The sequence below is a fragment of the Colossoma macropomum genome, unplaced genomic scaffold (genome assembly GCF_904425465.1).
Source record: "Colossoma macropomum unplaced genomic scaffold, Colossoma_macropomum, whole genome shotgun sequence".
In the NCBI taxonomy this organism is placed as follows: Eukaryota; Metazoa; Chordata; class Actinopteri; order Characiformes; family Serrasalmidae; genus Colossoma; species Colossoma macropomum.
The window spans coordinates 18,514,851-18,720,112 of NW_023494806.1; the positions used below are offsets into that span (position 1 = coordinate 18,514,851).

Here is a 205,262-nt window from a genome sequence, read left to right on the forward strand (position 1 = left end):
AACACCTGGGACTAATGAGGGGCGGAGCACAGACAGGTGGAACAGATAACAAGGGGGCAGGACCAGGGAGGAGACACAGAACAACAACAAAAGCACATGGTAAAAGAAAACAAAAGGCACATGGCTACAACAGAAGTGAAGAAACAGACACTCAGAGGGACAAAGGGAGAATCCGTGACAGAAAAATTCACCTTATTTTGGTTCTCATGGCCTGCTTCAGTCCCCTGCTGCCTCAGTAACTAAAAACGTTACCATATCCTAGTAATAATAACGTGCAAATTTGACTTTGGTTTAATTTTTCAAATTTGATTTAATGAAATGTACTATACAATACCAGTGCTAAGCTTATCACTCGTGAACACATCCACTACTGAGGAGACAATTCAGTTCAATCATTATTCAAAACAGTTGTATAATCATCACACTGATTTATCAGTCCACTCAGGCTTTAACAGAGCTCAGTTACACTGACATTATTAACTGATCACATTCATTTATCAGTCTACTCAGGCTTTAGCAGAGCTCAGTAACACTGAGATTAATAACTGATTATACTGATTCATCAGTCTACTCAGGCTTTATCAGTAACTTCAGTGTTTGTAAAGAAGCTATTTTTGATGTCTCAAAATCAATATTATAAATAAAATAAATATTTTACGAATTTATGCTCTTCGTTAGGGAAAAACAGTGATAATAATGACAACTCATTAGTTTTGCATAAATAAACATTGGTTTGACTTAATTTAAATACATTAATAAATTAATACAATGCTGAAATTAATACATTATTAATAATGATGTGTTCAATTTACTCAGCAATCTAACTGCTGAAAGTAAACTGAAAGACAAAACTGAATTTATGTATTTTGTTCATTTATGAGGAAATGAAGTCAATGTACACATGTTTTTCAGTGCATGTTAATATAATATTGTAGCGTGTTCAAGAAATGCTTTTGCGTGTTAGTTTTAGGTTGTGCATTATAGCCTTATGTTATGGCATTGTGGGACATTAGCGTGTTTAGAAATTGTATCTACCAAGTTGGCCCATCCACTTTTTAACTGTCCCGTTTGGGTGAGCCTGTGAACACTGTAGCCCCAGATTTCTGTTCCTGGCTGAGCAGAGTGAAACCTGATGTGGTCTTCTGCTGTTGTAGCCCATCCACCTTTAAGTTTGACGTTTTGTGAATTTAGAGATGCGTTTCTGATCACCAGAGTTGTGTAGAGTAATTATTCATGGTGCTAGTCTGGCCATTCTTCTCTGACCTCTCTTAGCAACTGTGTGTTTGTACCCAAGAACTTTTCACGCCATTCTGTATAAACTCTAGACACCGTTGTGCATGAAAATCAGGAGATCAGCAGTTTCTGCTACTCAAACCACTCCGCCTGGCACTACCAACCAAACCACATTGTGGTCTTTCATGCAAACATAATCTGAAGTTCCAAACAAAGAGCATTTTGAAAAATGTTTAGTCAGAAGTAGAGAATTTGAAGCGCTACATGCTGTACACACCAGGGTATACAGCAGGGGTGATTTAATGCTTACCTGGTGCCTCAAGTAATTCAGGGCTTCTGAGTTGTTTTTCATTTATTATTTATTTCCCCTCCACCCACCAACACACATACAACAACGAGTATCTTTATTCACATGTCATTCATATCAGTGACTGCTGATTGGTGGCGTCATTGAATTCATTTGACTTGAAATTTTGAACCAGGCACTTACAACAACACAGTAATAAATGATGACTAATTAACTTTACATTAAGCTATCATGCCTAACAGAAATAATTAATGCAAGAGGATTGTTTCTAGGACCATTTGAACAACCATTTAGAAATCCCTCACCACCCAAAAAAGCAGGGGCTCACAATCCAGGCCTGAGCTGCCTGCACCAGATTCCTGCTTACCTGATGGTAATGACTAAAACTAAAACTGGTGTCCACATCAGTCAGGAGGGAAGTCAGCTGTGTCATGTTAAGTTGTACTGATTTTATAGATTTTAACTAGACCCATATGGCCCACAGCAACCTGTAGCCCCAGGGCCCACCAGCAGGATAAGTGTCTCTGGTCAACAGGACACAATCTCTTTCGACCCCCAGACAGCATCCACCCTGTTTTCAGAACAAGTGACTCTTTAAGAACACCCACTGGTATCACAACTGCGCACAGTTCAAGACTGGTTAGCATCTGTCAGCTGACTTCTGAGTACAACAGTTGTGTCAAAAGTGGTGCCATACAATCTGTTTTTCTTTTTAAATAACCTTAAACACACCCTTGGACTCTATTAGAGTTCTTGAAATCCATCTTTTTGACCCAAAGCTATGTCTGCAGCTGTAGAGAGGTGTATTTTTGTTACATACATTGCTTTCATTCTGTGCCTTATCAGATTTTACTGTCTGGATTGTGCTGACTCTGCTTGTCAGTGTAATACTGATGGGAGATATGCTTTGTTAATGCAAGATGTTACGAAATGTTTTTCATGGGAGGGAAGAGCATTCAGATTTTCAGTCCTGAATTCCAGCTGCTGAAGACTTTTGCTTTGCTCTGCAAAGTGCATAGGACTGTGTTTAGAGAAACCAGAGGCCAGAGGTGAATTGTTCTAATGCATGTGGATACAAAGTGCATTACAACAAGTAAGTCTAAATTCCAGTGTACTGTATAAGCAATGCTGGCATAAGTATGGATTATGAGAATGAGAATGTATTATGTACTGCAACAGGCATCTCTTTTTTTTGAAGAACCTGCTTAGACAAAGAAGGTGATTGTATTTGTACTACAAAAAGTGAACAATGCATCCTGATATTAATCATTTGAAGGAGCAGTTATCACCAGTGAGAACAAAAGCAAGTTTTTACTGATAATGTCTCAGTGAAATAAGCAAAGAAATTCTGTTGAAATCGTGGATTCTAAAGTATTAATCAATATCACATCTGTGCTTGTAATCAGAGTAGGGGATATTTTATCATATACAGTCTTGTTTGGCATTTTTCTTCACCTTCTTGCCTTGATTTTGTCCATTTTTAACAATGAAGCAAACAGATTGTAAATACAGAATGTAAATGTAAATATAATTCATTACTATCTAATGATATTCATGTAATTATATTTTAATAGGAATTATGTTTAAATAATCCTCAGAGTTTGTTGTTGCTAATCACGATTAATTGCATTTGTCTTATTTGCTCTAATGTGACCCTATGTGATTTTTCCATCTAAAAGCAGTGCATTTTATTGTGGCTACAATCGTATGCAATTGTTTTGGCACCCCTGGTCAAATTACATGTTTTGATAATACTTAACACTTCCTCTACAGAGAGCACATATCTGCACATTTTAATGCACAGTTAGTTGTTTTTTGTTAAATTTAACACATATGAGGAGGAAAACTAACCATGAAATGTGGTCCATACAAAAGTAATGGCACATATTATTTATATATATATATATATATATATATATATATATATATATATATATATATATATATATTTTTTTTTTCCCTAAGATGTTAAAGTCAGCAAATAAATCTAAATTGTGTACTAAAATCTGCAAAAAAAAAAGAACACTGTGTAGTCTGCTGAAGACGTCCTTCAGTGCTAACCTGATATTAGTGCTATTGCTGGCATCAGAGATTTGGTGGTAAAGAAATTTATGGCATGACAGTAACTGGAATTGAATTTTTTCTTTCTTCAACCAGGAAAGAAACTAGAGATGGAGAGGACTGTCCTGGCCAGGATAGGCAGCAACACATAACAAAATGTTCTCACAAAACAAAATACACGTTATGAACATAAAACTGAAAAAATCAATAATCAATAACTCACAGTTTTACCCATTTCCACTGTTTGAAGAATGTTTTTAAAACTATTGAATGATAGAAGTTCCTGAAGTTTTAAGTGTTTCGATAATAAATTCCAGTCAGACGGTGAGGAATAACTAAAAGCTTCCTTTCCTAATTCAGAATGAATGATGGTATTCTTATGAAGATACAGATTTGTCAGGGCAGTTCCTTTTTGGTATATATAATTATATACCAAATTAAATTAAATTTGTAAATATCAAACCACAGAATGGTGTCTTCAGATAATCCTGTGTTTTTAAGTCTAGATTTCATTACTGTATGATGCACCGTGTAAAAAGCCTTTGATAAATCCATAAGGGATAAGGGCTGCAGTTCATGGGCCGATAATCTCCTCCTTATAATAGTGGAACAACAAAAGCAGATTTCCAGATCAATGGAATTTCACGTGTAACTAATGAAAGATTAAAAAGCTATAGGTGCTGCAAGAATATCAGACGCTAGCTTTAAAATGATGGATCTAGATTATCAGGTCCTGCTGATTTGTTTGTGTCTAAAAGCTTAAGAGCTTTATGGACTTCAGAACTAGAGATCTGTTTAAAACTAAATGACAAATTTCTGTGATAAAATGACAAACTGGTGGTAAAGTTCCCACTGATCAATCAATCAATCAACACTTTTGGAATGATATTCTGTGGACTGATAAATCAAAAGCAGAACTTTTTTGGAAGACGGGGGTTTTGTCACATCGTAAATGGCATACATGGTGTATAGCTAAGACATCCTCCAATAAGAACATCATACCAACTGTCAATCATGTTGGAGGTAGTGTGATGCTGTGGGGGATTGAGTGACTTGCCATAATTGATGCAACCATGAAGTTTGCTATCTACCAGAACATCCATGTCATATATTTTTAGAATCATCAAGATATTTTTAATATACCTTCATTAAAAGAAGAGAGAAAATAAAAAACTGTAAGCCACTTTTATTTATTATTTATTGTCCCATAGCAACAGTTCAGCAGTGTTTTAATAGGAGAAAAGGGATCCTTTTGATGATCAAACTACAGACTGAAGTTTGTATAGAGACCTGTGCTATTTTGGTTTTGATGGTTTTTGGTGCTAGCACACACTGGTGGAGCATCAGGCACCAATTTGACAGCTGTACACAAATAGCGAGCTCAAGTTCAAATTTTCAATTTTCTTTCTATCTTACTGTACCCATGCAAAATTTATTGGAATTAAAATATTTTATTCATTAACATTATTTAGTGTATTTATAACACTGCATCAGGTACGAGGTCAAATGTGACTGGGCTAGAAACATTAGGTAAGATGAAAAAAAGACTTTTAGTGCTTTAGGCCTTGGTCACACGTATCTAGTTATTTTTAAAATCATCGTTTTTTTCTTTGTCCACATCACAAGCATTTTCAACATTTAACAAAACTATGACAATAGTGGTGATAAAACTACTTTTCTAATTTATTGTACACTCAGCCTCAAGATATGTGACTCAAAAATACTATAGAAGTGTTAAAATCAACTCACAAGCCTATAACGTGAATATAAATTAAGGGAATAAATGAATATTCGAGTACCTGCTAAACACCACATCTGTAAAATGCTGCTCTTATCTGTTTGTCTGTCCTGCCTGTGTTCTGTGTGCCTGATCTCGGCCTGTCGGCCTGCCACCCCCCCCCAACGAAACAGGTGCTGGTGTGGCCAAGGGTACTGGCTGTTTAAAAAAAATATGATTCTTGCAAGAAAATAAAAAGCAAAAAAAATAAATAATCAGTAAATTGCTGAGTTTTGCTTGGATATTGCTAGGCGGTTGCTATAATATCCAAGATGATTGATAAGGTGTTGCTAGGTGGTTGCTATGGTGTCCCAGGTAGTTGCTAAAAATCCACTAATCCCTTAAATCTTTTTATACTGTAAATCCATTGTTACCTTTAATCTGCTTCTACATTAAATCCACTGCCACCTTAAATCTCATGCTACCTTAAATTCATTGCTACCTTAATCCACTGCTATCTTAAATCCACTGCCACCTTAAACCCACTGGTACCTTAAATCCACTTAAACCTGATAACTTAAATACATTACTATTTTAAATGCACTGGTATCTTAAATCTATTGTTACCTTATATACACTACTACCTTAAATCTACTGCTATCTTAAATCCAGATACCTTAAATCCACCGCTACCTTACATGTCCTGCTTCCTAATATCCACTGCTACCTTAAATCATTGCTATCTTAAATCCACTGCTACCTTAAATCCACTGCAACCGTAAATCTACTAATACCTTAAATCCAACAATACCTTCCATCCAGTGTTACCTTAAATGCAAGGTCATCTTAAATCCATTGCTTACTTGAATACTTGAACCTTATATTTGCTGCTATCTAAAATCGACAGACACCTTGAATCCACTGCTATCTTAAATCTCCTGCTACCTTAAATCACTACTAAATCTTCTGATACCTTAAATCCACTGCTACCTTAAATGCACTGGTACTTTAATTACACTGCTACCTTAAATTCACTGTTAAATACACTGCTTCCCTAAATCTTCTACTAACTTAAATCCAGTTACCTTAAAATCCACTGCTATATTAAATGTTCTGCTACCTTAAATCATTGCTACCTTAGATCACTTGAACCTTAAATCTGCTAATACCTAAAATCAACAGATACCTTGAATCAACTGCTAACTTGAATCTCTTGCTACCTTAAATCACTGATAACTTACATTTCCTGATACCTTAAATTCACTGCTATTTTAATTTCCTCATACCTTAAATCACTTGAACCTTAAATACACTGATACCTTCTGATACTCTACTGATACTTTGAAGCCATAGCTACCTTAAATCTCCTGCTACCTTAAATTATTCATAACAAATCAGCTCTAATCTTAAAACCAATGCCACCTTAAATCTTCTGCTACCTAAATTAATTTCTACCTTGAATCCACTGCTGCCTTAAATCCACTGCCATCTTAAAACCATTAATTTTGCTGTTACTGCTGTGCATTAGGTTGTATGCGTGTGAGTCTGTGTGTACTGTGTATGAGTGTCTATGGTCGTTTTACGAAAACTGTATGACAGACTAGTCCAAAAAGCACAAGTGCACTATTTCCATATATGAGGAATGTTTGTGCAAAATGTAATGGTTGTACATCAAAAACTGTGGACCATGAAACGTTTACAAAATTTGAGTATTGAATAATAAGAAGATTATGAAGAACAGTAAGTTGGCTTAGAAACATAAAAAAGTGTGGAGATTTACTAGGTTTCACTCCATTTGAATTACAGAGTTAGAACTTGTTTCAAGTCTGACTTTGATTACCATGTCATATATCTTTAGAATTATCACGTTTTTTTTTTTAAAACACCTTCATTAAAAATAATGGTTTTGTATTTTTGGGATCCTGTGTGTTGTCCGGTGTAGGTCATTCCATGGAAAAATTCCACAGTATTTGATGCCTTGTCTTAGAGATAGGAATCTGCTAACAAGTGTTTTTTCAAGCTTAAAGCTGTGTAATAGTGTGTGTACTATATACTGTAAAGCCTGAAATTTAAATTTATACTTCAAAAGTCAGAGGTGTCAGGTCAGACGTTTTTCAGGCCATATTAATGTCACAAGCAGAGGCTCAAAAAGAAGCTTGATGTTTAGATCTCAAATGCAAAATCAACATTATACTAATAAAGATATGATGATAATAGTTGATGAAGACATGCCCTTCACCAAGTATTGACTGAGTTCTTTTGGAATACTCTTTCAACACGCTCGCAATCATCAGATTCAACCACTCAGGGAGCACAACTTAGGTTACAAAATGTTCTTCCATGAAGCATGCAATTACACATTTCCACCACAGAGGTGTTCATATAGACAGTCATTAGCTCTGTCCCAAATGGTGCACTCGCAGTCCTGTAGGCCACAACCGCAGGCCATAGGGTGTCTCATTTCTCAATTAGGTGTTTAAAGTGGGGCTCACTGACACCCTCTTTGTGCCCTTATTGTGGCCTTAATGTGGCACATTTAGAGATCGCACGTCTCATGAATCTGTCTCTAGTGCACATATTGAAAGGGACAATGTGTAAGATTTAGTGGCATCTCGTGGTGAGGCTGCAGATTGCAACCCTTTCCAAGCAAGTAACAGAACCTACAGCGGCTTTCAGGTTTTCGTACATCGCCTGTCCCCATTTCATTTTGCTTCTTCGTGTTTCACACTTTTGACAACAAAGATTCACCCTCCCTTGCTTTTTTTTTTGTTCTACATAATAAGTATGATCCTCCATTTGTCAAAATTTGGGTTTTCAAACTTCTCACAACACAAAATTGTTAGGCAGCACCAACCTTAGTCTTCTTTTTTCTACATCTTTCAACTGGTGCTATAGTGCCACCAAATTCAAGCTGCCACTTCAACGTAAAAATGTGAAAGACACTCTCTAGAGCCAGTGTTTCGGTTTGTCCATTACAGGCTACTGTAGAAACATGGTGCCGCAACATGGCGGCCTCTGTTGTAAGAGGACCCACCCACTATGTAGATATGAAGGGTTCATTCTAAGCTAATGAAAACACAACAATTTGTAGTTACAAATGATTATACACTAATGGTTTCATGTTCCATTTCTGCTAACAGGTCCCCATAAATCTTACACACTGCACCTTTAAAACAAACACCCTCAAGGTCTCTTGCTCTTTAAATCTGTGTGTTGTTGATGACACCAAAATGTGGACTTTGAGGAGGACCACAGGGCTTAGGGCTCCATTTGGGACTGGATTATTAACATTCATCTCAAATATTACAAAATAAAAGTTCCCATGCTCAAAATACAATATACATTAACTGAAAATACAAACACAGATTTTAAAATAAAATTTAAAGAAATTTCTGTGTCCTCAACACCAACATATTTAGCCACAAAAATAACGTACTGTCACGTTCAAGGACTATATGGATTTTAACTACACCCATACAGCCCAACAGCAGGTCAAAGCGCCTCTGCACACATTGACAACATGAGAGAAATCCAACCTTTAATTAAATTTATTTCCTTAAAATTTTTTTAATAAAACCAGGTGTCACATATGTTCTACCCTTAGGAATTCTTACGAACAAAATGTAACTGAGGCATGTTCATATTTATATTTCACTTTTTTAAGTCCATTTGGGTGTTCTGGAACTCTTAGCGGTCATCTGTTACATCCTGATAGACTGGGGTATACATATGAAGCATCACCATGGGGAAGACTAAAGAGTACACGATTAAACAAAATGAGACAAAATTGCATTAACCTTTATAAATCAGACAATGGCTATAAAAACTTCTAAATTCCTGAAAATGTCCATATTCCCTGTTAGGCAGGGCTGAAAATACATGTAGCATGTAAAAGGTCTGTACTTTAATATTCATGTTGTGAAATATCCAGATTATTATTTTTTTCCATGATACCACACGATGCATTTTGTTTCTGTGTCTTTGAGTGCAAGGAAATCTCCACTAGCATTAATAGTTAAAGTTAGAAATTTTTAAACAGGATCTGTAGTGAAGCGGAAACAGGTGCATTTTCCCCCTGTGCACTGTGAGGAGTATGGTTAGAAAGTAGAGGTGTAATGATTCATTCAGGCATACAGCTTTCCCCAACTTTAAATGGATTAATGATTTTGTGATTTACATGTTATGGTCTTTGGTCTCAGTTTCAGAATTGTTACCTTGCTATTAGAGAGGCAAAAAAATGTCCAAGGATCATGGTTGGAGATTTGGGCAAGATGGCAGCATTTTAGGGTCACCAAGTCTCCAAAATTATAACTAGACTTAATCTTAACTTTGACTGGAACTAGGTTTTATAGTCAGATGAGAGCTTTTTGTCAACAATCACTCAAAGTGGGTTTGGAGTAAAAAGTATGAAGTTTTCACAGGAAAGAACCTTCTCCCCAAAGTTGAAGTATGGTGGAGGATCTGTGATGTTTGGGGCTGTTTTTCCTCCAAAGGCCTGGAAACCTTGTTAGAACATATGGCACCACAGACTCCATAAAGGACCAGGAGATCTGTTTCTGACATAAAGCTCAAACTGGGTGGTGGTTGGATCATCCAGCAGGACACTGATCCAGAACATACGTCCAATGATCACATAATCAAACTTTAGACCAAGGGTGTCAAACTCAACCAGTAAAAAGGCCACATTAAAAATCTCATCAAATCTGTGGGTCAGAGAAAAAAATGTTTTTATTTCATTTTTAATTAATGTTGTGCCATAACCTGGCCATTGTTTAAAAATACGCAAAAATGTCAACAGTAAAATACAGACACTTATAGTAGACTTTGGAATATTACATTGACATTTGAAATATTCAAAATTTATATGTCCCCAGGTGCTCTGTCTTTTAAACCTACTTATTTGCTTGAACTAGACACCTGGAACCTTTCTTTGCTGAAGTTCATTAAGACTTGGGCTCCATTTCTGAGCTGCTGAGGTAACATTAAGTGTTTATGTTGGTTGAACTGCAGCTGAAATGCATTTTGGTGATATGACTGGTGTGGAATTGCATAGAATTTTGTGGAATTGAAGTGTAACTTCTGTCCTGTAGATTGCTGTTGGGGAAGGAGAGTCGGAGTGCACATTATGTTGCAGTGCATGCTGGGAACTGTAGTGCAGTGCATTGTGAAATGGGCTAATATTACAAGAAGATTAAAATACTTTTGCGGGCCGTATAGGATTGTGTTGCAGGCCTGATGTGGCCTGAGGGCCTTGTGTTTGACACATGGGCTTTAGACAGTCTTTGACCTAAATCTGATTAAAAAAGAAAAGAGAGAGAGAAGACCTGGACTTGAAGATCTTGATTCTCTATCGAGGAGTGTTTTCAGTTTGCTTGCTCTTTAATTCTCCAGCCTCAACAAGCATTATAGGGGAAAAGCATTAATTACGGCCAGGGACAAGTCAGAATTTTTGAATTTTCAAATAGTTTCCAAAAAAAACTTACAAAAAATTGAAAAGCTATACTGTGCCCGCAAATGTTTATCATGTTTCGTATCAGCTAACCAACTTCACAAACAAGTTATTTATTTTTCAGTCAGTAAAAAAGCAGAAAACATACATATATTTAACAGAAAATAACACAGAAACCACAACAACTAAATATACTAGTATTTTTTCAGTACTTCGTGTGTCCATCCTTTGCATTTATTACAGCTTCCATTCTCTTCAGGAGCCTTTTCAGTTTTTAAAGAAATCTGTGTTTTTTCTCCCTTTAAGTTTTTAAGAAAAGTAATGTTCATCTGATGGGGACAGTTCTGGTGGTCTACCAGGTCTTGGATTCTACGGAACTCCTATTTTTCCACTTATTTTCCTCTGACTTTCCCCTTCCTTACACAAGTCCTATATCTAATCTTATATCTAAACTCCTCAGAAACCTCACCTGAAAAATTAATAACTTGCATGCAATGGCCATTTTGTCATGACCGTTTTATCCATCTTTACCAACGGTGTCAAAAACTATAAAGCTGACTAAGTTGTTACACATCTGAAAGTGATGCATACTGGACTTTCACACTGGTGATTCACACCACAATGTGAACAATGCGGTCACGTAATGATGTGTACCTGACCAATCAGCCTTATCTGAAGGTGATAGTCCAGCTATGGTGTGCGGCCACTTTGAAACAGTCACAAGCTTTAATCTTGCACATTTTTTTTTGGTAAAGCTTACAATAATTACTTTCAGACATTCGCTTATCATTTCTTCCTTTTCAGCACAATATATATGGAAGAATTTTTTATTTAATTTGTTGCCTCAACATGTTGCAAAATATCACTCCACCACATCAGACACTGAACCACGTATACGGTCACATAGGACTTCCTTTTCTACCTCTATATCATTAGGAAGGGAAGTTCTGAGTCACAGAGTGAGAGAGAAGGAAATAACACCTCAGTAATACTAGTCTGCTATTCTGCTGTTGAGTTAATTGGTAATGTTACCAAGAACAAACCAAACTAAGGTTTTAGGAACTCTAGTAGTGCAAGTTTTTATTTTATGTTAGTAACTGACAAAACACAGTGCTGTGTGAAAGTTCTGAGAACCATTCAGCATTATGTGAATTTCTACATAAATGTGACACAAATGAGGATCTGAACTGAAGTCATAACAATAGATAAAGAAAATCCATTAAAACTAATAACAATTATATAGTTTTCATTTATTTATTTTTAAACATCTATGTTGGCAAATATGTGAACCTCTGCCTTCAATAATTGGTGTGACTCCATTTTGAGCAGCAATGACTTCATCAGGTTGGTTACTACAACTGTTGATCAGCCCTGCACATTGACTTGGAGGAATCGTGGCCCATTCCTCCTACAGAACTGCTTTCAACTCTGTTATGTTGGTGGGCTTTCTTGCATGAATGCCACATCTTAGGCTCTGGACTATGTTGGACAAAGGTCTGGACTTATACTCAGCCATTTCTTCCTTTTCAATTATTCTTTGTATTCTTTGGAGTCACAAAATCATTGAAATATCAATAAAAGACCCTTTAAATATGATATGGACCATATATGGTAGTTGTAGTTATATTGTAAACATGTTATATTTGCCTGCTTTTGTAGAGCTTCAACATCTTTCTCATGGGCTCCACTCATTTTGGCAAATTACACCATCAACATAAAAAACTTTTTAACATCATAGAAAAAACTTGTTTGGGAAAATCTGTATTTAAATCAGCCCAATCAAGATTTCCTTGAATTTTGGAAGTTTAATTAGAGATGAGTAAAACCCTCTTATTACACTGAAGTACATTATATATAAGTCCAAAAGCTTTCAGACACCTGCTCATCCAAGCTGACTTCACTAATTAGAAGGGTGTCTGGATACTTTTGAACATATATGGCCAGTTACCCAGACACTGATTGAGCCTTGGACTAAATTGAGTCAGTAGTGATTCATCATCGGAAATTCTTTTTAATCTAAGTTTAATTGTAATCTGGGTCTGGGGAAACCAGCCTATAGGGCATGTTTAGGAAATGGAGCATTGTGCAACGCAAACTTAAAACATTAGTTTTAGACATCATCATTGTCTGATAAAACACCTCTGAATCATTTATTACATACTGAGACACTCACCAAGACAGTGGGGAATCCTGGGGGCTTTCTAGGCCTTCTCTGACTCCTCCTATACACATATCACTGTTGTCAGAACAAAAACTTGTACCTCCATTTTTGTCGTTTTTCAGTTTTCGACATAATTTGAAAATGCCTGTTGCCCTTTACATTGTGTGTAAATCTCATGATGATTTCATGATGAATATATATATATATATATATATATATATATATATATATATATATATATATATATATATAAATTATCCAAAATGACTTGGAAAAAAGTCTGGTTCCATTGACTTACATTAAAAGTAAAATATGTTTTTCCTTCTCCAGTAAGGTTTTCTACACACACAGTACAGTTCCAGTCCTGAAATCTGATTGATATATGCACAAATCCATGATATATGCACACCTACAACCACCTCATATAAACTGCAACAAAAAACCTTGTGCTGTTAATGGAATAATCTTTGACTGTAATGCTGCTCGCATGGACCACCGAGTATACTGATGAAGTAAGAACCTTTTAAACAGAGGGGCTGGTAACTTACGTTCTTAACTAGAACTAGGCTAGTCGGCAAGCTAACAGGCTAAAAGATAGCCAACAGCCTAAACAACTCCACTATTAATATCACAGGCTCGAATTAAAATACTTGGGCGTACGACTAATTGTAAATCGGGTATAAAAGTCTAAACATGTCACTTGAATGGATTACACGCTTCAATGTCCATGTTTCAGTCAGAAGCAGCGTCAAACCCAGGCTGAATCCCAAACGGCTCCGTATTCCCTAAATAGTATTCTAGCTATGAAAGTAGAAATTCTAGCCTCTACAGCCAAGTAGTGCATCACTTATCAATGTTGAATGTGGCTGAGTCCCAAATGACTATTTCTTAGCGATATTTTGCACCGTTGGGATGCAGGATCCAGTATTTAAATTCCTACGTAGGGCACTATGTAGGGTGTTTGAGATTCAACCCCAGGACGAGAAGAGGTGGCGCCGTTAGATTGGTGCTAAATAAGACTCGCGGTGGTAATTTGGTGACCAAAAAAGTTTGCCGCCATGGCAGTGTTACGTATATGGCGTAAGCGTGCCCACAGAGGACAAACTTAACCTCATTGTAAACCATTGTAAAGCATTGAATCTGGTAGGAATGATGCGTAAACGCGATTTCTCATTTGACTGGCACAATCAGGCACGCAGCAAAGAGCTGTGCTCCATACTTAGTTAAACAAGCAAATCAAGGTGAATAATGAAACAATACAATAACGTCACATTTTACTAATGAATATATGCATATATTTTATGTTTTGTGCAATTTTATACGCTCACTTTTAGAATGAAAGATGAGTTACGGAAAACCGGAAGTGAGGTGGCCGATACTGGGGGACCCCCATCATTCTAGCGATTCTAGTGTAAACAAAAACGTTATTATTGAAAAAACTGTTTTCTCATCATGTCAAATGACTCTTGGACATTAATCTACACATGTATCCCTCCCGAAAAACATTGATTTGGGTGAGTAAAGTGCTTTCATTTATTTACAGTTAGCTTAGATTCCCAATGTTTTGTTTTGAGGTGGCCGATAACAGGGGTATCTACGCTACGTCAGCAAGTTTAAAAATGAATTAAATTTCAGCGCTGGGTGACTGAAAGTTCTCTTATTCAGCGGTCCATGGTTGCTTGGCAACGATACCGCACTCTAAAGGAACTAACTAGCTACATTTCTTGGCGAAATACCTGTTTATGTCGATCATTATTACTAATAACTTAAATTATTTCCTGAAATGATTGGCCGCCGTTTTATAAAAGCAATAAGCTACTTGAGACTGTGCGTTACTGCGATTTTATCACAGAGAAGGGATGTTTTTAACACTCTTCCTGTGATAAAATTGCAGTAACGCACGGCCTCTCGTGGCTATTGCTTTATTAGAAACAGTTGAGGGTCAGTACTTCTTCCGCTTTCTGTACCAGAAAGAAAGAAAGAAAGCAATACAGAGTGTGTTCTGGTAGAAATCTACACTGAACTACAGAATAATGGCTAACATGAGAACTCATACAGTAGCATCACGGAACAGATACAGCTCAAAGCGAAGATATGCTAACTACATCAGAAGGCGCAACATTGAAAATATCCTATCCATCAACTTCTAGGTCATTTTTACACTCTACTCACGTAATGTTAATGCAATAAAAATCTCAATATTATTTGGCACATTTTGCATCAGTTTACTAACTTCACAAACTCTCTGTTTTCAAGCTTGGAAATTATGAATAGGTTAGTAATGTCAGGTGAGGTAACAGACCCCCAGTCGGCATTTTTCCTTTTATCTATAAGACTGATTGCCTTTTTCTGTGTAAATTTCAAGTCACATTCATCTACTATTACGTTTTTTCTACTATCGAGTGGCCAGCTGAGAAACAGTGCTGGGAGTCGCCGAGCGCTACCATGTATAATTGTTGGTGTGTGTACCTTCATTAAAACCAACATGCTTGAATTTCTGGAGGCTGCGCGATGCGACTCTGAACAGTGGGATGATGCGCGATGCAAAGCAGCGCATCAGCAGCCAGTTGCATCAGCTGAACGTAAATTCGATCGTAAAATAGTTTTAATGTAAACTGCCACTACGTTCAAGTTTACGAGCTAATAGGATTTAACCGGTCGCCCCGAGTAACAGTCCAATGTAGGTATGACTTAAAATGTACACATACGCTGCAGTAAGTGTTCTGAGTTCTGGCGGAAAAAATCTGACTAAAAAGGCTAGTCAATTTGGTCAATAGGAAATACGTCTCGGTTTGTTTGCTTGCGTTCAGGGCAATAAGAGCAGCTCCATCAGAACTCAGGTTGTGTGTAGCGTTGACCTTTTTGTCATACAATACATAACACAGATTATTTTCAAAATATATCTAGCAGAGCTTACATTACGTTTCTGTCATTCAGCAGATTCAAACAGCGACTACGTTAGCCGCAGATGGGTTAAATGCGGAGGTGAATTTCCCTGTTGTGAGGATTAATAAAGGGTAACTTAATTCAAAGTCAAAATCTTTCAAGGTCCAACCCAGAGTATACATGCAATTGTGTCTTCAGTTTAGGAAACGGGTAAAATTTCACTCAGATGCTTTCAGGCATCTGAACTAAAAATATCTTGCACAACGTCACTGCATTTTCTTTCATTCTGAAAGCTTGTCAAAGATGCCGGGGCCCGAGCGATGATTGGAGATTCTGTATGTATGGGAGGGATTTAGTGAAAGGTGCTCTGCTTATTTATTTGTGACAGTGCATCATATTCTTTATTATATTATGGAAAATATAGTTTTTACTTCACAGTATCTTGCATCTTATTTAAGTAGAGTTATGAAGTGCACGTACTTTGTTACTGTCCAACACTGCTAGAACATTTTACATTATGGGGAGGTTAAACTTTAAATAGGTTCTTCACGCTCACACATCTCATTTATAAATTGCTGTTAGGTTACCTCTTGTTCAGATTGCTGTTGTAGCTACACTTTCAGAAATAAAGGTTCTGTGCAGGTACTTTTTTTTCAGGTACAAACAATGGAAATCTAGCCTCAAAGGGACAACAGTGGTCATTTGTGAACCTTAAATAAGTTTTCTCCAGTGGAAAAGTACATATGTGTATCTTTTCATAACCTAATGTTTTAAAACAGAACAATAAAATAAAAAGCGTGGAGACAAGACGGGGTGTGTGGAGTCAGTACAACTTAGAAAATATAATTTCGATGGATTATAGTACAATTATGTTCCCTGACTAAAGGTACTGAGATGTACCCTTGAGGGTACCACCCTAGTGCCAAGAGGGGTACTGCTCCAGTGACAGTTTAGTACCTTTATTTCTGAGAGTGTAACTAAGTGGGACTTACTTAAGTGGAAACATGATTAACTTACTTTGTTCATCTCATTATCATCTGAAATAATAGTGGATGTCTGTGGCTTGTATGTACATATGTATTTGTGTATGTATTTATTTATTTGGGTGATGTTGGATCAATCTCTTGATGTATCTAACACCCTGCGATGGACTGGCGACCTGTCCAGTGTGTATCCTGCCTTCCGCCCAATGACAGCTGGGATAGGCTCCAGCACCCCATCGCGACCCAGAAGGATAAGCAGTTTAGATGATGGATGGATGGATGTATCTAACAAAAAACTCAAAATTTGATAGCACCTTTTTGTTCCATCTGGCCTTTCTCTAGAAAGTTCAGCTGAAGTGTCGAAGGCCTCCTATGACATGAACCAGGAGCACAAAATACTTTTGCACATTGCTAAATCTACCAGGCACTCATGACTCAGAAGGCGATTCAGTGACTTGTCACCTGTAGAAAGTAAGCCAGCTCGTTCTCCCACTTTGCCGTCAGACAACATTAAAAATGAAATGAGTAATTTCAGAAACAAAAATGTTACTGTTACATTTCTACATTGAGAAGTACTGGCATTTACATTATTACTGTTTAGAAACCACAAAATTGGATTCTCTGAACCTAAATAGCTTTATAGGCATCAGAAATAGAGAATCACTTGATCTTTATGCTGCAGCAGAAAAGTCATAGTGAGATCGCTTCCATTCTTTTCAGGAAACTCACTGTCAGTTTTTCAAAGAAATCTGCAGGGATATTTTTCCTCACTTTTAATGTTCAGTCTAGAAGTTAGTTGCATTTTTTGCCTTTTACAATGTATATTTTCTGAATTACATTTTATAACAGCATAGCACTGTCTTTTTACTAATAAACACTTTATGTCCCTTAAAAAATCCACTGCAGTTTTGCTTTGCAGTTCATGCCACTTTGTTCGCAATGTGGACTTCCCCGAACCTATCACAGCATCTTATCTGAAAAGCAAGATGACAGCTTATATACAGCTCAATCAAGGCATCCCTTCAATCCATACTGAGCAAACAAACTCAAGCGTAGACCATCAAGAGCTCTCAAAATGGCCATGAACAGAAGAAAGCTCCAGGCTGCTGGTAAACTGTTGTATAGTTTAGCTTCTCTCTGAATTAATACGTGAAAGGAAGAAGGTTGTGCAAAGCCTTTTGCAAAGGGAAGTAGCAAAGTTCATGTCATCTTGATTTGTCTGACAAAGAAGCACGAAGGGTACTACTATAGCTTAAAAACCTTGGAAATTCAGAGTTCTTCAGCTTAAGCATAGATGGTTCAATGTATGTACGCTGAGAGAGATGCTATTAGAGTTTGTTTGAGCTGACAAGTTGTCTTCCTCTATTACAGTGTTACTCTTGGTAGTTTTTCTAACACCAGCCACGCAGAGCTCACCAGTCATCAGACCAGCACTGCGCACCATGAAAACATTGGCGGACAACTTAATCAAATACATGGTGGGTGTAAAGTTTGTGTCCAACTTATATTTATTTATTTATTTATTTATTTTAATCTAAGGAACTATCTGCTAGCTCAAACATCTTGACTGTCAAGGTATGCGTGACAAGTTTCGTTTCACTTACTCTGGGTCTGTGATGCTAACTGGAACTGGCAAACTTCCTTCACAAGCACTGACATTGTGCCTTTTTCTACCAGCAAAAGGAATCGACTTGTGTTCCTCAGAAGCCTGAGGAGCCTCAGGTCGTTGGCTGCATCAAAAAACCTGAGATCAACGACAGCAACGCTGACTGTGCCCTGATCTTGACCTTTGATGCTTACTTTTCTGAGGCCATTGACTTAAATGTTGGAAGCAACATTACTGCAAGTCTGCAAGAAATAAAGGAGCACATGTGGGGCTTGCCCAAAAAATGCTGTAAGTCGGATCTTACAGCGAAGAGCTGCAAGCCAGGCTTTACAGAAGAGACTGACAGAGACTACGAGAAGTTTTGCAAGGTGTTAAGCCTAGTAGAACTGTTCACATTGTGGCTGCACAAATCCCTAAATCAATCTATTGCCTGCTAATTATCAACTGGCATATTTATTTATTTACTTATTAATTAATTTATTTATAATTTATTGTATTTATTTAGTTTTTCAATTGTAAATCTAAATTGCTCAAAATATTAATGTTTTGGCATACATTAAATTTATTTTAATGCAATACATTTTTATTTGATGCCTAAAAATAGCAGATAGATTGAACAATCTGAAAGACTTGAATTGAAAGATTTTAAGACTGCAGACCTAAATGTATAAGACCATTGAAAAATCTTATTTAATATGGACCCATTTAAAATATAAAAACTTCTCCTTTAAAGATTTGTTGACCGAAATGACCAAAAAAACAAAATACACCATAATATTTATAAAATGTTTTTCATGATACATCATATGTATTGCAGTGTATAGTTTTTGTGGTGTATAGATTTATGAACACATTAGAAGCGATGAAGAGTACCAGAAAATCAGTAAATGTCAGTAAAATCAGTAAAAAGGCTAGAAGTACAATGGCATTTTATTTCATATTTTAACAAAACTATTTAAGTAAAAACAGAAAATCAAGTGTTTAAAAATAATGTAAGATAACAGCATAACAGGCATCCAATCAGCTATAGATTAGAGTATACAAAATTTAGAAACACGCTGGTCAAATTATGTTTTGTTGGTTTTCTAAGTGACAATAAGTTAATAGATCCTTAGTTTTTAGGCAGTTTTTTTTATCTGCTGAGTTTAATGTATTGGGAGAAAAAAATATATAACTTTTGCACAGGCCACATTTTATGTCAGTAATGTGTTAAAATCAGCAGAAAAACAGTAATTCTACATTAAAATGTGCAGAAGTGCATTCTCTGTAGATGGTGTTGACTTATTTTCACTTTGGAAACCAACAAAACGTCATTTGAATGGGGGTGTGGAAACTTCTGCATACGACTATACTTGTTACTTTTACTATGCTATGTTGTTTATTAGTGTGACTGGTTGCTGTGGTTTACACTTGATTTCTATAATCTGTAAATGTGCCTTTATATGATGCATGCAATTGTTCAATGCTCTTGTAGTACTGATAATGCTCATGATATAATCAGAAAAGCATATTGTGATGTAATTTATTACCATAATGATAAAATACTGCCCACCTATCACACTAGAAAAGACTTAAATACAGAAAATAAAATAAATCATTAAAAAAGGCTAAATACTTTTTACTCATCAAAAAATGTTTCTTGTGAAGTCCCACAAGGTTCGGTTTTAGGGCCTTTGCTTTTCTCTTTGTAGGAGAGCGTGGGGAACAACTTAACGCAGGACACATTTTAACAAGGACTTTTTATGTTGTTATGCAAGGACAAGCAGCATGTGCTTTTGGCCACATTACCACATTTCCTAGCCACATTCTCCCACGAAAGTTAAGAGCAATTCATCAGCATTTTAATGAAACCTGTGCCAAAGAGTGTTTTGAGGGCATTTTTTGCAACACATTTTTTCAACACAAAGTTTTCTTTGGTTACTGAGCTGTTTGTGCAAATCACAAAATCCAACCTTATATTACTTTAATCACCATTTTGTTGCCTAAAAAATAGCACCGTTTTGAAGCAGCTGACAAGCTCAAAGCAAGTGCTAGCTAGGCTTAAGTACAGCCTCTGTACTGCAGGGTAAGTTGTTACACAACATTACAACTAAGCCACCTTTAGTAAACAAAGACAAATAAGGTAAATTATGTCTTTTTGTTCCATATGTTTATACAGATTTTAAAATGAAAAAGAGAAAACAGGGATTTTCTTCTACTCTATTAGTATGATTCAGATGTTAGTATTTTGGTTTTTAATAAGTATATTAATGAAATTGACATTAACAGTTGTAGTTATTCAGAAACAGTTTTCCATATTTTACTGATATGTGATAGTTTTAAATTGCTGTTCTACACTGGACAAAAATAAATTTGCCATTGTTTGACACACATGTCAGTTTTCAGATATAATTTGATGTGTGTGGGTGTGTGTATCTATCAACTACATACATGTACACTATATGGACAAACGTATTGGAACTTTATCATTGAATTCAGGTGTTTCATTCAGTCCCGCTACCACAGGTGTACATAATCAAGCACCTAGCCATGCAATCTGCCTTTACAAACACTTGTGCGAGGATGGCTTGTTCAAAGAGCTCAGTGAATTTAAGCGTGGTACTTTAATAGGATGCCATTGTTACAACAAGTCAGTTTGCGAAATTTCTTCCCCTCTAGACATTCCACAATCAACTGTGAGTGCTATTATTGAAAAGTGGAAGCATTTCGGAACTACAGCAATTCAGTCACAAAGTGGCAGACTACATAAGTTACAGAGTGGGGTTGCAGAGTGCTGAGGAGTGTAGTGCATTACAGTTGCCAAAGATCTGCTGACTGAATAACTGCAGAGTTCAAACCTCCTCTGAGAGCCTCATGGCATGGGTTTCCACGACTGAGCAGCAGCATGCAAGCCTTACATTACCAAGTACAATGCCAGGCATCAGGTGGAGTTGTGTAAAGCATGACGTCACTGGACTCTGGAGCAGTGGAAACGTATTCTGTGTAGTGATGAATCACGCTTCTTTATCTGGCAGTCTGATGGACAAGTCTGGGTTTGGCGAATGCCAGGAGAACATTACCCACCTGACTACATTGTGCTAACTGTAATGTAGAGTTTGGTAAAGGAGGGATAATGCGATGTGGTTGTTTTTCAGGGGGTGGTCTAGGCCCCTTAGTTCCAGAGAAGGGAAATCTTAACACTTCAGCTTACCAAGACATTTTAGACAATTGTATGCTTCCAACTTTGTGGGAAGGTCCAACTGAAAGGCCGGGAGACTCCTTGGCCCAATGAACGGAATGATATTCTGATCATAATCGGATTTCTGCAGTTATCCGATTATTCAAATGTTCATGTAAACACCATACTCCGATTCAGAAATCTAATAATGAGAGCTGGATTTTAACTCAGTTATCAGATTTCTCAATGCATGTATATGCAAACTCCAATTTCTTTCAGATTTAAAAATCTCACTTTATGACAAGGCTCTTATTGATATAGAATCGCCTACAGAATCCATTCCTTTGGCTTTGGCATTAGGAGGTGCTCGTTCATTGGGCCAAGGAGACTCCCGGCCTTTCAGTTGGTCTCCTGATAGGTTTGTCTATCTTGGATTAAAAATATCTTGAAATGCAGAAGAACTTCATAACTTTCAACTTTGTATAAACAGTTTGGGGAAGGGCCTTTTCTGTTCCAGCATGACTATGACCCAGTGCACAAAGCCATAAAAGCATGGTTGGGTGAGTTTAGTGTAGAAGAAGTTGACTGGCCCGCACAGAGCCCTGACCTCAACCCCACCAAACACCTTTGGGATGAACTAGAAAGGAGATTGCGAGCCAGGCCCCTTCATTCAACATCAGTATACAGTATACAGCCCTTCGCTCGACTGAGTATAGTGTGAGTTATACATTGGCCAGTTAAGTGTGTATTATTTGTTATCTCTAGGTATGCTTCATTCACTAGAACTCCTTTTTTAGAGTATTTATTCTTAGACTTAGACTTTTATTAAACATTGAAGCCACAACTAGAAAATGTACATAATGGCCAAATTATATCTGTTTTTTTTCGTTTCTTTTTTTTTAATGATATGTACAGGTATGATGAGAATAAGTTAACTGAATAGTTGTTCGTAAGTATAGGAATAGGTCTAGTTGTTGGGTATGTGACTGTAAATGGGAGTCCTTCTCTTTTTCTCCATTTGGGGAGCGCCATGTACTACTACCATCACTGATGGCAGCTTTCTTGTTTATGTTTTTCTTCATGCTGTTTAAAGCTATGTCACTTTTGAATACTGGAACTTGGTCCAGCAGTATATCCAGAGCATGGGTGCTCAATCCTTGTCCTGGAGATCTACCACCCTGTAGAGTTCAGATCCAACACACCTGGCTCTCATATTCAGATGCTCCTGAAGGCCTTCATTAATTGGATCAGATGTGTTTGATTAGAGGTGGAACTAAGCTGTGCAGGGTGGTAGATTTTCAGGACCAAGATTTGGCACCCCTGTCCCAGAGTAATGGGGGGTACAGCTTGTTGCTCCTTGGAGTGAGTTTGCCCAGCACCAGGTGCATAATAATCGGACTGATTTGTTAATTGTAAATAGTTCCTTTTTCAAGTTTGGCAGAGTGACTTAAATCTTTTTCCCTTTTCATTATTCACAGGTATTTTATATATTTTTCTTTACAGCTCTCATTTTATGTGGTGGTATTTTGCATAATTGCCAGTCCTTGTATGCATATATGAGTATTATTGGCTGTGCCTAATTGTTTGTACAAATCAGAAATCAGAATTGCAGGTACAAATCAGAAATCTCCTATTCAATCTAATGGTTTCATCACATATATTTTTTCTATTTTATTTTTAATGGAAGTGTAACAGGAGCCTTATTGCATGAGATTTTAATTGTTTTCTTCAGCAATAGATAAGTCCTCAATAGGGGGTGATAAACTTTCTGGGAGGGCAGTTACGTTGAATAAGATTTTTTCAAGAGCTGGGCTTGGTTGATACTTTGAGGGTGCTGTATCCTGGAGAAAAATACTATACTCTCCATTCTAAGGTCCATACAACTAGCAGTAGAATAGATTATTATTAAGTGATTGCACTTTTGATGGCATAATTATATCAGACTATGCTCCCATTGATCTTAATTTAAAAATGTCTAACTTGATACAAGGTATTCGTTCTTGGAGAATCAGTCCTTTTCTTTTGCATGATCCAGAGTTTGAAAGATGTTAAAAAGAAGAAATCATCGTCATTTCTCCAAACTAACAGCAGTCTGGAAGTTTCCCCAAATTTACTATGGGCTACTGCTAAAGCATTTATTAGAGTCATGATTATTTCTTATGTGGGTGGCTGTCGCCTCACAGCAAGAAGGGCCTGGGTTCAATTCCCAGCCAGGCGACCAGGGTCCTTTCTGTGTGGAGTTTGCATGTTCTCCCCGTTTCTGCGTGGGTTTCCTCCAGGTTCTCTGGTTTCCTCCCACAGTCCAAAGACATGCAGTCAGGCTAATTGGACATGCTAAATTGCCCCTAGGACTGAGTGTGTGTGTGTGAATGTGTATGTCTGTCTGTCTGTCTGTCTGGCCTGCGATGGACTGGCGACCTGTCCAGGGTGTATCCTGCCTTCTGCCCAATGACAGCTGAGATAGGCTCCAGCACCCCACTGTGACCCAGAAGGATAAGCGATTTAGATGGTGTGTGTGTGTGAGTATGTGTATTTCTTATGTTTCTAACCAGAGGAAAGCAGCATTTGAGAAATAAAGGACGCTAAAGTCTGAGCTGCACAGTTTACAGGCAAGATACAATGTACACCTGTTGGACAGTCTACATGCCAAAATGTAAACAGTATAAACTTCCTAAGTTTATATAAATCATTTTGTCTTGCTGGGGCAGCACGGTGGCGCAGTGGGTAGTGCTGTTACCTCACAGCAAGAATGGCCTGGGTTTGATTCCCGGCTGGGAGACCAGGCTCATTTCTGTGTGGAGTTTGCCTGTTCTCCTCGTGTCTGCGTGGGTTTTCTCCGGGTACTCCGGTTCCCTCCCACAGTCCAAAAACATGCAGTCAGGCTGATTGGACATGCTGAATTGCCCCTAGGTGTGAGTGTGTGTGACTGTGTATGTCTGTCTGCCCTGTGATGGACTGGCGACCTGTCCAGGGTGTATCCTGCCTTCCGCCCCATGACAGCTGGGATAGATTCCAGCGACCCAGAAGGATAAGCAGTTTAGATGATGTATGTATGTATTTTGTCTCGCTAAACAAAAATTATATGAATTTGCTAATAAACCCAATAATTATATGGCAGTTCTTCTTAGATGCTGCTCCTCTAATCAGGCTATTTTGTCAGATAAAAATGGAAATGGAAATGTTACCTATAATACTAAAGAGACAAACAAGATCTTTAGAACTTTTTATGAGCAATTAGACAGTTCTCAGTCCTCATCAATTGCTGATGATATGACTGGCTTCTTTTCTGAGCTAGTATTGCCAGAAAGAACAGAGGAACAGAGGGAGCTACTTAACAGGCCAGTTAACCTCAGTGGAATTCGGAATTGTATTGTAAATCTTTAGAATGGGAAAGCTTCTGGACCGGATGGTTTTACAGCGGAATACTATGAAAAAAACATTCTTTATTGAAACCTATACATGATATGACTCAGTTTTCATTTTATGTTGGTGAATTTCCTAAATCTATGATGGAAGCCAAAATTTACTTGATATTAAAAAAGGACAAACCAGCAAATGAATGCATGTCTTACCAGCCTATTTCTCTGCTTAATGTGGACTTTAAGATATTGGCAATTATTTTTGCCTTGAGACTTGAAGTTGTATTACCCACACTTATAGTTATTGATCAACAAAGCCTTGTTAAAGAAAGGTGTTCAGCCCAACGTAAAAAGAGTGCTTAACATTATACAACATTTAAATCAATGTCCGAGGGGTGCAATAGTTATTTCACTATACACTGAGAAGGCATTTGAGTCGAATGGCTTTATCTTTTTGCAACAACCTACATAGTAAGATTATTAGGTGGATTAGGATATTTTACACGCTACCCTCTCCCAGTGTTATAACTAACAATGTTAGGTCCCCTAATATTTATTTAGCAAGAAGCACGAGGCAGGGCTGTCCTATGTCTGCTATGCTGTTCACTCTTGTCATCAAGCCTTTAGCAGTAGCTATTAGAGAGGACACGTCTAGTAAAGGTGTCAATTTAGGCAGGAAAATCTATAAAATCTCACTTTATGCTGACAATGCTCTTATTGATGTAGAATTGTCTATTGAAACCACTCCTAAGCTTATAGATTTAATCACTAGATTTGAGACCTTTTCTGGATACAAGATAATATTTTGCAAAGTCTGAGGCTTTGGCATTAGGTGGTGCTCATTTATTGGGCCCCGACTTCTCCTGGCCTTCAAGTGGTCTCCCGATGGGTTTGCCTTGGAATCATGGAATAAAAATTCTTTAAATGTAGATTTATAAATAAAATTTCATACCTGTAATTCAGACTGTTAGGAATGGTTTAGATGGGTGGTGCAGTTTACCAGTATCATGGATAGGACATGTACACGTTATTAAAATGAATATATTGCCTCATCTACTTTATTTTTTTCAAATGATCCCTATTTTGCTACCCAGTAAAGCTATTAAGAAGCTGACTAGCTTCATTACCTCATTCATTTGGTGAAATGAAAGTGCCTGGATGAGATACAGTTTTCTTTCAACACCCAGTGACCAGGGAGGTGTAGCAGACCATTCTTTCAAGTTATATCAACTCGCTGCCCAGCTCTGTTTTATACCAGAATGGTTCATAGGTGACCCAGCTTCCACCTAGTTGAATGTTGAAGCTGTAGCACTTAAATCAGTCCCGCTAAGCAACTTGTTATTTGTTATATTTTCAAAGCTACTCCTCCAATTAAGCATAATATAATGCTTAAAAATATGCGTTTGTTACGGACCCAGGTTCGTAAGATTGAAGGCTGTCACTAGTTGGGAAAACACTCAAAGAATGCAATACATCTAGATAGTATGACAACAATTCTAAAAGGCACTGCTAAACTGTCATACCGATAATGCTAATAAGGTGAAAGCCCTTTGGGAGGCTGACCTCAGTATTAGAATTCATGAGAATAAATGGAAAGATGTTTGTAAAATACCCCATGTAAGACATAGGATAAACCATGACATCTCTAACCAATATAATAAATGTAAACATGCCGAAGGTACTCTTATCCACTGTTTTTGGTACTATATAGAGATTAAGACCTTCTGGTCCAAGATTGTTAGAGAGCTTGAGAAAATATTTTGCTGTTCTTCACGACTGGGGCCTAAAGCCTGTGCATTAAGGATTGATGAGTAATTTTCCACTGGTTTCAAAATGGTCATCTTCTGCATTTTCTTCTTCACTGTGCTCACAAATGTATTTTGTTACAGTGGGCTTCAAAACAAAGCTGCTCTACTGTACAGGAGATCAGTCTGTTGACTTAAAGTAACTGCTTTAAGGATAAAACTTACACATTTTTTAAAGTACGGGACCTTTTCTCAAACGTCTTGGAGTGGAGAAGGCACAGAAGCTTATTGCCGGACTAACAAATCTAACATGGGGACATCATAAGGCTTGAGAGCATTTGTTTTATCAGTTTTAATTAAACATGGTGATGTACGCTGTACTGCAGTTTTTTGTTTATTTACTTTTTTATGTATTTATGTTTAGGAGATATATATTGGATTTTATTTCTGTATGAGTTTGAATGTTCATATACCAGCAAGGTTATACTGGATTCGCATGTATGCAATGTGTGAGCGCTTTGTTATGCCACAAAATATTATAAAAATAAAGTAAAAAAAAAAGTCCACCTTTTGACTTTCCCAAACGGCACTACATATTGTGAGGCAAATTCCACCTATTAATGTTAATATTGTAGCGTGTTAAAAAATTTTTTTTGCATGTTGGTTTTAGGTTGTGCATTTCTCAGCATGTATTCACTGGGTTGTTTAATTAAGGACTCTTTTTGTAGAAGACAAGGCTACGGGCTGCCCTTGTCTGTGCATGAGCAGGGAAAGAGATAAGAGATATGTGAGCTGAGTCAGAGAGTGAATTGTTAAGAGAAAAACTCTGCTTATGCACAGCGTGGCTGTGGCTGACAACAGCACCTTAAAACAGACATAACAGTGTGGGACAGTGGTGTCCAATCTTGTTCACAAAAGGCCAGTGTAGCTGTGGGTTGAATTCAGAACCATTGACCACCTGTGCTTGCACACAGAGGAACTAGACCTCCACATTTTACCCATCTTTGCAGTGGAACACCCACATACATGCACGCTAGTAAACACATACACTAGGGGGCAGTGAGCACACTTGCCCAGAGTGGTGGGCAGCCCTATCTACAGCACTCAGGGAGCAGCTGGGGGTTAGGTGCCTTGCTCAAAGGCACTTCAGTCATGTTCTTTCGGCTCAGGGGATCAAACTGACAACCTTCCGGTTACAAGGCTGGTTCCCTAACATCCAACCCACGACTGCCCCACCCCCCTGGTTTTCATTCCAACAAAGCAGGAGCTCACGATTAGTTGTTCAAAGACTGAGTAACTGGTTAAACAAGTGGAATCCAGTGAGATCCTGTTTGTCTGGAATGAAAACTTTCAGCCACACCTGCCCTTTGCGGATAAGACTGGACACCACTGGTTTATAGGAACAGTATGAGGAAACAGTCTTGGGCTGAATGACGAGCTATGTTTAGCACAAATGTGTTCCCCTCAGCTCTGGATTCACCTCAGTTTAACCCTTGTGTGGTGTTCAGGTCTGTGGGACCCATTTTCAATGTTTACCAAAAGAAAAAAATATGCAATTTATTATTATTTCAACCTCAGATTCTTTGGCCTTTGCTCATTTTCTGTGAACGCATTTTCAATGCCTTCACGCTGTACACCCCCTACACATTTATAATACACATGTGTTGTTGGGGTGAACCTGCAGGGAATAAAAGTGTGGAGGTGCTGTGTCCCTTCACTCTGTTCTCCTCCTTCATGGCCTCCTGTTAGTGTGTGTGTGTCTGTGTGTTTGTATATGTGTGCATGTGTGTGAGGGTGGACAACATGGACAGGCTGCTGACTGGCTACAGCTGCTAAAGGAGAACCCTACGCTGACCACTTGTGATATTTTAAACATCTGGTGCTTTTACATGAATTGTTATGGCTGTGTTGATTAAAAAAAACAATAATGCAGTGGGTCCACTAGACCACTGAGTAACAAAAACATGAACACCACACAAGTGTTTATCTAGTCTGAACACACACAGACTAGTTACCATGGTCAGTAATGATAGCTAAACAATTTTGGATAGTTAACACATCTTCCCTTGGCCTAAGTGTAGATTAACAAAATTACAATATTTTTACAGTGAGGTCCAAAAATTTGAGATTATCATTTAAACTTGGAAATAAATGACAGAACAGAATTTTGAAAAATTTAAAACAAAGAAAAGTTATAACATGTAAATATTCAAGATTTGACATTGTTTCTATGTTACTATTCAAATATAAGCAAATTTGTGACACTGACCATGTTGAGTCGAGTGCACACTGTCATTAAAGCAAAAGAGAGACATTTAAAAAACTAAAAAATTCTTCAAAATTCATGTTACAATGTCAAAGATTCCACTTTTCACTCAATTTGTTATGCTGTTAATAGAAATTGTAATGAAAAACTTTCTATTAAATTAGGAATTTAATTCATTTGGAAGGGAGGCATCACTGTCACAAGCTGGTGGAACTGTCTTGTAGTTGGTGATGGCCTGGATGCCCTGCCACATGCACCGTTTGTCAGCAGTGTCTTGAAAATGATCATGGATTTTGCTGGTTGGGGCTTCTGGTTGGGGCTTCTGGTTGGGGTGTGTTGTGATGAGTTTGGAGACAGTAACATCATCAATGTACTTGCTGATGTACCCAGTCGCTGATTCTGTATACTTCTCCAGGTTGATGGAGCGGAAGTTGCTGATTCTCTGAACATCTCCCAATCAGTGTGCTCAAAACAGTCCTAAAGAGCAGAGACAGTTCCTGGCGGCCAGGTTCTCACTTGCTTCTGGTCTGATGTGGCACGTCTGATGAGCAGTCTGTATGCTGGAATGAGCATCACAGAGATGTAGTCTGGGTAGCCATAGTGGGGGCGGGGATCGGCCCTGTATGTGCTGAGGATGTTTGTGTAAACAAGATCCAGCACATTAACCCCCCAGGTTGCCGCATACTGGTGGAATTTAGGGAGCACCGACTTCAGATTAGCCCCAGATTTCTGTTCTTGGCTGATTAGAGTAGTGCCTGATGTGGTCTTCTGCTGTTGAAACTCATCCAGCTTTAGGTTTGATGTGTTGTAAATTTAGAGATGCTTCTCTGATCAACACATTTGTGTAGAGTGGTTATTTATGGTACTAGTCTGCTAGATCAGCAGTTTCTGAACCACTCAAACCACTCTGCCTGGCACTACCAACCAAACCACATTGTGGTTTTTCATGTGAACATTAAGTGAAGTTCTTGGAATGTGTCCAGACAGGTAAACCTGTCAGGTTTAATACGGCTTCAAACAAAGAGCATTTCGAAAAACCCTCAGTCTGAAGTAGAGATCTTGAAGCGCTAATGAAAACAAGCTAATGAAAACACAACGATTTGTAGTTTCAGGTGACTATACACTAACAATTGTACTGCGATTGCAGGTGACTATACCCTAACGACTGTACTGTGATTGTAGGTGACTATACAATAATGATTGTACTGTGATTGAAGGTGATTATATAGTAACAACTGAACTGTGATCGTAGGTGACTATACACTAACGATTGTACTGTGATCGTAGGTGACTATACACTAACGATTGTACTGTTATCGTAGGTGACTATACACTAACGATTGTACTGTTATCGTAGGTGACTATACACTACTCTTTGTACTGTGATTGTAGGTGATTATACTGCTAAATCTTACACACTGAATCTTCAAACCAAACCCTTGAGGTCTCTTGCTCTTTAGATCTGTGTGTTGTTGGTGACAAAATGTGGACTTCAGGGCTTAGGGCTCCATCTGGGACTGGACTATCTAAGTTTCATATTTAATATTACAAAAAAAGCTCCCAGGCTCAAATGTATATTTGTTTCCACATTAATACAATATACATAAACTGAAAATACAAATACGGATTTTAAAATAAAAAAAAAAAAAAATTCAGTGTCCTCAAGTTTAGCTTTACACCAACATACTTAGCCACAAAAATAATGTAGTCACATTCAAGGGCATGAGGAAGAGGAAGTGAAATTTAGGTGTTCAGAGGAGCCGAGTTCAAAAGCTGGTCAATTTTGCTTTTATTCAACATTGATCATTTGTTGTTTTTTATGCCCATGACAGCGTCCATCAAACAGTTTTGAATTCTTTTTATATATTATGTAATCATCTTTTGAAAACTGACGTTAGACGTTTTAATCTTGATAACAGGCAGTGTGGCAGGCAGTTCAGTGTGAAATATTTCCCTCCATCACAAGTTCTGCTTTGTAATTCTTACTGTTATTTTGCACAAAAGTATATAAGCAGTTACTGAGGTGGGGAAATCTGTTTTTGGGTAAGACCAATAAGTAATTGAAACTATGAAGGACAAAAATCTGTGAAACATGAAAGGAATTCATAATAACATTATCAATCAGATTGAGGACTAGTGCTGTAATTTTAGTCATCGCTTCTTCTGATTGTCAGCTCTGTGACTGCCTCTTTCCGCATTAAAACCTGTGAAATTTCTTTGCATTAGTCAGCAGGGAACTCCATTGTGTTGCGTTACACTGACTATATGGATTTTAACCAAACCCACACGGCCCACCAACAGATCAAAGTGCCTTTGCTCACCCTGACAACATGAGACAAATTTAACCTTTAATTAAATTTAATTCCTTATCATTTTTAATAAAATCATGTGTCACATGTGTTCTACCCTTAGAAAGTCTTACGAACAAAATGTAACTGAGGCATGTTCACATTTATATTTCATTTTAATTCCACTTCAGTGGCTTTAAATATGACATTACAGCCCCAAACTTAAGTGTTGGGCATTTTGTATATTGTGACACAAACATCTGCATTCATTGTCTATAGTATTCATCCTACCTGCAGGACTACAACTTCTATAAACACTAGAACTTAATCTGCCTCTCAGCTCACACGACTGTGCTTTAGCAGTCAGGAATCATTGTTTGGAACTGCTCTCACCATCAAGTTAGAATAGTTCACAAATAACTTACTATGAAGGACTGACTACCACTTGCATGAGTGCCTGGACATAATGAAATATTTAAATTGGGATAAACAAACATCTTTATACAAACAAAGATCTGTCGCACACACTGGATTCAATTCTCCTAGCACATGAGACAATACTGTCGCCTTTTATAATCTTGCTATTACAGCAATATTTAAGTAGTTTAAAACAACAAGAGCTATAGTGAAGTGGACACTGGTGGTGTATTTTCCCCCTGTGCACAGTGAGAACCATGGTTAGAGAGTAGGGGTGTAACAATTCTTAAATTCCACAGTCCAGTTCAGATCTCGATTTATGAAGCACAGTTTTGATAATACCTCGTTTTTCTTGGTTTGTTTTGTTTTGGTTTTTTTTTGGGGGGGGGGTGCAGTGAGGAGTGAATAAGAAAAAAATTCTGGGTTTTATTAAATCACCAACAACTTGGAACAGTAAAGAAATAACACTAAAGAATATGGTATACAGCTCTACCCAACTTTAAATAGAATATTTTTGTGATGTATGCGCTATAGTCTTAATTGTGAAACAAAAAAAGAAATTTTGGTAACACTTTCTATGAATGTCACGTTTGTAAGCATCTATAAACACATTTATAACATGTTATAATGCATTCATAAGGCATTATAAACATGGTTATAAATATTTATAAAAATAAATTACACTGAATTACACTTTATAGCCATGTTTATTATGAATTTTTAATATTATGCATTATAAGTAGTGTTAATAATATGTTATACCGTCAGTGCCAAAGAAGTTAGTCCCAGCTTGGAGAGCATAAAGTAAAGACAAATACAAAGTTTATTTACACCCTGAGATTTCCAATATTTTATTTCTCTCCGCTGGTGCTGTTAGGGCTGCATCTTCGGGGCTTCAGTTCTGAATATTCAGATGTTGCAAACAGGCTGTCCAACCTAGAATTACTGCTACAATGTGCTTTTCTTAATCAGCGCTCTCACTTTAAATGTTACATTACATCACAGCAAACCAAGCACCCATCAGCCCCTCCCCTGAACCCCCTCTGACATCACACTGAACGTGAAGTTACTGTGGATTGAAGGCCTGGAGAGGGAGAGGCGAGACAGTAGAGTGCTGTCATCGTAATTTGTTCCCTCATTGGTTCTAACGTCAAGCGCTAGAAACAGTCACTCTGTAACATCACTACACTACAGTACAGTAATGCTAATTTCTGCTAGCATTCTATTGGATACGCAGTGTTAAGTTAATTTTAAGCTAACAGCAGTGTTCATTGACTTTCCCACGTTGAGTAAAACATTACTGATGGCAGCACTAGTTTAAAATCTGACATTTGAAGCCTGTAATGTACTTTATTGTGCATGTTTAAGTGTTTCAGTAAATTTGTCAGTAAATACTTCAACTTGAAGCCTCACTCTTAACACTGGAGGAGGCTTTAGAACAGTATGCTTTACTTTACTTAGAGCAGACAAATACAACAAAAAAATTTCCAAGAATCCTGTTTGCAGAAAATGTCAGCATTTTAGGATCACCAAGTCTCCAAAATTACTAACTAGACATAACCTTAACTTTGACTGGAAACAGGTTCTATAGTCAGATGAGAGCTTTTTGTCAAAGTGGGTTTGGAGTAAAAAGAATGAAGGTTACACAGAAAAGAAACTCCTCCTCACTGTGAAGTATGGTGGAGGATCTGTGATTTTTTGGGGCTGTTTTTCCTCCAAAGGCCCAGAAACCTTGTTAGGACACACGGCATCATGGACTCCATGAAGTACCAGGAGATTTTAAATGAAAATCTGGCTGACTGGTGGTGGTTGGATCATCCAGCAGGACACTGATCCAGAACATACGTCCAAATCCACACAAACATTGTTCAATGAGCACATAATCAAGCTTTAGACAGTCTTTGACCTAAATCTGTTTTAAAAAAAATAGAGAGAGAGAAGACCTGGGACTGTTGAAGATCTGGATTCTCTATTAAGAAGTGCTTTTAGTTTTTTTGCTCTCTAATTCTTCAGTCTCAACAAGCATTATAGGAAAAAAGCATTATTGGAGAAAAGCATCATTGGAGAAAAGCATTATTACGGCCAGGGACAAGTTTGAATTTTTGAATTTTCAAATAGTTTCATAAAAAATAAAAAAAATGAACAGTTGTGCTGTGTCCGCAGATGTTTATTTTGTTTGATTTCAGCTAACTGACTTCACAAATTCATTATTTTGCAGCTGGTTTGAGTCAGATGCCACTAGTCCAGTAATGTTAGCATAGGTAGTTTTTATGTTTATCCTTTTAGTTCCCAATCTAAACAGCCACGCTATATATATATATATATATATATATATATATATATATATATATATATATACACACACACACACATTTGTTTTACCCAATTTTCTCCCCAATTTAGTCGTCTCCAACTCCACCCGCTGGTTAGGACTCCCCAATCACACTATTGGACAGCTGAACGCGCTCGGAGATCTGTTACGTCAGCTAACAGACGTCTGTGCTGACTAGCATCGCATTGGGTGATGGGGGGAGAAGGGGGGCCATCCTACCCACCCAGAGAGAGCGAGGCCAATTGTGCTCTCTTGGACTCCCGGCTACGGATGGCTGTAGCATCACCAGGGATCGAACTCGCGAGCTCCTTATGATAGGGCCAACGCTTAGACGGTTGCGCCACTCGGGAGCCCCACGCTATTTATTTTTAACTTAGTAAAAAGCAGAAAATGTAAATATATTTAACAGAAAATAACACAGAAACTGCAACAACTAAATTTACTATTATATTTTTCAGTACTTCGTGTGTCCACACTTTCCCTTTATTACAGCTTCCATTCCTCCCAGGAGCCTTTTCAGTTTTTAAGGAAATCTGTGTTTTTTCTCCCTTTAAGTTTTTAAGAAAAGTAATGTTCATCTGATGGGGACAGTTCTGGTGGTTTACCAGGTCTTGGATTCTATGGAACACCTGTTTTTTCACTTATTTTCCTCTGACTTTCCCCTTCCTTACACAAGTCCTATATCTTATCTTATATCTAAACTCCTCAGAAACCTCGCCTGAAAAATTAATAACTTGCATGCAATGGCCATTTTGTCATGACCGTTTTATCTTTACCAACGGTGTCAAAAACTATAAAGCTGACTAAGTTGTTACACATCTGAAAGTGATGCATACTGGACTTTCACACTGGTGATTCACACCACAATGTGAACAATGCGGTCACATAATGATGTGTACCTGACCAAATCAATCTGAGGGTGATAATCCAGCTGTGGTGTGTGTCCACTTTGAGGCAGTCACAAGCTTTAATCTTGCACATTTTTCTTTGGTAAAGCTTACAATAATTACTTTCAGACATTCGCTTATCATTTCTTCCTTTTCGGCACAACATATATGGAAGAATTTTTGATTTGCTTTGTTGCCTCAACATGTTGCGAAATATCGCTCCACCACATCAGACACTGAACCACGTATACGGTCACGTAGGACTTCCTTTTCCATCTCTGTATCACTACGAAGGGAAGTTCTATGGTGTACATAAGATCTGCTGATTCCATCTTGTGAGTCACAGAGTGAGAGAGAGAAGAAAAAACAGCCCAATAATGCTAGTCTGCTGTCGAGTTAATTACTAATGTTACCAAGAACAAACCAAACTAAGGTTTTAGGAACTCTAATAGTGGCTGTGATTGGCTGCTTTCCTGCAAGTTTATATATTTTGTTAGTAAAAAAAAGTTCAGATCTTCATTTGTCATAACAATAAATACAGAGAACCCAATGAAACCAATCACAATTATATAGTTTTCATTTATTTATCCAAAAGCATCAAAACAGCCCAAAACCATGATACTGCTACCACCATGTTTCACAGTTGGGATGATGTTCTTATGTTGGAATGTAGTGTATAGTTTTTGCCAAATAAATCATCTCCCATTTAAGCCACAAAGATCTATTTTGGTCTTTTTGTCTGGCTTATTGAGCTAGTCTTTAATAAACTTTAAACAGGCAGCAATGTTCTTCCTGGGAAGTAGATTTCATCGTGCTATCATACCATACATACTATTCTTGTTTGGTGTTTGACTTATAGTCGACTCATTAACACTGACATTATCCTCAGATATTACCCTGGGGTTCTTTGTGACCTACCAGAATATTCTGCGGCTTAAATACTAAAGACTTAAATACTTAAATACTTCAGGCATCTGAACTAAAAATATCTAGAACAACGTCTATGCATTTTCTTTCATTCTGAAAGCTTGTCAAAGGCGCCGGGGCCTGAGCGATGATTGGAGATTCTGTATTTAGGGGAAGGGTTTAGTGAAAGGTCTGTATTTATTTATTTGTGAAGTGCATCATGTTCTTTATTATTTTATGAAAAATATAATTTCTATTTCACAGTATCCTGCATCTTACTTTTCGTGTTGGGATGAAGCAAAAATGTGGACCATCTTGGGGTCCCTGAGGACTAATTTGAGGACCACAGTTTTATGGAACCACAAGTGGTTCTCCTATGACATCATTCTAAAGAGTTCTTTTTAAGATTGTAGATGTTGTTCACAAAACAAAACGAGTGTTCTATTCCTTTTAGGCCACCATTTAACAAAGTGAAAAGAAATCCCAAAACTTTGCTCAAAAGACTTGCATTTTTCAAATTTCTTCCACCAAAAATGGATTTCCAACATGCAGCTTGACAGTCTTAACAACGGACATATCTGAAACAGAAGCTGTCTTGCTGTTTAGTCTGGTTCAACAAATGGGTAAGTGCATCAGAAATTAAGTTATTCACTCGTTCACAAAGGCAGGACAAACTATTCTTCAAATGAGTGTAGAATTTTTCACACTTTTTCACCTCGTATTTTCTAACATTTATTAAACATTTGGTCTATAGCAGCACCACTGTTGCTGCCATGATACCCACACCAATAGAGTTAACAGAGCAAATATATTTCTGTAAGATACCTCAAGCTCCAGTCCTCACAGGCCAAAATACTGCAGACTTCAGCACTCTGCCTCATTAAACACACCTGATTCAGCTCATCAGCTATTTAGCAAGGCCTTCATGAACTGAACGCAGAGTGTTAGATAAAGGGAAAAGGTTAATCTCCGCAGGACTTTGGCCCAGGAGGTCCCCAGCTTGACATGCATGCTGTGAAAAATGTAGGATGAAACAAAATTAATTACAAAGAATTATGGGATATCTTCATCAATGACATATGCATTTATGCTGGCACCTCATTAAGCATGATTACCTCAGTAGGCAGTGTTTTTTCCTTTTTAGACACCGTTAGTAATGTTAGCTTATAAGCTAGCTAAGCTTGTAACACTTGTAAATGCCCTAGGACAGTGTCATCATTTGATATGTGAATGGTAACAAAATTCTGATATTTTTTATGAAGTTCTTTTTCAAAAATGGAATTTTTACTATAAATGCATTCTAAACTAAGATGGTTAAGAAGTTGTCAGTTCTACAGTACTGAGAAAACTAGGACACCATTTATTTCATTTCCAAGTTATTAACTTTTCAGTCTCAGGAAAAAAATTTAAAAAAAATTACGCAGTAGCATCAATGACTAAAAATATAAATTTTTTCAGTATTTAGTTTGTCCACCATAAAAGCACAGCTTTTACAGCTTTACAGCTTTTACAGCTTTGATTCTTTTCAGGAAACTTGCTTTCAGTTTTTCAAAGAAATCTGCAGGGATATAAGTTCAGTCTTAGAAGTAAGTTGCATTTTTTGCCTTTTACAATGTATATCTTCTTAATTACATTTTATAACAGCATAGCACTGTCTTTTTACTAATAAACACTTTATGTCCCTCAAAAATCCACTACAGTTTTGCTTCACAATGCATGTTTTTTTGGAACACGCCATTTGTTCGCAATGTAGACTTGTTAACTTACTAGGTGGATGGAACTTCAAAATCCCCGAACAGCTAATTATCTATCAAAACATCTTATCTGTACAGTGAGCCATAAGCAAGATGACAGCTTATATACAGCTCAATCAAGACATCCCTTCAATCCATACTGAGCAAACAAACTCAAGCGTAGACCATCAAGAGCTCTTGAAATGGCCATGAACAGAAGAAAGCTCCAGGCTGCTGGTAAGCTGTTGTATAGTTTAACTTCTCTCTGAATTAATACGTGAAAGGAAGGAGGTTGTGCAAAGCCTTTTGCAAAGGGAAGTAGCAAAGTTCATGTCATCTTGATTTGTCTGACAAAGAAGCACGAAGGGTACTACTATAGCTTCAGCTTAAGCATAGATGATTCAATGTATGTATGCTGAGAGAGATGCTATTAGAGTTTGTTTGAGCTGACAAGTTGTCTTCCTCTATTACAGTGTTACTCTTGGTAGTTTTTCTAACACCAGCCACGCAGAGCTCACCAGTCATCAGACCAGCACTGCGCACCATGAAAACATTGGCGGACAACTTAATCAAATACATGGTGGGTGTAAAGTTTGTGTCCAACTTGTATTTTTTATTTATTTTAATCTAAGGAACTTTCTGCTAGCTCAAATATCTTGACTCTCAAGGTATACATGACATGTTTCGTTTCACTTACTCTGGGTCTGTGATGCTAACTGGAACTGGCAAACTTCCTTCACAAGCACTGACATTGTGCCTTTTTCTACCAGCAAAAGGAATCGACTTGTGTTCCTCAGAAGCCTGAGGAGCCTCAGGTCGTTGGCTGCATCAGAAAATCTCAGATCAACGACAGCAACGCTGACTGTGCCTTGATCTTGACCTTTGATGCTTACTTTTCTGAGGCCATTGACTTAAATGTTGGAAGCAACATTATTGCAAGTCTGCAAGAAATAAAGGAGCACATGTGGGGCTTGCCCGAAAAATGCTGTAAGTCTAATCCTACAGCGAAGAGCTGCAAGCCAGGCTTTACAGAAAAGACTGACGAAGACTACGAGAAGTTTTGCAAGGTGTTAAGCCTAGTAGAACTGTTCACACTGTGGCTGCACAAATCCCTAAATCAATCTATTGCCTGCTAATTATCAACTGGCATATTTATTTATTTACTTAATTATTTATGTATTTATTTATTGTATTTATTTAGTTATTTTATTTTCATTTTTCAATTAAAAATCTAAATTGCTTAAAATATTCATGTTTTGACATACATTAAATATATTTGTCACTGATATTTGCGTTATATTTTTATGTGATACCTACAAATAGTGGCTAGATTGAACAATCTGCACTTTAAAAGATTTTAAGATTGAAGACTTAAATGTATAAGAGCATTGAAAAATCTTATGAAATATGGACCCATTTAAAATTAAAAACTTACAGATTTGTCACTAAAGGTGGCCAAAATGACTTTTTTTTTTAAGGACACTACAATATTTATAAAATACATTTTCATGATACATCATATGTATGGTGGTGTATAGCTTTCCTGAGGTTTATGAACACATTAGCAGCGATGAAAAGCACCACAAAAACCAGTAAATATCAGTACAATCAGTATTTTTAAAAAAAAAGCTATTAGCACAACGATAACAAAATCAACAAATGCACAAACTTTTGCATACGACTATACTTGACACTATCACTATGCTATGTTGTTTATGCAGTTGTTATACAGTGGTTGCTGTTTTACAGGCTTTCTATACTCTGTAAATCTGTCTTTATATGATACATGCAATTGTTCAGTGCTCTAGTAGTACTGATAATGCTCACTGTTTAATCAAAAAAGCATACTGTGATCTAATTTATTGCCATAATGATAAAATACTGCCCACCACACTAAAAAAGGCTTAAATACATAAAATATATTAGTAAAAAGGCTAATCAAAAAATGTTTCTTGTGAAGTCCCACAAGGTTCGGTTTTAGGGTCTTTTCTCTTTGTACATGGCACCTCTTGGTGATATCATCAGGAAGCACATCAGTTTTCAGAGCTTTTCTGATGATGCAAAATACCACATTTCCTCAGAAATTCCTTCAGAAAATCAAGACTCTGTTGACAAGCTTACCAACTGCGTGTCAGATTTTTCTTAGTGGATGTCATAAAAGTTTCTAGAGCTAAATAAAGACAAACAGAAATATTGATCCTTGGCAGTAAAATGAAGAGGTTCTTTAGCTTCATATACCAAACCTTAGACTCTGAGCTCGGATTTATCCTGCATGTAAACGCAGTCACTAAAGTAGCTTTCTATCATTTGAGAAATACTGCTGAAGTTTGGCCTTTTCTATCTCACAGCAACACAGAGAAACTTCATCATTTCGTTCATGCATTTCTTACAAGCAGAGTTGATCACTGTAATGCTCTACTTACTGGACTTCCTTAGAAAGCAATATATCCCTTACAACTCATACAAAATGTAGCAGCATGAATCCTAACAAAAACAAAAAAGAGAGATCATATATCACTCCTGTTTTAAAAGAACTGCACTGCCTACCTATATTTTTCAGAGTAGATTTTAAAGTTCTGCTACTAGTTTTAAGATGATAAATGGCTTTAAAGAACCTGCATAATTCATACAACGTCTATGTCTGTCTATCCAGATCTTCAATCTGCAGATACTGGCCTTCTGCAAACACTCTCCATAAAATACACAAAACGTGGAGAGACTCCTTCTGTTATGTGACTGATCTGCAGAACTCAATTCCACCTTTTATCAAACAGTCAAGTTCAGTGCTCACTTAAGATAAATATATAAAAAAATAATAATAAAATATCTTTAACTTAGCATTTAATTAAAATTCTGCATATGTTTAACATTTATCTTTTTCATTTTATCAGTCACTGCTTTCTATGTTTTACATTAAGAAATGAAACACAACTACAATTTCTGCCACTGGGAAGTAAAAAGTGAAAGTGCTCTCATTATTGTTATTATTATTAATGTTGAACTGAAAGCTGTCCACTTTTCCCATGGAGATTTAATGGAAAGAGGAAGGCTTCACAGTACATGAAACCTTCTGAACTCAGCAGCTGTAGTTTAAAGCTGCTAAACTCTCAACAGCAGTTCAATGAAAATGAAGGTGGGGCACTCATGAAAACTGCTAATCTAGGCTATTTCACAATATCCCACGCCTGAGCAATGAAATCCACCTTTTGAGTTCCCCAAATGTCACTATATAAGGCAAACTCCACCCATGTTTCCAAATTTCTGCATTATTCAGTGGTTGAGATGTGAACAGTCATTCAGAGTGGTTTGAGGTGAAATTGTTCATTGTAGAGAAGTTTACTGATTGTTTTCTTTACAGTGGTGTTGACAGGAACCAAAGGTCACAATGTCTACAACACAAAATATAGGCTTTTTATTTACTATACAAAACCACCAGTGAACCTACACCTGTCTGAGATTTTATATGTAATACTGACAAACGTTAAAATAGTGAAAAAATATGTTTTCTTTGGGGACAATTTTGCCTAATGTCACTCTGCATGAATCTTTCCACCATGAATGGCCTTAAAAATATGTATGCTTTAGTTTCAAAACCTTCTAAAAGCTATTGTAAAACAATGCTTCAGACATCAAGCTGCCATTTCATAACCATTCCATGAAATAGGTTTTTTTGTGACTTTTAGAAGCATTAAATTCCAACTGGTTCACATCACCACCACTGACTTGGCAAGTTTCTCATTTTCCCATCAAACCATGCTTATTATTATTTTTTTTTTTTAACAACTTAACCATTTAATTATGCAGAAATTTCGAAAAATGGACACATTTCCAAACAAGCTATCCTAGTGGTCTGTAAAAACACACACATCTTCTTTGTTTGGCTTTTCTATTCACACACAAGGCTAGAATACAATGCTGAAAAAAGGATACTGGATAGAAAAGAGGACAGCACTGCACACTGCCCTCAATCCAGGGAAGTTTCAAGTTTACCGAAAAGCAGAAATAAGAAGCAGCATCAATTTATGTACTCTGAAAAAATAAAGATGCCACAAAAAAGTAAAAAAAAAAAAGGGTGTGAAGCTTTTTTTCTGTTTTTATCTCTTCACATAAACCTTTACATCTTGTGGAGGTTTTTTAAACTTTAAAAAAAGGTTCTTCACATTCACATTTCCCTTTTCAAAAATGGTTCTCTGAAGAACCATCCATTAAAAAGGTTCTTTAGGGAACCAAAAGTGGCTGTTCTAAGGCATTGTGCAAAGAACCCCTTCTGCCACCTGTATTTTAAAGAATGTAGGGCTGCAACTATCAAATATTACTTTGATTATCTGAAAATTCCATAAGAATAAAAAACTCGATGCATATTTCACTTTAATACCTAAATGGCACAAAGCCTTTTTTTATTTTTATTGTTGCTTTCATTATAATTGATATTATTATAATTGCAATTGTCTTATTCTTATTGCTAACAATTAAACATTTATTCATTTTTATTTACAATATGTTATTATTTTTCAGTGCAAGTTGCATTAAAATGCTAAATCCTGGCAACCCTGAACAGGTTTCCTGTTTCCTTGAGTTACGAGTCGTGCCAAACTGCAATCTTTAATGAGTCTAGTGTGCAAAGCAGGCAAATGTGTCCTACTGATGACTAGAATTAAGATGGCTAAACAAGTATTTAGTTCCCCACAAAATGCAAGAGTTCATATTAAGAGTAAACAGGCCAGTAACTTGTATGACTAGTCCATTTCTAAATATTTTAATCATCAATCAAACAATCAACCATAATTATGACTTCCAGACTCCTGTGCTTCAGCATTCAACACTTGATTCAAAAAGTAGCATTTCCCCAAACAGCTCTAAAAGTTCTTCTAGCTGCCCCTGTTGCGACACACGAGGTTTGAGTGAACTGGATACAAAAATAGAAATTTTCAATTTCCATGGAAAGAAACTGTGAAACTAAGATAGGAATAAATCACCTCTCTTAGGCTACGTTTACACAGCAGGTAAAAGTGGCCCAAATCCGATCTTTTTCCTCAAATCTGTGTGTCTGTGTGAACAGCAAAAACCGCACTGAATCTGACATTTTCAATTCCGATTTGAGACGCTTTCATATGTGGTACTGAAATCCGATACGTATCCGGTCTGCGGCAATGCGACTCAGTCTGAACAGCCAGATCGGAATTCATGCGACTTTTACGTCAATCCAACTCGACATTCGTCATAATTTCGCGCTGCTGAGACTCAAACATTTAGGCTGATGTTTTTGTACCAAAGCATTAGAAGAGACTCATCAAACCGCTCCGTGTTCGAAGAGGTTTCGAACGAACGAGAGCGAGGCTGCAGCGTCGGAGAACAGTTTAAAGAATCCGAGGATACGAACCAAAGAAGTGGCCGTGGCCGAATAACGAGCCCTTTTACGGCGAACACATTATGGGTGATGTCAACCACTGGAACTTTATACTCGCTCCTGTGATGCTGGCGAAGACGAAGCTGAAAGCTCCGGGAGCGACTATCGTTCGCTGGCCGTCATGACTGTTTACCTCTGGACGAGCCGCCACGTGAAACATTGTTCTTTTGCGTATGCGGGTCAGTTTAGGAGCTGATCTGTTCAGACTGATGTTGCATACAGGTCACATTTAAAAGATAATGTCAACAACCAAACCAAAAAATCGGTTTTGGTGAGAAAATCAAGATTTGGGCCACTTTTACCTGTGTAAACGTAGCCTTACACATGTGGCCACTCAAAGGACAAGCAGAGGATGAGATGAGAAGTAAACCTCTGAAGTAGGAACACACTTGCTTTCAGCTAGGCTGCCCTCAGTGAGCTAACTAGCTAAGAAAACTTTGCATTGCAAAATAAGTTGATCAATAAGTTAATTCAATTGAAGTCTGTATTTTACTGCTCTGCCTTATAAACAGCATTTGCTTTGAAGAAAGGAAAATAAGTAAAAAAAAAAATCTTAAAAAAAAAGTTTCGAAAACTACTGTTTAAAACATTAGTTAAAAGATGTAGAGAAAAAGACTCTCTGACTCTATGGTCTCTGACTTTAGCAGGATACTGTATGTTGATGCAACTTCTCCCTCTTCCAAGACGTCTTCTCATTGGCTATGACAGTAAGGAATCAGCACTTAACATGGCATTGAGGATGTCCCAAAAGGGAAATGTTGATGGCAAGTTGCCAGGGGTATGTTTAACCAGTATAAAAAAAAACAAGGCTGCCAAAAGATTATTCTATTTTTCTCCCCAACAGAAGGTTCACTGTCAAACCTTTTCTTCTGTCATTCATTAAATAAAGTAATTTCTTTACTTACTTACTTCTGAACTAAATATCAGAAAAAAAGAATCAAGCTGTCGATATAACAAACATGGTGTTACATGTTCCCCTTAGCATGATCAGTTACTCTAGCACATACAATGGCTTTAAAACCTTTTTTTTAGGACGGTGCCCCAATCAATGGAATGAAACTTCCTATTTTACTTAAGTTTTTTTATTATTATTATTATTATTTTCAAAATTCCACTTTCATTAAGAAGTACATGCAAATGCAAATAACATACAAAAGAAATTACAGACTTAAAGAACATCTCTAATATGCATTTTGCCAGAAAGCAACCAACATAGCCAACTTATTTCTGGGCTAATTAGAGGGAAACACTTGAGGATCAAATATTGCTGTGTGTTAAACACAAGCCAGGAGTTTATCACTGTGAGACATGTAGCTGTGGGGTCTGGAAAATCTAAAATTTCAATATATAGTTCCACAGTGAAACTGCAGATGACAAGCAAGCTAAAAGGGAAGCCCTGAATGACCTGTTTGAACATATTCTTTTTTCAAGGTTACTGACTGCCTTGCTTTATACAGGACTTACCTTCAGTGCTCAGGCAATTACTGCTCAGGCCAATCTGCCATTCATCTTTTATGCCTTTGGTTCTTTAAGCTGCAGAGTAGCTACAACACAGATTATGCTTGGGAGAGGTATCAAAGGTGGAGGACTAAATGGACTGCATGTCCAAAAAGGCTGAAAAGACAGCATTTGTGAATCGTGCAGAAGCCTGACAATTAGTTCTGACATACAACAAAATAGCTTAACAAAATGTCTCTACAGGGCTTAAGGTAAAACCGCCCTGCAGAGCTTTAGTGCAAACGAAATGAAGTCCTTTTGGGGATGACAAACAGAAAGGCTTTGGTTTGTCTTTTTAAAATCAAGCATATTGATGTCCATATGCAAAAACAGGAAGACTCCACTAAGGCTACTGACTATTCCCTTCTGAGCTACATTTGCAGCAGCTCCTTAGACTCTTCATTTCAGTCCCTTTGAGAAACAGAAGCCCAGAACAGCCCAGGTGCTTTAACACTGTTAAAACCAAAAAGATGGTTCCAGAACATTGCTATAGGGGAAACTCTTCTTAGACTTTTATTAGGATTTAAAAAACTGACTGCAGAGAACACACATTCAAGCAGGTACCCAAATAAGGCACGTTCAAGGTTTCACCTTGTCTTTTCCAGCCTCCTGAGTACATCCCCCATAACTACTGTGCCTGAGTGAGACATGTTGGAGTAAAACTTCTTGTTGAAAGGGATCAAGAGCTAGGATTTGGTGGAGTGTTGTTTGGGGTTCATGGCGGCCTGTCTGGCTTCTTCAGGAAGGAGTGTAGGGTCGGTCAAGATGGAGGTGGTGGTGCTCAACTGTCGCAGTGTGCCTAAAACCACTGTGAAGGAGAGGGGAAAAGACACAACGCATACTGTAAGTGTGAGGAAAAAGCTTTTTTTTTTGCTGTATTTGTTCCAAACAAGAGAAAAAACCCACCACAACTTACTGACATCTCATCAGACTTGTAAATTGTACACTATGGCTCTGATTTACTAAACGTTTGCGTGTTTAAACCGTGCCAAGCTGAAACACTAACAGGGTCATAGAAGATGTGTCTTTTATATGAGCAAAAACTGATGTCTGGCTTTCCCTTATTAAAAATGCAATTTGGTGCTTTTCTTTCTGAGGTTGCAAAATATAAAGTGGTATTGACGTGAGTGATATAAACTTTACTGTAACATCACTCTTCAGGTAATACTGATATAAAATCATAACTTTAATAAAAATCTGAATTAATTGATAAGAATATCGTTATTATTGCTACTGTAACAACATATTTTATTACCATACTTTTATAAGCCATACAAAGTTAATATTGGTAAAAGATTCATTCTTAATTTTGTAACACCTGCTGTATCTAATAAATGCAGCTCAGTATTCCACACTAGGGATGTCTAAAGTGCCAATATTCAAACAGTGAAATAACTAATGAGCTGTTTTGGTTTATTGCGGAAAGACGGAGAAAATGCACAATTCGGTGAAACAAGGATTTTATGCTTTAACTGAACTGTGCAATGTGCTGAGTTTCCAAACGAATGTGGAGTCTAATCATACGTTCCTGTCCACATCTTACATCCCTTGATTTCCAGTCACGATTTGCACAATGTTACTGGATGAATCACACATTTCAATTAACAGAACCTCAAAAGGCACATGTAGATAGGTATGTACCTGCCTTGCATGAAGAAAAAAAAAGTTCTAACTTGCAAACTCTAGCCTTTGGAAGTTAAATCAGGATGGGGGTGTGATATAGAGCTTCACACCAGCTTTAGTATGGCTACACTGCTACCTAGGCTAACTACTCTAGCTGATGTTAGCTAGGTCCACAAACAGTGAAAATGTATTTCTCTGACAAAGTAACATGTTGGCACATTAATCACCTGTAAGAAGACGATAAGTCCTAAATACCATCTAGTGTTGTACTGGTTAGCTCTGTTAGCTCATTAGCTGCCCTGAAGAGTAATTCAACATTCACTCATTCAACATGACAACTTACCCATTTCCCTTGGCTGTTTTTAAATAATAATACGTTTTAAAACTGTGTGCTGCTACACTAGCGCTGTCACCTAAAATGCTAAGCCTACAGCCCTACATTAATTTCACCCAAAGTCTTTCATTTATTTATCTTAACTTCCTTGTGGTTAACCAATTTACCATTATGGATACTCAAACATCAAAGTCAAACCTATCTCGATTAACATAGTCAAATATATCCTAAAGTCAAAATCAACATCCCCTTTCCACACATGCTAAGTTTAATGCTATTGCCTAGTTTTGGACTGTTTTTAAATGAAAGCTGAGAAATATCCGGCTAAATAGTGTTCAACCAAAGACATCAAGTCACTGGCAAAAAAAATAAAAAAATAAATAAAATTTGACAAAAACCTGTGAAAGGAGGCTGATGAATCACCAGCATGAATCGAATTAAAAAGGTTTCCCTAAAGTTTTGTACATGGAATAATAAATCAATATCTCAAACCCTCTTTGCTGTTTAATGGCTTTAATATTAGCAACTGAACTTCATTTATAGTTTATTTTATTATGATTTGTTTAGCTCTGTCAATCAAGTCTCAAACTATTTTAGAACTGATAAAACTTCAAATTTTTTAAAATTTAATTTTACAGTGTTAAGCCATGAAACCAACTTTAACCTTTCTTCTTCTAGGTCTTCTTCTACAATCCTACACAACTATAAATGTGTCACTTTTGTATATTTTTCCAGGAAACACAAAGTGCAAAAATTGAACAGGCTCACATGGGATGTTTAGAATGCTGATCAAGCCGGGGACTTCTCTGAATGACAGGAAGAGGAAAAGAGCAATGACAGTATTTCCATTAACAGTAGAATAACACCCACATAAGGAAATCAGCTTAATCACAAAGAGCACCATAAACACAAAGCTAAAAAAAAGTGGGACAGCAAGCAGCTTCTGCTCTTTTGTCACCCCCAATTCGATTATGCTGAAGAGTCTATGTTACTTCACGGAATGTCCATTTCATCAGTCAGTCATTTTTAAGCAGAAATACCCTTACTCCATGCTGCCACTGACGAAGGGGTGGGTGTTTGCAATTCCACAAGCAACACTATTATGTCTTTGGGGGTGCTACAATCTAGTATCGTCCAATCGGATATTTGTATTTTTGATAATACAATCACACATTGCACGTTTTATGTACACCGACGTTACCAATACCAATCCAAAGTAAATATGCTGCCAATTATGTTAATATGCCTCAATATTTTTAGTATGTTCACAGTCTGACACAGGGGTGGGCAACATATTATTTTATCGCTATTGTGATAAATTACAGTCATATGTAAAAATTTCCTGGTCAAATGACACATTTTGTTGACTTTTCACTTAGAAAGTCAACAAAATTTTATTTATTCAGTTCAGCAAGTACTGAATAAATAAAATGTGGCCTGTATATAAGTTACACCACATTTAAATTATACCAAGCCCAGACAAGCAAACTGATCTTGTATTAGTCATATTTTGAGGAGAACTAATTCATTGTGAAGACCTGTGTGCTTGAAAGAGTTGAAGGTAAAATAGGAAGAGGATGACCAGCAACAAAATGGATGGACACAATCAGAGGAATCATGAACCAGCCAGGCAGAGGCCTAACAACTTAACCAGAAGACAGGCAATTCCGGAGAAACACCATACATATGTTTGTCAGGAGTCAGAAACGACTAGACAGTACTTAATCATAATAATAACTTCGCAGAGAAGGGAAAAAAAACAAAAAAAACAATTCAGTACCACATATAAAAAAGTGTCAAAAATCGGAATTAAAAATGTTTTTTGCTGTTCATACAGCCACAAATATAACACATCTGTGTCACATACGAAGAAAAATTCAGATTCAGGCCACTTTTACTTGCTGATATATACAATCTATGTTTTTTTTTTCAACCCAATCCAAGTTAGCAGGATATGCTAGGCTGCCAATTACTTTACTATGCTACAACAAATTGAATTTATTCCCTGTATGTGCATTGTGTGACACTTCTGTGACTACATTCAGAGAAAGGGGGGAAATCTAAACTAGACTTCTTACTAAACTATCACTTTAAATAATTTAAAACCGATACTTGGGATTATTAAAACTAATGACATCCCTAGACCTGCAGCAACAATCACCACCATCACTCATAAGAAAACGTACTAGGTCTGAGGACGGGTAGGGCACAGTCACGGTCCAGCCACTGCATGGTGGTCTCACATAGCTCGCTCTGGTTGGTGGTGGAGACGCTCCCATTGAAGGACTCAAACAAAGGCTTAATGATGATGCTAAACTGTAGAAAAACTGTTAAAGAAATTAATACAGATGGGCCAAATTTCCATTGTTTACCTTTGCACTACATTTCTCTTACTGAAATATGCTTCTTCTCAACACTTTAAAATTTGTTACCCTGTTTCACGTTTTTCTTCCATTGCCCTTCACTGTTCTACATCTATTTTGTACAAATGTCAAATGTGCAACAAATCTTGTTTGATTTTGACCAAGTCATGTAACAATTTAGTGACAGTTTAGTTGATAACCTAAGTTTGAAATCAGCTTTCTCAATGTTAACTCACTAAAAACAGTTTTATTTTATCACTGTAGCTCCCTATCTACTTGTAGCTGTCTAGTTTCTGGGACCATAATACAGACAAACTCGTTTTTCTGATCAATGAGGCCATTTCTAAGGGAGGCAAAAGGATACGATCCAAAACTTCCAGTTCTGAAGAGTTCTGTTCTTCACATATTCATCAAACTTCTCCTTCATGTGATCAAAGCGCTGACGGGTTATTGGCACCCCTGTGGCTGGAAGCTGCTCCTGACATAAACTGGGGGAAAAAAAAAAAAGTTCTTATATACACGCTGATGCCTGGTTCCACAATTTTTATCTTCTCAGTGCAATAATAAAGAAATCAATGTGTGTGTGTGTAAGTAAATCGAGTATTTTGAAACTGCTTAAATGTGGCTCAGACAATCAGACTTCAGAACCGGAACACAACGTTTTGTGTATTTTGATATTTTGATAGGTTGCGTCCTTGAATTTAGGTTTGGCAGTTAACCATCACCGTGAATCACAATAAGAAGTCAAAAGAATTTGTCAAAGCTTGCAACCTTAATATAGTGTATTACATACAGGGGGTGTACAAAATGACCAATTCACCATATGAAGTACTAATTCATTGGCTATTTTATCTGGTACACCTAACAGACAGGTGCAGTTTGTAGGTTTACAATTACTGACTGTAGACCAACTGTTGCTGCACAATTCATCATCTACCTTTTATCACACCCATCAACGCAAATGGATCACTACAGATCAGACATGATTTGGGTGGTGGACCATTCTCTGCAAGTAATGACACAGTCATGGTAGTGTTGCACTGCTACGAGTGTTGCCATCACTGCTGGGTTGAAAAATATCGGCAACAAGTATGACTACAGTATGAGGTGTTTTCATCCCATAAAAATAATAATTGTTGAATTTAGAGCTGTTTATAAGTTTAGCATTTGTCAACTGCTTCTTTATTTGACTGTTTGTAAACTGAATTTTTGCTGCCACAGTTCTTTGCCACTGATAAGTAAAGCTAAACTCTCCACATTCGAATGTTTGAACTGGTTCACCAATATGTTTACGCCATTTGCAAGAGTAAGACATTTTTATAGCAACACATTGGTTGGTTGATAACATTCAGATGCCGCTTTAGAAACTTCAGTTACACTCTTTAATATGTGACATTAATGTCACCATTGACTGATTTGGGACAGCATTAGCAGATTATGGCACATAATTAACATTAATTATAATTAAGAAGATACCAAACTAACTTAATGGATGCATTTAACTCCTCGATTTCTTCCCGCAGCCGCTTCGTCTCTTCCTGCATCTGTTGCCTTTCCTGCTGCAGCTTTCCAATGTACTCCACCGTCTTTTGAAGTGTTGTAGCATTACTGATCTGGCAACCAAAAGAGAGAGTTGGCAATTCAGTCTCGCAATAAACAGATGAAAATTCAGACAAAACTCAGGTATCAATGTGTCTGGATAAATATCTAGATAAATGGTAGCCTACATTAGCCTAGTGACTTCTGTGCAAGCTTTCACCAAAAAGTTGGCTTTTTTTTTTTTATAGTTTGCTACTGTCTTTCTGTCTCACAACAAGTGTTGCAGGACTCAACTCTACCTGAAGCAGATCTTTATCTGAACTCTGTAGATTTATTCTGTAGACTGTGTCAAAAACTAGCATCTAACAAGAAATAGATCTTTGTCTTTATCCATGACATTTGATTGTCTGTACAAAATGGGACCAGGCACCCGTAAGCATCTTGGGTCCAAACGTAGTGCAGTATACTCTCATTAGCCAGAAGACTAAAGTTAGGGTGGATAGATTTGAGATTCATCATCAGGGAAAAAGAAAAAATTACATACTTAAACAGAAAATTACACTGAAGCCAACTAAACATTTTTCAGTATTTACTGTGCCCGCCCTTTACCTTTATTACAGCTTCCATTCTCTGCTTTTAGTGTGTTTAAAGAAATCTGCAGGAATACTTTCCCACACTTCTGAATCTCATGACTCAAGTAATCCTAATTACAAATTTAGACTATGTATAAATAAAACTGTAGCCCAGTTTCAGTGTTCTAGGGCAAATCTTTTCTTCTTTTTTTCCTTTTTTCATTGAGGGCTTCTTGACAGCTACACATCCTTTCAGACTCATAGCATTGAGCTGTCTTCCTTTAGTGGAAGGACTGACAGAAACACCTGTGGATGTTTTCAGATCTGAAGTATATCTTTCAAAGATGTAAGTTTTTAAGGGCTGTTAATTTTATGGTAACTGCTTTGGTTGTTTACCAGGCCTTAACACTGTTAAGTCCCATTTTCTCTGTAGTTTTTAATCATTTTTTGAACTCCAGTTTTGGAAACTCCTTTTTCACCAATTTCCCTTTGACTTTCAACCCTCTTATGCAAGAGGACTATCTTCTATCTAATCGCTTTTCGAGGTAATGTTGTTGCTTAAGTGAATGTTAGTGTCTCTTTGAAGAGAAACAATGTCAGTGAGTTTTTCAGGAACAGGGATTGTTGGGAGGACACAGCTGGAACTGGTTGGTTTTAAGACTGGAAGAATGGAAGTGTTAAAGTCACAGTAGGAGCACAAAAGTAAAGAATCGACAAATTAATTACTCATATTTAGTGATATGTTTTATGTTTAGATATATTTACTGTTGGAGGATCATGTTTTCATTATTTGTAAACAAAGCTCTGCAGCTGGTCTTGGAAAATGCTTATTACCCAAGCACTGTTATAGTATCAGTATCACTGTGAATCCCTGGTGAGTACTGAAAAGTGTCTGCAAGTGAAGCAATTAAAATAAATGACAATTACATTTGCATTGGACTGAGATTTTAGAGTAGGAACTAGGCTGCAGAGCGTCTTGAAGCCAATGTTGATGTTGGATCGCCTTTTCTGCTCAGCTGATATGTGGTTCACACGACGACTCTGCATAAGATGAGCAAACAAAGAAACAGAAAAGACAAGAGAATTAAAAGAACTACATGACAAGAATAAGATAAAACTACTAATTCTCCTTAGTACTTTTAGACTGTCATAAACAACTTGCTCGAAATGCAGCTGTCAAGGTATCAACTAAAAAAAAAGGGGGAAATATTTACATATTACTTACGTCTAGGCTTGGGCGATAGGGCAATACGATCGGATATCGCAGAGTAGTAAGTAAGCTGATCACTATGCTTCACAGGTAGTAACAGTTTGAATGAACAAAAAGACACATTTAACTTTAAATAGTCTGCTAAATAATACTGAATAATATGTATACAATTTACTGTTTTATTCCCCTTTACCAATTAAACAATGGATTATGAGGCTATGGTCGAGTAAAATTTCCTCCATCTGTTCAGCATGTTTCCTTACACATTCTGAGGAGAACATTAAGCATTTTCCATATAGCTTAAGTGTCCCAGTGGTTCAGATGAGTTGTAAAATTCTAAAAATATAATAATTTATGGTTCACCACAGGTATCTACAGCTACACAGGTATCTGCAGAATGCCGGCACTACAACAAAAGAAAATGCCATTTTTTTTTTTTTATTTAAAGCACACAGACTTGGCTTTACATGACTTACTCATTTACTCAAATATTACAAATCTAGTAAGTCTGGAGTTAATTTTTTCTTTTTTTTAAAAAAACAGGAAAGTATTGCACTAATTAATTTTAAATCTTTAAATCTTAAATCTTCTTAATTGCACTAATTTTAAAAAGGTTCATTAGAGAAAGTGAGAACGCTGCCATCTGAACCTACAATTCACACCTTTAGCTAACCCGAAACCACACCTGAAGCTAGCAGTTACAATTAAGCACTAGGTTCTACAAGACAGCCTTGTAACTAACAGAGTCTAAGCTAGAGAAAGTCTCAACTCAGAGACTACCTTAACCAGCAGAAAGACTATATTTCAATTAGAAGACAAGCACACTCCTTTGGTGGCACCAAGTCACTGGTTTTCATAAAGCTATTTCTCAGTATGACTGGCAAGCCTCTAAGAGTAGTAATCAATCATCACTGGCTAACCCAAATACTTCCGCCACCGGTCATCATTTGTTAACTAAAAACTTCTGTCCAACAACAGGCTCGCTGATGACTAATAAGTAAGCAGATCACTATGCTTCACAGGCAGTAACAATTTTTGGGAAAGCAAACTGAATGAACAAAAGGACACATTTAACAGACTGCTAAATAATACTTTATTCAATATTCACTACTGAATATTAACTGTCAATTTTTCATTCATATTGCTCTTGTCATGTTATTGTTTTGCTATCTGGTGTTGACAAGAGCAGGATAGGTTCCCCTTCTGAGTCTAGGTTCCTCTCAGTGGTTCATCCTCATGCTCTTAGGGAGTTTCTTTTTGCCAGTGTCACCCCTGGCTTGCTCATCTGGGGCCTGGACCTGGCTTTCTATAAAGGTGCTTTCTGACCATGTCCATTGGTGGGAGGGTGATGTCCCCTTAACCTTTTGAAATTATGCAAGGGAATTTTTGTGGGGTCTAGCTTATATTATTGAAAATATATTCTATAAAACCTCCCACACCAGTTGTATTGCTTTGTCATTGCAGGCTAAAACAGAGCGTGACTGCATAAGTGAAAACATGTCATGTGTCCACTGAGCTGTGCCAAAAAGAGTCTTTGTCAGTGTGCAGCAGTGCTTACTGAAGCAGGCAGCCTAACAGCCTGACTTTTCTATTTCATTTGAATCAATATTGTGAGACTATCTATCTGTCTACACTACAAAGTGCCCACATACGTAATTGCTGTTAATTACAGTATTATTTGTTTTTGTCTTAATATTGAAATATAAAGCACTAAGTAGCATGAGAATACAGTAACTTTGCGTGCTTTATTTACTAGTGATGTAACAATCCATCGTTCTGTATCGCTGCATTGACTCAAATAGCAAACGATCCGGTGCATCGATGTGACGCATAAATATCGATGCACGCACAAACATTATCTGCATAATTCCTCTTTGTGCGCTATGCTCCACTTAAGCTGTAGGGGGCAGCATGTTGCAGTCCACCAAATACGTGCTTGTGTTTAACAACTAACAATGCAGGAGCCATCTACCAGTCGTCCGAGCAGTAGCAGCGAATAAAACAGAGTTATACACTCTCCTGTTGGTTACAAGTCATGGGTGTGGAAACATTTCAGTTTTCGAAAAAATAACGGACAGACAGGCAAGACCTTTGCCGTTTGCAAAGAATGTAAGTGTGAATTAAGGTACTCGGGTAACATCACAAACTTCTCAACTAATTAGTTCAACTAAAACAGCGGCATGGTGTTGTTGAAGCCGATGGCTTGAACACGAGAGAGACTCCCGTACCCACATCACCGTTGACCACCTTCTTTCCTCAAAAATTGAGTCTCACTTCCGAAAGAGTGATGAATATTACGTCTGCAGCTTGCTGTTCCAAAACATGTCGCTCCAACATGTCGAATGAACTATTCCAGCAAGTTATCATGTCCTGTTTTAGCTTGTGTTCTGGAACCCCAAGTAATTTCTGCTTCTCTTTTAAAACTGCAGTAGCCACCGTGCTGCGATGAAAAAAAGTCAACCCAAGAGCCGTACTGCACTGTCGTTCAAAACGCGTGTCTGAAGAACGTAATTCTTCTTTTGCCAGTCAGTGTCAATGAAATGACAGGTTATGGCTCCATACGCTTCAGTTGTACGCGACATCCAGCCGTCTGACGCACCCTGCATCCATTAGCTCGCGTCATCTTGTACTTCTTGATACAGTTTAGGTATGCTGCTTTCACTGAAGTGTTGTCAAGAGGGAATGTTGTATTTCGGCTCCAGTGTGTGCAGAAGTTCACGAAAGCTTTCATTGTCTACTACACTGTAGGGCCACATATCCTTGCAAATGAAATAGGACATGGCAGACGTAATACTCATCACTCTTTTCAAAGTACTTAGGTCATTTCACTTTTTTCTTGCTTGTCTTTTTTTCAAAGGTATCCTTGGTTAAAATGTCATTTACTACTACTAAACAATAGTAATAAGCAAAGTAGCTTTGCTGCTGTAGAGATTTGCAGTAAAACTCTTTGTTTAGAAAACCTAATTTCGCAATGTTAATTGCACTTGTTTACAGTATCTATTTACTGTTATGTTGTTTTCTGCTTATGACTGCTGTATTTGACATTTAATAATAATGTGTGGAATCGCATCGAATCGTAACGAAACAAACCTGTACCGAACAGAATCGCATCGTAGCAATTTTCAAAGTATCGAAAATTATCATATCGTTGGCTAAAACAATCGATGTAAGATCGTATCGTGATGAATCTTGTGATTTACACCCCTATTATTTACCTAGTTTTATCTATGCAATTTGCAGTTTATGTGGTACAAGTAGAAATGGCATATCAGTATGGGATTGTTCTCAGCAGAAAACACTGGACAAGACATTGGAAGGGGAAAAAAAAATCTGACTGTGTGATTTTGTTAGCTGTGTATTTCTGAGTGTTGAAGTCCCTTCATTGTGGCCTACTTTTAGATCCTCACCTTCAGTGAAGCACTTCAATTAAAAACAGATAATTTTAATACTTAATAGATTTCAAAGCAGAAATCTAGGACTGGTATCAGCTGGTGCTACAGGTTTCAGAGTCTGTACTGGACAAGAAAGAGGTATCCTGTCATCTCTAGGTGCTAACAATGTATGTAGGCTATGGCCTCTTTATGTTGCTCCTCCAATTGTCAGACCAAATTTGCTCCACTGACAATGCCCATTGTAAACAACACTATTTAAATAACGTGAATTAACTACATTTTATGTACATCTGGGGAACCAGCCCTTATGATGATAATTTACCTGTACTCATTTTATTTATTAATGAAAGGGATGCAAAATATGCATTTACTATTCAAAATCTGCAATAATCCACCACAAACAAGAACACGAATAGAAGCCCTCCAGAGAACTGTGTAAGCATTCAGAGTCTGGCAGCATAGTACTCCCAGTATAATCCACTGCAATATCTGAGTACAAATGGAATCTGAAGATACCTGGTTGGACTCATTCTTGGCCAGGCCTGTGCTGCTGCTGAGTGGGGACTGAGGACTAGGCACCTGCTCTGATCCTAAAGGTGATCCTTGACCTGAGGTTCGTCCATCGCGTGCTGAAAAGTGTGAATATGTAGCGTGGAATTACAGAAATAAACTCAAACAAGTAAAGCTTTAAAGGTTAAAGATGGCCTTAAGATGTCTTTAAGTAAGATTGGAGGTGGGGTCTATTCATGGTCTCTTGAAAGGGTCGCAACCAGGATAAAAATTTTAGTTGGGTCCATTTTGCAGGTGACCCATTTTACATATTAATAAAACAACTGCTTAATACATATAAACACTCCAATCTCCATTGACTTTCCACCACTTCATTATTTCCTTGTTTACCCATACATAAAGAAGAACTACTCTTTCCTTTATTCACTCGTTCTCTATCCCTTGGTAATGAGGCTACATATATGTGTTACGAGTAGTTTAAATAAAAAACAATTTATGTAGTTTGCATTTTGCATAATCAGTTTAGTGCCCTCTAGCACACACTAACTGAAATCCTATATTCGTGCATAAATACTCACGTTTATGTCATAGATACATCATGTGTTAGCCTACATTATGTGTGCCAGATGCATGTACATCAAGAACTCAAAGTTGCTCAGTGTAGCGTATCATATGTTAAGCACAGCTGTTCTGAGGTGAGTGGAGAATCAAGAACATCACTGCTGAATGGAAAGTCTTGCAATGCAATCTTATCTCATAATTGGAGATATGTGACCAAAAAATAAAAAAAAAATCCTTATGAAAATACAAAGGTTCAGACCTCAGTGTCCTCATAGCTAGCCACAGCCATGTCTCTTTGTTTCCTCAGGACTTTTGAAAATTAACACTAACCAGTAATGAGAATCTCATTTGTGGAAGGAGATGGTGCTGGGCTCTTGGTGCTGGAAGCGCTCGAGGCTGTTTCTTCTTTGGGCACAATGAGCTGAGGAGATTTTTGACTCTGTGGGAAAATATGAAACCCAGACCCCTGTAAAAACAAAGACCAAAAAAAAAAAATAAAAAAAATAAAAAAAAATATTTAAATACGCACACACACACACACACACACACACACATATATATACACACACATATATATACATACATACACACACATACACACACACACACACACACACACACACATATATACATACGTACACACACACACACACACACACACACACACATATACATACGTACACATACACACACACACACACACACACACACACACACACACACACATATACATACATACATACATACATACATATATATAAATAATAGCAGTGCTCAGTCACAGATTAGTCAATTAGTTATCTTGCTCTGAGGAGCAGGAGGAATTTAATTAACTAGATTAGGCTAAGATTTGTTCTTGTGTTTAACAGACTTCTGTCATAGCTCAGTCCAAAAGGAATATTATTTACAGAGGTAATATAGGAAGTGACAGCTTACACGTGGAATACTGGATGAGGTAATGACCATGCCTGTAGTAGGAACCACATCAGATTTAAGAGGGGTCGGAGTGACAATTACAGCACTGGCAGGGCCTGCAAAAGGAGTTTAAAAAAAAGTAATGTATATCATCAATTCAGAAATACAAACAAATTAAGACTTTTTTCAAGCCACACTTAATAAATTAATCGAGCCTGAAATTTTGGTTCAAACCTGAATACAGCCCAAGATTTTCCTGTAAGAGTCCAATGCTACCTGAGGAACATCAAGTTTTAAGTCCAACCCCAACCCTAACTAAATTTTGCTGGAATCATATCAAATTGAGCATAAAAATTGACCAGAGACCAACAAAATCCTGTCCAAAACTGACTTCACATATCATAAATGCCGAATAAAACCTTCCAGTTTAAAGACCACGAGAACGCGAACATAGAGTCAGACATATATTCGCAGGTGTAAAATTTCATGAGCAGTGAACAAGGAGATAAGTTCAGGTACCCGTCTACTGTAGAAGGATCTGACAGCATCATTGCTGGAAGAAAATCTTTTAAAAAATTTAACATGAAATTGAGGTGCATTCTAAGACTAAACTGCGGTAGAATTATTCCATTAAGTAACCATTTAAATACAACATGTCCAAAAATTGTATTGTTTTCTAGGTATTTTAACTTGTTTTCAAAAATCTGTTGCATACCATACCAAGGTCAAAAGGTCACTGTGTACGAACTCTTGAGACCCCAGATTTATTATAAATAAATATAAACTTTTTTTGGCTACCATAGGAAAGCTACTGAAAAACAAACTCTAAATGATTCCAACTTGACATATGGCTCTATTTTCACGTTTTGTTAGTTTAGTCTTGACTAGCTTATTAAAATGTAATTCTATATCCGAGTTGACTGTGAACTGCTGCTCTGTTTGGAGGTGAGGGGGGAATTTCTCAGAATGATCTGCAATCTCAAAATCGACATGATTCGATGAGAGTAAAATATGACAAACATAATAATAATAATAATAATAATAATAATAATAATAAAGACTTTCAACCCCAAATCAGTCTGACTTGAGTATTTTTTGTGGGGGTTTCATATTTCTCATGAAACATGAAAACCAAACTCATAAAAACTCTCAGAAAAAAACTTTGTCTCTAGGAAGGGTGCTTATTTAATGAAAGTATAGAGCTTTGGGCCAGAAATTTTGGTCCAAACCTGTCAGAGTCCAATGCTACTTGAAGAGTAAAATTTCTAAATAAGACATGTAAGTAATATACCTAGCTGACTGAAATGCAAAAATTCAAATGCTACATTCAATCTATCAAAACAGGGTGACCTTGCACACATTTTAATATGATCATTTAAAAGTAGGAACACATTCTAAATGTACATTTCCACAAAAACTTGTGCACAGTTCAGGTTTTACATATTTTGACAAAAAAAAAAAATGTTCCGTGGCAGACCACTGGTGGCATGCAGTCATTAAAAATGTTGCCATGGTGACAGTGTCACTGGTGAAAATGGAGGATTATCAAAGGACAGCTTTAGAAGTGTCGAATGTTTTTTTAAAAATCAACAAACATTTAGTTTATTTCATATAAAGAAAAAGGAACTCACCTGTCAGAATGAGGTGAGATGATGGATTAGCAGGGACGATGGGTCTGCGGCGGGTCTTTTTCACAGAACCAGAGGGCTGGATGGGACGGGGCAAGGCAAAGTTCTGAGGCTGTGGGGGTAAAGAAGCACAAGGTGGGGGCGCAGGCCAAAGCCGGGGCTGAGCTGGATGAGAGGGGACAGCTGAGGGGGCACAGTTTGACTTGTGGCTGGTGGTAGTGGCGGCAGTGCTGGGGGTAACCGAGGACGGGGCGGTGTGTGTGACCACAGATGGAGACGGACTTCTAGGGATGGGCTGGGGGAGCGTGGCAACAGCCTGACACTGCAAAGAGTGAGTGGATGTTGAAGGCAGGACAGAAAGTCCAGAGTTTGTTAAGTGTCCTGTGAAAACAGGCATGTAGTTCTGTGGGTAGGATGGCTCAACCGAGCTTATGTTATTTTGATTAGTTACTGAGGGAGGCACCAATGCAATGGACGGCAGTTCTGAAGGGAGGTGTATGGGTGACAAGGACGTCTGCAGATAAGAGCACAAGGGTAGAGGGATGAGAATGATGATAAAACCCTGTATTTCTATTGTTTTACAGGACTGTACACAAATTAGAGAACACCATTCACCTTTCCATTTCTCTAAAAAACTATTAAATAAGCCTACAGCAAAACATCAGAATGTAACCCTATAATGTATTACTTAAACTGTAGTGAGAACTAGAAATAGCAAAAAGTTAAATAGATACTGACACAGCACACAGGTGGAAATACCACTTTTTCTTTAAAAGTCCATGAAGGGAGCCACTTGTGAAGGTGCACCAATGTTACCTGTGCTGGGGTGCTGATGCTGGGTAAAGGAGTGGTGGTTGGGGCAGTGGGGGAGGTTGAGGGGTAGACTGGCTGACGCAGGGTGTGAAATAAATCTGATTAAGAGGAGAAAAGGATGGAGGATTCAGTTTGATAACGAAGTGCAAAGACTCCTATATCCACACTGTGCTGGACAATGGTGTGATTTTATCAGAAAATATTAGAACTTAATTAGAACTTCGGTGTGATTATATTAGAACTTAATTAGGGCTTTATTAAGTAATGTTAATGTGTAATATTAATATAGATGTGCATGCTTAATGACAATATTTTAGAACTTGTAAAACACATCACAAATGTAAGGATGACAAAATATCAAAGCCATACATTAAATACACAAAAATCACCAATCACTGTATTTTAGCTATAGAACAAAATATTGACATCATGCTATATCGTGAATAGGGAAGTGAGGTCAACCACTGCATGAGCCTTTCAAACAAAACATTTCTGCATTGACCTGCAACCTTCAGCGAAGGCCACCACTGTTGACAACAACTGCCAGCAGTGCATTCGACCTTAATAACTGGCTGCAAATAATTCTGGTATATTCAGACCTGACAATTAGGTTTAACAAATACATATCTTCTGTACAGCTATAGCAAGAGACCTACTAATATCCCCCCAAAAGAGTGAACCTGGACAAACTGATAAATTATCCACAAACCCAAAGCTCACTCATCACCAATCTAAACAAATTAAATAATGCAGCTAAACTAGGAACTCTAATAAGCTGTTACCTTGAAGAGGCTCAAAGGTGTCCATGAAGTCCAGGTTAGGCTGTAGTGGGATGAGACCAGGCTGGATCATGTCTGCATTACCTGCATGTGCTGAGAAGACAGAGTGGCCATCATCAACATGGGGAATAACACTGTAAACACTAGAAGACTGTGTTTGTAATGTATTGTCAGTTTCTATTAACAACAACGCTAACCATCAAGCTTCACACAGTGAGCTTTTTCTCAGTCATTCCATAACTCGTACACGTAAGCAGTTATTTCTAATGCTTCTGATTTCTTCTTTTATCAAGGCCTTTTACTGAAGTTTTAGATAGTAAAGAGAGAGAAAAAAAGAAACCGGAAATAATCCTGCTCCAACAGAATGCCCTTTCTCTACTGCACTATTATTGTATTATACAACTTGGCCTGTAACAATTATTACATACCTGCCTGATCGCAATTATTCAGTTGACAGCAAATATTTTCCGAAGTTTTCTTTCACAATCATATGTTTGTCGCAATACACAGAATACTAATTGGGTGAGTTTTCATCCACTAAGTTAGGGTAAATGCATGCAAATAAAAGAAAGCTGAAAACACGGGTCTTACGAAAACAATTAATATTTCTAACTTCTGAATTGGTAACATCTTTACAGAGCAGCAGTGAGTAATGTTTGTTTATATGATGTTTGTTATTAACACCTTAAGAGGGCAGCAGTGAGTAATGTTAATTTATTTGATTTTAGTAAATAACAGCTTTAGAGGGAAGCAGTAAGTAATGTATATATATTTGATGTTTTTCAATAAAACATTCTAAGAGCAACAGTGAGTTAATGCTTCTTTATTAGATTTTGGTTGACACCTTTAGATGGATGGGGTGAGTAATGTTTATTTGATATTTGTTAATGGTACTTTTTGTAGTACATCAAGAGATAACACCTGGAATTAACATGCATCCAGGGTGATCTGATTATAAGTAGATAGCGCAAAACACACGTGAAAGGGGCAAAATGTATCCGAGACTCACTGTCATCCGACTGCTAAAACCAACTTCAGCGGAGTATTTCAATGTGAGTGCCAAAAGCGTCCTGATAAATCTTCGACAGTTTTGAAGGACCACCTCAATTAGCTTTTTCATTACAGCAGCATGAAAGCAGCTGCTTAGTCTCCTCTCAGATATTTTAGGCATTTTTGTCTTACAACAAACACAGGGAGAGACAGAGAAACATGCACTGTACCTTTCTTCCCATCACAAAGTCTGATCACATGTGGTCACCAGAAACATGCCAGGGGCAAACAGCTAAACGTCGCACTGTCCACTTATGATCGGATCACTTTTATACCGTTAATACCAAGTGTGAACAGGGAAAAAAACTGACACAAACATACTGTGGGGCTTCTGAGTGGTGCTTTGGCCCTATGGTTTGAAGGCTGCGAGTTCAATTCCCATTTGATGCCACAGCCAAGAGACCATAACTGCCCTCACTCTCTGAGGGTGGGGAGGATGGCCCTCCCCCTTCCCAGTGCATGAGGCTAGCCAACGTGTTGCCCAATGATACTGCATGAGCAGCTAAAGTCTTGGAGAAAGCACATGCTAGCTTTCACTCTCTCAGCTTGGTTAACATTGTTTGACAGTGGGAGCTAGCCAGCCAAGTGGAACTGGGCATAAACAAAACATTGTAACACATGAAGCACTCTCACCAATCTCCTTGGGATTAGGCCAAGCAATCGGCTGGTGAGAAGCCAGTGTGGAGAACAGCGTATCTGAAAACTCAGACATCAGGACATCCATGTCGAAGATCGGGTCCATCTCCATGGGAATGGGCGAGTCACAGCTTTTCCGTGCACCACGGCGACCACTTCCTGCCAACTCCTCATCCTGACAGAAGAGGATACGGAAGGGGGTGTCGGGATGCACTTCCCCAAAAAGCGAAAACTGCTCCTCTGCCCCCTTTAGGAGGGCAAAAATGCAACAGGCAGGCCAAGTCAGTGGACAAACACAGGGGGTCATGCAAAGCAAAATGCACAGAGTTGACACAAAAATCCTTTGAAATAGAAATGTTCCACATTTTAACTGCAAAAATGAGAAGTACACATGAATTTAAACGAGTATACAAGCTCAGATTCTGCATAAGTCTAACTCACAAAAAACATTCTTTTAAATTAGTTTGTATTAAATCTTCTACGTTTAGATTTTTACCAAAGTATTATGGGAAGTAGTGTTCAACTCATATGCATTATCATAGCTTAATACCATGCATTAGAAACTAGAAACAAAAACATCAAGCACTTAGTACAAAAAGGATGCATATGATAACACAATGGGATGGTTTCCTAGCAATGGATTAATGCTAGTCTTATGGATTTTTCACCATCACAAACCATTTAGTGTATGTGTAGATGTATCTGGGAAAGCAGTCCATTATTCTTTATTTTACCTGCCTTCTTTTTATCATACACATCTGTGACATTTCAAATGTGCCATGCAACGTATTTCACCACTCTGATGGCAAATGTGAAATGTAAACCTGATAATAAGCAACTATGTATACTGTGTGAGGATTTCAGGATCAGTGATATTTGGCAGCAGGGGAACACTCAGCATTTCAGAGAAAGCGACTACTACCTGCTACATAAAGACACTGTACTGCAGCCGAGGGTAAAAGTTTTGTTGATTTTCTAAATGAAAGTAAGTACATATTCTTTGCAGGGAACACAAAAGCCTAAGGTATACACAAGCCAAGACACTGCAATACGTCAAGTTAAATTATTAACAAGAGTATTAGTAGCTATAATGTTGTGTTGGAAGATCCATGAAAACACTACAGCAGAACCTACATTCTCAAAATGCTCTCATGTTTCTTTCCAAATACAAACAAACAAACAAACAAACAAACAAACAAATAAATAAATAAATAAATAAATAAATAAATAAATGTAGTTACCTTGAGAAGGCTGGAGAGGTCCTCATCTTTGTGCTTCTGTAACTGTAAAAGCACAAAGCATTTATTACTTCAGTTTCACCAAGGTTAATTAACATTGACATTCAGCACTACTGTTTAAATGCGCTAGCCTGTTCATTATCTCTTCAGCTGCAAAAGGCATAACAAAGTGAATTATAAATACATACAAAATCAATACACTGCTCTAAAACTACCATTATAAAAGGAAAAAGACATCCTGTTAAGGAAAGGGATAAGGGTTCTTTCTTTGTGCGGAGGATGTAATTATAACTGGCTCTTCACAATTCCACAAAAAACAAAAGCCATGATAGCTCTTAATCCCCATTCAAAAAGCAGCCTGGACTGAAACACACTTCAGCATGAATTGGTGGGGCTAAACTGCTGTAAGCTGAAAAGGTGGATACAGGTAATCGTGCTGGTTTTCGTGACATCACAAAAATTCAAAAATTCAAAATACGCTGTTTTGGGATCGTGAGTCTTTGGGGTCAGCCTTCATCTTATACATGAATACCAGACTGATGATGCCTGGCTGAGGAGCAGACAGTGTCACAGTGGCAATGTCAACTTCAGCTTTGTAGAAATTCAGACGTGACTCAACATTTAGCCTCATTTTAAATTTTAGATATAGAGGGAAAAAAAAGCAGGTATATATATATATATATATATATATATATATATATATATATATATATATATATATACACACACACACACACACACACACACACACACACACATTTAATGTCCAGTATGTCTCAGTATGTGATAATTTCCTAGTATAGACTAAACAATATAAACAAAATCGCTGACTTACTTTGCTCTGCTTTAAGCTTTAGCTCAGCTACATCCGCTTTTCCTCCCATCTCCACCAGAAAATTTTTCCTCAAAAGTTGAATAGTTTCTTGCAAAATGTCTCTCAGCTTTCGGCTGTTTTACGAGGCTGAAGTCGCTTCTCACTCGCCAGCTTCTTGCTGAACTTTCCGGTTCCACCTTAAATTCTGACTGAGACGCCGAAAGTAATTGCGGCACCATTTAAGGTGGAACGGGAAAATTCGAAAGAGAAGCGACTTCATGCGAGTAAGTCCATTCATCTCCAAATGTTCGTCTGTCTTTCTCTTTTCCTTTTTCATTCGCTACTCGCTCGGCAAAACCTCGTTGCTAACGCTACGTGACCTGCAGTCTTTCACCCTCCCCCCCTCTATTACGAGACCAAAACCAAAGTTATGAAATCCCTAAAGAATATATAATGTGCTGCGTGGTCATCCATTGCCACTGGACCTTATTTCATACATACACACACACACACACACACACACACACACACACACACACACACACACACACACACACACACATTATATATATATATTATATTCTCACACACACACACACACACACACACACACACACACACACACACACACATACACATACACATACACATATACGTAGTAGCCTAGCTAAAATGACCACAAACAGGCCAAAAAAAAATAACTAAAAACAAATAAAAATAAAACATACAAAATTTCCACTTTTGGATTTTTTTTAATTAAGAAATCATCATACCCTTTTCTTGAAATATGTTCTCCATTTATGGTACTCTCTGAGAACGATTTCAATTCTTCTCTTCCAGTACTTCCCTTCCGTAGCTATTGCCTTAGAATCAGCAGAAGATTAAAAATACTGTTAATTATTCTGACAAAGCAAATTATATCCAAAAAAAACAAACACCATATGATCAAGTTAGCAACCAACATAGATCAGTCAAAAGTAAAATCAACATGTAAATCAGATTAGGTTTCAATTTTGAATGATTAGTCAACAAAATGGATTAGTTGTCAATAATGCTGTTTATGGAAAGTTGACATATTGTTTACTTAATAACAACAGCAATCTACGAGGCTCTATAATGTGCAAATGACACAGCCATTCTACCAGATGGCAATACGCTAGGGGTCGACCGATATGTTTTTTTTCGGGGTCAATACTTATACTGATTATTAGTAATAAAGGATACAGATAACCATTGTGCGAAATATCCCCTGGCATTCTGGGGGTCCCATGTTGGCTGGCTACTAACTCACTCACCATAGCATTGCTCATGCTAGCTTCAATGGCAACAAAATGTTTAGTTCAACCTATGATTGAGACATTTGGGTGTCCAATAGGTTAATTAGGGGGTCCTGGATGCCCCAGGACCCTCTGTATTTCACAACTTGCCAACAACTGGTATTTGGGGCCAATATTCCTTTGCCATAAATTTCATGTACTGTGAAAATTGACAACACAGCAACTATTACTCACAACTTACATTCAGTGAAAATTAGAACATTATAAAATTAAAGTGCTTTGAGCTTTAGACAATACAGACTGCAAAAAAGTGACAAAAATTTTAAAGTTACCTTTAAGATAATAAACAGAGAAAAAAATAGCTCTCAGTAATGTTTAACAGTCAGTGACATTAGTAAGAAAAATAGAGCTCAGAAAAAAGGTTCAAAAACTAAATTAAAAAATGTATACAAATGTATTTCCATGCACTCAATAATCTGATCATAATAGGCTTTCTGCAGTTATCTGATTATTCAAATGGTCATGTAAACACCATACTCCGATCTAGAAATCCTACTATGAAATCTGATAAACAGACCTGTATTTTAGCTCAATAATCAGATTTCTCAGTGCACGTATACTCTTATTCGGATTTCTTTCGGATTTCTCTGTCTGCGCATGTGCGGAACAGACTGCTGTACCAGAAATAAGCAAGCAGCGTTGCAAAACACTGGAGCGACGCTGAAACAAACAACATTCTCGATGAAATGAAGCATTTAAATATTCTTCAAGAGGATGCATGATCATGTTTTCAGATAAAGTGGCATGATGGGAAAAAAAAGGCAGCGGCAAGTTCAAATTTTACATTACATTTACATCACATCTTCTTCTGGGGGTTTATTGGCTCGTTGCAAAACAGAAATCCGATGACTGTCTGGCTCATGTAGACCGCAGCTTTTTCATTATCTGATTACTCAAGCGCATGTAAACGTGTTGATCGGATTACTGACAAAATCTGATTTTCTGCAGTTATTGGACCATTAAGTGCATGTAAACGCACTCAATGACTGTTGGAAGGGAACATATCAGGAGCAGAGCTTGCATTTTCAGTATGTGGATAAAAGTAAGAAAACCTAGATATAGATTAAAAACCATATAAAGCCTACACTAACGAAATACACAAAACTGTGAACGTATTACAGTAAAACACCTTACAGTAAAAATCTGAGCAAACATGCATTAAAATTGTCACTACTTTGTAACATAATGAGGAAATACAAATGTTAATGTGCTTATTTCATTTTGTTATTCAACTAAAAATGTATTTCATGTGACAACAAGCAGTAGCTGGACGTGTTGAATGTATCAGATGTATTCTGATTGGCTCTTCCAAGGAAACGGCCTGTCTAAGCAGAGCAGTGGATTCTTTGGAAATAGTGAGCTGCAACTCTCTGTACTTTTAACGAGCAAAAACAGAAGGAAAAAGAACAGAATTTATGTATAACTTCGCCAACTATGCTATTAAGTCTCCAGAATATGGTCAATTATTTGTAAAATCATAACATATTGTTTTATATATAAAGTATCGTTGTATTTTGTAGTACATTGTAGAATTTTGAACTTCAGAACATTCTGAAGTTTAAAATACTACAGAAGCAGTGAGAGTCAGCATAGCGTGTCTGTCCCACACAGAGAAACCTCACACTCACCAAACTAATGTGATGTTTCAGGCAGGACTCCAGCTGCACACGAGGGTCACATTTGTTTGGCTAGAGTGAATGAAACTATATGACCGAGCGCATGTTGTTCAACCGTGACATGTTTTTACTCTTTTCCTCGCTGTGGGAGCAAAGCAGGTGCTTCTTTGTTGTCTCTCACAAACACCAAAAAGCATGTTTGATTGGATTTACTAGACACAGGATGGAAGAGACAGACTACAAGTGCTGGTTGGTTGTACTCGATAAGTCATCAACATTTCAAGCAATCCAGCAAAGCTGTCGGTGGGATATTGCGTCAGACTACAAAAGTGTGTTTTGTTGATCATGGTGGTGTCAGATATGTGCATAAATAACATACGGTGCTTTTTATCGTTCATATGCAGATTCCGATAATCGGAAAAATGCTGAATATTGGCCCCCATTATTGGTTGGGCCGATAATCAGTCGAATCCTACTAGAAAGAGTAAGGATGATATGTTTCTGTTGTTTCGCTGCACCATAAAAGAAATCAAGCGCTCAATTGATCAAAAAATGTCATTGTTCATTAGTCAATTACAGAAACATTAGTTGCAGCCCTAGCTCTGAAATATCATAAAAACATCTCAAAACATGAGAAAACTAAATAATGTTCCTTTGTCTCACCTCTGCAGGTCGATGGAATCCGGAGTCCATGGTCCCATCTAACGGTGTAACAAAATGGCAAACAGGATTCTCTCTTTTCTCCACATCTGCAAGGGAAAGAGCTTTAAAAGGCAATGTTGAGGAAAACATGAAAAAGGCTCTGAACAGTATGCATGTCTGGTCATTGACCCTTACATTGAATATACCAGGCTCTCCAGATGGCATTGTTGAGGCGAATCTTGTCCCTCCAAAGCAGTTTTAGGCCTTTGAAGTTCTTCCATTTTGGAGACACTAACCTGCCACTGATGGAGAAGAAAAAATAACAGGTAAGGCAAGGTCAGTTGAAAAGGAGTAGGCTATTATGTAATATATTTCTCTGACCGATAAAAATAGTACTACTATATTACCTAGAAATCAAATTATCCCCAATGAACCTGGCAGTATGTCAACAGGAGTGGGCACTATGACGTCAATATGATGTTATTTTTATTGTGAGAACAGTGCTCCCACACATGGATTATACTTTGGCAGTGTGCCCAGGTATATGGGCTCCTGCCCAAGTATATTTATTTTGAATCCTTTATGAATGCAGTTCAGGTCAGAGAGAGTGAAAGAGAGTGGGAGAGTGAGCAGAACTTGCAAGAAGTTACTACAGTACTATGTAGTATTTCAAAAACAGGACACCACAATTATAAGTGCATTCATTAGTTTAGTATGTGCAGCGCAGTATTATGCAGTTTGGATGCTGCCCGCAATTGGCTTGATCAGGTGCATTACAGTTGCTTTACAGGGAATATTAGGCCCTGTTCACACTTGACATTACATACGTCCTGGATTTAACAGTGTGAACACTAAAGCTTCTTGATGTGTCTTCCACATTAGCGAAGGACCGTATTAATTCACTGCGTAGCCACATTTTACGCCTCCTCTACCGTTTGTTTACAGGTTGTGTTAGCAGGTTATGTGGTCTAAATGTTTACAATAGCCCTTTCATTTAAACGAACGTGGACTCAACGGTACATTTCTGTATTTCTGTAATTTTTTTTAATTATAAGAACCTGGTTTTGTTTAAACTGATGGGCTGACAACTATATGCTTGTGATTATATGTCCAAAACTAAAAAGATGACAAAATGACTGGAACACGCTCTCTTGTGTACAATTTCAAAACATTCCTCAACTTGACTGATAAACCTGGCCTATTGATATAGCAAGTGTTGTATGCTGGAAATATTTTTTTTAAATTGACAGCAGTGATTGAAGAATTGTTTTTGTTGGTTAAACAACTACATCCCTAGCTAGAACTCAACAGCTACATGTTTTATAAAAAAGATAGACCAACGACAGAAAAAACAACAACCTGTATGAAGTCACTGAACAAACTGCATAGTAATAGCAAACAGCTAATTCAATGGACATCCTTCATTAATTAATTAATTACTTTCTTGCTAGTGGTCCATTGCAACCTCTTTACAAATCTTAAAGCATCATTATGCTTTTGTCATCATAGAGCCCACCGTTACATCTACAAAATGCTTTTTTGTGTGGGATGAATTAGGTGCAATTAGATGGCAAACCTCAGGTGTTTCTGAACTCTGTCTTACCTTATCCTTACCAGTATGGTATTGTAAATGTTTTAGGCCAATAAACTTTTGCCTGCTGTCAATACTACCTGTTGCCTAATGGCTCTCAAAGCAAGTAAAGAAGCCATCTGCCTGCTGAAAAGAAGCTGCAGACCAGTAGCTTGAAATTACAATGAATGTCTGCTTTTACTATCCATACAGGAGCACAAGGGCAGTGCCAAACTAGAGCTAAGGAAAGGCTCTTACGAAAGGCAGTTCCAAAGTAATCTAATCTGTTTACTATTTCTAAAGGGCAGTCGGACACTCTCAGTGTAGGTTTCCACTCTGAGAGACGATCTGGACGGCCCACTATTTTCTAGGCTACAACCTAGGTATGGTTCAGCATGCATCATAAAGACATCATCATTTGTTCTTTTACAAAACAGGCATGGATGTGCCGAACATTGGGTTCTGGTATTAACATTGTTTATTATTCTTCCCCATTTCTTCAATTTCGTGTAACTCTTCTTCCAGTCACTTAGTCCACAACAGATCTCGCTCAAGATAAACTGGAAGGTGTAAGCGTGTATTTCCTCTGTAATAACTGAAGGCAGCATTTCATCGCACACAATGCAGTGAAACACCCTGTAAAACAAAAGGAAGTGCTAGCATCTTTCTTCCCACCCAATAAATTCTCTCCTGGTCATAGACAGCAACACAATCACTGGAAACTGAACAACTGGAAAACTCAAGGATAAGTTACAGAACCCAGCTTCAAAGTTAAACTTCTAAAAGCACAGTTAACATAGCTACCTATAAAATTAAAACAAAGAATAACCACTCATTAAGATTAAGCATGTGCCATATAATTTTTCTGAATTAGAGACACATCTTCACCTACACATCCAAAATGCTCTCATCCTTTACTGAAACCACTGTATGCTGTGAATGTCTTTTTATTGCATAGCCAGGTAATTATGTGCATGTTCAAGAGCACTGGTAAAATTGTCAGGACAAGTTACTTAAGGAAGCAGTGCCAACTTGTTTTGGCTCAACATTCTTACAGGAATACAGAGCCAGACAGCTGTGGAGTTTTTCTGCATTCTTATATGTGGTAACTTCACTCAGCATGCCTTACCCGCAACAAACTTGAAGAGAGCACTGAGCAGTACATTCAAATGATTAAAACAATTCACTTTTTTTTTTTTTACTGAGCATTCTGTGTTTGACTGGTGCTAACATGTCCTTAAACGCAGCATCTGAGCCAAAAATAATATATAAAGCTGTCATGCATACTGAACTGCAAAATGTTCTTACTTGCAAAATGTGCAATTATGCCAGCCAGTTCTGACCTTGCAATGTGATTGGCATAGAGACATTCTATGAGAGCCAAAACTGCCTTGATAAAAGGCAAATCTGAACACGTTTTTAACCTTTTTAAGAATCAGGCTAACTTATTAACCTGTAATCCAGCAACAGCTGCCAGCATATATACTATTTAATAAAACTATTTTTCCTTTGAGGATTTATTCCATAATTGGATAATTATTACTCATTTATTATTAGGGAAGAAGGAGGCATTCAATATGCTTTCCATGGTAAGATTACTTGACAGCAGTGTAAGGTCATACATATTCTTGCACGTCTTGACCCGAAAACAACAGGAGGCAGCATTTCTAGTTCTATAACAGGAGTGAAGTTAGCTGGATTCAAGGAAGGTCACACGCTATACACAAGAGACTGATGTTGTTCTGTTCTTGCACGACATCAGTCATGTTCTCAGTCTAAGAAGGATATGTAAACAAGCAATTAGCAGCTTGTCTCACAGCTTGAAGTATTCAGCGTAGAGACCGTAGAGTGTCTAGGAAAATACTGTAAATTTGCAAATGAAGTACTGACAAGTCAGCAAACGTTTCACAAGAAAGCTAATCTAAAGCTGGGGTTACACGACACGACTTTACCCTGATTTTAGCCCCTATTATGGCTCTGAGTCTGGCTCAGTCTGTGCTTACTGGCTTTAGTCTGCAGATTTTGGATCTTTTAGAGTCGAAAGTTGGGAGAGAAAAATCAAGTAGTGTGCAAGAGTCACAGACTCAGATTTTTTGCCTCCTGATCACGTTTCAGACCAGTCAGAGTATATCAAACATGTCTGAACGCATCTGTTCACACAAGTTCGGTTCAGTTCAGCAACTTAAAGATGCAGCAAGCGATGACTGTATATTTGACACATGCCAGATGGCCGAGAAACAGCCAAAGACGAGATCATCTGAAGAACCAAGCTTGAGAAAGAAGTTCTTATATCAGGAAAGGGCGAAGAGCCAGAATGTAACTGCTGCACTATTTAATTACAGCAGCAGTAATTAGAAGTCTGCTAACCCACAACCTAGCTAACGTTAGTTGCATTACTTGCGGTGTCGTTAACGTTATATCATGGTATTTGTCCGTACAACATTTGCAAAGGGTTTTATGGCCACAAAGATCTTAAAAGATAAAAAAAAAGTCTGCTAGCCCAGTGTCTTTCACTTTGGCAACGCGTGTCCAGAATCTCTGAAGGAGCACTGAAGGGAGGGGTGCATTGGTTTCGCTGTTGAGTTCAAATATCAACAATCTTTCTCCAGAATCGCTGACTCCCCTTTTAAGAATTGTGTATGTGATCCCCTATATTTCAGTCACTCAAAAAAAATCTGCGGAAACCAGTCAGAGTGAGATACCCAGTCTTTTAATAATCTGTTACAAATCTAAGAGTCACGTAGTGTATCCTGGCCTTAACCCGAAAATTCAGTCAAATATTTCTCATTGGCTTTTCTGCAGAACTGGGTTACTGGTGAACTTTTGTGTACTTGAGTTAATCTGAAAGACTTCGATCTGAAATGTTGTCAAGAAACTTCTTTATTTATTATTTCTTACTCTTTAAATAAACTGATTAGTAAAATACAAATACAGGTAATAATACAAAGCTACACAAACAGCATGTTTACCATGCAAGATCTTTGTTGTTAAAACTGAAAGAAAAAGCATTTCTAAGTCAGAATAAATAAAATAGACTAAAATGCAGCATGCTAGCACTGCTGCATGCCACCCTGTAAAGCCTGAAATAATAATTTAAAAGCCAGAGGTTAAGTTGGATTTTGCAGGAGTTTTTCAGAAAACATTATACATCTTTATGTATTAACATCACATGCACAGGTTCAAAAGAAGGTCTGGCTCGATGTTTAGGTCTGAAAGGCAAAATCAACATTAATACTGATGAGGAAAACAATAGTAGATAATTCACTTGCATCCTTAAAAGACACATCCTTCACCAAGTTTTGACTGAGTTCGCTTTGAATACTCCTTCAACACACTCACAAATATCAGATTCATCCGCTTGAGGAAGGGGTACGAAGCACAGGCAATGTTACAATATGTTCTTCTGCACACTGGGTGCAATTACACACTTCTACAAGAGAGGTCTCCAAATCCCCAAAAGGTACACAGTGTAGCTTTAAATGAATAAAACGTAAATAATCTTGTACAAACATAAATATAAATGATTTACCAGAATTTTCCATCTGCATCAGAATATCAATACATCATATAAAGAACATAATATGGTATCCCTACAACTTAAGTTTTCATTTGTCCAATGAGAATTCATTTAATTTCCGTCTACATTTTGACGTAATTAAATTGGAAATATTAGAAACACACCAATGGGAAATCTTTGGCTGATATCTGATATTTTATTTACATTTCTCAGTGATGATACATAAACATTTTCCACCAAGCTCCTAGTCAGTCTGGGTTAGCATAACAAAGAAATGTAAAACTTTTTAATAGAGGGTTAAAAATGCAATAAAATGAACAAAATGATGCAGAAAAGAAAATGCAGAAATTTTAGAACAGAATGAAGCATCACCTGAACATCCTGCTCTTTCGGAGCACAGTAACCACACCATCAAATATTGGTCAAATCTAAATATCTGTCTGATGCTGATTTTTTTAAAGGAAATGTCTGCAGATATTGTTAGGCTGCAATATCATCATGCACACGTGCTAAGTGTCATCCAGAGTGGTTTGATGTTGAAAAGCTCCATTTGTCAGAATGGTTCACAGTGATGGTGACAGTAACCAGACGTCTTAAGAGTTCAATGCCTCTACTTCAGCTGCTTCAGAGGAAGCTATTGCACAAAGTAATTATGATTACACTGTTCGATGCCTGAGACACTGTCATTCATTCCTGAAGAAGAGTGCTGCATGCACAGTGTAGTAAAATGAAATAAAACTTACTTTTTTGGATTTACCAAAATTTTAAAAATAGCTACATTTATGTTGTATACATTGTGATTTGTGGTTCTGACCACTACCACTGTAAAGAACTCCAAGTGGATAAGTTTTTCTACAATGAACCAAATCACATCACACCACTCTGGATTACTGTGATTACATCTCAATGATTGAAGAAAACTGCGGAAAATTTGAGAAATGATTGAGTGTCTGATCTACTCTTCTGTTCAAATGTAGGACCAGCAATCAAAGTCTGGATAGAGCATAATGAGGCAGGCTGCTTCACCTCACCACCAAGTCTCCAATTAAGCCTCCAAGGAAAGAAACTGCCTACTCGTGACAGCAATCACGTGTGCTGGACACAGAGTTAGCCTGTCTTCACTCATCCACAAGGTTATGATGTAACGGCTGCAAAGCTAAATAGTAAAGCTGTATAATTAGTGGCATAAGTTGACACTTATGAAGCAAGATCAGTGCAAGACACCACACATCAATGCGCCAGGAAGAAAAAAACTGAAAGAGTAAGATAACAGTAGTGCCTAATTTCAGTAAGTCATAATAGTGAGCCATAATACGTCTGTGAAGGTTTTCAGTTACCCATCGTTAACGTGTCTAGTATTAGTAGTAGTAACGTTAAGCAAAAGAGAAAGCGACTGGACTTGTGGTGTATTATTGGAGACTTTTTGCCACGTGATCCAATTTCCTCGACTTACCTTACTACTCATTACGCAATTTAAAGACCTGAATGACTAAGAACCGTCAGATATTTATTATTCAGAGTTTTAATAATATCTTTTACTTCGAGGCTAGGTATGCCCACTTCCTGAGTCCGCAGATTGGTAGTCTTAACTAAACAGACATGCATCACCTCTTCACTTGGACTGGTTGACAAAACTAAGCTACCCGGTGTAGGGCTAACTTAACGAATATGAGTGTCCCATTTCTCAAAAGAAGATGGAGGTTGTTACCCTTTGAGTGACCTTATTTTAGTATTCGCAAAGCTAACGGCCAGTTCAAAATATGTCAACTAACTTAGTTAAGCTAGCTAGTTAGGTCAGCCACTTGCGTTCGCAGAGTTAGCTAACTAGCCGATTAGCTTTAGTTCTCTGCATGTCGACTTAGGAGGGTTCTTTTAAAACTTTAATTCAGACTTCATGTGAAATGTTAACACTGCAATTAGCTTACTGTTTCTGACAGAACATTTTGCTCCTTTACTAGAATAAAAGGCACTTAGCTAAGCAAAATTTCAAGTCCAGGCTGGTTTAGCGAGCATTATAACAGTAACGGTAACTTAGGTTGGCTAAGTTAACGTACAGTGCCAATGTAGGAAGCTAGTTGGCTAGCCAGTTAGCATTGACCATCTGTGGAGTGAAATTCAATATGGTCATAGCTACAAATATCTTCTCTTGACCACTTCGGTACTCCCACGTATTGTTTATCAGTCAATAGTGTAGTTCTTTCAAACGTGGTCAAAAGTTGTTCATATTATTCTGCTCCAACTTAAATGGTGCAGCAGTTACACTCTGGCGTCAATGTTTCTCCTGCACCATTTTAAGGTGGAACGGGAAAATTCGAACCAGAAGCTAACAATTAGCTACGAAGCCAACTTCAGCCTCGCTCAAAAGTAACCCACCTACCTGTACGCAAGTGTCATACACTCGAAGAGTTTAGTGAGGGACGCGTCGATGGAAATATGCGACGTGCTCGTCTTGCCAAAGTGATACGTCTGACAAGTTTGTTTGTTAACAGTGTCGAAGTCGTAGCCTTTCTTCGGCGGGTGCTCGACGTGAGGGGTGGACACCATAAAATGACCACTGTGGATGATCTGCGGCTCGCGTCCATCAGTTTTCTTGAAGCCCAGAGGAGTCTCCTCCGTGTCAGAGTCGTCGTCCTGCTGCTCCCTCCTGACGTTCGACATGGCTCTTCGGTGCACTCGGCTTTCTCGGGTAGCCATACTTGTAACGTTACCTCTTCTTTGTTCCGCTGTTATCCGACTCGTTTGAGTGTTGTTAACTCCACATACTATCGCGCTTACTTTCCTCCTTGAGCTTATCGTGAAGTGAAGGACTCTCACAACTCATTTTTTTTTAACCTGTTCACTTTAACGCCCCCCTTTCTTTACTTTGTTCTATGCACGTACACAAAACTCCGCTCCGAGGACTTTGTGGTAACAAGGAATCCAGTCTGAGGCGTTTCCGAGATCGAGTGCCTCCTGATTGGTTAAAGGGACCGAAAAGACACGCCCCACTGGCCGGGGCTTGAACTAAATGGGCCAATGGGAGAAAGAGTCATGTAAGGTTCTCATCCTGGTATAAAAATACACCCCTCTGGCAAGGCGCGTATAAATACTGGTGAATGATTTGGCATAACACATAATCATGATATTTTGCGGGCATTTATATGCTGAGCGCACATAATATATAGTTTTCTTTTGTAGATTACATAAGAGGTTCCTGAGCAGACACAGCACATTTAAAAATGACAATGAACAGGGCAATATTGCCACAAATTCAAACCTCAAAAAAGTTGGGACAGTCTGTAAAATGCTAATAGAAATAGAAAGCAGTGATTAGTTAATTCAGTTTAACATGTATTATAACCTGTAACTGAAAACATATTTACTGCTGTGTTACATCAACTTTTCATTTAACACTTGAGCGCTGAGCACACCAATTGATGCAATTTTGAAAGCTGCATTTTCTTGCTATTCTTCCATTATGCAGGTCTTCAGCTGTGCAGCCATACAGGGCTTTCATTGTCATATTTCACACTTCACGATGCACCACGTTTTCAACTGGATACAGGTCTGGACTTCAAGCAGGCCGGCCTAGCAACTGCACTCTCTGAATAGTCATGTTGTGGTGACGTGCAGAATGTGGTTTGGCATGGTTATACTGGAAATAAGCATGGGCATCCCTTAAAAAGATGTTGTTTAGAAGGCAGCATATGTAACTCCAAAATGTGTCAATGGCAGTGTCGTGCAAATTACTCATGCCATGGACATTAATACACCCCCATACCATGACAGACCCTGGCATTTGAACTTTGCTGGTCCTTTCCTTCTTTGGCCCAGAGAACACAACATCTATTATTTCCATAAACAGTATAGGCTGTTTCCCCAAAGCACTTTCGGTGTTGCGTGTTAAGATCATCCTAACTGGTAGAGAGAGTGTTCAATGTAATGCTCGCTCTACCATTAAAGAATCATTTTTGTGCTAAAATAGTTTTGGGAATCGCACACATTTTCACTGTGCATCTGTCCATTTCAGATGAGCTTGAGTCTAGGGAAGTTGTACAGCATTTCTGGGCGTTGTTTACATATGGCTTCCACCATGCATTACTTGCATTTATGGATGGAGTGACAAACGGTATTTACTGACAATGGTTTGTCAAAGTATTGCTGAATCCATGTGGGGATATGCACTACAGAAATTTGCTGTGTTTTAATGCAGGGCTGTCTGAGGAATCGGGCATTCAGTTGTGGTTTTTGGCCTTGCGCTTTACACACAGAGATTTCTCTGGATGCCCTGAATCTTTTGATGATATTATGCACTGCAGAGGGCGAAATACTTAATATCCTTGCTCATTAAACAATATTGTTCTATAGTTCTTAAACTGCTTTCTAGTTCACTGACACATTTTTTGACAAATTTTTGAGCCTTATCCCATTCCGAAATTGATTGCTTCAACGTTTTCTAAATTTGGGACTGGAGCAATTTAAGACTAGGATCACTGTGAAATTTTTAAAGACATATTCAACAGGCGTTGCAATCATACTTTGGTATCAAAGGAGCATCCAGGAATAGCCTAGTCCTTTAGGATTAAGCCTTTTCAGCATGCTCCTTTTATACCAATGCCTGTATAAGATGTTTTTGAAACAGTGATTCTAGTCTTAAATTACCCCAGTCCCATTTTTTTTTAACATGCTAAAGCCATCAATTTCACAGTAAGCATATTTTTTCAAAACCAATGAAGTTCAAAAACCTCTTGTCTTTGTACTGTTTGTGTTTAAATCCAGGTCAAAGTATATTTGCAAATCACTGCTTTCTGTTTTTTATTTGCATTTTACCTACTGTCCCAACTTTTTTGGAATTGACCTTTGTGTCACTATCACAAAATCTCAAAATTTTAACTTCTTCTTTAACTTCTTCTGATAAGCAGCACTGAAAGTTTTTCATAACCAAGATCTGGGCGACTATCCTTGAATATGGGTCAAATGCAGCATCACTGGTAAGGCATAGTTCAGATATAGTGACTTAATCTCAATGCACTTCAAATTTAATGTGCTCTAAGAAGCTGACTGAATTCATTAGGTAGTCATTAAAGCCTTCAGGAGCTGCCTCAGATTCCACAGAACCGCAGAGTTTTTGTCTTTCTCCTGATTCAACATGTCTGAATCAGCTCATTAGGTAATTACACAAAGAGCTTCAACAGACAAAACTCAATTTTGCAGTGCCATGGCCCTCTCTTCAGCATTTGTCAACCTAATCTCTATCTGCTGCATCTGTAGAATACGGTCATTTGCCACAGACAATTTCAACACATTTTTCTGTATTTAAAACAGTAAACAGTAAACCTATTAACTTAAAACTGAGTAATAGAAGCCAACAGGCAGTTGCTGAATTCCGTATATAGCTGAAATACATAACCACAAAATGCAAATTTAAAAAGACAACGATTGTACTCTTAACACTACAGGCCTTAGGAGAAGATATGTATTAGAGAATGTCTTATCAATTAACTCTTATGAACTCATATCAAACTTTCAAACACTGAAACAACACTGTAACAAAGACATTCTGGTTACAATCATGATCAGGCAGTGGCTTGTTAAAACACCCAGACCACTATGATGGTAATGTATTACCGCAGATTAATCCCCCCAATCAACAAATTAACAAAATTTAGTTGACACACCCTGGCTTGATTACTGCCAGCGCTGTTGAATCTAAACATTACTTAAATAGAACCAATGTGAAGCAATAATAGCAAGAAAATAGCAAAAACAACTGCTAACCAAGAGGAGCATAAAGTCCCATGTCACATTTGCCAAAAAACACCTATAGGACCTTCAAGCCTTTTATAATGAGGTTCTGTGCACTGATGAGTCGAAAGTGAAAACAATTTGGAAGATGGGGTTTTGTTACACCTGGCATAAAGCTGCCACAGCATTCCACAATAAGAACATCATACCAACAGTCAAACATGTTGATGGTAGTGGGTTGGTGTGGGGATTGCTTTGCCTAATTGACAGAACCATGAATTCTGCTCTCTACCAGAAAATCTTACAGGACAATGTCTGGTCATCAGTCTGTAATCTGAAGCTCAAGAGGAAGTCCGCCTCTGAATGACTCAACAAAATTAAGGTTTTGGAATGGCCTAGTCCTGACTTGAACCCCCTTTGGGATGTTGTGGCAGGACCTTGAACAGGCAGTTCACACTGAAAAACCCTCCAATATGGCAAAGAAGAGTAGACTAAAATTTCCTCACAGCGATGTAAACAACTGCTCTCCAGTTACTGGAAGCATTTGGTGTTAGTTGTTGTTGCTGAATGTGGCACAACCAGTTATTACTTTTTTACATAGGTGATACAGACGTTGCAAAACTTTTTTCCTTCAATAAATGGTCATTTAAAAAACAGTGTTTTGTGTTTCCTCATGATGCTCTTGTCTTATTACATTTTGTATGAGGATATGAAACCATTTAGTGTGACAAAATAATGTGCAAAAATAGAGGAAATCAGGAGGGGCAAATTTTTCACAGCACTTTTATAATTATATTTTTAGGATTGAAGGGTTAAGAGATTGGCTGGAATGGTGCCTTGCTCTGCTTATTCATGTAAAAACAGCAGCAACTCCAAAGGCAAGTCCAGTCTAGAATCTCTTGGAAAACATGAGGGCAATATTGTCTGCAATAAGTGATACGGCAAGGGCACATGACTCAAACAGAAAATTATAATCAAAATGATTAATGATAAACATGATTTATGATTTTAAATCCTAGTGCCATCTTTTTCTGGCTGCAGTTTATGTATTATTCCAAGCAAGAAAATGGCAGCACTATATACTTGAAACAAAATGAAGTTATTGTAAACCTTTAGTTAGACAAAGCAAGACCTTTTATAGCCTTTAATCTAATTTATCTCTAATCTTTAATCTCTAAAGGCAAATTTGTGTAAACTAGATTATCAGCCAAGACATTTGTCTGCTTCTTTAGTTTTGCACTGGAGCTACCAGGTTAATGTGGCTAACAAGTATTAGAAGATTATAATCACTAATTAGCATCATGCTAACTGCACCCCTAAATCATCACACACTTGCCTCAATTCACCCATAGTTGTTCAGTAATCTCAAATAGACTTGATTATGTCATTTCTGGCACTGCATGACATACTGTTATCTATAAAAATGTACATACTGCTACTGCGCTGAATTTTCACATCTGAATATCTCAATTGTCTCATATGTGCATCTTGTACTCTTACATTTTCGAGCATCTAGAGGTTAGTAAATATTACAATAATCCACACTGTCTGCAGCAGCAGCTTTCAACAGATTTATCAGACAGACTGAAGCAACAGGCAGTGAGAATATGCCACTGAGTGATGTAGCTAACCAACGCACTGCAGGCAGGTCTAGTGGATACACTAACCCAGCTATCAGACTGCTTTACTAAAGGCTAAACCAAGCTTAAAGGCTGTCATCACCCCAAGAGACTGGAGGCTCCTTCCATATGTCTCTCTACCGTTCACTCCCTCAAAAACAACCTGGACTAATATTAACTTAGAATGTAACTGACTAAACAGCAGGAGATAAGTGATTACTGAAAGAAGCATGACTCAGCCATTTAGGTAAGCAGCTCACATCAGCGTGTTTTACACTGTTTGTACATTGTTAACTGGCTTATTTGTAACATACTGGTAAATCATATATATATATATATATATATATATATATATATATATATATATATATATATATATATATATATATGGTACCGTCCCCAGTACAAAGAGAAGCACTGTTAAAATGCATTTTTAGCACAGCCACACAATGGGTTACAGCATGTTTATTAATAGAAATGTCCTTTTTAACATGGACAACGTAGTAAAAAAGTGCAAACATATGAAATTTACTTAGCAGAGCCAATCAAACTCTTATCCCTCCCAGCAGTGGTTCACATGAGAGGAGACAGAGTTTCAAAAGACAAACAGCAAACAAAGATCAGGACATTTCTTTGGTAAAAGAACACAATACCTTGTAGATCAAACAGGCAACATGAACAAGGTATGCAAAACAAAACAGCAGACACAACACAGAAAGAGAATTTTTACTCATTCCTATTCTGTGAGAAAAGAAAAGGTAAAAGCTCAACTAAAGATGGCCTGGAGGAAAATATCCAGTGTTTGTCCACAGTGAAAATAGTGTAACACTACTGAAGATGACCATACAGGTAATCAAAAAAGACACTAGCTTATTATGAAGTCAGGGCTATTATACAAACCAGCTTAGCTGCCCATGTTGTTCATTTGTCTCAAAGTGCTTTCCAGTCAATGGGCTTCTTTCCCGCTTTCTTCAGTAGGTCATTGGTTTTTGAGAAATGCTTACATCCAAAAAAGCCACGGTGCGCAGACAGCGGGGAGGGGTGGACAGTCTGCAGTACGTGGTGCCGTTTCTGCAAGACCACAAAAACCAGCATTACCAATCACGGTACAGCAATTGACCTCATATCTTTACTAAAGTTCTAACAATAACTTTCATGCTCACATGCAACATACATGTTGGAATTACACCAATAGAATTAGGGTAATTATAAATCAGGGCTGTTAAAATTTACCTTCTTGATGAACAAGCGATTAGTTGGCAGTTTGTGTGATGATTATGTGCATGTTAAATTCTTCTACTGGTCTTTTTTACAGTAAAAAACAGAGCATGATGGACACACCCATGTAAATGCATTTGTTGCCACTTTGTGATTTTATGTGTTTTTATTTAATGGAATCTTTTTAAAGTCGACATTAATTGGAAATCAGAACATATTTCTCTTCCTTAACGTGACATATATCTAAATGAAACAGACAATTTTGGCGACAAGTAATTATGGACATAATTCTGTAGTGAAGAGGTTCTTGGTCTCCTCTCGATACTCATGAACATGAACAGAGAGAACAGAGACATTAATCTCTTTATTAATGTCCATCTGCTACTCAAACTACTCAAAATACTCAAGTATTAGAGAAGGGTAAGAAGTAATGCTGATAAGTGCAGGAGATGCATGAGTAGGAGGAGCCATGATAGCTTATTGGTCATTATTGGTAAATATAATTTTTCCCCTGCACGGTGTGCTTTTAACAAAAAAAAAACTCTGATCATTTGATTAATCATCAAAATAACTGGTAGATTACCAACATACACACGATACTGGAGATCAGGTCAAATATGAAGCACATGGATAGTCATTTCAATATAACATCAGTCCTGAGTTCTGATGGAATCATTAACAGCTCCATTAATCTTTCTAGACACATCTAGCTCAATATTTCTGGTTCCTTCCTACAAATTAATATAAACCTGTGAATCATATTAGTATCAATTTGTGATCTGTAACACAACTGGTTTTATATTTCTGAACTTTTGAAGAGTGATTCCAAATGTTTGAACAGTGAATAGAGCTGTACTCTTTTTTTTGTTCCACTCCTAATGCAAAATGTACCCATTAAATGATTAAATTAAAATGAGTCTTGGCATATTATCAAATGTTGACATTATCTGATCAGTAATAATAAAAAAAATCTCTCAGACATACTCTATCAATCGTAGCCCCCTTCTTCTGAGCATAGGCACCCCATAGCATGAAGACAAGGCCCTTCAGGTTAGTGCTGAGCCAGTGCACCACAGCATCTGTCAACATCTCCCATCCTTTGTCTTTGTGAGAGTTGGCTTGATGTGCCCGGACAGTTAAAACAGCGTTCAGCAACAGAACACCTACAAAGTCAGAAAGTTTGTCTTTTAATGCAACGTCACTGAGAGCATTAGCATTATACATTTGGTTATATATTTATTTCAAATTGCCATAAACAGTAAATTAGAAAAAGTGAACACCTTGCTTTGCCCATCCAGTCAGATCACCATGACCAGGATGCTGAAAGCCCTCAATGTCTGCCTCCAGTTCTTTATACATGTTCACCAAGCTAAAAACAAAAGAAACACATTATACATACATCTTTGTGTCTCATAAACATAAACATCATACTACAAATACAGTGACCGCTTTACTTGAGGCCTGCTTCAAGCCACTCCGTCCTTCTCCAGAATATATGACCAAATTATTAATTTTTGTGAATTATTAAAAAAAAAAATACTGCTCAATAGTCCACCCATTCATTTAGTTATTTTTAAGTTAAAATGGCTTAATTTATATTTCCTTGTCAGACACAAGCAGAAAACATATTTAACATGATTTTACACAAGGCCAAGGTTATTATAGCTAAATAAAACTTTTACTAAACTGAAAGTTAGCAGTGAACAAAAATGTGCTCGTTAACTGTAATAAAAATGAGTTTTCTAAAACAAGAAAACTAAACCAAAACTGTAACGTACACTGCAAAATGAACTAAAATAAAGTAATATTACTAAGAAAAAAAAAAAAATCACAACACTCATCATAATTATAGAAACTAACATTAAATTAAAACTAAACTAAAACTTTTACTGTTCAGAAAATAAAAGCAAAAGTACAATTATTAATGCACCCATGACTAACTCAAACAAAACTGAAATCAAAAACCAAACTTAAAATGTAAAAACTACAGGGTGTCTCAAAAGTTAGGAAATAAAAATAAAAAAGGTCTGGCAGATGGTGATCCAATTTTATACACAATCTGTGAGGGAAGGGGGAAACCTGTTAGGCCATGTCACCAACATGGAACATTTCCTAATTTCTAAAATTGGATCACCGTCTGCCAAACCATTTTCATTTTATATGGGTTTTTCCTTACTTTTTAAGACAACCTTTTTGAGACAACCAGTATGATAATCCTGCTACAAACCCAATTCCAAAATGGACAGTATGTAAACTGCAAACAGGGACAAGATATTTAATGTATTATCTTGTCAACTTCATTGTTTTTTTGTAAATATATATATTCGTTCTGAAATTGATTCCAACATGTTCCAAAAAAGTTGCGAGAGGAGCAATTTAAGACTAGAAACATTGTTCAAAAGACATTTTAAAAATGGTGATGTAATCATACTTATGCATAAAAAGGAGCATCCAGAAAAGGCCGAGTCCTTTATGAGTAAGGATAAGTTGAGGCTCACCCCTCACTGGCTATGTTTACATGCAAAGATTTTTGCCGATCCGATTGAATACATTCCGATTATAGATTTAGACGGAGGTGTTTATATGCTCATTCAATAACCTGATGAAAATGTCCGTTTACATGCACACTACAAGTAATCTGATCCAAAATCATGCGCATATGTAGAGTACTGCTTAGTGTAGACATTACCATGACAACAAGCATCACGTGAGTCCTGTCAGACTAAGCAGTGCTTGGGTTTTTAATTGCTTTAAAATGATGGCAGTCTCAGGAAAATGTTCACATCACTTTACATGTACTTATTAAAGAAAAGTAAGAGAGGAAGAGAGGAAGACATGTTCTGAGACACGTAAACTGGACACCAGCTTTAAAGTTCAAAGCATAAACTTCGTCTCTTCTGCAGACCAGTTTCTGCTCCTGCCTGTTGAACGCTATAAACTTTCGCCATGACGTGAACGCACATGCGCAGAACGTACTTTCATGTTCTGATTGGGAATGTAATCAGATACAGACGTTTACATGGTTATTATTCTTCTATTTAACTGATTATTTACAGGATTACCCACCTCTTTCAATCGCGTAGAAATTGTATTCCGAATGGCCTCAATCTGACTAGTTTATTCCGAGTGAGATGTATACATGGACGTATTCTATTCCAATTGAGCCAGTAGTCGGATTATTAACGAATTATTAGGCTGCATGTAAACGTGGCTACTGCCAGAAAATGCATTAGCAAAAAAATCTGTTTAACAACAACATTTCTCAGCAAGCATTTGCAAAGATTTTAGTTATTTCATAGTGCATAATATTAAGAGATTCATGGAATATAGGAAAAGCTCTGTGAGTAAAAGCAAGGCCAAAAACCACAACTGAATGCCCTTGACCTTCAATCCCTCAGATGGCACTGCATTAAAAACCAGCATGCTTCTGTGATGGTGATCACATAGGCTTGGGAATGCTTTGACAAACCATTGTCAACAAACACTGTTCTTTGCTGTATCCACAAAAAGATGATGACAACGACAATGACAACAATGACGATGACAACGACAACAACGACAACTTTTCGGTTGTTACCAATGTAAATTTCAAAAGTCAGGATCTGTCTTGGTATGGTGAAGATGGGCACTAATGGGCAACTTGCAAATTTGAAAGCACTATTAACACTGAAAGGTAAATACACATTTTGGAGTAACTTGAATATAGTGTTTTTGTATTGTTTTCACATTTCACATTTTCAAGTCAAACCGAATATTGTGACTGTCCCAAGAGAAACATGTAGCAACATTACAGAAGAAGGTGAAAACTTTTGTTATGTTTATGTAAATTAATGTAAAGGGGGTGGTTTTGATGGTCTACCAGGATTTACAAATATACCAAGATTTAATTTATTTAACTCTTTAATACTTTTTGATAATACTTGGAGGTTCACAAACAGGAAGTTCATAAACAAATCTGATTTTTCATGCTGAAGAACATTTTGTCCTCTTGCCTTTGAAGATTTCCACTCTCAGCCATCTTTTACACACCAGCAGTTCAAACCGGATCATACTGATTAACCCTTTTAAACAGAATGTCTCGCTGGTAAACCTTGACTCTGTGTTCACACCAGCAGTGATTTTTGCTGCTTAAATCAATGGTTGCTCATCGACTATGGGCATTTCTGAACCAACCACTGGCTGCTATGATTTCACTGATGGCAAGCAAATGCCATGGCAGTACACCACATTTTACTTGCTAGTGTCTACAGAGCTTTAACAAAATCACAAATCCGATACCTTCACACATGGTTCTCATCACAGATCAGATGTGTTCCTGCTAAAAATAAAAAGTCTGGGGGATATTGCTTGTCTGTAAAGCATCCCAGCATAGTACTTCACAGTCCGTGCAGTCTGAAGAAAACCTGTCTGATCTTTGCACTCACTGCCATCTATATGCCACAAAAGCACCATGAGCGTTCCTCCATCTATAGTAGGAACAAATATCTAGGAACCAAATAATGGGCATACTGTTTTACAGTGGCTCCGGCATCGTTTACGGCAGCTCTCATTGAAAATTAACGCCCTTCAGCCACTTTGCAACGTCGGGTTGTTGCCGGTGTGAATGCAGGGTGAGAGACTTAAAGTGCCCTTAAACTCAAAATCTGCTGCCACAGGATTTAAGACTTACATGTCCATGTTGTCTAATGAAAAATAAATTAGCATGTGGAACTGGAGCTTTGTGTTTGTTTTCCATCAGTGTATAAAAGATGCATGAGGCGTCCTTTATTGTTGGCACACTTCAATATTTTTAGAGCAAGCATGCAGTTCACTTTTTCTGAGCAAAAATCTAATCGATAAGTAATTATTATTGATTTGTTTCATCACAGTATACAATCACAATTAAAAGTGACCGATGTGCAAGAGCTGCACTGATACAACAGAATTTTGTACTAATCCTGAGATAAAGTTAATCAAGAACTCAGAACAACAGAAAGTTTTTCTAAACTGATCTTTGCAGGTTAATAATTTTTACAATTTTATGGTTACGTTATGTCACACAAAAGCATCTAAGTATGTTAGTTAGCTATGTTGTGTTGCTCTATATGCTTTTCAAAGCTGGAAAAGGGTAAGTAAAATTCATTACATACTTGAATAAGTAAAGTAAAATTCATTACATACTTCATTACATACTTCCTCAAATATAATTTTACTATTAATGCCAAAGTTTTGTCTATTCGTATTTACTGTAAATTATGCTAAACTGAGCTGCGTTCATGCTGACTGGACAAAAGTTATTCATCCGGAAGTATAGCCAACCATTATGGTTACATTCTTATTTGGAGACAAGCAGATTAAACAGCAGAATTAGCTGCATTCTGTGTTGGCCTTAAAGGGCTAATACTACGTAGGTTGTGGTTGTACTATGAAGGTTTTATTATAGAATGATTCAAAATATTTGTACTATTGTGGAAAAAGCTGTAATAGATAAAAGTAGACATTGTTTTTATGTTCAGAATGACTTGAAGTAGCAAAAAAAACGTGTAAACGTGTTTACTTGACTGTAACTATGTCAACTCTAAAAGTCATGTAGACCTGTGTTTACTACCAACCATGTGACCTCTAAACCAAAACCAACAAAATCCGAGGTCAGAAAAATCAGAGGTATATAGACAGAGGACTCCAGTCACTGTAACTGTCCGCAACATATGCTCATCAGACATTATTTAAAATCCAAACAAATTACAGAACTAATACTTTGCCAGGAAAAGGTAACGTCCCTTTATGTACAGTGTCCTTGAGCAGCTTGAGGCTAAGGCTTTAACATTAGCTACCAGAAAGTCACCAATTCAGCCTGCCTATATATAACTATAATAACATACTACAGTAGTAGACCGTAATGACCTACATGTACTTAATTGGTGTAGTTATTCAAATTGTCCGTTCCAATTTAAATGGTGTGGCAGGTTATGCCCCAATAAAAAATTCAAATAAGAAGCTGGCATTTACAAAGCTAACTTCAGCTTCATTCTCTCTCCTGTGCTGGTCTTCACAGACACGTTCAAACAATTTGAGCGGCAGCAAAGCAAAACTGAAATTGCTGGCTGTGTGTCACTATTAAACAGTTTCTACAATAAACACTAGAAAAAAGATTAATCAGTGTTCATCAAAAAGAGATACAACACACAAGAACAACTCTATTACCGGTTTGATTCCACTTGAAAACACATCTCACTCGATATGCAGAATACAGCAAAACAAAAGAAGCAGAAAGCAACGCTCTACGCTAGCTGAGTGACATCTGTAGCCTCAGTTTGTGATGAGACAAATAAAAATAAAAATCACAAACAACAGTGCTAAGTGCAAATTATAGCCTAAAATGGATAGATAACTGTCCTCTGGTGTCAAGGATGTTGGAATTTGTAGCTCGTACTGTAGCGTACATAGTGTAGCAATTATAGTAAGCTTGCTTTAAATAAACTGTTTTTATTTATTTTCAGCTTTTTTATTTTTTAGCATATCCTGAATTTCGGTTTCGGCCAAAAAATTTCATTTAGGCGCGTCAATACAGGGAATAAATACCTTCGGCAGACAACAAATGTGATTTTTATCTAACAGACATATAATTTAGTAAAACTACATCAGTTAATAATAAAAAGCCCAGATGAGGATAAGGGTGAGTTTTGCCCACTGAAAATGTATTTTAAGACCCCTGCTCTAAACTGAATTCTGCCCTCAGTTTTGAAATCAGTGTTACCTTGGAGGAGGTGGAACAGGCCTCTGCACACTGAAGCACAGCCCATGAGCCTGGTTTGGTCCATGATAAGGATCTTGGCCGAGAACAACAACCTTCACCTGCCAAAACCAACACAATTATCATTAGCAGGTGACTGTAACTCCAGGATCTGAGTCCACTGACTGACACAAAGTTTAACAATAATACAAAACAAAGACAGAAGAAACATTTCCTTCTTGTGACATAATTATTTCAATGCGTTCTCTAATCCATTCACAAAGACAACATAGTGTAGTAAAACTCACATCTTCAATCTTACACATCTGTGTCCAGGTGAAAACTTGGTGAGGGGGTGGATAGACTGTGTGTTTCTGCCTCTCTTCAGCAACAAAGTTCATTAACTGTTGAAGAAACACATATTCCTTCATGAGGAAAACACACAGAAGAACCAAACACAGAACAAGCAGAGTAACAGCTCCTATTATTTATGTATTTATTTTTTTACAGCATAGCAGTGCCAGCTAAAAGACATGAAAATTCATGAGAACTGAAAATCTCCTGTAGCAGGGTCTAGCCACATCACTCCAAAGAGAACATTTTTCTCATTTTAATGTAAAAAATGTGGTGCGCTTAGAACCTAAAATACAGGTGTAACTGCTGTAGAACTATTTATTGCAACAACTACAATAGTTTAATAACTACGCAAACACAATTACAAATGTCAAACAATTCTACTGTTTTCTACAACACCAACTCCAAAAAAGCTGGGACAGTATGTGAAATGCCAATAAAGACAGAAGGCAGTCATTAGTTAATTCTGTTTGACATGTATTAAATGAAAAACAGCACATAAACACATTATATCATGTTTTACCTTATGAGCTTGTTTTTTTTTTTTTTTGCCCAAAATCCAAAAATGATGTCTGGAACACGTTCCAAAAATTCGGGAAAGAAGCAAGTTTATTACTGTGTTACATTACCTTTTTTTGTTTTAAAACAACAGTTAATAATCAGTTGAGGCTGATTCAAACTGAAAGCATAATTTGTTTGCTATTCTTTTGTTATACAAGTCTTTAGCCGTGCAATCATGCAACCATACAATGGCCTTTGTTGTCATATTTTTAGCTTCATAATGCAGCACCCGTTTTCAATAGGAGACACGCAGGCCAGTCTAGCACCCGCACTTTGTTTACGCAGCCATGCTGTTGTAAATGTGTAAATGTGCACAATGTTTCTTGACATCTTTATGTTGAAATAGCCATGAATATCCTTGAATGTCCCATCATCTAGAAGGCAGAATATGTTACTCCAAGATGTGTTCACCGTTAATGGTGCCCTCATAGATGTGCAAGTTATCCACTAATACCCCCCTATACTATGACAGACATTGGCTTTTGAACTTTATGCTGGTAACAATCTGGATGGTCCTTTTCTTGTTTGGCTCAGTGAACACAACATCCACCATTTCCATCAACAATCTGAAAGCTTGACTACACATTTCCACCACGCATCAGTCCATTTCAAATGAGCTTGAGCCCAGAAACATTGGCAGCTATCTCCTTTTGAGACCCTTATCTATTATAAATAGAGGCAATTCTAAAATTTTTGCCCATCATATGCGTTCTACAAGCTCCAAAATCACAGTGCATGGACTGAGATGATCGCTATTTGTGATGTTATTTTTAGACAGTCGTTTAGCTCTCACAGCAGTTACAAGAGTCCAGAGAAATCAACTAAAATGAATTTCAGACAAAAAGAAAGTCGTAGCAGATTGTCCTGATTGCAAACAATGGACATTTTCATATATTAACCTTTTTTTGTTGTCTATTCATTCGAAAGTTTTTGAACAAAGAAATTCTAATATGCAAAAATGAAACCAAATCCATTGCTAAACGTGCCTCTCTTTTCACATTTCAGTAACATTATCTTAGTTCTGATTGGCCTGTTAATATTAAATACTATATCGCTGGGTTGGCCAAACGATAACTGTCAACTGTTGGTGTGCTGTGATTGGTAGAGGGGTGAGAATTTCTCTCAGAGTTCTCTGCTGGCAGCCCCCCTCTTCATCATTTAAACACTCATCAAATCTATTGAATTCCTGTGAATGACACATCAATCATTCAGGTCACAGGCTTTCTTGTATGTAACACTTAACTTTGTTTTCTTTTACTTATTGATTGTTGCTTTGAAGAAAAACTGTATTCCTGAGTGTCTTTATGCTTCAGTAATGTAAAAATACTGACATTTCAGTCTTTTTTAAAAAACACAGTATTCAGTGATCCAAATCCAGAAGGGTAGAGGATCAATGTTTCTAAGGTCAAACTGACAAGTTTTGGTCAGGTGTTTGTGTCAGATATTTTAATGTTGCACACAAATCAAAGGTGTCACAGGAAAAAAGCTAATCTACTTTTTTCCCCCCAAAAAAACTTTAGCTGATCTGACTACATATTAGATGATCTTCCAAGAGAGGAAACATCTGCAATGTCTACACACTGCTGATGATCTGTCTAGTCAGCCGTTCTCAACTTCGGGGTCACTACATGCATCCTCAGGTAAAACAAACTCAGGCAGCTCTTTCTGACAGGACTATAGCTAAGGGGACAAGTGCTGTGTCCTAACAGTTCAATGAAACTTCCTTTTCTATCTGTGCTCCTTGATTTTGCCCAACCTGTAGCTGACAGCTGCGCTATACAGAGACAGAGCTGTCTATCAGGTGGATGCACATTATCATCAGATTGAGCAAACTCAAGGAAAACAGATCCGAAAGGAGGTTCCATTGAGGGCAGTCTACAGGGACTCCATTATAGTGAAAAATGAGTTTAAACAATGGATACATCTGAAACTTAACATGTTACGTTTGTTATTCAGTTAAATTCATGTAAAAAAATAAATAAATCATTCATAAATCAAATAAGTCATTCAGAAAGTCAAAGTGGTCTGATGTAAGATGTGCCACTGCAAAGAAACTACAGTCAACTTTTCACCATTGTGATGCTAGAAGCTAGAAGCATTTAATAAAGCTAACTCAAAGACAGTTGTTGTACGAAATTAAAAAACATTAATGGCGGAGGGGTACATGCAGAGTGTTGTGAGGCAAAGTAGTACTCAAAGGAAACATTTTTTCAGAGTTACTCCTACTTTACTATTATCAACATTACATAGTAGACATTGTGATATGTTGGTTCTACATAGCACCAAAAATGGTTCTGCTATTATTATGATGCTTTTTGGTGCTATACAGAACCATTATCAATAAGGTTCTATACAGAACCATGTGCAACGCATACTCCATCAGTCTGAGCAACCATTTCACTATACAAAGAACCATTTAGCATGTAAATGGTTCTATAGAGAACTCCTAGTCCTATGTAGAACCATTGCCTTTACTCTTTTTAAGCATGTACAATAAGTTACACCATTTTACATGAAAACAATCTGAATGACTTTGTTTACATCTCAACGATTATTATGCAGGATTAAAAACAGTGGAAACGTTCTTTACCTGAATATTTCTGAAGCACTGCGTCTAGAGCATGCGCCACACCGCTACCGTGCCAAGAGCTCTTACCTGTTTGAAGTAGGGTTTTCCAAACTCGGCGCTCAGCGCTCTCCTCCAGCTCTCCCCGATGCCGTCCGGAGTGGAGCGTGCAGACAGTCTCTCCAGCGCCGCCTTCTTGTTCTGGGCGATCCTGTCGAGCTGCTCGGGGCTCAGGTTCAGCCTGGGCGAGTCTGCTGCTGGAGAATCGCCGCTCTCCGACTTCAGCCTCTTCTTCGCCTGCGACGAAATCTCAGTGTACTTAGTGGAGCTCCACGGCCGTTTGAGGAGGAAACCGCTCGACAACAAGATTAACGGGCGAACATTTGAAACCACCATCACAGCCATTACTGACCGCCTTCTCCACACTGCGGACTGACCGGTCATTACTGCACCGAGCTGATGAAAAGCAGATCTAAAACTTTCGAAACGGATAAACACGAAAGTGGCGGGGAGTTCACGAGGCCGAAGTCGGCTTTCTATTCGCCAGCTTCTTGTTCCAACTTTGCTTTTCTACTTTAAGTGGTTTATGTGTTACTAGCTATAAAGCTAAGGGAGCAGTAACTTCGCGCCGGCGGTTTGAATGCATTCTAGCGCCTGGGCGTTATAATAATAATAATAACGACAGCAGCAACAACTGCTGCGCAATTTAACCTAAGGGTGGAACAGGACAATTCGAGGAAGCTGGCGAATCAGCCTCGTCAGGAGTTTCACATGTAGTTAAAACAGAAAACAGCTACACGTAAGTGAGTTTTTTATTGATAACTTTCAGCAGCCAAAGCAACACATTTCAACTGTATCTATTAATAATATGTTTACTTATTAAAAAGATCTCAGCGTGTTTTGCAAAGAAGTGGCTTGCGTGTGACGCATGATCTCTACTTCCGGGTCATCTGGATTTCGCGGGAGAATTGCAGCGCGTGTCAGTCATTGAAACGATGCTGCAAACAGGTTCACATACAGGACAAATAAAAACAACAGTAACGGTTCTGAATAAACGTTGGAAAGCCACAGAGTCCCCGAAAACCCACGGCAGTGAGGCAGTTCGTTATGTTTCCAAAGTACATTTATGTGTTACTAGCTATAAAGCTAAGGGAGCAGTATCTGAGCCGGCGGTTTAAGTGACTCAGTTCAGACTCGGTCTTTACTCACATTATAAGCGTCCTCGCTTCCAGTTTGCTCGCCGAGGTCTCTTTTTTTGTTCGTTGGGGAGAAAAAAGACGTAATGCTTTTCTGTCCAATCATTCTGGTAAATAAAAAGACTCTAAAAGTGCCAAGATAAACGACTGTATGTAGAGGTAGCTGGCGACGTCTGATTCTCCTGGACTTTGCTTTCTTGGCTCCCGCCAAATATTGTAAGCCAATGGAAACGCGAGGTTTGAGGAACGTCCCTACAGTGTCAGATCAGCTCAGATGCAGTTTGAGGGAAAGGCTGTATTGTATGGGAGGCAAATCCAGCCAAAAAAGAAATTAAAATTAAAACCATAAAACGAAAATGCAAACCTCTTTTTGCCATTTCTTTTTCCAAACATCTGCGCAAATGTCTACATTTGCAATTTCATTTTTCACATGAGCACGGGCCATTTGTGACAAAAATAAAAATAAATGCAAAACAGCTATTTGTCATTTCATTTTAGCCGTTATTCTGGTTTTTCATGGCCAAATCAAAAATGGAAAAGCTAATAAAGAAAAGAAAATCCAAGCTTCACTTTGGCTTTGGCTTTTCTTCATGAAATGCAGAATATGTGTCAAAACTGAAATCAAAATGCAATGTTCACGTTCTCATTTCTTTTTCACAGCAATCGGCTGCATATCTGACAAAATGAAAATGCAAAACTGATAAATCAACAGCAAAGTCACAGTTTGTGATTCGGTTTTCGGCGTGGACGCGCTTTAAGTGTCAGAATGAAAAGGCAAATGCAAACGAACATCAGTGCCACCTGCTGGACATTTACTTTACATTTTCCACTTTTCGATTTCATTTTCAAACTGACCAACATGCAAATATATGTTAATTAGCACTAGGCGGGGCTACGGGGTACATTTTAGGACATCCTCAGACCTCCGAGTCAGAACGGCATCATTCCTCAAGCTAAACGATTTCGAGTCTCGAGAAAAAACACCGTCATGACTCAAATCTGGTGAAACTGAACGTCAGAACAAACACCGTCAGAAAAAACTGGAAATGTTATTCTGGCATTTATATCGAGATACATAATAGTTTTCTAAGTTATACGAACCAGTATATGCTCGACCAGGCTTGCGTTTGGTCTGATACCTTTCCTCTGAGGCCGTTTGGTCTGACAGTGTTCGTTCTGACGTTCAGTTTCACCAGATTTGAGTCATGACGATGGTTTTTCTCGAGACTCGAAATCGTTTAGCTTGAGGAATGATGCCGTTCTGACTCGGAGGTCTGAGGATGTCCTAAAATGTACCCCGTAGCCCCGCCTAGTGCTAATTAACATATATTTGCATGTTGGTCAGTTTGAAAACGAAATCGAAAAGTGGAAAATGTAATGTAAATGTCCAGCAGGTGGCGCTGATGTTCGTTTACATTTGCGTCCACGCCGAAAACTGAATCACAAACTGTGACTTTGCTGTTGATTTATCAGTTTTGCATTTTCATTTTCATTTTGTCAGATATGCAGCCGATTGCTGTGAAAAAGAAATGAGAACGTGAACATTGCATTTTGAATTTAGTTTTGACACATATTCTGCGTTTCATGAAGAAAAGCCAAAGCCAAAGTGAAGCTTGGATTTTTTTTCTCTATTAGCTTTTTCGTTTTAGATTTGGCCGTGAAAAACCAGAATAACGACTAAAATGAAATGACAAATAACTGTTTTGCATTTATTTTTATTTTTGTCACAAATGGCCTGTGCTCACAGAAAAATGAAATTGCAAATGTAGACATTTCATTTCATTTAAAATTTTGGCAGGATATTTGCGCAGATGTTTGGAAAAAGAAATGGCAAAAAGAAGTTTGCATTTTCATTTTATGGTTTTAATTTTAATTTCTTTTTTGGCTGGATTTGCCTCCCATAGTATTGTAGCCACTCAGATATACCTCAAACATCTCTTTTTACTGAAAGACAGAGAGTGACATATACTCATATACTTACCTACCTAACATTGATCCATATGTTATCTTGCTTACAGTAAAGCTCTGTAGTATTACTGTAAGAAACTATTTGAATACTTCCAAATGAATTCTGTTTCCGTCCCATAACATTCCTGTAATGCTGTCTTATAGGAAGCTATAGTACTTGTGTAGAATTGGGTAAAGTATAGTACTTTTATAAAAGACTACGATTAAAGGGGGTTGGTAGGTTTTAGGTTTTGAAATTTTTATTAAAAAAAAAAGAATTCAATGAGTTATATATAGTATAAGTATGTTTGTTCTCTCATTGGGTGATGGGCTGAGGTTAATGTAACTTTTAGCACCAAATCAGATGCCCTCAGATTTGCCTGAGCACAAATCTGAAAACATTATTAGTAGCTACTATACATACATGTAAGTCATTATTTCACTAAAATAACATTACTTTATTAAAGGAGAATTTCACTGATTTTTTATCTTTATAATTAAATGGCTGAGATGTAAACAAAGCCATTCAGAGTGGTTTGATGTGAAACGCTCCATTTTAGAGAAACTTACTTACATTTTAGAGAAGGCACTAGGTTTCACATCAAATCATATAAAATCAGTGGAATTCCTGTTTATTTTGTAGATGGTTTTAAGTTACTGTACTTACATTTGTAGGTAAGATCCTGTGCAAAAGTTAAAGACCATCCTTCATTTATTTAATGATTGTTTTGACTGATAAGTAAATAAAAGAAGGGCCCCTGATTTTTATACAGTACTGTATGTCATGTGTGTGACACACATGTATCTCAAAGTGTTTGATTTTGATTTGATCAAATGCAGTGCAACCCTCTTTTATAAGTGTATTGTTTCTTTATCTGAACAGGTGCCAGAATGAAGAAGCGAGTAGCTACATGTGGGGAACAAGAGGAAACTGAAGGAGAGGACTTAGTAACGCTGCATACAAATCAAATATGTGAAACTGTAGAAGATGATGAAGATGAAGAATTTTCTCACCCAATTCCTTGGCGAAAGATTGAGGCAGAGGGACTGGACTGTGACCATGGCTTGCTTTTTTCCAAAGAAGAAGCGGATAGACTTTTCAGCCGACTAGAGGAGGAGGTGGAGTACTTCACAGGTTTGTAAAGTTCATGTTTTACCAACCCCAAGCATAGTATGAAGACGTCTGAAGTTTCTTCTCCATTTGCACACTGAAGCTATAAGGGTGATGTAGACTACTAGATTACTAAAATGGATGCATTTCTGTCTTAGTCCACGAGATGGTGCCATTTCTTTATGGTGAGCTCAAGGACAGTGTCAGTGGAGTCATTTCTAGGACCAGGGTGAAAATGTAGTGGCACAGGGATGTAAATGATTAACAGATTAACTGCTGATACAATTTCAATGAATTTCAAATATTATTAACTGTTGATAGACGTAGATTGCATGAACTGTAGTGTTACATCCCTTCTAGTTAAGATGGTAACAAACTGTTAAGATGTACTCTTGGCTATGTTATGTTTTTCACCCTCTTCTTCAAGGTGACCAAGCTAAGGTGCAGGTGTATGGGAAGTTGCACAGTGTTCCCAGACAGCAGGCAACGTATGGAGATGAAGGACTGATGTATTCTTTCTCTGGAGTCCATCTTCTGGCCAGACCATGGACTCCTACGCTGGAGTATATCCGTGATGCTGTCACCAATGCAACAGGACAGACCTTCAACTTTGTCCTAATAAACAGGTAATTATAATCCAGTGAAGTTCTGATTTTATGGTCTTGAGCTTAATGTCAAGTAGTTTGCAGATATAGACTGCCTGTCAAAAGTTTGGGGACATCTAGCTTTTAATTAAAAAAAAAAAAAAACCTTTATAAATGAGCATAACCAGGCCACTGAATCATTTCAGATGAAAAATGGGAAAAAATTAGTTAGTTTTGAGTTTTAAACACCTCATTGTCAGTGCTGGACTGAGAACAGTCCACCAATCAAAAACATCCAGCCAACAGCGTCCTGTGGGCAGCGTTCTTTGACCACTGATGAAGGACTAGAGGATGACCAACACAAACTGTGCAGCAGCAGATGAGCTATCGTGTCTGACTTTACATCTACAAAGTGGACCAAAAACATAGGTGTGTCTAATAGAGTGGACCTTAAGTGGACACAATGTTTAAAAATTCCAGCAGCACTGCTGTGTCTGATCCACTCATACTAGCATAACACACATTAACACACCACCACATCAGTGTCACTGCAGTGCTGAGAATGATCCACCGCCCAATTAATACCTGCTCTGTGGTGGTCCTGACCACTGAAGAACAGGGTAAGCGGAGCTGATAAAACAGACAATGAGTGTACTTAATGAAGTGGCTGGTCAGTATGAGTCCCTACTGATCTCTGGTATTTGTTACACAGTGGAGAGGTCTGCGTCTCCTCTAATAAACATCCCCTGTTGTTCAGGTATAAAGATGGCCATGATCATATAGGCGAACACCGGGACGATGAGCGGGAGTTGGACCCCACCTGTCCAATCGCTTCTGTCTCTCTGGGGGCTGTGCGGGACTTCATCTTCCGACACAAAGATGCCCGGGTTGGGCCAAACAAACGCCAGATCAAGCCTGTGAAGCTGGAGTTGGATCACGGAAGTCTTCTGCTTATGAACTCTCCCACCAACACATACTGGTATCATAGCCTCCCAGTACGGAAGAAGGTGAAGACACCACGCATCAATCTCACCTTCAGACGCATCATTAGGAGCTGCCAAAGAAGTGACGTTAAAAACAAGTGACTTATTATTATTATTATTTCATGACAAACATGAAAACCAAGTTCATCATATCAGATTTGCAGTCATGTTGTTGATCAGGTAAAGCACTTTCTCTTGAAGCTTTTCTAACACTGTGTCCAGTGCCATGTCAGTTTTGTTTAGTATCACTTCCTGGCACTGGTAATGACGGTTATATACAATTGTATGTGAAAGTTTGGGAACCCCTGGTCAAATGATGTTTTGTTGATAAATAAGTTAACACATCCTCTCAAGGGAAAACACTTCTGCCTGTTTTAATGCACAATCACTGTTTATTTGCTGACTTTTACACATTGGGGAAAAAATAAACTATAAAATGTGGCCTGTGCAAAAGTTCTGGCACATTTTATATTGTGTTTTATTTTTTTCCATCATATTAACTTAGCAAATAAACAGAAAATGTGCATTAAACGCATTACTGAATCAGGAGGAAAAAAGAACATGCTAAAATATTAAACTGTTTCAACAAGCTTACAATCATCACATGAATCTGCTTGGGGGACCAAAGCACCACTGATGTTGCAAATTATTCTTCTGCACATTACGTCCAATTACACATTACCACCAGAGAGGTCTCCAAATCCCCAACACTTTATATAGTGTAGCTTTAAGTGTGTTTCCGGTAGAGGATGTTATTTTCACAAAGATAATCAAAAAAGCATGTCATTTGACCAGTAGTGCCCAAACTTTTGTATACGATTATGTTTAATGTGTACACTAGATATGGCATAGCAGCAACCAGGTTTGGACTGACATAATAGGTTGCATGTTTCAGTTTGATGATGTTTTGCACTATTACTATATATGCTGTGCTTTAAAAGTTGACAGCATAGTAAGTAAAAGAACAAATTCAAGATTATTCAAAGGATATGCATTTATTTTTTTTATAAAACCAAAAACTACATGTGGAATAAATAAATGAAACACAACCATACTTCTGTACAAGACATTTCTAATGTAGAGTGAAAAATCAAAACAAAACAATATGGTCCCCATGAGTACATTTTCGCAAAAAGGTTCAAAGATTGAACTAGAGAAGGCAATATTTTGGCAAAAAATTGTGGCAAAAATCATAAAAGGGTAATAACGAAAATGTTATTGTATAAATATATACATATTTTTGCAAGCAGACATAATCAGAGTGATTTTTTTTTACTAAAAGTCATACTTAGTGTTTTAAATGCCAGCACTGCTGGACTGAGTATGAGGTATTTGCACAGCTGTCTATCCATAACCTGCCTGTTAAAGTCTAATGAAAATCACTTTATTTTCCCCATGGACAGCTACACAAGCTAAGTCTTGACAGCAGACGCTTGCCAGAGAGAGACAAATACTTAATGAATTAGATGGGTACACGGTCAGAATTAAGAAGTTGTGCACTGTGGACTTTCAGAAGGTTGTAGTGCTATTGAAATGGTGACCTGCATTTCAAAGCTTCATTTTGTAACTCCGTACATACGATCACAGTTCGGACTGCACGTTAGTGGATGTGGAAAGAGTTTTGCTGGGAGATAAACAGTTGTGAGAAACACAAACTCGGGCAGACGTAAAACTCAAAATGAGCTTATTTCAGTAACACAAGGCACACAAACAAAAGCAGGACGTATGCTACAAGCTAACTCTCTAACTTAGTCTTCACAGCAGAATGGGTCCAAGCCGAACGCTCGAACCACTTTTAACCTGTGACTAGTACCACTCGCTCACATGACCTTATCGTCCATTTAGCTAGTTGTGGAATTTATTTAGAAAAACCTCTTCGAACTACAGCAGCAGAACCAACCTTTTCAGCGTGACTAACAGTGTGTTGACCCTCCTGAGCAAAAAAAAAAAATTAATAATAATAATAATACAGGTGAGAAATATTTTTGCTTTCACACAGCAAGTGGCAGTTGATAGCGATGATGACTAAATGAAAAGGTTCCATCTACAGAAGTCACGTGCCACTTTGGGAGGGACACAGACACGACTGCTCTAATGCCGCATTCACATGTAAGCAGACGGAGGACTGCAAACCAGAAATCCCACTGTTTTCAAATGACCCGTACCAGAAAATTCTGCCACTGCCAGCAGCAACGTTCTGTAGACTGCAGTGGTGAGCGGAACGTTCTTTCAAGAGTTCAAGTTTCCCAACTTCTGCTGTTGTTGGGAGCCATGGGCGCCAAACATCTCGTTGTTGAATTCCAGACAAACCCAGTATTAAACAACACAAAATAAGAGTACAGATCGTCTTCTTGACTGTTATCCACCTTAAATTAACACTCTCTGATAATCATCCGTTCTCGCCAGCACCACCGTCACCAAGCAACATCTACGTGGCTTCATGCCACCATTAGTCATGCTATGAGGCACAGAATGGCATCTTATTCCACCCAATGCAAACATGTGAACGCAGCATGAAAATGAGACAATGGTAAACCGTTTTAGATTTTAAGGTTCTTTGTATCAAAAATCCAATTTAAATTTTTAGTATAAGTATTAATAACAGTTAAAAGATTAATAACTTCACATGTAAAAAAAATATTTCTAACATGGCAAAATTAAACTTTAGTAATTATATTTTAGCAGCTAAACATTCAGTTAAAAGAAATTTTTTTTTTAGTTAAGGAATGCTTTCCTAGTTCATTTTAATAAGAAATGGGAATTTTAATAGGAATTTAACATGTACTAAATCAAGCATGTTAATTTTCTAAATTTGCCATTTCATTTCTTAATATTAAAACTGAATTATTCCATGTGCAAATTAAATTTGCTTTTACATTTAAGAAGTTTTAACATGCGACGGTCCAGTTTTCACTAGTAAGATATCAATTTGAACATGTAATATTTCAACTGAATTTTTTAGAATCACTTTTCTTGTGTAAACTGATTTAGCACATGTTAAAAAACTCGTACTAGAAAATGTTCCTCTAAATTAAAATGAATCAAGAAAAGCCATGATTTCTCACAAGTGAGAACTGAATTCTTATATGCTAAAATATAATTTCTACAATTTGACATTTTAGAATTTGATTAACAAAGTTCATGTTTTTACTAGTACTAAAAATTCTATCCATTCAAATTGAATTTTCAATATAAAAAAGTTTGGATTAAATGCTAAAACGGCTTTCCACAGGAAACAGCAGGTGGTGATGTTAGGACTGGCTGAACTGTTCTAGCATCAGTGCAATGTAAACCCCTACCCCCAAATCTCACAGCTTGATTCCTTAGCTTTCCTCCACATTTGCCCCCATCCTTACTGAAGAGTGACTGTGTTTCTGGGAGAGTAGATGAACAGATGAACAGATGTACAACTTAGCGTTTGGAGTAAAATGACTCAAAGTATACAGGGAGAGGAAAGGGAGATCACTAGAGTGTAACAGTTGGCAAAAGACAAGTTAGTTTTCTTCAGAGGAAGAGTCCATTTTGCCTTTCTTGTTAGGAGGAGCACCATCTTCCATATCCTGCCACAAAGAAAGAGGAAAAAAAACAGCACTATCAGCGAAAAACACTGGAAGACCATCAGCTGTCTGTGAACTAACTAGTGTTTACTATTCATATCTATAAACTCAGTCCACAGTAAAGACCAACTGCTTAATCCTAATACTGCCACTCTAAAAGAAGCCCAACATCTCTAAGATCAAATTCAATATAAGAAATGTGAGGTGCCAATAGCTGCTTGAATAGCCTTAAAATGTGCTGAATGTAGCTTAGTGTCTCAATGAGTAAACCTCAGAAAAAGAACAGGCTACTTGATTTATCCCTATGTTTGATTTTTATTGTGTTACCTGAGCAGCTTTGGAGGAATCTGTGAAGTGTTCTTGGTCTCCTTGCGATTTGCCATCCCTCTTGGCTGTTGTTGACTCCGATGAGGAGTGATTTTGTCCTGGTGATGAAGAGCATTACTGAGTAAAATACTACTTGAATCACCATTACTTTGAATCGATGCATAGACTAAAAAAACAAATTTACGCAGTTTCCGCCCCCTCACCCCAAATGCAGTTAATCAGACAAGACATGTCTGGTGTCTGAAGTCTGCTTCTTTAGTTTTGCACTTGAGCTACGAGGGCAATGTAGCTAAAAAGTAATGCAGGGGTGGGGGGCCAAGGGTGTGCAAGCCCCATGAGAGCCGCAAGAGGTGGCATGAGTACTTTGCCCAAGCAAAGAGAGCCGCGAAAGGTGGCATGAGCATGGTTCCAGAGCACCAACCAGCGGCAGTGTGCAGATGGCTGGCACAGTCACCTTGAGAAATGGGAGTGACTGTGAATGGTCTAGCAAATTGGTGATGAAAAAAATAATCCCTTGTTTCAGTGCAGGTAGCAAGCTAGCTAACTCACAAACCATAAACAGTAACAAAAAAAATGAAGATAAAATCGTCAGATAATTATATGCCCACAAGAGTACAGTGCTGCACACTGATCTGTAGCAAAGAAAACACATAACTGACATGGCTGGTGGCATTTGGGTGACTTGTGTGCAGCTGAAGTTAGCCATGGAGCTAACAATGGGGCAAGTAAGTTGGCTTACTCGTCTACCATAAATACAAAAATTATAGATAATTATATACTCATTACAACACAGTGCTTGACACTGATCTGTAGCAAGTGTAAATAACTAGCATGGCTGGTGGCATTGGGGTGACTTGTGTGCAGTTGCGGTTAGCCAAGGAGCTAACACTGCAGTCTGCGAGCTGGCCTGTTAGACAGTGCTTAAATTAGGGCCACCCTTTCAGAAGTACTCAATGCAACAAAATGAATGTAATTTTGCTCATGAAATTTCACTGGCCAACATTAGTATTGGACTTGGTTCAATCAGCTGAATTAGGAGTGTGAGCAAGACAAACCATCAAACTGTGCAGGAATTTAGCCCTCCAGGACCAGAGTTCATGCTGTACTATTCAGACTATTCAGTAGGTCAGTCTTAAACTAGCTTTCTTAAAAATACATTAAAAAAAATACATTTAATCCTCATTCTCACCTTGCAGGTGATACTACATCATCAGAGACCTTCTGTTCTTTGAGTGAAGTTATACAGTTTGGAGGAGGGGAATGTAAGGTTTATTCTCTCTAGATCTTGATGCTTATGCAAATATAAAGAAGCAAACTTAAAATATTAAGCGTTCCTTTGATTACAACATTTGTGCTCCGGGAAAAACTATGTAATTTATATTTTTGGCCAAATCATTGCTTTATGCATAAAACTCAGTCTAACTGACTCACCAGTCTTGCTGTCCTGACCAGACAAAGACTGTTTGCTAGGAAACTGGTCGCTCTTGGTCTCGCTGCTGTCGTTCTGAGACGCTGCCATGGGTTCAGGGGTGGGGCTAGTGTTGTTACTGGTCTCCTGCTTTAAAGGGGAAGAGTCAGCGATGGAGCTCTGGTTACTGTTATCATCTGCAAAAGAGGAAACGCAATAGGTTAAACAAATCACTGGCAAGAAGACCATTGCTCAAACATAATTAGCATCACGGTCAACACTGTAGAGATCAGTTCATTTCAAGTCTGCATATTTTATTGCTTGATGGCACCCTCCAGTGGTAAGAGAGAATAAATGGCCTGATAACCAAAAGCTGATTATGTGCAGACATACATATGTGTAAATGTTCAAATTTATTATAGCATACAAGATACCATAACTAATATAAAAATGTATATACATGCAATGTCTTGATAAATTCTTATGGAAAAACAAACTAAGGCCAAAAAAGTCTCCCAGCAAACTCAACTGCACATATATTTCCATACGGATATATGTATCGCCAACGTCTGTGTCATTACCATGCATGTCCATCATTCCAGGAGAAGAACTGTTCTCTGGTGTAGTGACTTCAGAGCCATATTTGTCATCCTTGCCCTTCTTCTTGTTCTTGTTCTTCTGCAAAGAGAAAAAGACTGAATATAATGTATTGCTCTCTTATGTACAAGTCACTAATCTAGAGTGGGCACATGAAAAGTCATATGAAAATTTTACTCATAAAGCGCATTTCACAATATAGAGCCACAAAAATACGAAGTTATTTATACTGATGCTTTTACAACGCTTGGCATAATAAAGTGGAAATTAAAAAAAATAAATAAAATTACGGCCCTCGAAAAATGGAAAACCCTTTTTTCTTACTTACATCATCAGACTTGGGTTCCATCACTGGCACCCACTTGTAGATTCGCAAAGATGTGTCACCGACCGTTACCCATTTCTTCTCCCTGAGGAATGAATCAGTTTTGAGTAAATAGTGTGTGTATATATATACATATATATATATATATTTTTTTTTAAATGACATCAATACTACAGGCCACACCTTCACATACTGATATGATGATTACAAATATCATTTTCAATTGTTAAATGTTTGCCAGATGATTTTTTTTCCCTTTCTGGCATTATAAATATTTGTTGTGTGGTTACAACCTTTAACAAAAGAGCAACAAGCCTTGAAGCTAAAAAGTCTGTTAAATTACTGCTACATTAGCAAACCGCTCTAAGCTAAGTGATGCTTACATAGGCAGTTTACACCACAAACAAAGCTTTTAGTAAGCTTTTGTGCTTGGCCTTGGCAATATACCATTTATTAATCTGCAATACGATACTACAAACTGTCAGCAATATATTTTACTCAGAACATGAAGGCTGTGAACATATTTCCATTGTGAGCCATAAGTGTTCTCACACATCAAATTAATTTGGTCTGAGAATTATGGCACAAAAACAAATCATTTTTAATTATTCTACTACACATATTGCCTACAGTGTTGGGTAATGTGGCAAAGTTGAGCAACACGATATTTCAAGATATTTTTGTGATACACAAGTATCACTATCTATTTTTTAAAACTTCTGTATAATTCAATTGTTGAGAAGTTAACAGTCATTCAGAGTGAAATGTTTCATTGCAGAGAAACTTACAGGCTTAGATTTCTTTACAGTGGCAGATGGTGCTGATAGGAACCAGAAGTCACAATGTTCACAATGCAAATGTAGCCATTTTATGTACTATCCAAAATGACCAGTGAACCTACATGTCTTATCACTTTTTTTAACGCAATGTTGATGTTAAAACAGTGGTAAATTTGAAAAAGAAATGTTTTTTTGGAGACAATTTAGCCTTTCAACACCCTGCATGTTCCTCTCCACCAAGAAAGAATTTAAAAAAAAATGTTTTAGGCCAAAACATTCTCTCTAAGAAATGTCTCAGGCCTCAGGCAACTATTTCATGTAGTGACCTTCTATAAGTGAGCTTTTAGAGACATTATGCACTTTAGAAGTTTTTCACGAACGAAGCATTTCATATTTCAAAATGTGGTTTGTCCCATCAAACACAACATAAAATATTATATTTTGTCCTTTGCTGTGCTAATTCTGCGCGTTTGGAATAAACTCTAAACCTTCACTTTCCACATTGTGTGACTTGAATGGACTTTATCTCGAACACCCAAACAGGCCAAACTTGAGTGGAAGAATTACAAAAACAGCCTGGACTACTTTTCTAATCGGAGGTCAAAACCTGAAGATAATACTAGGTCAGAGATTATGGTGATATTTTTCTTCTCAATCTCTAGAAAAAACTCCCTAGAAATAAAAGTCGCCTCATAATAAGAGGCTGTAGTTTGCTCTTCCTCAGTTTTCCTGAACGGCCTAGTCGTAAATGAAAAGAAAACAGTTGTTTTGTTTATTTCAGTCAACGTACGGCGGACACAATCAGGTGTGTTACGTTTAAAGTTTCCCTTTCAGACAAACCGTTTCTGAACTGTAACAGTCGAGTTTGAGTAGAAAGCTTTAGCCGCAATGTGCTGTGTGAAGCTAAAGCCTCAGTGCGTGTCTGATCTCCCAACCCCCCCTCAGCCGCTTTCTCCTCAGCCTACAGCTCAACTCTCCATTTAAAACCCCGCCGGGAACACGTTTAAAATTATTCTCACTCAAGAGCGCCGTCACCGAGCGGCTAAAGTCAGTCACCGAGCGGATAACGCCGTTTCCACCGGAGCTGCTCCTCCGCTCAGCCGGCATTACAGGCAGGCTCCGACAGAAACGGCTTCATGTGACTGCAGCGAAATGGCTTCTAGGTTCAACCCCACATTAAAATTTAATGGAAAGAAAATGTTCCCTCTGGCCGAGCAAAGCGCTTCGAAAGGCGGCCGTTAGCGTCGTTAACCGCGCGGAGAGAAGGGCAGCACACCTTGGAGGTGACTGACTAACCTGAGTCAAACTGAACTCGACCAAAAAGCCCCTCTTCCCTTTCATTTCATTGTTTCTCGTCGTCTTCTCCTCCTCCCTCCCCCTCACTACAAGCTTGGGCTTTTTTCTGTTCGTTAGCGGCCACGCTCGCTCGCTCTTACCATTTTCGTACTTTTTCAATGGCGGCCATAACCCGCTTGATGTCATCTTTCGCCCTGCTCCGGGTCTCCGCGCGTACCGACCTGCCCGACATTACGGCTGTTGGTGAAATATCTTTTCAGCTTCGCCGGCTCGCCTGTTTAGACACAATGCGAACACACAGCAGAGGGCGGGAGGGGGAAGGCGGCGTTGGGCAAACGATTCGTGAACGAATCAGTTGACGTGAACCGATTCTTTTCACTGGATTGGTCGAGCCGATTCACAACTAAATCTCTGGAAGTGCTACACAAGCGATATACTGGAAACGGTCCGTGTTAACTATTCACTATTCCTTGCATTAGAAATTCAAGTGCAGTGTATAGAACACTACAATAGGGAACAGAAATGGCCCCCTAATCACTGTTCCCTATATTATAAAAACAGGGGCGCTATATTAAACACTATTATATGGAAAAGAAATGGTCCCCTAGTCACCATTATATTAGAAAATCACGAGCACTTTACTGCAGAGGCCCGCTGGTGACATCTTGTATAAATAAAAATAATGCATGGCCACGACTTAGTAAGGCATGGAAACAAGATAATTAAGTTGTGGCCATGAATTAGTAAGGCATGGGAATGAGATCCTAAAGTGTGGCCACGACTTAACAAGGTATGATCTAGTTCCTACGCCTTACTAAGTCGCGGCCACAACTTAATTATCTCATTCCCACCCCTTACTAAGTCGTGGCCACGTGTTATTTTCATTTATATGGAATGTCACCATCAGGGCTCCGTACTTTACAGAACACTACTATGGGGAAAAGAAATACTCTCCCAATCACTGTTCACAACATTAGAAAATCAAGAACACTACACACTATTACACGGACAATTGCTTACAATAGAAAATCAGTAGCACCATGTGGAACACTTTCATAATGAATAGAAATCACTATTCTCTACATTCAAAAATCAGAAGTATTATATTAAGCACTATTAAAGGGAACAGAAATGGTCCCTTAATCATCAATTAATATTGCCTAAATTTGAAAATGAGAAATAGTAATTATAGGCAACAGACTACACTGTACTACTATGTTCACCACCACATAATGGTAGGCCCATAAAATAGTGTGCCACTATATATTTTTCTCAGTAGTGATATAGTATTCTTTATTTATTAATACAGTGCTCTGCAGATTTGATAGCTTGGTGGGTGTGCAAGAGAAGTCTGAACTTCCCTGTGCCTGTAAATTCTAAGTCCATGTAAATTATACTAATAAAATAAAATATTTTTTATTATTCAACCCACAGCATAAAACTTGTAACTTTAAGAACCAGGTTGAATGTATGTATATTCTCTCTCTGCAGCCAGCTTCAGTCTATGGAGGTAGTAGTGCTTGTTTGTTTTTTCAAATTTCTAAATTTTCCAGGTGGTCATAGGTGTGAGTGTGTGTGTGACTGTGTATGTCTGTCTGCCCTGCGATGGACTGGCGACCTGTCCAGGGTGTATCCTGCCTTCCGCCCAATGACAGCTGGGATAGGCTCCAGCACCCCACCGCGACCCAGAAGGATAAGCGGTTTAGATGATGTATGTATGTATGTAAATTTTCCAGTTTCACGTGACATTTGTTTGCATTAAGTTAATGAATCAATCTTTACCGAGTACTCAGAATGTCTTACAAACTTGACCTAGCTTGACTCGTGAATGAATCATTGAACTGAAGGGTTCAATTCATTGAATTGAAATGAATGAATTCAAAAGAATCAGTTCGGCAAACTGAATCAAACTGAAGCATCACCAGCGCCTGCGCCCTCTGAGCACGAGACAGTCAAATGAAGCTTTCTGACTTCTGAGGAACGAACATAAGACAGGAATTCTCTTTCCAGATTCCAGAACTTTTTATTGAACAACTCTACATTCACGCTTTATTACTGAAAGATTAAGATATACACCGCGTATATGACGTTAGAACAGTACACTGAAAACGCTTATTTCCCATTACAATCCATTAACAACTTCAAGAAGCTCATTTCTCTGTATAAGATTAGTTTATTTAATGCCGTTTTAAAGATCCCCAAACATAACACGTAAAACAATAAGAAGACATAGCCAGTAATAAAACTATTTTGGTTCCTTTGTTCCTGGAAGTACTACAGTATTTCCACATGGAAACAACACATTCATTTGTCTGCACAAAGCAAGTGCTTCACACCTGCTCAAGAGGCTTTAGAAAGCATAGAGGATGAGGAGGAGCCTTCTTCAGGAGTAAGCTCCTGGCTGGCACTGAGAAATCCTAGGATGTCTGTGGCAAATGTGTCCACGGTGATGTTCGGAGGCAACTTACTTTCCAGCAGTGACTCACGATCTGTCTCAAAACAAACACAAAGGGGGTGGATAGGCTTGATGTTTGAAGCTAATATTTTTACCATTTAAACAATGCAGAAATCATCAGTGAAAAATATGAGAACTTTGTGAAAGACAGAAAGTAACAAGTCAAGTAACCTTTATTTTAAATACAGTGCTGTAAAAAGCATTTCCAACTCCTGATTTCTTCTGTTCTTGCATGTGTCAATCTTAATTGTTTCAATAAAATGTAATATAAGAAAACAACCTGAATAAATAAAAAATACAGTTTTTAATTTATTATTTCATTTATTGAAAGAAAAAAGTGATCCAACACCAACTGGCCATGTGTGAAAAAAGTAAAGCCCTTTTTTTAGTTCATAATGTGTTGGTTACTGCCAGACATGTTGAATCTAAACATCACTTACAGCACCCTCCACAAATTCCTGGTAAACATGAGCAAAACATGCTGTAAAAAGATTATTGCTTATCCGTTTGACCTTACATTCAAAATATTAACAAAAATAACCTTTTTTCAAAGTACAATGATAAAAACAAAACAATCTTATCAGGAACTTCTTCATGTAATACTGTGTGCAGCCTCCCTTTGCAAAGACAACAGCTCTGAGTCTTCTTCTATAACGCTTAATGAGACTGGAGAACACATTGCAAGAGGTCTGAGATCATTCCTCTGTACAAAACCTCTCCAGATCCTTCACATTTAGAGGTCCAAACTGTGGATTCTCCTCTTCAGCTCATCCCACAGGTTTTCTGTGTGGTTTCGATCAGGGGACTGAGGTGGCCATGGCAAAACCTTAATTCTGTGCTCAGTCAACCATTTCTGTGATAATTTTGACATGTGCTTTGGATCACTGTCCTTTTGATTTAATGTCTGCTGGTACTTGATAGAGGCCATGATACCATGAATTTGAACAGCCTCACAGACCCATTACCACATTTCACAGAGGTAATGAGGTATTCCGCATGGCTATCTTTGCATCCATGCAGAACTCACCTTTGGTGTTTGTTGTCAAAAACCTTATATCTGGGTTTCATCTGACCATTACATATTCCCATTCCCCATCTGTGACCCTTGGAGATTCTCTGTCCACTCAAACCATTCTCCTCACTGTGTATGGGGTCAGTACAGACATACATCCTTTTCCTGGCAAATTCTTAACATCTGAAGCCCTAATAGTGGAAATGGGCATATTCAACTGTTTTGTAATTTTCTTGCAGCCATTTTCTGATTTGTGTAGCTCAGCAACCTTTTGTCGCACATCATTGCTGTATTCTCTGTTCTTTCTCATAGTAACGGACGACTGAAGGAATTAGGCCTGTTTTTCATATCATATATATTTCCTAGTGTAACAGGAAGTTTTAAGTGTTCCTAATATCTCAGGTGAACATTAAAACATAAAATCTGAAATATGAGATTATACTTCAGTTAAATGTAACTCTTAAGAATTGTGGCACACATAGAAGTAAGAAAAATATTTATTAATATTTAGTTTAACATTTAGTTTTTTCTTTCAATCATTATACCTTAAATAAACAAAAGTAATTATAATATTTTTTACAGCTCATTTTGCTCATGATTACTAGGGGTGCCAATATTTCTGGAGGCACTGTAAATAGAGCCTTTCCAGCAATGTCAAGTAGACTAAAAGGTCTCAAGAAGTAGCAAACTATGTCACAATACCTGGAAGAGATACGAAAGAAAGTTATTGAAATACATCAGTCTGGAAAGGGTTACAAAGCCATTTCTAAGTCTCTGGGCCTTCAACAAGCCACAGTGAGAGCCATTATCTCCAAATGGTGAAAACTTGGAACAGTGATGAATCTTCCCAGAAGTGGCCGGCTGACCAAAATTCCTCCAACTGCACAGTGGCGATTCATCCAGGGAGTCAAAAAAGAACTGAGGCCTCGCTCGCCTCAACTCAGCATTCAGGATTGCATCATTAGAAAGAGACTGGGCAAAAATGGTATCCACCAGAGAGCTGCAAGGCAAAAACGACTGCTAACCAAGTGGAACATCTCACATGTGCCAAAAAACACCTTGAGTGTGTCTCATAGAGCTTTCTAGTTCAGTAGTTAGGGAACTGTCCAGGGAATCAGACATTTTCTGGGTTGTCCCTGAAAGTTCCCACAATGCACCATAATAATCTGGAGGTGAAAGCTGCATGTTATCTCACTTGCTTCTTTACCTGGGAAAAAGTATTCACTGTGTATTTCACACACTTTTGAATAAAAAACCTACCAACAATAAGTTTGGCCTAGTAAGGCATTTATCATTGTTAGTTTTCTACTAACTGAAATGATTACAGCATCCTGTTAGCTACTCAGCTAACTAGTTACATTTGTCCCTGATAAGTTCACCAAACATATTCATTTCATGAACAAAATATGACATTATAGTAGGCTGACCGGCTAACAGACTAATAACTAACCGGCTAACTAGTACCTTCAGGAATATTTAGTTGCAGCGGTCCCGTAACATCTGGTGTAGAGCTAACACAGCATTCTACAATAAGAACATCATACCAACAGTAAAACATGGTGGTGGTAGTATAATGGTGTGAGTTGCTTTGCTGCTTAAGAGCGACTTGGCATAATTAATGTAACCTTCAATTTTGCTCTCTACCAGAAAATCCTGCAGCAACAACAATTCGAGACACAAGAGCTTGTCCCCTTCTGAGTAGCTCCAAAGAAACAAAGAGGTTTTTAAATTTGACTTAAAAATATCTATTGTAGGTGATAACTTCATGAACAACAGGAGACTGTTCCGAAAGCTTAAGGCAGCAACAAAAAAGGCCCAGTCATCTTTAAAGGTCATCCGAGACCATGGAATGGCTAAAAACAACTGGCTGTAAGATTGTAGGGCTCTGGAGGTAGAATGGGAGCAGTGAAGGTCAGATATATAGCTCAGAGCCATGGCAAGTAGAGCTTTAAAAATAAATAATAAAATCTAAAATTCAACTCTACACTTAACCAGTGACCAGTGCGAGTACAGGGGTAATGTTCTCAGTTTTATAATATTCATCACAATACATGTGTCTCGATTCGATATGTTTTGATGCATCCTGATATCGCAATATGATAACAATGATTAAAGTAGCACTCCTGCCAAAATGAAAAATGTAACCATTGCTACATCTGTAAACATGCTTATTCGCATCCTATAGCAGTGTTGCAGTAAGCTCCAGTGAGATTTTCTGGTTTAACAACTAGGAAAACCCCCTTCAGACTGGGGTGTAGATAGAACTTTTAGAATGGGGTGGCCATGAATAAAATATTACATTAATACAACTATTGCCAAAAGTAAACTCTGCTATGGTTATCAGGCAGGGTTTCTGAACCACTGGGCAGTGGCACGCAAGCACCCTCTGTTGGTCCTCAGGCCTGTGCTGAGGGGGAGCCAGCGGTCCTTAGTGGACTGGTGATGACACTTTATCTTAAATAATCAGTGCAAAAATTATTGACTTAATAATAAGAAAAAAATATGAAATGTTTTCAAACACCTGCAGCAACGGTGAACAAAGCAGCTTTGTCTGTTTTTTTGCCTCCTCTGACATTTCACTCGTGAGTGACTGGTATGTTAAGCCTAATTCCCTGACATTTTATGTTAAGTGTTACATGGTTCATATCACTGTGCTGAAAATCCCACAACTACAGCCCTAATATCAACAATGCATTCAAACAGAAAAATGTGCAGAAAATTAGGTCACTACTGTGCTCATTAAGTATTCAATCACTGAACACATATTTCATATTGTATAACACTAACATCAAGGATGGGCAGAGAAATATCTTTATTTGCTTCCAAAAATTCAAATACAGCATTGAATTAAGACATTTGTTGCTATGCTAATACGGTTTTTATAATTGGTAATTCAATATTGTAATTTATTATTATTATGGTTTTATTTTATTTTTATTTTTTTCACATTTTGGACAATCAGATCTTCTTGTTATTTTGGGCCCAGTCCTCCAAAAGCATTTTAGTGTTAAGTGTTAACTGGTAGAGAGAGTGTTTAGTGAGGTTCACTCAACCATTTAAAAATGTTTGTGCTAAGATGTTTTTGGGAAACTCAGCGCAGGTCAATATTCTTAAGTTTTCTGTGTCAATAATTGAGAAATCCCTGGTATAGGGTGCAGATGTTCAGGTGAGTACATCATCCACATTGACTGAACTTTACCATTGGGTGTGAATACACATACAGACAGACATACAATCACGATTCGACAATTAACCGCAGCTCTATCTTACGGACTTACTCACCTTTACAGTGGAGCGTTTCTGATTCAGATCGGCCTCCTTCCACACCTAAGCCTGGCAACGTCATTAAGCACTCTGCCAGCTCCTCTTCAGTCATGGGCTCACCTAAAATGAACAGAAAATGAGCCTGCTTTCCTTCAGAGACACACAAGGATTCAAAAAAATATTTTCTTGTACATTAAATCTATATTAAAAAAAGTAAAGATTAGTTATGATATTATCTGCTCTGATTCAGTGCATGCGGTGCAATTCTAGTTTTCTGAAATTATGGAATTAAGAACTTACTGGTTGCATACTTTAGGTATGTGATTAAACTGCTAACAAATACATTCGGACCTATGGCTACAATAGCTTATGTATTATTGTTATCTTATAACTAACAGTGAACATATTTGCGAATACATAAAAACATGCACTATTTTATGTCATTATAATGATATATTTCCTCATTTTATCTTATTTCTCATTTTCTCAAAATATTGATTTGTCAAAATAATGACTGTCTCATTACTCTCATTTATTATCCCAAATGAATGATTTACTTACTTAAAATTGAACAACTTATTATTTTGACATAATATCTCAAAATCTCAAGACAATTAGAAATCACCTCTATATACTAATTTAATATTTCAATAAAATAAGTCCATCATTTGAGATGTGAAATCAAAATTTAGAGAAAATACATGATTCTTTCGAGATATTAAGAAAAAATATTTTCTCCTCTACCTGGGGGGAAACGGGCTTCCATATAATTTGGCTAGCAGGTAATAGAAACTTAAACTCCACCAACATGCAAACTGCATTCCTAAATGACACACTTGACTCAATCCACGCTGAGCTGGCTGTGTAGACTTGCTTATGTGGCTTCTGATAAAGTGTTATGTATAAAAATGGACAAACAGAATTTAGACAGACAGAATTTAGGCTTTAAGATGGCTGCTATTACTGTTTTTGCTATCTAAAGTACTTTGTCCATGTTTGTAGCTGAAAGTATGTCATATAGTGTCAGAAAGTTGTTTAAAAAGTGAATCTATTTGAGATTACTTAACAACTCAACATAGATTGAAGCAATTATGTGATGATTTAGGCATGCAGTTTGAACAATGCTAATTTATGTGCATAAGCTTCCGTTACTTGTTAGCTACATTAGCATTGTAGCTCCAGTGCAAAACTAAGTAAGTGATCCTCAGACATCAACACATCTGTCTGCTCAACCACAGTTTGGGTAAGGAAAAGATTAGTATATCTATATTTTTTTGACTAATTATTTCTTTCATAATATAAATGCTACTAAATCTTAGAAAGGTACCCCTGCTCTGTAGTAACTCCAGTAGCTCTTCTCTGGTGATAACCTGCTGACCGCTCTCATTTAGCACACCCAGCACCTGGAAGGCTTTGAAGAGATCTTCTTTGGAGGTGTCAAAGGCTGGCCGGTGGTTGACATACAACTTAATAAACTCCTCCAGGTCAATATGCGTCACATATTTTCCTGTCTCTGCATAACGGCTGAATTTGACCTCATTCTGCATGTCCTCCAGCTAGAAGAGTGAAAAAGAAAGTTAAGATACAGAAGAGAACATATTAATAAAGAATGAAAAAAATAGTATGCTCTTTTAGGCCACTGCCTAGCTTTGATGCCTAGGTAACAGTATTAGAGGGAGGGCGAAGTAGAGCGAGGGCAGGGGGCCGAGGGGGTGCACAGTAGTATTTATTATCCTCTTAGGGGGCCTTAGAATAAAAAGGTTTGAGAACTGCTGTTCTGAGGTATGGCAGCAATTGAGGTCTTCTTGAAAGAGAGATAAAAGATGGTTATCTTGGCTATATACTAGAAACTCAAATTCCTCTTGAGGTGCATAACATAAAGCATGAAACTCATGTACATCTCAACTCAGCTGCAACATATGCAATCAAGTTGCTCAGCTTTGTGGAATTAGTCTCATGTAATAGCCAATCAAAACACAGAGAATGCAGATAATCACTTGATCAAATTAAATGCCATTATTTCAAACAATTGATTTTACTGGATCAATGGACAAGTAAATAAACCAGAAGATGGTTTATTGGGCAGGTACAAAGAAGATCCTCCTGATTACCTTCATGCAAAGTTGGTCAAGTTCCTTTTTTGTCAGTTTTCTGAGCAGTGACAACCAATAAATGTGAGTTTAGCTTAAGTAGCTGTCAAGTTGCACGGAAATTAGGTTGGATGCAAGTTTCACAATGTAAAGCCAAAGGCAACTAGTTGCTTGCAACGGAATTTCACTTACTCCACTAGCCATATTAGCATCTCATATTTTTAGTACACCATATTGTTCTCACTCCAATGTTATCTGTGAGGTGTAATTTACATATCTGAAGCATTTTTATCATCTCTGTGTCTTTGTATATTTTTTCCTGCTGTCACTGTTTTTTTTGTATTCTATATTTATATATCATTTTATTTATCTATCTAGGGTTCTTTACTATAGATAGACGTTTTTTAATCTGTTGTGTGTATGTTAAGTCTTTGAAAATTAATGTTTAAGTAGCCATTAAGGTTACAGCCCATCTGATGCCTCAGTCATCCTGTCCTAGCAGCACAACGAGTTCATCGTGGAGTCCATCTCACTCTCCCTTCTGTAATAATTTTCATCCTTTGGATCCTAAATGAATCTGAGCTCTGTGTAAAATCACGCCATCAAGAGAAGAGAAAACTAATCTAGCTACATAAACCATGAAAACAGCAGAGTAGCAAAAAATCAACGCTGGGACAAGCAGCCATTTATCCAGCTGTTAGCATTAGCTGGCTAGTTAATGCAGCTGGCTACAGAAACATTTGTTTTGATAAACTGTCCTTTGTTGTGATGGCTCAGGAAACTGACCAAACGAAAAACTGCCAACCTTGACTCTGTCAGGCTGTCTCTGTTTCACTCAATAGACCATCTTCTGTTTTATTTTCTTCCACTTATCTGCTGAAATCAGTTGTTTTAAAGTATGTTGTTAAACATTATTATGATTTCTGATGGGCTGTTTCATGAAACATGTTTCACCAAGTAGCACCAAGATGCTTGAGTTTCAAGTGGCATGACACTTCACATTACGGTAGTCAAGTGCATTTTAGTTTCATGTAGGTTTCAAGCAACTGCATTAAAGTTGCATTAAAGTTTCCAGCTTAAGACCTGGCTCAATTTGAATGCTTCTGGTGAGGTCTTGCCTTAAAGTAATCATAATTCTGAGAAAAGAATAGCGTTATCAATTATTTTAAGGCAACACTGAGTTTTCTCAAGCATAACAACTGTACATGCACGGAAATGATTTTAGTGCCTCCAAAATAGAATTTCTACTTTGCAGGTGCTCAAGAGAAGCCTATAACCAGGCTAAAACCTTTACATATTAGGGAGAAAGCTATGCAACACATCATATTGTATAGAATTGCATGGCATCATATTGTATTGTGTTGTTTTGTGTCACTGTACCATGAATAGCATGTTAGCTTGTGGCTAGTCTGTCAGCTTTTCTCATTTTCTCATTTTATCTTATTTCTCATTTTCTCAAAATATTGATTTGTCAAAATAATGACCAAGTATCTCATTACTCTCACTTATTATACCAAATGAATGATTTACTTTCTTAAAATTGAACAACTTATTATTTCAACATAGTATCTCAAAATCTCAAGACAATTAGAAATCACCTCTATATACTAATTTAATATTTCAATAAAATAAGTCCATCATTTGAGATGTGAAGTCAAAATTTAGAGAAAATACATGATTCTTTCGCAGGTAATAGAAACTTAAACTCCACCAACATGCAAACTGCATTCCTAAATGACACACTTGACTCAAACAACATTGAGCTGGCTGTGTAGACTTGCTTATGTGGCTTCTGATAAAGTGTTATGTATAAAAATGGACAAAAATACAACAGAATTTAGGCTAATTTAAGATGGCTGCTATTACTGTTTTTGCTATGTAAAGTACTTTGTCCATGTTTGTAGCTGAAAGTATGTCATACAGTGTCAGAAAGTACAGCTTGGGGCGAACTTCTTAGGTTATGCCTTCAGGATTACACTGGGAAACTATAAAACAACTTTTGTTTCAGTCACTGGACTTTTATAATGTCGATTACTGAAACTGAAAAACTCCTTATTAGAGCTGTATCAAAAATTGAGTTGGAATCGAGGCACCACTGTGTCGTATCAAATCAAATAATGAATTTTGTAAATTGATACCCCTTCATTTAACTATAATCACTTGCATAAAATTTTCACTAGATTTAAGTGTGACTGAGCAACATTTGTCGATTCAGTGTGGTGACATATGAGATTTCATGATGCACTATATCATTTCCAAAAGAAATGAAACAAACTAATGAGTAAGTGTAATGAGATTTACAGTCGTATGCAAAGGTGCTCCTGGTCAAATAACGTTTTGTTGATTTTCTAAGCATTAACACATCTTCTAGACAACACACATCAGCACATTTTAATGCATAACTACCATTTATTTTATGAATTTCACATATTAGAAAGTAAAACATAAAATGTGACCTGCACAGAAGTTACGGCGCATGTAATATTTTATGTTTCATTTTTTAAACAAATGAATGGAAATTGTGCACTAAAATTTGCACTTAGGGGTGTTCAAACTTTTGCATATGACTGCATATCTCTACAACAATTTTACTGGACAGTGCAAAATCCTAGTACCTCTTGCTCTGTTGGGTAGAAGCCAAGTGCCCTCATGACAAAGGGCACTTCAGTGAGAGGGATGTGAGTAGACACTTGTCTGGTTTCCATGGAGTCGATGCCCTGGTTGCGCAACTGGCAGTAATAAAACAAATCCTCCATCATCTAATGGAACAAATACAGGCTTTGGTTAGGAGAAAACCTAGTTTTAGAAACAGGAGCATCTAGAAAGAATGATATGTTCAGTGCAGAGCAGAAGTAATGGTGAAGATAGATGGTAATAGCTGTTTTAGCCAGTGGTACATTATGCAATCAAACGTAATAGTTAACTTAATAGCAAGTGTTTAATTCCATTAATAATGATGTGAAAATACTTACAGAAGACGTTTTTTGTCATTTCAAACATGCAAGGGACCTTACCCTAAAAAGCTCTCCATCTCTCCCTCCCTCTAAAAGGTTGTAAAAGGGAATCAGCTCTTTTCCTCCCAAAGCAGCGGCAGCCTCTAGTGCACTGCAATGCACAGATCAGTTTCATCATTGGGGCCTCTGCATGATCAATCTTAGTCTAGTAGGAATATGTGTAAATTTGAACATAATAGTTCAACAACCTGAGAAAAATGCTTCATTTTCATTTAACTAAGCAAAACTATTATCAATATTATCTCTAATTCCAATAATAAGAATAAAAATTGAAAATTTCAATTATACTATATAATTTGAGCAAATGGCAATCCAGTACAAAAGTGGATGTAGTTATTTTACATGCACTCTGGTATAAACAAATGCTGCAACTATTCCATGTTCCATTTAAAGACATATTATGCTGTTTTATACTATTGACACCTAGAAAATAAACAATACAAAACACAGCTAGTGCAGAAGCATCTCATACACTGCAATAATTTAGCATTTAAATATTTATTTTAGCAATCACACTACACAGTCACTCCACTGTCTTAACACTGTAATATTTGGTCAGCAGGGGGAGCAGTGTGAAAAGTTTCATGAATCGGACAGAGAGTAGTTTGTACATCATTTAAGGTAGCCAAATCTATTACTCAAACAAGCACACAATGTTTCATTGATGTGAAGCACCACTTTTATGAAGCACCAAAAGCTACTTGAGTGCAGGGTTGTTAGGCCAACAAAATTCTCTATCCCAAAGTATGGTTAAAACCAGCCCAACAGAAGCTGAACCTGGCCCAAAATTAAAGTATTTTACTGCTGTAAAATGCATTTTACATATTTTATTAGAAGTGTATTAGCATATTCTGCTCTTACCAAATACAAAAAATGTCATCAAATAAAATATCACTCAAGTCAAATCAGTAGTCCAATGCCAATAAATGCTTTAAACGGGACCTATTATGTTAATCATTCTATTTTTGGGGTCTACTAGAATAGATTTACATTCTTTAATGTTCCAAAAAGACATTATTTTTCTCATACTGAACATTACATTATTCACCCTCTGTCCGAGATGCTCTGTTAGAGCTCCTAACAGAGCTCTGATTGTTCAGCTCACTTACTCTGTTCTGACTGTTCAACCGCCAGAGAGGTTTCACACCTACACATTCCGCCCCTGTCTTGCAGTCTGCAGACAGACCCTTTTCTCTTGAGCAGCTGTAAACACCACTGTTGCTCTTTTTCCAACAACGTCAGTTCTGGAATATCAGTTCACTCCTGAAAATCAGGTCAGCATCTTCTGGAAATGGCTACAAAACTGAACAAACTCTTCCCAGCCTGCAGTAGTTGCTGCGCATTGTGTGAAGGCACGCCAAGTTTGCTGGTAGGCGGGTAATACGGATTGTGTTACAAGATTTCATCATCTTGTAAGAAAGGAAAAGGACTGGAATTCTAATGAGGTGTTTAAGGCAGCTGAGAAAAGTGGTTTCTGTGGGAGTGTGTTACTCCCTCTGGCATGTACTTTAAGCTTTGCAACTCTGCAGACCATTTACAGGCACAAAGAGCTATATAACACTCTAAAAAAAGGGGAAAACAGCAAAAGCATAATAGGTCCACTTTAAAGTATAAAATACAAAGGAAATATACTCGATTATATTTTAGTCAATAAGAATATTTTGTTTTTAATTCCTCTTTTGTGTTTAATTTCATTTTGTTACATTGGTGACAGCATCTATGCTGCGGTGTGATTTATCATTTTATTTTAGGCCAAAAAATCTAAAACGAAGAATTGAATCTTATCCTCCTGGATTTTTTGACCTGCTGCTTTTGTATTTCTACTCAAGATGTTTTTTGGGAACAGTACTTTCACATCTACTGTAGTCATTATTTCACTGAAGTAACAGTTTTTTTTGGGCTGTATAACAACTTGTCTACATGATGCTGTTAGAAATCATATACATATTAGAAGGAGCACATTATATCTATCCTTAAACCTCCTGGCTACATGGCTACTGGCTACATGTGTTCTTTAGATATTAGTTTAGGTTTATTCTTCTATTTATTCTTATTCTTTGTCGCAGTTTGCACTAGCTAGCTAGTTCATGTTTACATACCTTTGCATGCATCCCTAAAAAAAAACCCTTCAACTTCATCATTTCACTTGTAGCTTTTTGCTCATTGTCAGTGTCTGCTTGTGGAGAAACTTCAGCCTACTAAACGTGAGTGAGTATGTGAGTGAGTGAGTGAATGCCAAGCCAGGGTTATGCTGTGCTTTGCAAGTAAAATCTGATTGATTTGATTGATTTTTCATAATACGGCCCTCTTAAGGACTTACCTAAAGCTGAGCTCCCATGAGAAGACAGTCTTGTCCACTCCACCAGCAGTGAAAATGTATTTTCCATCATAGGAGCAAGCTAGACTGGAGACACCCAATGGGTGGCATAACAGTGCTGAAGACTTGAATGGGTTCCCATCTAGGGGCAGAATGTGAACCCCAACCTTGACAAAGAGGAGAACAAAGATAAAAAGTTCAAAGTTCAGCATTCTGTGACCAGTGATGAAGACTAGAGCATGACCAACACACATTGTGCAGCAACAGATGAGCTACCGTGTCTGACTTTACATCTACAAGGTGGACCAACAAAGTAGGTGTGTTTAATAGAGTGGACAGTAAGTGTACATGGCATTTAAAAACACCAACAGCATTGCTATACCTTAAATAATACCTGCTCTGTGGGGGTCCTGAAGATTGAAGAACAGGGTAAAAGGGGTTTATAAATCATGCACAAAAACAGATGGACTACAGTCTGTAATTATAGTACACCTTTATGGTAAGCAGAGATGATAAAATGGACAGAGTGTAGATACAAGGAGGTGTACTTAATGAAATGTATGTTCAGTTTTCTACTGCTTCCTAATGCTGAAAAATGAATAACTTGTACTTAATGGCCATTTTGATTTCAAATTAAATAAACTAAGGGTTGTCTCTGACTTTTGCATGTAACTCAAACCAGACCAAACCTTCTCTTGCGTTATATAAGCCATGTAACGAGAACTGGGATCCCTGTCTTTAGAAGGGGGGAGGGTCAGCATCTTCTTGACTGGAGTACCGTATGTGGGTCCAAGAAGTGTTTTCCTGCAGAGAACAGCACCATAGTATTCATTAATTCTCAAAAGATCAACACACGCATTTCGGAAGTCCACTTCTGGACCCTTACAAAATCAAAATAATATACAAAATCGCAATGTCTAGAACATTTTTGAATAATCAAAACTGGGATAAAAAAACAGAATTTAAAAACACTGACCTGCACATCTTGGTGGTCACATTGAACAGTTTCATCTTGTAGATGTCAGATGCAGTAAGCAAGAAGTGTTCAGTGGTTAAAGGCGGATACCAGGCCATGCAGGTGGGCACAGCACTTTGCTCAATGCGATCAGAACTGAGAATCAATAATTCATCCTTTTTGCTGTTCTGCAGGTCATACTCAACCTAATGAGTACAGAAAGAAAATAGTGTATAGTGTACTTGCTAAGGTGAGAAGTCTTCTCACCTTAGCAAGTACACTGTATGGACAAAAGTATTGGGACACCTACACATTACACCTAGAGGAGCTTTTAAGACATCCCATTCTAAATCCATTCGCATTAATATGGAGTTGGTCCCCCTTTGCAGCTATAACAACTTTTACTCTTCAGGGAATATTTCTACAAGATTTTGGAGTGTGTCTGTGGGAATTTTTTACACATTCATCCAGAAGAGCATTTGTAAGGTCAGAGAGTGATGTTGAACAGGAAGGCCTGGCTCACAATCTCTACTCTAGTCCATCCCAAAGGTGTTCAACAGTATTGAGGTCGGGGCTCTGTGCAGGCATTAAGATTTCCCTTCACTGGAACTAAGAGGCCTAGACCACCCCCTGAAGAACAACCCCATAACATTATCCCTCCTCCATCAAACTTTACATTTGGCACAATGCGGTCAGGCAGGTAATATTCTCCTGACATTTGCCAAACCCAGACTCGTCCATCAGACTGCCAGAGAGAGAAGCGTGATTCGTCACTCCACAGAATATGTTTCCACTGTTCCAGAGTCCAGTGGCGGTGTGCTTTACACCACTCCCCCCGACACTTGGCATTTTGTATTTTGATCTTGTGTGCAGCTGCTTTGCCATGGAAACCCATTTCCTGAAGCTCCTAACACGCAGTTCTATTGCTGATGTTGCTTCCAAAGCCACTTTGGAACTCTTTAGTGAGTGATTCAACAGAGGCCAGGCACTGTGTGCTTTAGCATTTTGCGATGCCACTTTGTGAGTTTGTGTCTATGACAGTGCCATGTTTTAAGGCACTGAGCTCTTCAGTACGACCCATTCTACTGCTAGTGTTTGTCTATCAAGATTGCAAGACTATGTTCTTATTTTATCCATCTTTTAGCAAGTGGTGTTGCTGAAACACCTGAACTCAAAAATTAGGATGGGTGTCCCAATACTTTTGTCCATATAGTGTACTTATATATTACACCAGGCATGGTCTTCACAAAGAAGTACTGAGTTAGAGGGCCAATCATAGATCAGATTCTTACATATTTAAATGGGGCAAAAGTATTCGTTCATTTGCCTTCATACTCATATGAACTTGAGTGACATCCCATTCTTAATCCATAGGGTTTAATATGATGTCGGCCCACCATTTGCAGCTATAACAGCTTCAACTCTTCTGGGAAGGCTTTCCACAAGGTTTAGGAGTGTGCTTATGGTCATTTTTGACCATTCTTCCAGAAGCACATTTGTGAGGTCAGACACTGATGGACACTGATGCAGTCTCCACTCTAATTCATCCCAAAGATGTTCTATCTGGTTGAGGTCAATACTCTGTTCAGGCCAGTCAAGTTCTTCCACACCAAACTCGCTCATCCATGTCTTTATGGACCTTGCTCTGTGCACTGGTGCGCAGTCATGTTGGAACAGGAAGGGGCCATCCCCAAACTGTTCCCACAAAGTAGGGAGCATGAAATTGTCCAAAATCTCTTGGTATACTGAAGCATTAAGAATTCCTTTCACTGGAACTAAGGGGCCGAGCCCAACTCCTGAAAAACAACCCCACACCATAATCCCCCCGCCACCAAACTTTACACTTGGCACAATGCAGTCAGACAAGTACCGTTCTCCTGGCAACCGCCAAACCCAGGCTCATCCATTGGATTGCCAGACGGAGAAGCGTGATTCGTCACTCCAGAGAACACATCTCCACTGCTCTAGAGTCCAGTGGCGGCACTTTACACCACTGCATTCAATGCTTTGCATCGCGCTTGGTGATGTAAGGCTTGGATGCAGCTGCTCAGCCATGGAAACCCATTCCATGAAGCTCTCTACGCACTGTTCTTGAGCTAATCTGAAGGCCACATGAAGTTTGGAGGTCTGTAGCGATTGACTCTGCAGAAAGTTGGCGACCTCTGCATACTATGCGTCTCAGCATCCGCTGACCCCGCTCTATCATTTTACGTGGCCTACCACGTCATGGCTGAGTTGCTGTCGTTCCCAATCGCTTCCACTTTGTTATAATACCACTGACAGTTGACTGTGGAATATTTAGTAACGAGGAAATTTCACGACTGGACTTGTTGCACAGGTGGCGTCCTATCATGGTACCATGCTGGAATTCACTGAGCTCCTGAGAGCGACCAATTCTTTCACAAATGTAGAAGCAGTCTGCATGCCTAGGTGCTTGGTTTTATACACGTGTGGCCAAGGAAGTGATTGGAACACCTGAATTCAATGATTTGGATGGGTGAGTGAATACTTTTGGCAATATAGTGTATCTCTTTTAGCTGGTTTAGCTGCACATTAGAAAAAAATATGAAGGCAGCTTAGGTGAGTTTGGGTAGTTGCTTATGTCAAAGTTAGTGTGTCTTTGAATGGGACATAATGTCAGTGAGCTCTTTGGAAGGGCACAGCTGGAATTGGTTGGTTTTAAGATTGGAAGGATGGAAGAGATAAAGTGGCAGCAAGTGCACAAAGGAAAAAATTGGACAAATTATACACTGATCGATTTGACATTACATTTAGTTGTTGGGGCTTCTTATGTGTTAAATATGTTTCTCATTTCTTTCTGACACTGAAAAATGAATAGCTTGTACCTTTTCCCCAGAGCTGTAGCATTCATCACCTAAAACTAAAACCAGCAAACCTCCCTTAGTGTATTACATTATATCTCCTCTGTAACATAATGCTTATTTGCACAACTGTACAAATGTTTTTTATATTGTATTCATTTAAAACACATTTTTACAAATGTTCATATCATTCTATAATATTCTGTATATAATAATTATTATATGTCTACTCAAACCTGCATATCTATAGATATTCCTATCTGCTTATGTACAGATATTCACACATCTCTTTAGCTCATTTTACATTGGCTCTTCATTATTCTTTCTTATTCTTTATTCTGTTTATTGTCCCTTAGAGAAATATTCAGTTCAGCATGTTGTATGTCATACATGTGTGCACATACCAAGACAAATTCCTTGTATGTATAACATACGTGGCGAAATAAAGTGATTCTGATTAATGGCCATTTTGACAGGAAATGAAATGAAAGAGTGGTCTCTAACTTTTGCACAGTACTGTATCTGCATATTCTAACAGTTTCTATTAAAATATTCGTAATTCTTCAGGATGTACTTATACAACATGTGTGGAGTACCAAACTGTTGTCATATATGATTTTTAACATGGGAATACCAGTACTCAGAAGTGTGCAGTGCTGAATTTGCCCATGTCTGCCTTAGGTTAAGTCTAATCTAATCTTGATTGAAAAACCAGGATACATGGAAAAGCCTTTATTTGTTAAAAAAAGGCACTCTGGTATTTCACATTTTTTTTCAATACAAAAAGCTTTTTTTTCTGATTTTGAAATAAACCAGCCAGCAGGATCCATTTGTAGAACAGTCAGATGATGCAACATTAAATAAGCTTTCTATGTCTTGGACAGCGAGCAACACTTCATGCTGCATTGACCCTCATTATATTGGTGACACACAATCAAAAATAAGGGCCAAGGCTCTGCAGAATTGATTGGAAAGATGATGCAAAATTGCAAGACCATATTTATATATTCCAAATGTCTAACAATATGAATTTCATACTGTTAATAATTACAGCTGTTATTCCAACAAAGGAAAATCTCAAATCTTATTCCCACTGCTAGAAAATGCTAGTACAAGTCTGATAATACTCCCTAGCGGGTCATTGGCGATTAAACAATAATAGACTGAAATTAAACATTTTTTCTATATCGATAATGCATTTTAGGTGTTTATCATAAGATTATTATCCAGTATTATCAACAGAGGCTTAAGCTTTGGACAACTTTTGATTTGATACACTGTGTGGTGATATGCACCTTTTACTGAATAAACGTGGAGGAAGCAGAAGTCTAGCCATTCACTTGCAAACCAGCATCATAGTTAGAAGTCAACTAGTATTTTCAAGGTTGAAATGATGGAAAATAAACTCTTGTTAACAGTTTGACTGTAAAAAAAAATAAACTCTTGTTAACAATTTGAGTGTAAAGATCTAGGAAAAGTAAAATGCCCTCAAAACATAGACCTTTTATCTACATTTTCTGTTTGTACTTTCTTAAAACAATAAACCATTTTGTATACTACATCAGGAAAAGAATTTTAAAGTATTCAAGCAGTAGCTAACAGAACCTACAGTTGTAATTCTAGTTCATTTTCCACCTACTTGACAGTAGACAGCAAGATTGATCATAATAATCATGAATTATGTTTTAATGTTTGTTCTTTTTGATCATTTTATGTCACTCTCAGGCATCTAATTTTACTAATTAGCTAACTTATGTTCCTCACTATTTAGCTCAACTTATTGACTGACATGTAACACTATACTCTATAGTTCTGTGCTCACACATGCACAAAACAGTCCACATTAAGCCACATGTAGAATCAAATAAAACTGTTAGTATCAAAATACGAGCAAAAACACTCCATTCCATGAAGGTTAGCATAACTGCTAATAACGATGGCATTAGTTTATTCCACCTAAGCAAACTCTTTAAAAATTGACAGTTCTAAAAATAGCAATTGCACATCAATATCTAATTTTAACTTACATTCTGGTGCATTTATTGGTGATATAATAGTGGCCATTTTGTCCTCATCTGGAAGAATTTCTTCAAAGCATTACCAAAGACATTAAACACCCTAAAGCAATGTCCCTCAACCCTGGTACTGGAGGCCCACTGCCCTGCACTTTTTAGTGTTTTCCCTGCCTCAACACACCTGATCTAACCAATCAGCTCATTAACAGCCCATTATTGCGTTAAAGTGGCTGTGTTAAAGCAGGGAAAGCACTATAATGTGTACGGGACTGGAACCTTAGGACCAGGGTGGAGAAACACTGCCCTAGAGTATCTGTTGTTACTAATCTGGAGCAAGTACCAAAAATCATAAAACTGGAATCTTTAGTACTGGACTATTGGCCAAAGCAAAAAGCTCAGTTACAGTTTTATGGTGTCAAAGCCTCTGGCGTAATGAAATTGCTGACACTGTCAAAAGTTGAGGCATTAAGCTTAGATTCTTGTACAACTAAACTTGTTGATATGATGTGTTTAGGCTGGAGAGGAAGACATTATCCTATGGAAAGAATTTAGCTAGCTGAATCAAATAAAAGACCACTTCTATTGTTTACATTCTGAATGGTTACCACAGAGAATCATTTTATTAGTTTGAGAATTGCTGTAACATTATTTTGTCTGTAATTTGCTCTACAGAGCTGAACAACAAAGCCAACAGCTTTTCTAAACATGATTTTTGTTAAATTAAACAAGTTGCTTGAATCATTAAAAAGCAAAGGGAATTCTTTTACCCACCGTGGGCTAAATCAGTAGATTAGCTAAAGCTAGAGCAATCATCTTCTTCTACATGAGGTAAATTATTATCTGCTCAGTAAATGATGTGGAAACATGTTGGCTTGTTGAGGTAACACTAAGAACAGAGAAATATCTTTTTCATTTCAGCTATCATAGTTAACCTAGCTGCACTAAGTTACTTCAGACTTCTTAGTCTGTGGAACATGTTTTGTAGTAACATTAGCAAAGTGAAATAATATAATCTACAATAGTAAGACACTAAGAAGGGCCAAAAAGGCACTGAACTGCCAGTCTATTAGGTACACCTGCTTTGTATCTCTCATTGGCCATCTTGTATACCTACTAATCGCTGATGTAAATACCAAGTTGCTAGGGTAAACACAGATCTATAAGGTGTCTACTTTACAATCCTACACGAGAGACCCTACTTTTGACCCAACTTTTGACACCCAACTATGTGCAGAAGGAAAACGTTGTATTGTGGTAATGATTTTTATCCATGTGTCTAGCCCTACTCACAACACTAGATACTTCATACTTACTAGTCTGCGATCCATGCCCAGAGAAAGCAGACGTGGCTGTGTGCTGTCCAGTTGCACTCCAAATAGCAGGTCCTGGATGGGCTTGTAATGAGAGCAGTGCCTCCCCAGATACTTCCACACATGCTGACTGCCTTGCTTACACAGATGAAATACTGTCACAGCCCTTCCAGTGTCCTACAAAAATACACAAAAACATAATAGTTATAGAAGATACATTTACTTTAGAACAGAGGTTCTCCAACTGGTCCTCAGGGCCCCCCCAGACAGCCCACATTCTTCCTCTTTCCCAACTCACAACACGTGTACTGTCTGGAGAGACCTGAGGACTGAGCCTGAGAACCACTGCTTTAGAATTCCTCTCAAACTCCTTCCTTCCTTATAGCCTCTCCCAACTTTTTTAACTGAGTAATTATTGTATGATTATCTTCTTTCCAAGTATGTCATAATCAGCACTATGGGCAGCAGCATTAACAAAAAATTAAGAAAATACTTGCAGTTATCTACTGCTAAGACAAAAAAACACTGCTGTTCTTATTAAAAGTTATACAGAGCAGTCTGAAATATTATACTGTACACATTAGAATCACATGACATAGATCACATGAACCAAAAAAACTGTTCAGCAGTTAAAACAAAACAAAAAACCCAATTAAAAACAGGAACAAAATCAGTTTCTACTTCTTCGAGTAAAAACTATATTGAAAAAAAAATTGTTGAACTATACAATAACATTACTTTGTTAATCTCCACAAACAAGGGACCCAATATACGTTTCTACTGTGTCTCTAAAGCAGTGCTGCTCTGTGAGCTACAGTATATGAAGTTGGCTAAGGAAAGCAAGATTCATCTGCGGTGAATCCAGTGCTGAGTTTAATACATAGTCCACACTCACGGCAGTGGCCAGGAAGGAGGAGTCATGGGAGAAGGTGAGATGGGTAATGCAGTCCTGACTGTAGTGAAAGCTCTCCTCTCCTTGCTGCAGAGTGCAGGGATCTAGAACCTGCACTGCCCCACTCGCAAATCCCAAAGCCAGATAAAAACCTGCCAAACATACCAACCTGTCACTTTTACACACCGCCTGCCTTGGCTACATGTATGACATGTACAATCACACAAAACATACAGCATCTTATCAGACATGAGCATGAAAGGTAAGAGTATATGAAGGTGAACACTTCATCTCCAAAATTTTAAAATAAGATATTTCACAAAATCAATTCTGTAGCATTTCCACACAGGTGCAAATACAACTAAGCAACTTTCCTTTTACCCAGAAGGGAAGCCAAGGCCACGTTTGATATCTAAAGTTCACTTCTTTAGTTTTGCACTGAAGCTACAGGGCTAACAGAGCTAACAAGTAAAGCTTATATGCCACCAATTACCACTGTTCAAACTGCATGCCTAAATCATCACACACTTGCCTTAATTCACACTGAGCTGTTATTAAACTGAAAAAATAACTTTTTCTTTTTTTAGCTTTGCTGTTTTTTTTAAACCAATTTATTAACATCACACAATAGTTTGTTTTTTTCACAATAAATATATCATTCCAGTGAGCAAAATGCACTAGCACTAAAATGAAAACTAGCAGTGAAAAAATACTGGCTAACTAAAAAAATAAAAACACTTGATAGCCTAAATCACCTTATCAGAGGATAAGTTATCACATTAAGCTGAGCCTGCATTCATACATTTTTATTTTTATTTAGTATTTCATTTTGTTTTTTGATTTTGATTTAGTGTCAATTAGCTTTATGGGTGCATAAATAGTGTTGGTCTTGTTTTTATTTTCTGAAAAGTAATAGTTTTACTTTAGTTTTTGTTTAGTTTCAGTTTTAGTTTTGTTAGTTAGTATTATGATAAACTCTGTGGTGGTAGATATTTCATAAGTGTAGAATAAAATTATCACCATAGACTGAGCTCCACTTCTAAACTCTCATTCATGTACTGGAAGAAAAAAAAAGAAAACTAAAGTAATTACTTAATAATTTTACTTTGTTTTAGTTAGTTTTGCAGTGGACACTATAGTTTTAATTAAGTTTTCCATTTATTTTTATTACAGTTAACAAGCACAATTTTTCACTGCTAGTTTCCTTTTTATTAATAGCATTAGTTAACTAGAATAATCTGGGTGCATGCGCAGTGGGACTGTAGCTCACAGAAACATATAAACAAACAGAACATCATGGCTATGATGTTATTTGCAATAACACACTTCTTTCCCATGTTCTTTTGCTTAAATATGTCAAACAGTGCCAGAACCCCCACAAGTAATCCATGCAGTTCACAAAATTCTGGTAAGTGGTTACAGCCTCTCTTAGCTGTTAGCTACAGTAGTTGTCCTTGAAGCTGCAGGGCAAAATTAAAGAAGCCAAATCTCACCGGATCAACTGTATTTGGGGGAGAGAGAAATGTGTGTAATTTTTTCCCCCCAAAACATTCACCCAGCCATTTATATCATTCCATTGTACAGTAAAGCACATTAAGGGCTTGTTGTAGCAAATACCTTGAGGATCATAGGTGATGCATTGGATCTGCTTGTCTGTATAGAAGACTCTGCTGGAGGTGACCCTTTTGTTCTCATAGTCCCACACTTTTAAGAGTCCACCATGGCTGCCCATAGCCACCAGAGGTTGTTTGGGGTGACAGGCCACTGCATCCAGTGACTCTGCATGTTCCTTCAATAAAGTCTGGGCCACGCTGCCCTGAGCTTTCACATGGACCACAGCTGCACTAACTGTAGAGAGGACAAAGTTTCTGGAAAAGGGAGAGAAAGACACTTTAGGCCAAGAAATTTAACAAATTAGCATTAGCTACAGGACAACACTTTAAAATTAATATTGCTGTGCAGTGTTTCGTCTTGTTTATACAGAACAAAATTTATAGTTTATTAAGTCACTTATGAGTATATAATGATTTTAATACAACATAAAAAATCTAAAAAATTAAATGTAAAGCGTCTCTCACTTGCTGTCTTTTGCGGAAACCACTGTCATTGAGGAAAACCAGACATGTGGGTGCATCCTATCAGAGAAAAGTGGGCAAGGATGGCAGGGAGCTAATGCTACGTTCCTGGCCATTTTTTCTGAAGCTGCTTATAAATACTACAGGTCATGATTTTGGGGTTTATTTTGTTGGGGCACTGGTGCAGCAGGCATTGAAAACCTTTATTCATCTAAGCTAGTAGTGGGCGGTATGGCCAAAAATGTATATTATGGTATTATTCAAATTTCAGACAGATTTAGTGTATATCACGGTATATACTTTAAAAATAAATTCATTTTAGCTGCTTACATGAACCTATTTTTGTAGGTTAACAGTGGCTTATTATTCTAGGATGTCCCTTCACGTTTTAATACAAAACATTTTTAACAACCAAATTAAATCTGAAATATTTTTATTCTGCAAAATAGCAATTTAATGGAGCAGCAGTTGCATTCTGGCACATTCTGGCTTGAAAGTAACTGCTGCACCATTTACGCATAGTAAGGAGGAAGATTTTGTGTAGTAGATTTTGTGTAGTAGATTTTGGGGTCACTAAGTCTACAAAGCTACAATTAGACCCCACCTCCATGCCAACAAACAATTTGCGAGGCATGTCTAAAGAAAGACTTTTCTTTCATCTAACCACAAACATACGCCTCTGGCTAGTGGAACTTTGACTGGAGACATATGCTATGGTTAGATGAAAGGTTTTTTCTGTTAACATTTAAGGTGCATGTGAAGTAAAAAGAAGGGTTGTTTCACAAAAAAGAACCTCATCCTCATTGTAAAGTATGGTGGAGGATCTGTGACGATTTGGGGCTGTTTTTCCTCTAAAGGAAACCTCATGGCATCATGGACTCCATGAAGTATCAGGTGATTTTAAATGAAAATCTGTCTGCCTCTGACAAAAGCCTAACACCAGGCTGACTGTATCTAAGCACCATAGTTCAGAATTGTTTACTGGTAACACTGTCTCTTACCTATTAACAAATGGCTTGGTTTGTAGAGTGGAGTCTTCTTGGTACCCCTCACTGCTACTGGAAGGAATTTCCTTTGAAAAGGAAATGGAGGCAATAGCATCCAAATTTAACTCACTGTACCAGTTAATGAGCTTGAAGTTCTCATCGTAGAATTTGACATGGCCCTTTACATCGCCTGTTACAATAAAGCTGTGTGGAAAAGGCAGATGGAGAACAAAAGAATATGCATGCTCCATTTTAGAGAAACTTACAAAGTCACAATTATTCACTGTGGTAGTGATAGAAAGCATAAATTTGAGTTTAATGCCTCTAAAAGCTCCCTCACAGAAAGATACTACATGAAATGATTATGAATGTGCTGCCTGATGCCTTAGACTTTGCTTTATAATAGTTTCAAGATAAAATCTGGGTGTAAAATGTATTTTTTAAAAATACATTCATGATGGAGATATACATGCAGGTCGTTGTAAGGTGAAATAATCCAAAAAGTTTTTTTTTTCCCAAATTTACCAATATTTTACCATTACCATTACATAAATTCTGAGTTGGTAAGTTTGTCTACAATGAACCATTTCACATCAAAACATGTTGAATGACATACATCTGAATGACTTAATTATGCAGAATTAGAAAAAATGTGGAATTCCCCTTTAACACTGTAGCTTATAAAGTGTAAGCTTTTCATAGACTACCCTTAAAAATTTGAAATTGTTTGTGATATTGATTATTTGTGTTATTTTATACACAGTCATAACTTATACAATGTAGATTTAAATACAAAGAAATTGAATTAAAAAAGGTATTTTTAGATTTAAACTTTAAATATTTTTAAGGTACACTGAATGTTAAATTCAATAAATATTAAAAAGTGATGTAATGTAATTAGTAATTTATATTATTTTCTTTGCTAAGGTTTCTGCCATGAGATTTGATCAGCCTTTACAAGGCATTCTGCATGATTATTTTATTATAACTTTATTCTTGTCACTATACAGCTCTCTCAGTGATTTTACAGTCATCTACAGCTCCATTTATCATTCTGGACACAGATAATTTTTTAAGCTTCCTAATTTCTAAGTCAGAGGTCACTAATAGGCGGACCGCAGTCCAGGTTCGGAGCCAGACGCTGTCCTGTGCGGACCTGGACCTATAACCGCTAAACTATGGAGAATTATTTAATTTCAACGGGGTGGTCCTATTTTAATCTGCGTAACTTTTCTAGCCTTTACGGTACCGCTTTAGCGGCCCGGGAAACTCCCAATCGCATGCGTTGTGAATATCACACGTGACGCTACTCAGCCAATCATATCTGTGCATTACGATGAGCACTGAGACTGGAGTGAGTGATGCACATACAGGGGAGTGACGAGGTGAGAGACAGCAGTCGGAGATGAAAGTGAGTCAGAGGGAAGTTATTTCACATGGCGAGCTCTAAAAAGAGAAAACTTGAATTGTACTTTTTATTTGATTAGACATTCAGTTGTTGACTGCATAAGATGTTGATATACCTACTAGGCTACTTCAGTACACAGTATATGGCACTGACTCATGATGCAAGGTAGACATTATGATGTTCTGGACCTTTGCTTGAGGAAATTTTCTCTAACTGAACCTTATTGAATTTTAATTAAATACCCCTGTTCTAAGTTTTTGGAACATGCAAAAATGTGCATGACTAGTAAAACAAAATCATTTACATTTCTATACAATATACATTTATCTGTAATCAAAGTGATTTTATAATACTGAAAATATTGACTGGAATTTTGAATAGTCATTCCAAATTGAACGGTTTTAGAAATATCTCATTCATACCTTTGTATGCAAAAGTTTGAACACCCCCAGTCAAAAGACGTTTTGTTGATTTTCTAAGTAAAAATAAGTTAACACCCTCTACAGGAAACAAACTTAAATACGGCATTTCTCCGCTAACTTTGGTGCACAATTTCTTAAACACTGGAAAAAAACATGAAATATAAAATGTTATAAAACTCTTGCACAGACCACATTGTGTTTTTTCCCCAATATGTTGCATTCAGCAAATAACTGTTAGTAAATGTGTATTGAAAGGTGAAAAAGTGCATTGTCTGTAGAGGATGAGTATTTTAACAAAACATGTAATTTGACTACTACAACTGTATCACACCATAAACGATTGTAAAACATATGCTCTTTGACTCAAAGAGGTGAAAAGCATGCAGGTACCTGTCACACAGAGTCAGCACAGTGATTCCATTTTTCTGCAGTGGAATGAGTTTTGTGGCTTTCATGGCTTTGATTTGATGTGTGGCAGATCCTTTCAGGGCGTCCCAGAGCACCAGGTTCCCTGCCAACGTAACTGAGAAAGCCCGAACACCACCAAAGTGGAAGACGGACTGACTCAAGGGACCCACTGTCTTGTTGAATGTCTGCGACAAAGTAAAATAAAAAGCTAAATGCCAGGTGGTAATGCACTGCTTTACTATTTCAACACAAATACAAGTCACAGAGTACAGAACATCAGTTTTATACCAATTTTATCCCTAATTTAGTCCTTGGCAATTCTACCTGCTAGCGAGGTCTCCCTCAATCACATAATGTTACAAGGCTGGAAAGGTGAAGGCTAACACATGCTTCCTCTGAGTCATGTGAAGTCAGCCACTGCATCTTTTTGAACTACTAACGTAACACTATAGAACAGCTCAACAATTTAGTGTGGCTTAGCTTTTGTTGCTCCGACATGCTTCCATTTCACAATAATAGTACAGTTGACAAGGGCAGATCTAGCACGGCACAAATTTCATGAACTAACCTATGGCAAAGGTGGCATCCCATGACAGTACCACCATTAAAGTCACTGCCCAGATAGCAATTTTGACATCTGGCATTCACTTGTACCCCAAATACCAAATGGAATGATGGCACAGGAGATGGCAGAGTGCAGTTGCCAGAACTCCCTGTTTTCTGCTATTATAGGGCCACATCTCAGCCACTTTTAAACCTCCAATCAGCTTCCCTGATGACTTCCACTTTTGTACAGTGCGACCAGGCTCAGGGAGTGGAGGCTAACATGTGCATTCCCCTCTGGCAAGTGCTTCAACGGCTGCAGCGTTGATGGGATTTCAACTCGTGATCTGATGATGGAGCAAATGCTTAGGCCAACCATTTGAGGTTGAATTTTTTTCAGTGTACTGTGCCATATATGGCCAAGATCTGAATTTAATCTACGCACCCCCACAATCCTGTTAATCCCTGTTTTAAAACATAAATGATTGTCACGTTGCTTATGTCAGCACTGGAAATCTTTGCCAGAAGTGGGCCAGATCTGTTTTGAGACATGTGGGCCATACGAGAATTTTAATATGTGGGCCACTTATGGATCACATGCAGTTTGCCAGGCTCAGTGGAAGGCAGCACTGATATATTTCTGCCAGAAGTGGCCCAGACCTGTTCTGACATATGTGGGCCAAATAAGCTTTCTTAAATTGGCCCCTTTTGGCTCATATGAAGTCAGCAGTGCCATATCTTTGGCAGAAGTGGCCCAATTTGGTTACGTCTGCTAACAGACGCCTGCATTAGCTATCATTGTACTGCATGATGAAGGAGAGGGTGGGCCACCCACAGAGCAAGGCCGATTATGCTCTGTTGGACTCCCAACCATAGATCACTGTGGCATTCCCAGGGATCAAACTCGCAATCTCCCAATGAACATTAGTTTTATATGTTTTATATAAGTTTTATATAAGTTTTATAAATCTTTGTGTGGAGCAATGAGTGAGATGGTCACTAAGTGGTGTTGTAGGCCATGGTGTGTACACTAACTTTAAAACATTATCCAGCCTTCATATGATGGCATCTTAAAGAAGGTAACTGTTTTTCATTCACAGCCAGAAGGGCATTCAGGGAGTGCTGATGTGGCTGATTAAAGGAAAAAACAAACAAATTAATGAACGCATGACAGGCAAACAGATGACCTAACTTGATAGCACAGTTATGTGCCCTAGGTAAACTTTCGCTTGGTGGTTAGCTTTCTCTCTGTAAGATTTCCAAACTCAGAGAGACACCTCAGAGGAACATGTACAGCTATACAGGTGGAAGCACCTCATCAGTAATGCATATGTATGTGCTACTCAAGATTATGACTACCTAGCTTACATCGAAAGAGGAGAATTTCAGCAAAATACAGCAACCATTTCTTGGGCCCAGGAAAGTTATTCTCAGGACATTCTTTGTATGTGCATAAAAGTGAGATTAACCTACTTAGAAAGAAAACATGGACTGTTTCTAACAGATATCTAGGCTTATTAAGCTTTTTAAGAAATGTATTAATTTGGTTAGTATTCCACATTTCCTAAAGGGATTCCTGTTATTTGGTGCGTAAAGACTACTCATGCTGTCATGTTAAGAGTTGTGCTTAGTGATTACTGCACCATTAACACAGATTTATTCCCAGTCTCTGTAGTCATCCGTACAGCTGACGATGCTTAAAGTCCATACTATAAACGGAAATATTGGAATGACAGTGGAGACTTACCTTGTCTGAAATTTCTGGGGCTGAATATTCCATAATTCCCTTATCCTAAACAGGGTATATTATTAGTAAAACAATCAATTTAGTTAACTTCTGTATGACCTGAACTCAATATACATTAGTGAATACACAGACACTATACCTGGTACTTACCCAGGTGTAAAAGAGGACTCGACTTCCACTGTTACTGAGTAGCTGAGAGCTGTCCGTAGGGTTGAATAAGATGTGATTCTAAAAAAAAGGGGTTAATGTTTATAAAGATATAAGAATGCAAACTGCGCCAGTTCACAGAACTTGTGTATATCATGTATTACTTTTTGCGCAATGTAGCTACATACCTGAAAACCGTACTCTGGGTTTATGTCAGTCTGGCATTCTGGATCTTCAGTCTCGTTTGTCCAATCCCAAATACACACTCTCTGTGATCAACAGTGACATGAACCGTTTCCAATAAAACAATCAAATATAATTTATGCACCTGCAATAACATTACATCAAAATCAAAGACCAACCTGTACTGTTCCAGTTCCAACGGTCACAAGATATCTTGAATCATTAGACAATGCTACAGCAGTGATGCCTCCCTCAGGATGGCAATCAAACATGGTGCGCACAGGGATCCTATTAAACAAATATAAAAGCAAGGGATCACTGAACAACTGATTATCACTACATTAAAGCGACAGTTCAAGAAAAAATGTAGCTGTAGTGGTGGATCAAAGTGGTGGATTGTTTTGCACTGGAGCTACAAAGCTAATGGAACTAACAAGTACTGGAAGCTTCGAACATCTGATAGCATTGTGCAAACTGTATGTTGAGTTAAGTAATATTACATAGACTTCCGTATGTGACTTCTAACATTGTATGACATGCTATTATCTTAAAAAATGGACAAAATAATGCTGCACAGCTGAAAACAGCAGTGATGTTGTAGATGTGTCCATGGATCACTAAAATATTATCCAGCTTTTATGTGGCGATATTAAAGATAGAACGGTTCTTATTAACATATTACTTGCTACTGTTATTATACAGGGAACCTGGCATGACTGTTTGACAAATCAGACAAAGGAAAAAACAGATGGCTGTTAGGCAGATAGACAGACAGACAAGCGAGCTTGCATGTTAGGTTAGCTTTCACTTGGTTGTTACCTTTTACTCGTTAATTTTCTCTAACTTGAACACAGAGACACCTAAGGGGAACACACTTGTGGTTGGTCGAGGATACTGTTTAAGTTGTCTTTTCCCAAGAGTAGGACTGCCCAGTTTACACTAAAAGAAGAGAATTTTGGTGAAATACATCACTTATCAATCGGACATTAGAAAGTCAGTCATAGGACATACTTTGTATTTGTATACTCTGCACACAGGAGCGGGGTCAACCTAATTACAGACATGAAAACCCAAAGAAAAAGGTGAGAAGTTCATAAACCATGGTGGGTCCAGAGGCACTGGGCCTCATTCACCAACCATTCCTAAGAAATTTCTTTTTAAAATCTTTTTAAAATGTAGTTTTCATGAAGATTCTGACACTCACCAATGTTTTCTTATTTGGGATTTGCTCTTATGTCAGAACAGAATCTATGCACACTCAAAACCTCAAAGGTACGAACAGTTCTGCAGTTTAAAAACACAACATGAAACTGATGTAGACTTTTTTTTTTGGGACCTTTCTCAAGAACAAATTCAAGAAAAAACTTAGGATGATACTGGTAAATGAGACCCATTGTTTCTAGGAGATCACTTTAGTAATTTTAAGCAAAAATTCTGGTGGATTCTGGTGCACTCTGAGGCTTCAATACAGGGGTAATTACTGTGGAATCATTCAGTTCAATGAGTTAAACGATTATGCAAATACAAGTCATATCCAAAAATTGAGCGAAATTCTAGGTATTTTTTGACATATTTGACAAAAACTGTTGCTTAGAATAAATGAAACCAACCTCACAGCTCAAGAAATATAGCTCTCCTTTCACTTTTTGGTAACACTCTCTTAGTTCTGATTGAGCATTAAAAATAAAATACTACATCTGTGAGTGGACCATTGGCCAAATAATCACCGTGAACTGCTGCTGTGCTATGGTTAAGAGGAGAGATTCCCAACATTAAAAATTATATAAAATCTACAAGCTTCATTTGAATGGCACATTCATCATTCAAAATGGTGAATTTTACTGAAAGCTGACAAGGTTGCATGTATTTAATAAGAAAGAAAACATGGATTAAGGTTTCCTCGGGCTTTAATAATTTGACATAAGCATTTTGTATGATGTTAATTCGTGTTAAGTTATGAACACCAGTAAGCATTGTTGCTAACATGCTTGTTAGCTACATTAGCCTGCTGCTCCAGTGCAAAAGAAGCAAACTTAAGACACCAAACATGTCTTAAAAAAAGACAGGTAAAAGGAAAACTGCAAAACCTTCTGTTTCTAAAAACATGATTTAAGAAAGTAGGACCTAAGAATATGATTTCCAGAACAGATTCAGATCAAATTTCAAATAATGATTTGTGGATGGTACCCTGTGTATGAGTCCCATACGATAAGCACACTCTCCTGGCCTTTGTCAGCTGTCACAAGCCAGCGTTTGTCCTCACTGACACACAGGCAGGAAATGGGACCGCAATGACCCTTCAGAACACAAGACAAACATGAGATTCAAAATGACTAGCCTCAAAACAGAGAGCTTGTAGTAACTGGAGTACCCTGATTAAAGTTCTAGCCATACTGTTTCCAACTAAAGCTCAATACTAAAGCCTTTAATGTAGAAAAAATAATTCCTAAAGGGGAAACATATCATGAAAAAAAAATACTTTGCTTTTAGGAAATACAAGAGTACTATGTAAACAATGTTAAATTTATAAAATGTAGCCTACTGTTCACTCTCCAGAGCAAACAGTACAGATATGAAGAAAAGCTGCAAAAACTTGGATGTCAGAACCATGAACAAGTTTCCATATTGCCCAACCAACAAAGCCCTTTACAAATGATGAAATACAAAGTTAATTCAAATTATGATTTGTAATTTAAAAATCAAAATAAAAATGAAATTAGCTTACAGCAATTCAGCCCTACCCAGTCACATTTAAGAGATAAAGAGTTTTGGTATTGCAGACAGTCTGTAGCAGAGTTGTTAGAGTGGATGTTCTGGGAAAAAAACGATTAAACGTTGTGCTGTTCCAGGCTGTCAGAAAGCAAACGCATAACTGCAGTCTTCCACAATCTACACACCCGAAAGGAGTGGCTTTAGTTTATTTTATCCAGCATCACTGAGGATGGATATGTCTGCTTTCTGAACATTGTGTGCCTCATTTCACTTATGAAGTGGTCAACCAATCAGAACAGAGTTCATTTGTATTTATCAGTCTTAAAGGCACAGTAATGAAAAACTTTCATTCTAAAGGATATAGAGAGGTTGGAAAGTGGCCATATGAAAAATCAGTTACAAGTGTTTTGGTATTTAAAACCAAACAAAAGTTAGAAGTGGACATCAAGGCAATATACAGAATATGGACCCCTAGCTACAACTTTAATATCAACCCAAAAATGCTTTAAAGAAAAACAGTCAGACGATGCTGACCTCCATAGCTTACTTTGACTGTAAGCTAGTATAAATGCTGTTATTATGAGTCAAATCAAAAGTAGTGAGATAATGCCAGCTGGTACTCCTGTTACGTCACATTTATTATTAGCTACTGCAAACCAGTTAGCAGTGTCCTGCTTTTCACTCACTGTTAACCACATTTTGGATTAAGTAGCCAACTGTTTTAAAGCTTAAAATATCTTACTTGCAAAAGATGCTGAGAGCTGGAGGTGTGGTCATATAAGACAGCTACATGGGAACAGCTGTAGAGGACAGCAAGCCGATCTTGGTCCAGGAGGCTGAAGACAGGTAAGGCCGGGTTGATCCCAAAGGCCCAATGTAGAGTCTGTAATCACACATGTTAAGTGAATTAATGTGACATGCAGTAGAGAGACTGCACAAGAGCAGAGAATAGGAATACTTATGAACTTGAGCTTTTCTGTTCCCTGAGGACTTGATATCGTAACTGTATAGTACTTTGACAATATTAGATACTGTCCATGGTTAAAACAGTTATTGTAATAAACAGTGATCCCTGGCATGCTTTCTTTTACAGGCCCATATCGCAGAGAGCTAAATGAAATAAAAGAATTTGATGTAGTGTATAAACCAGTGGCGAACCGTGACTATTAGAGCTAGGCCTTCAATTTGGCCCAGTAAAAAATCCACCTCTATTATAATGCTAACTTCTGTTAGCATTCCTATGAGATTCTAGTAGCTTGTTAGCACTTAAGCTAATGGCGATTCTATGTTTTATTTGAAGCTTGTGGTAGACATATTAGCATTTAGTCTACAGTGACTCAATCAGTAAAGTACTCTTGGTATATATGGCAACTGAAATGTACCAAAATAATAAAGAAACAAACAAACAAAATAATTTAAATGGAAATAAATAAATAACTGAGTAGCAGAAAAGTAAACATAAATAAATAAATAGATAAATAAATAAATAATAAATGAATAGCAGAAAAGCAAAAATTAATAAAGAAATGAATTTGGGACAAAAAAACAAATAATAAATAAATAAATGGCACAAAATCCAAAAAATAAAATAAATAAATGTGAGACATAAAACCAGAAATAAATAAATTAATAAATAAATCTGAGTCAGAATGCATAAATAAATGAATTTTAAATGAAGTATTTTTTATTTTTGCTTTTATTTTTTCTTTTATATAATTTTATATATTGGGCGCCGTGGACAGGGCTGCCCACCACTCCGGGCAAGTGTGCTCACTGCCCCCCAGTGTATGTGTGTTCACTAGTGTGTATGTGGCGTTTCACTGCACAGATGGGTTAAATGCAGAGGTCTAATTCCGATGTGTTCAGACACAGTTGGCTAAAAGGTTCATTTAAAAATGAAAATTTTTAAAATTTCTTTCTCCACTTTATGCTAATGCGGTGGGCAACAGTAACGTAATTCTAACTATTGGTTGAGATTGGTTTAAGATAAGATAATCCTTTTATTAATCCCACAACGGGGATTTGCAAGGTGGACCAGACTCTACTAAACTAGGAAATTCCAATATGGCAAACTGAAGACCCTGTCAGGTTCTATGAGATATCGCAGACCATTTTGGAGTGTGTCTGTGAAAATTTACGCAAATTTTGTCAAAAGTGCATTTGTGAGGTTAGGCACTGATGTTGGACAAGAAGGTCTGGCTTACAATCGACATTCCAGTTCATCCCAAAGGTGCTTAGTTTGGTTGGGTCAGGGCTCTGTGCAGACCCCTGGAGTTCCTCCATATTAACTCATCAAGCCAGGTCTCTATAGAGCTTGCTTTGTGCACAGGGGCACAGTCATGCTGGAACAAGAAGGGACCTTCCCCAAACTGCTGCCACAAAGTTGGAAGCATATAATTGTCCAAAATATCTTTGTATATGTATTGTATTTCACCACTCATCTTTCATAGTCCACAATTAATCCCTCTACCTGAAACAGACTGTAGTCATTATCCAGTTGTCAACTGTCTAATTTGCCCGCTATCAAGCGTAACTACATAGAAACTCAGCTCAGATTGTCCGCCATCACTGAAGTATTAGCAAGCATTTAAAAATCATGACAGAAGTAATTGAACACACTGCTTTCTCTATGAGTAAAAAGTAGCATGAAGGTTTAGTCTTTCTTATTTGCATACTGGAGAAAGAAACATAAATAAATAAAGAAAGAAATTAATATATACATAAATAAATGTGCAATTGCATAAATTCTAAATAAATGAAACTTATTTATTTATTTATTTACAGTTTTATGTCCCAAATGTATTTTTTCCCCCTGCTACTCATTTATTTTATTTATTTATGCTATTCACTGATTGACATGTTTCGTTCTCCGTGTGCATAGAGCTGCTGCCACTGTTTTACATGTATGATCAGACACAACAGTGCTGCTGGTGTTTTTAAACACCTCGTTGTCAGTGCTGGACTGAGAATAGTCCACCAACCAGAAATATCCAGCCAACAGCGTCCTTTGGACTGTGTCCTCTGACCACTGATGAAGGTCTAGAGGATGACTAACACAAACTGTGCAGAAACAGATGGGCTATTGTGTCTGACTTTACAAGGTGGACCAACAAGATAGATGGGTCTAATAGAGTGGACAGTGAGTGGACACAGTGTTTAAAAACTCCAGCAGCACTGCTGTGTCTGATTCACTAATACCAGCGCAATACACACACACACTAACACATCTGCGTCACTGCAGTGCTGAGAATGATCCACCACTCACATAATACTTGCTCTGTGGGGGTCCTGACCACTGAGGAACAGAGTAAAAGGGGCTAACGAAGTATGCAGAGAAAGAGGTGGACTACAGTCTGTAATTGCAGAACTACAAAGTGCACTGACACAGTCAGTGGAGCTGATAAAATGGACAGAGAGTGTAGAAACAAGGTTTTAATGTTGTGGCTGATCGGTGTATTCATATATATATTAGTCTTAAAGGCACAGTAACAAAACAGCCTGTTTATTCCTGAGTGATAACGAGAAGTTGGAAAATAAATTAGGTTAAAATGTTAAATTAACATTTTAAATAATATTAAATAACATTTTTAAATAACCTCTTTGTGATAAGTGGACCTCAGGGGGGAATACAATGCAAGAAAATAAGGATACGAGCCCTTTAATGAAATCAGGTTTTAACGCTGATGTTAAAACACTAGTTCAGGTCAAATTACCAGTGGATGAGTTTTAACACTGCTCTCCTTCTCGGTCGTGAGAATCAGTGAGGTGGCCGTGTAGACTTGTGAGTCCGCAGATGTGCCCTTAGCTGTAGGGCTGGAAAAATTACCCTCTGCTTCTCCTCCCTCAGCCTGTTCTTGCAGCTCCTCTTGCTTGTCCACTGAGCTCTGCTCTCCCACATTTCGAGTAGTTTCATCGCTTTTCTCTAAAGGGTCTCCACTCTGTGTGTTATCCGTGGTTGACATTTCTCGTAGCAAAATTAGCAACTTAGCTAACCTAACACTACGTTACTTTTCAGGAAAAAAAGTTTGGTAAGTTAGCTAGAACCGTTGCTGGCTAAATTTAACCCAACGCGTCTGTAACCCTAATGATACCGTTTACAAAGGAAAACGACAAACATATTCATTATTTTAAATTTAAAAAATAAGCCTTCGCAACTGCACCAGCTAACAGCAACAAACCGTCAGTGCCAAAGCGTCGCTACTGTTGCTAAGATACGGTTTAGGGAGGGAGCGCTTTCTCATACGGGCTTTTCATATTTAACAGGCTAACTCACACAGTCCTGGAGTAACGTTAACAATTTTAAGTTATCATTTTCACATCATTTATATTTTAATTGTGAGATCGTTAGTCGTAGTTAGTCAGTGTTTTTCTCACAAAAAGATTTTCTCCCAAAATATGGCTCCTTATTTAGACATTTATGAACTGTTCAAGCCGATGGAGCGCAGCACGTGACCTCTGGTTACTAACTTTAAAGAGCCTGTATGTTACATTTTTTCCTGTATTTTATTTCCCCCAAGTCCACTTACGACATGTGTGTTTTTGTATACAAAAAAATCAACAAATCCGTGGACTAGAAAACGCCTATATATTTGTATTTAATTTTAAATAACATTTTGTTATAAACATGAACTGGCCAAGCATCAACTTGTTGGGGAGGGGGTGGGAGTGTACATTACGTTGCAACACAATGTGAAATTGGTTAATATTAATAGAAAATCAAAATAATTTCATCTTGTGTTTGACATTTAAGTCTCAGAATTAAACAGGCTGTTTTTGTTACTATACCTTTACAACTGATATATGCAAATTAAAAAATATACCTGCCCTGTATTGTGCCTCATTCAAAAAGCAGTCTGGGCTGAAACACTTTGAAGGAGCAGAGCTAAACTTATGTAGACAGAATTTATACAAATATCTTGGTTTCTGTGACATCACAAAACCAATGAATGAAAATGGGCTGCTTTTATTTTTGCTTTATTTCCACATATGGACTGTGTGTACTGGAGAATGAATGGCATGTTTTGAAACTTTAACACACCCTTTCATTAAGAAAAAAATGTGAGAAAATTTGGATTTCCATGCTATGCGCTATTTAAGATGCCTCCTCTGTAGATACAATCGAACAGTTCAATGAAACTTCCTTTTCTGTCTGCTTTCCTTGCTTTTACCTGATCTGCAGTCCATGGTCGGACTAAACACATAGCATGTTGATCCACATGGAACCAGATCAAGCAAAATCAAGAAAAGCAAATATAAAAGGAAGATTCATTCGACTATACAGACGAAGCCTTTTTTGTATGTAGTAGCCTTAACTATTTGGCAATGCAGACATTAAGGTGTCTCAATATCAATTATTCTACTTCCCTGGATTGCGCCTTAGTGATATCCCACAGTGAACTGTAAAATAAACCCAAGAGACCTTGAGGGTGTTCAGTTTAAAATTGTGCATCTAGAATGGGCTCATGCATCTCACAGGCTATACATGTACTGTACCCAATAAAATGATGGTAGCAGTTGTGCTATTTGTGTAAATGACCTAACTTGCTTTGCTACAGCAGCTCAATATATATTACAAGCATAATGTAGCTCAATGACAAGTTATATTAATAATCAAATGAATTTTTACTCACATGTGAATATCTTGTTCTCCACCATGGTGGTCATTTAACTTGATTGGCCCTTCCCTTTATCTGGAATTTTGGGTATGTTGAGTCCAAAATGAGAAACGGAACACTTTTTAAGGCCACACGTTCTTTGCAGGCATGCACAATTGAGGACCACAGGACTGTGGTCAAATAGACATGGCTATTTTCTAGGGTGCCCCAATGTTCAAATGATCCTAGTTTCCTAGAATGTTCTTCCCCTAATGATATATGAACTCAAAATGTAGGGGATGGACGTGTCCTAGGCTGTATCCAAAACTGCATACTAACATACTATACATACCACATTTCTGAAAGCGCTACTACTGGTGGTGCGTTATTTTGAAATACTATTTAGTATAGTAGCATGCGGTTTTAGACGCAGCCCTAGTGTACTTTAGATTGCACCCCAAACCAAACCAACAACAAAACATTATTTTAATTTGCGTATTTCATTATTTTAGATGTTGAAATATGTAATATTTTGTCAGCCTTTTGTTACACTGCTTGCCAGTCAGGAACATTTTTAACTTTAATGTACATCGGGCTGTTCAATCTTATCTGCATAAGACCAGTGTGTATTCAAAAGAAATAAGTTCTAGTAGTTTCCTCACTGAGTTGCGAAGGCTGGCAAACAAGGGCTTAATATTTAATATTAACTTTCCATAATATTTTTGCAGGGTCTCAATGATTTCTTTTTAAAGAAAAACTGCACTGCTTTTCCAAAAAATTCTCCCTAACTGGTCATGATGTAAACAAATTCATTCAGAATGGTTTCACAGTGGTTCTGATAGGAACCAGACATCTAAACTAACACTTTACTGCCCCTAAAAGCTATATTGCAAAGTTACTAGCTACATAAAATGGTCATGAATACACTAACTGCTTCATGAGACATTATTTTATGATAGTCTTAAGAAAAGGTTTCGGTCTAAAGTATATATATGTTTAAATTCACTCATGGTGGAGGGTTAGAAATAGACCCGAATAGACCCCTATTTTATAATTATCAACATCACATGTAAAATGTATAGGTTCACTGGTCATTTTGGATACTGAATAAAATACATTCACCCTGGTTCCTATCACCACCATGTGAGTTAGTAAGTTTCTCTTCAGTGAAACATTTCACATCAAACCCCTCTGAATTCATATATTATATATTTAGAGTTTATATATATATATATATATATACACACACACACACACACACACACACACACACACACACACACACATATATATATATATATATATATATATAGCGCACTTCGCATTTAGCTCAAACATGCTTTACAAACAGGTGATAAAGCTTAACAGTAACAGAAGAAATTATGAGTATTAAGTTTAAATCATATAAGAAAATGACACAGATCTAATTAAAAACATAAATACCAAAAGACACTGTTTTAATTAAACACTAAATTAAAGGGATACATTTTAAAATGTTTCTCAGAAGTGTACACTGAACTTGACTGTCTAAAAAAAGGTGGAATCAAGTTCCACAGTTTAGAAGCATAATGTCTTTCTTTACATCTCAACCACTGAAGTATACAGAAGCACCAGAATTCCCCTGAAATAAAATCATTCATGATAACAACAAAAATATCTGTTGAATGTTTATTAATATTCCAGTGTTGTGGAAGTAAGTTCTTGAGAAGTTTGTGGATTTTATTTTCATGCCATTCAATACACTAAATACAAATGACTGTAGGGCTGAAATGCACCAATGTAGGGTCAATGTAATTACTAATTTGAATATAAACCCATCTAAACACATTCTGTTAAAAAATGCAGAATGTGTTTAGCCACCCAGTGACAAAAAGTGCTGAGGTTGGCCTGCTGATGACCCTCGGTTAACCCTTTGGTCTGAATCATCCTTCAGTGTCCTGATCATGGTCATCTGCGAAGAGGCACTATGTTGCATCTGTTGAGGAAAATATAAACAAACAAACAAAAGCAAAACACTTAAGCCAACTGCCTAAGCCATATTAACAGTAGGCTGTGAATAACTTACAGTCACTTTCATGTATTAATATTAAAAATCTTAACATATAAAAACTCTTGGAAAGAAAAGTAAATAGTGACCTAAAGGGACACTCTGGCCAAAATGAAAAATGTAACCATTCTTACTCATACGCTACAGTGGTGTCACAGTATTCCCTAGAGCGTGATTTTCCTAGAGTCTAGGAAATCCCCCTTCTGATGATGATCTTGAAGGTGGGAGGAACTTTGGAATTTTTTGGCAGGCTATGTTAATGTTTTATGTCTTACTTTTTTGCAAGCTGGTGAATGCAGAAGGAAGGTACATGCTAGGAAGTCGAATATCTCATGGCAACTGTATAACTGACTTCAAATCATCATTACAATGGTCAGAATGGCCCATACAACAGATTATTTACTACACTCCATTCTTCCTTTGAATTGTGGTTGTATTTATTAGCCTATAGTTCAGTGGCTAGAATAGCAGCCAGGACTGGTTAACACCACAGGGATTCCCCACTGCTTGTATGATGTATTAGTTTAAGGCATGCCAGGTATTTTAGTGAGAGAACACGGACGAAAGACAACATGAAAACAATATAAAATTGTGAATACTGTCAAATCGATGGGTCTGAGGGAAATAATGATGCACAACACAATACTGCATAATACGACAAACATATTAAACTGTAGTTTTATGCCAGAATGTCAGTTTAAGGCACATGTACTATGTGCTGTTACTAAAATGCAAGCCATTACCCCAGGAGACCTCTTCCAGACCAACGCTGTGGAGTCAAGCTAAGATTAACTTTCTGTCCATTCCGAACCACTGCAATGCTTACAGATTTCTAAAAGGCAAATGAAAAACCATATTAATACAATGCCTTTCAAAAGGAACTTCATTGGAACTTGAACTGTGAAAAGGGAATACCATTCTGCAGCATTACTTTCTCCCCTCATCACTTACCCCCTCACAGTGCTGGACCACAGAAGCAATATTTTGCAAGTTCTGGAAGTTGCTTGTGTTGACAGAACCAAACACAATGATCTCATCACCAATGTGTAAGCCCTGGAAAAAATGGTAAACATGACCCAATTTAGTCCAGTTTTCCTACAAAGAGACCTGTCCCATGCTAGTAATGACAAATCCAACTTTTTATGCTTTCAAGTGAAACAGTAACCATATCAACAAAACACTCTAAATATTGATTACCAAATTATGTTTTTATTTTATAACCATTTATTACCATGTTATAACACCTGTCAAGATGTACACAGTGCTGTAAAAAAAAACTGACCCTAGACTTAGAATTTGATGTCAGTGTTGAGGTAGTCAAATCAGCTAATGATATAAACTTAGTGTGCTACGTAATTACATAAATAATAATTGATAAATATGTCTAACACTGTGGTTTAAAGGGGAATTCCAACAATTGCTCAAAATTTCTGCATAATTAAATGTTTAAGATGTAAACAAAGTCATTCAGAGTGGTTTGGTGTGAAACATTCAGTCCTAGAAAAACTTACCGAGTCAGAATTGTTCACAGTGTGGGCAATAGGAACCAGCCTCTAAAAGCTCCCTTACAGAAAGTTATTGCATGAAATTATTACAAATATGCCGCCTGATGTCAGAGACGTTTTACAATCAGGCTTTGTCCCAAAGTGTATTATTAAGTCCATTGATAGTGGAGAGGTACATGCAGGACGTTGTAAGGCAAAATAGTCACCAAAGAATTTTTTTTTTCCAGATTCAGAAACTATTTTATCCGTATCGATATTACCTGAAAAAACTGAAGATGTGCATATTCACTGATCACTCTGGAAGTCAAATAAAAAAAAAAGATTTTCGAATTGTAGACGCTGAGACCACTGGTAATCAAAATCTGAATCAGTAAGTTTCTATACAATTAATCAATTCATTTTAAACAACTTTGCATGACTTTGTGTATATATAAAATGTAATATGCTGTTATCTAAAAAATGAACAAAAGTATGTTGCAAAGCTAAAAACAGAAGTAGCAGCCCCATTAAAGCTGAGTTTTGTCTGTACATTTATCTGTACATTTTAATTTTTATAGACAGTATGTAATAAAGTGTCAGAAACCACATAAGCAGGTCTAAATGGAATAACTGAAATTTTGGCTGAAACATTGATTTAAGCAGCCTGTATCGAGATCACTGTTAACTGTGTTCATTGAGTTTAACTTCACCGCCTGATAAGCAGGGGAGCCCTGCGTCACAGCATCCACCCGAGCAAACGGTGCGGGCAAAGACGCTTCCTGCTCCAATCTCTCCATCTGGGCTTCTGCCTGGTCCTGCTCACGCTTAGCCCTCTCCCGAGCATGCAGCTTATGAAGGGCCTCCTCAATCTCCACCATGATGGCTTTGTGGTCGTTCTGCAAACCTGGCAGCAACACAAAATGCAACAAAAATGAAACCTAACATAGGGGAATTCTCTAATTTTACCCTGATTCAGTCTGAGAATGAATTGATTCACAATTCACTTGTTGAGATTATGATGAAGGATGATTCACCTGACCAGATCACTGTTTTCCACTGAAATGTTAATAGTAATTTGTCTTTGTAATGAGAGTTTTATGCACTACAGCTACTATAATATCCTGGTCTTGTTCAGCAATGTAGGATAGCTTAACCTAAGCATCTGCACTTGTTCAGTTTGTCCACTTTTTTATTTTTTTAATTTCATTTGTCACCTGTCTATATTTACACAATAATAAAAGAAAGACAAAAAAAATCAACATATCAAGGTTTTGGGGGATATGTATGTTTCATAGCCTGAGAATTGTATTCCAGCCAAAAAAAGAGTGCACAGTCTATTGAATAGTCCTGTGATCGATTATACTTAATTCTAACATTACAAAATCAAAGCAGATTAAACACCACTTTCAGACTGATGCACCATGATGCATCAATTCATTTTTACACCCCTGAAATACTAACACTGAATACACTGAGCACTGAAATACAGTGAAATTATTGAGTCTATTCATTTGTTTTACTGCCTGCATTTAGTTACTTACATGAGATACTATGTCTTGCTGTTCTGATCTGGAACAAATCCACATCTGCACGAGGATAGCCTTCAACGTCAACTAGAGGAACATGCATTCCCACATCACCTTGCTGAAACATACCCAGACGCAATGAAAGTGAAAATACAAGGTTAATTCAGCTATGTAGATGACTTTAGAGTGCTAAAGGCACAGATATTTATAAAACTGTATTAATATATATGCACTCAATGAGACACATAAAATACACTTTTCAGGTGTACAATCACTCCTAGTCAACCAAAATGATTTCAACTCCACTGTTCAGAAACAGTGAGCCTGGAAAAGTAAGCCTTCTGATAATACTGGTATATTCATGAAGAACTCAATATTAGCCTTCCATTAGTGTTTTTTCAAAACTCAGCACCAGACTGTCCCTGCATTTTTGACTATGGTTTAAACATAGCTAAGTACAATGTCCTGTAGAGTTAAAAGCACCCATGGTAAGCAAAAGAGAAGCTATGGAAAAATGTATTGTATAATTGTTTATAAACTGGACCTTACACTGAAAATATCAAAAGAATCTAAACTTGTGAGGTAAAATGTTTCAAACAAAATAATATGTATTTTCTGAAAATATATCATAATTACGTCTACAGAAACTCAACAAACTTAAACTCAATAATCTAGCTAACTTGTGTAGCTAACTACATTCCTTCAAAACTGAACCTTTTACGTCTATAGCTTTTGTTTCTCTGGGCTATTAAATATAAAGTGACTTCCAAGACTTTGTGCTCATCTTTGCCAAGGGTTCCTATACTTCTGGTGGCCGGGGTAGGTTACCTACATGCTAAATGTCCCTACTTACTTGTACACACTGAGGCTTGTTAGAAAATCTAATAATACTAGCTACCTCGCAGAGCATTAACCCCGAAACGTTACAGTTTAAGAGAAAAAAAGCTAAGGTAAGCTAAGCAGCAAGCAACACGCACACTGCCCCTGTTACCAGCGAGCTATTAGCCTAGCTAGCCTAACTGAAAATGATGAAGTTTATAACACAGTGCGCTCAGGTAAACTTACATCTTCCAGCACCTCATAGTATGCCTTGATCTGTTCTTCTATTTCGTCTTTCTTTTTAATCAGACGTTGTACGTCCTCCACGGTAATCGTAGGATTGTTGTTATTGTTTTCTTCTGTCATCTTCATAGCTGACCGTTCCTGAAACTACAAGTACGGTTGGCAGAAAGGGACAAAAAGAGATCTCTGAGAAACACGTCATTAATTACTATGACGGAACCCGCTACGTTTTCTTTTTAATTTGTTTGTTTTACTTAAATTTTCAATCGTTTTATTACCTTAACCTTACCTTAAGACGTTCATGTACATGATCAAAAAAATACATTTTTGCAACAATGGTAGCGTTAGGTCATTTTTTATGTACTTGTGTTGAGTCCAGTAATGGGTTGCTTACCTTACCTTAATGTATTATTATTAAAATGTTTATCCACATAGGTAAGGTGTTAACATTTAATATGTAGAAAATATGACATTGAATCTGATCCATTTGTTATACATAACTAGTGATGTCCCGTATTATCATCTCAGCACCATAATCATAGGCTGCATCCAAACCGCATACTATACGATACTATACTAATCAATCGACTTCTAATGGTGGTGTACTCTTATATATGCCATTTAGTGTGATAACACGCGGTTTTGGACACAGCCTTGCTCTCAGATGGATAGCCTGCATCTACACTGGCGAGAATGTATGCTTCGCGTTACTGGATCACAACAATGTATCAGGACAATTCACTGGTATTTGAACATTTCACTTAATAATGGCGAAATATTAAGTACATTAAAATTGGAGCATAATAGAGGCCTTGTAGGTAGTCAAATGTTATGTTCATAATTTAATAGTCATGTTGACTTTTTGCCATTATAGAATGATTGTTTTGCCTTCCATACGTAGTGACTTTTGCAAGTACTCCGCTAACGGTACCAGCCAAGGCCGTATAGGAGCCAGACTATCCTGTACCATACCATGTTTTAAATAGTAGGTTGAGGGCGTTTTGAGATATTATCTTTGGTGACCCTAACCTCGACCTTAGAGACCCTTTCAAAGGTTCTCTTAAAATATCATATTTTGGTATGATGCATTATATAAAGAGCTGAAGGAACTGAACCATACCGAAACAAAACTGATGAATCCTGTTTGGTTAAGATGGTGTAACCTTGGCTCAGTAACCTACACGAATGCAAAGTCTTCCATTTGCCTCCAGCCCACCTAAACCTCATCAGATCTTTCTGCTCCAGTGAAATAAACTGGGTGAAGTGTTCTGTTGATTTTTATTAGTAACCGAGAACAGCTTTTCACATTAATTAAATTTCTTTTGGGATCTTCAAAGCTTTCACTTAAAACATGTAAACAAAAATAACTAACTGCATAGACTTGCTTCTCAGACTTGTCACAGTTAACAGTTTGGACCATTATCTGCCACCCTGAGACCATGGATTTATTATAGTGCTTATATAGAAAAAGAAGTTCAGCCCTATGTGGGGAGCTGAAACCTCTGAAAGTGCTATTCATTTCATAGTTTATAAAATGCCACTGTGCAACACTGTCCACATCTCAGCACTTCTTACAGGGACAATAGCTGCAGTAAAAAGAGTGAACAGGACAGCAGTGTGCATCATCTACAGCTTTTCCTAAAGGAAATTCCAATTGGTTCAGGAGCAGAGACATAAAACCGGGTTCCTTCTGGGCCACACCACTACAAACTTGAGCAAGTTGAATTCGGTGTGTTAGAAGAGGGAAAACCTCTCTGCAGAGATGTGGCCTGCAAGGAACTGAGTTTTACACCGTGCTATACAGTAAAATAACATAGATCTTCAAGGATGAAATGGATACTAGCAATTCATAGTTGATTTCAACTGGACTCAACTGTTCTGTTGTAAATCCCAGATAAAACCAGTTGGAACTACCAGTTACCAATGCAAATCAATCAAAATTGCAACTGGTACGAGCATTAGAAGCACTGGATGTGTTGTGTGGTTTCTACTAGAATTTTCCTTAGGAACAAAGCCTGACTGGCGGCTTGTGCTTGCTGTGAGGCAACGTATGGCATACACCTCCAAAGTCATGTCATCATTCTATAGTCAGCATCACACCATATAAGGAACTCCAGGTCTAAGCAGACTTATCTATGAAAAAAAAATGAATGGCTGGAGTTTTGAGTAGCTGGTGTTGGTATATAACAGCAAGTTTAACAGTAGACTTATTTCCATGCAATGTCATTTTAATTCACAGGAGAGTTAGCTTACATTGTTAGCTAGCGTTATTTTTATTTCGACTGTAATTTAGATTATCCAGTGACAACTGGGGGAAAATGTACACAGCACAAAATGTTACAGCTTTGGAACGTTTTGGTTTACCACAGGATGCACCAGGGGTGAATTTTAAAAACTCCATTCATTTCTGTCATAGAGAAACCAGCATAGAACCAGAGTTCCTAATACGAGCATGATGCCAACTACAGAATGACGCAAGACTTCAGAGATCTAATGAAGGAAAAAAAAATACAACAAAAATCCTAAAAAAGATAAGTCACAGAGGTACATTATCTCAAGTAGTGCAGAAAAGTTGGAGTTGACTGGAGTACACTAAGAGTACCTTCTTAATAATATTTTTAACATGCAGAAACTTGTTATTGGAATAAGCATGTAGTACAACCACCACTGCTCAAAACAACCAGAAATCCTCAATAGTTCAACCCTTCAATCCACCGGAACCAACACAAGTTTTACACAAGGCTGCATTTACATTGCAAGGTAAACTTACTTTTTTAACTTTTACTTATGCCTTTCAAATTGAGCCATATCTTGTACACTGAGTTTCTAAACTAGCTTTTTCTTAAAACACATGAAAAAGGGAAGATAAGTACAATGATACACTGCATACAACAGTATTATGGTTTTTATTCCTTAAAATCTGGTCTTTACTTTCTTTAATATCATGCTTCTATTCTAGACTGTTGTAGTAGCACAGCTTTTCAGACACTTACAAGACAAAATATAAACTGCCTATATAAACTCCCCATATAAACTTAGCTGATACATTAGTTTCTCAGTGATTATGGAATCATCTACAGCTCTGTTCATCAGAAAAATCATTATTTTTACAGCTTTATACATTATAATATATTTTATATTATTGAAAACTACGCTTAGAAACCTTCGCACAGTAGTGTATTTCTGACTGCAAACGCATTTGCTGAGCTTTTAAACATTAGCACATGTTTCAGGGGTGCTACTGTGCTTCAAATGTCTTCTCTCTTGGACTACTGAGCAGTTTTCGGTTGTGCCCTGCACTGCTACTGCAATGTCCTACATGTCCTAGTCGCCAAAAAAAAAATCCACATTCCACAATCCAAAACATGTTTTTAAAAACTCTGAAATAAGACGTGATCTATCCCCATGATAACACTAATCAATACTGTGAAGACACTGTCCTGACAGGAAAGCAGAAAAATAAACAGTGCACACCGATCTATTAGCGTTTTGAAAGAGTCATGCCAAATGAACAGCAGGTAATATACTGGGAGCAAAGGCCTTCATCATTACTACTTGTTCTCTTTGTATATTTTAGCATTTAAGTGCAACTGTGGTGCAGATAAGTTGTTTGCATATTAAGCTCTAATAAACACTGAAATCCTATTGTAAAAATTCTATGGTGCCAAGTGCCAATACATGTGAATATTGAATGTAATTTGTAATAGCAGATAGGATATAGGATATGTAGAGCATCTATAGCCGATTTCCCAGGCCCAGATCAAAGGAAAATTCTAGCATCCTTACTATCTTTATATAATAATAATAATAATAACAACAATAACAACAATAAAAAAATTGGGACTATCCAAGGTAAGAATCTTTGGTAATACATAGCGTTTTGCAACTTAATTGCCATGGATACCAGAAAAGGTTGGATGAAACCTCAGAAGACCAACTTTAGTAAGCCATTCGGTCATAATATAAACAGTTAGAGCTGTATTTTCAAGTGCTAGGGCTAGCTAGTTTCAAGATGATGCATTTTCTTATTTTCAGTACAATACAGATGCGGTTGATAAAGATTAGGTTGAAAGGAACTGATGCTTTCTTTTAAGCCTTAACTCAGACTAAACAGGATTTTCAAAAGGTATTAAATCCATGGTCAAGAAACCAGCCTTTAAAGCAGTGGTCCTAATGAAGATCTACTTTCCTGTAGATTTTAGTTCCAACGTGCATCAAGCTGCCCCTCCGTTCACCTAACACTAATGCATCTGATTCAGCCAATCAATGACTTTGAAAAAGTTAATTAGCTGTAGCAGGTGGGGCAGACTGCAGTTGGAACTAGACTCTGCAGGAGGGCAGATTTTAAGAACCAGGGTTGGTGACCCACTGCTTTAGAGCTATATAAACATGTGCTTTACCAGGCAATGTAAATGCAGCATACAAACATATGGCTAGGAGGACACCACTCATATATATATATATATATATATATAAAAAAGGGTCAACACTCAGTCTCTTCAGGACCAGCTTCATGTGATGCATCGTTCCTAAGCACCAGTACTGACTGGTCTCTTGCATTGCCTGCAGACTTCTCAAATGACTCAGCCAGATGGTTCTCCAGCAGCGCAGACTGAGCAGTAACTTCATCCACTTTCTCCTGCACAGACCGTACCCACTGCTCCAACTGCTCCTGAAGCGCTCGTACTCCTTGGTCCACTTTCTCTTGACGCTTCTTCAGGTCATCCAGCTGCTCACGGTTTTCCCAGGCCCTTCTCTGGCTGTCACCCTCTGCTGGCCTGGATGGCATTCTGCGTCCCTGCATGTAACTGCTGAACTCCTCTGGAGTGAGGTTAAGTGCTGGGCCGTCCAGTTTCTCAATGAAGGCCACTGTACATGACTAAAGAGAACAGAATGAAGAAGTCACAAAAAACTCAAGCTCTGTATCTCTACCATGCTGTTACATTTAGCATAACAGGCTGTCTACTGCTTAAGTGACACTGCTGGATGAATATGTTGAATAACTGGTTTATGAACATGATTAGCCTTACATTTCCTAGTAGTCCTGTACGATGTACTAAATAGGAATGGGGACCAAACTTGCAAGCCAAGTGGACCAAGCTCAGCTGGTTTCTGTATTGTGCTGCTTTGTTAGTTACACTACCACAAGCCATGAACAAACAAACTTTTTACAAGCATCCATGTTTCATGTTCATTTCCTGTTTCATGTGCTTGAATTGTCGTAATTACAAACCACATCATGTCAAAATGCAATGTAGAGCAGTGACAAAGATTCTGTTACATAGTTAAAATAACCACAACTGACTACACACCTCTCACCCAATTACTATCCGTCAAGCAAAGGAAAAACTCCCCCAAAACTTCTCAGAACAAACCTGCAGTAAAAATGGCGGTGCAGTAAATAAATCCAAATTATTACACTAAGAGAAGTGGAAAGGTGGTACTAAGAAACGTGTAAAGCAGCTATTACCCTGATCATCAGGACAGTAGAAGTGGTTTTATTTAATTAATGTCAATCTATAGGGAAGGTCTCGCTCACAGCATGTCAAAACTATTAACAGGCAGATTTATTCTGGCTCTGAGGTAAGCTAAACTTCACCTAGGTTAGTGTATTTGCTAAATTTATTTGAATCCTTTTGAGGCTGACAAAAAAGGGCCATTTCTGCCCTTTTATCTACTATTTGCTGTTAATAATGCAATTTCCGAATGCTGTTAATGTAATATGTGATATAAAAAACTAAAAACTGGAGATATTTATTCAGTTTGTCACAAACTACCATTTTGAATATGGTAACACATAGGAAATGTAAAAAAAAATTCACAAATAGGAATATAGGTTACACATCAGTCACGCTTTATCATTATTCTGGTAAAACAATAAGAAGCGCTTACTGATGTGAATTGCTCTCATTCAATTAGAAAAAAAAAAAATCCAACAATAAAGGAAGCTTCACGTATCTTTTGTACAGTGATAGAAACCACGGACACTCTTCTGTCGACAGATGTAAATGAGTTGAGCTCATGTAGTTATGTGATCTATAACAATAAATAACGTTTCAGAACACTCTTAAGTTAGCTGTTAAGTTAGATGAGTCAGCTTTTTTAACTTCAATGCTGACAGTTATCTTTAAAAAAATTGCTGGAGTAAATGGGACTGGACAGTGATTAAAAACACTGCGTGTACAGATAAATATTAAATGTATTTTTATGCATGTCTTTACTTTTATTAATTTAAAGTTTGCTGAAAGATCCCATGTAAAAATGACAATTGCTCTTTAGCATCTAACAATGCTCTGACTAGCTGAAGGATCATTTAAAGAAGCAGCTGTCTCAGCTCAAACTCTTCTTCATTAGAAAGGAAAACCTGCTCCCGAGTGGCGCAACCGTCTAAGCGTTGGCCCTATCATCAGGAGATCGCGAGTTCGATCCCTGGTGATGCTACAGCCATCCGTAGCCGGGAGTCTGAGAGAGCACAATTGGCCTCGCTCTCTCTGGGTGGGTAGGATGGCCCCTCCCTCTCCCCCCATCACTCAACGCGATGCTAGTCAGCGCAGGCGTCTGTTAGCTGACGTAACAGATCTGGCGGTTGGCGCTTTCCTCCGAGCGCGTTCAGCTGTCCAGTGACGTTGCGTGAGCGGCAGTTCGAAAAGAAGCGGTGGTTGGTTTCACAGGTCTCGGAGGAAGCCTGTGTTAGCCTTCACCCTCCTAGCGTTGATAGCATCGTGTGATTGGGGGAGTCCTAACTAGCGGGTGGAATTGGAAACGACAAAATTGGGGAGATAATTGGGTAAAAATCAAAAAAAATAATTAAAAAAAAAAAAAGAAAGGAAAACCTGTTTTAATGCCCAGCCACTAGCAGATTCCCCTGGTTTGACATGGTTTCAGAATAACTGTTGATATTAATTGGTCTACATTCATATTCATAAATTCTCAAACATATCCAGTGAACTCTCTCTGCACAGTCAGTTTCATTTCAAACAAAGAAATGTTTTGAGAGGTGTTCCTCTATTGTGCTACTTTAAAGTAAATTATGCATGTACTGTATGCAAACCCACCAGGTTGGTGAAGTAGTAGCCAGTCTCGCCTGCCATCAAGCTGTGTGGCAGGCCAAAGCGGGTGATGTAGTTCATGTTGGAGTGAAGACGGGGTGGGTTAGCCCTCAGCACAACGTAAATCAGACCTGAGAGGAAGTCGTCTGCATTTGCTGGCTGGCTATTGGCCAAGGCAAGAGCTTGGAACACATTCTGACTGCACTTAGAGACACAGATTAGCTTGTCCTGAGGTGCACGCTTGGCATCCATCTCAATGATGGCTGTGGAACACAATGTTGAAAAGCCTTCTTATTTAACTGTGCAGCATACTTTGGTTAATATTGTTTCAGAAAAACATATTTAGGGCTAAACAGAATAATACAATAAGGTATATATGGATCATTCTACCGAAATTGTTTCAATGTCACTTTTGAAAACTTAAAACCGACTTGGACTAAAATCCTTTTTCTTTGCGTAACCCTATACCTTAAATACATTTATTTTATTTATTTTTATTTTTTTTTAAATCCATTTTGTAACAATTCATAACATTAGCAAAACTTTATTAAATGTTTCTTTAGCAACAATTTTAGCTAATGTTAAGCATAACTCAAAATCATTAGCCAGTACATGACTATCAAACATATCTTTGAACACTTGTACACACATTAAAAAAATTTTTTTTTTTTTTATAAAAAAGTTCTTTTTTCCCTACAAGTTAAAATTTAGAGGTTAGGGTTTGGAGAGTCACTTCCTTATAGAAAGTACCCTATAAACGATATTTAGCTTATTACCATCTCTATTAATGACTTGGGTTTGATTAGATCATAACATAATCCTCACAAATATCTAAGGTGTAAATACTTAATGTTTTACTGTGGAACTGCAGTTTGAACTAATTTGGTGCTCCATATAGTACATACTGGAAAATATGACTTAGATCTTAGCAAATAAAAAGACTAGAATAATCATTTTAGAAAAGTAACTATTTAAGAAACAATCAGGTAAAGTGTTTGAACACAGTTAAAAATGACTGACAATCACCTGTTATTGCTGGTAAATATGGGTCACTGTCAGATCCACCTTTGGGGAAGGGGACGCGCAGCATCTGAGGGGTAACCCAGTTTAATGACCTGTCAGAATAAAAAAGCAGATTAAACACAGTAAAATAGATTTACAAAACACAAAGTTCTAATATTAAAGCAGAGGTGAGGAACTGAGTTTATAAATGGAAACTAAGATGCAAAACCTGCTGAATTCAGTGTTTGTGATGTCACAGAAACTAAAGCATTCAAATGTATACTTTTGTGTGTATATAAAGACTTCTTGTACTCACTTAGGAAAATGGTTGCCAATTAGAGGTGACAATATTACATAACAATATTTTTCTGATATCTTGGTATGTTGGAAGAGGCAAAAAAAAAAAGCCAGTAGCCAAACACTTATAAATAACATCAAAACTTTTTTTATTTAATATTTCAAATATTACTCTGCACTAAATGCAGTTAAAAATTACTAATTATGCTCCCTTTATGATAAAACATGCAGCTGGTCTACGTTCTTAAAGAACTGAATATTCACAATATGCTCAGACACACTTATTGTGACATACTGTGACAATTTATCACAATAACAGTAAATACAGTCATACTGCCCAGCCTCTTACTAACCTTAAATATCTGTTTTCTTTGGGTGGTCTATACACTGTTGTGTCAAAAGTCATGGGACAGGAACTAGTATTGAGTAGGACCCCCTCTAGCCTGGCGAAACTGGACGTGGCATCAATTTCACAAGTGGACGGCAGACTGGATGTTGAGCCATACCATCTGGATAGCCACCCACAGCTCTGTGGTATTCGTAGGTGCAGGATCTTGGGTGAGAAAGGACCTTTCTACCACATCCCATAAATGCTCAACTGGGCTCATGTTGGCCGAATGTGCAGGCCACACAATTCGCTGGAGCTAACTTGGGCCCATTGGCACAGTGCATTATGCGGGTACATGAAGTCCATAAAGGGCTGTAAACAATCACTAAACACAACTTCGGAAATGGAATGTCCCACCTGCCTGGCACGCACTGTCATGCCTTGTTCGAACTCCAATAATTCACATTGCCTTGCCATGACCATGCTGGCCAGTGTTCAATCTCACTCACAAGATAACACCTCACAACTTATACAGGTGTGGGCGTTCCCTGAGGTAGCGCCACTTCATAATCAATTCACAAACTATCCCATGACTTTTGGCACGTCAGTGTATATGCATCTTTTCAGGCAAATGAAACATTAGCCCAAGCATGACCATGAAATCACCTACAACTAAAAGCTTTTTACCGCCAGCAACCTTATGCTCTTCCAGTCATGTTACTAGCTCTTACTTGATCCTCCGCTGAAGTGTCAGATCCTTCTGTTCATCATCACAGCTGTCATGACAAAAGACCCACTTGTGCAGACGAGTCATGATCAGCTTCTCAATATGTTCCATCATCTGCAAAACTTGTGCTTCTGGCAGACCTGAAAGTAGGACAAAGGACCTTTAAACTTTACTTTTACCATCACAAAATAGGTAAGCATTCCAAAATGTTTCACAAGCTTGTAGTGTGGAGAAATTTATTTAAACAATAATCAACATAAAGTTGGTAGATTGCAGTTAGTTTAAACTTTATACGTTTAAGCTTTTTTGTCATGGCACCAACCACATGGGCAAACAGTTTTTACTGCCGTATCAGAGAAGATCCTCTACATACTGTTAGTACAGCACTGGAGCTGCTCTAAAACTACCACACCAATATGACCATCATATATTAGTAAATTGTGTTATATATACTTTTAAAGGCTATAGAAAGTGGTCGTGTGTGTTTTGTCTGGTTCTCTATGGTGTTTACGCTCCACTCACAAGAGAAGACTGAAACAATGATTGAAATGGAAGCGTATGTATTCTGCCAAAAAGAAGACCACAAACACGGCGCTATTTACTAGGTTTTTTTCAGACCAACACATTGAACATAGCATTATTATAACCCTGTACTATTAATGATAACAAAACACTACAACTTTTAAAATGCAATATTAGACAAATCTAACACTTTACAAAGGCTAGCACAGATATTATAAATTAGCAACAACTCTCTTGCAGATAAATGTGCTACACTTTTTTGAACCCACCATTAAAGTGAACAGCAATGTTCTGGTAGAAATCCTGCACCAGGTCTGACTGCTTCTCAACAGGTAGGTCCTGAAATACAAAACAGACGAATGCTGACCTACATACAGGCCCTAGATGTTTTTGTTTTTTTTTAAAGAAAGAAAAAAATAGAAATTGTGCATGATTTCAAAGCACAGTTGAGGAAACAGAGTCTTGGGGGGATAATTACATGGTAGGCCTCGATGGTGTTGAGAAAAGCTGTACAGCGGGACTGCAGCCGCTGGGAGGTCGGCTTACGTAGGAGCTTGAGGAAGCCGGGGAAATCTCCAGGTTCCAGGCTCTGAAAGGCCTGCAGTGCTGCTTCCTGACCTTCTGAAGACTCTGCTAATAAGAGACACAGTTAGTAGTAAGGTAACTACTGGTATGATGCTGTTTCATGATATGAAAAACATAAGATCAAGCCTCAAATAACACTGAAGAACTATTATTAATTTTTCTAAATCATTAGCTTTTTTTGTGTATCATGAAAGCATATTGTTATTGTCTGAATGGTGCAAAATATTGTGACATTAGGGTGGGTGATCTGGCCAAAAATAAAATATCACAATACGTTCAGAACATGTTTAGTATGTCCAGAAATTTACCAGACATATTTTATCGTTATCATGGTAAATTATCACCATATTGCCATCCCATTTTTATTCATTCATTCATTTATTTATTTAAGTTCATACTGCTTAGTTAGTAGAGGTGTCCTGATCATGGTTTTTATGTCCCCCAATCGAAGTCTTTTAAAGTGTTCTCAGTCCTGGTCGTTGTGCCTGCTCCAACATGCCCACTTCAACTCTAAAAGGGCTTTCTAGTTTGTCCATTAGTGGTATCAGGTGTGCTGGGAGAAGATACTGACACTGGGAAGAATCCTGATACTGCAGGACCAGGATTGAAAACTCCTGCTCTAACGTTGACCCTGTCAACATGGTATCAAATGTTTAAACTTTTGTTTAAAAGTACAGACATCCTGCGGAAGGCACCTCCCAGTGTTATATTCACGAAAATTATCTTGGTAGGTAAGTGCTTCATAAATTCAGAGCTGCTGTCTGCTGTTAACTGTGTGGACTTGACAGCTAATTACAACATATGGAAACCAGTAGTTGCATGTCAAACGGCTAACACCAGCACCCTCATGAAATATTTACAAATACAACATGCTATAATTCTTTGCTTTTACAAATCAGCTGCTGGTAGCCCAAGTTTTAACTTAGTTTGAGCTGTCCTGACAACCAGCGGTAACTAATTTTGTATTTTTGACCACAGCCACAGCGTTTTGGCCCTGATTTGGAGCAGTGGGAGCAGCAGTCATTTTATGTGAGAAAGGGGAATGCGAGTAACTGACATACACATATTGCTAACTTTTATTGGTACTATGGCAGAACTGACATCAGCTGAGCTAAGTCCCACCCAACTCAAACTGAACAGTAGCAAATGGTAGAAAAAAATTTGAATTTTAGTTTAAATTTTTTCTATATTTGTGTGTGTGTGTGTGTGTGTGTATGTATATGTGTGTGTGTATATATGTGTGTGTATATATGTGTGTGTATATATATGTGTGTGTATATATATATATATATATATATATATATATATATATATATATATATATATATATATATATACACATATATATACACATATATATACATACACACACACACACACGTAGTAGATCGGCATCTAAGGCTTGTTTGTATAGATTTGTAGTGGAGCAAATACAGCCTTCATGGCAGACATACCTATAGTACATCTCCTCAATGTCTTAAATATTGCACATCAATATCACATACCTTGGCGTGGTGGTGATGGAGTCCCCCAGAACAGTCGTTTCATCGTGCTGGAGCGTCTGCCCTTCTCCACACTTTTCTTCTCCTCAAATTTGGAGAATGTGAGCTGGAATCCTCTATCACCATGGAGGCTGACAGTGGTCACAAATCAAACAAGCAAGCAGACATTTGTTACACTCACCATCTACTGTATTAGAAACCTTGTACTTTCCCCTTGCTGTCCACTTTATGAGCCCCACCCACTATATTGGTGTAAAATTACAGACTGTTGCCAATTTGTTAGATCATTCTCAGCACATGCTAGTGTGTGTGGTGCTGGTACGAGTGTATCAGGCACAGCGGTGTGGTCAGAGTTTTTACACACATCAGTGTCACTGCTAGGTTAAAAGTGACCCACCATCCAAAAATATCCAAACAAGAGTGGCTATGAGGTCAGAAACTGACCACTGAAGAAAGGGTAGAGGATGTACACCAGCAAGGTGGAGCACAAGGCAGGTGTTTCTAATAAAGTCAGTGTATGATCGTCTTGCATTTGAAATATGCTCCTGTTTCTCCCCCAAAACAAGAGGACTATTTCTTTACCTTAATGAAGCCAAAATTCCATTCAACAATGCCTGGAAATCAAGTCTAGTCTCTTCTAGACTACAAAATGTAAAGCTACTAAATTAATTATCAACTTTCTTACAGAAAAGGTCTATGTAGTCTATGTATGACAAACCTAATTACTACAATTCCAGGTGGCAAGCTTTGATTATTGTTGGCCATTACAGTGCAAAGAGATAAAGAAAACGTAATGTACATAATTTGCCCCTTACCCCTCATGTAGCTGATAAAAGTTAATTATAAATTGTAATTGTAAATTAATTATTACATTTTAATCCTTTGAATACCTCACTGTTTTCATTTCACTGCAGGTCTCATTTTATGTTCTGAACTCTTACCCATTCTCTGGTTTGGTGGTTTCAGTCTTGCGGATCCTCTCTCTCCAGCACTTGGAGCAGTAACCCTGCCAGGCAGTGTTGCCATAATAGCCACAGCCATCTTTACAGAGGAGCTCGGCCTGGTTGACATGGATTCCTCTTTTCTCCTCACCCCACATTCTCCTCACCTCCGCCTAGTAGACCTGTTGATGAAATGGAATCTTAAAGTACCAGAGAATGCAGTGTAAAATATTATAGAATGTCTGTATGATATTGTTTCATTGAACAGCCAACAAAGTTTGGATAAACAAACAATAAAACACAGCTTAAAAAAACATCTATGAAAAAGATTTATGTGAGAACTCTCTGGGTGTGGTCCTAGCATTCTCATGATCATGCATGACTGACAGCCCTCAGTCCAACACTCCCAGTCTGCTCTGCCACCAAAGCAGAAACAAACAATAGTGCAAAATAAAGCAGGATAAAATGAGTGATGGTGGCGCTGTAGACCCTGCTGTATCCACTGCACACTAAAAACATTATCCAGCTTTTAAACCCAGCTTTTTTACCTTCTCAAAGAAGGTAAGGTTCTTTTTCACTTTTTTGTTGAATGTGCATCCAGGGAATGCTGTAATGGCCAGTTAAGCAAACAAATGAATAGATGGATGGATGAATGATGGATGGACAAATTAACAAACAAACAGATGGACAATAGGCAGACTTGTTGGCTCAGTTATGCTTGCTAGGTTAGTTTGGTTGTTAGCTTTCTCTCTGTAATTCTCTCCAACTTGAATAGAGAGACTGTAAGGAAACAGTTTTAATAAAACTAAGTAGGTGGGACAAACCACACCAGCCATATGACTGATCAGGATACTATTTACATTACCACTACCCATCATTAGGACTGCCCAGTTTACACTGAAAAAGGAGGATTTTGGTAAATACACTGGCCATATCTTAGTCATCAGAAAGTTATTCACACGATACACTTTGTACATGTATATTGTTTCCACACAAGAGCAAGATTAACCTACTTAGATGGAAAACATGGATTTAGACTCCCTGGGGCTTTAACAGCATACTCAAAACTTGTATCCATGTCACTAAATTACTTCAATAAATTTGCGTTCTAGGCAAGCCAACACAGTTTATTTTAAACATTGAAACATCTTTCCAAACAGAAGTATTTATTTGGCAAAAACAAGTATACTGAAAGGAAAGAAACATACAATTAACAATCTTAAAATGTACCCAGAACATAGAATACCCAACTCAATTCAATTTTATTCATTCTCAAAGCTGAGGCTGGTTTGTTTTATCATTTTCACAACATCAGCCTTCACAATAGCAATATAATGAACCTTCTATTCAATCACAAAATGTGTTTACTGGGTGCTGAGAATACCCCGACCAATCACAGATGTTTTGATGAATGTTTTTGTGGGTGTCTGAATGAATGTAGGCATTACCCTGATTCATGAAAAAAATTAATTCTGGTCAAAAGTCTTTACCTGCTGACCACCATGTTTTAGTACACTATGGGGCAAACAAAAATATGTAGAAATAAAATTGATTATGACTTTTCTTTCCATATTATGTAGCCTAATCAAAAATTACAAAGGATGTACAAGAACTGCCCAAATTAAATCTTTTAGCATTTGACAGATTTATAATTATTACACTATATGTCCAAAACTGTCCAGAAAATAGGGCTGAATGATTGATTTAAAAAAAATAATAATAATAAAGGTTTCATGTTATATTTAACATGAAAGAGTTTCATTTTAAGTACAGTCCAGAATATTTAAAATGGTCTTACATTTCAAGAGAGAAAACTTGACCTAATAATGCAGAGCTTGTGAACTGGCAATCTGGCACACTACAGTCACCATTCAAGCCTCAGCCCAAGCCCTTGGCACAAAAAACTCCTGAAGCTTAATTCAAACTGCAAAAAACAATACTGGTACAAAAATATCCAAATTAGATATTTACCACCACACTGTTCTGCCCAACCTAATTAGCGAATGCAGCTCTTTTAGGGTGCACCCACAGTTTGTATAATCTCCAAAGAAAAGCGCTATCAATAGAATGGGATGCTGTGGGGCAGCTGCATAAGAGCCTAAGGTCACCATGCACCATGGGTAGAGGCTGTTACTGCAGCAAACGGGGGACAAACTCTCTATTAATTCCCATTGAGCAGATATACATAAACGTTTGGACATATAAACTACCGTTTATAACTTATAACTCCAAGTTAGAAAAACAGTCGTTGGCTAAGAGAAAGCCGTCTCTCATTAAAAGAGCTATGAAGCGAGTGAACGCACCAGCCTGTGAAAACCAGTCTTAGGAATTCAGACCAACATGACAAACTCGTGACACCCGTGTTCTCCACTTTAGAGCTTACTTAGCCCACATAACCTACCAGAGAGAATGAACGAATATTTAGATAATTAAGCTAACCTATATCTGAGCATATCTGGTCAAGACAAATTAGTCGTACTTCCAAACGTAACGTTGGCGAAAACCGTGACGAAAGACATAAAAGACTAAAAAAAAGTATGTTAACCTAGCTAAGTTAGCTAATGTCGAGGCTGAAGCTGGTTTCCTACTCCCCGGTTCCTTGTTCGAACTTTCCAATCAAGTGGAAACTGGAAATTTCTTAGCTAACGCTAACTACATTAAAGTGGCGAACGGCTTCGTTAAACTAGCTAACGTTAGTTATCCAAAACAAAGGTTGACTAAACGTTTCCATCTCAATAGATTCTAGTATGTTAACCTAACAAAATAAAACACCTTGCCGAGAATCATGGCTGTGCTGTTTGGACTTTACTTTGAATCTGTGGCTCTGTTTTATTAATCTAATTATTCCCAGGCTGTAATCTGAAGTTTATTTTGCCCGGTAGCTAACTGTGAAGTACACCAGTGAACGAACAAGCTGAAGCTACTCAACCGGCGTTAGACAGTTTACGTGGTTAACGTTACTTGGCAAAGATTTAGGCCAGTATTCACTATTTGTCATGTAATAACGCATTCTCTGTTTAACATGCAAACTTTGAAGGTACCTGGATGGATTCTGCCTTCCTCTGTAGCGCCGGTGTTGTTAGCAGGGAACGGAGAAAAACATTTCTCTTCCCTTGTCTGAAATCTCTGAAAGCAGAGTCAACTACGTCCGTCGCCACCTGTTGAAGTGGAGTAGGCGAACCAGTCAGGGTTGCCAGATTGCATCTGTAGTTATTGGCCAAAGTGCAAGAATCCAGAACGGTTAATTCAGGATTTCGACCATAATAATACAGTAATATAGTATATAAAGCAACATGGCATATATGACAAAGGGGAACTCCAACGATTTTTCTAAATATCTGTATAATTCAGTCCGTGAGATGTAAACAAAGTAATTCAGAGGAGTTTGATTTCACTGCATTGTAATTAACTGACTTGAATTTCTTTACATTGATGTGTGGAACCATGGGTTAAATACAAATAAATAGGAACCATGCCTTAAATACAAATATAGCTCGGGCACAAGAACCTTGTCTGTCATGTTTTCTGCCATCGCCTGTCCAATTTCATTTTGCTTCTTGATGTTTCGCTTCTTTGACAATGATGATTCACACTCCCTTGCTTTTTTCAACCACCGACCGTTCATTTTCCTGCATTTTCGAACTAGTGCTATAGTACCACCAAATTCAAGCTGTCGCCTCACCACAAAAACACAAAAGGCACTCTCTAGAACCAGTGTTTGGTTTGTCCATTCTGGGCAAATTAGAAACATGGGTAGAAACACAGTGGCACAACATAGTGGCCTCTGTTGGTAGAGGACCCGTTCCTTATGTAGACATGAAGGGCTCATTCTAAGCTAATGAAACACAACAATTCATAGTTACAGGTACATTTAGATACACTAATGAAAACATTTCTGCTAGTATATCTCCCTAAATCTTACACACTGCATATTTAAAATAGGTTCTCTTGGTCTAATATTACGTTTTTGTGTAAAGATCCAAAATCGTTTGCTGACATATACAAAGGTGACAGGCCTGATCCCTGATGGGCACCCTGTCTGACAACAGAGTATTTCTGTTTACCAATGGATATAAAGAGGGGTCTACCAGAAAGATAAGATCTAATCCAAACATGAATCAAGCTAGAAATGTCAACAGAAGAAAGACAGGAAAGAAAAATGTCAATGTCATTCTGTGTAAAGGATGCGGGTCACAGAGATTGTTCGTGGTGAGAGTATTGTATCTGTGAAGCTACCACTTTTTCCTGCAGTTTGGACAGGTTAGAACTTGGTCCACAGTTGTAGAGTATTCATGAAGGATGAGGCTTGACTTTTTGAGAATTGGAGTAACTGAAGTTTAATGATGTAGAAATGAAGTTCTGAGTTAAGAGGAGATAAAGGGCTGGTGGGCGTGACCGCTTAGGTGGCTTATAGCCAGCACCGACCAAACTGCACAATGTGACAAGTATGTATACCTTTTTTCCTGCTGTTTGGATATCTATGTTGACAGCAAAATGAGTGTGCGGTGGGGTTTTTCTCTTTAACCCATTCATAAACTACATTAGACCATGACTTTCTCGGTTGTGTGAGGCAGCAATCATTTTCCACTCCCTCCTAGGTATTGTAATCTGGAACATCATGGGGACGTTGGATATTGTGTTTAGACTTTATAGAGTCACTTTTCAATTTTCCCTGCTCTGCATGCAGTCCAGCATGGCTGTCAATGTAATATTCCGCTCTTTGCTCTTGTAAAGAGTGTTTGGATTCAGAGTTCCTTTCAGTTACCTTCTCCAAACAATTGTATAATTAGTTTCCTCTACATTTCTGCATCACAATTAAATTTTTCTGTAATACCAGACTTCAAGGACTCACCGACAACAGTGACACCTGCACCTGCCAGACTCCTTACATCTTTTCTGAACACTTTCTTACTCTGCCTATTGGCTGCAATACAAATTAAACTAAACATATATAGATGACTGACAAATCAGAGGAAAGAGCTGAATAAATGGAGAAACACAACAGGTGCAGATGCTTCCAGACAGGTGCATGATACAATTATTAAATTATTAATTATTATTATTATTAAAATCCTATAATGTTCTGTTGCATGTATAAATGCTGAGCAAGACCACTGTCCTTGATTTTGGATGAAGATGTCAGGAGGAAAAGATCTAAGTGACTTTGAAAGAGGGATCATTATTGGAGCACAGAGGAGCTTCATTCACAAAGACTGCATTTAGATCTGTGGGAAAAACATCAGTAAACAGGGCTGGAAACTGTGATTAAAAAAACACATTCAGTGACTGAGATGCTCATGCATTAGTGTGATATGTAAGAGCAGCTGTTCTTCAGGTGAGTGAGAATGTCAGTGCAGGATGTGAGCAGACTCTCAGCAAGAACAGTCTGTCTACAACTACACAGAGAGGATATTACAATAGAACTGCAGGGGATAAATCCCTCATAACAAAGACGAATGACCATTTAAGAGTTCATCTACAGAGATGTGGAAAACCGGGATCTGGTCAGATGAGTCATAGTTCATCATATTGCTGTTGTCGGAAGAAAACCTTGTATCTCCAAAATGATTACAGGAGAAGGAAAAAACATACTTAACTTTTAATCTAAGTCAAACGAACCAGACATTTTTCCAGACAAGTAATTTTGGGTCATTTCTTTTGATCCATTCATCATAAAATTTACACACAATGTAAAGGGTAACAGGCATTTTAAAATTATGTCAGAAATGTCAAAAAAACTTCAAAAATGGAGATATGAAGATTTCTTCAGACAACAGCGATATTCTCCCCAAGTGGGAAAATGCATGTGCAGCGTACATCAAGAGAATCATACAGGTCTGAATACTTTACCCCTACAGCAAGGGGTTCCAGTAGCTCTGCTGAGCTGTAGGAAGCATTTTGCTGACACAAATTGAGTCCAATTGTCCTCTTAAAGAATCACTGAAAATCAATACGAAGTTATTCTGACTAATCACTTTTATACTATTATTTCTACCTTGATGACAGTGGCCTCTTCCAGGATGATAATGCCCCCATCCAAAAAACAAGAGTAGTCACTGAAAGGAGAGAATGTCCACAGCATCAGTGACAGTTAACATGCTACTTGATATGAACAGAAACATCAGCTGAAGGTGGTGTGGCTGTGTATCTTCACCCATTAATGTCCATATATGAAATTTTAAATAGCCTTTGGTCCATATGTTCTCTGAGGTTGCCTGAGCTCAAATGTAAAGGGTTTTCCCAAATCAATTAAGTCTAATGTTTAAAAAGTGAGTTTTTATCATTCATCACATCACATTCAGTCTTCCGAAAAGATGTGCAAACAATAAACTGGAGTTTTCTGGGTTGACTACATCTAAGAATTGAGAAAACAGGAGCACGAAGCCCACTTTACACTGTGTGATTAGAGCAGTCTTATATGTTTACACTGCGAGAGATGTTGCACCTATTTATCATTACACACCAGACTACTTGTTGTACTGGTGCACACGCAGAATTAAGAGGGGCACAGCCTTCTTCACATTAAAAAAAAAACGTAATTTATTCAATTTAATGGTTTACACTTCGTTTTAATATTATTGTCCCAAACATGCATGTGAAATAATTTGTTTAAACTACACCTGAAATTGTGATTTTGTCTTTGCATCATCAGTTCATGCTAGCTAGATAACACAGGCTAGCAAAATGCGTAGTTTACTTTATATCAGCAAGCTCTATCGCGACACGCGTCATTTTGGAAGCTTGTATTATCAGTGCACCTTTTACAAGCTATCATAAATAAAGGCTTTGCTAACGTAGCTGATGCCTTTACTAAATGAATTAATAATTTTGCTTTAGTGGCTAACCAAATCATATGGCTATGAGCTATCATTACACCTTGTCTGCTGCATAGCTGACTTCCTTTAAAATATATCCATTACTTCATGCTGAACACCGAAACAAATTGGCTGTGACTGAAAACGTCAGTGGCTCAAGCGTTGGGGAAGATGTTGGGGCATTATGGGAAATGTAGTGCCAGTAGTGAATTCGAGGGGCGTGTCCTTCTGTTGAGCTCAGCAATCCAGGATGAAAGCTTTATGGCTTTCTTACTGACTTTTTATCGCTGTGAATTTACTGGGGCGCGTGCCTCAGTAAATTAGGTCTAATGACGCCCCTGTTGCACACATTGATTTTTAACTGCAAATGCAACGTCTACAGTCAGGTTTAATCTAACTAAGTGATCAAACTGACTGTTAAAGTAACAAAGGCAAAAAATTAACTAAACTTTCTTACTGATATTAACGTTGTTCTATAATGTTATCTATCGTTAGACAAAGTTTGAAAATGAGTGTAAGCAAACGCAGTAAACATGTTTAACAGAGCTGCCTGTTAGCCACACTGAGCTCTTAGTTTGATCTTCTGCAGAGTTAAACTGTTTCACGCACCGCGGCTGCGGCACCCGCGGTGCGTAAAGGAGAGATACCGCAGGTCCTTCCTCCCAGCCGCTGTCAGACTCTATAACAGTCACGGCACTCAGTAGACAGTAGTTTACAATTACTTTCCATGTGCAAGAACTCTCAACATCACTGCCACAGCACTTTACTGTGTGCAATATCTCAATCCACCATGCGTAGTATATTCACTGCGGATCACTGTCAATATGTTTACCACCATTATGTGCAATTATGTCAAGTGCAATATTTCTCCATTTATTACTGTTTATTTATTTGCTATTTTATTCACTGTGCAATACTCACTACAATACATACATTTCTACATTTCTAAATTTAAATTTAATACTTTGTATATTTTTCTTGTAATTTTTGTACATATACATATATCTTTATATTTTTATTGTTTATTCTATTTTATATATTGTTTGTATATTTCCTGCTGCTCTGTCTTCTGTGCTGCTGTAACACCGCAATTTCCCCGTTGTGGGATTAATAAAGGATTATCTTATCTTATCTTATCTTATCTGAAAACCTTTCCAGCTTCAGGAATGAAAAAAATGCACCACCCTCCAGAAGATCATGACATTGTGTGTCTGAATTAACTGTTCCTTAATAACACTTTGTCAGCTCTCGTAGTGTAATAATTCTGACTTATTTACTACCAACACCGTTTGCTCTGAGGAGTTTTTCAGTTCTTCGTTTGGTGGTGATGAGTGCTTGGAGATTCTTGCTCAGCAGCGACTGTTTGAGATTTGTGTCAATCAAGCGGTGCTTAAAAAGAGGCGGGGCTAACGTGTCAGCTGTCCAATCAAATCATCCACTCCGTTTAAGCGCGACAATACGGAACTCCTAAGGGGCCGTACAAAAAAGTCAAAATATGTCATATCACACACACACACACACACACACCATCTAAATCGCTTACCCTTCTGGGTCGCGGTGGGGTGCTGGAGCCTATCCCAACTGTCATTGGGCGGAAGTGTACACCCTGGACAGGTCGCCAGTCCATCACAGGGCAGACAGACAGACAGACATCATAGAAGTAAGTATCAAATTGTTTGAATTAATTCATTATTTGAAATAATTGTACTTTTACAGATATGTTCGTTGTTAATAGAACAAGTATTGGAAAGTACTCATGTTAACTACCAGTTAACTAAAAATTCAATTTTTAACTAAGCACCAGTTAGTTTTGTACCAACTAAAAATCCATTTTAAATAGCTCAAAGTAATTGACACAATCTTATGTGGTTATGGAGCTATTGACCCTTTTCTATTGTTGGGAACAATAAAAATATATTTAAATGCATTTAAACTTAGAGGAAAAGAAATGCATGTGTAGTGATGAAGGTGTGGTTTAGAAATAAAAGCATTTTGCTCCAAGGGGTAATGTGGTCTACGTCTCTCACCAATAACACAAAAAAGAAGTGCATGTTAAACTTGGACCAGAAAAGAAATCATTGTACGTGGTTGTACTGTCATGAATATGTAAGTCTGTATTGGCTACAACTGTAGCTCATTTAAAAGCTGCTAATGCTGAATAGATGAATATCAATAATTTTACTATACCTGCTACTCATGTTTTTTTATCTTTCAGACCTAAAATTGACAAGTTTTGACATCATTTAGATCAGGTATCTTTTGTTCCTTTCATTAAGATTTACTGAAAATGCACAATTTCAGCAGAGAATGCGCAGTGAGGAGCACTGCCACTCAGTAATATCTTCTGGGTTTGTCAGAGTGCTCCAGCCTTCAAAATGAAAGGGTTCCTATGGAGCAAAATCGTAGTTTGTAAATGCTAATTTTTTACATTGAAAAACAAATTTTCTGAAAATAGAACAGCATACAATATTTCAACACTACTGTTTTACTTTTTGGTGCTTTTAAACTCCAGTTACAGGGCTTTGCAATGTGTCTTATGTAGGTTCATGACATCAGTGAGCACAAACCGCTTCATTCAGCCAATGAGCTGATCAGCTCACCAACCAATCAGCACTCAGTAGCTGTAAGGCTAGTGTCCTACAGCCCAAAACATCTTGCTGTAGAAAAATGGAAAGATACATTTTCTGTGTTGTTTTAACGGTATACATCATTCTACTTTCTAAAATTAAAAGAAGGTCCCGCACAAATTGTTAAAAACAAGTTTAAGGGTTTTTTTGCCCATTTAGCTCCATTTCTGCCCATTCATTTGGGACACACTCATGAGTGCCCTCTGGCGTGGTGCTGTCATTTTTAATATAACGTGAGAAATAGGAAGCGGCCAGGCTCCTCTTAAACCGCCTTTGATATTTGCTGCAAAAGAATACACTAGAAAGCATAACAATAAAGATACAAACTTTATTTACTATTTACAGTACAAAAGTGTGAGCCAGAAGCAGTTCACTGGCTTCCGATTATTTTCCGTTTTCAAATTTAACAGATAAAACTTGAAAATGTCTGAAACATACTTTCAGGATGAGTTTTGTTTCAGTACTATGAAAATATTCACATCAAAATAAAACAGCAATACACATTAATATTAGAGTTCAGTGGAATCAGTTTGCAGCTTTAAGTTTCTTCTTCTTCGGTTTCATCATCTGTGGTAATGGAATCTTAAAAGCAGTCCTGTTAATAAGAAAAAAATCTGATAAATTAACCATACAGCAAACTCTGTGAACACAAGGCCAACAATCTTGGGTTACACAGTCGTATGCAGAAGTGTGTTCTCTGTAGAGGATGTGTTAACTTATTTTCACTTCAAAATGAAACTATATAATAAAACATTACAAGTACTCACTCGCATGTTGTGCAGATAGGACTGAAGTTGCAGAATACTGTTGAATGTCAAAACAAAGAGGCATTAACATTAAAACGATAGCATAATTTTGAAACACTACACTCTTTCTCTGTCATCTGTATTGTCCAGTCAAGACTGTAGCCTTTTGGCCAAGCTAACGAGAGCTTAATTATCAGGCCAAACGTGCCACACACACACCAAAGCTCATGCGCTTGCTGAACCCATTCAATAGAAGAACAAAATATTTATTCCTACAATCTCAAAATCAGTGGCTCCTCCAACTGTTTCTGTGTAGTTTTTTAAATATAACCAGTGATCACTATTCAACAGACCATACATTTTGGTCTGGCTGATTAATGGCTTGCTATTAGCAAAGAACCAGGCAGAATGTTTGTTTAGCCACACTACTGGATAATATCAGCATAACTTAATTCTGCAGACATATATTTAATTCTTTTGGGATTCTGTCCTCTAGCATAATAAAGAAAGCAGTGAGAGACATACTTGACAAGCACACTGAGCAGACATAGCCGATCTCAATAAGGTTACGATGACAGAAGCAGGCCGCTCTGTAGTCCACATGCACCGGTGGAGGAAGAACTAGCTGTGAACGCTGGTCTGCATCTGGCAGAAACACCCACTGTGCAAAAAACAAGTTATCAGTAGGTGATACAGCAAAAATATAACATTATTCAACATTTCATTTAATGCACTGCACAAAATCCAACTGAACAGGACAATTATGATCAATATGCAGTTGTACAGTGTTTTAAATACTCATTTTACATACTGTTCTTTAAATACTCTGTAATGCTCAGAATAGTGCAATGTGACAGAATTTGTCAAGATAACAATAAATATCGCCCACCCCTACAGCAAATAGATTTGCTTTTGAGTTAAACATTGACGAGACAGGGTAAAAGAACAACAGGATGCATACAGGCTCTTGCTGGAAAAGGATGACCTTCAAGCAAGCAGCACATGAAGAATGAACCACAATGGAAAGTGCAATTAACTTGCATAATATAAAGTGGAACTGAGAAACAATATGTAACATTTAAGAAACAGAACATGAGAAGAAGTATGTTATCGCAAATAACATCACAGCTGTGATTCGGTCAGAGAGACCACCAGCTGCAGCCTGCAGGGGTTCCAACCAGAGGTGCAGAGTGCAGGTGACAAAGGGTCGAGCGACCAGTCACAGTAGTGTTTTTCACAAAAGCAGGAGCTCAAGTGTTTGAAAACACTTTATGTAAAAGCTACCCACAAACACAGGGACTTCATAACACATGCAAAAGCTTTGAATGACATTTAAAAAGCAATACTTTGGTATTTATGAACCATTTCTCAATACTCGCAAGACAACATAAGATGTTTTATAAAGTAAATGACACTGTATTGACATTAGGGCTCTTAAACTAATGTGATGGACATTTGTTCCTTTATAAACATCATTCCCAAGTCATAAAACGTATAAGGTGGAGGCCAAGTTAAGAGCATTATATCAGTTATATATATTTTTACTTGAGTTAAAGTACCAAAGTACAAAATGTCCACCACTGATACTAACATATGGGAAAATATGCACATAAATATGACATATGGTGTTCTTATTTAGACCTCTGCCTTATAAGTTCAATTACTTGGGAATAATATTTCAAAAAAGTGTTATAAATGAAAAAACTGTCAGTCACTTTAGTTCAAGGGCCATATAATCCAACTGACTTCATTAAACATCTTTTGTATACACTCATAAAAACATTATGCAGTGCTTATGCATTGTGTGAAGTCAGTATGTAGTAGCCTTCAAATAAAGTGTTGCCAGGTTTAGTAAAGTAGAGAAAAAAGTAAATTCTGAACATTATTTCAAATACTTTGTCTTTAACAGTGGCAATTTCTCCCATCAAAAAAGTAGTTCCAGCAGCTTAGAGTAAAGTGACCGTTGGTGCAACTGGTGGTCAGTGGAATGCTTCGGTAAAAAGCCTGTGCTGATATCAGATCCAGACTGCGTCGTAGGACTGCAATATGCAATTTAAATTATCAAGTGTCTTGCATAGTGTGATGTAAGACCTAGCTTTTCACAGCTCTAAAAATGCTATTATGGTTACTTTATTATCTATAAATTGAAATTGCCTAGGGCTCACTTCATCCTATGATATATATTAAAATTGATTATTATATGAAATTATTATTATTCTGTGAAGGAACTACACAAAAGCTACAGCACATTCAGAATTTCAAATCTAAATAAATAAATAGGATGTAAACAGGATAATAAGAAGTTTGACCATATAGCCAGTCTGAATGTATGTGAAGACTTTAACTTATAACTATTTATCTTACCAATAAGTACTGCACTAGAGCGGTCTTCTGCGGTATCCTCAGGTACAAGCCTCCCGTTATGTCACAAGCCTGTGAAAACAGATGTTACTTTTTTATTTTATGGCATTCTGGCATAAAACTAGCATTTAATATGTTATGTGTCATGTTACATTCTGTAGTGCAGCATCACATCACCCACATCAGTTCGCATTGAGCAAATTCATTAAACAACCACTAGGATTCCCAAAGAAACAACTCACCCACACGACCTGAAGAGCTTACAGATTTAAAAAAGTTCTACCCACCTTCAAAACACATCAGCAGAAGGGGGTTTACCTAGTTAAACTGGAAAATTTCACACTCACTAGACTACTGCAGCAAAAATGTAGGAGGTGAGTAGGCATCTTTACAACTGATGTAGCAATGGTTATATTTTAATTTTGCCCTTTAATGAGGTCAAAATAAAACATATTTGCCATTTGATTTGACATCATAATGATGAAGTCTTTAGAAATAGATAGGCAACCAGTCCAACTTATTGGCTAAAATCAACGGCCAATCATCAATCAACAATGTGAAGTAGACTAAGAATGAGCCTAATTTTTGTCTGGATTTTGACTCCTCAAAAGCTGTTTATTATTTTAACTTACAAAGATGGCAAGAAGCCAAATCTTTCTATAATAAAAAAAACATACCTGCTGCAAAAGGCCTGAGTCAGAGTCCAACACACATGCATCAATCAGGACATTCTAATGAGAGGAGAGAAAGCAGCCATTGTGAGAATATCCTCTGCTATTAAATGGTTCAATAAATATCATAATAATCATACTAAATGAAACTGTTTTCATGAATACCTGTTTCTGTGCAGCAAAAATTACATTCATAAAGTTCATGTACTGCAGAGCACAATCCTCAGCCGCTTTCACCACCTGCAAAGTACAATTAAATTATTCATTTTAGAGGAACTGTAGTCATTATCAATTGCACAACCAAAATGGAACAAGGTGCTTACCAATATCCTTGATTTCATGTCTTGCCCAGCTACAAGTAAGAAAGAAACAAATTATTTGAATCGCTGGACTGAAGAGAGAATGTTACTACAGAAGCATTTCTACAACAAGTAGGCAAGGCAAAAATACAGCTGGAAATGACTATGATGATTATGGCCATCAAACAACCTCCTATGTTTGCCTATTTATTAGTTTGTTTGCTTCTAATTTAACACTGATATTTCAATTTGGACCTGAGGTCAAATATTTACACCTTTAGGTTTTGTTATGGTAAGTATAAAATACAAAAAACAGAGTTGTTTTTTGTTGCAAGACTGACAATATGCTTAAAAATGAAGGTGCCAGAAATGGTTCTTTGTGGACTGCCACAAAAGAACCACATTAGGTTCCTTTAAAAATTAAATGTATGGTTTGTTAAAGAATCATTTACAATGTGTGAGAGTGTGAAGAGCCTTCTAAAAGTTTGAAGAACCTCCACATAATGTAACGATTTTACAACTGTTTTCACAAATAATTTGTTTGCTAAGGACTACACCAGAGTTGGGGTTTATGTGACATTGTATCTTTTCCATTTGGTTCAGTTATACTATATTCACGTTTGCCACCATTAAACAACCTAACTTTTATTTACACTTTCACTAGCCTATTATAGTTTTAATTTATGTTATGTACTTTATTGACCCTCCAACGGAAATCTGTCATTGTGCTGCCTTACTATGCCCAGTTTGGGAACACTCACCTTTCCTACTGGTCACTGATCACTTAATATGATACATGAAAACAAAGACACTTAATGTCTACTTGTATCGCAAAAAAAGTAATAAAAATAAACCTTACTTGAGCTCTAGTTCTTTATGACTGATTGGTTTAATTAGGCACCACTTTGAATCTAACCAATCAATGTCAAAACCTGTCAAAAATACTTTCTGCAGTCCATGTGACAAAATCAAATGCTTTAGTATTCCTTGTCTGCAGTTATTATTGCAGCAGCTCACGCTACGATAATGTAATGAGCCTCTGTCAGAGCAGAAGAGGATACGTTGTTGCTGTTTAGTTTTGGTTTTCTCAGCGTTCACACAAACATATTTAACATTGAACCAAAAGATGGAAACAAAAGTCATACGAGTAAAAGGTCACAACTAATTGGGCAGATTTTATCACAGTTATTGTACATCATAATATCCACCAAACTTTCTGAATCAGGCTGTTCTCTGTTCTGTCTGGGCTTGTTGGTTTTATGTCTTGTTTTATCTGTCTTGTGATATTAAAGCAATATACCACAAGACTTACTACGTTACCGTGGTTTTGCACAACGCAATGCAGGAAGAAATTCCTGTGGCAGCCTTGAGTGGCTTACTGTATGTATGCATATGTATGTGCCTGTCTTCCATGTACCGAAGAGGTTCTGCAGAAAGGAGAAGAGGTTCATTCTGTTTTTGGTCTGTTTACAAGTCTTTGGTTACCAGTTCTGAACGCACCCTAGGAAGAACCCTTAAACCCATATAGAACCTTTTCTATAGGTGATGGTTCTGTAAAGCTTTAAAAGGTTCTTCACTCCCACAAATCTCTTCTCAAGCATGGTTCTTTAGGGAACCAAAAGTGGTTCTTCTGGGGCAGGGGTGCTCAATCCTGGTCCTGGAGATTTATCACTCTGGAGATTTCAAAACTCTGCAGGGTGGTAAATCTCAGGACCTGGACTGGGCACCCCTGTTCTATGGCACTGCTAAAAGTACTCTTTGAGGCACCTTTTTTAAAATAGTGCATAAACCAGCAAAGCGCAATATGTAACATATTTTGGTAGTCATTCAACACTGTCAAATAATTATGTAAACTGAATCATTACTCAACTCACTGTAAAAGGTTTTCAAGGTGGCCTAGTTTTATTTTTAAATGAATAACACAAGCTTACCATCCAATTCTTTGGAGATCCGATGAATATCTGTGTCACCCAGTCAAGAAAATTCCTAAGATATTGTTTCAACACTCAGCATGAACTGTAAGATAACTTAAAATATAAATTTTTTACATTTTAATTGTAAATATAGAAGCTAATTTTCAAATTTTAAAGGATACAGCAAAGAGCTTTGGCAAGGGATCCAGCCAATAAGGTGTCTGTCTGGTGACCTTTCACCTGTGCTTTAATAAAAGAACAAAAGGTGTTTTGTTAATGTTTAAGCACACTTTAGTCACAGAGATGAGAGCTACTGCAATATTTGATATCAAAATTTGATTAAATATATGCATCTGGCAATTAACATCCAGAGAGACTTACAATTTAAATAAGTTACATATGGTAGGTGAATGCAGCATTGGGAGTCTTACCCAAGGACTCTTATTGGAGTAGCGTGGTGTGCTTGGTCAGAGGGGTGTACTGAATCTTGTATTCATGGGTGCATGCAAGACCAGCCTAGCTCTAATACATGCTATAATATTAAATGATTTTTGGGGGACTTTTAGGCTATGTAACTCACTTCTGGCCATGAGATTCCTGATTTCTTCAGCAATGAGGTCATTTGCCACTGATAGGAGCTCATATTTGCCATCCCCACTACCAGATGATGCATCATCTCCAGCGATATCACCTGCTTTCCAGTGCTTGCTGGGGTATAAGAAGTGACTTCAGGAGGAAAAGGAAGACAAAAAGACGACAATCAGTCTGAGCCTGAAATTGTAGCATACAAGTCATATTTAAAAACATTTAATTTAGAGCATGTTATTGAAGGAACAGCTTGGCAAAAAAAAATAAATAAACAAAAAACACATTTACACACTTTTCTACTTACTCCAGATATAGTCAATTAGTTAGGGTTCAAAATGTTTGTTGATTCTTTACTTTAAAGCTGGAGCTACAAGGCTAAGATTGCTAACAAACACAAGCTGTCAATAGTGACCCAAATCTTTTCTGTAAAAACATCTCCAAAGGTTCTCTCAAACCACATCCAGATCTTCACTAAGGGCAAACTTATTGATGTTGCTTAGGACACAGTATAACTTCCTGTGAATTATAAACATGAACAAAACTTGTGGCAGCCATTTTAGATAACATCTGCACACAGTAAAGTTCTGCTCATTTTTATTATTCACAGTAAGCCACATTGTGTTCTACAACACACAATGAAAGAGCTGGATGTGGTTTGAGCGTGTTGAGAGAGGTTTTGTAGATGTACTTACAGGAAACATTTGGGTGACTATTGACTTCTAGTGTTTGTTAGGAAAATTTTTGTGTGTATAAGCAGCCACTCACGCTCCACAGAGCAGATTTTTGCCACTTTTCTTGAGCAGTATGCCACAAGAATTATAAATAATATAGCTTAAAGAACAGCTACAGTCGTATGCAAAATTTTTGCTGCCCTTAGTCAAATGACATGTCTTGCTGAAAGTGAAATAAGTTAATACATCCTCTACAGAAAACACATTTCTGCACATTTTATTGCATTATTACTGTTTATTTGCTAAATTTAACATATTGGAAAAGTAAAACATAAAATGTGGCATGTTTTACTTTTTCCCAGTATGTTAAACTCAGCAATGTTGAGCACTAAAATTGGCACAAAAATGCCATCTTTAAGTTTGTTCTCTGTAGAGGATGCGTTAACCTATTTTCACTTAGAAAATGAACAGAATGTAATTTGACAGAGGGGGCAAAATGAACTAATGAAGGGATCAATAAAAAGTTAATGAACTGGGTTAGTTATACTGATGCAGGGAATATCTGAGAGCAGGCACCCAAGAGCAGGATTAAGAAGCACAGCTCTAAGGGATTTGCCAAACAGCACAACTAACACTGGAGCACATATAGTGGCATTTTTTCAGCATCATTGAGTCTCAATGTGTTGAATTAATAACACACTCTAAATTCATGCATTTTTATAAAAATGGCATTCTCTGCTGCACTTTTTCATTAGCAAAGGGATTTTTGACAATGTTATGTAAAGCTTATCCAACTGCAACAGCAGCTATGAAAAAAAAACACATCTGTAGGTGGAGCATGGATAACTGGAAATACCAATTAGAGTTTACCAATCACACCTTCAAACCATCTCCAAATATTCTTGCAGTATACAGTATTACTAGGGTTGCAAAATTAGACCACTTCTGTGGTGTTTGGATCTGTAGCCTGATCTTAGTGAGAAGACTACAGACCCAAACAGTGCCACACACCACAGTACAGGTTTGATTCTGACTAACTGCTGCTCTGCTGAAGCAAGTTTAGATAATGAAAACTAATGTTCGACAGAGCAAGTATCAAGTGACTGGTGTTTGACTGACAGAAGGCTGAAATCAAACCTGTTCTTTAGTGTTTGGGACTGTAGCATGTTGGCAATGCTAATGAAATCTTATTTGGCTGGTCAAACGTGCCACACACCACAGCGCAGGCTTGGTTCCAGCTAAGTGATGCTTAAATGACACCTCTTTATAGGATATCTGAGAGCACAAAGTCTGACTGGTGTTAGAGTAAAAGCTGAAATTAGAGCATGTTCTGTGGTGTATGTAGCTCTTAGCTGTCGGTGAGCTACTGCATTGTATTTCTGAGGTTTTTCCTGGCTCTGATTTTCATCAGACCATCAACGGCACCTATCGGGGAGGTCCTACACAACCAATCATTGAGTCCCTCTAAAATACAAAAGAGTGGAATGTGTTTATTTGGCTGCTCAGACGTGGAATCCAAGCCCAGATCAGCTGTCTTACCTCTCCTGACAGTGGCTAGCAATGATGGCCAGCTTGTTAGTTCTGGTCATCACCAAGTGAGAGTTTGCCATGACCATCACAGCATCCAGGCATTTTGAGAGGGTGAACTAAGAGGAATCAAAGCAAGATGAAAGTTAGCTAAAAGAGGTCATTACCTCATTGGTGGATCTCCAGAATTCTCATTTACTGGCAACTTCTCTTAATGGGAAACAAAATGAGACAAACAATCCAACAATAAAAGCAAACCTGCAAACATGTAAATTACCTCAGGTTCTCTCTGTGCCTGTTGACCCCACCAAATTGGGTTGACATCCACCACAATGACCAGAAGACTAATTTCATCTTCTGTAGACCAAAAACAGAGTTCTGTTAGTGAAGTCCAAGAGCTAGAGCTATTCATCTGTAATGACTGTGGCACCGCATTACATGGCACCTAGTATTAACATTTTATTAAAAAAATTTAGTTAAACACTGAATGAGATAAATGACACAAGGTAACCTCAATGTGAAATAAGTACTGATATTACTACTAAATGGATATCAGTATTAGATTTGATACAGTAATGTGCAAAAGTCAGAGCTCAGATTGAATGTAATCAATTTCCAATCAAAACAGCCAGTTATTCATTTTTCAAAGAATATTACTGAGGAGATGAAATATAACATACATATTATATCTAATATCATATAGATATTACAACTTACATAAATGAGGGAAAAATCAAAGGGAAATCAGTGAAAAAAAATGGGACTCACAACAAGCAATCAAACAAAGAAGCTATTGGTGTAGGGCTGAACGATTGGGGGAAATATCTAACTGTGAATATTGTGGGTGATTTCAATTGTGATTATTTTTAAATATTTACAGACTGCATTTTGGCCAAAAGGACCAGCATATCCATTACTTCTGGTCTGAGGCCTTAACACTGAAAACAGTGCACCAGACTGCCAGTTGGTTGCAACGGTGTTCTCATATACACAGTAAACGCGCGTTTAGTTGCTTCTGATTGGTCTAACTTATCTATAGCCATTACAAGTAAAATAGTAACTCTCACTCTTTTAAATTGCAATTTCTACATAAAAATGATTAATCTTTTAACTGTAAGATGGTGTTCTAAAAACAATGGTCTGACCACCCCAGAGTCTAGACATCAACATTATTGAATGTATTTGGGATTACTTAGACCATGAGAAGCACAAAATTCAAACAACCAGGACTGACCTTCAGAGATGTGAAAAAATATGTAAGTGATAGCAATTCCCCCCAAAAGAATGGAAGCTTAATAAAGGTAAAGTGTAGACACATTAAATACTAAGAAATGTGATATTTAATTGATGCTTCTGTGTTCTGTTAAATATATGTTAATTATATTTTTCTGATGTTGAAAAATTTATAAATTGCATGGCCATTTTAACTGTACAAATTAAATAAATAAAATTACTTTTGCATAGAACGGTAAGCATTCATGGTTTTTTATTAAAAATATCCTTAAAGCAAGGTTCCTCAATTCCATTCCTGAAAGGCCAGCACAGGTTGGTAAATTTCCAAATCAGACATACCTGATTCAATTCACCCATTAATTGCCAGGTTTAGCGGGTGTTTGAGGAGGGGAATCACCAACCTAGACAGTGGTGTTCTGATGAATTACCCTACCTTCTTGAAATGTCCTAGCAAGGCACATATTTAGAGATAGTTCAGTAGATAAAACTATAGGTAGGATAGTTTTATAGCCTAAATGTACTTATTTACAAAATTCTACCAGCATTAAAACTATAGTTAAGATATTCTGACAGCCTAAATACACCCTACAAGAAAATGCTACCAGCATTAAAACTGTAGGTAGGATATTTTGATAGCCAAAATCACCTTTTTAGGGGAAGTAGTAATATTAAGCTCAGTATGTGCTGAAGTAACATTAAAAACAAAACAAAGCGTTTGAAACACAAGTTACTACGCTGTACTAATGATATGCGCATGCTCGGTAGGATAAACTGTTATAACACAGGCCCTTAAGGACTTGAACTGAAGACTTATAGTCAACTTAACCCCCTGTTCCTTTAGCCATGGTCCTTTGTGTTCATCTTGGTCAGGGGTTCTCAACTCCAACCCTGGGTACCCAACTATGGGCAGTGAGTCCCTGGCACTGAAGTTCTAGAGAAAAAATGTTCTAGAGGAAGTGGGGAACACCAGTTTACGCACCTACTTATTTTCAGCGATGGATCATTTCATTGCCCACACTTCGCTTACCGGTATAATCAGGCTATGATAATAATTAAGGTAACGTACCACTGACTGTCCAAAACTATCGGCAAGTTATTTCACTAAATGTTCCTGAGTGACCGGATTTAAAAAAAAACACAACGTAATGTCCCAAATTAAGCATTACTAAAGCAGAAACGCACTCATGAAATGCTTTAATGTTTTTAGCTAGCTGAGGTCAACCAGCGTAGCTATGCAGTCGATAGTAGGAGCCGTTACGCTAGCTAACGCCAAAAAGTTCGCTTCGTTAATTCAAACACTTGTAAGACTTAAAGTGAAACAGATATAAACGCAAATTTCAAATATCTTCTGACTCGTTTCACAGGATATATATATATATAAGCCCAGACTAAATGAAGTTGTCCCATTTGTGACTTAGCTGGTTACCTGAAGCCATCGCTTCCTCCGGCGGTCGTTGTTGTCATGTGTGATGTAATCACTAGGCGACGACGGGGTTCATACTGGGGCTCTCCAGACCGACTGACTTTAAAGAACAGGTCCAAAAAGTCGTTTAGTGAGAAAATCATTCTAAAATATATTTTAAACGTTGGCGCCCTGTAGTTTAATACGTTGCTGTTTTTGTTCTGTAATAGTGTACCGGCTGATTTTGGCGTGGTTATTGTAATTCATTGCATCAGCAACAACGTGCTGCCACAATACGTGCCTTAGAATGAGCACCTAATATTTGTAGGAGCAAGCTGAAAGGTTAATTTGTGGAAATACTGTACATTTTTGCACCACACATTCGGTTTGGCAGCCCGAAAAGATTGGAATTTGCAGTATGGATGAAGGAGGTAGGTTGTGACACGGTCCTGGTAAGATTCTCTGTCTGTGGCATGTGGCATTAGTAACCTTTTCCCTCTCCACTCTAATGTAACCTAACTATTGGCATGTTCTGTTTGTGGTCCTAACACTTTAACAAAATTTCATCCATGCTATGTGACTAAAATAGACCAAATCTCTAAATTAATAATTAAACCAGTAAGCCAGCTGGTGGAATCACTCCCAAAATGTGATGACATTTAGCATGGTAGCCATCGTTAATAAACTGTTCTTTTTGGTGTCATTTGACTGCAGAGCTGGTAGAGTATTTCAGGACGCAAATGAGCCAGGATCCTGATGTGGCCTCTGCGGTTGCGGCCATACGCTCACTTCTGGAGTTCCTGAAGAGAGATCAGAGTAAGGATACTGTGGATAGCCTGATTCACTCATTCAAACACACACACGAACACACACATCTGCTGACGCTTCATGGAGTCTTTATAGTTGCAGACAAAGCCTTAAAGCGGAATTGCACTGCTTAAAAAAAATCTATGTAAATTAGTAATTGAGGTGTAATCAAAGTCATTCAGTGTGGTTTGATTTGAAATGGCTTAATGGAGAGACTAACTCTTACTAACTCATTTCTTTACAGTGGTGCTGATAGGAACCAGGGGACATGATGATTTCAACACAAATGTAGTCATTTTATTTACTGTCCAAAACAACCACTGAACCTACACATGTCTTCTGAGTTATATATGGAATGATGAGGATGGTAAAATAGTAGTAAATTTGAAAAAGTCCTAGGCCTAAACCTTATTTAAAAACATTGTCTCATACATCACATAGTGTGTTCGTAAGCATTTTATGTAATTGCTTTCTGCGAGATCATTTTAGGGACAGTAAATACCTCCTATCACGACCTCTGTGAACAATTCTCGCTGTAGCTCCTCTAGAGATTTCCACATTGAATTACTTTGTTTACATCTTAACACTTGAATTTTGCAGAAAATTATAAAAAATGGGAGAACTCCCTTTAAATCTAATTTCCAGTTTTGCCCATGCTCCAAATTTAGTATCAGCCAATACATGTTTAGTGTCGGAAGTTTTTTTTTACTTGTTAGATATTTGTGCTGGAGATGTGAACAAGTAAGGAAATGTATACCACACTGAATATGTGAAATTATTATTGTGAAATTATCACGCACCTGACTCAAAGTGTGAGTTGTTAAGCAGTCTGAAATAAAAACAGTAAGCCGCTGGCATCTTGAGCCTGAAATTTGTCCATACTTTTGTCCATACTTTTGTCCATTATGTCATATTGTAGGCATGCGGTTTCAACAATGCTAATTGGTGGGCTTTAAGCTACCATTATTTGATTGCTACATTAGCCTTGTAGCTGCAGTGCAAAACTTTGAATACCAACCATGTCTTGTCTGATCTACATAGTGATTAAGAAGAAAACTGTGTAGGTTTTTTTTTTTTTTAATCAAACTGTTGCTTTCACACCATACTTGTCAGAAGCTGGTTTATATTACCCTGTAGCTCTGAATCCATCATCTGCATGTAAATAGTCCATTTTCAGCCTGGTTGACTGTGTAAATCTAGTGCCAGCATGGATTTTTTAAGGAATCACCAATAGATTTAAGAAACAATAATTCAACCAAAATGCTGCTCACCACTAGCTTTTATCAATTGTTTGTCACGTTTTTACACAGGTTCTGCTTTGTGTCATGTTTGTCCTTGTACAGGTGAGACCATCCTGGGCCTGAGGGAGAACCTGACCAAAGCCATAGGCCGACTGCAGGAGGCCGATTCCTCTGTGGCTGTTTCCTCTGGAGGAGAACTTTTCCTACGATTCATCAGCCTCACCTCGCTGGAGAATCCAGTTAGTCAGATGCACAGACACACTCATTTTCATGTAGAACACATACGCTATCATTCAAAAGTTTGAAATCAATAATTAAATGTAATAATTATATTTTATAATTATATAAGATTTGGTTGGCGCTAAATGTATAAAATAATTCCAATATGATGCTAGTCCTGTGCAAATAATTAGTAGGAAGCTAAGAAGCTGATTTTTCAGATGTGTCCAGAGTGATTTACAACACTGTAAAACTGTAGAGCATCAAGAATTGCAAAAGAAAGTTAAAGAAAAATAAATGAAAAAAGCAAGAGTTTCAAAAAAATGATTAAAAAATTGGGACTCCTAACAATCCTGGTAGACCACCAAAACTGTCCCCATTAGATAAACAGCACTTAAAGATTTCATCTTTGAGAGAAAGCTCCACTCTTGCAACCAACCAAAAATGCAACCAACTTCTAAAACTGAACTTTGGAGATGTGGAAAAATATCCCTGCAGATTTCTTAGAAAAATTGAAAGCAAGTGTCCAGAAAAGTATGAAAGCTGTAATGAAGGCAAAGAGTGGACACAGTAAATACAGAAAAAATAATTTATTTAGTTGTTGAGGCTTCTGTGTAAGTATCCATTTCTGCTTTTTGACTAGAAATGAAATCAATGAAGGGGTCTATGATTTTACACAGTATTATAAATAAACAATACACAGACTTTTATGTTAGAACTGACCTGTCTGACCTTGTTTTTTTCTAAAACAAACCTGCTACATTACCCTCTTTTTTCTTCACAGGATCTTTCACAGTGCAGGAATGTGATGATCGAGAGAGGAGAACTCTTTCTGAAGAAAATTTCTTTGTCTAGAGGCAAAGTGGCCAAACTCTGCCACACCTTTATTAAAGACGGGGCTGTACGTATTTTGTGATACTTCTTAATCTGTTTTAATAGTTTATCAAGGGTGTTAATGTGTTTAGATTAAAAAAAGCTCAGTAATTACATTTTACACTAGAACCCTTAAGATCATACATTACTGTGTATTTTTCTGCACATTTAATTGTGCGACTGTCTTTATTGCAGAAAATCCTCACTCACTCCTCATCCAGAGTTGTGCTGAAAGTTCTGGAAAGCGCTGCAGCTGATAAGAAGCGTTTCACCGTCTATGTCACTGAGTCGCAACCGGATTCTGCTGGGTGAGCTTAATTCAAAGATTACGCTACATTTCTGTTTCTTGTGATACACTGTCAGTTTGGTCATTATAAAATTTTGGCACATCTCATTAGAAGTATTCATGTTTTTCTCTTGTGCCTTCAGTAAACTCATGGCAGACAAACTGCAAAGACTTAATATCCCAGTCACAGTGGTGCTTGATGCTGCAGTTGGGTAAGATGGGATTTCCATTGTTAAATTCTAATTTTACATACTCATTATATATTCAAAAAAGACTAGTGAGTTTAATGATGTAGATTAGGTACCATGATTTTAATTGGCCCTTTTTTATAGTAAGAGGAAGATTTTTTTGAATTCCTCCAGCAGTCAGTGATGTGACCTTTCTACACATCTTGTTGTAATGAATGAGTGTTTGTAAACGGTTTACAGATACATCATGGAGAAGGTGGACCTGGTAATAGTTGGTGCTGAGGGGGTGGTAGAAAGTGGAGGCATCATTAATAAGGTCAGTCCCATGCATGTAGACACCTATAAATGTCTCTGTTGAAGGCTATAAAATATATTTGATATGTTTCATCTAGATTAGTAAAGGCCCGTTCTCACCAACTCTGTTCCTGGAGATCTACCTTCCGGTAGAGTTTTAGTTCTAACCTGCATCTACCATGCCCTTACTTAAAACTAATGTTTCTGATCCAGCCAATCGTGGACTTCTGAAAAAGTTAAGCAGGTGCCGCAGGTTATAGCTGGAACCAAACTCTGGAGAAAGGTAGATCCCCAGGACCAGAGTTGGTGACCACTGGTATATTACACTACGTCCCAATACATTTCTGAGCAGGGTTCCTGAACCTGGAAAATCTGGAAATGTATAGACTAGTTTTCCAGTCATGCTAAACACTTGGAAAATAAGAAAACTCATTGTCCTAGAACCTTCAGTGAAATCCTGGAAAAGTTGGGCCATTACACCACAGATATTGCGTATTTGAGCAGATTTTTAGCTGATCAGTAGGAGAATGCTACATGTGGACAGACTTGTGAGGCCTAGAGCAAAGCTACATTAACATTAAATTAGTAATGATTTGTGTCATTGTGACACTATATCTGTCAGTAAGGGATTGTTAAGTGTTGTACTGTTGACTTGAAAGGGGAATTGAAAGGGGAAGGGAAAATTTTGCACAGTTCAGTCATTGAGACATCATTCAAGTCATTCAAAATGGTTCAATGTGAAATGATTGATTTTAGATAAACAAATATTTTTTACAGTGGTGGTGATAGGAGCCTGAAGTCGTGATGTCTACAACACAAGTAAAGACCATTTTATTTACTACCCAAAATGACCAGTGACTAGTGACCAGTCTTCTGAGTTTTTATGCTGGTAATGGTAAACGGTGGTAAATTTGAATAAAAAATGAAATTTTCTTTGTGACTATTTTGCCTTATCACAACCTGCATGTATAACTTCACCATGAATGGATTTTAATAAAGTACATTTTAGGCAAAACCTTTCTCTCAACGGGATAGTGAAACAATGTTTCAGGCATCAGGCAGCGTATTCGTAACTGTTTCATGTAATAACATTATGTGAGGCAGCTTTTAGGAGCATTACTTCAGACATCTGGTTCCAATCACCACCACAGTGAACAATTCTGACTCTGTATGTTTCTCTAGAACAGAGCATTCCACATCAAACCACTCTGACAACTCAACTTTGTTTACATCTTAGTGGTTTAATTATGAAGTGAAAACCCCTTTAATGTCGGCCATTGTGCATCATTTTAACATGACCTGTCGTGAGTAACAGCTGTCGTGTACATAAGTCCTGAAAAATTATTTCCTAAAAAAGGGGGGTACCTTCACTATTTCTAGAGCATTGAGTAACTGCCTGTATGAACTGCATAGTAATAAGTAACAGATTGTTTGGATGTCAGGCCCATTATGTTTTTCATAGCTTTTTTAAAGTGTGGTGCTACTGTTTTGCTGGCGCATCTTGTTAATTTCAACTTCTCAACAAACCTCAGAAAATCTAAATATTGTGATGCATATTGTGTATCATGAACATGTTTTCCTTGTGAAATAAAAGCACTGTGAAATGATATTTTTGCCATATGACCAACCCTTAGATTGGAACCTACCAGATGGCAGTATGCTCCAAAGCGCACAACAAGCCGTTTTACGTAGTGGCAGAGAGTTTCAAATTTGTGCGTCTTTACCCCCTCAACCAGCAAGATGTGCCTCACAGATTTAAGGTGAGCTCTTTCAAGTTTTTTTTGTTTTTGAATCTCATCTCTAGTTCACATTTGGTTAATTAATGCTCATTATTTAAAATTACATAACAATTATTTTCAACCACTGATTGGTTGAAATGTGTCCTACCTGTGTTCTTATGTCAGCTTTTTCACTATACCTGTATCATTCCGCTCTTTACCGATCGCTTAGCTTAAGTAACAGTGGTGGCACACGGCAGTCCATTTTCAAAATATTGCGACAGTGTGTGTAATGCCAATGAAAACAGAAAACAGTAATTAGTAGCTTCAGTTTGACTTGTTTTATATTGGAAACAGTCCAAAAACTTTTTTGTTTTGCTTTAAGAACCTTTGTTTTTTTTTGTAAATATACACTCATTCAATGTCTGCAACCTCTTCTAAAAACGTTAGGACAGGAGCATGTTTACTGCTGCCACTTACACCACTTATTAATCATTTGCGGACACCAGTTGATCCGGTTCGGAGAGTGGAATTCTTTACAGCTGTTCTTCAGCTGTTCAACCATAACATGGTCTTCATTTATGTATTTTGCGCTTCATAATGTGCCACACGTTTTCCACAGGCCAGCTTTGCACCCGCACTCTCTGATTATGCAGCCAAACTGTTGATATACGTGCAAATTGTGGCTTGTAGCATGGATGTTCCTGAAAAAGACGCTGTCTAGAAGGCAGCAGATTTTCCTCCAAAATGTGTACAAATCTTCCAGCATTAATGGTGCCTTAACAGATGTGCAAGTTGCCTACTAATACCCCCCCATATCATGACATGCACTGGCTTTTGAACTTTACACACTATCAATTTTAATAGTCCTTTTCTTTCTTGCAGTCACTCATTAAAGAACAGTGCTCTTGACCTGCTGGCTTATTCGCTAAAGCTGGGAAGTGGTGAGCTTTAGTCCATCTTTGTACATGTTGCAGGTATCCATTTCAGAATGAGTGTGTATTTACAAAAACACTGAACCTGAAGTTTTGTTTTCTTTTACAGTAACGTCAGTCTTAGCTCATATTTAAAACAATGTTTGTGGCTTTTCTGCTGTACTTTTACTTGGCGAATCTATTGTATTAACACTCGAGGTCGTGCTATTGCCAATAACATTATGGCTGTGATGATTGCTTGTCTTTGGCTTGTGCCAGGATATTATTCATGGTAACACACTCCCTCCTCATGTTCCACTGCTTAAGACAAAGCATTATGAAGGCTTTGTACTTCACTGACTGATCCAGTTAATGAAGGCCTTCAGGAGTAAATGAACATTTAAAGCTGTGTGTGTTGGACCTGAACTCTCTAGATCAGTAGATCTCTAGGGCAGGACTCCTGCTTTAGATCATCTTCTTAGAAATTTGTACTAATATCTAGCCTGTTTCTTCCTCAGTATAAAGCAGACACCCTGAAAACTGCAGAGGACCTCAACCAGGAGCATCCCATAATTGACTACACCCCTCCCTCCCTCATCACCCTGCTGTTTACTGATTTGGGAGTGCTTACGCCTTCTGCGGTCAGCGACGAGCTCATCAAACTCTATTTGTAATGCTCTTAGCTGCCCCTTACAGGGACACACAATCAAATCAAGATCCACCTGACCTTAATGCAAATTCATGTGGTTCATCTCGGTTTAACTCCGCACCAACAGCCATTAAAATCTTCTTGATTTCCATTGGATGATCTGATTTGAATATTCATATGACGTTTGTCTGCATGCTTCAGTTGTGTTGTTAAAAAAAAGTTGTCCCACCCCTGACTTCCACAATCCACAATTTGACTAATTTTTCTAAAAGAATCAGATTTGAGGAAACTGCCACCCATGTTATATTCTTTAAGGTAGAGTGCTGTTACTTGTCAGCTTTGACTTTGTACTGGAAATATGGAGTATATGAAGTTCTTAGTTCACCAGTCTTTCTTAAAGAAGAAAGTATGATGTTAGTTTGGTTATAAAAATATGAACTACTCATTTGACTTTGTTAATTTGCTTGTATTAACTCTCATCCTGGAATTGTTAACACTTTAATGAGTTCAACTTGTTTCAACCCTAGTAATTACAAAATTTAATAGGTGTTAGAGAAGGAAATTCACCAAAACAGTAAGCACCCTTGGCTTATATTATTCATGCTTGTATATATGAACACATTCAACATGACTATTAACCCACTGTAAATGGAAGTTGAACTGAAGTATTCAACCTGTATGGTCTCAAATGATCTTCAAAATGTGGTTTAAAGCAATTTAGCATAATTTATGGAGTACTGAAAAAGTGGCATTCTCTATGAACCATAAATTGTGACAGACTTAAATTTATGCCCCCTCACTTGATACTGACTTTATTCAAAAGTCAAAATACAGAGCCCAGTGGAACTTCATTTTGAACACTGGAATAGTCCACTATTTCCATTACGGAGACTCAAATTACAGACCAACGCATTTTTTCCAGTTAACTTTGGCCAATTGTTACACCCTTTCATCTGATACTGACATTATTCAAAAGTTCCCAATACAGTGCTCTGTGGAACACCATTTTGTACTCTGGAATACTTTATTTTCATTTAGGAGACTCAAATTACTTACTAAAGCCCAAAGCGCAGAGTGCGCTTAAGTCAAAACACCTGACAATTTTTTTAATAACTTTCAACCAAAAACTGTAGCTGACTGCAGAGGCTTAAAATACATTTCATTTATGTTTTAACAATCCCCAAAAAATCTTTATCTAACAGAAAAAGTATATAAACTGTTTTTCTATAGCCTACAATGACTAGCTGTGCTGTAATAAACCTGGCTTGAAATGTGGGGAGGAGGGGGAGCAGCAAAGCTTGACAATGTTATATACACTCCAATGACTAGAGGTGGTCAAACAGATATAGTTTTTGTACTGTACAGTTCTGTATTTGATAAACCCGATATGCCACCTGGTTGGCACAGAAGGCATTGTGAAGACTGACATACAAAAATAATATAAAAGCCAACACCCAATACCACCACCATTTACAATGAAAAATCAAAACATGGTGACTGCTGTTGTGCCAAGTACTATGGCCTCATTTGCTCACAGCTAACAATATCTCATGGCAAGGGAGCATTCATGTTACCATAACAAGAAATCAAATAATGCAGCTTGCATTTGCTTATTTGCATTATAGTCCAACACAGGAATACAATTTCTGATTTAAAGAAAGTAAAGAATGTAATCCTTCAACAACTGTCAAAGTTATATTATGGGAACAGGAAAATCCATTCTAAAGAATGTTGCCATATTCTTTAGAAAGTAAACTACAGTATTTCAAAAGGTACACTAATCAAAAATTTCCATTGATTGTGATAAAACACCTTGAGAAACCTGATGCAAATATTCATGAGCTGACCTTTACTAACTTAAGATATTTCATCATTACAGGTCCTGTTTCTATAGCAGCCTTTTAAGCGTCAAATACGTTAACAGATGTCAACAAATTTGTATGTTTTCCAAATGCTACATGCCAACAGGATGGTAAAGGGTAATCAAACCTGCGCAGAAAAAGATTTATATATGAAAGATTTACCTTGCATGATCAAGTACAGGAAAAGCACCTGTAAAATTCTTGGAAAGTTTGAAATTAGTGCACCTTTAAGCAAATACAAAAAGTACTTATTAAACACAGGACCATGTAAGGAAGTGGAGAGTGCATTCCCAGACTTCATGAGCCTGGCAACGTCTAGTCTCAAAGACAACGGACTAGGAGGTGGTCATCTTCCCATTTTCAATAGTTTTACTTGTTTATTCTCCAAACAAGTCCAAAGAACGATGAGACACTTTGGAATACAAAATAGTACAAACCACAACTTAAACAACTCTCCGCACTTCAAAAAACCTCTTCAGGTAGTAAATCTGTCCCAGCGTCATGGCCACCAACACCAGGGCCTCGAAGAAAGACCACAGCACTACTCGACTGTTTGTGTTGTCGTTAACTGCAGGCATAAAAAGAAAAGATATTATGAAATGGCAAAATTCATTACATCAACATGGCAGAGACATGAAAGACCAAACAGCTGCAACATCCCATTCATTTAATACCAGTGGTTTTCAAACTGGTCCCTGGTCCCCGGTCCCCCCCGCCCCCACCCCTTTTTCTGATAAACAGAGAAGAAATAAAAACTATTATGGCACGAGCCCAAACACTTCTTAAAAGAAATGTGAACCCCAATTTCCCGGCATATTTACAAGCTGTTTATTAGAGAATTACTCCCAAAATTGGGATTGTCATCTTTTACGCATTGCCATCAGGCTACTTGTCAGTCATCGACGATGTTCGATTATATCACACTGTTGCCTAACCAGTATATTTTAATTACAAACTGCTAAGATTTACTCAAAAACCATATTAAATAAGCAAATACTAAAATGAGTTTAGGAATATTTATTTTAAAAAACTATGCTCATCCCAAATATTTACAGGAAATTGTATGGTGGTTAGAATCATCATTCTAATGAGGTATTTGTTACAGGGCCTTACTTGCTCTGTGTATCCTCTCGCGGACCTCCATGTACTCCTGCTCATGTTTGACCGCTGTCATGGCAACTGCTAGCTCGTTGATCATCTCCTCCAGTTTGTTTTGGTGGGCTGTAATGGAACAGTGGCCTAATGAGCATATGCTTAATCCAACAGCAGCATGCACATCCAGAAAGAGTGCAGCAAGAACACAAGATTCAGACAGATGGAATTATAGCTGTATTTTTCTATGCCTTCAGAACAGGGAAATAAAAATAAAATTAAGGGTCAGTTCCCCCAACCTCCCTTAGTGTGGCCAAAACCACAAAATACAAAAATGAAACAATGCGCTGAAAAAGTACGTTGCCTCAAGAATTACAAAATACATGAAAGCACTAATCAAACTGGGGAAACAAGACTACAGTTGAGGGTCACTTCACATTTAAGACAAGAATCAAATCAAGATCTACAACCTCAATTCCAAAAATGTTGAGACAGTGAAAAGTAGTGATGTAAAATCTACACTGATCTGTACTTGAGTGAAAACAGTACAATAAACAAAAACATTGTTTTTGTAAATAAACGCTCTTGTGAAATTAACGTTAACGTTCCAAAAAAGTTGAGAAGGGGCAATTTAAGACTAGGAACATTGTGGTGAGGAGGAAAAGGTTCTTAATGAGCAAGAATGGGTTGAGGCGCACCATTTTGCCAAAAATGCGCCAGAGGGCATCTCTGGGCTCAGGCTCACCTGAAATGGACTGATACACAGTGGAAATGTGCTGTGGTCTGATAAGTCAAACTTTTATACTGTTTATGGAAAGAATGGATGTCATGTTCTCCAGGCCAAAGAAGAAAAGAACCATCCAAACTGTTACCAGCATAAAGTTCAAAAGCTGGGTCTGTCCATCTGCTTCAGGGAAGTCTATGCTTATTTTAACTTTACAACGGCAAGCTACATTCTACACAGATGAGTAATCAGGAAGTGTTGGCTGCCTGCAGTCAAGACCTGACTTCCTTTGAAAATGTGTGGTGCATCATGAAGCGTAAAATACAAGGCTGTAAGGTTGCACAACTGAAGACTTGTATAAAAACACAATCAATTGGTGTCTTCTGTCCCCAAATGATTAAGTGTTGCTAAAAGGAAAGGTGACACAACATTGGTACACATGCTCCTGCCCCAACTTTTTTGTGCTGCAAGCATAAAAATCTGGAAGCTAAAGTCTTTATGGTTTAAAAGTGTTTTGTACTGTTTTCAATTTATTACAGGTCAGTTAGATCATAATAATCACAGCTTTGTGTTATTAGCATTCACATACTGTCCCAGCTTTTTTGGAATTGGGGTTTATATTTTCCAAAGTGAAACAAATGCATAATTTGCTTTTCTTGTAACACGCAACATGCCTAACTACTATGATGTGCAAGGGCAGAATTTTCAGCTGAATTCCACTCTCAATGCAAACCATTTTCATTAATGTTAGCTGCATTGTCAGGCAACTACACACGTGACCAAAAAACAAACCCGCACTGCACAGCCGTGGCATGTGTGCATTACTGTGAACACTAAAAGATTCTAATGAATTGTTCAAATAGAGCAATAGCTAATGGAAGACTAATGCATAGTCACAGAGCCATGTAAGCTTTCCATGCAGCCTAATTAACCTACCATCCCAGGTGCCACCACCAACTGAGGGGGAGGAAGAAAGCGGGAAAAAGAGGGAGAAAGATGAAATGAAAAGAATGAAAGGATGGATGTGAGGAAAAATGACAGCAGAGATGTAGCCAGACGCAACATTTAACAACATGTGGAGCTTTTGAGCAGAAGTCATGCATTATGATCATTTTAAGGTGTTGCTTCTCAAATGTTGGGTCTTTTTAAAAGACAGCCTGTATAAGACCTTATGGCCAAAGGAGCCATAAAAGCCATAAAAGGTATTTTTACAGGAATACTCCAGCATTCTGCATCCTGATGTCTATACTGTATGGTCAATTACCACAGACAATAATTCCGATGGATTTCACAGTACTTAAATTGTTAAAAAGTGTTTTCCTTTCTTTTTTTAGAAAGTATTTTCTAAGGGAAACTGAATGCGTTAATCAACCTAATGATACAGATACGGACAATCAGGTTGAAAAACACCAAAGCAATCTCTTAACTAACAGTATAATAATGCAATCATTTTACCATTTTATAATGGAATTGTAGAAGGATGTTATAGTGAAGAAAACACCACATTAGACAATGCAACACCATACCCTCTGTCTCCATGCCATCACCCTTTGGCGCCTCTCCAATATCAATGGTAAACATGACGATCTTAGGGGTCATGGTGGACATCTTATTGCTGAAGCAGAACTTGTAGGTGCCGTCCATGTGTGCCGCCACAGAATACTTCCCACTGGACTCTCTGTCTCCCTTATAGATCTGCTTCCCATCCGGACCTGTAATCTGTCATACAATAACACAGACTAAGCTAACAGTGCTCATGTCAAAACAGAACCAAGAAGGTAAAAACAAACAAGACAGCAAATGAGATACCGAACAATGTAGAGCCTTAAGACCCTCATAAAATCTTGCTCATGAACACTCCACCAGAAGGCATGTGACAGTGAGCATTAGCCTAATAAAAAATGTTTTCCGTTGCAAACTGTCATTGTGTTTGAAAAGAAACCCTGTACTACATTTATTTTTTATATTATACTATTAATAATCATCTTGTCACCATGATACCAATTTAAGTTGATATTGTCCTCCCCAAGGCAGTCCGTTATCTATACTACAAGGCCAAAAGTATGTGAACATGCCTTCAAACTAGGAGGCTTGGCTATAGGTAGAAACATCCTCAAACAACAGCAGCTCAGCTGTGACCTAGACCACACAAGCTCACAGAACAGGACTGCAAAGTACTGAAGCCAAAAATTGTCTGTTCTTAGTTGCAACGCTCACTACAGATTTCCAAACAAATTTCCAACAACTGTCAATGCCCTCTGGAGTAGATGAAACGTGTTATCTGTAGTGATGAATCATGCTTCACCATCAAGCAGTCGGACATATCAATCTGGGTTTGGCAGCAGCCATGAGAATACTACCTACCAGAATGTAAAGTGCCAACTGTAAAAACTTTGCTAGAGGAGGAATAATGGTCTGGGCTGGATTTCATTGTTTGGGCTCACCCCCTTAGTTCAAATGACAGGAACACTTAACATTACAGCTTCCAGAGAGGATAATTTTGTGCTCCCAACTTTGTGGCAGCAGGAGACAATGACAATGCTCCAGTGCACAAAGCGAGGTCCAAAAAGAAATGGTTTGTCAAGTTTGGTGTGGAAAAACTCAACTGGCCTGCTCAGAGGCCTAACCTTAAACCCCATCCAACACCTTTGGCATCAAGTGAAATGCCAGTAAGTAAGCCAGGCCTCATTACCTATCTTGGCTGAATGGAAGTGAATTCCAGAAGGCATGTTCCAAAATGTAGTGGAGAGTGGTGCAGCATATGGGGGGAGGGGGTATTCAGCAAGCACATATGGATGTGTTCAGGTGCCCACACACTTTTGACCAACTAGAGTATTAAAGCACACCCCAGGGTCTGGCAAGTGAGCTGTATAAATGGGTACTAACTGTTCAAGAAATTTAGGTTTCTTCATTTTTAACTATATGTGTCTTTTTTGCCATTTAGGTACTTCTGTATTTGATAGCTGCAGTGGTCATTTCCTTAACATCAAGTCCTCTTATTCACTAACAGCAGCAAGAGAGGCTACATTGTTCTCCACATCACATGACAGAATTCGGCTCAGAACATGTTTTTATAAACTGGCTGCTATGGCATGTGAGATTATTATAGGAACAGGTCATGTTTTGTTAGACTTCAGCACTTTTGTAGGGAACAAAGAGGCTAACTAGACTAATACAACACCTATTAATGGCTTTTTTTTTTTGTTTGTACCATTGACAAGAGAGGACCAGCTGACATCTAGAACAGCTGTTATAACCTTTCAAGTAGATACTTAGCTTTAACCGTCGCTTTGAGTGGTAATCGAGCATCACAGGCAATTGTGTCGGCCCTAAACTACTGTTAAATTTACCAAAGTACAGAGGTTTTTTTTTTTCATAGCGTCTTTAAGATTCTCCACGTAGCCAACTGGCTAACTTGCTAGCTAGCTAGCTTCTAGGCTAACGACTAACGTTACTGTTGCAAACAAGCCTTAAGATTAATAACGCTCTCAGCTACCGTTCAACACGTTCATTTTGGCTCTAACAATTAACTACTTTACGCGGTATTAATCTAATCTGCCATTTTACTAATCCTACATTACTTGTAATCAATCTTTTATCTTAGCAAGTGGGTCAGGAAGCTAGTTAAGCTACCTACTCTGGCAAGTAGGCTAGTACAGACATTAGCCTAGCTAGCTAGCTAACTGCCGTGCTATGCTAGCTAGTAAGTTTTGAGTGCCGGCTGTCGTCCCAATAAATTTGAATATCTTTCCGTTTTCTAGCTACTGGACATACCGACGATAAGTAATTAGAGTGCGCCTTACATCTCACAGAACTCAAAATACTCAGATGACTCGCAAATTTACCTCCACGTCGATATCCAGAAAGCCTCCCTCCGCCACCTCGAACATGAGGCTCATCTTGGTGCCCGAGTTGACCCGCTCGTAAAAGCACTCTTCAGCGTGAGCGTCCACACTGACAAAGTAGCCGGACGCCGTGGCGGACAACGTCGCCAAAAGGACCATGAGCTCTGAAAAGGTAAACATGATCAAACCACAGAGCTTACTTAAAAACTACATAAAAGGGGCGACTTTAGCTCCGCTCAGGGAAACACAGGCTAACTGTCGGAGAGCCGCGGACTCGCTGAGGAGGAGTCGCTCCCAGCGGCCGCCAGCATGAACCGCTGCGAGTGGACAGAACAGAAGCAGCAGAGCGGCCTGCGTGCTGCCACGTAAGAGTGAAAGAAGAGTCTCCCCGAGGGACAAATTACAGGCAAACGGTGCAACAGAAAATACTATTTTATAATAGTATAACGGCAGCGGTGTCACGATTCACAGTTTCCATAATCCGATTGAATACGATGCAGACATTTAAAAAAGTATAATTAATTAGTTATCGAAACATTGTACATATATCCATTTAAAACAGGTTAGGTAAACTATACCAATTAATTCCGAGACATAACCAATCTGAGTAATTAGCAATATAAAACAAACCAAAATAAAATAAAGCATATGAGTAAAATAAATAATATATGAGAAACCTATTGGGGTCGATTTTTTTTCAGAGCCTGTTTGCTTTCCACATGTTGAGGAACATGGTCAAGTTTGATGGGGATTTCAAACATTTATGAATAAAGAATATGAATAATGAAATTCTTCTATTTTGCTCTCAGTAATTATTCCAAATTTAATGTTATCAATGAGAAATGCTGGCACAATAATATTTTTGGATATTTCAAAATTGATTTAAAGCAGACCAAAAAACTTTAAATTTGTTGTAACTGAAGAATGCATGATTTGTGGTTAAATCCTTCACCACATAAATAACAGTGATTGAAATCTGAATAAAATTTCAACCATAATATAATGCAGTGGTGTCTCCATATAGCAAAAATAAGGAGTGCACCTTATGTTAATATCATTTCAAAAAGAACTGTGGAAACATTATAAGTGCTACATGGTGTTTCCACAGTTCCTATAGTCCTATAGTGCTATGTAATACATTTTTAATATTTACTTCCTGTAGTAAACTATAGTAATTGTAGCTAATTATAGTAATTATTAGGTCTTTATAATAAGATATTTTTAATAAGGGTACGTTCGTGTGTTAATGTTTCTATTTTCAGTATTAGAGCACTTAACATTTTTTTTTATATTTTAGACTGGCAGCACAGAAAACCTAAACCAAGCAAACAAATACAAATGTGATGTGAGATCAAAAAAATATAATATATATAATATATTTAATAAGAATACATAGTGCAATCCATTGAATTGTACATTTTAATAACAATTACTACAACAGAAAACAGCTATAATTGTTTACTATCAAAATCTGGTGAAGATTAAGCAATAAGATGGACAAAAGCATGCTGTATAGCTAAAAGAAATAGTAGTAGGTCTGCATGTTTGTCCATTTTTCTACATATCAGTTTGTCACACAGTGTTCAAAACAACATAAGCAAGTCTATCTTAACAACTCGACACAGTTTGAGGCAAATGTGTGATGAGCACTAGCATTCAATTAGCATTAGCTTTGTAGCTCCAGAGCAAAATGAAAAAGGTAAACTTCAAACACCAAACAAGTATTGGCTGATCAACTACATTTGAAGACTGTATTGGAGAAAGCTTTAACATGTGCAACTAATGCATTTTCATTTTCAAAATGATGGTCATCTATTTTCAAACGTCGAAAGACAAGAGAGTTTCATTTCTAAATCAAAATAAGTGCATTTTCTCTTTTCCTAAACTTCTTCTCTTATGGAACACAAAGCACAGAGTTGCTAAAATGCTACTGATACACACCAACCTTAAGCCTTGGCTCTTCATGAATAATTAACAGCCTACAGCTTTTAAGCAGTTCAAAACGATGGCCATCGATCTGTCCATTAGTCTGTCCTACAACTTAACAAGACTGTACATTACTCTTCACAGTATTTTAGGAAGATCTATACCTGTTGTTGCAGTGGTGATGTCTGAGTTTTATTATTATTTTCTGCTGTGAATTTATAAAAAGCACTTCAAGGCGTTCACATCCAAGAGTTATCTGGCTATTGCTTAATTTATTTTAAAAGTGACCACTAAAATGGCATGAAAGCATACAGTTTGATTAAAAAATTTATACAGGAGTGCTCGAGTTTGCAATTATCCTAGTGTCCTAGTATCATAGAAGGGATGCTCAAATGAAATTTTTCGACTTAGTAGTCAAACTTCTGAGGTCCCACTTGGTCATGAACACAGCATAAGGCCGCTGCATGTAACTGTTGGAAGATGGTGTCTTTGGGCCTGTTTGCACCTTGCATTAATATGTGGTTTTGGGATTGAGTTCAAATCACATTCGGATTTCACTCGGAACGCATGAAAAGCCAGGTGTAGATGGATCTTCACTACATTTAACACAAGTGTAAAAGGAATGAGTTTTTGTTTTTTGTATACAGTTACATGAGCGCAAATTTGTCTGCTAAGTGCTGACTAGCAGGTGAAAGAAAAGAACAAAAAAACCTTTAGTCTGGCATCTGCCCATTGACTTCTGTTATAAATGAGTTCCAAGTCAGCATGTTTTCTGAGTCAAAATGATTGTTTTTGGCAATCAACCATAAGCTACAGGTTCTGCAGATAGAGATTTAAAAAATGCTGGAGTATTTCATTAATCTGATCTGTAGCCTGTCGAGACTATATTCCTTATGCCAAACTTTTTAAAATTTCAATATTGATGATATCTTACTAAAAAAACTTAATATAAGATGGATTAGATAATGACTGGAGCCAAATAACTGTCTAACAGTTAACACACAAAAGCAATATTTAAACAGGGAAACAAGACAATCACTGAGAGGCACATTATGATAAATCTATTTTGAGGGGTCAGGGTGTTGATTATCAAATGTTTTGTTTCTCAAATTCAGGTCTTTTTAAAGTGTTTTAACACGGCTAATACAAAATCTTATGGTCCAAAAGTGTTTCAAATGAGTACTCCGCCGTTCTTTATCCTATCTGCATCTAGCTGATCTCTAGCTGCAATGCCTGTATTGCATGAGCAATTACTATGGACAAAATGTTTTGATAGGTTTTACTATTCACAGAAAAGAACTGAAAACTTGTTAAATGGAAATACTGAAGTATCTGCCCATTGGCCTCTATTATAAATGTGTGTGTGTGTATATAAATATATATATATATATATATATATATATATATATATATATACATATATACAAACATACATATACTTCCAAAAACAGGAGGTCCTTGATCATTTGGAACTGATTTAGTTTCTTAAACAACATTGAATAAATGGTAAGTCATGTCAATTTTAAAATCTATCAAAAACATCATGTCATTTCTTTGCCACAGAGTTACTATGACCCTGTTTACACCTGGCTGTTTCATGCCACATGTATATGGTAACCTGATAAGAAGTTAATCACATGCATTACAAATGCCTCTCCGGTTAGCCTAAATCTGATTGTGCATAATATCCGGTCATGACAGCCAGTTTCCTGTGTTGTTGCTTTCTTTCCTGTTCCATTCAAAACATCAAAAATAATGATTATTCATGCTGTTGTTCATTATGTTTCTTAAACTGGAAAGCAAATGTTACACAAAGACTGCTGTGTAGACTGATTAGCCTTGTGTATTAGTCATTAAGGTCATGGATCAAGTGCATCAAAATTTAATGTATTGTATCATGAATAATGAAGGAGTTTAAAGTCCTAGAAAACTTTAATTCACATTTTCATTCTAAGTAGATTAATCTTGCTCTTGTGGGCATACAGTATACAAGTACAAATTATGTCCAGTAAATTACTTTGTAATGTCCACAGAAAACTCATGTATGTAAATAACTCATGTAATCTTGGGTTACACTTACCTGAGCAGTATCCTCACCAGTCACAATGATGATATGTGTTTTCCTGCACACACAGCAGTCAGAGAAACTTATCAAGAGAAAGACTAACAACCAAGCGACAACTAACCTAGCGACCCTTACAAAAAAAAAAGGATACTTCAAGTTCACTTTATTAAGTAGACTTAAGTAAAGCTCAAGTATTTTTTCCAAGTATACTTTGTGTAGTAAGTATACTAGCATCAGTATGCTGGTAGTATACTTGTAAGTGTACTATTTCAATACTTTTTGCAACTTGCTCCAAAACAAGGCTAAACTGGAATGGCATGGACACACATACAGGAAAAACATCAGGTACTGGCACTGGCAGAATTCTCATATCAGCATGCCTCTTTCATAGCCTTTTTCAGAACAAGTCTTGTGGCCTTAAGCCTTGGTACTTCATAAATAATTAACAGCTGTTTAAATGGTTGAATACTGCTGTGTCATTGATCTGTCCATTATTATCTTCAAAAACATACGCTGGCAGTAGAATGTATTGTACTAAGCTCAGTGACTTTCACCATTACATTGTCATATAGTACCATCTTTCCAACAAGCACGTTTGTCAGATTGATGCAATGCTAGAGCTGCCCCAGTTAACTGTGCTAGAGGTCGACTGATTATCTGCCTGACTGATAATCAGCGTCGATATTCAGCATTTTTCAGATTACCGGAATCAGCATATGAAATTGCTTCCTCACTGTTGGGAGCACCTTTTGTAATTCATGTACATATCTGAAGCCACAGCAATCAACAAAACACACTTCTGTAGTCTGGCCCCATGTCTCACCTACAGCATCCCTGGATTGCAGTAAACATTAAAATGTGTAGGACAGTGGCCTCCTGGACCAGGGTTGGGTAACACCAGTGTAAAACTGGCTGGCCTTGGACTCTAGTTGATACCTGCCTGAATGCATAATGCTATCTGTAAAGTTTGGTGGGGGAGGAATAATGATATGAGCACCATAGTTCCAGTGAAGGGAATTCTTAATGCTGCCGCATAAAATGACATTGTAGGTCGGGTCACAGTGTGGTTGAGTGGGTCACCAGAAGGCTGCGTCAGTTCATTTCTACATTACAGAGGACAAGGTTGAATAATTAAAAAAAATAAAAATAAAAATTTCAACCAGTGTGTCACCAGTTCTACATCTGTAAGGACTCGCTAAGCACCAATAATCATTATGCCAAAAGCAATGGTGATATAATGGCTTTAATAAATATGGACAAACTGGTTGTTGGTTGGTTGGTTGGTTGGTTGTTGTTAATTTATGTGTATGTGTTAATGTGTCAATTTGTGTCAGGAAATGGGGTTATTTTGTGGGGGTGAGTTCGGTGGTCTGTATGTGCCCCTTTCTGCCAGTGTGTTCAATAAAGAGTACTTCTTGCAGAGAATCATGGCTGCTCCAGTGTCTTTTTATCTGCCAGTGCTACAGTATTAAAGCAGGCGTACAAAACATTGCAGGTGTCTTGATAAGACCACTACTTACATCAAACTCTTAATTCAGATTTGTCTCAAAAAGACAGCAAATGGACCATTGATTCAATAAAAATTCTTCAAAAGAATAATAATATGGGGGTCTTTTTGCAGTACATTGCATTGAGACAACATTGTGCAACAATGGAAACCAAAGCTGGACAGCATTTTATAGGAAACTGGATTTTTTAAATCTGAATATTTAACACAATCAGTCTATTCATGCTACTATAAACAGATGTGTTTAAAAACTTTAGGAGTAATATTTCTTGATATTAACATTTCTTGAACACCAAACAATCAATTAAAACCACAAGTAAAAGTTATAACTATGCTAACACATATGAATCCAGTAATTTTCAAATAATGGGAGTTGCCATCATAGGTAGTTTTGTCATTTTCTAAACACAAGTAATGATATTAATAAAACATATTGACTGTAAGGGGCTTCTAGTCTCTAATATTGCACAAATGAAATATCTTATAAATCAGATTTCCAAAAGAAGCAAAAATGCAAAATAATAAAAATCATAAAAAACAACCAAAATGAAAAACTAAAAAAAAACTGCAATGTTCTCTGACATGGCTGCATAAGTGACAGCTCACTTGCTTCTAGCTAAATCCTTTCCACTGTCGCACAATGTTGCCTGAAGGCAACAAACATATCTCAACAGTTTCTCATTACATAATTATTTATGTGATAATGTATATTAAAAATGAACTTTATGCTCTAACAGATGTGAATAATATGGTTAGATGGATGAAAAATGATAAATACTTTTCTAAGGGAGATTGTTCATCTTCCCTCCTTTATTAACCCTTTCATTAAGTACGTA

The 205,262-nt window shown here is 37.5% G+C and overlaps 10 protein-coding genes across 19 annotated transcripts; 2 read left to right on the forward strand and 8 right to left on the reverse strand.

Annotated features, from left to right (window-relative positions):
- Nucleotides 1-44,617: 44,617 nt before the first annotated feature.
- LOC118826881 (MLX interacting protein) lies at nt 44,618-76,003 on the reverse strand. Of its 5 annotated transcripts, none has more exons than XM_036597922.1 (17): nt 75,434-76,003; nt 68,165-68,271; nt 67,991-68,076; nt 65,148-65,237; nt 63,564-63,605; nt 62,320-62,497; nt 60,640-60,729; nt 59,861-59,955; nt 59,048-59,558; nt 57,438-57,532; nt 56,832-56,967; nt 55,947-56,059; nt 51,756-51,869; nt 50,203-50,330; nt 49,082-49,205; nt 48,541-48,670; nt 44,618-45,205 (listed from the first exon to the last, which is right to left on the reverse strand). In XM_036597922.1, the coding sequence occupies exons 1-17, from the start codon at nt 75,748-75,750 to the stop codon at nt 45,084-45,086; spliced, it is 2,478 nt and encodes an 825-aa protein (XP_036453815.1). In that variant the 5' UTR covers nt 75,751-76,003; the 3' UTR covers nt 44,618-45,083. The 5 variants fall into 5 exon arrangements, with proteins under 5 accessions (XP_036453815.1, XP_036453814.1, XP_036453813.1 ...); XM_036597921.1 differs by having other exon boundaries at nt 56,832-56,940; nt 62,320-62,569; XM_036597920.1 differs by having other exon boundaries at nt 62,320-62,569.
- A 4,825-nt stretch (nt 76,004-80,828) lies between these two features.
- unga (uracil DNA glycosylase a) lies at nt 80,829-93,117 on the reverse strand. Of its 3 annotated transcripts, none has more exons than XM_036597953.1 (7): nt 93,048-93,115; nt 91,901-92,138; nt 88,638-88,733; nt 88,354-88,451; nt 82,898-82,986; nt 82,602-82,780; nt 80,829-81,470 (listed from the first exon to the last, which is right to left on the reverse strand). In XM_036597953.1, exons 1-7 carry the CDS (start codon nt 93,110-93,112, stop codon nt 81,330-81,332), a joined length of 906 nt encoding a protein of 301 aa, XP_036453846.1. In that variant the 5' UTR covers nt 93,113-93,115; the 3' UTR covers nt 80,829-81,329. The 3 variants fall into 3 exon arrangements, with proteins under 3 accessions (XP_036453846.1, XP_036453845.1, XP_036453844.1); XM_036597952.1 differs by having other exon boundaries at nt 80,830-81,470; nt 91,901-92,107; nt 93,020-93,117; XM_036597951.1 differs by lacking the exon at nt 93,048-93,115 and having other exon boundaries at nt 80,831-81,470; nt 91,901-92,283.
- On the forward strand, nt 92,114-99,303 carry alkbh2 (alkB homolog 2, alpha-ketoglutarate dependent dioxygenase). Its single transcript, XM_036597966.1, has 4 exons — nt 92,114-92,609; nt 95,837-96,088; nt 96,492-96,690; nt 97,406-99,303. Exons 2-4 carry the CDS (start codon nt 95,845-95,847, stop codon nt 97,731-97,733), a joined length of 771 nt encoding a protein of 256 aa, XP_036453859.1. The 5' UTR covers nt 92,114-92,609; nt 95,837-95,844; the 3' UTR covers nt 97,734-99,303.
- A 1,060-nt stretch (nt 99,304-100,363) lies between these two features.
- On the reverse strand, nt 100,364-106,207 carry bcl7a (BAF chromatin remodeling complex subunit BCL7A). 2 transcript variants are annotated; one of them, XM_036597974.1, is made up of 6 exons: nt 106,072-106,207; nt 103,849-103,930; nt 103,505-103,601; nt 102,947-103,120; nt 101,516-101,613; nt 100,364-101,191 (listed from the first exon to the last, which is right to left on the reverse strand). In XM_036597974.1, the coding sequence occupies exons 1-6, from the start codon at nt 106,104-106,106 to the stop codon at nt 101,126-101,128; spliced, it is 552 nt and encodes a 183-aa protein (XP_036453867.1). In that variant the 5' UTR covers nt 106,107-106,207; the 3' UTR covers nt 100,364-101,125. The 2 variants fall into 2 exon arrangements, with proteins under 2 accessions (XP_036453867.1, XP_036453866.1); XM_036597973.1 differs by having other exon boundaries at nt 106,061-106,207.
- Nucleotides 106,208-107,979: 1,772 nt separating this feature from the next.
- Nucleotides 107,980-142,869, reverse strand: cfap251 (cilia and flagella associated protein 251). Its single transcript, XM_036597918.1, has 20 exons — nt 142,411-142,869; nt 139,440-139,580; nt 138,173-138,282; nt 136,165-136,273; nt 135,991-136,071; nt 135,806-135,883; nt 135,656-135,700; nt 133,348-133,550; nt 131,143-131,331; nt 129,684-129,934; nt 128,070-128,218; nt 127,178-127,351; nt 121,049-121,233; nt 120,762-120,876; nt 120,076-120,239; nt 117,756-117,846; nt 117,357-117,500; nt 113,979-114,207; nt 112,670-112,771; nt 107,980-108,409 (listed from the first exon to the last, which is right to left on the reverse strand). Exons 1-20 carry the CDS (start codon nt 142,657-142,659, stop codon nt 108,261-108,263), a joined length of 2,958 nt encoding a protein of 985 aa, XP_036453811.1. The 5' UTR covers nt 142,660-142,869; the 3' UTR covers nt 107,980-108,260.
- Nucleotides 142,870-145,944: 3,075 nt separating this feature from the next.
- psmd9 (proteasome 26S subunit, non-ATPase 9) lies at nt 145,945-150,588 on the reverse strand. Its single transcript, XM_036597969.1, has 6 exons — nt 150,414-150,588; nt 149,364-149,466; nt 148,533-148,726; nt 147,290-147,391; nt 147,082-147,170; nt 145,945-146,266 (listed from the first exon to the last, which is right to left on the reverse strand). Exons 1-6 carry the CDS (start codon nt 150,537-150,539, stop codon nt 146,239-146,241), a joined length of 642 nt encoding a protein of 213 aa, XP_036453862.1. The 5' UTR covers nt 150,540-150,588; the 3' UTR covers nt 145,945-146,238.
- A 2,709-nt stretch (nt 150,589-153,297) lies between these two features.
- LOC118826888 (rab5 GDP/GTP exchange factor-like) lies at nt 153,298-166,532 on the reverse strand. Of its 2 annotated transcripts, none has more exons than XM_036597935.1 (9): nt 166,405-166,532; nt 163,364-163,545; nt 162,426-162,553; nt 160,814-160,965; nt 160,605-160,674; nt 159,818-159,953; nt 158,486-158,574; nt 157,466-157,722; nt 153,298-155,289 (listed from the first exon to the last, which is right to left on the reverse strand). In XM_036597935.1, exons 2-9 carry the CDS (start codon nt 163,519-163,521, stop codon nt 154,894-154,896), a joined length of 1,386 nt encoding a protein of 461 aa, XP_036453828.1. In that variant the 5' UTR covers nt 163,522-163,545; nt 166,405-166,532; the 3' UTR covers nt 153,298-154,893. The 2 variants fall into 2 exon arrangements, with proteins under 2 accessions (XP_036453828.1, XP_036453827.1); XM_036597934.1 differs by having other exon boundaries at nt 160,814-160,968.
- Nucleotides 166,533-173,113: 6,581 nt separating this feature from the next.
- On the reverse strand, nt 173,114-184,289 carry gtf2h3 (general transcription factor IIH, polypeptide 3). The gene is made up of 13 exons (XM_036597962.1): nt 184,241-184,289; nt 181,859-181,938; nt 181,594-181,700; nt 179,376-179,521; nt 178,978-179,040; nt 178,814-178,843; nt 176,907-176,935; nt 176,749-176,823; nt 176,590-176,643; nt 175,916-175,984; nt 174,077-174,212; nt 173,573-173,609; nt 173,114-173,400 (listed from the first exon to the last, which is right to left on the reverse strand). Exons 1-13 carry the CDS (start codon nt 184,248-184,250, stop codon nt 173,331-173,333), a joined length of 906 nt encoding a protein of 301 aa, XP_036453855.1. The 5' UTR covers nt 184,251-184,289; the 3' UTR covers nt 173,114-173,330.
- Nucleotides 184,280-192,305, forward strand: eif2b1 (eukaryotic translation initiation factor 2B, subunit 1 alpha). The gene is made up of 9 exons (XM_036597961.1): nt 184,280-184,647; nt 184,931-185,032; nt 186,367-186,503; nt 187,268-187,384; nt 187,552-187,664; nt 187,786-187,854; nt 188,071-188,146; nt 189,759-189,884; nt 191,275-192,305. The coding sequence occupies exons 1-9, from the start codon at nt 184,635-184,637 to the stop codon at nt 191,428-191,430; spliced, it is 909 nt and encodes a 302-aa protein (XP_036453854.1). The 5' UTR covers nt 184,280-184,634; the 3' UTR covers nt 191,431-192,305.
- Nucleotides 192,306-193,613: 1,308 nt separating this feature from the next.
- On the reverse strand, nt 193,614-199,275 carry LOC118826908 (transmembrane emp24 domain-containing protein 2-like). Of its 2 annotated transcripts, XM_036597970.1 has the most exons (5): nt 198,929-199,275; nt 196,610-196,802; nt 196,020-196,040; nt 194,381-194,488; nt 193,614-193,835 (listed from the first exon to the last, which is right to left on the reverse strand). In XM_036597970.1, the coding sequence occupies exons 1-5, from the start codon at nt 199,106-199,108 to the stop codon at nt 193,711-193,713; spliced, it is 627 nt and encodes a 208-aa protein (XP_036453863.1). In that variant the 5' UTR covers nt 199,109-199,275; the 3' UTR covers nt 193,614-193,710. The 2 variants fall into 2 exon arrangements, with proteins under 2 accessions (XP_036453863.1, XP_036453865.1); XM_036597972.1 differs by lacking the exon at nt 196,020-196,040 and having other exon boundaries at nt 198,929-199,269.
- Between the last annotated feature and the right edge of the window lie 5,987 nt (nt 199,276-205,262).

Coding starts and splice junctions, on each gene's coding strand:
- LOC118826881 (XM_036597920.1), bottom strand. CDS start 75,750: ATGGCTACCCGAGAAAGCCGAGTGCACCGAAGAGCCATGTCGAACGTC. Junction 56,968..57,437: donor CCTCATCCAGTATTCCACGT/GTAAGCTGTCAC, acceptor TTGTTTTTACAG/GGGTCTGGGTTTCATATTTT. Junction 56,060..56,831: donor AAATGAGATTCTCATTACTG/GTTAGTGTTAAT, acceptor CACACTTTTCAG/CACGCGATGGACGAACCTCA.
- unga (XM_036597951.1), bottom strand. CDS start 92,254: ATGACCGGTCAGTCCGCAGTGTGGAGAAGGCGGTCAGTAATGGCTGTG. Junction 88,734..91,900: donor GAAAACCCTACTTCAAACAG/GTAAGAGCTCTT, acceptor TTTCTTCAACAG/TTAATGAACTTTGTTGCTGA. Junction 88,452..88,637: donor AGATGTGTAAGATTGAAGAT/GTGAGTTTTACT, acceptor TGGTTTTGGCAG/GTGAAGGTTGTTGTTCTCGG.
- alkbh2 (XM_036597966.1), top strand. CDS start 95,845: ATGAAGAAGCGAGTAGCTACATGTGGGGAACAAGAGGAAACTGAAGGA. Junction 96,089..96,491: donor GGAGGTGGAGTACTTCACAG/GTTTGTAAAGTT, acceptor CTCTTCTTCAAG/GTGACCAAGCTAAGGTGCAG. Junction 96,691..97,405: donor AACTTTGTCCTAATAAACAG/GTAATTATAATC, acceptor CCTGTTGTTCAG/GTATAAAGATGGCCATGATC.
- bcl7a (XM_036597973.1), bottom strand. CDS start 106,152: ATGTCGGGCAGGTCGGTACGCGCGGAGACCCGGAGCAGGGCGAAAGAT. Junction 103,931..106,060: donor ATTGAAAAAGTACGAAAATG/GTAAGAGCGAGC, acceptor TTCATTCCTCAG/GGAGAAGAAATGGGTAACGG. Junction 101,614..102,946: donor TGGTCAGGACAGCAAGACTG/GTGAGTCAGTTA, acceptor CTTCATCACCAG/GACAAAATCACTCCTCATCG.
- cfap251 (XM_036597918.1), bottom strand. CDS start 142,659: ATGTCAACCACGGATAACACACAGAGTGGAGACCCTTTAGAGAAAAGC. Junction 133,551..135,655: donor CCCCAGAAATTTCAGACAAG/GTAAGTCTCCAC, acceptor ACTTTGTCGCAG/ACATTCAACAAGACAGTGGG. Junction 112,772..113,978: donor GGAGTTACTACAGAGCAGGG/GTACCTTTCTAA, acceptor TGTTCATTTTAG/GTGAGCCCATGACTGAAGAG.
- psmd9 (XM_036597969.1), bottom strand. CDS start 150,539: ATGAAGATGACAGAAGAAAACAATAACAACAATCCTACGATTACCGTG. Junction 149,467..150,413: donor ACTATGAGGTGCTGGAAGAT/GTAAGTTTACCT, acceptor GGTATGTTTCAG/CAAGGTGATGTGGGAATGCA. Junction 146,267..147,081: donor TCTGGAAGAGGTCTCCTGGG/GTAATGGCTTGC, acceptor TTTCCTCAACAG/ATGCAACATAGTGCCTCTTC.
- LOC118826888 (XM_036597934.1), bottom strand. CDS start 163,521: ATGTGGGGTGAGGAGAAAAGAGGAATCCATGTCAACCAGGCCGAGCTC. Junction 159,954..160,604: donor CATTGCTGTTCACTTTAATG/GTGGGTTCAAAA, acceptor TCCTACTTTCAG/GTCTGCCAGAAGCACAAGTT. Junction 157,723..158,485: donor ATATTTACCAGCAATAACAG/GTGATTGTCAGT, acceptor TGTGTTCCACAG/CCATCATTGAGATGGATGCC.
- gtf2h3 (XM_036597962.1), bottom strand. Junction 179,041..179,375: donor CAGGAATCTCATGGCCAGAA/GTGAGTTACATA, acceptor CTTTTATTAAAG/CACAGGTGAAAGGTCACCAG. Junction 176,644..176,748: donor TTTTTGCTGCACAGAAACAG/GTATTCATGAAA, acceptor TCCTCTCATTAG/AATGTCCTGATTGATGCATG.
- eif2b1 (XM_036597961.1), top strand. Junction 185,033..186,366: donor GTTCCTGAAGAGAGATCAGA/GTAAGGATACTG, acceptor GTCCTTGTACAG/GTGAGACCATCCTGGGCCTG. Junction 187,385..187,551: donor CCTTTATTAAAGACGGGGCT/GTACGTATTTTG, acceptor TCTTTATTGCAG/AAAATCCTCACTCACTCCTC.
- LOC118826908 (XM_036597970.1), bottom strand. CDS start 199,108: ATGTTTACCTTTTCAGAGCTCATGGTCCTTTTGGCGACGTTGTCCGCC. Junction 196,803..198,928: donor TTCTGGATATCGACGTGGAG/GTAAATTTGCGA, acceptor ATTGTATGACAG/ATTACAGGTCCGGATGGGAA. Junction 196,041..196,609: donor TGATGGCATGGAGACAGAGG/GTATGGTGTTGC, acceptor CCTCCCCCTCAG/TTGGTGGTGGCACCTGGGAT.